This window comes from Apodemus sylvaticus, chromosome 16 (genome assembly GCF_947179515.1).
Source record: "Apodemus sylvaticus chromosome 16, mApoSyl1.1, whole genome shotgun sequence".
Classification (NCBI taxonomy): Eukaryota; Metazoa; Chordata; class Mammalia; order Rodentia; family Muridae; genus Apodemus; species Apodemus sylvaticus.
In genome coordinates, this window is record NC_067487.1 from 68,769,289 (window position 1) to 69,057,646 (window position 288,358).

A 288,358-nucleotide genomic window follows, 5' to 3' on the forward strand; every position below is an offset into this window, starting at 1 on the left:
AAAACTTTGACTAAAATAAGCGTCGTGCTGTTTGCACATTAACCTGCCTTCGTTACAGGTTGTCGTCACTTGCGAGTTTCTGCTAGGTAAGAAAATGCAGCGCACTGTTCCTCTTTCACCTTCCTGATACTGGAGCTGTAGCAGGGACGCCACTTCATCCCAAGGCCCACATGGAAGCCATTCATAGAACAGAGCTGGCCAGAAACCACTCCCAGTTGGCTGGATGGAGCTGGGACGTCATGGACAGAGTGTCTGGGCTGGAGAAGTGGAAGAAGCCCCTACTCCGTGATGGCTGTGTCTCCGAGAGGTGCGTCTGACCGTGTGCCAGCAACCTGACGGCTTTCTTCGTGAGGCTAATTCTCTAGTCTGCCAAGGAATATTTTTGAGGCATTGATATTTGTTCCAATAATTTCCCCTCATCTCCATCCCTCCCTCCCTCCTTTTTCTTTCTTTCTTTCTTTCTTTCTTTCTTTCTTTCTTTCTTTCTTTCTTTCTTTCTTTCTTTCTTTCTTTCTTTCTTTCTTTCTTTCTTTCTTTCTTTTCTTCTTCTTCTTCTTTTTTTGGTTTTTTGCATTTGGTTTTTTAGAGATCAGGTTTCCCTGGCTGTCCTGGAACTCACTCTGTAGACCAGGCTGGCCTCGAACTCAGAAATCTGCCTGCCTCTGCCTCCCAGAGTGCTGGGATTACAGGTGTGCGCCACCACTGCCTGGCCCTTCTTTCTTTCCTTCCTTCCTTGCTATATAAATGATCCAGTGTTGGCTTCTTCATTTGGAGAACAGTAACTATTTCACACTCTGTATGTTAACATGAGTATGATATTAGTATGATGTGTGAAAAGAAAAGTTGGTTCTGGATTTGGTGCAGTTCTAGATCACGCTTGTGGTTTGAGTGTGAGTGTGAGTGTGAGTGTGGTTTGAGATGTGTCCCTCAGGCTCATGTGCATGAACACCCGCTCACCACCTAGTGACACTGTTTTGGAAGAGTGTGGACCGTTTAGGAGGTGGGGCCTTCCTAGTGAATCTCTGAGGAGGAGGTCCTAGGGGCGATGGACTCCCAGCTGAGGAGCTCCCTCTGCTCCCTGACTGCTAAGGCCCTGTGACCAGACACTGGACAGTGCAGCAGTTATGGCTGTGAGCAGGTCCTGTCTCCTTGATGAACTATATCCTCTGAACCATGAGTCAGAATAAATCCTTCCTTGTTTCTTTCATTTTTTTTTCACAGTGAAAGGAAAAGAAACTAGACTAGCCAGGAAGGATTACTTTGGAACGTGCAGTTACTGCAAGGGTCCAGGTGACAGGAAAGCACGGGTTTGCTCAGCCCATCCAACCGCTAATCCTCCTCCTGTGGATCAAGGACAGGCCACGGTCTCCAAGAATCAGACAGCAAGGCAGTAATATTTTTTTTCTAATTCAAAGAGAACGTTGAAGGCAATCTTTCATTTTATAAGCAGGAAAACTAGGCTTGCTAAATGATTCATCTCAAAGTTACAGCTAATTACTTGTGGGAACTAGGGTAGTTGGTAGGAAAGGGAGGTGAGGGGCAAGAAAACTGTTTACTTAGTAGAAATGAAATCATGGAGTGTCTGGACAGCCAGGCATGGTTGCACCGATCCGTATACAACCCCAGCTACTTGGGAGATGGAAGCAGGAGAATTACAATTCCAGGGCCAGCCTGGGAAATTTCGTGAGACCCTGTGTGGTAGCTATTCTTGCTCGTCAACTTGACTATATCTGGATGAACTACAATCCAGAAACAGAGAGTAAGTCCACCATCCAGATCTTGAGGCGGGATGACACGTGCCTCTGATCCGATGATGACTACAGACCTTTAATCCAGGGCTTGAGGCACGCTCGCTCTATACATCTCCAGCTTTTGCTGGAGGTCTATAGAAAGGCAATGTAAGAAGAAAAGTTCTGTTGGTTCTTCGTCTGCTTGCCCTCACCTTGCTAGCACACCCATTGGAGCCCACGTCCTCAGGATTCCTGCGTATACAGAAACCAGATGAAATACCCAGCCTTATGGGATGGAGCAACTATGAGATTCTTGGACTTTTTATTCACAGCTTGCCACATCTCATGTGTGTGTGTGTGTGTGTGTGTGTATGAGAGAGAGAGAGAGAGAGAGAGAGAGAGAGAGAGAGAGAGAGAGAGAGAGAGATCCACTCCATAAATTCTATGACTCTAGAGAATCCTGACCAATACAGACTATGTCTAGTTTGGCTTTTATTGCTGTGAAAAGACACCATGACTAAGGCAACCCTTAAAAAAGAAAACATTAGTTGGCCTGGCTTACAGTTTCAGAGGTTCAGTCCTTTGTTATGTGGTGGGAAGCATGGCAGCGAGCAGGCACATTTGATTCTAGAGGAGAAGCTGAGAGTTCTACATCCCGATCTGAAGGCAGTCAGGAGAGACTGGATTTGCAAGTCAAGAGTAGCTTGAACATTTAAGACTTCAAAGCCCCGCCTTCACAGTGACATGCGTCCTCTAATAAGGCCACACCTCCTAATAGTGCCACTCCCTATTGCATTCAAACATGAATCTATGGGGATCAAACCTATTCAAACCACCACACCTTGTCTCAAAATTTAAAGGGGACTGAAATGTAACTCATCAATATAGCATTTTTCTAGTGTTCATGAAGCCTTAGGTTTAGTTCTTAGCTCCACAAAGCAAAACAAAACAAAACAAAACAAAAAACAAAAAACAAAAAACAACTGAACAAGAAGAAGACAGGTGGTCAAGGAAGCAGGAGAAACAGGACCTGGAGTCAGAGCACGGTCACACAGAGGCTGAGCAGGTAGTGCAAAGCAGCTGGGGTGCAGGGTGGGAGAAATGGTCAAAGGCAGGAATACTGGAATTCTTGTCTCCACATGTGTGTGGATAAAAGCCTTAAAATTCAGCTCCATCCATGTGGGTGTGTGTGTGTGTGTGTGTGTGCGCGCGTGCGCGCGCGCACTGTATGTGTTTTTGTGTACATGTGTGTGTGAAGGCATCTATACATATATGTGCATGTGTGTGAGATCAGAAGTTGATATCAGGTGTCTTCCTCAATCAGTCTCTGTCTCTGTCTGTCTCTGTCTCTTTCTCTCTCCCCCTCCCTCCCTCCCTCCCTCCCTCCCTCCCTCCCTCCCTCCCTCCCTCCCTCTTTTGAGACAGGGTCTTTCACTGAACCTGGGAGTTCACTGACTTGGCTAGGCTGTTGGGTCAGAGAGTCCCGTCTCCCCGTGCTAGGATTAAAGGGCCGTACATTGCACACACTCCTTCTCACATGGCGGCAGGGGTTCTGAGCTCAGAACGTCTCGCCTGTACTTTCCTGAGTGAGCCACCATCCATTAATCTCTTCTAACTTTGCAGGAGCATCTTGTTTTTCTAAAACTTGTGGAATCTCGGGAAACTTTGACCCTCTTCCTATTCCTCTAATCAGGATGCAACTGGACACATCATGGGAGAGAACCGTGATCTGGCCATTAGATGAGGTCACTCCTTCAGTTTGAAGTTTATACACATCTTGATAGTAGAGGCATATGGACCCCTCAAGAGAACTAACACGATTTTTTGAAAGGAGATTACTTAATTCATTTATACACAAGAAGAGTTTTTTAAATGAAACTGCTTTCTTAGGAACCAGCATGACTTAAATGCTATGGAACTAAGAGGCTGTGTTGACGTCAGGGGCGTTCCTCCAGGCTTGCCATAGCCCACCCTCTTTCAGAGCTGAATTTGGTACATCATTTTGTCTCCTGTTAGCTTTACCTTACATCATCTATAAGTTATACCTTGTGGAGAGAGATAGGTTACGCAGGCTCAGCTTCAGAGGTTGTGACCATTGTCAATCAGCCCCGTAGCAAGGCAAGACCACCAGGGCAGGGCAGAACAAAACCACTCACTTCATAGCTAGGACCTGAAAGGGAGTGGGGGAAAATCCAGGATCCCACAGTTCCCCTCCCCAGCATTGCCCCATGACCTGAAGCTGGCCCCTAGACCCGCCACTCTGGGACTGAGCCTTTAAATAGATGGGCCTTGAAGAGAGCACTTGTCTAAGCTGTGGCACTCCCAGCAGACATCTTAGTTTGTATTAAAATTTACATTTCAGGCTAGAGAGATGGCTCAGTGGTTAAGAGCACTGACTGCTCTTCCAAAGGTCCTGAGTTCAAATCCCAGCAACCACATGGTGGCTCACAACCATCTGTAAGAAGATCTGATGCCCAATTCTGGGGTGTCTGAAGACAGCTACAGTGGACTTCTTCAGTTTTTGAAGCTTCTGGAGACTGGTGGTGAGAAGCCACATAGTACACAGCTTTCATAGCGTCTGTGTCACATAAAATGAGGCTGGGCCTTGACCTGACTGAGGAGGCAGCACGGGACTAAAGGACAGCCACACAGGCACATGGCCAGGAGAGCTAAGATAGTCTGTGCTCTGATGGAGCTGCACCAGAACAACCCGGAACACCGGCATTTTCATTACTACAGCACAAGGAGCAGGAGGGAGGTAGCTGGTTTTGGGTAAGAGGTTTCTGTAGGGGATCAGTCTCACGGTACAGTTATCTGGGAGGAAGGAGCTGAGGTTTCTGTCAACGTTTGTACTTGGACCAGAAGGAGGCTTTGCCATCATCCCTCTGAGCCTCACCCCTGGAAAGGCTCTGCCAATGCCCATGGGTCTGAGGCAGGGGCCCTTGGCACGGCCCTACCCAATGTCAAAAATACACATGCATTCCGGACATCATCTGCTTTTGGCACAGTCACCCACACTTCTGCTTCCCACGTTCATGTGCAGTAAGGGAACACACAAAGTGAAGCTTAGAAAGAGGAAGAGGTTTGCAACAACCAAGGGATCTCTGGACCGCCATGCTGGCTGCCATTAAGTAGCAACTTATCGGTGTGGATGGAACCACAGGCTACGTTGTTTGTTTCCAGCCTTGGAAACAGACAGACAATCCTTCCTGGAATCCTTGAGTCCTTGAGTGCTCGGATTCCCTACACACTTCCATCCTTTCTTCTCTCTCTGCTTTTCTAACTCTTAAACTTCCTTGGAAAGCTTGCTCCCCCACCCCCACCCAAGAACCTTTGTAGACCATCCTAACCATGACTTACTAACCCCTTGTATGAGTTTGTGTATCAGTTAGCCTGGTAGCAGCACTTGGTTGTTAGTGGTATATATTTCTTTAAGTGCCTCATCTTTTAAAGAAACTCCCTGTCTCTATGAATCGAGAATCATGTCTTCTATAGCAGTACTTTTTAGTGGAACTCTTTCCTCTGGACAAGATGTGGCAATTTCTGTCTTGAAATGAGAGCTCTTCTGGTTAATGGCATGGGACACTTAAAGCTTGAGCCACTAATGTTCCCTCCTGGAACGGGAGGAGGGCTCACACAAGGCAGTACACAAGGCCTCTTTCTCCTCAAGGACACAGAAGTTTAACAATTGCAGAGGCAGCAAGCTGCTTCGTTGGTGGTATGGCTAGTAACTTGCGCATGCTCTTTTAGGTACCCACCCCACCCATGTTACTGTCAGTAAATACAATTAAACTTACAGTTTCACCAACTGGACCTGAGTAGATAATATCTTTGGTCTGTCCGTTCTCTGTCTGGGGTAAACAGACATTTGTTTGTGCCCCTTGGAAGTCACACAGCAGCATCGCAGGATGAGCGTCAAGTATCCATGACTGATTGACAGTCCCTGTCAAAGCTGCATCAGGAGACTCTCAGGACTTAGGAAAGAGATAATGGAAAGAGAATGTGTTATGGGGATGGGGGACACACTGTATTCTTAAAGACCTCAAGCACTACCAGCTAATTGATTTGCAGAACCACAGTCATGGTAGCAATGTGCACATTATCAGAATTCCCAAACATGCATTCTGGTTTGGGAGCTGTGGCTCATGTTAATAATCCTTGAACTCAGGGGAGCAGAGACATGCGCTCTGCCTGGATTGCAGAGTGAGTTCTAAGCCAGTCTGGGTACTCTAGCAAGACCACGTCTCAAGACAAAAAGGAAAGTCTGGGAGAATAGGGCTTAGCCTCCAGTATCATAACAACAGGCCCCCAGAAGCCACAGCCTGCCTCTTCACACACACAAAAGCAAACGTGTCCTTCCAGCCGCACTATGCTGTCTGCATTTTATGATCATGTGCGTTTTCTGAGGAGGGAGGCCAAGGCCCTTCTACCTGCTCTTCTTTGGAGCAGCCCACCCTCCTCCTCAGCTCAGCTGCTCTCTCTCCTGAGCAGAAACTACCAACCTTCTGATCACAGCCTCTGAGTACAGATTTTAACCAGTGGGTTGGATAACTGGGACCACAAGCCCAACTCAAGACAACTTAGGCAGGAAGGAGTGCTCCTGGTTCATAGTGAGTTTAAAGGACAGGATGCAAATGGCCCTCTGGAGTGTCTATACCAAGTAATTCCACTTCTCTTCTCCATTTCTCATTCCCATGTTTCTTGGCATGATGATTCTTGAAAAGAAGAGGAGGAGAAGGAAGAAGAGGAAGAGGAGAAGGAGGAGGAGGAGGAGGAGGAGGAGGAGGAGGAGGAGGAGGAGGAGGAAATCATGCAGAGAAGGGGAATACTTTCACATTTCTACTTCCTGATCCAGCTTAAGGTTCACCTTTGCATTCCTGAAGATTCCTTTAGGGCCCCCCAAATCAGTTCTTAAATTAATGTTGGTGTGGGGTGGCTTCCATCACAGGATGTACACACACAAAAAATGAGGTGAGGCCTTGGGATACAATTAGAGTCTTGTTTTGGCCCTGTTTGGAGGGAACCTCAAGCTGAGAGTCATATTCTGCACAAGATAGGATGTTTTCCCATAAGGAACTAATGCATTTACAGCATTCGGACAAATATTCTTGGAAATCAGTAGGATGAAAATAAAACACTAGATTCTAGTTAATCCGCACACGGAAAGCAGAGCTTTCAGTTGAAATGGATTTGACTGTGTTTTAGTTGCAAGTCTTGTCATTTTGATCACTCTAACCAGGAACATCCCATCATTCTAAAATTATTATTTTTCTTCTATTTGGTTCATCTCATATCTTACAGAGGCACCTTGTCCTCTGCTAAGCAGGAAGAGGGGGGTTGAGGACATTTTGTGCCATATCCCTGGTGATCCCTAATTATATCTTGTCACTCAAACGTATTCTCTTCTACTCTACCCAGCCTAAGTGTCCCTTAACATTTTACATCTTCCTAATATTGCATGGAACAGTTAGGTCTTTATAAAATTGTCTTGTAAAATGTCAGGCAGGCGAGTAAACAACATGAATTAAGGCTGTGATTTTTTTTTTTTAACTTGAGGCTAAGTATCTTAAAGGAAAGAATTTCAGGATTAAATGGTAAAGCCATCAACAATATTAAGAAAAAATTGGAGCAAAGGAAAGCATCATCAATAGAAATATAGTCCTTTATCAAGGGGGAATTTTGAGCTTTAGAAATTCATCATCAAAGTTTGGTAGTTCTATATAGTGTTCTGAAATTGTATGTAGCTGGTTGGTACTATGGCTTAAATGGTACCTCCCCCAGAATGCAGGCTCTGCCTGGGAAATGAAAGGTGTTAGTTTTCAATCCAAAATGTCTCTCAAGGTTCATTCTTAAATTCCTAATCCTCAGTTGATAATGTTGTTTAGGGGGTTCTGAAGACTTTGGGATATGCAACCAGTCTGATGGGAATAGGTCACTGGGTTAGGCCTTTGAAAGTTATACTCAATACTTCTTAATCTCTTTCTCTGCTTCTTGGCTCATTGTGATGCAACGGTATTTGGCCACACATTCCTGACAGATTGCCTTTATTCCTCTGTTGCTAGGATAAGATGAAACCCTGAGACAGTGAGCCAAGATAAAGGTTCAGTCGCTGCAGTCAGGCATTATGTCACAGTGACACAAAAATGACAGCTACTGATGTTGCTGAGAGGTGAGTCCTTAAGAGGAACTAGGACCCTGCAGGCTTTTCCTTCTCAGTGAGAGTCTAGATGAAAGAGGTCGTGATGGGGAGCTTGCTTATCTACTGTCCACCATGACAGAGTGTAGCAGGAAAGCCCTCATGGGAACAAGCCAGGCTTCTGGGCTTAGCCTCCAAATACAGGGAATGCAATTCTGCTCCTTATAAATTACTCAGGGTCCAGCATATAAAGGATGCAGACGGTTGACCTAACCTATTACTAGGAAGAGTGACAGGGGATACTGCTATCCTGATCACCCTTCTCTGCTCACACCACTGCTCTTTAAATCAGGGGATCTTACCTGCCACACTTATAAAAGAAATAGCTACTGAATTTCTTAAAATACTAAGCTCTCTTCAACAGTTTTATAATTTCCCTAAAACATTAATTGAAGAGTAATGCGTATCAGGAAAGTGGAATGTAATTTGTATTTCAGAGATCCATTTTCACATCAATGTTTTGATTTTTATTTTCGTCCAGACTCTACAATAACATGTGTTTTTCTTCAATGACAATGAAGATTTATCCTTTGAAAATGTTTCTGTTGTGCTTTCAGTGATAGGACCTTTTATGATTGATAGTCTTGTTTTATAATTCTAGGAATTTTTCTTGTATCTCTTCTTGGTAATGTGTTTATCTTCATTTACTATTTTTAAGGGGTACTTTTCTATTTTACATGTTAATATTTTAGATTAATCATATGCACAAAATGACTTTTCCTATTATTCATGGCTCTGATGTTTTTTTTTTTTTTACTTTTAGTAAGATTTCAGCATATTTATCTTTCAACTTTATAAAGGATTTACTAGAATACTAGCAGCATATTTCTTAATTTCTAAGAACTCTTTCTTGACACCTAAATATCCTTTTTGTGTAGCATAATCTACTCCTTTCGCAGATACAAAGTTTTCTTTGCTTTATTTAAGAATATCATAAATGGGGGCTGGAGAGATGGCTCAGCAGTTAAGAGCACTGACTGCTCTTCCAAAGATCCTAGGTTCAAATCCCAGCAACTACATGGTGGTTCACAACCATCCTTAATGAGATCTGATGCCCTCCTCTGGGGTATCTGAAGACATCTACACTGTACTTACATATAATAAATAAATAAATCTTTAAAAAAAAAAAGAACATCATCAATGAAATCATACAGAAGCAGACCACGACCCTACAATCCTATAATCTATCTCAGGATCTAGAGGCAGGGGATCTTAAATTTCAGGCAAACGTGGGCTTCCTAGCAAGAACATGTATAAACTTAATTAAAAAAGGTTATCTCTTGACTTCATTATGTTTTAGTCCATATTTTCTGTGTCACAGTCTCAAAATCTCAAAACTATTGGAAGAAGGTCTCTGCAAAAAAAATTTAAGTATTATGTCTGGCATGGTGTGACTTCAAGGCCAACCTGATCAGCATAATGAGTTCTAAGTCCTGTCTCAAAAAAGTTTAAAGTAATAACTGAGTATTTAACTTTATGGATTGACTGGCTTAACTGGGTTCATTTGCCCATCCATGAAGCTGCACAGAGAACTGCAGTCGCCATGGCTTTTTGGTTGCTGAGGAGCAGATATCATCATCCCAGACAATGCTGAGGAGCCAGGCCCACTAAGACTGAGAAGAAAACCCTTCAAAGTAAATCAAGAGTCCATCAGTAAGTAAATCCCAAGCAGGTATTGGATGTCCTAATAGTTACATAAACAACTTGACATATGACCTGATACAAAGATTTCCTCCAGCCAATTCCAAGACAGTGTTTAAATGCTAGAAGTGTTCAGGTTATTCACAAGGTCAAAAACATCTGCATATATTCCATGACAACACCACTTCCCTAAAAAAGTAAATAAGATTTACTTATTTTATGTGTATAAATGTTTGCTTGCTTGTATATATGTATGTATGTATTTATGTATGTATGTATGCCATGTGTGTTCCTGGTGCCCATGGAGGCCAAAAGAGAGAATAGGATACCCTAGAAATGGAGTCACAACTGGTTGCAAACCACATTGTGGCCTTCTAAGATTATCTACTAAGTGACATCAGAAGCAGCAAGCTGGGAAAAAGCTAGTTGGTAGCTGCTGGTGGTTTGAATGAGGCCCACTACAGGTTCACAGAGAGTGATAGGAGGAGGTGTGGTCTTGGAGTAGGTGTGGCCTTGTTGGAGGAAGTGTGTCATTGGGGGTGGGGTTTGAGATTTCAAATGCTCGAGCCAGGCCCAGTCACTCTTTCTTCTTTCTGTCTGTCTATCTGGATGTAGAACTCTCAGTGACTGCTCCAACACAATGTCTGGACATGTGTGACACTATGTATACTACCATGATGAAAATGGACTAAACCTCTGAACTGTAATCAGCCCTAATTAAATACTTTTCTTTCCAAGAGTTGCTGTGGTCACGGTATCTCTTCACAGCTATAGAAACCCAAAGACAGGAGTTATAAGAGGTTTTATTAGTACTAAGTGACACCTTACTTTTGTATAATGTCCCTGGAAGGCAGTTTGGAGACCACTTAACTAATGTTGTGCAACATCCAGAGTGACCCAAGTCCTGTGGGGACATCAGAAAAAAATCTTGAAATGATTTCCAGTTGAGAAAGTTGTGGTCTGGTCTTTCATGCTTGAGGATTAGAGGCTGTGTGCGGAGCTGCCAAGTATTATGAAAGCTTAACACTCACACTGACATTTGTTTTTATAATGCAGCAGTGGAAAAACTAGGAAACATTTACAGAACAAAGGTTAAGGCTGAACTCCATCGGGGCAGTGTTTACAGAGCATAAATCTGTACTGTAAGAAATTTCTTATTATGCTCATGTACAGCATCTGTTGAGTGTTTAAACCTCAATTTTAAAGAAGTGGCTTCACTGAGGAGGGGAGAGAGAAGCTTTGTTGAGCTTAATTTTGTTTTGCTTTTGTGTTTTTAGTTAGGTATTCACCGTGTAGCTCTAGCTGGCCTCAAACACAAGATCCTCCTGCATCATCCTCTTTTGTGCTGGGATCACGATGTCACCAACACCTGGCCTTCAGAAAGCTCTCCATCTCTCTCCTGACAGTTGCCCGCCCCAGAATACCCTCCAGTCCTGTTTTCATTTTGAATGTTAGCAGACACAAAGAAAAGCTTACTGAACAGTGTGATGGCATCTGTCTATGGTTGGTATTAGTTTCTCCAAAGCAACAGAACCAATAGTGTGACCTAACACTTGATTGATGGCTGGATTTGAATTGGTTCATTGAGTCACAGAGTCTGTGAAGTATGAAGACCACCACAGACAACCTGGAGAGCTCAGAGAGCCTGTGAGTTCTCTTTAGTTTGAGCTCAAAGGTCTGAGAACTAGGAGAGAGTCAGAGGTCTCTCTCTAACTGCCAGCTGGTTAAACAGGGCCCACTCACATTGGGATGGACAATTTGTTTACCCAGCATACTGAACTACATGTTATTGTCACTCAAAAACATCCTTACACAGGTGTTTAGAATGTTTTGGTCTGAGAGTAGAGTGTCTTTGCACCACCACCACCACCGCAACCACCACCACCACCACCACCACCACCACCACCGCAGTCATCATCATCATCATCATCATCATCATCATCACCATCATAATTATCATCATCATCACAGTTTTCCTTTTAGCCAATCTACCAGTCCAAGTGTCCTTTTCTAGGTGAGCTGTTTATTCATGCAATGTCTCTAATCCATAATGGAGACCAGTAAGAATATGAGAAAGTGGAGCAAAGGGAGTTACAGACCAGGCAGAAGCTTCTGATTCTAGTGTGTTTCACTTGTAACTAAAGGTTTTAACAAACACTCCAAGGATAGATCCAGGATGGGAGCCCAGGCCTTCTACTTCTAGCTCTTCCTTGTCTGTCTGTCTGTCTGTCTATCTGTCTGTCATTGGTCTTATGTCTTTCACATTCAGCCCTGTCTTGCTCTGTTTTTGTCTTAAGAATGCTTGTTCTTATTCTACCTCATACTACTCAGAATGGCTAAGATCAGGTGACAGCAGGTGCTGCTAAGAATGTGGAGAAAGAGGAACACTTTCACTGCTGGTGGGGTTGCAAGCTGGTACAATCACTCTGGAAATCTGTCTGGCAGTTCCTCAGAAAATTGGGCATAATACTACCTAAAGACCCAGCTATACCACTCCTGGGCATATACCCAGAAGATGCTCCAACATGTAATAAGGATACATGCTCCACTATGTTCATAGCAGCTTTATTTATAAAGCCAGAAGTTGGAAAGAACCCAGATGTCCCTCAACAGAGGAATGGATACAGAAAATGTGGTACATTTACAAAATGGAATACTACTCAGCTATTAAAAACAATGAATTCATGAAATTCTTAGGCAAATGGATGGAACTAGAAAATATCATCCTGAGTGAGGTAACACAATCACAAAAGAACACACATGGTGTGTACTCACTGATAAGTGGATATTAGCCCAAAAGCTCAAAATACCCAAAATACAATTCACAGACCATATGAAGCTCAAGAAGGAAGACCAAAATGTGGATGCTTCAGTTCTTCTTAGAAGGAGGAACAAAAAACTCACAGGAGGATATTCAGAGACAAAGTATGGAGTAGAGACTGAAGGAAAGGCCATCCAGAGACTGCCCCACCTGGGGATCCATCCCATATACAGTCACCAAAACCAGACACTATTGTGGATGCCAAGAAGTGCTTGCTGACAGGAGCCTGATACAGCTGTCTCCTGAGAGGCTCTGCCAGAGCCTGACAAGTACAGAGGAAGATGCTCACAGTCAACCATTGGACTGAGCACAGCATCCCAGATGGGGGAGTTAGAGAAAAGACCGAAGGAGCTGAAGGGGTTTGCAACCCCATAGGAAGAACAACAGTATCAACCAACCAGACCGCCCAGAGCTCTCAGAGACTAAACCACCAACCAAAGAGTACACATGGAGGGACCCATGGCTCCAGCTGCATATGTAGCAGAAGATCGCCTTGTCAGGCATCAATGGGAGGAGAGGACCTTAGAGTACACATGGAGGGACCCATGGCTCCAGCTGCATATGTAGCAGAAGATGGCCTTGTCAGGCATCAATGGGTGGAGAGGCCCTTGGTCCTGTGAAGGCTCGATGTCCCAGTGTAGGGGAATGCCAGGACAGGGAGGTAGGAGTGGGTGGGTGGAAGAATACCCCCATAGAAGCAGGAGGAGGGGGGATGGGATGGTTTTGGGGGTGGGGAACCAGGAAAAAGGATAACATTTGAAATGTAAATAAAGAAAATGTCCAATAAAAATAAAAATAAACAAGTAAATTTGAAAATGTTTACTTATGTAATTAATTGACTCCTTCAAGTCTTCATGAAATCCTATGGGACTTGCAAGTCTTATAAGATTCTCTGGGCATTTTAACTTCTCTTTTCTATATTCCTATTTAAGCTTCATGTTCTGGGGATTCTAGGGTGTAACTTTCTGTTTCCCAGCGTCAGTCTCTTCGACTCTGTGTTTCCATGTCAGCTTCTCAGCAGCCCCAGTCCTTCCTGACCCTACTTTCTTTTATGGGTTGAGCTTGATAAACTCCCTAACTTCCGAGTTCACCTCGGTTGTAAGATTGGAAACTTCATCTTATTTTCTCTGGACATCTGGTGCCTATATGACTTACGGTAAATGATCAATAGATGTCCAGTCAGTGACAGAACAAGTTTACCATGGGATGGTAGGAAGGAGGGCTCTGTGTTTACAGACTTGTTTGAGTCTGGTTTGTCAAATCCATCGTCGGGGCAGACACACATCACTTTTGCACACCTCTGTATCCTCAAGGCTGAGTGTCAGGGAAAATCAGAGCAATAACTGCTGTTTTTGTTAGCCGCTCTTGTAGAAAGTCATAGGCAGAGTGGCTGGGACCCTCATGTTATCCCCGAGAATGTCAACTACGAGAGAGAACATGAGGCGTTAGTAGTCAGATCCCAAACACATGCTTGGAGGCAGAAGGCTGGGGTAGCAATGGGCGTGAGGAGGACGTCTGGGAGATGGCAGCTGACCCTACAGCACCCTCTCCTCCACCTCAGCTCCAGAGGTCTTCCTCTGTGGGTTCCAGGTTGGGCATCATCTGCCTTCTAAACCTGAAAGCCCATGGTGCTAGCGTTTGTTTCTTGTATGTGGAGGTTTTTAAAAACACGCCTACGTGGACCCAAGATGCCAACCCATGCCTTCTGACCCCACTGCTCTCTCCTGCTGACTCAGGGTGGTGGACATTGTTTTTAATGTAGATTCCAGCAGAAAGCCGTACATTCCTCCCGCCCCGCAGCAAGTACACATTTAATGTATTTTAATGACAATAAAGAAAGCTGTAATTGTGAATTGAGTGGGAAGAAACAGCCTGTGAGGCAAACCAAATCCCCTCTCAATTTAAGCTAAACCAGTAGGAGGGTCCCAAGATGCCAAAAATAGGTCTTAATAGAGTGTTTATTTGCACAGTCCTCTGTCTTCCCTGTTGGTCTTTCTACCCAAATCCGTCCTCCCACCCCCTGATGTCACCTTTGCCAGGCAGGGCTGCAGAGAGAGACAGGTAGTCACAGGGCATGTAAGCTTCTGCACCTCGAGTCTCAAGGCTGCTAGGTTACCAGGATAATGGTTTCTATCTGCATGTGGCCTTTTGACATGCAAGCTAATGGATATATCCCAGGTACAAACTGTTCTCTGCCACGTGCTATTCTGCAGGTCTCTCTCCAAGCAGACAATGACTCCATTCCACTCAGAATGCCTCAAGGACAGAGCTGAAGGCTGGCTTGCTTCAAAGCCTGGCTGTTTTCCTGAGCTCTCTCCCTCTCTAGCTTTTGCATTTGTGTTGAAAGGCAAACTACAAAGCCACCTAAGCTCCCCTGCTGTCCCACCCCACACACCTCCCTGTGGGGGGGTTGGGGGAGAGCTGCCAGCATTCTGGCTTCTGGAAAATCAAGTGATGCTTCCATGTGCCAAACAGGCAGGTTCAGTCCCAGCAGGGACAATGGCCGGTCCAGAGAGTTTGCCACCCAGCATAGCTTCCACTTGGCAGCATACTCCCGGGGGTGAACTTACAAAATCCATTGGAAGCGCTTACCTTGTAATCAGCATTTCCCAGAAATCACTCACAAACCACACCGTCCATGGAAAGAAACAGACTCCGACAAGCCATATTCAGTGGATATCATTGTTCCAAGTCTGCAGAGCTGAAGGCCAGCTGTTTGAATCTAGCCAGATTTGGTCTTTGAGAGAAATGCTTGATAAAGCTTCAAGTACCCAGAAACCCGAGGGACAGATAAGAGCCAGATACCCTGACTGAGCTGGAATTTCAATGGCCTAGAAGGGACAGCCTTAAAAGTTAGGTTTCACAGCCAGCGTGGTGGCACATGTCTCTAGTCCCAGCACTTGGGAGGCAGAGGCAGGCAGATTTCTGAGTTTGAGGCTAGCCTGGTCTACAAAGTAACAGAGAAGTCTACAGAGAAACTCTGTCTGGAGAAATAAAACCAAACAAGCTAGCAATCTGACTTTACTCTTCAGTGATCTCTGCTTGAAATAATCAGTGAAAAATAGAGAAAAGAGGTGACTATGAAGAGCCGGTTATAAACCAGAAACCTCCAGAATATGGTTGTCATTCTACTTAGATAGAATGGAAGCAGAGTGTCCAGACAGATCGATATTTACAAAAAGTATCCTGCAGGCTGGGGAATGCTGCTCAGTGGGTAGAGAGCTTGCTTAGGGTGCTTGGGGCCCTAGTTCATCTTCAGCTCTGCACAAAAGGGGTGTGGTGTCATGCACCTGTAATATTAATACCCAGGAGGTGGAGGCCTGAAGAGTAAGAGTTTGAAGGGCCGGCCTGGGCTACATACAAGATATCAAAAACAAGACAAGCCCTTCCCTCTGTTTGTTTTGAGACAAGATCTTTCTATGAAGGCCCGACAAGCCTCAAATTCACTATGTAAACCAGGCTGGCCTCGAACTCACAGAGATCACCTGCTTCTGCCTCTCAAGTGCTAGAATCAAAGGCGTGCACCTCTGTATTTGGGTGTGTTTAGGTTTTACATCAGTTCCTGGATGAGTTTCTAAGCTGCAGGCCTGCCCTCATATTTCACATTTGCCAGGCTGCCCAACTGTATGAGCTAATTCTTTAAAATACAAATGTTGGAAAAGTGGGTTGATAGGTTGTCCGAGAATGTTCCCAGAAGCATGCTGGAGGCAAGTCCCATATCTTGAACAAAGACCTTCTAGGCGTAAGTTTTGAGGGCAGAATGTGGAGAAGTCAGTAGTACTAATGGCCTACTAGGCGAAGACAGGCTGCCCAGTCTAAATAAAAGGGCTAACGGAGAACATACCCATAGCTGAATACTTTTTACAGAATATTACAACATTGGCTATGAGAATAAGGACCTGTAAACCCAAAGCTAATGTATAATGGCACACATTGGTTTGCTTGTGTGGCTTTTCCTTCCTCCTCCCTCCCTCCCTCCCTCTCTCCCTCCCTCCCTCCCTCCCTCCCTCCCCTCCCTCCCTCCCTCCCTCCCTCCCTCCCTCCTTCCTTCCCTCCTTCCTTCCTTCCTTCCTTCCTTCCTTCCTTCCTTCCTTCCTTCCTTCCTTCCTTCCTTCCTTCGTTTCTTTTTCTTTTCTTGATTCAGTGTCTCACTCCGTAGCCCAGGCTGTCTAGACTCCCTATGGGATATAGGTTAGCTTAGAAAATACAGAGAGAGAGAGAGAGAGAGAGAGAGAGAGAGAGAGAGAGAGGGAGGGGAGAGGGGGAGAGAGAGAAAGAGAGAGGGGGAAGAGAGAAGAGAGAGAGAGTTTTAAAAACTTATTTTATTTTTAATCACATGAACACATTTGAGTTTGCATGGGTGTAGACATAAAATGTGGTTGCTGGAAATGGTGCTTTTAACTGGTGAGCCATCTTTCTAGCCCTTACATATATACTTATTTTAGTGATCTACACAATGAAATTATTTCTCTGTGCCAAGCACAAGAGTACTTGTTCTATGCTTTATAAAGGGGGTACCTCAATGTCTCATCTGTGCACAAGTGCAGACTAGATATGGAATTCTTTCCTGAGAAGACAGAGATCTGCCTGTACTCCTTACGCCCATCAGGGAACACTTAGCACTAACTCCTTTGTACCTCCTGGTTTCAAATTCCTCTAGGGCCCTTGCTGCTAGTAAGATGAATTCTCAGATATCCAAACCTCTTAATCTCAGAACAAAGAGTCAAGAAATTGTAGAATGATTGGATGCCATGCGGGGCTCTTTCTTTTTGTGGCTGTGACAGAATGTGGCTACCTGTTCCCCAAGCCCGCTTCCCCTTCTCCTGCCCCAGAGCCTGGCTGCCTTCCCCAGCCTTCTGGCAGTCGGTCTGGTTCTGTGACAGTTTTGGCCCCAGAGCTCCCCCTATGCCAGTGCCCCCATGTATGGTCCTCTGGGGAATAACCTGGAAAAGTTCTTGTTAAGGACTGACACCACAACATAGAAGACACCTGAATCTCTGAATTGCCACCTTATAAGGGTTGTAATGGAGAGAAGGGGAGGTGTGTGGAAAAGGTACAGTTAGAATTTGGGTAAGGTTTTGAGGACCAGGTAGAGTTTCAATGGAAGAAACCAGAGTCAGGACTTATTGCAGGAAGAATAGCATGAAGAAGGGTGTTGACACAGACATATATCGGGTCTGTCCACTGCTGAAAAGCTAAGGTGGCTTATGTGTAAGTCACAGGGTATAGGTATGGAAGATGACCAAGCTAGAAACCTCTCAAGGCCGAAGTGAAGTTTAGCTGGAGCTCGGTGAGCATTAAGGATCCAAACAGTGGTAGAGTATAGCACAGAAAGTCCATCTCTGTGGTTAATTAGCACAGATCATTAAGGAAGTGATCAAAAGCTGAAAACCCACAAGTGCAGTTACTCCAGAGTGAACAAGAGAAGGGAAATGCCACGGACTATGAGTGGTTATTAAAGAGAAGAGTTAGAAAAAGGCAGTGAAAGAGGTGAGAGCACTTGGCACTTGATGAGGGGCCTGGGTAACACACTCCATGTTGGTTAGAGTTTGTATTGGTTTTGGAGTCTGGAAGGTTCATGACTCTAGAGCAAACAGTCCTCTCTTGGGCTCCCCAGTGATCAGAATACCCAAATATGAGTTTCACAGTAAATACATTAAAAGTATGACAATTATTCCCCGTCTATTCTCAAGTGTATTTTTCGTTTGGGATGAAAGCCTTCCCTTTACACGGGCAGGTCTTGACCTCCTGGGCTCACATGATCTCATTTCAGTCCCTGAGACGGTGAGACAACAGGAACAAGATGCCCTGCCTGGCTCTCAAGCACACGGAAGGCATCTCAGGATTACTATGTAAGTAAAACGAAACGGAGAACAGCGTTAGCATTCTCTGAGCAGTAAGTAAAGCTAATGAAACCATGGTTACAGCCTTGATCTTGTTTGATTTGCAAACAGAATCTAGACATAAGGGGAGCTGATCCTTATAAATATCCACATTAAAGAAAAAGGAAGTTGATACTCAACTAGTGAGAAGCCATTAATTAACTTATATAATAAGGAATTTTCCATGGGATAGACCAAAGCAACCATAACATATAATCAAGTAGTTTTACCGTATCAAACCTCTACTATTTAAATAGTCTCCCAGTTATCTGTTGTTGTTGGTCTTTGATTATTGAATAACATTGAGAAAATAAAAAGGGAACAGATTATTGGTAGAGCAAAAATGGTTGGAAAATCATTCATTGTTGGTGCAGTGAGCAGATCCTGTGTGATTCTGTTCACATGAAGGCCAGAGCAGGGGGGTGAATGTAGAATAGGAAAATCAAACAACCCCAAACAGGACTTTCTCTGAGTTAGAGGTGGGCGTGGCTGAAAAGGAAAAAGAGAGCAATACGAGGTGATGGACAGAGGTTTGGGCTACAAAACTGGATGCTTCTGCCAAATGTTGTCAAAATACCCTTAAGAGTTGTAAGCAAGCAAGACTGAACCATAGCTAATGATACGAAAAAATGATGATGCATAAAGCTAACTTTGAAATGAAGCATAATAAAAAGATGCGCTCCATGGGAGTGGTAGACACGCCTTTAATCTCAGCACTCAGGAGGCAGAGACAGGCGGAGCTCAGTGAAGCTGAGCTAGCCTGGTCTACTTAGCAAGTTTCAGGATACCCAGGGCTACATAATAGAGAAACCGTGTCTCAAATACACACACACACACACACACATACACACACACGATAGTTATGATAGATGGATGGAGCCAAATATGCAATAAGGCAGAGATAGTAAGGTATCAATGGCAAAATCTAGGTGTTGGATAAACAGGCATCCACAAAGCCTTTCAATTGAATGGTTCATTATTAAATGATTTCTCAGTCTTAGCAAGAAGTAGAGGCCTGGCAGGAGCAAACCACCAGCCTGAGGTACTGCCTGGCAAAGGAACCTTTTTAGTTTCTCAATGCTAGATTGGGTTATTCTCCCCTTTGAAGCAGATTATGACCATGGGTTGAAGAAGAAGCTCACTCACAATCTTGTCTGTAAATGATTTTGTGGGGCTGTACAAAACCTCTTTTTTCTCCAGCTTTTCCTGAGGTCAGAACCTTGTTTTCTCCTCTCTGTAGACTGTTCCTTTAGGGACTGAGTAATGAGTTCTATGGCTCAGGGATGGAAGACGCCGACAGCACTTAAAACCCTGCCTCTGATAATTTTGTTTTGTATTATGAAGTACCAGGTTATTTGAAATACCACATACCAATCTGATTTGTTCTCCATTTTTGTTCCAAGAAGAAAGTGGTTTAACAGAAATGTCAATGTATTATCAGAGAAATACGTGCGGTCTCCAGGGGAACAGAAAGGGCAGGAGCTGCTCGTTAGAAACACTCTGGTGTATCTCCCATCTCAGGAGCAGCACACATGCAGGCCCGCCACAGGTGTTTGTCCAGAGGCTCCATTGAGACTAAAAGCATTTTCACCATAAAGTCTCCAATTCTATTCCTGGTACTCACTCAATTATATATTTGCTTTCCCCTCCATGACACAGATGGAACATCCTTAGTCACAAGGTTCAATCTTTTAAAGGTAATTATTGTTTTCAATGCTTTCAGCAGCTGGCCAGTCACATGTAACCTCACAAAGACTTGTTACTTAATCACATTATGTGTTTGGTTGAGTTTCATTAGCTATTAATTAATTAGTTGATTGATTAATTTATTTATTTGTGTGCTTGTAGCTAATTTTTTAAACTTAATTTTAAAATTTATGTGGGGTGTGTGTATGTGTTTGCATGCATGTGTGTGTGTGTGTGTGTGCGCGCGCAGAGGCCAGAAAAGGATGTCAAATCTGGAACTGGAGTTATAGGCATATGTGAGCCCCAGATTGCTGGGAAAAGAACTTGGGTTGGCTGGCAGAGGAGCACGTGCTCTTGACCATCATTTCTCTCCAACCCATCATTTATACAATTAATAAACTTTGAGGGACACCTGTCATATGTAAAGACAATCTAATATGTAATTCTCATCTTCTTCTATTATTATATGGTGGCTTATACTTTGTATGATTTTCTTTCTGCATTGCTTCCTTTGAAAGTCCTGGGGATGGGAAATAGTTACAGTGCTCCCAACCCCACCCAGGGGGCCAATGCCTTCTCAATCAGTAGCAAGAAACCAAGCAGCATCCAGGTGCTTGGCATTGCCCACAGATAAGCTTTTCACTGTTAGTCCTTGGCATTTTAGCTTCAGAATCTTCTAGGGCGCTTATTTAAAAGGTAGATTCTGGGACCCATCCCTGCTGCAGGTGTAATGGAACATTTTGAGAAATGGCTTACAAGGAAGTGGGAGTTACATAAGTCCAACATCAGAGAAGCATACACCTCGCTCACCTGTGTGTTTACAACATAGCCAGCTCATTACTTATATCTTTGCTTTAAATTCTCATCTTGCAGCGATAGATCAGAAGACATTCAGGACACAATGAGACTGGGTTCCTGTGGAAGAGCAGGGCAGGCACTGCAGGGAAAAGCCCATGTTTCCCCTGACAGTTTGTGTGGGCATTTGTGTGACCACAGCTAATTGTTTGTCAGTTAGATATGGACAAATAGTGCCTTCAAAATTTCCATGTAGTTTTCTGTAGCAGGTACAAAGAGTAACAGGAGGCTAGCCCTGTCCTGTGAAGAAGTGTAACTTTTTATTAGGACAGATGAAAGAAAAAAATGTTCTGAGGCCAGGTAAGTGACTCAGTAAAATGCATGAGCCCTGAGTTCAGATTCTCAAGTAGCCATGCGGACACCATCTGCCCTGGCATGGCTTGTCCCCACATACCTGCAATCCCAAGAGTGGGATGCAGGGACAAGAGGATCGCTGGAGTTTGCTGATCAGCCAGCACAGCCTCATCCAGGAGCCCCAGGTCTGGGATTCCCCATCCAAACTCCCCAATTGTCTGAAGTGCCATCTTGTAACTTTCAGCAGCTTTTCCTGATTTTTTGTTTCTCAAATAATGGACTTTCTTGATTACCTCAGACAAGCTGAGGTTCCAGCTTACAGCCTCTCTGGGCCAGGCAACCACTCACTCCATTATCTCCCTTGTCTTGAATCCCCCCGAACTAATCATTGAATTGTGGCTGCCAGCCTCGTTTTATTTGCTTTGTCTTGAGAGAATATTTGTTTTTTTTTTTTTTTTTTTTTGACTTTTCAGGGTTTTTAATAGTCACATGCAGAGGTCTGGCTCATTTCAGCTCCTTTACTACCAAGCCTGGGGTAGGGACTGCCCTCTCCTTGTCTCTGATAACCAGGGTGGAAAGGTACCTGCTACAGCGAACCTTGAACTTCACATTATCCTGTTCTCGATCTTGACAGATTCGGCATTCTTCCGCCGGACTGTGAGCAGAAAGTCCTTAATTTCCCCAGTTCTCCTAGGCATGGCATGGGCACTCAGCTCTGGCATCAGCATCTGCCCAAAAAACTCACCGAGAGAACATTCCAAAAGCTCCAGATCTGCCACCTACTCATTATCAGGTTGTTTTGTTTTGTTTTTTTAAAGTTTCCTAAGCCAGCTACACAGCCGACATCCTGTGGCATCCTGCATTTGGTGTCCCCTTCCTAGCTCCTGGGCTTTGGTTCGTGTGAGCCTCCATTTTGCTTGGGCACCTCCTTTTGTAGCCTTTGAAGAGATAAGACATGAAGAGGACCCACACGTTTGTCTGTATTTGAGTGAGCACAGATATATTAGTTGAAAATAGCCTTCCTTTTCAGATTTGAAGGCGTGTTTTCACTGTTTTTATTTTTTGTTCCCTTCTTTCTTCCTTTCCTAAAGACATCTCAAACTCAATGAGTCTCAGTCGAATCAAATTCAAAGTCCACTGGAAACGTCTAACACTAAAACAAGCCATGTCTCTTTCAGTATATACAGTGCTTTGGTGAAGTTATGATCATCACCCTTATCCTCACCCTGATAGATATTGCAAATATATTGATAGATATTCTATTGCAAATATATTGCTGGGCTGTGCACTTTATGTAGAAAGTGGCAGAAACATGGAATTACTGAAGTATTTAGCATTCTTTGCATTTATGTGAGCAGCTTGCTATTTCTAATGCTTGGGACCCTGGCAGCTGAGTGTGTTCGTGTTACACAGAGTAACAAGCTGGCACTGTGGAACATCCCGCCAACAATGGTCAGAATCCACACACTCCAGCTTTCTTCCTCCCTCCATGTCCTGGTTTACCAGCTTGCCAATGGGAATCTGCTTACTGATCTTGAACTGGGTTTCTTGTTTTCTCATATCCCAACTGTGCTTTCTGGTACAACCTACCACATAGACCACTTTCATTGAAGTGTTTCAGAATATGCTTTGGAGAGAACTCATCCTAAAATAGCTAGACAATAATTTCCTTGTCTCTAGATTTCCAGGCTGCTCTCAGTCTTTTGGCATGTACGAGGTGCTGTCCTGGTCCTGAGGCTGCTATGCTGCTCAGAATAAGCATCCCCAGCTTTAGGAAATGCCACCATCCCAGTCTGAAGATGGTGACACTGGCGCATGTAGCTTCCTCCCGTGCTCCCCACCCTCTGGCGGAAGGTTTACCTCTGCATGTATTTATCAGCCACTTCAATTTCCTCTGTAAATAACTTGTTTCTTTTTCTGAGTTACCGAGTCCTACAAATTCTGGATACTGGTAGCTTTCAGGTTATGTTCATTGCAAGAAAGTACTATTGCTTTATTTGATGTGCAACTGTTCTGTAGAATTGATCTTTTTCTTCTGCATGGTCTGGCTTCTCTCCTTTGATGGATGACTTTTGGGAAACCATTTTTACTCTCAATGTTCTATACCCTTCTTTTTCTGTTGAAAACAAAGGCTGTGACTTAATAGCTTCATTTCTTTATAAAATATAGTTTCCAAAAATCCTAATCATAGAAGACAAACAGTAAATAACACTAAGTCTGATATTGTCAACTATGTTACTCATAGACATGCTAATACTAGGTTTTGTGTGTGTGTTTTATTATAGTTTCTTTTACTTAAGAACTTTATAGCTTTTCCTGTTAGGGCCACATCCTTTTCAAATGTTGTAAACATTGTATTTTATAGACATAGTAACTATTTATTTGATTTTTAGGCTCTTTACAAATTTAAAAGATGCTGTAATAATTATCTTTCTTTGTGTGTGTGTGTGTGTATGTGTGTGTGTGATGTGTATGTAGCATTGTGGTGTGTGCATGTGTGCTTGCATATGAAGACAGAGGTGAGTTCAAGGTGTCTTCTATTGCTCTCTGATTTCTGACTCAGTGTCTCTCACTGTACTGGGTACTCACTAACTGGGTCAGTCTCTCCTGTAGCACATCATTGCCAGGGTTACAAACACATGCCACTGCACTTGCCTCTTTCTCTGAGCACCAAATCATTGTATAACAGCCTCGTGGAGAGACAGGAGCAAATGTCTGTTAACCCCAGATATGGGAGTTCAAAGTAAGGATACCATCAAAATTCAACTCGGTGAACTATTGAGTTTTACTGGGGTTATTACAGAAGTAGGAATGACTCAAAGACAGCTGTATCACCAAAAGCCCGTGCCAGCAGTCACAGCTCATGAAACCTGGAAATCTGTAGTGAATTAGACAACCTACAGGCAGCTCAACAGGTTCGAGTGTTCTTTCTAGGGTGTTCAGTAGGTCCAAGCCTCTTTGAGACAGCGCTGCTGGTTTCTGCTTTCCCAGGAGGCTCAGTCGGTCTTCTAGACAGCTCAACTTGTCTCAGTGCCCCTCAGCAACCATTGCTTATCTATGCTTGGGGAGGGAGGAGTCTAGTGTACCTGGTGAATTTTAAGAACTTTTGAGTTGTATACTTCAACTCAAAAGGAGCTTAAGGAAGTTCCTGGCAGGATGGACGATCTCACCTTCCTTAGAATATCCTCTTCTTTCACCTCCTCTATAACTGTCTTATGTTGAATCAGCTTCCTTCCAAGACAGAAGGCTTTAATCTTTGAGTGTGCTACGTAACACAAACTCAGTCAGCCTCACATGCTTCATAGGGGCTAAGTCAGCAGTCTCTCTGGTTCTTTGAGTTCTTCTCTTTGTTCATGATTATTAGGCAATTATAAGTAAAGAAAAAAGTTTGAATGGAGGTATCTTATACACTGGTGGACAATGGTTATTAAATGAAGACCTAGGTTATTAAATGAAACTCTCAGTGCCAGGTGTGGGGCATCCCTAAAAATAATCAGTTAAGGAGGCTCCCAAAACAACACAGGCTCCTGCCATTGCTCTTGGCTGCCTGTCATAGCTACATGGTAAGTCCCTACTGTTGAAGACACATAGAAATCAATCTGGAACTGACTTGCAAACTTCCTCCTTACTAGAAAGCTTTCACAGTGCCAGAAGGTGCGGAGCATATCACCAGGGAGAAAAGTCCTTAACAGACTTGGCTGGTGGTAGGCCCTGCATGTTGCAATGTCAGTGGCACGACTGCCTCTGCTTCCTAGTTGGATTTGAGGCCGGCTCCGTAGGAGACAATTCATGTCTAGTAGTGTGAAACTGGTCAAATGCCTGTGGTGTAGAAGTCATGGGCTCTAAGGACGAATCTACTACTGTTTTGTTAATTGGATAAGTTTTCAGAGTGCTTTTTAAATACCTGAGTTTATACGCTATATACCCTGGTTAGAGAAGAAGTTCTTCTTTTGCAGTGGAGAACATCCAGCGTAGAGACTCATGACGGATCAAAGTGCAGAGACTAGTGACTGTTTAATATTCAGCTCTGATAGACCATTATATCAATAGCCTCATCTAAGGCTCAGGGAGCATTGAAGAAGTGGTGGGAAGAATGGAAAGCCTGAAGGCTGGGGAAGAGTGCTGCGTATATAACGCTGCCTCTGGGCATGGCATGGACATTGCACTCGCAAGCTCACAGCAGCTGTGATTATCTGCAGATCCATCTCCAGCCTGGATGGAGGACACACACGTAGGAACCTTCTGGTTTTAGAAGGTTATGAAAAGAAAAAGAAGCTACAAGGTAGTGGGGGGAGTGGGGCTGAGGACCTGGTATGCTTAAGACACATTGTAAACACATAGGAAATTGTCAGTAAAAGATAAAAACGATCACACTGATTACAAGGCTGGGCAGAAATACTTTCTCTGACCTGATGATATGAACCCTACTGAGATGAGGAAAGCCATTTTAATGCTCATTTTTTATTTTTATATAACTATCCTGATGATACGAAACCTACTGAGATAAGGAAAGCCATTTTAATGCTCATTTTTTATTTTTATAAAGTTTAGTTTCTAACTTATTAATTTTCATTTCAGGCAGTATCCATTCTCAATTCATTATCTCTGAGTTCTTAACAGTAGCTATTATGCTTGCTATTACTTAATTTTTTTTTTTTTTGTAGAAGAAAGTGCCTATTCTTGTTCTGTCACTGTAATATCCCCTGGAATCTCACTGGAGATGAGAAACAGACAATTTCAGTGTTTCAGGCCTTACATAATCTTCCACCTGCTCTCGTCTCCATGAACACAATGGAGTCCTCCATTTACTGATTTTCTGTCTGAGTGAGCAGAGCTTGGCTGAAAGTGTGATGTGCATACAATAATCCAGTCTCTACTTTGATCCAATTTTCTTTAAAGTCTGAGTTCCAGCTCTGCTGTTTAAAACCTATTGCTATGAGCCCCACATCAGCTCAGGGTCTCTTGCACACACAGTGCCCTCTGCATATGCTGGGGAGCCACTTGAGGCCTCATGGGAAGGGCACTGAGACCTTTATAGCAAGTGATATTTCTTAAGGCACTTTTACCATAACCTAGTTAGATTAATGGGAAAAGACAACATATTGTTTAGGATTATATAGGGGCTGGGGTTGGCGTGACTCTGCAGTGTAGCATTTGCCCAGTATGCACAGGACCTTAGGTTCCATCTCCAGAATCACAAAACAAACATTTCTTCCCAACTATCCCTCCCTAAAGAAATAATTACTCATAGATCTTTAAAGCCAGCAGAGTCCTGTGGTCTTATAAAAATGCATAATTTTAGGAGGGAAGCAGTAGAACTTGAAAGCATCTTTTTGTTAGTCTTTCTTCTCATAGACTTCAAACTTATACTTGATGCCTTTTTCCTCTTGGACCTCAGAGAGGACACCTGGGTATCTGGAAAAGAAAAAAAATTCACGATTCAATTCACCATCCACTAAAAACACAGCTTAGTTTCCCTAACCTCTCACCAAGGACATCGGCACTGTGGGATGTGAAGCCCTCGTTCCTCAACATGGAAGCCGCTCCGCTCCTAAGGTCATGTTCTCAGCACACGGCACCAGAAGCAAACAGTAAACTATGTAAAGCTACAAAGTGCAACATCCCAAATCTCCTTTATTTTATATTCATAATTTTTCCTCAAAAAATGAACCCCAGTCCCTATTTCTCTTATATCTTTCCACTCTACCAAAGAGCTACTAGGCAATTTTTTAGGAATCTTTTGCAAATTATAGCTAAAATCATATTTCTAAGAAAAGAAAAACAAATTATCTGTAGGTGCTAAGGACTGAAGTTGTATGCCGGGAACCAGGCAGACTCTTGGTTTCTGTTGATTTATGGACACACCACAGCTTTCCTAGCCTGGCAACATGCAGCATACTGTTGATGCTTTGTTAGAACCACAGTGCACCTGACCTTCCCATCCACTCACTCACTTAGGTCTCTGCTCAGACCCTCTGGCCTCCCTGCCTCCCAGGGAGCACTCCCACACCCCTCCAATAACGACAGTGCCTCCTATAATGCAGCTCCACCCTGGACTACAATAGAGGGAGCCAGGAGCTGCCATTTTTATCTTTTGCTCTCCTGTGTACACATCTGTACTTGGCTGGCGATCAAGCCTTCTTCATGGAAGAACATGGTCTTCATGTCTGACATGGTCTTCAAAGTCCCTTCTAGTGTACTTCAAACTCACTGTTGCCAAGAACGCTTCAGAAAACTTTAAACTGTCTTGTGATATATACTGCACTGATGAAAAATAGCAGACATTAGTTGCTAACCGTTTTCTGGCCTTTCGCTGTTCACTCTCTGTAGCATGCCTGGCTTTTGAAACTGACTTTACTAGGCCCGTTTTCAACTATGATCTGAGCTTCTTTGGAATGAGTCAGGGAAAGTCACATTTGGATATTTTTTTGTGTGTAAAATTCAAGACTGTCAATCACTAAGACAGAGTAAAGTGCCAAGAGGTTCTTTCAAAAGCCAAGAATCATAAAAATTAATAAATGACCAGCTGAATATGTTTGGTACCTACCACATTAAATGCATTTTTTCTGTAAAACTAAAATTGAACTCTTGTTAAATCAGTTGTTTTCTTCTACTATCTTAAGTCTTTTAAAATACTGGTTTATAATTACAATCTCAGTTCTAAATTTTTTGGTTTTGAGACAGGATCTTATTCTGTATCTCAGGCTGACTTTGGACTTGCAGGCTCCTCAGTGCTAAGGTTATAGCTGTAAACCAGCACCCAGCTCAGTTACACACAGAATCTCCCTGAGAACTGCACGTGGACACTCTCTCTCTGTCTCTCTCTGTGTGTGTGGTTTAGATACATGTTCTTGTGCGTGCACTCACTTAGGGTCCAGAATTGTTTTCCGAAGCCCACTTGCCGACACTGCAGATATTTTAAACCCCTAACCCATTTTCCCAGCCCCGGAATGGACTCCAGAGTTCAAGGGCCACAGGAATTGGTGAGCTTGTTCTTACGCTTCACCCACTTCCTCCTATTTAGACTCTCCAAGCATTAAGAGTCAGATAAATAGTAGCTCTGAAATAATAAAATATAGCAATCCAGAGATGATTCAGTTGAAGCTCTCAGAGGTAAACACAAGTCTTGAAACAGTTTTCCAAAAGAAAACAAACTGCAACTAACATACAATGGGCATTTCTCCAGAAATGCAGACTCTAGTGGGAACTTTGCCAGGATCCTCAAGAGTCAAGAGGTAACGGGATCAGAAGATCAGTACATCTAAAACTGACTCAGTGGCGTTCCCTGAGGAGGGATGGGGTCCTAGGTTTGGAACCAACTACCAGCTCTGATGTGGTATGCAAGGAGTCTGTCTTCCAAGGCTTCATGTGATAAAAGCCTGGTCCTGGTGGCAGACCTTTAAGTGTGACTTAGGTTAATGGGACTTTGAGACTCCTGTTCTCTCTGTCTTCTGGATTCCAAGTGTGAATACTCCCTCAAGGGATGCTGGTCACTGGGATCCATCTGCCTGATGTCTTCACCACCAGCAATGCTGAGGCCCATCGCACACCTTTGTGATGTGAACTGTGAACTAAATATCTCTTTTCTAAAGTTAGCCTCCCTCAGGCATTATATTAGCGATATAAAATGGACTAGCATGGCTAGACTTTTTGTCTTAGCACCTTTTTTCCTTTCCTTTCCTTTCCTTTCCTTTCCTTTCCTTTCCTTTCCTTTCCTTTCCTTTCCTTTCCTTTCCTTTCCTTTCCCTCCTCCCCTCCCTCTCCCCCCCCCCCTTTCTCTAGCTCATTAAACCAAATACTGCTGATATAAAACTTTTGGGCCTGCTGCTTTTGGTTGAGGGATCATGATGTTTGAGACAGAAAAATTTCTTCCAAGTGATATCAATGGGAACAGAGCTGTATGGGATGGGTTGGCATGGTGCTGCTGAACTAACAGTTGCATAGGCAACGACTTAAAGGAAAAAGGCCAGTGCATGGTAAAAGCAGCGGTTCATGAACTTTGGGTCTTAGGCATCATCCCTTTTCTAATTCATTTTCCACTCATAGCAATCCTTATTTCATTAGAATAGTGACTGAAAAAAAATCATACGTCATATGGTAACGAAAGATACTGTGTTTGAACGGAAACCTGTATAAACTAAGAATAATATACTCAGCTTATGGAGACGAGGATCAAAATGAGTCCTAATGAGCTCACCATGCTGTCACATAAAATATCAGATGTGGAGCCAGGGGTGCATTTCTAATGCTGTGGAGGTAGAGACAGGAGATGTTTGGGGTTTGTGGGCCAGCCAGCCTACTGAATGAATTCTAGGCAAGGAGCGACCAGTCTCAAAGAGGACAGTGCTTCTGAGGATGATACCTGAGGCTGTCTTATGACCTCTATGTTTAAAACACAAATGCGTGAGTACGCAAACACACACACACACACTCACACACACACACACAGTCTTTCTTATACTCCATTACTCCAAGGCTCAGGGATCATTGTGGAAGAGGGGTTAGAAAGACTGTAAGGGGCAGAGATTACTGGATAGTTCAGAACAGCTGTAGTTCCTGGACAAGAGAACGCTGTGCTATGTATGAGCTTGACTGCATGTTATCAAACCCATACAAGATGTAAGCATGAGGAGGCAAAGCCAAGAAGTCCCACACCACGTTTAGGAGCTACTGACAGCTAATGGCCCCTGGGGGAGGAGGAGTCACTTCTCTTCAGGGATGTGGCCTCTGAATGTAGCATGTAGGTAAGAAGTCATACACATACTGATGGGCTACGTGGACTCAGGGTATCAAAATAAAGACTATGACATTATGAGGGAATGGATGTGGGGAGGATAGGATAGGAATCAGAAGAGATGAAATGGGGTATGAATTTGGTAATTTATTTTAAAAGCATAAATAAAATACACAAATAAATAAATAAATAAACATGTATACCTAACAGGGGCTGACGGAAAGAAGGAGGGGAATGGAGAATGATTAAAGCTCATTCTGGACGTTAGCAGGCAATGAACGAGCAGTTCTCCAGTGTATAGAGGCTGAGCAATTCTACTTCTAGACATGGAGTACACTTACTGGGCTGGGTAGTATGTAAGTCCGTACAACAGAAGATGAGGGCATCTGGGGAGAAGGAATCTTAATCAAGAAACCATCCCCATCAGACTGGCCTATATTATCTGTGTGATTAACTGACATGAGTGCTCCCACCCCGTGGTGGGTGGTGGCGCTCATGGGCAGGTGGCCACGACGCATACAAGAAAGCAGGCTGAACGAGCCACAAGGAGAAAGCTGGCTAACAGCATCCATTCCTGCTTCCAGGACTGCTCTGACTTCTTTTCATGATGGACATTACCTGGAAACATTAGACAAAATAAACCCTTTCTTCTCCAAGTTGCTTTGGCCAATATGTTTTTTTCACAGGGGTAGAAACCCTAAGACACTGATTAGAGGGTTCCCTTTTTCTAATTTTAAAGGAAGACAGACCTACTTAAGGTCTCCCCTTAGGAATTCCCTCTGCAAGTGTTAAGGAGGCTGCTGTGATGTTACTGCAGGTCAGAGAACACATGGCTACCAAATGCTGCATTGAAACAGGTTCCTGTGTAGTGTCATTTAGAATGTCCATGTCACAGCACTGACTTTGTCCTGTCTCAGTTCTCTCACCACAAACTCCTGCGATGGCAAAGATCCAACACACACTGCCCTTAGCTTTTTGAAGCAATCAAGAGACAGCGCTTCTTACTCACCCTACCTAACTCACCCTACAAGTCAACATATCCTGATTCCAAGACCAACATTGATAACGTCATACACCGTAGAGTTATCTTTAATAAAATGGTAGTAAATTGACTCTGATAACATATAAAAAAGTATCATATACAATTCCCAAGTGGAACTGATCTTGGAAATGCAAGATTAATTTAAAATAACCAATCATGTAATTGGTTATTTTTGCTAAACCATTTAATACTATTAATACTATTAATGGTTTAGCAAAAATATGGCAAAGTCCAACAGTTCTTTGGATCAAAGCACTTAATGAATTAGAAATCAAAGGGCCCATCCTCAGTGTGAGAAAGTCACATGCTTTCCCACTAGGGCCACGAACAAGACAAGTAAGATGCTTGTCTAATTTCCTAGTCACGCTGCTGCAGGTTCTGGATCAGATACATAGGCAAGAGAAAGACACCGACCATCTGGCTAAAAGGAGGAAATAGAGCTGCAGGTGGCACTAACGGGGCAGTTCTCACTTTCACCTTTACTTCATTACACTAGTGCAGGAAGGGACCAACATTTATAACCGCTAATCCTAGCTTTAGAGTGATAGGGTACCAGGTACAGGACATCAGATATAGTGATCTGTCATTTTATACACTAGTGTGAACATTCTGAAAACAACAACCTCAAAAGGAATAAAACATACTCACAGCAATGTAAGAACTGAACATTAAAGCATTACTTACCGGAAGAAAGCAAACATCTACCTAAGTGAAAAGCTCCTACATGCTCAAGGTTTAGGACTTCATACTGTTTAGAGATAGTTCTCCTCAGAGTGCTCTATAGATACAGTACCTATGAGAATCCTAGTTCACTTACTATCAGAAACTGGCATACTAATATAAAACTGATATGGAAACCCAAGGACCCAGAACAGCAAAAGCAGTCTTAGACAGAACAGCTCTGAAAGGGCTAGCTTCCTGATTGCAGGTAGAATTATATGCAGTAAGCCAAGTGAAGTAGCTACAGTCCCAGCCCCTGAGAAATGGAAGTAGGTGCTCATCCTTGGCTAGCTAGTGAGTTTCCAGGCCAGCCTGGGCTACATGAGACCCAGTTAAAATCAAAACAAGGGGCTGGGCAGTGGTGGCGCAAGCCTGTAATCCCAGCACTCTGGGAGGCAGAGGCAGGCGGATTTCTGAGTTCGAGGCCAGCCTGGTCTACAGAGTGAGTTCCAGGACATTCAGGACTACACAGAGAAACCCTGTCTTGACAAAAACCAAATCCAAAACACCAAAAAAAAAAAAAAAAAAAAAAAAAAAATCAAAACAAGGAGCTGGAGAGATGGCTCAGCAGTTAAGAGCACTGAATACTCTTCCAAAAATCCTGTGTTCAACTCCCAGCAACCACATGGTGGTTTGCAACCATCTGTAATGAGATCCAATGTCTTCTTCTGGGGTGTCTGAAAGACAACTATGGTGTACTCATATAAAAACCAAACCAAAACCAAAACAAGTCTGTGAAGTAGTGGCATAGTGATACTCATAGACCAATGGAAAAGAACTGAGAGTCCAGAAAAATATTTTACATTTATAATCAACTGAGACTATGGTGATGTATAGCAATGAAATGAAAGCACAGCAAGATCAAGGAGTTGCTCAGTTTCCACAGGTAAATGTCATGATGTGTTCCTATGTCAGCAAAGGTGTTGGCTTGCTTTTTAAAAGTCAGAGAACCACAGTGGCATTTAAGTTGTTAAGGATCCTCAAGGATCAGCACCTTGGAAATGTCTTGATTAAAACTGGTAAGCATTCTGGCACCTGGAGCTGACTCTGTGCCACAGCTCTCCATACCCAAATTCTTCCCAGAGAGAACTGGTCTCTCAGGAGGGCTGACACACAGGCTTACATAAGGGACAAGCCACAGACAGAGACAGCAAGACCAGCTAACACCAAAAATAACCAGATGACGAAAGGCAAGGGCAAGAACATAAGCATCAGAAACTAAGGCTACCTGGCATCATCAGAACCCAGTTCTCCCACCACAGCAAGCCCTGGATACCCCAACACACTAGAAAAGCAAGACTCTTATTTAAAAATCACAGCTCATGATGATGATAAGAGACTTTAAGAAGAATATAAATAACTCCCTTAAGAAATAATGGAGAAATGATGTACAAGAAGAACAGAGGAGTGGCCCCTGGTTCTGGAAAGACTCAGTGTAGCAGTATAGGGCAAAACCAGAACAGGGAAGTGGGAAGGAGTGGGTGGGAGAACAGGGGGAGGGAAGAGGGCTTATGGGACTTTCGGGGAGTGGAGGGCCAGAAAAGAGGAAATCATTTGAAATGTAAATAAAAATATATCGGGAAAAAAAAAGAAATAATGGAGAACACAGGTAAACAGGTAGAAGCCCTTAAAGAGGAACACAAAAATCCCTTGAAGAATTACAGGAGAACACAACCAAACAGGTGAAGAAATTGAACAAAACCATCCAGGACCTAAAAATGGAAATAGAAACAATATGGAAATCACAAAGGGAGACAATCCTGGAGACAGAAAGAGACCAGGAGTCATAAATGCAAGCATCACTAACAGAATACAAGCGATAGAAGAGAGAATCTCAGGTGTAGAAGATAACATAGAAAACATTGGCACAACAGTCAAAGAAAACACAAAATGCAAAAAACTCCTAACTCAAAACATTCAGGAAATCCAGGACACAATGAGAAGATGAAACCTAAGGGTAATAGGGATAGAACAGAGTGAAGACTCCCAACTTAAAGGGCCAGTAAATATCTTCAACAAAATTATAGAAGAAAATTTCCCTAACCTAAAGAAAGAGATGCCTATGAACATACAAGAAGCTTACAGAACTCCAAATAGATTGGGCCAGAAAAGAAATTCCTCCTGTCACATAATAGTCAAAACACCAAATGCACAAAACAAAGAAAGAATATTAAAAGCAGTAAGGGAAAAAAGTCAAGTAACATATGAAGGCAGACCTTATCAGAATTACACCAGACTTCTCACCAGAGACTATGAAAGCTAGAAGATCCTAGGGAGATCTCATACTGACTCTAAGAGAACACAAATGCCAGCCTGGGCTACTATACCCAGCAGAACTATCAATTACCATAGATGGAGAAACCAAGATATTCCACGACAAAATGAAATCTACATAATCTTTCCACAAGCCCAGCCATACAAAAGATAATAGATAAAAAACGCCAACACAAGGGGGGAGAACTACACCCTAGGAAAATCAAGAAAGTAATTTTTTTTCAACAAACCCAAAAGAAGAAAGCCACATAAACATAATTCCAACTCTAACAACAAAAACAATAGGAATCAACAGTCATTATTCCTTAATATCTCTTAACACCAGTGGACTCAATTCCCCAATAAAAAGACATAGACTAACAGACTGGATACTTAAACAGAACCCAGCATTTTGCTGCATACAGGAAACATACTTCAGTGACAAAGACAGACACACCTCAGAGTAAAAGACTAGAAAACAATTTTCCAAGCAAATTGTCCCAAGAAACAAGCTGAAGTAGGCATTCTAATATAAAATAAAATTGACTTTCAACCAAAAGTTATCAAAAAAGATAAGGAAGGACACTTCATACTCATCAAAGGAAAAGTCTATGAAGATGAACTCTCAATTCTGAACATCTATGCTCCAAATGCAAGGGCACCCACATTCATAAAAGAAACTTTACTAAAGTTCAAAGCACACATTGCAACCAACACAATAATAGCGGGAGACTTCAACACCCCACTCTCATCAATGGACAGATCATGGAAAAAGAAACTAAACAGAGACACAATGAATCTAACAGAAGTTATGAACTAAATGGATTTAACAGATATCTATAGAACATTTCATCCTAAAACAAAAGAATATACCCATTCTCACCATCTCTTCTCACCTTCTCCAAAATTGACCATATAATTGGTCACAAAACAGGCTTCAACAGATCTAAGAATATTGGAATAATCCCATGCATCCTATCAGATCACCACAGATTAAGGCTGGTCTTCAATAACAACAAAAACAATAGAAAGCCCACATACACTTGGAAGCTGAACAATGCTCTACTCAATGATAACTTGGTCGAGGAAGAAATAAAGAAACTAAAGACTTTTTAGAATTTAATGAAAATGAAGGCACAACATACCCAAACTTATGGGACACAATGAAAGCAGTGCTAAGAGGAAAACTCATAGTTTTCCTGAGTTCTTCCAAAAAGAAACTGGAGAGAGCTTACACTAGCAGCTTGACAGCACATCTGAAAGCTCTAGAAAAAAAAGAAGCAAATGCACCCAAGAGGAGTAGACATCAGGAAATAATAAAACTTAAGGCTGAAACCAACCAAATAGAAACAAAAAGAGCTATACAAAGAATCAACAAAACTAGGAGCTGGTTCTTTGAGAAAAACAACATGATAGATAAACCCTTAGCCAGAGTAACCAGAGGGCACAGAAGCAGCCCAAATTAATAAAATCAGAAATGAAAAGAGAGACATAACAATAGAAACTGAGAAAATTAAAAAAATCATCAGATCCTAGTACAAAAGCCTATAGTCAACACAACTGGAAAATTTGGATGAAATGGACAATTTTCTAGATAGATACCAGGTGCCTAAGTTAAATCAGGATCAGATAAACCATCTAAACAGTCTCATAACCCCTAAAGAAATAGAAGTAGTCATTAAGTTTCCCAACCAAAAAAAGTCCAGGACCAAATAGGTTTCATGCAGAATTCTATCAGACCTTCAAAGAAGACCTAATACCAATACTCTTCAAACTATTCCACAAAATAGAAACAGAAGGAACATTACCCAATTCTTCCTATGAAGTCACAGTTGTTACGCTGATACCAAAACCACAAAAAGACCCAACAAAGAAAGACAACTTCAGACCAATTTCCCTTATGAATATCGATGCAAAAATACTCAATAAAATTTTTACAAACCAAATCCAAGAACACATCAAACTGATCATTCACCACGGTCAAGTAGGCTTCATCCCAGGGAATGTAGGGATGGTTCAATATATGGAAATTCATTAATGTAATCCACTACATAAACACACTCAAAGAAAAAAACCCACATGAACATTTCATTACATGCTGAGAAAGCATTTGGCAAAATTCAATATCCCTTCATGTTAAAAGTCTTGGAAAGATCAGGAATTCAAGGTCCATACCTAAGCACAGTAGAAGCAATATACAGCAAACCAGTATCCAACACCAAACTAAATGGAGAGAAACTCAAGCAATCCCACTAAAGTTGGGGACCAGGCTAGGCTGCCTACTCTTTCCCTATCTATCCAATATGGTACTTGAAGTTCTAGCGAGCAAGTACACAACAAAAGGAGGTCAAAGGGATACAAAGTGGAAAGGAAGAAGTCAAATTATCACTATTTGCAGATTGATGTGTAGTATACTTAAGTGATCCCAAAAACTCCACCAGAGAACTCTTACTCCTTCAGCAAAATGGCTGGATATAAAATTAACTGAAACAAATCAGTAGCTTTCCTCTACTCAAAGGATAAACAGGCTGAGAAAGAAACTACACCTTTCACGATAGTCACAAACAATATAAAATTTCTTGGTATGACTCCAACCAAACAAGTGAATGATCTATATGACAAGAACTTCAAGTCTTGGAAGAAATAAATTGAAGACCTCAGAAGATGGAAAGATCTCCCAAGCTCATGGATTTACAGAATTAATATAGTAAAAATGGTCATCTTGCCGAAAGCAATCTACTGATTCAATGCAATCCCCATTAAATTCCAACTCAATTTTTTCATAGTTAGAAAGAGCAATTTTCAAATTCATCTGGTATAACAACAACAACAACAACAACAAAAACAAAAACAAAAAACCCCAAAAAACCCCCAAAAACAAAAAACAAAAAAACCCCAAGAACAAACAAACAAACAAACAAACAGGATAGCTAAAACTATTCTCAACCATAAAAGATCTCTTGGGGGAATCACCATCCCTGACCTCAAGCTGCACTACAGAGCAACCATGATAAATCTTGCATAATATTGGTACAGAGACAGGCATGTGGATCAATGGAATAGAACTGAAGACCAAGAAATGAATCCATACACCCATCGTCACTAGTGGAAAAAAGACAGCATTTTTAACAAATGGTGTTGATTCAACTGTCCATCAACATGTTGAAGAATGCAAATTGATCCATTCTTATCTACCTGTACAATGCTCAAGTCCAAGTGTGATAAAGGACCTCTACATAAAACCAGACACACTGACTCTAACAGAAGAGGAAGTGGGGAAAAACCTTGAACCATGGGCACATGGGAAAAGTTCCTGAACAGAACACCAGTGGCTTATGCTCTAAGAACAATAATCGACAAATGGGACCTCATAAAACTGCAAAGCTTCTGTAAGGCAAAGGACACTGTCAATAGGACAAAATGGCAACCAACAGGTTGGGAAAAGATCATTACCAATCCCACATCTGATAGAGGGCTAATATCCAATATATACAAAGAACTCAAGAGCTTAGACTCCAGAGAACCATATAACCCTATTAAAAATGGGGTACAGAGAATTCTCAACTGAGGAAACTGGAATGGCTGGAAAGCACCTAAAGAAACGTTCAGCATCCTCAGTCATCAGGGAAATACAAATCAAAACAATCCTGATATTTCACCTCACACCAGTCAGAATGGCCAAGAGCAAAAAACTCAGGTGACAGCAGTTGCTGGTGAGGATGTGGAGAAAGAGGAACACTCCTCCATTGCTGGTGGGATTGTAAGCTGGTACAACCACTGTGGAAATTAGTCTGGTGACTCCTCAGAAAATTGGGTATAGGATTATCTGAGTACCCAGTTATACCACTCCTTGGCATATACCCTAAAAAGATTCTCCAAGATGTAATAAGGACATGTGCTCCACTATGTTCATAGCAGCCATATTTATAATAGCCAGAGGCCGGAAACATCCCTTAACAGAGGAATGGATACAGAAAATGTGATACATTTACACAATGGAGTACTACTCAGCTATTAAAAACAATGACTTCACAAAATTTGTAGGCAAATGTTTGTATCCTGAAAATATCATCCTGAGTGAGGTAACTCAGTCAATAAAAGACCATACACCATACATGGTATGTACTTACTGATAAGTGGATATTAAGCAAAGAATGGGGAATACCCACGATACAACTCATGGACCACATGAAGCAAGCTCAGAGGAAGACCAGATAATGAAGGGGGAACAATATAGTCAAGGGAAGTAGATGGTAGGAGGGACTTGAGATGAAGAGAGGAGGGGGAGGGGAAAAGATGGGAAAAATCAGGTATGGGAGGAGATGGAGGAAATGTAGAGGGTCAGGAAATTGAACAGATGTGTATAGCAATGAGGGATGGGGACTGGGGGTAGCAACCAAAAAGTCCCAGATGCCAGGAAAGCAAGAGCCTCCCAGGACCCCACAGGGATGACATTAGCTGAAATACCCCACAAAGGGAAGGGAGAACCTGTCGAGACCATATCCAGAGGTTAGGCATGGCCCCTTGGTCTTGGGATGGGGCACCTATCTATCTCCAAACTTTTAACCCAGAATTGCTCCTGTCTAAAGAAAATACAGGGAAAAAAGTAGAATAGAGACTGAAGGAAAGGTCATCCAGAGGCTGCCCAACCTAGGGATTCATCCCACATGTAGATACCTGTCTTAGTCAAGGTTTCTATTCCTGCACAAACATCATGACCAAGAAGCAAGTTGGGGAGGAAAGGGTTTATTGAGCTTACACTTCCACATTGCAGTTCATCACTAAAGGAAGTCAGGATTGGAACTCAAGCAGGTCAGGAAGCAGGAGCTGATGTAGAGGCCATGGAGGGATGTTTCCTACTGGCTTGCTTCCCCTGGCTTGCTCAGCCTGCTCTCTTATAGAACCCAAGAATACCAGCCCAGGGATGGTACCACTCACAAGGGGCCCTCCCCACTTGTTCACTAATTGAGAAAATGCCCCACAGCTGGATCTCATGGAAGCACTTCCCCAACTGAAGCTTCGTTCTCTGTGATAACTTTAGCCTGTGTCATGTTGACACACAAAACCAGTCAGTACAATACCAAACCCAGACACTACTGCTAATGGCAAGAAGTGCTTGCTGACAGGAGCCTGATACAGCTGTCTCCTGAGAGGCTCTGCCAGATCCTGACCAATACAGATGTGGAGGCTCACTGCCAACCATCAGACTGAGCACAGGGACCCCAATGGAGGAGTTAGGGGAAGGACTGAAGGAGATGAAGGAGTCTTATCTGGCATCCATGGGAGGGGAGGCCCTTGGTCCTGTGAAGGCTTGATGCCCCAGTGTAGAGGAATGCTAGGGTGGTGAGGCGGGAGTGGGTAGGTGGGTGGGGCACGCACCCTCATAGAAACAGGGTAAGGGGAGATGGGATAGGGGGTTGCAGAGGGAAAAGTGGGAAAAAGGACAACATTTAAAATGTAAATAAATACAACAGCCAATTTAAAAAAAAAAAAAAGCTGGTAAGCATTAGAAAGGTATTTAGATGAAGCTGACCACACAGCACTCTGTTCTTATTGCTAGTAGGGAAAAATAGGAGAAATGAGATGGGAGATGCATATTTACACAATGTGAGAATTCACAACTTAAGTAGAAGAGAAAATATGCAGGGTGTGATGTCCACATCACATTTTAGAAAATGACCAATATGCTTTTGGGTTTAAGACATCACTTGAGGAGCCCAAGCAAAGTCTGGAGTCTAGCTACTGATGTTTCTTGTAATTTTTCAGTTACTTTAGAAATTAAACATTCTGTGTACTTTAGGATCACCGACTTTGCAGTTGATGTGGTTCTAGAGTGTCAAGACTGCTTGTTCTAAAGCTTGACCATCCATTCATCCAGACTAAGGGCTTACGCTTCCTTAGGGGACTTGTAAAAAGCAAATTCACACTCAAAGGATAATTACTAGACACAGTTGGGACTACTTGGAAAAATGTGTTAAGAGCCAGTCTAAAAGTGTTAATATAACTAACTTTTTCTATTACTTGCTATAGCTAACTGTCTGAAGCACTTTTAAATTCAAACGCTCCAAAGTTTCCAGTTCAGAGTGTTTCCTACTGGAATCACAGGGGTAGCCTTTCTTTTGCATCTTCACCACGCTGGCCAGTTTAACCTCTGACTTCTCATTCTTCACCCCAATCTAGACTTCCTCTGGTTTCCCTCCAGCATACTTGACACAGCAGCTCAGACAATGTCCCTACCTCTGAATCCTCTACGGCAGGACTTGGTGTGACACATGGCCTCCTCCTGGCTTATAGAACAGGCCAGCTTCCTTGTTACCTCAGGCTCTACTGCCTGCTTACTGCTCCTGGGCCACCCTCTTTGCAGCTGTGTGGCTGTTCTTGACATCTTGACCTCAGTGTAGGTGCCTCTGGTCAAAGGACCCCTCACACAGACCAAACACATTCCATGATTGTCACTCATCACCCAACTGCCACCTCACCGGAAAGGCGTTTCCAGGGTGGGCCTCAGCACCAGCAGGAGACCCAGCACAGTTTCCACAGTGGGCAAGCCAGGCCTGATTCCCCTAGAATGAGCTAGTGACGGCTGCTAGGTGCACTAAAATCATTAAAGCTGGAGTATTTCCAAGTCTGTTAAAGTAGATTTCTTACAGTGTATCTTCGTGTAGGGACACCAACAACCCTCATCTCAGATCTAGCACTGCCAACAGACCAAAGGAGCAAGTCCCCAGTCTAGCTTAGTGAGCTAGTGAGTTTGTTTGTGTCGTTATAGGTGTATGGGTTGTAGCAGAATTTTCTCCCAGTTAATCTAAATATTAATACAACAAGAAGCCTGTGATTGAGTAGTTGAAAAGGGAGGTGGGTGGAGATTTTTAGAGATGGGAGAGAGGACAGAGGGAAGGACAGTGGAAGAAGAGAAAGACGATCCAGATTCTGTGTGGCTTTAAGGGATGGGTACTTACAGGACTATTTGTCTTCTCCAGGTTTATATCAGTATCAACTGGCTCTGAATAAACTGTGTGCACGTTTTGTGGGGTGAGAATTTACTGCTATAAATCTGACTTTAAAAGCCTCTAGAGTTTTGATTTTACTGTGTTACTGGGATTTCGGACCACTGACCACAGGGGGTGGATGGCTGGGAATGTGAGCAGAATCTGCAGCAAGAGAACTGCAAGATGGGCGGTCTCTGCTGGGGCTAGCCAGGGAGGCAGCAGGGTTGGAGAGCAGCCGGTGATAGCTCGGGAGCGTGCAGTTTTTATTATTTCCGGAAACAATGGGTGACTGACTCAAGGGCAGCTATTGTAGTAGGTGACAACCACTCAAGCTGCGCCCCTAGGACCCCCTGCATGGCCGGCAGCAGGCAGGCAGGCAGCAGGCAGCAGGCAGCAGGCAGCAGGCAGCAGGCAGGCAGGCAGCAGGCAGGCAGGCAAGCAGGCAGGCAGGCAGGCAGCAGGCAGGCAGGCAGCAGGCAGGCAGGCAGCAGGCAGGCAGGCAGCTCTTCAGTCTCCTCCCCCCAGTAGAACCATCACTCACATAACCTCTAGGGAGGCCTTTTACCCTTTTACTTCTAAGCTTGAGAGGCTTCCTGTACCTTATAAACTGAATTTGCTTCCTGAGTCTTAAATATTTTCTCCTTCCTCAAAGTGGGCATGTTTCAGTTAGGAAGAAACAACTACTTAACACCAGCTGAAGGAATTTTTTAAAAGACAATTTAATTGGCAAGCCCTGTGTAGTTTCGTCCCTGAATAAAAATTAAACAAACATGTATCATGTGAAGAAAGACACTACACTCACTACCACAGAAGATGGAGAGATCTAGCTGCACTCATTCAGTGCGTTTTCCTACTGGCTAGCGTCCACAGTGCTGGACAATGATACGCGTGCTAGCAGCAGAGAGAGAAGCCACCAGTCTCACCCACCTTGGACTCTGAGCTGCAGGACCAGAGAGCTGCCTGCAGGACACACTGCTTCACCACTGACGGGAACGTTATGGGAGTAACATACAAACTGCTGCTTCTTAGCGATCACTCCATGAGATGCCACCTGGACCTGACACTGTCAGCAAGGCTAAGAGCCTGAAGCTAGACAGGTCACAAGCCCTAGGGAAAGCCTACTGTCCTTCTGCTAAATTAACACAGCGATAATAACACATTGTTATACCCACAGATGCTCAGCTCTCAGAGAAGTTACTTTGTGTAAATTGTGTAGTCGACAATTAACACAGAAACCCACACCTGGTCACCATGGAGAAAAGGGACTTTGGAATTTTCAGTCCTAAATCCTCCCCTCAAGGTTCAGTGATCTACACAGAAAAGGGAGAAAAAGATTGTAGAGCCAGAGGTGGTGGGTGCCTTTGCAGATAGGCTAGGGCAGATGCACACGAGAGCTCCGTGACTGCGACAGCACGCACAAGAGCTGCGCAGGCTCAGGATAAACAAGAGCCCAGCGTAGGAGGCAGATCCCACCCTGAAGTGACTGACAGTGCGGCGAGGAGAAGTGAGTTTCCTTCAAAACTAACTCGTGTCTACCAGCCACTCTCCAGGGCTGGCCCATGTTTAGGACTTCGGCCAGTACAAACTGGACTCCATGTTTTTTTTTTTTTTTTTTTTAAGATTTTGTTCTTAAAGAGAGAGAGGACATGACCTGGAAGAAGGTGGGGGAGGGGATGAATATGACCCAAATACATTGTATGAAATTTTCAATTAAATAAAAATATTATTTAAAAAGTACCTTTCTACATAACACACTGTTCCTTCAAATCAAATCTGAAAACTTTCTCTGTAAATCTTTTTTCTCTTTTTATTACTAATTTATTGTATTTAAGTTATGGCTTCTGCTGAGACATGTTAATTTTCATACATGTATCTTACTGTACTTTGTTCTTACTTGTTTCCCCTCCTTTCTGTAATTAGTCCTTCAAGTGCTTCTCACTAATTAATACTTGTATACTTACTCTGGGAGAAGTTTATATTTCCCCAAATCAATTTCTGGGAAAAATGTGTCACTTTCAAATTCCTGCATGATCCTTGTCACAAAGAGTCTGAGGTGGCCTGGTTGATTCATGGCTTCCTTTAAAACAAAACACAAAGTATCACTCTCCTTAACCTGTGTTGAAGGGCAAAGAGACTAAAAGATACTTGTTTTAGTTAAGTTTGTAGTAGGCATTAAATGCATGTTTACAGTTGTTCAGTCTTACTATGTATAAAATGTTTTGAAAAAAGATTTGCTTATCTGTTTAAAACTGATGCCTATATGCTATACGTTTTGTGTGGGAATGTGTATGTGAGTTCTGATATTTGTGGAGGCCAGAGGAGCCGGTGGGTGTGAGCCACCTGACTGGGATGCTGGATCTGAGCTCAAGTCCTCTGAAAAGAACCAGTGCTCTTAACCGCCAAGCCATCTCTCCAGCCCCTAAAACTTACTATACAAACCTCCAACTCTGAAGCCTCAGTTACACTGACAATAACACTAGCCACAATTAGTAACTGTGAACATAGAACCTTCCTTACTCTGTCATCTGGTTTATTACATCTTTTCCTTTAAAGTCTAAGCATTCTGTCACACTGCTTTCCTTTGGTGGCTCCTATAAGGATTTATTTACCCTTATTACCTAGTTGCTATTCCAAAGAGACCTTTGCATCTGTACACTTGAGTAACAAAGTACTTTTGTGAGATTGTCACTGTTGAAAACAGCATGGGAACACTCAGTATACAATTTCCTTAAAATGATTTATTTACATATTTGTGTGTCTGTGTGAGTAAATGCATCTGTAGCCTATGCTGGAAGAGGCTATAGAATCACTCAGAGTTGGAGAAAGCTACAGGATGCTGTGTTTGTTATGTGGGTGCTAAGATCTGAATCCTGGTCCGCATGATTGTGTAGCAAGAGCGTTTAACTGCAGAGCCATGTCTCTGGTCCTTTTCTTACTCTGGTAAACCTTTCTTACTCTGTCATTACCTAAAACTGCCCATTTCTCTGCAAGCAGGCCATTCATCTTGCCCTTTGTTTGTTAATGATGGTGCTCAGTCTGTTCTGGTTATCGGCTTTTCTAACCAGTCTATGATGTTAATTTGTTCGTCTCTATAGACAAAATGGCTTTGGAAGAAATAGCTTATATTTCTAATGGAAAGGATCATTCTTAAGAGCAGATAACTATCGATCCTCAAACATATATAGGAAGAAAAATCATTTATTATAACTGCTGCAATCAAATAAATACTGTACTAGTTTCCACTGTAGCCCAAGCCAGAGAAGTTGACAAGGGCTAACTGGAGCTACGTCTGCAGCTCTATACCAAAGCGGGGCGAGCCTTCTATAAAGGGACATAGAGTGAACATTTCAGGCGCGGATGGCCATAGGCTTCTTATCCTTACAGCAAAAGCAGCCATGCTGTAGGCACCTGTACACTCCACTTCAGAGCTGGCATGGGAGGCCAGGCTGGAAGCACTGCAACATGCCAGACTGCATCCTGTAGGCCTCCACTTTCTTACTGTAGGGCTAATTTCATAAGTGCATTTAGTCCTTAGTCTACAGAATGTATCTTAATATGAGACAATGTTACAGGGATGTGAGATGGTTTATAATCAGCTTAGGAATCTGTAATCCTCCTTTCTCGAATCATCTCTGTGTAAACATGTTAACATATACCCCAAAGGGGTGGGACTGATTTTTCTTCCACATGTTAATCTTTCCAAATAAAAGCCAAACAAACAAACAAACTGGAAGTCAGTTGGTACCAAACGATACCAGGAAAAGAGTATTTTCTGCTTTGCCCATTATTTCCTACTTTGATATGAAACCATGCCAACCCCTACTGCCCTCAGGTTGCATAGAGGTCGCAGAGGTAAAGTTTCTATCCATCTGGAAGAGCATAGCATTTATCCTGGAGTCAAAGGTACAGCAGCACGCTCAGGGCATATTTGGGGAGTTGAAAGCTGTACCATGTACTATGCTCAAGAAATGAGACGGATTCTTAAACGGAAATAACTAGTAGTTTGAATTGAAAATGACTAGCATGTGGAAAGAGCTTGGCCAAAGAACACAAGATTCCAGTTACACAGGGAGAATAAGGTCTGGGGGCTCTACTGCGCTGCATAGCACTGTGCTTAGAACACATAGTAAGGATGTAATGTCTTACTTACTGTGTTCTTCAAATTGCTGGGAGTTGAATTTAAGTGTTCCCATCACAAAAAAATAAGCATGGTGATATATCTCAATTTAGTCACTCTACAAATACATGCTTCAGACTGTCTGATTATTTGCCAGTTTAGATATAGACTTAAAAATAAGGCATGGAAGTTGATGGGAGTGGGTGGGAGAGTGACTCTGCCTAAAGCACATGAAATATGGTACATCATAATGTAATATAAAACTTTATACATTAACATATAAACATGTTCTATTTATAAGTATGAGTGGTATAAATTATAAATCTTGCATTTACTTTAATATTTATTTTGTATAACAGTGCCAAATAATTCATCTTGACACCTGTGTAGCTTACAGTAAGGACAATGCGCTGCTTCCCATGTGCATGGTGGGAAGCAGGGAAGGGTATTTCTTTCTATTTACATATAACTTTAACTTACCTGGTAAACAGAACTGCCTCCGACTATCCAAACCATGTCTACTTTACTTGCTAACTCTGGTTGTTCAATAAGTTTTAAGGCATCATCCAGACTTTTGGCAAGAAAATGAGCTCCTTGTGGTGGTTCCCTGAGGTTAAAAAAAAAAAGGTTTTTGTAAAAGCCTGTCCACACTAGTCAAACAATCTGAATTGGCAGCATTCAGTACAAACTATGAAAACTAGTTCTCTCCCCGCAAAGTACTTGGAATGTATGGCTAGTGTCCAACATCCATTCTACGTTTCATGCCCGAATAGTACTTGCAGATCAGAACATAAATCCATATGTGACACCCTATTGTATCTACAGTGGAAAACAACCTCACAGCAGCTGTCTCTGCTGTGGTGGGGTGAAGGTCAGGGTGGAGAGTGAGGGGACTCCCTGGAACCTTAATAAGGTCACATAGGTAAATCTTTATCAACACTTAGCTCACATGCATCTCGCTGTATTAACACTTACCACAAGCAGGAGCAACATGGAATTCTAGCTAATGACACACGGGACACATTTGGGGGAAATGGACTCGTTCTCCCCTTTATTTTGAAATGTGTGGACAAATAGCATCAACCAGAATGGTGATGACAACAAAGCAGTAAAGTTAAAGTAAAGTTAATGGCAGAGTCCATGCAGTGCCTGTGCAGCTGTTTAATGAGAGAGCCCGTGCAGTGGCTGTGCAGATGTTTAATGGCAGAATCCACACAGTGGCTGTACAGATGTTTAATGGCAGAATCCACAGTGGCTGTGCAGATGTTTAATGGCAGAATCCACACAGTGGCTGTACAGATGTTTAATGGCAGAATCCACAGTGGCTGTACAGATGTTTAATGGCAGAATCCACACAGTGGCTGTGCAGATGTTTAATGGCAGAATCCACACAGTGGCTGTGCAGATGTTTAATGGCAGAATCCACACAGTGGCTGTGCAGATGTTTAATGGCAGAATCCACACAGTGGCTGTGCAGATGTTTAATGGCAGAATCCACACAGTGGCTATGCAGATGTTTAATGGCAGAATCCACACAGTGGCTGTGCAGATGTTTAATGGCAGAATCCACACAGTGGCTGCACAAATGTTTAATGGTAGAATCCTCACAGGGGCTGTGCAGATGTCTAGTGAACAGTTCTGTCAGCTTGGATACTGATCTGATTAAATATTAGATAAAGACTATCCACATGATTTTGAAACACCTGAAACAGCATTCAGATTGTTAATGTATGTGGGGAAAAGAACTGTCATATTTTGAACAATATGGAAAGGAGAGAGAGTATATGAAAATGAGCTTGTTACCAGTTATAAATACTCAGCAAGGAAACTGTTAAATAAACTCACTGCCTATGCTGACTAGCTCAATTTCAGATCTCATATGTGATGGTAAGGAGAGTTGCAGTTCCCTTTATAAATGAAGAAAGGTATACAACTAGGCTTTTATAGTGATTAGATACAAAAAAGAAGTTACTAATTCAATGTCAACTTCTTAGCTGGTGCTTTAAAAGGATTACTTACGTAATTGTCTTTCAACTGGTAGTTATAACAATGACTAATCAAGGACTAATGGGGACTATTCATTTTCCTGGGAGCTTTCTCCCTCTCTTCTTGATTTCTATTTTACTTTTCTCACCATTTGTCATTTGTAATAGGATAGAGCAAAAATGTATTTGGACTTCCACTGGAAAGAACCAAACAAAACAGCAGAGGCCAAAGTAAGTTAAATGAGCCAAGCTATCACTAAAGGTTACCAGGGTAGCTTCAGGGACAAGGCTGGAGACTGTGGTGCTCAAGGAAAGAACAGGAACTAGGAGGGAAGATGTAAGAGTCATGGAGGAGATGATCTAGTTCATAAACTGTCTATGGAGACTGGGATGCTGATTAAGGAACTGATACAGTTTAAAGCTGAGAGCAAAATGATCTCCACAGGGACGGGAATGTGCTCGCCATGCCTGAGGGCCTGGGCTTAATGCCTAATACACACAGGAGAATAATAAGAAATCATCGATGAAGTCCTGAACTTAATGTGCTAACCCAGAGCTCCCAAGTGTAAGAGAGTGTTTCCCTGGTCTACAGACAATCTTCTTTCTCTACTACTTTTTCCTGATCCAGGATCCAGAGTCTGATTTATAGTCACTCACAGTTGAACAACTTTGATGCTCCCAATGAAAACAAAGGTTCATGTAGAAAGAAAATGTAGTGCCTTCCAGTAACCTTTGCATACTCTATTAGTATGAAATTTATCCTGTCTAAAGACTGAACAAACTCAAGTCCCTTACTTCCAAAACAATTCCTCTATGACTTCTCCAAAGCAGAGTAGCTCTCATGTCTTCCTGGTAACTTGTGCTTTTCCAGCTTTCAAGTAACTGTTGATTGACATTCTTATGCACAGGTGTCTTAAACACACCTGACCTATTCAGGTTATCATAGTCAGTGCTTCATTTAATGAAGGGCTCTTTTCTATCTTTAGTTCGCTCTTTATTTTAGGACATCTTTTTTGTCATAGTAACTCTCAAGGCAACTTTTCAGAATAAAATGAACCTCAATTAATTATACTTAAGTAACAGTCTGGTAATAGGTTGGGAGAAATTGAAGAGAAAGGACACATGTTTGATATTGAATTAGATCCTAGGATAATAAAAGAACAGCAATGGGAGGACTGGTGAAACTTGAATAAACTCCAGTTTATTAAAAAAAAAAAAAACCATGCAAAACATCCCAAAATAAATCATTGATGTGAACTTGAAAGAAAAGGGGCAAATATATCAATACTGTGTCAAGAATTGTGTGGACTTGGCTGGTATACTGTTTCTTAACTAGAATCAAGGGGATTAAGAGAAACAACGTTTAAGTAGGCATTTAGAAACTAATGTGTAAATCATTAGTCCATTTAGTAGAACCAGCCTCCCATGTAGCTACTAGACAGTAATTTAGTTTCTAATAGACCAATTAGGGAACATATACAATATTTTATAATTTCTGATATACAAAGTTGAGTCATTAGGATGATCTTATTTTTAGGACACTCAAAGACAACTTACTCTGTAAAGATTTCTCAGCTTCTAGGCTGGCCATAAAGGTTTAAAAGTCTTTTTACCTACTGCGATGGGATGGTAATGAGGCAGATCTCAGCAAAGGCCAAAAAGTAGGAAACCAGAATAGGAAGATGTGCAGAGGACTTGGCTGCAGACATGGTGACAATCCATGGTGGGGCAACGACAGTGCCACTGAGTGTCAACAGAGGGAAAACCATGCCCCAAAGCACAAATGCAGTTTGCTTCCTTAGAGATCACTGCAGACTACAGTGAAGTAATTTAACACATGAAAACTTAGAGAAAGTTGAGGGTAGGAAAAAAGTAACTTAAGGTGAGGTTCAAAATACTAATGAAGACAGTAGTGCATTCTCTAGTCCCCTAGAATAAAGGAGAGGGTACGTGTTGATTTAGGTAGAGATTTATTTATGTCTTAGTATTCAAGAAGTAAAAAACGTGATTTGCTAAGGTGAAAAGTGAGGTCACGAGCTTATTCACTGTGATCCCATTGACGTTAAAAGACAAAAAGTTGGGCTGGAGAGATGGCTCAGCAGTTAAGAGCACTGACTGTTCTTCCAGAGGTCCTGAGTTCAAATCCCAGCAACCACATGGTGGCTCACAACCATCTGTCATGGCGATTTGATGCCCTCTTCTGGTGTGTCTGAAGACAGTGACAGTGTACTCATATACATAAAAACAAATACATCTTTAAAAAAAAGGCAAAAAGTTTATGTACTATGAAGAGGAATCAAATACCATTAATGTTCATTATGATGCTAGGGCTCAAACCCAGGGCCTTTATGTATGCTCCTCTCCCAGGTCCTAATATTAATATTTTCTATAAGCTACAAGGCAGTGAGGTTAGGAACTGGTATCTGTTAAGTACTGTGTTGGGTTATTTCTTCTGTGATATGAAACATGAGCAAATCAACTTAAGGCCGGAAAGGTTTAGTTTGGCCCACTATTTTGTGCTGTAGCTCACTAGCACCTATCTTGTGCTGTAGCTCACCAGCGCCATTGCTTTGGGCCTGAGATAACCATGTGAGGAAACGTGGCAGAGCAATGAGACACACTGAATGGAGGATAAGAAGCACATCCCTCTCCAAAGCTAGGCTCTAAAGGATCCATCTCCCCGTTCAGGCTCCATCTCCTAACATCCCTTCAGTTGTGAAGTTATTAACAGACTGATAAAGTTAGTTTGGGTCCTCATTATCTAATTACCCCCACCCCACAAGTCCATCAACTAGAACAGGCGATTTCTGGGGACACTGAAAATGCAAACCATAACAGGTACCTTTCGTGAGTGAGACACCTAACATACAGAAACCATGAATCCTGAAAAATCATCCTAAGAGCTGTTTTATTCATCTCATTTAGTAGTTAATACAGTCGAGGTCCAGCAAGCTTCACTCATGAACTGCTTAAATCCAAAGCTACCTGAGCTGGAGCAGGCAGTAAGGACTGCATTACGAATAACTCACCATCCAAACCAGTTGGTGCCGTCAGAACTCATCCCAACACCCTTAAGGACTAGAGCCTTATCTACAGCATAAGCCCTGAACCACACTTCCTGACTGAATGTCTTAGTACAATAGGAACTGAGGGGGCGCTTACACTATGGAGCACTTCATTCTTTTCCTTTTAAGTGGTTGATTTTATCACCTTAAGAATTAGGAAAAAAATATGGAAACAGTTCTGCAAGTTCCTTCAAACCATTTTCTATAGACCTAGCTATCAGTTATTATTTATAACTGGCTTTTCATTTCACAAAAACTAAAAATGCCTATGTTTTGAGTTTCAGCGAATTGAAGTGACTATCCCATTTTTGGAATCAATTCTAAATACAATAAGATGTGAAGGACATGTAGAAACTGGTCATGGTCATTCCTCTATTATCGCTAGCTAGCCACAATACACAGATACTGCGTGTTCTTTATAGAGTGTCAGAGGTGAAATATTTCAGAGTATTGAAATGGTCCAGGTATCTTCAGGAGAAAGAGTGTCTGCAGTTGGCTTCTGCCAAGGCATTTTATTTCCTCCAAATTAACATTTGAATAGATAATTCCTTCTTTGTGACTGGAAATGTCTTAAGAACCTGAGGTGGTTGGAGAAATAGCTCAGCAGTTAAGAGCACTGGCTGTTCTTCTAGAGGATCTGAGTTTGATTCCCAGCACCCACGTGGCAGCTCACAACTGTCTGTAACTCCATTCCTAGGTGGTACAGTGCCTTCTGGCTTCCAAGGCACCATGCACATGGTGTACAGACACTCAGGTAAGTGTTATAGACACTTACACATAAAATTAATAAAATTAATTTTTTTTTTTTTAGAGAAAAGGACTGGAGGTGGAAGGGTACGTGGATAAGATTAGCTAGAAGTCAAATCTGGTAGTTTGACCTTGGTCATGACTTTGATATTGTTGCTCCTAGTCTTCGATTACTAAAATAACTTCTTGGCTCTTAAAGGATTTTTAGTCTGGAATTTTTTGGTCAGCAGATGACAACAATCTAAGAGAAAGTTAAGATTCAGGATATTGACTATTCTTCCTGAAATTAATATGTAGTCACCAGCAGCAATGCACCATCTTAGAGTATTAGGCACTGCTTGTTTGAACTACAGTCAAGAATGTTTTATTCAAGAGCCATCCAGAGAAACAGATGCAACAGAAGATATAGTTGTGTAAGAGCTTCACTGTGGGAGATTGGCTTTCATGGATGTGAGGTGCAGTTACACAAATCCAAAACTATGGAGAGCAGACATCAAGTGGGTGCTCTGGCCACTCTGGGAAGTCTCAGATCTACCCAGGAGGCCTTTCAGTGGTTTAAACCAAGTCCTTGTCTTAGTTAGGGTTTCACTGCTGTGAACAGACCCCATGACCAACGCAAGTTTTATAAATGACAACGTTTAATTGGGGTTGGCTTACAAGCTCAGAGGTTCAGTCCATTATCATCAAGGCAGAAACATGGCAGCATCCAGGCAGGCATGGTGCAGGAGGAGCTGAGAGTTCTACATTTCATCTGAAGGCTGCTAGTGGAAGACTGACTTCCAGGCAACTAAGGTGAGGGTCTTAAGCCCACACCCACAGTGACACATCTACTCCAACAAGGCCACACCTCCTAATAGGGTCACTTCCTGGGCCAATCATATACAAACCATCACAGTCCTCATAGATGTCATCGCATCTACAAGCCAAGCATCTGAGTGAAAGGAAGTCAAAACAGCCCTAGGAGAAAGAGAGAACACTTCCCAGAGCTGTACGCCAAGAGATTCTTATGTGGGGTTCCTCCCACATACCTCCTGCAATGGCAGAGGTTAAAAATTAGAAGAAAATACACAACATTTGCATTGGTTGCCTCTGCTGAAGGGGAAAATGTAATGCCTCTCACCATCTGCCTCCATCTTCGTGCTGCTCCCTGTCTTGGTTGCTAGGATATTCTGGTGATCACTCTCCTTGAAAAAAGTCTGCATTCACAGGCTATATTGCTATACCCAAGGACTTTTTAATAACATATTCTTGAATACTACTCAAATTTATTTATGGCCAGCTTGAGCTAAAATAAACATAAAGCAATCTCAGTGGGGAAGATGTTGGGTTGAACCAGCATTTCTCCTCAAATGATGAGTCTAATTTCTTCTTTATGACCCCCCTATGGTGTATGTAATTAGATTTTGTTGCTTTCTGTGTATTTATATGTAACATTGAGTAGAGTGCTTTGTTTTGGAGGGGTTTGTTTTTAAGTATTTTCCAGTATGCTGGAGAAGTTGAAATATCATTTAGAGAAAAATTTTATAAGGCTCATTTTTTTCTTCAATCTCTGGGTTCTCCACTTGGTTGTCACTTTACCCGCGTTCATAGCTGGGTCCACACACTGCTAGGTCCTTTATCACAGGACCAGCATTACACATGGCAATCACTATGGCTTATGCAGGCTTCTACTAGAACTTGGTTTTTAGCCTCTAACCCTGTATGGGGAAATTCTGAATCCTCAAGGTACCCCCCCACCAAAGTCACTAAGAGGAGATGATGCCTATAAACCTTTCTAGGTGGTCAAGTTGTAACTTCACTAGAACTGATGTGGGGTTAACAAGGCCTGCTGACGGGTGAGACAGTGGTGACAGTGGTAATGGTCCCAGGACTCTGAGCACACCAGAAGTCAACTTTGTAACCCTAGAGGGATGCATTGATTTACTTGGAAGGGGAGTGAAGTTTTTAGTAGGGGAGGATGTAGTGTATGTATGTATGTATGTATGTATGTATGTATGTATGTATGTGAATGGCTTGGTACCCAAAAATGAAAGAAGTTTCGAATCAGTGCTATATTCTAGAAATTATGTTTGGGAAATCTCAATTGCCTCCAAGATATAACATATCATATATATACTAGAAATTGTTTAACACTGCAAATCATCTCCATAAAAGCTATTCTAAGCTTCATGGTGTGATAATTTCTTATGATTTCTCTACCATATTCTTTCTAGTAATGACACTCTCCTCTTGATAAAGCCCTTCCCTCTGATGCATACACATTGCCTATTCAGGACTGAGGTATCTGTAAGTATCTGCTGTGCAAGTATGAGGATCCAAGTTTGATCCCCAGCAACTGGTTCAAAAACAAAGCCTGACTTAGTGGTATCCACCCTCTGTGGATCAGCAGAGACAGGATTCTTGGATCTTACTGGTCAGTTAGCCTAGACTAATAGGTGAATGCAGATCCCAGTGAGAGACCCCATCTCAAGAAAACAAGGTGGACAGACCCTCAGGAAGGACACAGAAGGGCAATGTTCAGGTTTATATGCATGGATGCATACATGTGTGTCTGCCCACATACCTGCACGCGCGCGCGCGCGCACACACGCACACACACACACACACACACACACACACACACACACACACACACACACACACAGGTTCATCACTTTCACACCGCCTCATCCTGTTATGTACTGATCTGTGTGTCCTGGGAAACATCAGTTTTCTTGTGGTGAGCTCATGTTATAGCACTTACTTGAGTTCTCTACTGAGAACTATATTAATTCTGTCCTTTAAAGGTCGATTCTTCTCAGGAATGGAGAACCAGGTTTTCCTACCCATAATCACCAGATTCTGTTTACCTATAAAGCCAAGCAGAATGGATATCAGAAAACACGCATATATTTTCAGTGACATACATAGGCAAGATGATTGTCATAGTGACATCTAGTGGATATCCTTTAGAAAAATTCAGGCAAACAACTTTACCAAAAATTCAGATTTAGTTCTCATTAAATATAGTACAATTTTCAATGTGGCTCTTGCAAGCTATATCTTTTACTTAGGCTTTAATCTATTGCGACCACGCATAATTTCAGTTCCAAGTGCTCAGGCTGATCAGATTTTGTGATTCACTAGATAACCTCATATGCTTCATTAGACTCTAAAATGGAGAAAACTATAGTTTCTAAATTCTTGAGATTAAATGTGTTCACCATCTAAAACTCCTTTTCTCTATCTCAGAGAAATAATACCTATCTATACACATATTCAAGGTCATCTCTACCTATATTCGAGGTCAGGGACCTTTGCAGAAAAGGGGGGCAGAAAGAACACAAGAGCTGGTAGCAGGGGGAGAGAACTGTGGAAGGCTGACTTTCCGGCACAACACAGCTGACATATGCAAGCATTAGTTCACATCTGGCTCCTGCACAGGATCAAGCTATGGAGGCAGGGTTCCGAGGCCCCACCCATACTGGATAGCTATTGGTAGTTGAAGGCTGGGGGGGGGGGGTAGGTAGGGTGGGGGGTGGGGGGTGGGAAGGTGGTGGTGGTGAGGGTGGTGGTGGTGGGGGGGGGCAGGGAGACCATCTTCTGGGTCTGGACTAACTGTAGACTGCTCAAGCCCTGGTCAATGGCTACACACTGGGTTACTAATAACAAGTAGAACATGAATTAGGGAAGGAGAAGGGGACACAGTTGGAGTGAGAAGGTAAAGGGATACAATCAAGAGACACTGGATAAAAATATGAAACTTTCAAAGAATAAAAATACATTTAAAAAGTACTGTTATGAGAACTATACATACATACAGCTTTCATGTTTTATTTAATTACTTGGAAGAAAACGTTGATTTTCAGATGTCTGAATCAAGCGACAATGACCATGCTATGTTTAAGAGTTCTTTAAAACCATGATGTGTGGTGACTAGAGAGATGGTTTAGATGTTAAAAGCACAGTAGACGACCTGGGTTTGGTTCTCAGCACCTACTCCAGAGGCTCACAACAGCCGTTAACTCTAGGACACCCTTCTCAGGCCTCTGTGGGATCCAGGCACACATGTTTTGTACATACAGGTATACAGGCACTCTCAAAACAGTCATAACAAATTTAAATAAATAAATCTTGAAAAAGAATCACTTTTTATCTTGTGTGTATTGTGCACCCATATGCCCAGCCAGGTCAGACAGTACAACTGGGTGTCTTTGCCTTATCTTCATCAGACAAGTTTTCTCACTGAACCTGGAGCCTACAAATTGGGCTCCAGAGCAAGCCCCAGGGGTCTTTCTGTCTCTGCTTCCCTCATGCTGGAATTACAAATGTGCCACCGTGTCTAGCAGGTCCTTAGATCTTTCTTGATTGAGCCATTTCCCAGTCTTAATATTTAGATTCTGTAGACTGTGTTAAGATGGCATTTGCCAACGTGTCTACTAGTGACCTATTATGCTTTCTTCTAATGTTCAAAATCTGCACTGCTGACTTCTTTTTCCCGTCGGCTCTGTCATCTCTCTCCTATGGTGACAAGCAAACATGTCTGCTAGGGAGAAATTACACTGAATGTCCTTACAATTCCAAGCAACTGGAAACTGACTGCCTCATAATTATTGCACATCACTCCCCACTTTTATTTCTAGTCAGTCACCCAGACTGCCTCACTAAAGACCACAGCCTTCATCCCACGATGCCTTTCTAAATCCAACAAATTTATATTTTTTTAGCCTCTTCTTCCCTGCATCTTTCTCCATTTTTTGTCTTCCAGTAACAATTCTAAATACCGGCTCGGGTCTCTATTCAAAGCACTAAATTTTGCTGCCTATTCTGCCCAGTTATATTTGAGTTATATGCACTTGCTAACAAAACTTCAAACACGTGAGGATGTTTAATAAACTCTGGGAATCGCACAAAAATTTCTAGCAAGAAACAAAGATCCCAGATTCCCTGGGGAGCTTTCTACTCATACCAGTACCACGTAAATCTTGCTTCAAGCAAACACTAGAATCCTACGACTTAATTACTCTACATTACCTTCCACGGAAGAGGTTGTGGTCATTCTTTGGAAGTACTTGTACTCATTCCTGAAAGTTAGAAAAACACTCTGTTAATCCCTGTCGTGTGTGCTCGGGCTCCACTCAGCGCCGAAAGGTGCATGCCCCGGTGTGGGGGGTGGTGCTGCTGCCTGCCCGGTGGCCGGACTTTGCTCCCGACCAGGGAGCCTGTGAGCAAAGGCTGGCACAGCTGGGGGATCACCGCGGGAACCCAGAGCTTGGCTTCTCGCTGAGGCCGGCAGGGCTTGCCTACCCGCTCACGCCGGCCCCTAAGCAGGTCGGCCTGCGCGTCCAAGTGCCCGACCCTACTCAGTGAACCGCCTCAGTTTCTCGAGCCCAGCCCGGCCAGTACCTGAGCAGAGGCCAGGGCAGGTCTCCGTTCTTGCCAATGCCCATATTTTGGGACACGGCGACGATGCAGTTCAGAGGTCGAACCATGTTGGCAGCGGGGATAAAACCCTACCAAGCCCTCACGCTAGGAGTGCTGTCAAGTTTGGCGCGAAATCGCAACCCGGAGCTTTGTACCACTGCCGCACCTAAGGCCCCGCCCCCACATGGCCCGCCGCACATCCTATTTGTGCAGCGAAGGCCCCGCCCCCACCAAGTCCAGCATCCTATTCGTTCAGAGAAGGTCCCGCCCCGTCAGGCCGGACAGGTCGTGGCGTGCGCGCGCGCGCGCGCAGGCGCGAGAAAGTGTGTTTACGTGCTCGCGCTCCCGGCAGACCGCCTCTTCTGCACACTGCAATGCCTCGCAGGAAATCCGCGTCGGGAGGTTCTACTGCCGCCGGCCCAGGCCCGGGGAGGCAAGCGGTTCTGAGCCGGTTCTTCAGGTCTGCGGGAAGCCTAAGATCGAGCGCGTCCTCCACGGAGCCAGCAGAAAAGGTAGAGTACGGCTCAACAGCGCCCCTAGCGCCCAACTAGGCGAAGGTCTCCATGGGCCGGTTCTTCCCCGGGGCGGAGTTAGGGGCGGGGCCAGACGGCTAGGGGTGGGGTCAGAGTGGGGCGGGCGCGTAGGCGTCGTGGACGGAAGCGGAGGCCGTGCGTAGAGCCTATTAATGGTGCTTAGGACTGAGAAGGGGCGGGGCCAGGGAAGGGGGAAGGTGGCGGCTTCTGCTAGTCCTTGTTTGAGTTGACTTTATTACCGGATTAGAAGGAATAGATTTGCCGGGCAGTGGTGTCGTACGCCTCTAATACCAGCACTGGGGAGGCAGAGGCAGGCGGGTTTCTGAGTTCGAGGCTAGCCTGGTCTACAGAGTGAGTTCCAGGACAGCCAGGGCTACACAAAAGTAATAGATTTGTCCTTAGCCGTGAATGGCGAGTACTGGCCGGTCCAGCATACGTTTTCTAACCTCTGTTCTTCATTCTTTCCTTTACATTTTCCCTACTGTATCGATGATTGAAGAGGAACTTTATTTACATCTGCTTGCTTGGCTGACTAGAAGAAAGCTGTCTTTAAGGCTAGTTTCTCAGAATTCAGGAATTCTGTATATTTCAGATCCCTGTGCCAGAATATTGTTTTACTGTACAGATTCCCAGTGGAAGCATTTGGATGGATGAAGTTTCTCTAGATGCTTTTCGTTGGCTACTTCTGTTGCTTGCAGCCCTTCAGATAGTTCAAAGCAAAGCAAAATGAAACAAAAACAAAACCCCATAGTGCTATTGTGACAAATACAGGCTCACTGGTGAGCAAGCTACCTAGGGTTCCCTGTTGTGTTTCCCACACTGGCTGACAATGTGTCAGACTTGTTCAGTGTGTGTTAAGGCCTCTGCCATTTCTCAGACTGAAGATGTAGAATGTGATTATAACTAACTGGCTCTTGCTGTCTCCTGTATTTTAATGCAGGTGCAAATCAGTTAAAGAATCCTAACCCCCCCTACCCGGGCGGTGGTGGCCCACGCCTTTGATTCCAGCACTTGGGAGGCAGAGGCAGGCAGATTTCTGAGTTTGAGGCCAGCCTGGTCTACAGAGTAAGTTCCAGGACAGCCAAGGGCTACACAGAGAAACCGTGTCTCGAAAAAAAAAAAAAAAACCCAAAAAAAACCTTAACCCCTTTCATTTATATTTCTTCCCTATGCTGACCGATGCTCTGTTCTCTCTCTCTCTCTCTCTCTCTCTGGTTTTTTGAGACAGGGTTTCTCTGTGTAGCTCTGGCTGTTCTGGAACTCTGTGGACCAGGCTGGCCTCGAACTCAGAAATCTGCCTGCCTCTGTCTCTCAAGTGCTGGGATTACAGGCGTGTGCCACCACTGCCCAGCTACTCTCTTTTTAAGGTTCGTTTATATTTTTGTAAATTCACTAAGATTTATTTTGCACTCACCACTGAGACTACTAGGCAAAAGTTTTAAGTTTTTCGTAGATTATCTACCAACAGATAGTCCCAGGACATCTTTTAATAGTGGGTAGAAGCTTTGAAACAGGAAATACATTGGTTGTTTAATATCTCCTCTTCCTCCCATAGTTTTGCATTTTGAAAATAGATTTTTTTGTTGATCTTGTAGAGGTATTTTATTTAACATATAAGTAGGAAAGGTAGAGAATTCCATATAATTTCAGCAGGATGTTTGGTAATGAGGGACCCTATGTGCCAGTTTCTGTCTCTGATGACAAAAACAGTCATCCCAACAGCCTTTTCAGAATAAAACATAGATCACTCTAGGAGTGGAAAGCAGGGAACTTACTATCCCTCTGCAACAAGTCTAGTGACTCCAGAGACTTTAAGCCTTAGAATAGTGTTAACACACTGTTTCCAACCTTCTTGATACAGGTGACAGAAGGTGACAGCAGGAAGAGGTCACTGGGAAATGGTGGGCCTGCTAAGAAGAAAGCAAAAAATGTTCCAGAGACGGAAGGAGAAAATACTTCAGTGGCGTTTCACAGTCCTGGTAAGTGCTAGAGAATAGGTCTTCTCAGCTGCTCAGGTTCCCCAGAAGGCAGAGGAGACCACTGAGCTGTGTCTCCTGTGTGGAGAAAGCTCCCTGCTGTGCTTCAGCTGCTGATTGGGAGGCTAGGGCCCTGGAGGAGCTCAGTTCTCTTAATTTTGCTGTCGTTCTTCCAACTTTCTCTTTTATTCACTATTGCTGTATTTTTTTTAAGTGTGTGTGTGTGTGTGTGTGTGTATAAGTGTGTGTATGTATGTGTGTGTCTCTGTGTGAGTATGTTTTGTGAGGGTAGATGCCTGTAGAGGCACGAGGCATGGAATCCTCTGGGAGCTGGAGTCACAGGTGGTTATAAGCCATCTGATATGGTTGCTGGCAATTCAGGTTCTCTGATGGAAGAGTGGTATATGCACTAACCACTGGACAATCTCTCCTGCCATGTAATCTGTCTTAAATCTTGGTTATGAAGATGAAACATTTGCTAATGATCTATTATGTGTGTGTGTGTGTGTGTGTGTGTGTGTGTGTGTGTGTATCTGGGTATGCTATAGTACATAGGTAAAGAGATCAGAGACAATTTGCCCGAGTTATTTCTCTCCTTATGTTGTGCGAGTTCTGGCTTTGAACTCAGGTTGTAAGACTTGTTGGTAAGCACTCTTACCCAGGAAGCTATCTCTCAGTCCCCAATGAGCCTCCTGCTATCTGTCTCAAGTCTTTTATGTTTGACTTCCAGAATTGTGCTGGTGCACAGAGCCTCTTTAGGTTCACAGCTCCAGCATTGCTCATGACCGGCTACCATTCTGACTTCTTTACAGTCATTCCTTTTATTTCTGCATCCCGCCGGCTTTGGCTCCTACCATTTTCCTGGGATAGTTTATAACCAGAAATACTGCTTATTTCACCTTTCCAGAGAAATCTCTAGCCTGCACTGAGAGGGAGAAAGGTCCTCAGAGCCTGAAGGGTGAGAAGAATGTAGACTCAGTTTACTTTGAATCAGTTCTCTTATTTCAGAACTTTCCAGACTCCATGGTGCCCCCATTCTGAGTTTCAAGCATTTTGTGTTGCCAATAGAATTGGCCTTTTGCTTTTCTAAGGATTGGGTGTGACTCTTGTGTGCTGAATTAGTGACTAATACACCAGTTCCCTGTCTAGCTTCAGATATCTCCGTAGCAACTGTCATCACTTGTGTCTGTCATACCCAAAGAAACAAGAAGCAAAGCCCCACGAGAGCCCTGCCTTTTAAGATTAAAATTGCATTGCTTATTCTTTCATTGCTTGTTTGTTTATTGTGTGTGTGTGTGCATCTGTGCATCAGGGTCATATGTGTGCAGAGGTCAGAGGATAGCTCGAATGAGTTGGCTCTCTCCTGCCATCTTGTTGTTTCATCATAGAGCATAGGCCATCAGCTTGGTGGCACCATTCCTGCAGAGCCATCTTGCCAGTCCCCGTCACTGTATTTCTCTCTGGATTTCATCAGCAAATGAAATTATATGTGTGTTTAAATGTGTCATCTTTACCTTGACCACAGTGTTCGTTATCACATTATAGCTAGGTGCATTGCTCCCGTGGGATGTCCTTCTGAAAAATTCTGTGCAGCTTATGAATTGAAATAGTGAAGCCAAAATACTATTGGTGTGTTTTCTTCTTCATATTTCCCAAGAGGCAAAGAAATGTCTGAGGCCCAGGATTGTTTTAAAGTCCCTGGAAAAGTTGAAAGAATTCTGCTGTGATTCTGCCCTCCCTCAAAACAGAGTCCAGACAGAAGAAGCTCTTCGGGAGAGACTTGCGATTCTGCCAAAGTGTACTGATTTTGAAGATATCACTCTGCAACGTGCAAAGAATGCGGTTTTGTCTGAAGATTCCAAGTCTCAGGCTAATCAGAAAGTATGTAACTGCTGTGCAGATGAATAATTAGTCACCTTGCTTCCGAAGTACGTTTAGCTTCTTTGAGATTACACAGGGAAATAAATGGTTCCCACATCCAGTCATTCTTGTGAGCTGAGGGAACTTTTGTGTCTTAGGTTTTCTTCTTTTCAGCATTTAAGAGGTTTACTGTTTATTTGGGAGAAATTAGTTGGTTTGTATTAAAACTGTACACAACTCCTGCAGGCAGTCCTGCTGTACAGTATGAGTTAGGAGCATTGATGTGACAGTTTACATATTTTGCATGGGAAATCCTGCTGGGCATCATATGGGTAGGAAGTTTTTCAATCGGAAGCTTGGCAGGTGCAGAGTCAATTCAGAGGTAAAGTGAGTACAGGCTTTTATTTCTTCTGCTGTGAACTTTGCAACTTACTAATGTTTTTGTTATTACGAAAATAGGGAATTTACCTCTTGCTCCACCACTGAAATCCATTCACAGAAGTACTTGGTTCTCATTGTTAGCTTTAAATCAGAATAATTTGCAGAACTTTTGAAAAAAAGCACTAAACTAGTATTCAGAACTTTTCTTCATATTTAGTTGGTTTTCATTGAGTATTGGGAGTAGACATATTCATTCATTTGTTTACTTAGTCATTTATTTATTTTTGTGTTTTGAGACAAGGTTTGTCTGTATAACAGTCCTGGCTGTCCTGGAACTCCCTTTGTAGAGCAGGCTGGTCTCGAACTCACAGAGGTCTGCCTATTTCTGCCTCCTGGAGTTCTGGTATTAATGGTATGTGTCACCATGCTTGTTGGGAATGGACATTTAAAAAAAAGATTTTATTTTGATATGTAGATATGATTGATACCACTGAATTAGAGATTTGGTTACTCACACAAAGCTGCACACACACACACACACACACACACACACACACACACACATATTTGCTTTCTTTGGACATTGAAATTCTATTGTATTTTTCTTAGAAAAGTGTTCAGGACAATTAACTGTTAGCCAGTATTTTTGAAAGTTCCACAAATCCAGGATCTATGAACTCTCAGCTGGGGGGGGGGGGGGATGGCTGACTTACTTGTCATATAGAAACTGAAAATGTTTTGTTTTTCATCTTTTAATACTCAGGGGCAGTTGAGGTGGCATGACTAGTGTATGGAAGTTACAAAGTCTGCTGATTAAACTCGGATTCTCACGGGCCACATTACACCGGTTCCCTACAGCCAATGACCAGCTGTTCATCGATTCTCAACGATGTTGGGAACTAGAAGGAACAGACAGGCATTTCCTGGGAAGCCAGGGAACCAAGTGGATGCCATTACAGGCAATAGGCCTTCGCTGTTGTATTTTCTTTGAGACAGGGTCTCACATACAACCCTGGCTACCCTTGAACTAACAGGGACCTCTCAGCCTCTGTCTTCTAAGTGCTGGGGTAGAGATGTCGGCATCATAGCTGCTGGACTGATGAGCTATTTGGGGTGATGGGATGCAGATGAGTGGTTAACAGCTACTAAGTTGTGGGGCACTGCAGAGCCAGCGGCACCATGGCTCTTGGCAGGCTTTGTGAATTCACAGTTGAGTTCCCTGTGCTGGCTCTAGGGAGATAAAAGAGAGCATAATATGTCTGAGAAATATTTGTCTTCGTAGTTTTAAAAATTGTTTAATATCAATTTGTTAGTATCACACAGATAATTTTTTTGGGGGGGATGTTTATCTTATTCCATAAATGAGTACTTTTTCTAGAAAATGGACTTTTGTGAGTGGGAATTAAATTTTATATTATATAGCATCCTTGGATTTATGTAAAACCATAAAAACAAAAGGGAAAAATCTCATAAAAATTAAAGATAATTGTTTTCTTAGGCTGATTCACTCATCCACATTTGTCTTGCGGTGAGTCCGCACTCCTTCCTTTGGAGGCTCTGTGGAGGAACGGCCTTTCTTTTGCTGAGATAAACTGTCTGACAGCTTCATTTTAGCTCAAGGCTTGAGGGTCTGCTCCTTCAGAGGGAAGGCGGGTGCAGGGCGGGAGACGCTGGCCACACATCTGCAGTCTTCCCTGCAGTGTTCAGCTCTGTCCCTCTGTTTTTTTATCACCTGGGGTGGCGCCACCATAGTCAAGGCTGGCCTTCTTCCCGGTTACAGGGAGAGGGGACCACATAGAAGCTTGACTGTTGGGATGACGTGAGTCTCTTGGGACAGCTCCTGCCTTTATCAGCGTGTTTCCTCCAAGTGCCCTGGATATATGCCTTCTGCTCTAGTCTGCCCAACACTCCTGGGAATAAATACTAAGATATTAACTGACTTGTGAAATAAAAAATGTAAAGAATATAGAGCATTAAACTATTTAGACTTTCAATATACTTATTTATAGAGTTTATTTTGGCTTTCTACTTTTATTTAATTTTTAAAGTTAGCAAACAGAATAATTGTTTTCATTTTCATCTTGCTATCATGTCGTTCTCACTTGTATCCCTTCCCCCGCTGCTCTTTCTGTGTTTTAGATTTGATTTTGAAAACGTTTTTAGACCTATAGATAACTTGGCCTCAGAATGCCTTTAGAAACCTTCCCGTGGAATCACCAAGTGTTAGCTTTTCGCCAAGCGTGCCTTTTCTCTGAGAACTCAGCAATTCAGTTGATGCTTTCTAAACTGTATCAATCTTTTGGTTTCTAGGACAGTCAATTTGGACCCTGCTCTGAGATTTTCCAGCATACTTCTGATTGTAAACCTTTTAACAAGCGATCCAAGAGTGTATATACACCATTAGAGCTGCAGTACATAGACATGAAGCAGGAGCACAAAGACGCAGTTCTGTGCGTGGAATGTGGGTACAAGTACAGATTCTTTGGGGAAGATGCCGAAGTAAGTGATTTTTTTTCTTTTCTTTTCTTTTTCTTTTTCTCACATGGTCATGCTATGCTGCCTAGACTCTCTTTGAACTCCTGATCTTGCTACATCAGACTCTCCACCCCCGACTTCTGAGATTAAAGGTGTATTCTACTAGGTGTACTCACAAGTTGTTTTTTCAAACACTAACTGACTTTTTTTCTTATCTAGCCATAGACTCTTTTAGTATATCTTATTTTCTGTCTTAAAATATTTTTAAAATGTTTTATTTATTTAACCTGAATGTATATGTATACTCTGTGTGTGTGTGTGTGTGTGTGTGTGTGTGTATGTGTGTTTGCTGGCTCACTGTATGTCAACTTGACACAAACTAGAGTTATCGGAGAGGAGGGAGTATAGTCAAGAAAGTGCCTCCAGAAGATCAGTCTGTGTCAGGCTTATAAGACATTTTATTAATTAATTTAATTAAGAAATGATTAGCTGGGCAGTAGTAGCACATACCTTTAGTCCCAGTAGTCAGGAGGCAGAGGCAGGCAAATATTTGAGTTTGGTCTACAGAGTGAGTTTCAGGCTAGGGCTACACAGAGAAACCCTATCTTGAATGCCACCTCCCAAATGTTTTGTAATTAATTTTGTAATTAATGGGGAGGGCCCAGCTCAGGTGGCCCTGAGTCTATAAGAAAGCAGGCCAAGGAAAGCCAAAACGAGCAAGCGAGTGAACAGCACGTCTCAGTGGAGGCTTCCTTGCCTCCAGATTGCTGCCCTGGGTGAGTTTCTGCCCTGACTTCCTGAGTGATGGATTGAGCTATGGAAGTGAAAGGCAAATTAACTTTTTACTCCTTGGTCAGTAGTATTTCATCATAGCAATGTGACCCTAGCTCAGAGAAGATGCTCTGTAGTGTCAGGAGGTGTGTTTCCTCTGTATAAATGGACACACTGCCCCAGATGCTCAGGAGTGGCTTCTACTTGTCAGGTATTTAACGGGTCCATTTGCAAAACAATGTCTTGTTCCTTTACACTCTCAGGTTCTTCCTGTAGAGAAGGCTGGACATTTTAAGGCTTTGGAAACATTTGTGTTTTATGAGGACATTGAACAAAAGCAGTTGTGGTTTTGGGATTTAGAGATTCAGATGTTGGCTCTGAGGTCACCCTGTTGGAGGTGCCCAGAGTAGATGAAACCATATGTTTTACACAGGCATGCCCTTTAAACATTTTATTGATGACTATGTATTTAGAGAAGTGCCAGAGCCTTCATGTATGCAACATGATGCACTGTTAAAGAGTGGACAGACTTGGGACAGGGAGTCTTGAATAGACATTATTGATATTCCTTTTATCTACACTTTTTAGATTGCTGCCCGGGAACTCAATATTTATTGCCACTTAGACCACAATTTTATGACTGCAAGCATACCTACCCACAGACTGTTCGTGCATGTCCGCCGACTTGTGGCCAAAGGATACAAGGTTAGCTCTGGCTTTGATTTGTGGGAATGGAATTTCTCTCTTCTAGAGAGTGAAAGCATGTCTTATGAACTGGGAGAAAGGCTTTCATTGGCCCTAGAACTTGGAATTATGGGAAATTAATATGTGCTCTAGTTATTAGCATTGTGTCTGTATTTCATTTTTTTTTTTTTTTTTGAGTTTTTCTTTTACCTCACACTCACTCACAGTCCTCCAAGCACTGGGTACGAAGGAGTGTCCTGCCATGCCTGCCCCTACAGCGTGTTTCTTCATCTACGTGCCAGTTGCTTGGGGAGCTTTCTGCTCTACATCTGGACATCGAGGGTGTTTTCCTTATTTTCATTCAGTGCTTCACAAAGAACATTTTAACAGTTTGAAACTTTTTTAAAAAAAACAATGGATTTGGTAGTAAGTGTTTCTTATTTTTGTTGAAGGTGGGAGTTGTGAAGCAAACTGAAACTGCAGCATTAAAGGCCATCGGAGACAATAAAAGTTCCGTCTTCTCCCGGAAATTGACCGCTCTTTATACGAAATCCACACTTATTGGAGAAGATATCCTTTTAGGATAGGAAGTTTCCTCTTTCTTGTTGTAGGGGGGGTTTGCTTTAAAATGACAAATTTAACTGAACAGTTTTTCCTTTTCTCTAATGAGAATATGTTTGCTGAGGGGTCCGTTCACTCTACCACAGTGGGTGTCACCAGGGGAGGGTGGGTATGTGTCCATTGTCACAGTGAGAGTAGAATTCATTGTACTTTAACAGCAAGAAAAAGAAATGAGAACAATGAAACAGACCCTTTGTGGGGAGTGTTAGCTTTCCAGGGCTTTGCTAGCTCCTCAGAGTCTTGGTAACATGAGACCTGAAAGTAACTTACTGACTTTATGTGAAACCAACTTCAGAGACAAAGTTAAGACACAAATAAATGTGAGACCACCTTCATTAACTGACTTCAGAAACAAATTACTGAAATGGGTAGCTGCTTGAAATTTTTTTGTCTTGCAGGCTTCAGTGTGCTCAGTGATTGTCCCAAAGTTTATGATCGCTCATACATTCTTTATGTTAGTTGAAGCAAAGTAATTTCATTTTATGTATATGAGAACACCATTGCTTTCTTCAGACACCCCAGAAGAGGGCATCAGATCCCATTGCAGGTGGTTGTGAGCCACCATGTGGTTACTGGGACTTGAACTCAGGACCTCTGGAAGAGCAGTCAGTGCTCTTAACTGCTGAGCCATCTCTCCAGCGCAAAGTAGTTTCATAATGATATTCTTAATTTTTCGTCTTGAGGTAGAGACTCACTGTGTACTCCAGGCTGGCCTTGAATTCCTTCTTCAGCCTTTTTGGTAGTTGGGATTATCCTTGCCTGGGCACCATACCTGACGCATTATTTTAACAAGTGAAATAGTTATTTAGAAGATAAGAGCAAGGTGCATTAAAAAGATTTACTAGTACTAAGTCAAGTCTCTCTTTTTAAATTTTTTCTTTTAGTAAAAATAGATTTCAAATCCATGTATTTTTTTGTCTCTTTTAAAAGGAAACAGGCATCTAATAAATGATAATAAAATTAACTATTAATGATAAAGCAAAGACAAAAAAAAATCGGACTAGGATAAAACTAAACAACAAAAAAAGCCAAAGAAGAAGCACCAGTGACACATACAGATGCTGAGACACACACCAGTCGCACACACAGGAACCCACAAAAGCAGCTGGAAGCTCTATAGCTTATATACTCAAAGGACTGAAATATTAAAGAAATAAAAGGCCACAGATGTAGTCGCGTTTGTCTTCTGTTGGCCTGGGGCCTACACTTAGGAGTGGTTGGCTTCCCCAGTGAGACTTCCTGGAGAAAACAGGGTGACTTTGTCCAGAATAAGCTTTTATCCTTGAGAATTTTGGTTAATGGGATTCATATTTTTCCATGTCTGAGCATACATACAGATATAAATGTATGTTTCTATTTAATATGTTACAGTTCTCTTGATGCTTTAGAGTTTTAGGCACCTTGGAGACGGGGATCCATTTATGCTATTTCAGTGTATGCCCTTAGCTTTGTAGCATTGCTGGGGTGTTGTTAAGGGATCAAGCACCACCATCGACTCAGCAAAATGGCTTCATGTTTGGGCTCCCACACGGTTGTAGGCGCACCTCTAGCCCCTTTGGAATTGAGAAGATAATAGTTGCCTGTCCTTGTACCTGTTACAGTTCAGGGAAGGGATGACATGCCACTATGAAGAATGCCACTTAGAAGAATGAATGCTGCATGAGAAATCAACCCTTGTCACTTAGTGGGAATGACGCATGTGATTTTCTTTAATCATTCCTACATGTGAATCCTCTCATCAGGCTGGATGATTCTGTAAATATTGATGAGGTAATGACAGATACGTCTACCAACTATCTTCTGTGTATCTACGAAGAAAAGGAAAACGTTAAAGACAAGAAGGGGAGCGTTTCCGTTGGTATCGTGGTAAGTCCTCTGAAGGCGAGGAGTGAATGATGGGTGTTCGTGGTTCCTCCCTTGTGTTGTCGTGAGCGGGTACGCGATCAGGATTCAGAAGTGCTCCCAGGGACTTTACTAGGAAAACATTTCCCTCAGAACAGTACCCGTCAAGTAATTAGTTCCAATTTCTTTTCTGATTACTTACTTGGCCCTCTGTGCTGGTGAATGATCCAGATTGTTTCAGACTTTATGCCGTTGTTACCAGTTGATAATGGTGGCAGGGATGGGTGCTTGGGGACAGGGACCTGATAGCACAGTCAAATGCTGCACCCAGTGTGCACATGGCGAGCAGAGATGTCCTCTTTGGCATGCGATCTAATGGGAGTGATGACGGGACTGTCCTAATTAGATTCTGAGGGATGGCGGGTTAAGGGAGATAATTAAGTGGCCAGTGCAAGAAAGTATATTAAATTAATACCAGAAATATGCCCACTCCGTCCTCTGATAAATATGATTCAGGAGCTATAGCAGTACTAATTTTGCATTCTGCCCACTCATGAGCAAATTTATCTACTTTCAGGTCTAAGACTGTGGCCCTCAGGAGTATTACACTTCCTTATAACCACTCTTTGTGCTTTTTCAATATCTACAGTCAGTGACCAGCATTAACAAACATTCCTAAAGATTCAGTGTCTTCAGTGTACCTTTTAATACATTATTCATACCGCGTAACTGTGCTAACCTGACATTTGCTTAGCCAGTGAGCCCTTCTCTCAGGGAGTTAGCAAGACTGTGGGAGTTGGGGAGGCTCAAATGAATTTTCTCCTCCATGAGAGGCACTTTTTTATCTAATCATAGACAGTTGGTCCCATCTACAAACAGTAAGGTTATTTGCTTATCAGCTTTAGCATATGTACCATGCTGTTTTATATTTACCTGGAGCTCAGCCTGAAGAACAGAGTTGGTAGCGCGTGAGAGCACACAGGCCCTACTCTGCGTCCTGCCACCGCCACGGCTGACTGTAGCGGCTGAGCAGGGATATGAGCAGATGGAGCAGTAGTCATTGACCTCAGTGGTTCGGGCTCCGTCGTTCACTTCAGCAGTCTCTTTTCTGGCTCACGGCGTCCTGAGCTCTAGGCCAAGGCTGCACTTGCCACGTGAGCTCTGGAGTCTTCCAGATTTGCACAAGGTGACTAGGAATGCGCTCCAGTTCCTCGTCAGTGTCTGAAGGGGGCCATTTCTCCTTACCCACAGCGCTGGTCTCCCTGGGTGTTTCTCTCTCTGGGGTGAGCACCTTTTATTTGCCAGTCACTCCCTGAGCGTCTGCTGGGTGCTGACTGGCCTCACTGTTGAGAGAGGCTAAGTGTGCCTGCGCCTTCATTTTGGGCCATTGTTAAACTGTGGGTTTCCTAGTCACTTGCCTCTTGCAGATATCACCATTAGACTAGTTCTTTGATTAAAGCAACAGAGAATTTGGCTGACTTTTAACCCTGTCATCTGAATCCCTGTAAATAACTTATAGAAATATGCTTGATTTGTGGATTGGGACATCAGCTTACATAGGTAAGCTATGTAAGCCATGCCACAGTGTGGCCACTGGAGGATTTCTCTGGGCTGGAATTGAGGCCATTTTGTGGCTACAAGTGAAGGATTGAAAGAACTCGTAAAATATTCAAATGGAAAAAATGAGTAGAAATTTACCAGAGCAGTGTGAGACACTCTCTCAGGTCAGTAACCAGTACTATGCAGAACCCTCAAGGTGTCCGGGGCCTGGCTTCTCCAGTAACTGTCATCCAGGTTTTGAGGACTTTTCTTTTAATTCTGGTTAGACCACCTCCAACTTTATGTACAAAGGAAGCCTACTATTAAAGTGTTTTCAGTTTTGTTCCCTGTTTTATATATAAATTAAAAAGATGTTTTTCTGTTTATTTATATGATGGGCACAATATGGGGGCGGGGCACACATGTACCATTGCCATGCTTGCAGAGGTAGAGGACACTTCGTGAGAATCCGTTCTTTCTACCCTGTGAGGATGAAACAGGTCACCAGGTTGGCAGCAGGCCCCTGTGTCTGCTGGGGCATGTTGCTGGCCTGAGTGTGACTTTTATTTACATGCTTTAGATCTTTGATTACAGTGCTCTTTTTAACCTTATAACCCACATGTACTCATTCCTCTGTTGCTGCACACATAGGGTCTTGGTAATTTTTGCCTCTGTAAAGAATGCTTCTGTAGGCATGTTTGGCATCTCATGCATATACCCAGGCTCTCCTGAGTGTGTCCCTGGGAGGGACTGCTGATGTAAACACTGCTGGCTTTTTCTCCTTTCCTACATGATGCCTGGCTTTTGTTGGCAGTGACTGTCACTTAGTCGACTGCATTAACAGTGCAAAGATTTGTGACACTTGCCATTAGTGCAAGCTGTCCCTACCTATTCATCTCTGAGGTGTCAGTGGGAGAGAGTGCCTCCTGGGCAGACTTCACTAAGCTCTTCAACTCTTCCAAACCTTGGCCCCTGCCACGCTGGGGTGACAGGTCATGGTTTAAGTTGTCTTGGCTGTTTTACTGGAGACTAGATGGCTTTCATTTATTGTGTTATGTTTGATTTCTGCTATGCAAGAACTAGACTGTGCTGCTTATATGAGATCAGGTGTGGTCACTAGCACTTTGTCCTGGTAACTTGCTCTCTGGACAGGGCGAAGCTGTCAGAGCCTTCACATACTCGTCTGATTTAATCCCTGAAGCAGCCTCAGGAGAGAAGTTGATGATGTGTTTCCATGTGTAGGAGAGGAGGCTGATGTCCAGGAGTGCTTGGCGACTTAGCACTCAGCCAGGGCCACCAGGTCCCACCCTGTACTCAGCGTGTCTCATGAAACTCCCACTTAAGCCTATTGCATTAATTAATTAACTAATTAAGTGTGTGCATGGTGAATGTGTGGAGGTCAGAGGACTACATTGGGAGTAGATTCTCCCCTTCTACCATGTGAATACTGTGGTCTTCGGGCTCAGTGGCAAGACCTTTTTACCTGTTGAGTCCTCTCACCAGCCCTCAGCCCCTTTTAGATCCCTGTGAGTCTAACTTACAGAAGAGTCTTGAAGGGCAGATGGCTTTTCACTTTAGAAGCTGAGCACATTTCGGGGAGCATGTCATTAAGTAGGACCATACTTGTGACGCGTCGGTGCAGCTGGGCTGCGCTCTGTGTTCCGTGCTATAATATTTACTGTCGCGTCCAGGGAGTGCAGCCGGCAACCGGCGAGGTTGTGTTCGACTGCTTCCAGGACTCTGCTTCCAGACTGGAGCTGGAGACTCGCATATCAAGCCTGCAGCCTGTGGAACTGCTGCTCCCCTCCGACCTGTCTGAGCCAACGGAGATGCTCATCCAAAGAGCCACCGCTGTCAGGTGAGGATTGACCGTTCTCACACTGCAGTGACTTCCCAAGCCAATACTTGTTCTTATAGAAATTACTTATGGTAATTATATCCCAATAATGGTGGGTTTTTGTTTTGTTTTGTTTTTGTTTTTTTCCAAGCCAGGGTTTCTCTGTGTAGTTCTGGCTGTCCTGGCACTGGCTTTGTAGACTAGGCTGGCCTCGAACTCAGAGAGATTCATCTGTTTTGCCTCCCAAGTTCTGGGATTAAAGGTGAGCACCACTGCCTTGGCTCCAATAATGGAGTTTTTAAAGGGAAAGAATTGCATAGGACTATAGCTGACAGTCATTTTAAAGGGATGTATCATATTACCTAATTATATTGTTTGAAGATTTATGTATATTTTCTGTAGGTAATTTAGAACTTACTTCTTTAAATATATAATTTCTGTGCTGCGAGTCTCTCTCTCTTCAGTATGGATGGGCGGGGCCGAGGAGTTTTATTTACGAGGCCTTCTATCACAACACTTATTTTGAAGCAAGCAGAGGAGAAGACGCTTGTGTGAGGCTGTCCATGCCTTGCTGGATCCTCAGGGCATGCGGTGTTAGCACTACAGGCAGGGGCCTCTGGAAGAGTGGCCGGAGGGGCAGGGAGAGTGGGTGGGCCCGAGTGCCATCTACATGAAGGAACTGGTGACAAGCCACTAATTTAAAGGAAGGCCTGGATTTTACAGTTTGCTTTTCTGATGATAACACTAATTTACTTAGAAGAATTATGAGTTACAAAAAGAAAGATAAAATAAATCCTGTTCCAAAACTACAGAAATAACTGCACTTTAGTATTTTACTTCTTTATATGTATTATTTTTTTTACTTATAAACTTATGTTCATGTAGCAAATATAGCTTTATACCAGTATTTAGCTTAAAAATTCCCTATCTATTTTCTCATGGGAAATTTCAGACACATGAATGTAGACATTTCAGAAGAGGTGAAGGGAGTGGTGTAGTGAGACACCAACAGTCCATCCACCAGTGATGACAGCCCCAGCCAGAGCCCCAGCCAGAGCCAGTGTCATTCAGCCACACCCTTCTCTCTCTGGGTTGCTTATTTGGAAGCAAAGTTTAGTGACTACCATTTGTCTGCTAATATTTCAGTCAGCACTTCCAAATCATGATGCGTATGACATTTGTTGTACCGGTGGACTGTGATGCGTCTGCTGTGTTTGGTTGTGTTTACTGTTTGGTTGCTCAGATTGTGTGGTAGCATCTGCAGAAGCATTTGTGTGCATTCTTAATTCTTTCCTGAATTTCTAAGTCAGAAGTTAGAAACATTTGTAAAAGTTATGGTTGCTTGATAGATTGGTAATACTGGCCCAGGGGCTTCATGAACTCTTTGGAACATTTACAGTGATTGTTTGAATGATCTTTGTTATTTCTATTATAGCTTGAAAATTGTGAGAAAATAGAAACGCCCTTATTTTGTTCTTAGTTCCTTCCGTGTTCAAATTTGGCCAGTTAAAGGTCAAATGGTCCATTATGAGGGGCGCTGATGCTGGAGAGTTTAAAATTGAGTAAGTTCTCAGATACCCGTAAAAGAGGCTCTCAAATGTAAGAACATTTACCATGTTTCGTGCCTTTAGTTTTGTTTATTTTCCTTCATAACCAAGTATATATTTGATTAATTTAGATTAATGTGGAATTTGGCCATTTTAATCATTATGTTAGATTTCTGTTTTTTACTTATTTTTTTTAAAAATCAAAAAATTAAAAAAAAAAAAAAAGCCAAAACCCTGTGCAGCAGCCGACAGTGCCAGGATGGAATTTGTTTGGCAAGGAGCTTTACCCAATGGGACCTTCCTGTTCCCTCATCAGCTGAGGCTCAGAAGCCTGGATTGGCATGCTGGAGATGTCTTGGCTGGCCAACTGGGACTTAGGCAGTTATCGACTTGAGGCCATTTTTCTGTATTCCTCAGCTAGCATTCCAGGTTTATAACTCTGCTCCCGTTTACTGACCATAGGTAAGTCCCCATTCTTCGTCAGTTTTCTTTTTGTACCTTTTGCTCGTGAAGAGTCGAGAGTTAAACATACGTCGCTTCCTAGAGATGTAGCTAATTTATATGTCTATAGAGAACAAGGTGGTAGATTTTCAGACGTCACAAGGTCATAGGTTGGACTGGAGATCTGCCTCTTTGCCTTAGTGACTTTGAGTAATTAATTCACCTGTCTTGTCTTCCTGTGTCCTTGTTGTATAAAATACAGGAAATAAGAGTCTCACTGTAAAGATGAGTTGTAAAGATAATATGCATAAAACTTTTGGGATAGGGCCTGGCTAAGAAAACTCACAACAGGGTGACATAATTGCCCTTAGCTCCTCTTGTGTGGCTATAAGTACCGTGTCCAAGTACTTTATAGAAAGAAGGATCTGCTTGGGCTTATGGTTTTAGGGGTTAGCGTCCTTGACGGCAGGAGCAGGAAGCTGAGGCTCACAACTTGAACCATAAAGCATAGAGCAGCGAACTGAACTCAAGGCCTTTTAATGTCAGAGCCCGCCGCCATGACACACCGTTCCAAACAGTGCCACCAACTGGGGGCCAAGTATTCCAGTGCTGGAGGCTGAGACCTCATTTAAACCACCACAAAAATGTAGCCATTTCCTCTTTACTATTGTCTCTCCCTACTTACTGCTTTTTTGGGTGGGCAGGGTTTGGTTCAAGATACATGTCTATATTGTTTTCTTTTTAAATCCAAGCTGTCATATGGTCCAGGCCGGCCCCCAGCTCCCTGTATCTGAGGGTTGCCGGGACCTCCTGCCTCCTCCTCCCAGATGCTGGGGTTATAGCTGCACCACACCCGCCTCCCTTAGCGTCTCTGGGGACGTCTGCTCGAGTACATTGTGCCTTCTTATTCTTCTCTTTGCACAGATGGGTCAGTGGGTTAAATGATCCCTGTGCAAGCGTTGGGTCAGAGTTCAGCTCGTGAGCACCCACACGTAGTGGTGAATCCCGGCATCTTAGTGTGGGGCAGGGGATGGAAGCTCTCAGGCCTCCTCAGAGAGGCCCTGCTGCTGATGCTGACCCCTGACTGTTGTGTGTGCACCCTTGGGAGCCCCCTGGCCCTAGAGACGGGTAAGCTGGGGACTTGGCAAGGACCTTGCAGGAAAGTAAACACATTTTAAATAACATACTTTGATTTGCTATTTCTACTTGTTTTTAGTAGAGTATATGGACCAATTAAGTTCCCGTGCTTTTGGTAATATCCTATTTTTTTTTTTTTTGAGGCAATCTTCCAGCCTTACCTTCTAATACTTTATTTTCTTTCTTTTTTTTTTTATTCGATATCATTTTTTATTTACATTTCAAATGATTTCCCCTTTTCTAGTCCCCCACTCCCCGAAAGTCCCGTAAGCCCCCTTCTCTTCCCCTGTCCTCCCACCCACCCCTTCCCACTTCCCCGTTCTGGTTTTGCCGAATACTACTTCACTGAGTCTTTCCAGAACAAGGGGCCACTCCTCCTTTCTTCTTGTACCTCATTTGATGTGTGGATTATGTTTTGGGTATTCCAGTTTTCTAGGTTAATATCCACTTATTAGTGAGTGCATACCATGATTCACCTTTTGAGTCTGGGTTACCTCACTTAGTATGATGTTCTCTAGCTCCATCCATTTGCCTAAGAATTTCATGAATTCATTGTTTCTAATGGCTGAATAGTACTCCATTGTGTAGATATACCACATTTTTTGCATCCACTCTTCTGTTGAGGGATACCTGGGTTCTTTCCAGCATCTGGCAATTATAAATAGGGCTGCTATGAACATGGTAGAGCATGTATCCTTATTACATGGTGGGGAATCCTCTGGGTATATGCCCAGGAGTGGTATAGCAGGATCTTCTGGAGGTGAGGTGCCCAGTTTTCGGAGGAACCGCCAGACTGATTTCCAGAGTGGTTGTACCAATTTGCAACTCCACCAGCAGTGGAGGAGTGTTCCTCTTTCTCCACACCCTCTCCAACACCTGCTGTCTCCTGAATTTTTAATCTTAGCCATTCTGACTGGTGTAAGATGAAATCTCAGGGTTGTTTTGATTTGCATTTCCCTAATGACTAATGAAGTTGAGCATTTTTTAAGATGCTTCTCCGCCATCCGAAGTTCTTCAGGTGAGAATTCTTTGCTTAACTCTGTACCCCATTTTTTAATAGGGTTGTTTGATTTTCTGGAGTCTAACTTCTTGAGTTCTTTATATATATTGGATATTAGCCCTCTGTCTGATGTAGGATTGGTGAAGATCTTTTCCCAATGTGTTGGTTGCCGATTTGTCCTCTTGATGGTGTCCTTTGCCTTACAGAAACTTTGTAATTTTATGAGGTCCCATTTGTCAATTCTTGCTCTTAGAGCATACGCTATTGGTGTTCTATTCAGAAACTTTCTCCCTGTACCAATGTCCTCAAGGGTTTTCCCCAGTTTCTTTTCTATTAGCTTCAGAGTGTCTGGCTTTGTGTGGAGGTCCTTGATCCATTTGGATTTGAGCTTAGTACAAGGAGACAAGGATGGAACAATTCGCATTCTTCTGCATGCTGACCTCCAGTTGAACCAGCACCATTTGTTGAAAAGGCTATCTTTTTTCCATTGGATGTTTTCAGCCTCTTTGTCGAGGATCAAGTGGCCATAGGTGTGTGGGTTCATTTCTGGATCTTCAGTCCTATTCCATTGATCCTCCTGCCTGTCACTGTACCAATACCATGCAGTTTTTAACACTATTGCTCTGTAGTATTGCTTGAGGTCAGGGATACTGATTCCCCCAGACTTTCTTTTGTTGCTGAGAATAGTTTTAGCTATCCTGGGTTTTTTGTTGTTCCAGATGAATTTGATAATTGCTCTTTCTAACTCTGTGAAGAATTGAGTTGGGATTTTGATGGGTATTGCATTGAATCTGTATATTGCTTTTGGCAAAATGGCCATTTTAACTATATTGATTCTACCGATCCATGAGCATGGGAGGTTTTCCCATTTTTTGAGGTCTTCTTCCATTTCCTTCTTCAGAGTCTTGAAGTTCTTGTCATACAGATCTTTCACATGTTTGGTAAGAGTCACCCCAAGATACTTTATACTGTTTGTGGCTATTGTGAAGGGGGTCATTTCCCTAATTTCTTTCTCAGCCTGCTTATCCTTTGAGTATAGGAAGGCCACTGATTTGCTTGAGTTGATTTTATAACCTGCCACTTTGCTGAAGTTGTTTATCAGCTGTAGGAGCTCTCTAGTGGAGTTTTTTGGGTCACTTAGGTAGACTATCATGTCGTCTGCAAATAATGATAGTTTGACTTCTTCCTTTCCAATTTGTATCCCTTTGACCTCCTTATGTTGTCGAATTGCCCGAGCTAGTACCTCAAGTACAATATTGAAAAGATAAGGAGAAAGGGGGCAGCCTTGTCTGGTCCCTGATTTCAGTGGGATTGCTTCAAGTTTCTTTCCATTTAGTTTGATGCTGGCTACCGGTTTGCTGTATATTGCTTTTACTATGTTTAGGTATGGGCCTTGAATTCCTGTTCTCTCCAAGACTTTAAGCATGAAAGGATGCTGAATTTTGTCAAATGCTTTTCAGCATCCAATGAAATGACCATGTGGTTTTTTTCTTTGAGTTTGTTTATGTAGTGGATTGCATTGATGGATTTCCGTATATTGAACCAACCCTGCATTCCCGGGATAAAGCCTACTTGATCATGGTGGATGATCATTTTGATGTGTTCTTGGATTCGGTTGGCAAGAATTTTATTGAGTATTTTTGCATTGATGTTCATAAGGGAAATTGGTCTGAAGTTCTCTTTCTTTGTTGGATCTTTGTGTGGTTTTGGTATCAGCGTAATTGTGGCTTCGTAGAAGGAATTGGGTAGTGTTCCTTCTGTTTCTATTTTGTGGAATAGTTTGAAGAGTATTGGTGTTAACTCTTCTTTGAAGGTCTGATAGAATTCTGCACTGAAACCATCTGGTCTTGTGATTTTTTTGGTTGGAAGACTTTCTATGACTCCTATTTCTTTAGGCATTATGGGACTGTTTAGATGGTCTAGTTGGTCCTGATTTAATCTTGGTATTTGGTATCTGTCAAGGAAATTGTCCATTTCCTCCAGATTCTCCAGTTGTGTTGAGTACAGGCTCTCGTAGGATCTGATGATTTTTTTTTGGGTTTCCTCAATTTCTGTTGTTATATCTCCCTTTTCATTTCTAAGTTTGTTAATTTGGATACTTTCTCTGTGCCCTTTGGTCAGTCTGGCTAAGGGTTTACCTATCTTGTTGACTTTCTCAAAGAACCAGCTCCTGGTTTTGTTGATTCTTTGTATGGTTCTCTTTGTTTCTACTTGATTGATTTCGGCCCTGAGTTTGATGATTTCGGCCCTGAGTTTGATGATTTCTTGTCTTCTACTCCTCCTGGGTGAAATAGCTTCTTTTTCTTCCAGGGCTTTCAGGTGTGTCATTAAGCTGGTAATGTATGCTCTCTCCATTTTCTTTTTGGAGGCACTCAGGGCTATGAGTTTTCCTCTCAGCACTGCTTTCATTGTGTCCCATAGATTTGGGTATGTTGTGTCTTCATTTTCATTGTGTTCTAAAACGTCTTTAATTTCTTTCTTTATTTCTTCCTTCACCAAGGTATCATTGAGTAGCATATTGTTCAGTTTCCACGTGTATGTGGGTTTTCTGTTGTTTTTGTTGCTATTGAAGTCCACTTTTACTCCATAGTGATCTGATAGGAGGCATGGGATTAGTTCGATCTTCTTATATTTGTTGAGGTCTGTCTTGTGACCGATTATATGGTCGATTTTGGAGAAGGTACCATGAGGTGCTGAGAAAAAGGTATATTCTTTTGCTTTAGGATAGAATGTTCTATATATATCTGTTAAATCTAATTGGTCCAAAGTTTCAATTAGTTTCATTGTGTCCCTGTTTAGTTTCTGTTTTCATGATCGGTCCATTGAGGAAAGTGCAGTGTTGAAGTCACCCACAATTATTGTGTTAGGTCCAATGTGTGCTTTGAGTTTTAATAAAGTTTCTTTTACGAAAGAGGGTGCCCTTGCATTTGGAGCATAGATGTTCAGGATTGAGAGTTCTTGTTGTATTTTTCCTTTGACCAGCAAGAAGTGTCCCTCAGAGTCTCTTTTGATGACTTTGGGTTGAAAGTCAATTTTATCTGATATTAAAATGGCTACTCCAGCTTGTTTCCTGAGACCATTTGCTTGTAAAATTGTCTTCCAGCCTTTTACTCTAAGGTAGTGTTTGTCTTTGACCCTGAGGTGTGTTTCCTGTAAGCAGCAAAATGTAGGGTCCTGTTTACGTATCCAGTCAGAGTCTGTGTCTTTTTATTGGGGCATTAAGTCCATTGATGTTAAGAGATATTAAGGAATAGTGATTGTTACTTCCTATCATTTTTGACCTTATTTTTTAAATTTGATTGCTTAACTTCTTTTGGGTTTGATGAAAGGTTACTATCTTGCTTTTTCCAGGGTTAAGTTTCCCTCCTTGTATTGATGTTTTCCTCCTATTATCCTTTGTAGGGCTGGGTTTGTGGATAGATATTGGGTAAACTTGGTTTTGTCATGAAATATCTTAGTTTCTCCATCTATGGTGATTGAGAGTTTTGCTGGATATAGTAGTTTTGGCTGGCATTTGTGTTCTCTTAGAGTCTGCATGAGATCTGCCCAGGACCTTCTAGCCTTCATAGTCTCAGGTGAAAAGTCTGCTGTGATTCTGATAGGTCTTCCTTTATATGTTACTTGCCTTTTTCTCTTACTGCCTTTAATATTCTTTCTTTGTTTAGAACATTTGGTGTTTTGATTATTATGTGACGGGAAGTATTTCTGTTCTGGTCCAGTCTGTTTGGAGTTCTGTAGGCTTCTTGTATATTCATGGGCATCTCTCTCTTTAGGTTAGGGAAGTTTTCTTCCATAATTTTATTGAAGATATTTGCTGGCCCTTTAAGTTGTAAATCTTCACTCTCATCTATGCCTATAATCCTTAGGTTAGGTCTTCTCATTGTGTCCTGGATTTCCTGGATATTTTGGGTTACAAGCTTTTTGCATTTTGCATTTTCTTTAACTGTTGAGTCCATGGTTTCTATGGAATCTTCAGCATCTGAGATTCTTTCTTCTATCTCTTGTATTCTGTTGTTGATATTTGCATCTCTGTCCCCTGATTTCTTCCCAAGGCTTTCTATCTCCAATGTTGTCTCCCTTTGAGTTTTCTTAGTTGTTTCTACTTCTGATTTTAGATCCTGGATGGTTTTGCTTAGCTCCTTCACTTGCTTGTTTGTGCTTTCCTGTAATTCTTTAAGAGATTTTTGTGTTTCCTCTTTCATGACCTCAGCCAAAGTTCTCCTGTATTTCTTTAAGTGTTTTTTGCGTTTCCTCCTTATTGCCTTTTGTATTCTCCTGGATTTCTTTCAATGATTTTTGTGTTTCCCTTGCAAGGGCTTCTAACTTTTGATCCATTTTCTCCTGAATTTCTTTAAGTATGTCCTTCATGTGTTCCTGTACCAGCATCATGACCAGTGATTTTAAATCCAAATCTTGTTTTACTGGTGTGCTGGGGTATCCAGGACATGCTGGTAGAGGAGAATTGGGTTCAGATGTTGCCATATTGCCTTGATTTCTGTTAGTTACGTTCCTGCGTTTGCCTTTTGCCATCTAGTTCTCACTGGTGTTAGTTGGTCTTGTCAGTGCTGGACTCACCAGTGCAAGCTGCGCCTTCCCAGGTGGCCTCTGGTACACAGCTTACCTCCTGCACTGCCTGGAGACAGGGTGCTATTGCCCAGGCTGTTCAGATCCCGAAGCAGACACCTGAAGGCTCCCGCTGGGGCCCGCTGATATCCTACTATTTTTATAATTCAAAAGATCTTTTCCCATCTTGAGAGCACTTTGTAGTGTCACCTATGTTTTATTTCTACTAAATTCTTTTTTAAATTTTATTTGTAATGCTCAGTTTTAAATTTACTTTTTTATTTCACTGCAGGAGGTGAGTTCCTACCTAAATCTTTCTTATTAGAATCAGCTGCTTGGCTTTAATGCCCACAGAGCTCATGGAGAATAGTCTCCAGACTTGTGTTCCCAGCTGGCTTCCAGGCAGCAGTGCAATGTTACATTTTTAGATAAGAAAGTTTTAGTGTGACTTTGTCAGTGCTGACATGTAGTTTCCTATCTCTCAGATTCTGTTCACCTGTCTTTTTCTGTAGGAAGGTAAAAGCTCTAGTTTTTGTCATGTACAGGTGGGTATTTTACTAATAGTGAAGACATTATATGTGACTACTCTGTATGAAGATGCAAAAATTACCTAGAATTATAGAAGATTCTAATGTCGTTTTAAAAAGTTTTTAAAAAAATGTAACTTTTTATTCCTGACTTTAACCACAAGAGGTCTCCAAAGGATTTTATATTTTATGAGTTAAGATTTTTGTTTTTTAAGAATATGAAGTCCTTCCCATTTATTTTTCAAGCTAGATGATTTTGTATTGTGTCATTTTTAGATTTAAAGCTACCAGGCAGAGATGATCGATCGTCAGCTGAGTCAAACACTCCTGAATAGCGGCAAACTGCTTTCCTCAGGTGTCTGTCTTTGTACAGAAGGTGTTTGTCAGACGAGACCAGGCATCCTATTCCATTATCTGTTGGTTGTCAAGATGTATAGAGAGAAACAAATCGCAGTGGTTGTGAGGTTGCTTTATGTTTATAGGACATAGTTTATAATCAAAAGGTATGAAAATGGTACATTAACTTAGTCATAATTGTTACTAATGTTACTAGCTCTCACACTTGAGTCTTGAGGCGAGCATGGTGACTGTCGCAGGCACTGCGCACGTCTGAGTTCACAGAGCTGGGTGTACCCTGGGCATGAGCACAGCCATGACAGGCTGTGGAGAGGTGGGGTGTATGGGGACACTTGCAGGATGGAAGACTTGACTGGATGGACGTCAGGAGGGAAGTGCCTAGTGTGTAAAATGAAGTGATTCAGTCTCGACACACAGCGAGAGACTTGCAGTCACAGGAAATGCTCTTCCTGGAAGGTGAGGAAAAAATCACAGGGCTTTAACTAAGAAACGCAGGGAAGGAGCATATATCTTCACGGAGGAGAGTCAGTGAGACTTCTGGCCATGGGAGAGAAGAGGTGAGCTTGCTGCCAGGAGAGACACTTGCATTTTCAAGTGAAAACAAAAAGAGTGATCTACATGGACAGAACACAGACTAGAGCGAGAGCCTGGGGAGTCAGTAGTTGAGAGTAGGGGAAGAAAGTCCTGTAAGGCCAGGGCAAGTAGGAGTTGGGCTGTGTCCATGTGAGTGTGAGTAGGAGGTGGGCTGTGGTCATGGGAGTGTGAATAGGGGGTGGGCTGTGGTCATGGGAGTGTGAGTAGGGGGTGGGCTGTGGTCATGGGAGTGTGAGTAGGGGGTGGACTGTAGTCATGTGAGTGTGAGTAGGGGGTGGGCTGTGTCCATGTGAGTGTGAGTAGGGGGTGGGCTGTGGTCATGGGAGTGTGAGTAGGGGGTGGGCTGTGGTCATGGGAGTGTGAGTAGGGGGTGGGCTGTGGTCATGGGAGTGTGAGTAGGGGGTGGGCTGTGGTCATGTGAGTGTGAGTAGGGGTGGACTGTGTTCATGTGAGTGTGAGTAGGGGGTGGACTGTGGTCATGTGAGTATGAGTAGGGGGTGGACTGTGGTCATGTGAGTGTGAGTAGGGGGTGGGCTGTGTTCATGTGAGTGTGAGTAGGGGTGGACTGTGTTCATGTGAGTGTGAGTAGGGGGTGGACTGTGGTCATGTGAGTATGAGTAGGGGGTGGACTGTGGTCATGTGAGTGTGAGTAGGAGGTGGACTGTGGTCATGTGAGTGTGAGTAGGGGGTGGGCTGTGGTCATGGGAGTGTGAGTAGGGGGTGGACTGTGGTCATGTGAGTGTGAGTAGGGGGTGGGCTGTGTCCATGTGAGTGTGAGTAGGGGGTGGACTGTGGTCATGGGAGTGTGAGTAGGGGGTGGGCTGTGTCCATGTGAGTGTGAGTAGGGGGTGGACTGTGGTCATGGGAGTGTGAGTAGGGGGTGGGCTGTGTCCATGTGAGTGTGAGTAGGGGGTGGGCTGTGGTCATGTGAGTGTGAGTAGGGGGTGGGCTGTGTCCATGTGAGTGTGAGTAGGGGGTGGACTGTGGTCATGGGAGTGTGAGTAGGGGGTGGGCTGTAGTCATGTGAGTGTGAGTAGGGGGTGGGCTGTGGTCATGGGAGTGTGAGTAGGGGTGGACTGTGTTCATGTGAGTGTGAGTAGGGGGTGGGCTGTGTCCATGTGAGTGTGAGTAGGGGGTAGGCTGTGGTCATGGGAGTGTGAGTAGGGGGTGGACTGTGGTCATGGGAGTGTGAGTAGGGGGTGGGCTGTGGTCATGGGAGTGTGAGTAGGGGGTGGGCTGTGGTCATGGGAGAGTGAGTAGGGGGTGGGGTGTGGTCATGTGAGTGTGAGTAGGGGGTGGGCTGTGTCCATGGGAGTGTGAGTAGGGGGTGGGCTGTGTCCATGGGAGTGTGAGTAGGAGGTGGACTGTGGTCATGGGAGTGTGAGTAGGGGGTGGGCTGTGGTCATGTGAGTGTGAGTAGGAGGTGGACTGTGGTCATGTGAATGTGAGTAGGGGGTGGGCTGTGGTCATGGGAGTGTGAGTAGGGGGTGGACTGTGGTCATGTGTGAGTAGGGGGTGGGCTATGGTCATGGGAGTTTGAGTAGGGGGTGGGCTGTGGTCATGTGTGAGTAGGGGGTGGGCTGTGGTCATGGGAGTGTGAGTAGGGGGTGGGCTGTGGTCATGTGTGAGTAGGGGGTGGGCTGTGGTCATGGGAGTGTGAGTAGGGGGTGGGCTGTGGTCATGTGTGAATAGGGGGTGGGCTGTGGTCATGTGTGAGTAGGGGGTGGGCTGTGGTCATGTGTGAGTAGGGGGTGGGCTATGGTCATGTGTGAGTAGGGGGTGGGCTGTGGTCATGTGTGAGTAGGGGGTGGGCTGTGGTCATGTGTGAGTAGGGGGTGGGCTGTGGTCATGTGTGAGTAGGGGGTGGGCTGTGGTCATGTGTGAGTAGGGGGTGGGCTGTGGTCATGTGTGAATAGGGGGTGGGCTGTGGTCATGTGGGTGTGAGGCTGAGCAGTACAGAGATGGGGAGAAAGTCATCCTCAGGCCATACTGACTGAGGCATCAGCTGTGGGTGCAGAGGACCTGGTCCAGTGCTCCTGTCAGATGCTCGGTGCCAGGGCAGAGGGGTGCCCATCCGGGAGGGTGGGGCTTAGTTATGATGTTTCTCAAGTCAGCTTGCTGAGTCCTGTTAGAGCTGTTATGCTTTGTGTCAGAATTTGTTCTTCTACAATTTAAATAGCAATTAAAAAAATCTACAGAGAATACATTTGTTTTTTAAGTGAAAAAATACCTTTTAAAAAAGGAAAATGATTTTGTTAAACTGTTAAACTTCTCAATTTGATTTATATTATTTTATAATATATGGCTTAAATATCTAAACCTAAAACTTAGTGCTGTGTGCCATTTTTTTTTATAAAGATTTATTTATTATTATATGTAAGAACACTGCAGCTGTCTTCAGACACACCAGAAGAGGGCATCAGATCTCATCACGGATGGTTGTGAGCCACCATGTGGTTGCTGGGATTTGTACTCAGGACCTTCGGAAGAGCAGTCAGTGCTCTTAACCGCTGAGCCATCTCTCCAGCCATTTTTGTAATAATAAAGTCAAGAGTTGGGAACATAGACAGGCATATATGCAGAAGTAACAGGCACTTGTTTGCTATGAAGGAAGATGCTGTGCTGGAAGTGACGTTTCCTGCTTGGCTGGGGCTGTCAGATACTGCTTTTCCTCAGTAGCTCCCCCTTATCCCTTTCTGACAATACCAGTTTTACAACCATAGCAAAATCAAGAGGGAGGTAGCAATTTTTCATATGTCTTCTTCATTATCCATGTTATCCAGAGTAAAACCAGGTTCTTTTTCAGCTCAGCATTGCTGTACTTTATCATAAAGAATCAGTTCTTTTCAACATTTTTTTCTATTTTTAAATATTTATTTTATTTTGTGTGTATCAGTGTTTTGCCTGCATGTGTATATATGCATGTCTGCATGTCTGGTGCCCGCGGTAGTCAGAAGGTGTAGGATCCTGTGGACCTGGAGTTACTGGTTGCGAACCATCGTGTGAGTGCAGGAAACGGAATCCAGGTCCTCTTCAAGAGCACAAGTGTCTCATGCAGTGAGCCGTGCCAGCACCTCGTCATGAGCTCTGTGGTCACAGCACTGCTGTGTTTCTCTCCAGCTCCTGCTCTTGTCCAGGTTGCATCGTGTTTTCTCACTGTTACTATTGCTCTGCTTTCTGTCTTCTTCCCAGACTCTGATAGCAGCAGTAGGTAACTGGTGTTTCCTCAGTCCTATCCATCGTCTCCACCTCACCGATAGTTCCCTCACTCCTCTGGCAGCCGAGCACCAAGCTTTCTAGTTGCAGTATTGATTTTTTCATTCCTGAATTTTTTGTTTGGGTTCTTGTTATAGCTTTAATTTCTGTGGAGAGATTTCTTTTTTTACCTTGGCCTTTCATCTTTTTATTTCTTTTTTTACCTTGGCCTTTCATCTTTTTATTTGTTTCAAGCCTATGTATAATTACTGGTAAACATTAGTTATTAATTTTGTGTGTGTGTGTCTGTGTAGGCACACGTGAAGGTCAGAAGAACTATGATGTGCACTGAGGGGATGAACTCAGGTCATCAGGCTTGGCAGCAAGTGCCTTTGCCTGTTGACCTGTCTTGTTGGCTCTTAAAACATTAAAAAAAAAAAAAACCCACCAATTTTTCTGTTTGTGTCCATTTCATACATATATACAGTGCGCTGTGATCATGGTCACTTCATTTCTGTCTTCCCACTCACTCCCCCGCTGAGCCCTCCTCCCTGCCAACCAGGCCCCCTCCTTCTCAGACTGTCTATTTTATGTCCCATGTTCTGGTGCATAGCCACCTCTGCTGTGTTCCATAATATGGCCTTGGCGCTGTCAGAGATTCTGACATTGCTGCTGTCCTGCTTTTGGTCTATTGATTTTTTTTTTTAATTGGGTTTGTGATCTTCTTGTTTCTTGGTAGTAATGTGTGCTTTTCCCTGCTGTGACGTGAGAATCTGGGTCTTATTAAGACTGTCTTGGGAGCTTTCTGATTTAGCGAGGTGGGCTGTGCTGCGCCATTCCTTCCAGGTGGAGATACATACAGATGTTCCCTCTGCAGCCTCTGATGAGTGGCATGAGTTCCGGTTTCTCACGTAGTCTCTGTGCCATTCAGTAGGAGGGACTCATCACCACAGCGAGAGTGAGGTACAGGCTGCCTGTGTGCTCTCCGTTGCACCGTGGGGCCTGAGGACTTGCTAGGGATGGCTATCTCAGTTTCTTACCGTCCTCTGACCACACCAGCAAGGGGTTCTGCAGCATGACGAGACTGCAGCCTACCCTCCCACATCCTCCCTAGGGTGGGGGAGGGTTGGGGCATAGTTTTCCTGTAGCCCCTTGCTAGAGTATAGTATTTAGTGTCCGAAACGTTGACCTTCTGTAATGTTGGCTTCCTTAGCTCTAAGTTTGGCTGTGTGTGGTGAAGAATAGCATAAGGATCTCACCCCTGACTTTGTTTAGCTTGAGCGCCCTAGTTGTGGGTCACAAAAGGCAGTGGTGGGTTTTGCCAGCCCTCCTTCAGAGTGACCGTTAGGTGATTGGACCCCATCACCTTTGTGCACACCTTGTCCTTTCTTATTATTGTATAAAACTGAGAGTCAGTTAAAATATTACAAGGTACCTTAGTAGCAACTGGTCCCAGAGCCCAGAGAGGGGGTTTGTCCTGTGCAGAGTCTGAGGCACAGCTAAGGGGAGGACAGAGTCACCAGCACACCAGCTATGTTGATAGCCATCAAGCCACACCTGGCCTACTTACCTGAGAGAATCTTAAGTGACTTGCCTTTTTTTTTTTTTTTAAACTTCCATAGTTAAATATTTACTAAATGTATATTTAAAACATCTAATTAGTGAACTGAACCTGTAATTTCATAAATTTTTATGGTGTAGAAAGTGTCTGAAGTTGGTATTGAGTGATTTAGCGAGAGTGAGCGAGCCGTAGTGACATACTCCCTGGCAGAGGCGGAGGGAGTGACAGCTGGAGGGTCTGAGCACTGAGGGACAGTGCCACGCTCACATCATCTCCTCAGATTCTCAAACTTGAATTAAGCACTATATAAATTGGATCATTATTTAAATGCTGGAACAAAGCCAGGTAGAAGTCAAGGGTCTGTGAGTGGTGAGCCTGAGGCCCACGTGGGCCCTTCAGCTCTTATTAGATATTTTAGTCTACCATCTAGGTAATTTTATTAATTTAGGTGTCTGGCATAAACTTTTATGTCTAAGAAAAATCTTGATATATTTTTCCAGTAGCTCCTCAACTTGTTGATTCATCCCCTGAGCTGCACACTATTAAATGTTCATCATTAAAAACAGTCACTGGAGCCGGGCGGTGGTGGCGCACACCTTTAATCCCAGCACTTGGGAGGCAGAGGCTCTCTGAGTTCAAGGCCAGCCTGGTCTACAGAGTGAGTTCCAGGACAGCCAGGGCTACAACAGAGAAACCCTGTCTCAAAAAAACAAAAAAAACCCGAATAAAACAGTCACTGGGCATCTGCCATATACAAAATCTGTCATTAGGTGGTAAAGGTACAAAACAGTAAGGCTCTACCTTGCAGCTTCCAGAGAGGAGTTAGTCGGGCAAAGCAGCGCTGGGAGCACTGGGAGCACTGGTGTGGGTCTGTGGCTGCTGCAGCCCATCACTTTTGAGGAAGACTGAGGCAGGAGTTCCCCCCTCCCCCGCATTAAATGACTAACAGCCAAAAGAGCAGTCAGTTCTAGCCAGGGGAGCATGAAGGGGTCAGTAAGGATGCCACAGCAGCGGGGCAGCCGGGAAGGGAGAGGGTTTGGCTGGCTGGCTGGTTGTTTGTTTGTTTTGGGTGTTCTGAATGAATGCTGAAGGCAGAGGCAGGACAGAGTTGTGGCTTACAGAGGAAGGGTGGGGAGAGAGTGGCCCGAAGGCAGTCACAGCTGGGTGGGGTAAAAGTTGTTTTGGTGCAAAAGGTAGATGAAGGGGCTGATAGCAGGGCAATTTCATAATGAACGCTCTTCCAGTTCTTTTCCTTTTGTTTTATTCCCCCCCCCCCCCCCCAGCTACTCACTTTTACTGACAGTAGCCAAACAAGAAAAAACAGCACACTTGGCCTTGGGGGGTCGCTGCAGGGTGCCCCCGGCAGGGCTGCACTGACCAGACAGCTCAGAAGCAGTTGTTTGAGAACCAGCCTTGGTTTATAGTTCCACTTGAGTCTTTTAATACCCCTTCTCTGGGGTTGCCATCCCCTTCAGTCCTTCCTCTAACTCTTCCAGTGGACTCTCCAGGCTCAGTCTGAGGGTTAATCAGGTGCTGGTGAAGCCTCCCAGGACAGCCGTGCCAGGCTCAGGTCTGCAAGCACATGTTGGCATCAGCCAAAGTGTTGGGGGTTTGGTGTCTGCGGATAGAATGGATCACACAGCGGGCCAGTCTCTAGATGGCCTGTTGTTCAGTCTCTGCTCCGTTTTTGTCCCTGCGTATCCATTAGGCAGGGACAATTCTGGATTGAAAATTTTGAGATGGGTGAATGGTCCCATCCCCCCATTGGGGGGCTATGTCTGTCTACTGGAGGTGGTCTCTTCAGATTCTGTCTCTTGGGTATTTCAGCTAATGTCATCCCCACTGGGTCCTGGGAGCCTCTTGAATCCCTGGCGTCTGGGACTGTCTGGTGTTTACCCAAGTTGCCCACCTCCCAGCCGCTGCTTATTCTGTTCGTTCTCCTGGTTCCCTGGACTTCTTTCCTGGCCCCGTCTACACCTGGTCCCACCCCACTCTTTTCCTCCCCTTCCCCTCTCCCACCTAGGTTCCTCCCTCTGCCTCCTGTTTTATTTTGTCCTCTCTTCTAAATGGGTTCGAAGCATCCATACTTTGGCCTTCCTTCTTGTTAAACTTTATATGGTCTGTGAGTTGGTTGTATCATGGGTATTATGAGCTTATTTATCAGTAAGTACATACCATGTATGTCCTTTTGGGTCTGGGTTACCTCACTCAGGATGATATTTCTAGTTCCATCCATTTGCCTACCCAGTTCATGAAGCTGTTTTTAATAGCTGAGTAGTATTCCATGGTGTAAATGTACCACATTTTCTGTATCTGGGACATCTGGGTTGTTTCCAGCTTCTGGCTATTATAAATAAGGCACATAAGCACTTAGTGCCTGGAACCTGCAGCTGTTTAGGGTCAGTGGCAGAGGCGAAGTGAGGTCGCTGCTGGGTCAGGGTTGTAACAAGCTGCTCTTGCCATTAGGTGGCCTCCTTAGTCATTGAGGGAAGGGGCGTGGAAGACGCCAAAGCAGTGCTTCTCCCCCACTGACACTGGTGTTGAAGGTGGAGAACCAACTCTAAGTCAGGGATGCGGTTGCCCCTGGGAGCAGGAGGAGCAGGAAGCAGAAGTTCTAGGGACTGAGACAGGAAGTCAGGATTGTCCTCTGAGAACTCTGCTGGAAGTGTGACTTAGGGGACTGACAGGTAGGAAATGTGTGTTGCTTGAAGCCCCTGAATTCGTGATAATTTGCTGTAGCAGAGACAGAAAGTGGTGCACTCTCAGAAATATGAGGTAACCAGTGTGACAGTCACACAGCAGTGGCGTAGGCAGCGGTGATGTGAACTGCATCTTAGTGTCAATCCTGGCTGTAAAGAACTTGTAGATTGGTGACCACTCACTGCAGTTAACTCAGACTGTATTAGCTTTCTTGGGGACACAGTTTCTTTTCGTTTTTATGCTGTTGAAATAGAGATCATTTTCCTGAGTGTCGCTCCGTGGTAGGAAAGCTCAGTGTAGAGTTCTGACTGACATGCCGAGCACACGTACGGAGACCTCGATAGAGCAATTGCCGTCTGAACAGTTTCTAGTCACTAAGTAAGGGAACCACTCATCTGTGGATTATTGTATAAGTGCCTATGCTTCATCGTCTTTTATGTAACTCTTAGCTATAGCACAAAACTTAGTAAGTGGAGCGAGACAGGAGACTGCCACCGTGCAGAGTGAAATCCTGTTTCTGCTGCACAGTGGGAACAGCCTGCTCTGCAGCTTGTTGCCCTGCCGGCCTTACATCTGCTGTTGCCACAGAGGGACACGTGCCTCAGTCTCCGCATTTTCTGGGGCTTCATTAGGTTAATTCCAGGGATCTGCATACATGGAAAGGTGCGCTTCTGAGAGAAGTTTCCCTTTGCTTCTTCCCTGTCTCCTTCCATGGTATCTTCCCTCTGTCCCAGCAGTGCAGACACTTACTTCGGGGACCTGTATTCTTATTCACTGCTGTCTTATGCTGTATAGTAAATAGCACTGATGTCAAAGCACTGATGCATCACAGTCTGCACACACAGACATTCTGATTAACTTTAAATGCACAGTTCTACGCTTACACCCTGGCTGTATGGAGAAAGTAATGCTGAGTCAGCTGTCCCCGCTCCCCACAGAGTCCTCTGGGGCCATCATGATGCCAAGTGTTTGTGGGTGTCCCCTTTCTAACTTAAAAATGTTGGCCTCCCTACTCAGTGCAGCCTGGGTTGCTGGTGCTTACGGCTTCATCCTTGACTTCAAGAATTCTCCTTCAGAATGGGGTAACTATGATTTTTATACATTTGTTCTGATAGACTCTAGGTTATCAACTTAGGACAAGGTAAGTGGGCCTGGAGAGGTAGCTCTCTGTTTAAGAGCATGTACTGCTCTGCAGAGGACAGATCCTAGCACCTGTGTGGGTGCATTACAGCCCCCGTAACTGCAGCTCTGCAGGATCTCATGCCTTTTAGTCTCTGTGGGTTCTTGTACATACATGAGCATACTATGGCCGTAAACATACATGAACATATTTTTAAAAACTGGATATTTTTAAAATGTGGTAAGGAGAATGAGGCAGTGATTTTTTTCTAGTAAGATTCATAATTTTAGGTAATTCCAATTTGATACAATGCTTCTACATAATTTTCAGATGTTTCCTGTGTGTGTGTGTGTGTGTGTGTGTGTGTATGTGTGTGTGTGGTCTGTGTGTTTCTGTCTGTCTATCTGTCTGTGTGCATGCATATACATGTGGGTGCTTGTAGAGGCTAAAAGGGTATCAGGTCCCTTGGAGCTGGAGTTCTGGTGGTTCTGAGCTACCCAGTGCAGGTGCTGGTCCTCTACAAAAGCAGCAGGTGCTTTTAGCTGCTGGGTCAGTCATGTCTCCAGCTCCCCATTCAATGCTTCTAAATAATACTTTATGCAAAAAGAGTAAAATGGTCCATTTGAGGTTGATTTGCAGGCCCATTGCTTGCATAAATTACCATATACCTGAGGTCAGGCACACTTTCCTGGTCTGATTTCTTTCCTTAAACCCTGAGATCTAGACCCCAACCACATGCTACTACATCCTTGAAGGACAGCATGTCCAAGAGTTTGAGTATGGAGCCACAGTAGATCGCGTGTGCTTTTTCAAACCTTAGTCTCCTCAGTTATTAGCTGTGAATGTTCACTTCACTGTAGCTCAGTCCTCGTTCAAAAAGCAAGTAGACAATTTGTTATTTCATAGGATTGCAGGAGCATAAACGCTTGATAGCCTGTGGGCTTAGGGCGGTGGCTGGGACACAGGCCATGTCCATTATGTTTAGAGTTCCTAAGCGGGGTAGAGGCTGCCCTGCACTTCTGCTACACTTGCTTCTTACCGTCCTCTACGCCCTAAGCATTCCATTGCTCTCCAGATGCTGTCCTGTAAATGCAGCTGTGGCTATAACCATGGCTGTCCTTTGGAGCACTTATTAGGTTATAAAACATGCTGCCCTATCAGGTTTTGCTCTGTGATGCAGGTAGTTTAGGAGCTTTCTAGAGTCGATATATTTCTAGTAATTTTTAATCAAGTTGCTACAACATTAGCTTAAAATCAGCTGTGGTAGGTTGAGTATTGGCATTCTAAAACTGGCGTCCTCCTTGGTATGGTAGTGATTTATAAGCTCCTGCCTGAGGAGATGGTGATCCTTCAGTGGAACTGTGGCAGCTGGCTCTGTGTCTGAGCAGCCTAACACTGCTCCGCACAGCAGGAGGCTGCGAGCCCCAAGTCAGGGTGGCTGCAGTGTTGCTTTTGAGGCCAGGAAGGAAGAGCAGTTCTCAGCTGTCTCCTTAGCTGTAGACGGTCTGTGTCTTCCGTGTCTCCCCACATCACTGTCCTCTGTGCTTGTGACGTATACACGGTTCTGGTGTTGTTTTAAATACTGGAGTACCGCCTGCTCTAATGATGTCACTGTAACATAGATACCCATGTAAAGACTCTATCTTAGGTATGCTAGGCTGGGAGGTAAAGGATTTCCACATATAAATAAGTTCATGGGGGTCACAGTTTAGCCTGTAACCCACGAATATACATGTCTGGACATGCATTATTAATTGTTCTATGAATTACAGATAACTTAGTAATTTTTTTCTGAAGTTGCTCTTGGGATAATATCAAAATTAGGGTTCCTGGAGAAAAACATTAGTTTAGATGAAGATCTTAGGCCCTTTGAAATAGCCTAAAAGTAAAAAACCCTAAAAATCAGCCTCTGGACTCAAGACATAATTTAAGCGAAATGGCCTGGTATTGTTTTGCTGAGAAAATGCTTTTAGTGCATGGAAGACATTTTGAGATAATTTTCCAGCTCTCTGACAATGTTTCATTGATGTGTTTCTTCATAATTATGTAAAATGGACTTTTTTTTTTCTTTTAGGAAAAAAGGCTTTTCTTTTCAAAGGCTAACATAATAACATGCTAGATTTGCATTTTTTTTTTTTAAAAACTGACATATTTCAGACCTCAGGGAGAAACATTTTCTATTTCTAAATTTTTTAATGTACAATTTTTCATGTGCTATGTCCATATTATTGTATAAATTCTGGTTGACATTTAAAATACCTCAAGTTGTGTAGATATAGAATGTAATTTATATATATATATATATATATATATATATATATATATATATATAAATAGTATTTTGAGACTGGGTCTTTAAAAACTCTGGCCCTGGCTGTTTTGGAACTTACTCTGTAGGCTAGACTAGCCTTAGAGGCACAGAGATTCACCTGTCTCTGCCTCCAGATTGCTGGGATTGAAGGCCAGACTGCTGGGATTGAAGGTGTGTGCCACCATGCCTAGCTTAGAATATACATCTTGATGTTCAATATTTTTGTTTCAAAGTGAAAGATATGCATTTGGTTGGGTAGACACTTGAATCAGAATCTTACTCAAAAGGGTTTGGAATTTACATTTGCATGGAAATTTGGTCATGTTAGTTTTAGACTTTAAAAAGTCTTTAGTTTTAAATTATATACAGCAGTTTCAAAGGTTTTATTTGTGATCAGCTTTAATCAGATGTGGCATAAGTGTAATAAGCATTGTCCATTGTAAGTTTGTTCCAGTCACAGCCAGTTAAACATCCTGCAGCCTTCATCCCAGGTAAGCTCCGCCCTTCTCCCCACACTTCCCTCTTCCTAGTTACTCTCTTAGTCTCCAGCCTTCACTCCAACACTGATGATCTGATCCCTGTAGTTACAAGGCAGGGCAGGGCAGGGCAGGGCAGGGCAGGGCAGGGCAGGCTGTTTTAGGGTTGCACACAACTGGAATCATTACAGTGTGGACTCTTTGGTGTCTGCTTTTTTACCTTTGCACAAAGAAATGTGTAGTAGTTGTTGAATGTATGGGAGGGAAGTTTGTTCTCTTTAATTGCTGTGCCGTTTTATTTTAGATGAATATACCAAGGTTTGTTGAGTTTTCACTTGCCGAATCCTTGGGTTGTTTCCAGCTTGTGGTTATTTTCAGTAAAGCTGTTAAGAACACTCCTCTGTGCTCTTATCTTTTCACAGACATACTTGTTTTAGATAGACTTAGGAGTGGAAATGCTAGGTTAGGTATATAAATATATACATCCAACTCTGTGGAAAACAACGAAAATGCCCTTTATAGTAATTCCTCAGTTTTGCTTGTCTGCTGCAGTGTGTGAGGGCTGTAGCCTGTCTGCTGCAGTGTGTGAGGGCTGTTCCTTGTCTGCTGCAGTGTGAGGGCTGTTCCTTGTCTGCCGCAGTGTGAAGGCTGTTCCTTGTCTGCTGCAGTGTGAGGGCTGTTCCTTGTCTGCCGCAGTGTGAAGGCTGTTCCTTGTCTGCTGCAGTGTGAGGGCTGTTCCTTGTCTGCTGCAGTGTGTGAGGGCTGTTCCTTGTCTGCTGCAGTGTGAGGGCTGTTCCTTGTCTGCTGCAGTGTGAGGGCTGTTCCTTGTCTGCCGCAGTGTGTGAGGGCTGTTCCTTGTCTGCTGCAGTGTGAGGGCTGTTCCTTGTCTGCTGCAGTGTGAGGGCTGTTCCTTGTCTGCTGCAGTGTGAGGGCTGTAGCTTGTCTGCTGCAGTGTGAGGGCTGTTCCTTGTCTGCTGCAGTGTGAGGGCTGTTCCTTGTCTGCTGCAGTGTGTGACGGCTGTTCCTTGTCTGCTGCAGTGTGAGGGCTGTTCCTTGTCTGCTGCAATGTGAGGGCTGTTCCTTGTCTGCTGCAGTGTGTGAGGGCTGTTCCTTGTCTGCTGCAGTGTGAGGGCTGTTCCTTGTCTGCTGCAGTGTGTGAGGGCTGTTCCTTGTCTGCTGCAGTGTGTGAGGGCTGTTCCTTGTGTGCTGCAGTGTGTGAGGGCTGTAGCTTGTCTGCTGCAGTGTGAGGGCTGTAGCTTGTCTGCTGCAGTGTGTGAGGGCTGTTCCTTGTCTGCTGCAGTGTGAGGGCTGTTCCTTGTCTGCTGCAGTGTGAGGGCTGTAGCTTGTCTGCTGCAGTGTGTGAGGGCTGTTCCTTGTCTGCTGCAGTGTGAGGGCTTAGCTTGTCTGCTGCAGTGTGAGGGCTGTTCCTTGTCTGCTGCAGTGTGAGGGCTGTTCCTTGTCTGCTGCAGTGTGAGGGCTGTTCCTTGTCTGCTGCAGTGTGAGGGCTGTTCCTTGTCTGCTGCAGTGTGTGAGGGCTGTTCCTTGTCTGCTGCAGTGTGAGGGCTGTTCCTTGTCTGCTGCAGTGTGAGGGCTGTTCCTTGTCTGCTGCAGTGTGTGAGGGCTGTTCCTTGTCTGCTGCAGTGTGTGAGGGCTGTAGCTTGTCTGCTGCAGTGTGAGGGCTGTAGCTTGTCTGCTGCAGTGTGAGGGCTGTTCCTTGTCTGCTGCAGTGTGTGAGGGCTGTTCCTTGTCTGCTGCAGTGTGAGGGCTGTTCCTTGTCTGCTGCAGTGTGAGGGCTGTTCCTTGTCTGCCGCAGTGTGTGAGGGCTGTTCCTTGTCTGCTGCAGTGTGAGGGCTGTTCCTTGTCTGCCGCAGTGTGTGAGGGCTGTTCCTTGTCTGCTGCAGTGTGAGGGCTGTTCCTTGTCTGCTGCAGTGTGAGGACTGTTCCTTGTCTGCTGCAGTGTGAGGGCTGTTCCTTGTCTGCTGCAGTGTGAGGGCTGTTCCTTGTCTGCTGCAGTGTGAGGGCTGTTCCTTGTCTGCTGCAGTGTGAGGGCTGTTCCTTGTCTGCTGCAGTGTGTGAGGGCTGTTCCTTGTCTGCTGCAGTGTGAGGGCTGTTCCTTGTCTGCTGCAATGTGAGGGCTGTTCCTTGTCTGCTGCAGTGTGTGAGGGCTGTTCCTTGTCTGCTGCAGTGTGAGGGCTGTTCCTTGTCTGCTGCAGTGTGAGGGCTGTTCCTTGTCTGCTGCAGTGTGTGAGGGCTGTTCCTTGTCTGCTGCAGTGTGTGAGGGCTGTAGCTTGTCTGCTGCAGTGTGTGAGGGCTATTCCTTGTCTGCTGCAGTGTGAGGGCTGTTCCTTGTCTGCTGCAGTGTGAGGGCTGTAGCTTGTCTGCTGCAGTGTGTGAGGGCTGTTCCTTGTCTGCTGCAGTGTGAGGGCTTAGCTTGTCTGCTGCAGTGTGAGGGCTGTTCCTTGTCTGCTGCAGTGTGAGGGCTGTAGCTTGTCTGCTGCAGTGTGTGAGGGCTGTAGCTTGTCTGCTGCAGTGTGTGAGGGCTGTTCCTTGTCTGCTGCAGTGTGAGGGCTGTAGCTTGTCTGCTGCAGTGTGTGAGGGCTGTTCCTTGTCTGCTGCAGTGTGAGGGCTTAGCTTGTCTGCTGCAGTGTGAGGGCTGTTCCTTGTCTGCTGCAGTGTGAGGGCTTAGCTTGTCATTCTCATCTGTTGCTCTCCTGTGTCTTCTCACTTTGAGCCACTGTAATAAGCAAATTGTGATTTCACATTTGGATCTTAATTTACTTCTCTATGAACAGTGATTTCATGTGTCCATTGGATGCTCATCCACACATTGGATGCTCTGTCCATTGTAACTCATGGATTGCTTGTGTTGCAGTGTGGGATTGTTCTAGGCAAAAGTTTTATCACACATGCCTGCCTACATACACATTCTCTGTCCCTGTCCCTCTCCCTCCCTCCCCCTTTCTCCCTGCCCCCCCTCTCTCTCACTCTCTTTTTCTCTCTTCTCCCTCCCTTTCCCTCCCCCCTTTCTCTATGATATTTTCTCTAAGCTTTTGGCTTAGCTTTTAATTTTTTCATGAATGCAGAAGAACAAAAGATTTGAATATCAAACATACAGTTTTCTCTTTAATGATGACGTCATCTATATCTGAGTTCTGCCTATTCTAGAAGCATGAAAACATTTATATTTTCTTCTTATAAAGGTTTATATAGTTTAAGTTTACAGTTTTAGCTTTACTAGGCATTTTGATTGTGATGCTCTGTGCTGGGGTTAAGGTTCACAGTTCTCCTTAGTTTGCCAGCTGTTTCAGTACTGTAGAGAAGGTGGTTCACACATTCAGTTATAGGTGTCAAGGTTTTATTTTGAATTTGACTTTGGAAAGGGGGCTAGGATTTTATATTTCTATAGTGAACATTATAGATTTTGACATTTTAGGATATCAGTTAAAAGGATTTTAGAGGTATTTTTGTTTTGTTTGTTTCATATTTTTAAAAAAAGTAAATGGTTAGATGAGAACTCCAAAACCTCAGGATGCCACCTTCTTCCTTATATGCCCTACTGGGTATGAATAGAAAATAAATGATGTGTGTGCGTGCATGTGCGTGTGGGTTTGTGTGTGTGTGTGTAGAATGTTGGGAACACACAAATAGGATATAACAGGTACAATCTTAGGTCATCAGTTTTAGAATGTAATGACCTTAATTACTCTGACTTAGGTTTAACTATAACTCTGGTATAGATGTGGTTTTCTATACCTCTTGTTTTCTACTAGAATACTGCTATTTAAAAAGCTTTGAGTTACTCTGTTTCTACTTATGAAATGAAATGCTGTGTACCTGTCGAGGAGGATTTGTGGAAGGAAGTTCTGTCTGCAGAGACGACTGACCATGGCATTCCTTCTCTTGGGTTAGCTTTAGCCCCCTGAATAGCCACCCCTGACTCATTCTGTGTCAGCATTAACATCCTGTAACCAACATAAAAATATTTTAGAACCTATTGAAGTAGCAGACTCATTAGCTTTTGCCAACCCCAAAGCTAAGGGTGGTATTAGACAGCCTCTGAAGCTTACAGATAAGTTTCTCCATCTTGCTCTTACTGCCTCTGATGGATTTTAAACCTGCTCTGATCTATGACTTTCTTTGTTCTGGACTATAAAAACCATACAGGAACATGAAATTTACAGTGACCTAAATCTATATGTCTGGGCCATTGTCCCTCAGATGTAGACATTTTCTTACACTTCTTTGGAAAACCATGAGAAGACATCTGTTCCTTCCTTTCATCTCCCTCTGGACTTCAGAAGAAGTCATATTCTTGCATAATACTAAGTGTTCTGATTATTTCTTAGTGGTGGTGTGAATAAAAATGGCCCATAGGTTCCTAAGGTGTGCTGTAGGAGGTGTGGCCTTGTGGAGTAGGTGTGGTCTTGTTGGAGCTGTGTGGATGGGGGCCGGCTTCCATGCTCAGGCCACACCCAGTGTGGCAGTCTCCTGCTTCCTGCCTATCAAGTTGTAGAGCTCTCAGGTCCTTCTCCAGCACCACATCTGCCATGTGCTGCAGTGCTTCCCGTCATGACAATAGTGGACTAAGCCTCCGAACTAGAAGCCAGCCTCAGTTAAAAGTTTGCCTTTGGCTGCCAGCATGATGTTTCTTTACAGCAATAGACCCAAACTAAGGAATGCTTCTTGAAAGTTATTTTCCTTAAACTATACATCACCATTCCTGTTTCTTCATCTGGCAGTAAAGCTTCTGACAGAAAGCACGAGTGCTTAAAACAAAAATCTGCTTTTCCAAATGACAGCCCCACACACCTAACAGAGGGTATGGGTTTCACTAGCGTGTGGTTCTGGGGACACCAAACAAGAGTAGACACAGGCACATCGTGGTAGATGGGAGAGGGGGCAGTGCGTGTGTGCGTGTGTGCGTGCGTGCGTGCGTGCGTGTATGTGTGTGTGTATGTGTGTGTGTGTGCATACATGTGTGTGTGCGTGCGTGTGTGTGTGCGTGCGTGCGTGTGTGCGTGCGTGTGTGTGTGTGTGTGTGTGAGTGTGTGTGTGTGTGAGAGAGAGAGAGAGAGAGAGAGAGAGAGAGAGAGAGAGAGAGAAAGAGAGGGGAGGAACAGAAAGAGGGGAGAAGGGAGGGAGGGGGGACAGAGAGAGAGCCCTTGGAGGCTGGGATGGTCCTTCAGAGTTACATCAACTGGGAGTTAGAGGGCAAGGCCTCTATGTTTTTATTTGTTATCACTATTAGCTTATAGTACTTTGTAAACAGTGGGCAACAGCTTGCTGTCTCACACCATCAGGGGACCTGAATGTGATTCCTAGCACACGCACGGTGGCATCTGTTACCTTAGTTCCTGGGATCCAAGACTCTCTTATGACCTGCATGCCTGGAGCTGGGAGATTGAAAAGAGCATTTCAGGCAGTGGTGGCACACTTTTAATCCCAGCATTTGGGAGGCAGAGGCAGGCGGATTTCTGAGTTCAAGGCCAGCCTGGTCTACAGAGTGAGTTCCAGGACAGCCAGTGCTGCACAGAGAAATTCAGTCTCGAAGAACGAAAAATGAATAAATAAATAAATAAATGGAGCATTTCTACACAGCAAGACGCCTGAGCTGGGGAAACTTGGTTTCTAGTGGCTTTTGGTTTTATGTGTTCTATCTTTCTTTTTTTTAAAGATTTATTTATTTATTATAGGTAAGTACTCTGTAGCTGTCTTCAGATACCCGGAAGAGGGCACTGAGTGCTAGTGGAGGAAACCAAGGGAGAAGGAGAGACTAGGGAGAGCAAGAGAAAGGCCAGTAGAGAGCATGGGGGCAGAGGACGCTAGGCAGGGAAGCCCAGGAGCTGGGGAAGTCTAGGGTAGGGCAGGGTAAGAGGAGAGCTGAGGAGAGCCAAGCCAGGCTGGCAGCTCTGGAACCCTGGGGGCCAGCCTGTGCTCTGGGGAACCCTGGGGGCCAGCCTGTGCTCTGGGGAACCCTGGGGGCCAGCCTGTGCTCTGGGATGCTAATAGACACGCAGATAGCCATTGACAGAGGTCACACTAAATCCTGCAGTTTCCTTCCTGTTGCCCCTCCCCCATCCAGCCGCTCTGAGCACCCCCAGCCTGAGGTCTCCTGCCTTCTCTTTCCCAGTCACCAGTTTTATTTTTCTGTTTTGTAAATTTCATATTCCTGTAGCTGCTTTTATAAAGTGACTGTTTTATAAATGCCTTTTGTTCTGACTTCTGCTTTCTAGACAATAAAATATTATCCCATACTTTCTTTTTATTTCATTTATTTTTATTTTAGGTACACTTAGACAGCTGGTTCCTTCATTGTTTTGGTTTTTAAAAATCGTTTGAACTGTTTTTCTTTCCTTTTTATTAATGAACTTTTTCTTAGCACAGAAAGTGAATTTCACAGTGGTGATGTATGTAATTGTATTCACTCCCTTCAGTGTGGTGATATCTGTAATCACACTCATCCTGGTTCGCACCACCCCATTATCCTCCCCTTGCTGCCTGTCCCTCCGTCCCCCTCCACCCTCCATACTTCCCTTCTGCTTTTGTGTCTTACTCAGTTTCTTTGAGTTTTTTCTCCTTTGTAATCTAAATGGAGTTTAACTTTATTTTAATAGGTAAGTTTATTCTATTAATCCTGCTTTGTCCAGTTTGATGTTAATTTGTTATATTTTGTGTTACACTTTTTCTATTTTTTTGGTAATGTTTAAAGTATTTCAGTGTTGTTTTCTTTTGCTCTTTTTGTAGTTTTTACCCCCTCATATTTTTATTCCAATGATTGTTAAAATTATAGCTTTATTCCGAGATTGTATTGCCTGTTGTGAGGAGTGAGGCCGTGGATGGATTTCATGCCAGTTCTAATACAGATGTCTTACAGCCCTGCTGCAGTGGTCGTCTTTAAATGCCTAGTTTGCTCCATGAGAGGGGAACTAGTTACATGGTTAGGAAACTTGGAGCCCAGTGAGGATTATTGTTACCAATAACTCTTTCAGGGTGCACTGTGAACTTGACAAGGGTCTTTTTGACCATGAAAAGCATTGATTTCTAAAGGCAGCAATGACCATGACTTTGGCAAGCTGCCTTTCCCCCATATCTGAAGTCTGCTCTTTGATACCAGAGTCACTAACTTTATGTCCGTGCTCCCATTAAGAAAGATCTGAAGCTGCCTGGTTTGAGTGTGGGCTCTAGACTTGTGGGGAGTTGTGCTGCTATTTAGTCTTTCACATTTGACAGCTCTTATGTAAACAGGCATGTTATATGTTAAACTTACAAGTTTAGTTTTAGAGCCCGGTGCGGTGCTGTGCCGTGCCGTAGTGGATCTGGTGACTGGGCCGCCTTGTCTTGTCATGAAGCACAGGGGTGTGTTCACCCTCCAGCCCAGGAGACTACTGCCTCCGTCCAGCCTCCTCTTTTGTCTGAGGCCTGTGACACCGACGGCTTCTGTCAAGTGTGGCAAAGAGAATGTGCCAGTGACTGTTTAGACCCATGCCTCATTTGTCTTTGGTGTATGGTGTTTACTTCAGGTGACTCATGCGGCAGCTGCCACAGTTTGCCACCCGATGCAGCTGTTTTCAGTTAGAACTCAGTCACCTGACGGCTGCATAGTCAGACTGTGGTTCCCGTGTGGCCTGACCAAGAAGCCTATTAAATTGGACGTAGGGCTTTTTCAGAAGACTGACAGGAGTACTGTGTGACCCAGCTGAGCCCTCCTCGGTTCATCCTCAAAGGAGCTTAGGTTCCAGAACCCCCCCAAACAGTGCCACCAGTTTGGGATCTCGTGTTTAGAGACAGGAGCTTTGGGAGTCAGAATACTTGGTGCTCCCATCCAAGGAACCAGGTTTGGTTCCCAGCAGCCACAGACAGATTTACAATTCCCTGTGAACTTTAGTTCCTCCATAAGCACTGTGTGTGTGTGTGTGTGTGTGTGTGTGTGTGTGTGTGTGTGTGGCAGGGGGGGGGGAGATGGGGGGATGGAGGGGGGTGGGGGATGTGGATGTTGGTGTGTATGCTCGTGTGCAGGTAAAACACCCATACATAAAACAAAAGCACTCTGAGACTGTGGGAACATTTCCCATTCAGACTGTGGCCCTCACTAATCCCTCCCTCCCGGTGCTCCTGAGTTTGCTGTAGCATCTTGGGCTATGTAACCTTGGTGTGTGTGCCAGTCATGTGTTTCTGAAACAGGATGAATGCAGACTCCTTTGAGAGAATGATGACTCTTACGAATGACAGTTGATCATCATTTAATCTCTCTCTTCCCCCCCTCCCCCAAGACAGGGTTTCTCTGTGTAGCCCTGGCAGTCCTGGAACTCACTCTGTAGAGACCAGGCTGGCCTCGAACTCAGAAATCCACCTGCCTCTGCCTCCCAAGTGCTGGGATTAAAGGTGTGCACCACTACTGCCCAGCTTAATCTCATTTTTAAAAATGCTTTTGTCAGCAGTGAGGCATATTACATGAAAAAAAAGGAGGAAATTCTATTAAAATCAAATTTGACAGGTTTCTGCTAGGGTGTTGGCCCTGTAGGCAAGAGCTTCAACCTGTCTCAGAGAAAGTGGCTTGGCCTGAATTACACCCGAGGAATCTGGGACGATATGGAAGTGAGACTTTGGAGTGAGAGTCTGAGAAGGGAATGTTTGCAGGAGGATAGTTAATACACGGATGACCAGGTGATGGGCTGAGCATTCTCTCCATGCTTCAGGAGAGTGTCGAGGATAGCTGACAAGTCCACCTTTATCAAATTTAATGGGTTTCGAAATCCTTATTAGAGCAGTGATTGCTAACCAGCTGCCTCGCTCTGGAACACTGAGGTCGGGAAGCTCCTTCCCTGCTTCTCCAGCTGATCCACGCTAGCCGCTGCAGGCTTCGGGAGGTTAGGTATCAGGAGTGTCCAGCAGTGCTTCTCAGCCTGTCTGAGGCTGCGACCTGTTTCATGCTGTGGTGGCCCTCAGCCTTAATTATTTTCATTGCTACTTCCTAACTTTAATTTTACTATTGTTGTGAATCATGATGGATATGTGATATGTAGGATATCTGGTAAGCTCCCACCGAAGGGGTCAACACCCACGCAAGTTGAGAACCACTGCTCTACAGGAAGAAGCTCAATCAAGGCCTCTGTGTTAGGCTGCTATGCTCTCCAGTGCCATAAGACAGAAGACAATCCTTCCCCAGCGCCTAGACAATTTCCCTTTGGTTTCTTCCTGAATCGCCTTAGACCTGTGTGGGCCTGCATGCGAGCTGGGGAAACTTTCATGGTGAGGTGTTCTGGGTTAGGTGCCTCGCTCTGTTGCCTTCTGTGACAGAAGTCAGGTTTACTATCAGGTTTACAGATAGTCAGATTTACTGTCTCAAAACTCAGCCCAGCCACTTGGCTTTAAAATAGCGAGGATGCTGCCAGCCCGGGGAGAAGTGGTTTGTCACTGTGCATTCACTACTCCAGGCGCTTAGGACAGCAGTGATAACACAGTCCCTGTCCTCGTGGGCTCTGTCTAGGAATGCTATCTTACACAGGCCACGAAGAGTGATTTCTCTCACCAGAAGACTGAGAGCCTGAACTGAGGGTGTCTCGTGGAGTGCTGGGAGAGGAGTTTTGGGCAGAGGGAAGGCTTGTGCAAAGCCCTTGGGTCAGACCTGACCCGTGGTGTTTTCAGGTCAGCATGATGACAGGAGAAAGAAAGCAGTTAGACAAGGGATGGGCAGATCGTGTAAAACGTACTCTTAGGGGCAAGGCTCCCAACCAAAACAGACCACCATGCCTGATGACCTGGGCTCAATCCCAGGAACCTATGTGGTGGAAGGAGAGAACTGGTTTCCCTAAGTGTCCTCTGACCTCCACATGTGTGTCGACGTATGTGCTCATGCACACATGCTCACAGTAAATAACTGGGTAAAATATGAATGTATTTGAAAACATTCCTACTATTAGTTTTCTACTTAGCTCTCTTTAAATACTAAGTGCTGGGGGGCAGGGGGGGCCTCATGTGCCTTAGTAGAGAATTTTGTGTGCCACATGCAAGTACTGTACTACGGTTCCTTCTTGTGGGGACCAAGGAGCCCCCATAAGAAGGAGTCAGTAGGAAAATGCAGCCTTCTCAGGCTTACTGTGGCATTAGCAGTGAGGAGCAGGGCTTCCAGCGCCACCCGGCAGGGGTCTGTAGGTGCTTGCTGAGTTCACTTATTTATTTTTTGTCAGTATAACTTTACTCATTGTGCTGAGGGACACATGCATACCGTGGCATGTGCATACCATGAATGGAGGTCAGAGGCCAGTGTATGGAGCCAGCTCTCTCCTTCCAGCCTGGGAATCTTGGGGTTGGAATGCAGGTTTTGAGGCTTGCTGGCGAGTGCCTCTACCTGCTGAGGCATTGGCCTTATGACTTTACATATTATTTATGTATACAGGAGATTAAGCCCAGGACTTGGAGAAACTATCCAGTGGCTGCATTCCCAGATTTTTGATGTATTTATTTTTAATTATTTATTTTTTTGTCTTTTGATGCAGGCTTATGTATTGCAGGCTGGCCTTGAACTTACATTTGTGGCCTGGATTAGCTTTAGACTCACACAGTCCTTTGCCTCTGGCTTCTAAGTCCTGGGATGATGGGTGTGCCCACCGTGCTGGCTTGTTGGAGTGCTTTTAAATGCCATTGTTTTACTATTCATTATGAGCCAAACGAGCAGGTGGCACACTGACGGTCTCAAAGCATCATTTCAGATTGTTTTGATTAATTAAAAGGCTAATTGGTTGTCTTTATCCCACACTTACTTTTGGCCATCCCCACATATATTTTCTCATATTGAATTCATCAGTGAATTTTTAGTTAGCGCTGTTTTTCTGTATGATTAGCTTCTGATTTAAAGATTATTATTTTAACAAATAACTTGTTTGAAGAAATGCTCTAATGGTGGTTGTTCTGGATCACATTATGTCTAAGTCTCATACATGGCATGACACCTGCTCCTTTTTCTTTTGGAGATTTATTTGTAATTGAAGTCTGTCAGGCAGACAGAGACATGCACAGCTTATAAGTGCACAGTATAAGGGACTGTTCCAAAGCCAGCACACCTCTATAAACAACACCCAGGCCAAAAGATGGACCATGACAGATCCCTGGACGTCTCCTTATGACTCCTGTCTGTCATGACCCAGAAGATGCTCCATTGTGTAACAAGGACACACACTCCACTATGTTCATAGCAGCCTTATTTATAATAGCCAGAAGCTGGAAACAACCCAGATGTCCTTCAACAGAGGAATGGATACAAGAAATGTTGTATATTTGCCAAATGGAGTACTATTCAGCTATTAAAAACAATGAATTCATTAAATTCTAAGGCAAATGGATGGAGCTAGAAAATATCATCCTGAGTGAGGTCACCCAGTCACAAAAGAACACACAAGGTATGTACTCGCTGATAAGTGGATATTAGCCCAAAAGCTCGGAATACCCAAGATACAACTCACACACCACATGAAGCTCAAGAAGAAGGAAGACCAAAGTATGGATACTTTGATCCTTCTTAGAAGGAGGATCAAAATACCCATGGCTCACAGCCAACCAATAGACTGAGCATAGGGTCCCCAGTGAAGCAGCTGGAGAGAGGACCCAAGGAGCTGAAGAGGTTTGCAGCTCTGCAGGAGGAGCAATAATATGTACCAACCAGTACCTCCAGAGCTCCCAGGGACTAAACTACCAACCAAAGAGTACACATGGAGGGCCCCATGGCTCCACTTACATATGTAGCAGGAGATGGCCTTGTTGGACATCAGTGAGAGGAGAGGCCATTGGTCTTGTGAAGGCTCGGCATCACAGTGTAGGGGAATGCCAGGTCAGGAAAGTGTCGGGGGGAGGTTGGTAAGCAGGGGGAGGAGGGATGGGATAGGGGGGTTTCTGAGGGGTAACGAGGAAAGGGATACCATTTGAAATGTAAATAAAGCAAATATCTAATTAAAACAAGCGAACAATATCAAAAAATATTCTGCACATAAATTAGTATATTATTTTTCAGTTTCTTTAAATGGAATTTTTTGATGTATTTTGATGATTTGATTTCTGGATAATAACACTCCTCAAAAAAAAAAAAAAAAAAAAAAAGCTGGGCAGTGGTGGCGCACTCCTGTAATCCCAGTACTCTGGGAGGCAGAGGCAGGCGGATTTCTATGTTCGAGGCCAGCCTGGTCTACAGAGAGAGTTCCAGGACAGCCAGAGCTATACAGAGAACCCCTGTCTTGAAAAAAACCAAAATCCAAAAAAAAAAAAAAAAAAAACCCAAAAAAACAACAACAACAAAAAAGCCCACTCCTTGTTGCTGGTTGGACACATTTTTTTTTTATTCGATATATTTTTTATTTACATTTCAAATGATTTCCCCTTTTCTGGTCCCCCATTCCCCCAAAGACCCATAAGGCCCCTTCCCTCCCCTTGTTCTCCCACCCACCCCTTCCCACTTCCCTGTTCTGGTTTTGCCCTACACTGCTACACCGAGTTGTTCCAGAACAAGGGGCCACTCCTCCGTTCTTCTTGTACCTCATTTGATGTGTGGATTATGTTTTGCATATTCCAGTTTTCTAGGCTATTATCCACTTATTAGTGAGTGCATACCATGATTGATCTTTTGAGTCTGGGTTACCTCACTTAGGATGATATTCTCCAGCTCTATCCATTTGCCTAAGAATTTCATGAATTCATTGTTTCTAATGGCCGAATAGTACTCCATTGTGTATATATACCACATTTTTTTGTATCCATTCTTCTGTTGAGGGACATCTGGGTTCTTCCTAGCTTCTGGCTATTATAAATAGGGTTGCTATGAACATAGTGGAGCATGTATCCTTATTACATGCTGGGGAATCCTCTGGGTATATGCCCAGGAGTGGTATAGCAGGGTCCTCCGGAAGTGAGGTGCCCAGTTTTCTGGACACATCTTAAATGACGCATTCACGCGCCTGGGCTTTCTCTGTGGTGTGCATTCCTGTTCTGGTGACTTTATGGCGGCTGCTGTCTGCCTTTCTTCAGCTTGGATGCTGGACCCTACTAAAGGGTCATTTCCCTGAATCAGATTCCTCATGTTAGTGTGGTCCAGTTGATTAGCTTTATGGTGCATAGTTCTTGTTTCCTAAGTCTGTGCCTATCTTGATATCATAAATATATTTGTTTATTTCTTATGGATGCTATCCTAATTTCCACCTCATATTTTAAATTACAGTTGAATTGAAGTTTGAGTATGGCGTGAACATGACCACTTCCTTCCATGTGAATGTCCGCTTGACTATATGTTGAAGGGACTGTCCTCTCCAACTCATGTGCCCTTCTCTCTTTGTCACAAATCAGGCTGCTGTAGTAGAAATCTCTAATTCATCTGTACCCCTGGCATTGTTGATATGCATTTTTTTTGAGTGGCCAGTGTGTGCATTTTATGGTGAATAGCATTCTATTCTCTGTAGTAGCCGCAGTTGTGACCACCCAAATGTTCTTCATAGACAGTATTGGCAGTATAGTCATATTGCCTGTGACTGTAGCTTCACATGTTTGTATTTGGTAGTGTGACCCCTTTAGCTCTAGGCAACCACTAACCACTTCTCTGTGTCAGTACAGTTGCCTATTCTGGACATATTGCCTGAATTCAAACAATATGCCGTCCTTTTAGGACTGGCTTTTCAAAATTGGCTTTTTAAAGTTCGCATACAGATGAACATGTAGAGGATTTTAGTGCCGCATTTTCACACATTCCTTTGTTCTTGTGTATTCCCTTCTCCTACTCTGCTCATCTCTGTCTGTCCTCAGTCCTCTCCAGCTGGTCCTTTCCCTCTGACCCTCCATGCTCTCCTTTTTCCCTATTCCCCCATCCCTGAAGGTCTCTCCATCCCCTGTTGCCATGGTCTTGTTCATAATCTACACACACACATGAAAGTGTACATCCCTACCCCCTACACCGAACCAATTTTACTGTGATAGAAGCAGTGCCTGTCTCTCTGAGCCTGCCCTTTTTTAACATAATGGTTTTCAGGTGCATCCATTTTCTGACAAATGCCAGAATTTCATTTTTTCTTGACAGTTGACATTGTGTATACGGACCATCTTTTCTTTATGCATTCATGTGTTGAGAAACATCTAGGCTGACCTCGTTTCTTAGCTCTAGTGAACAGTTCCCCAGGTACAGATGTATGTGCAGGTATTTCTGGGGTAGAACTTCAGTCTCCAAATAACTCAGAACTGTTATAGCAGGTACACAGTAGTTCAGTCTTAGAACCCGCCATACTGATTCCACCTCAGTGGCTGCCACGGTTTATGTACCCACCAGCAGCATCTGAGGTTCCCCTTTTCCCACATCTTTGCTAGCACTTGTCATTTGTTTTCTAGATGTTAGCCATTGTGATGGAATCTTAAAGCAGTTTTAATTTTTGTTTTTCTGATGGCTAAGGCTATTGAATACTTTTAAATATTTTATTACTAGTTTATCTTTTTAGAGTTGTTAATTCAGTTAATGGCTATTTAGTGATTGGAAGATTACTGGTTTTGGTGTTCCTTATGTATTCTAGATAGCAAGCTACAGTCTGATGTATAGTTTGCTTGAAGATTAATTTTTTTTTATCAACTCAACACAAAATCCTAGAAGAAGGAATCATAATTGAGGGACTTGGGCTATTAAATTGACCCACAGTTGTGACTTTGGGGCATTTTCTTGGTTAATGATGGTATGTGGAGGGCCCAGCCCATTTTGGGTAGTGCTCCCCATGGGCAGATGAGCCAGGGATGTGTAAGAAGGGTGGCTGAGCCAGTCACGGGAAGTAGGTCAGTAAGCCAGTCACGGGAAGTAGGTCAGTAAGCAGTGCTCCTCCACAGCCTGGATTTTAGTTACTTCCTCTCTCTGGCCTCTGCCTCGTCTTTCCTCAGTGATGGACTAAACTGAAATAAACCCTTTCCTCACCAAGTTGCTGCTCAGGATTTATCACAGCAACAGAGGGCAAAGCAGGGCCGCTGGGATGGCTCTCTGTTTCGTAGGCCTTTCCTTCACTCTGTGCTTGTTTCCTCGGCTGTGCGGAAGCATTTCATTTCACTCATCTGTGGCTGGCTCCTTTCACTTAACATACTCCTCCTGTTGTAATATGTGTAAGTATGTGATTACTTTTACTAGCACGTAATCATCTCTTGTGCAGTATACTACATGATAGACTCAGATTTTTGCTGCTTTTCATTCTAAACGATATGGACGTGTGTCTTCCTCTTGGGAAACAGCTAGGCTGTAAGTGGTGGGTCTCTGGTAAGTTTACGTCTTGCTTTATTAAAGGGTCTGATGCCGTCGGCAGTGTCAGGCATCCACTGTGGGTCTTGCCACCTGTTGTCCATGGATATAGGGAGCTACTGCCCTAAACTATTTGTAATGCTGAAACTACTTCTTAAACAATATTCTGAACACAGTTCCACCCCGAGATCATTCAGGGCTGAGGCTACCACCAGTCTATGTGTGGATTAACGCTTGAAGTGATGCTCTGTTCCTACTCTCGTCTCATTTAGCGTAAGCCTGCACTCTACATAATTGGTTTAATTTCCCTTCATCCACTTGAGTGCCCTGGAGGTTTTGGATTCTGTCATTACCTTTATTTATGGCTACTTCTTAGCCTTCTTCATTTCCTGCTGACAAATTCACTTTCAACATCTGTGTATAAACTAGTACAGCTATTAAAGGAGGAGTGTTTCCAAATCTGTACTGTCTCTCGGTCCTTCTTCTGGTTTGCTGATGTATTTGACAGAAAGCAGTGTGTATCTTATGCTGTTGAACATCATGTGTTGATACATTGTGAAATGATTACAAGTTCCCGCACCATCGCTTCATGTCGTTGCCTGTTTGATGATAGGGAGCTGGTCACTGTTGGGCATTAGAGCTGCAGAACATGCTCACATTTCAAAGCGGAACCGATGTTTGTTTATCCATCACCTCCCTGCTCATGCTGTCCTCCTCTGACAACCACCGTGCAGTCTTGGCTACTTAAGTTCTGCTCTTGTAGGTTGTGCGCGTAGCAGACGCAGCGCTTGCCTTCCTGCCTGGCTCCCTTCACTTATGTGGCACCCAGAGTCTGTCTGTTCCTGCTCACCACAGTTTCCCTTTCCCTCGGCTGCTAATAGTTCATGGTATGCTTTCCTTAGTCTTCTGTTGGTAAGTTCAGAGTGAGTCTGTCTTGGCTGTTGAGAATAGTCTGCTGTGAACTCGGAAGGGCAGATGTTTATTTAAGACACAGACTTGATTTCCTGGAAAATATACCAGAAGTGGGGTTGCTAGATCAGAGCATAATTCTAGTTTTTAGTTTTTGAAGAACCTGTTCTCCATGGTGCCTGCCAGAACTTTCCTCCATGTCTTTATTTAGTACCTTTTTTCTTATAACACCACTGACATATTTTTTAAAAATCTGGTGTTATGGTTTTGACTTGTAAAAAGTCATACATTTTTGACTCTTGACTTCCCTGATGATTAGTGATGCTAAGAATGTTTCCATACACTTGGTGGCCATCTTTATTTTGGGTACCTGTTCTGGTTCCTTACAAGAGGAAATACTTCTTTGTTGTTGGTTTTCAGGAATCTGGTTACTGTTTTCTTGCTGTTGAGTTGTTCAAGGGTTTTATATTCTAGTACTTCTCCATTCTGAGTGATGATGAACATTGGTAGCGAGGAGAGAAAGGATTGTGAATACAGAAAAGTGAAGACTTCTGAAGGGGTCATTTTAGAAAGGCTCAGTCAAACTGCGAGTATGTGTTTTATTTGAAAGAAACGTAAGATATGGTTCAAATATAGGAATTAAGACAGTATTGCTAGAGGCCGGCCCCGGGCCAGGCCACCATGTAAGCAGTGCCAACTCCTTCCAGAAGGTCAGGCATGGCGCCCAGGGTGACCATGGCCCCAACTTTCCTTGCTGCCTTCCCCCTCTAGTTTCATTGCGTGTAGTTCTTGTTGTTGGTCCTCACAGCTGGCTTTATTCTGAAAGCCTTGTCTACCTGCAGATTCCCTGGCACCCACCTGCTCTGTACCCTCTTATTTGGTGAAGAAACATAGTTGATTTTCCTGAGTTTTCCAGAGCCTGGGTCTCATGGCTATGTCTTAAAGTCTAACTTGCTTCTCAGTATTTTCTGGGTTTGTAGTTGAGTTGAGCTGCTTAGTAAGATCCAGGTACCTTTATTTGGAGAGAGGACTTCATATGTTATATTTTCCCACTAGGTGTCATATCATTGTCTCTATGTAGGAATAGAATAGTTCCTGACATGAGCTGCCAGTGAACTAGCCCTTTTTTAAAGTGGACACCTGGCTTTAAACGTATCTAGCGTGGTTTAATTCATTGTATTTGCCTCTCAGTGTGTTTCTTCCTCATGCTCAAATTGGCCCTTAATTAGGTAATGAGGGTTCTTGAAGTTGGTTTCTGAGTCATTTGCCATGACTCTACTATTAGCTTTTTTTGCTAATACATAACAAGATATTTTAGGCCACCGTCCTGCCTTATCGTTATCTTATCCTATTCCTGAAGTTAACCACTTCTTCAAATAACTTATAGTGGGAGAGATACCTGAAAAACACAGTCCACATTCCAGGAGGCTCCTTATTCATAGAACTAGTCATTATTTCTAGGTCTTTGTAGAAGGCGCGTGCATGTTTAACAAATAAACCACATGAGGAGCACATAAAATACTTAGATTCTAATCTGGGCCAGCTGCTTTCCATGTGGGGCCTTCAGCTTTGCTTTCTCCGTTCCCCTGTGCGGAGGATTCTTATGGAAGTAGTTAGTTCTGTCATTACAATGTCAGGTTCTTGATTTCCTTAAGTTTTACATTTTCAGAGGAATAATTCTGATATGACCATCACCAATATGGATTCCTGAACAAAAAACCTGAACTTGCTGCTACGCTCTCTCATGTCTTCCCTGTGTGTTTGCTTTTTTGGAGAGAGGGCTCTCCTCTCTCCCCTCACAGTCTGTCTTGGTGGAGCAGGTGTCGGCCCCCCAACCCCCGTCTCTCATGGCTGCACCTCTGCCATGCTGCGTCTTCAGGGCTTGATTCTGTGAGCAAACACATACTAAATTCTTACCACCGATTCTTAAGTCTGGTGTCTCTGGCCTGTGGTTGTGTAAGTCAGTGGCTCCTAAATGTTAGAGAGCTTCACCTTCACCTGGAGGCCTGCGACAGCAGTGCTGGGCACTTGTCCAGTCAGCAGATGGCAGCAGATGGCGGTCCTTCCAGAAGGTCAGGCATTGAACTGAGTCCTGACTCCCTGGTCATGAACTACTTTCACTCTTTAAAGTGTTTTTCATGAACATCTTTAAGCATTTCTGATGTTTAGGCCACAATCTTAGACATAGTGTTTGGGTGGTGCCTGCTGCATCTCCTTTTTGGGTGTTTGGTTTTTGAGACATAATTTCATGTAGCTGAGGATGACCTTGTACTCCCCATTCTCTGAAGTGCTGGGAATGCAAGCATGTTGCAACCATGTCAACAGATTGGACATTTCTACTAAGTTCCAGGTGGTGCGGTTTCAGCATTGTATTTTGGGAGCACCTTTTATATAATTAGTTTTGGTCACCTGCCCTATTTTCTGGGTGGTGGTGGGTGTCGTCGTCATCGTCGTCGTCGTCTTCGTTGTCTTCTTCTTCTTCCTCCTCCTCTTCTTCTTCTTCTTCTTCTTCTTCTTCTTCTTCTTCTTCTTCTTCTTCTTCTTCTTCTCTTCCTCCTCCTCCCCACCCTCCTCCTCTTCCTCCTCCCTCCTCCCTCCTTCTCCTTCCTTCTTCCTCCTCCCTTCTTCCTTCTTCTTTCTCCTCCCCCTCCCTCTTTCTCTCCCCTTCCCCTCCCTCTGCCCCCTCCTTTTCTTCCTCTTCCTCCTCTTCCTCCTCTTCTTCCTCTTCCTCCTCTTCCCGTTCCTGTTCCTCCTCCTCCTTCAGTATTTTATAGTCTTTCCCCCTTCTTTTTTTTTTCCAAGACAGGGTTTCTCTGTATAGCCCTGGCTGTCCTGGAACTCACTCTGTAGACCAGGCTGGCCTCAAATTCAGAAATCTGCCTGCCTCTGCCTCCCAAGTGCTGGGATTACAGGTGTGCGCCACCACCGCCCGGCTTCCCCCTTCATTTTGAGTTGGCCATTGGTCTTCATTTTCTGCGTAGGTTATTACCTGTGGGACCTGTTCAGCTTGGTGTCTTTCTGTTGGCTTTCCCTCTGGGGTTACTTATCCTCCTTTTCACTAGGATCAGCTGAATTCTGACAGCATAATTCTGAGGATTTGTTTTCTTCTTTTTGTCTAGCTTATTATCCCAGCAGTAGAGACACTGAGGCAGGAGAATAAATGGTAGTTTTTGGGCAAGCTGGTGCATGTAGCACATACAAGGTGAGCCAGGGCAGCAATAGTGAGACCTTGTCTCAAAAACAGAACAAAGCAAAACAAAACAACAGCCATCACCTTGTTTTTCTAGTGATTATTTTTAAATTAAGTTCTAGGTTTTTTTGTTTTTGTTTTTTTTTTCTTTTATGGAGATTTGACTTTTTATTTTTCCAACCTTCTGCTATTATCTATAGATATGTTATTCTGCTTTTTGTCCTTGGCAATAACTTGGCTAGAAATTGACCTTGGTGCTTTTTTATTAGTCGCTTTTATATGAAATTCATTTTCCTGAGCTCTTACAAGAGAATTATAGATGAAAGTAGCGTTTCTAACTTGACAGTTATCTTAGTTAGGGTTTTACTGCTGTGAACAGACGCCATGCCCACGGCAAGTCTTACAAAGGACAACGTTTACTTGGGGCTGCCTTACAGGTTCAGAGGTTCAGTCCATTATCATCAAGGGGAGGCCATGGCAGCGCCAAGGCAGATGTGGGACTGGAGTTGCTGAGAGACTCACCTCTTGTTCTGAAGGCAGCTAGGAGAAGACTGGCTTCTAGGCAGCAAGGATGAAGGTCTTAAAGCCCATGCCAGCAGTGACACACTTCCTAATAGTGCTACTCTCTGGGCTAAGCATATACAAGCCACGTAACAGTGGCGGTCCTGTTTGTTATGTCTCATGTTATCGTCATGACTAGCCCAGGTCAAGTGTTTTAACTGCCGAGTGTGAACCATGGCTCATCTGTGCTCTCACACACCCACTGTCTCGTCTACCTGTTGAATCGTGTCAAATGTGTCAAGTCTCTTTGAAGTTGTCCCCACCTAACAATGAACAGTTTTAACAGTTTTTCTTCTGTATTTTGTTTGTTCGTTTGTTTGTTTTTGGCTAGAATTTTAAGATCCAGTGCATCTTACAGTGTACAGTCATTTGGTTTCCCGTCTGACTTAGCACAGTGACTTTCTGCATAGTGTTAACTATTTGAAACCGTGGCAGCTCATTCATTACTTTGACTCTCGTCTGTTGTCTGCTCACGTTGGATTCTGTTAACGAGAGTATCTCTACGGTGTGCGATTCTGTTTCCCAGGAGTGCCTTGGTGGCTAGGAAGATGATCCACTTGGAAACTGAGGATTCAGGTTTGACCCCAGAAGCCATGTTTTAAAAGCTCTGTGTGTTTACTTGCTATCCCAGCACTGGGGCAGCAGAGACAGGAGGGTTCCTGTGTTATGCTGGCGAATCAGCTTAGTTTAGTGGGGGAGCCCCAAACCAATGAGAGACCTTGTTACAGACCGTGGGTCTGCTGTGGGATAACCAGGGTCCTCTGGTCCAGGAAGGCACAGGTCTGGCTGAGATGACAGACAGAACAAACCACACACACACAGAGGCGGTTTGAACTGAATGTATTTTGGAGCTCTAAGGCAAGGATTTTTATACACGAAGAGTTGGTATTACTGAAGGATTCAATAGGATGATGAGGCTTAAAGGTGGGAGTATACTGGTTAGGTGAGTGTGGCTAGGCGGCGTGGGGGAAGGTGTCCAGGCGGGCCCTTGCCTGGGCACCTCTGCCCTTGAGGGACCACACTCACACAGACATGGTATAGAATAGAGTTTATTCAGAATAGGGGATGGGAGTTAGTGGTAGAGAGAGAGAGAGAGAGAGAGAGAGAGAGAGAGAGAGAGAGAGAGAGAGAGAGAGAGAGAGGAGGGAGTAGAGAGAGTGGAGGAGAGAGTGGAGGCCGGCCATGACCACGTGGAGGGGGGAAGGAGCCCCAGGGGCAGAGAGGTTAGAGTATAGGGGCCAGATCTCTGGGGCGGGGCATACCTGGCTATTGCCAGGTAGGTGTGGGGTGGAGCTTACACAAAACCCCAACAATTACCATTTCAAAAGATGTAGCCAGTGAGGCAGGCACAATTACCATAGCCATTTGGTACAAGGAAATCAGGTACAAAGTTTCTCAAGTAACAGATATAGAAGATCAATTTACAGATGCCAACAAACCTCCTGATTAGAATACAGAGTCACTTATAGTTTACAGTAAACCTTCAAAGAGTTTGAAGTTTCTTATATCACCTGGGTCTTAACAAGTTCTTGTGAGAAATCCTTATCTAACATTTAGCCTTCTATCTTGTGAAACAAAATTTCCTGACTTAATCAATGCTTTCAGTACCAGAGTGCCAGAGCCATCCTCATACACATACGCACAGCCATAAAAACCTGCATGTGGTTGGAAGGTAGTAATTATGTAAACAACTATGAGGCAAGGCATCGCAATTCTAAAAAGGGGGTTTGGCGGTCAGTGAGTTGACTTCAAAGACCGGATTATCAGCCAGGCCTTAGAAATCCCAGTGAAGAGAGAAAAGGAGGAAGTCAGGGTAAACTGCTACTTGAGAACTAAGGGCCCATCTTAAATAGCCAGAAAGTAAGAGAATATAGCAAATTGCCAGGTGAGATTATCAGCTTCTAAATATACAGAGAGTTCCGTTATTCCCAGGAGACATTTTTCTTTTTCGCCCCTGTCTGTAAAATACCATTTTTACAGACATCACTGGGCCACTGCGGCAAGACCTTGTCTGAGAAACAGCGTGGGCAGCATCCTTGAGGAAGGATACATGAGGTTGACCTCAGTCTGTCACAGGCACATGCACATACATACATGTGGACTTGCACACACACAACCCCTCCCCCTATGAGTCCTTTGGCAGTTTTGTCAGTTTATAGGTCTTAGAGGTTTCATACGTTACAATAGACTGCATGTGCTCGTAATCAGTTGTCCACACCCTGCAGTAGACTGCAAGTGCTCGTGCTCAGTTGTCCACACCCTATAGTAGACTTCGAGTGCTCGTGCTCAGTTGTCCACACCCTGTAGTAGACTGCGAGTGCTCATGCTCAGTTGTCCACACCCTACAGCAGACTGTGTGTGCTTGTGCTCAGTTGTCCACACCCTGAAGTAGACTGAGTGCTCGTGCTCAGTTGTCCACACTCTGCAGTAGACTGCCAGTGCTCGTGCTCAGTTGTCTACACCCTACAGTAGACTGCCAGTGCTCGTGCTCAGTTGTCTACACCCTACAGTAGACTGCCAGTGCTCGTGCTCAGTTGTCCACACCCTGCAGTAGACTGTGTGTGCTCGTGCTCAGTTGTCCATACCCTGCAGTAGACTGCGAGTGCTCTTGCTCAGTTGTCCACACCCTGCAGTAGATTGTGAGTGCTAGTGCTCAGAGGTTGTACTACTCTCGCCCAGGCTTCAGCTCTTTACTCCTTGCTCTGTTTGCAGTGGTGTGGTTGCTGTTTGGTGCCAGATGCTTTGGTGTGTCCGTCTGCTTCCCTCATGGCTGAAGACAGAGTATAAGTCTTACTGCTCATCCCGCTTGCTTGCCTTGGGTACTTCTGTGCAGTCACAGTGTATTATTGTAGGTTTTGATTCAGCCAGTCTGTTTTTTGTTTTCATGGCAGTGTTTGAATAGATGTAAAAATGGTGTGTATGGTTTTACTTTTTACAAAGTTATGTTTTTGAAGACTATTTTCTCAGCAAAAATTGATCAGTAACATTTTTGATTAAGTAACAGCATTATTACAGTGATTGATTGATTTTTGTAAAGTGAGCTGTCTATTCTCCCCAGGGTACTGAAGGGAGGTGTCTCCTGCAGACCCTCATTATGTCTGTTGCATTGTCTGTTGTTTTAGATTATAAACTAAACTAAGAACCTGAGTGATGCGTGCCGTGCGTCCACATAAGAGATTTTATCCTTGTGGTTATTTTTATGTGTAGCAATAGGAATGAGTGAGCTGTGTCTTTCTCAGTCAGGAGCTGTCTGTCTAGGACTCACCTCATCTGCTCAGCACAGAGTACCGAGCACCAGGCTGCTGTTTAATTGGCTTTCACAATGGGACTTTTAAACCAGACCTTACACTTTCCTTATTCACAAGAAATGTCATTAAAAATAGAAAAAGTAGGAGTTTCCTGTAGCTCGGTGCAGGGCACCATATCAGGAATTTCCTTATGTTTTAGTAGAGTTCAAGAAGGGCTGCATAAGGAGCAAAAGCAGGAAGCTGAGAGACCTTCTAGTTTGTCATGGTGCAGGTGTGCAGTCTGGCTGTCTAAGCCTTTCTAAGTCCTCTGTAGTCTTAGGTCACCCGATTCCTGCAGGCAGGCGCTAGAGCAGCTGGCACTGCCCTTTCCTGATGCCCAGTGCCTCTCCTGTCAGCCATTCTGACTCTAAGTGTCTAGATCAGTGGATCTAACTTTCGTGCACATGAGAATTTCTGACACTGGGCTCTATACCATCTGTATATACTGGGAATGTAGACCCTCCCTGGATTATTATAGCATGTTATTGTTGAATATGAAAGCTGTAAATAGAAAGCACCATTTCTTAAACAGTGAACATTACTGGTAAGGTAACATCTCTTTCTAAATCAGTATTACATAGCTAGTCAAAATCTTAGTAAAGTTTTTTGTGACATTGGGTAGGGTGAGCTGGAACTTATAAGGATCATCAGAGGACAGACAAGCTTTGGAAGAACAAGCTACAGTCTCTTGACTAGCTAGACAATATGGCATAGAAACAGAGACTGGCTACCCAGACAATACGACACAGATACACAGACCCTGCAATGTAAGATGCACAGGAACAGATATTAGTGCAGTAGATTGATTTTTCCATATTTATTTTTCCTTTTTATTTAATCTCTCATATATTACGTCTTGATTCCAGTTTTCTTCCTCCTTCTCCTCTCTCCCCCAGTCTCTTCCCTCCCTCCTCTTTCCCCTGCCCCTTATTTCACTTCTCCTCAGAAAAGAGCAGAGTGGGAGGGGGAGAACTGAAACAGGGTCACACCTAGAGGGATGTGAGATAGGGAGTGAGGGAGTGTCATGCACTGGTAGGTTAAGTGCAGTGCTCTGTGATCATATCTGATTGATAATAATTATAAGGAGATTCAAATCGTGTTTCTAACTTCATGCCATCTACAAAACTAAGTTTAAGAAAATAATATTTGAAAAACAAGTATCGATTTTAGTAGAACATATAAGATTCAATGGACTACTTAGATAGATTTACAAATAAGTAAAGTATGCCTTTGTAAACATTAAAAGTATAGCATTGTGCCCCAAAGCAAACTGCGGATTTAGTAAGACAGCAGTTTTAGAAGTTTTGGCAGGTTAGAAGCATGTGCCAGTATGCTCACCGTGCTGCAGGGCCTACGAGCACACTGAGTCCACGACTGTGTTTGTATTCTAAGGTGCTAGATGAACGTGACTGGGGTGACAGCTGCATCTGATATTTTACTATTTTGAAATAAAAGTGTTTGAACATAGTACATAATGAACTGTTAATGCTGCGTGCATATCAAGCAATGGGGAAAAGGTTGAATAAACCAGCATTTACAGACTGACACATCTTCAACCCTTCAAAAGAACGAGTTATAGACAAGGCATTTACACAGCAGAGATTTTGAAGAAATACAATGTAGCGAAACAAATTGGGATATAGCGTTATCAGCTTATAATAGAGTGAAGAATAGATTATGTGAGTGTGTGGTACGTGTGTGTGTGTGTCTGATCAGATAAACAGTAAAGACTGGAGGGGTCTGTCTGGGCTGTGAGGGTGTGAGCAGCCATCCAGAGATGGGAGAAAGATGGAAGATGAGGAGAGGGAGTCAGGGAAAGTGGGACCTGAATTTTCCAGCAGGGACGATGGGATTTTGTTTATTTATAAAACCTTTTATTCATACTTTAAAGGGTTACATAGTTAGGTTATTTAAGAGCAAGAACTGACCTGAGAGGAAGTGACTGTATACCTGACTAGAGCTGGGATGAAACTGAACTTCATAAAAAAGTCAGCAGACAGAGCTGCCTCCTTCCTCAAAGAACGAACTCTTCAGTGTTTGGTTTGCTATAATTACTAAGCAATTCATGTGGTCATGTTAAAATGCTTTGAATTTTTTCTGTTAATATTTCCACTTCAGTTGCTTCTAATTTCAGTGGATTCTTTTGCTATTCAGTATGAGGTTGTCATAGTGTGCTAGGTACTGTAAAATGCTACTGGATTAAAGTAACAGTTGAGCTTCCTTGTGAGAGGAGAGCCCTTTCCTGAGAGAGTGGAGTCTTACTCTCACTCTCTTCTCAGCGGGTGCTGAAGACAGTAAGAAATGAGTCCGCCTTTTCTTGTGCTTATTCAAGACCGATGCCTTAATATCGGTAATTCAGGATAATGGGAATCTCTTCAAATTTCAATTTTTCTCTTTTCAGTGTGCGGGATGACAGAATTCGAGTGGAAAGGATGAATAATACTTACTTTGAATACAGCCATGCTTTCCAGACAGTTACAGAGTTTTATGCTAAAGAGACAGTTGACAGCCAGGGTAAGTCTTTTATTCGTGTCACCCACATGTCTTCGCCTGCATCGAGTGTGGCTCTCAGCTGACAAGTAGGAAGCAAGTAGAATCTGGGGGCGTCCGAGGGCACAGCTCCTGTTCATGGAATACCATGGGAGCTGAGCCCGCTTGGCACATGTCTGTTCACCCAGTGCTGAGAAGGCTGAGGCAGGGGGATTTCTAGTGTTAGCCTAGCCAGGTTTAGTGGGAAAAACCCTGTCTCAGCAGAAGACACAAAACACACAGCCACTGGAAGAAAACAGCGGTGGCACGAGAGCCCCTGGTGGCCAGACAGACGCTTTCAGTGAACGTGCAAGTGCCACCCTTTCTCTCCATCTCTAAAGACGGCTCATGTCCTTGCTTAGTAGAATGTTTGATGAATTCTGGTGGGGTCTACCATTTTAGAAGGTTGGTTGCTTGAATTATAATGCCAGCACATTAGTGAGTAGATTCAATACGTGTGGTAAACATTATTTGTTTAAAAATTCACATTGGCTGTCACATAGTAGGGCATGAAGCGTGTGCCTGTCAGTCTAGGTTCTGTCAGCATCACTTGCAGGGTTGGCAAGGTGAAAAGGCACTTCCTGTTCTCTCAGGACAAACATGTCCTCCCTGCCACACACTGTAGAATACTTACCATCAGCCCTGTCCCCAGCTCATCCTGCTCAAGCCTTACTGTCTCGTCATTTCCGTCACCTAGGTGTCACTGTCTGGCTTTATGTGCCTTTAAATCCCATTTAGTGAACGTCAGAGACTGTACCCCGCTTCTGGAAAGCAGCATGGCCTAGCATCAAGAGTTCATCTTCGGCTCAAATAAACATATCCTAAGACATCACAATGTCTTATCTCTGAGCCACAAAGTAACTGAAATGTTATAGGACGGAAAGTGGCCTGTCTACTGAGCATGCGTCCTTCGTGTGAGCCACGCTCACAGCAGCCTTTAGGGATGTCCATGGCATCCCCAGGTGGCAGTCTCCTCTGTGGGACTCATCCCCAGGTGACAGTCTCCTCTGTGGGACTCATCCCCAGGTGACAGAGTCTCCTCTGTGGGTGTGAGTTGCTCTGGTTTAGGGGTTCCATGCCCTAGGGGACTCTTTCGATGCAGTCTCTGAAGGAACTTGCCGGATTGTCAGAGTAGGGCACTCGGAGGGTCAGCACTCTGTGGCTGAGTATGTCTCTTTCTACGCCAGTGTAACTCACTGACTGCAAGGAATTCTTACTGGAGATGGTACTGTCTCCACACTTACAGTTTCCAGGGAAACAGAACTAGGAGATACAAATGAACTCTCAGTCTGTGGGGCTGTTCTTCAGTTCTTATTCCCTTGGCCAGTGGCTCTCAACCTTCCTAATACCTTAACCCTTTAATACAGTTCCTCATGTAGTGGTGACCCCCAAGCATAAAATTGTATTCATTGCTACTTTATAACTGTAATTTTGCTACTGTTATAATTATAATGTGAATATCTATGTTTTGATGGCCTTAGGTAGTCCCTGAAAGGGTTTTAACCTCTATAAAGTGTAGAGACCCCCAGGTTGACAACTACTGCCCTAGGTTTATGAACAGTTTTAGTTAAGTGATGAAGCAGGGCTGGTGGACAGAGGGCATTTTGTAATTCTTTTCAATGTCTGTAAAAAATGTTGAACAACACAGTTGTGTATAAAGAAAAATAAAAACATTTCTACCCTTGTCACTTGACTATCAAGGGGGGGACCCTTGGCAGTTTGGCATTCTCTGTCAGGATTGTCTTATGAGCAACCTCACAGACACTGTCTGTGTCTGGACGGCATTCACAGTTAGTGCGTTAGTGGTGATAACACTAAGCAGACAGTAGGGCAGAGAAGTGCGTTGAGCTTTGAATGGGCTGGCAATGGAAGCGTACCGAGAGGGCAGCATGTGACAAGTGTGCACAGAGAAGGAGTTGGGGGCACAGTGAGTGGAAGCTCGCAGGGCGCAGTAGTGCCTTAGGTACGGGGTTGCAGGAGTCTGTGCAGGGTAACCGAGGGTAATGGGGGGGGAGCTTTTCAGTGGACGAGATGGAAGATCGCCTGTGGAGGGCGTTGGATAGTTTCTCTAATATTCTCATATCCACATTAAAAAGAACTCTTTGGCTGCATTAAGAATCCCCGATAGCGTGCGGGGTAGAGCAGGTGGCTGGATGGAAAACTTCTGAACTATTTTCCTGGGCAGAGATGAGGGTGACAGCACACTGCCTTGTCAAGCCTGGAGCAGTGTGCTGTGGGCAGCCTTCACGTTAGTTGACACAGATGTCAGTCATCCTTTTAAAGTAGACAGTTCATTATCTGGATTTACTAGCATTTATTTCGTCTTTGTCCTGTGGATGTTTATTTAGGCTGATTGTAATATATTTTTTACTATTGTAGATGTTGGTCAATTCACCTCCTTGCATACACATCTTTGATATATGGTTTAAAGTTTTTATAGTGAAAGCATTTAAGATTTTTCTGATTTGAAAAATATGTTACTTTTCAAAAATGATTCAGTCTAATAAAAAGTGACGCGTGCTCATGAGAAGGAGAAGAGACAAGAAATACTTTCCCTCCATGCTGTAAGTTCTTCGTAATCACAGTTTGGTTTCCAACTGCAAGCTTGGTATACATGATAGAAATGATAATTTTTATAGATGACTTTGACTTAAATGTGTATTTTTTAAAACAGTAATATCACTGAGGATCTGTATTCTGTTTTCAGGCTCGCAGAGTCTCTCTGGTGTCCTAAACTTGGAGAAGCCTGTGACCTGCGCCTTGGCTGCCGTAATAAGGTACCTCAAGGAGTTTAACCTGGAAAAGATGCTGTCCAAACCCGAGTAAGTAATGTCGCAAAAGGTCTAAAAGAAGACTGGAAGAGGATTACAATCAAAATATTTTAAAACTTAATAATAGTTAAAATTTTAATAATTTAAAATGTTTGAAACCTCAAACCCCACCTCAGTGACATACTTCCTCCAACAAGGCCACACCTTCTAATCCTCAAACGGTTCTCCTTCCTGAGACTAAGCATTCAAATACACAAGCCTTTGGGTCCATTTTCATTCAAACCACCACAGTAGGGATTATTTATACTCAGAGGCTTACCACTAAGGGTACAAGGATGAACTGCCTAGTACTGTTGCTAGAATAACAAAAATAAGTATTAACTAAACTGCCAAATTGTGTTTGCTGTAGAGAAATGATGACTCATTCTGTGACTGACGTCAGTGTGGGGAGGGCATCTCAGCGTGTCAGGCATGGCAGAGAACTCTGGGTTTGACTGAGAGACTCGGCCACAAAGAATAAGGCGGAAGAGGGACCTAGGAAGATTCCTGATCTCAGCGTTGGGTCCCCACACACGTGTTCACTCAACCGCACACACATACACGGGCCCATATACATGTAAACATGTCACACAGTTGCAGAGCACACATGCATGCACATGAAAAGGAGATAAAACAAAAAAAAAATTTAAAGCTGCAAATTTTCTTATTCTTGGTTTCCGTGATTTCACAGACCACAAAGATGGTGATAATTTTAAACCTAATAATCATTATAGGAAAATACTATCTTAATAACCAGGGTGCAAAGAAGGCAGAGGATGATTCACTTGCCTTTCTGTATGCCTCCTTCAGCAGCTTCTTGCTGGCTCTGTCAAGAGTCATCCTGTTATAGATCCCCGCCCCGCCCATTCTGCAGAGGCACTGAGCAGGTAGGAGCTAGCTCAGCAAAATGCCATTATCTGAAGTTTGTGTTATTCAAGGTTATGGGGAGAGTGGAAGAAAAACAGGTTCCTTGGGAATTTTGTATTTTGTTGTGTGTTTTAATCAAATAGGCTATCAGTTCTCTGGAAACAGTTTTGTCTTATTTAAGGCACTTAAATACCCACCAACAGTAAAGTATTGTGTCATATTTATAGGGAAAATTATAACCATGAAAATGACCTGCGTGGTCAGCATTAAAATCTTTATTGACAATGTATCAAGCCAGAAAGCAGGTTGGGCAAAGGAACTGCATGTTTTTATAGGAAGTTAAAAAACTTCTAGAACAGACCAGAACAGGACAGAACGTATTTGGGGAAAGTAGTGAGAAATGTCCAGGAGTGATGCACAGTTTGAGAACAGCGATCCCCCACCCTCATGGACAAGGAAGGAAAACGAGGCGTGGCCAAGGAGGTAGTGTAGTGGGGTTGTAGTTGATAGAGTTTTAAATCGGTGGATTAGATCATTCTGTGCACATGCAGTAGTGACTTCATCATTGTGCCTAACATACCGGGAAGAACAGCTCACAGGGAGAACGATTACCTTGGCTCATAGTTGTAGAGTTGTCAGTCCATCATGGTGGGGACGGTGTGGTGGAACAGTTTATGTCATGGCACTGGGGAGGCACCGCAGCAGTGGAGAAGAGGCCTGAGTGAGTGATGTGAGACTTCCAGCAGGCCACCGTCTCCCGTTCACCTAGTGCATCCCATTAGGGACACATGCAGGGACTAACACATCCAACTCACTAGGCAGGCCAGACCTTACTGCAGTTAGCCTTTGGAAGGACCGGTGCAGATTCCCACACACGTGCCCAGTCAGCTTGACACTTAAGACTAACCAGTACATGTTTTAATGTTTTAATGTGGCTGAGAGGCTTTATCTTTAGAAAGCTTTGAAGCATAGGATATATCTTCTTGGGTTCTACTTTAAGGTCCAAAGACAGGCTTATTAAAAACGATTCCTAGTTGGGTGATAGTGGTATGTTCCTTTCATCCCAGCACTTTGGAGGCAGAGGTAGGTAGATCTCTGAGTTCCAGGACAACCGGAACTATGTAGAGAAACCCTGTTAAAAAAAAAGAAAAAAAGAAAGAAAGAAAAAGAAAGGAAAGAAAGCGAGACCCGCTTGTGTGGCTGAAGCGTCAGTGACAGGTGCCCACTGCACGTCAGGAGCCTGGGGATGAGGCAGACACGTGTTTTGAAGCAGGCGACGCTGTGTTTAGGAATAGATGAAGGGTTGTGCCCTCTCATTTAGGTAGAAGTAAGAACAGCTCCAGGTCATAAAACACTGATATTCTTTGTGTGTTAAACTTTGAAAAGCTTCATTTTGAATTCTGTAAGGGTGAATCTTTTGACTAAATTAAGCAACACTGAGCTTTTTCTTTGTATATTTGTGATGGTAGTGTGACATCTTCTCTGTACATACCTGGAGGTGTCTTTGTAAAATGGTCAGGGAGCTAGCTCTGGTGGTGACTTAGCGTACGTCAAATTGTTTGCCTTTGCAGTGATTCCATAGACTCACACACACACACACACACACACACACACACACACACACACGCACACACACACACACAAAAGATATAAAGGGCTTCAGAGTGATGGGCCTTCCACGGTGTATACCCCAACAGCACTCTGTAGGCAGGCAGTAAAGACAGTAGTAAAGAGAAGGAGAGACATTGCTTATTTGGAAGGAGATTAACTGCTATTAGAAACCAAGATTCATACATAAAGATGGTGGCCAAACTGGTACTGTCTGCCTAAAGATGAACTGCAAGTGAAGTGTCCATAGGAGGCAGGCCGCTTCCCTCTGAGCGTCACCCTGAAAGTATAATTCTGTAGAGCTTAGGCTTTGGAGAAAGAGTTACCCAAGGAAGATCAGACATTCTCCTGGGCATTCAATCCAGCTGTGGTTCTTTGCAATCTTAGGTTGTTGTACTGGCTAGTTTCGTGTGTCAACTTGACACAGGCTGGAGTTATCACAGAGAAAGGAGTTTCAGTTGGGGAAGTGCCTCCATGAGATCCAGTTGTGGGGCATTTTCTCAATTAGTGATCAAGTGGGGAGGGCCCCTTGTGGGTGGTTCCACCTTTGGACTGGTGCTCTTGGGTTCTATAAGAGAGCAGGCTGAGCAAGCCAGGGGAAGCAAGCCAGTAAGAAACATCCCTCCATGGCCTCTGCATCAGCTCCTGCTTCCTGACCTGCTTGAGTTCCAGTCCTGACTTCCTTTAGTGATGAACTGCAATGTGGAAGTGTAAGCTCAATAAACCATTTCCTCCCCAACTTGCTTCTTGGTCATGATGTTTGTGCAGGAATAGAAGCCCTGACTAGGACAGTTGCTGAACGTGCGAGCTTTCTCTTTACGAGGTGTACTTTCAGAGGAAATTTTAATTGAGATTTGCGTTGTTTAGCAAAGGCTTTTACGGATGTTGCTGTGTGTGTCCCAGAGACCTTGATGGGTGTGCACTGAAAGGTCATCGGACCCTTCCAGCAGTTTTAGGTGGAACAGAGAAACTACACTGTAGTAGCAGTTGTTTATCACCATAGATGAAATGGGGTTTGGTTAAATAATACAATTTTTGAAGTTAGAAAATTGTTTTAAGAGTTTAAGTAGATTTGTTCTGACCAAGACGACATAGTAGTGTACAGAGACGATGATAGTAGGTAGTAATTACTACAGTTTGGATGCTGAATGTCCGCAAAGGCTCAGGGGAGGCAGGTGATCACGGATGTGTCCACAAGAGGCCCCTGGGCTCCTGGCGCCTTCCTGTCTCTGTCATTCTTCCTGGTCATGCTGTGCCTGCCGTCTGGGTGAAGAGCGGAGTGCCATGGGCCTGTGTGACCATGTGCTGATGCCTCTGACACTGCGAGCCAGTCTCAGCCTTTCCCTCTCTCTTATAAGTGGCTCTTTTCTCACAATAACGTAAAGCTGTCCACCACAGTTGTGACATTAAATGAATTACTATGTGAATTAAATGAAGTACTAAACTAGGAAATTCTGAAGGAATTGGATTTTTTTTACTGTTGAAAATGCGTTTGTTTCCATTTTTGGTAGCTCTTGTTAAGATTTATTTGCTTAGAACTTCATGTAGAATATCAATGACAATAACAAGTAGAGTCAATATTCTGAAAACTGGATATTAATGAAAAGAATTAAAGAGTGCCCAAATAAAGTGGAAAGGCGTCCCAGGTTCAGGGACTGGGAGCCGGTACCACTGGGATCAGCTCCCTACAGATCTACAAACTCACTGCAGTGAGTGTCAGAGTCCACATGGCTATCCTAGTGGCCATCGCAGTCTCCATGCCCACCTGCAGTGCAGATGGGATTTTTCCCACCTCCTCACAACCTCTTGTTGTCATTTGTTTTTGTAATGTAAGCCTGGAGCATGATGAAATCTCAAAGTACTTTTAATTTGTATTGCCCTGATTGTTAAGCCCTTTATCTGTAATCCAGGCTGAGCTGGAACTCAGAGATCCTCCTGCCCCTGTCTCCTGGGTGCTGGGGTAAAAGGTGTGAGCTGCCACTGAGGGGCTAAAAGGTATTTCATCTCTTCTTTTGAGAGCTTTATTTACATATAACACCTACCCTTTTTGGTTGGGTTGTTTGCTCTCTTGATACTTTGTATTGGAGTCCTTGGACCATCCCTTCCGTATTGTATAGCTGGGAATGCTTTTTCCCCACTCTGTGGACCTCCCTGCTGACCCTGGGCAGGGTCTCTGGAGCAGGTTTAGGCCTTCATTCTACTCCTTAACAGGTTTATTGGCGGCCTCTAGAGACTGTCAGAGTTAGTTGTCTACGTAATTATGATTCAAGTAGGAGTGAAAGTACAGTGAAACTGAGTTGTTATTCTACTGTGCAACATAAAATTCATAATTATTGACTGTCCCAAAGTTAGATAAACAATGAATCGATAAAACCCACAGAGATCTGCTCATTCACAAGCCACATGGCAGAGTGTTTTGGTTTTGTTTCTAATTTAAAGTAATACTTGAATAGGCTCTCTGGGGCTTCCGGCCACTCATTATGAACTATCACGTATGTGTCTACTGCTCTGAGGAAAGAGCGGTCTCTTTTCTCTGTTGTTCAAGAAAGTAGAGTAGAGCTGATAAAGCCCCTCACTTCCTCAGCAAGCTTTGCCAAGGTTACTTTCTTCTCTTATAAAGCCCGAGAAGAATGGACAACCTGTGTATTTCTGTTGCTGAAATATTAATGAAGTCTTTCCCCACATGACTCACACCATTTCTGTCCAGATCCGTACTGCATGAGCTCTGGCCAGGCATTGCTTATGAGTTCGTATCAAAGCGCACAAACACTAGCATCTTCCATGACTATAAATAATTCAGAATTCCTTGAATATTTTAGACTAGTGATCAAAAACTGTATACAGTTCAGAACCTGGGGATGCTAGCAGATAGAATCTTCTATTCGAAATGTAGAGATTTCCCCGTGGAAACAGGCAGTAGCAAAAAGGAAATTTCTTTTGTATTTGGAAAGAAGAGTCCAAGCTCCTCTCCAAAGTTTTTACCACCCTCAAATTCGGGAAATTCCCAGAGCACAGTAAGTCCTCAATGCTGCTTAGAATTTATGTGCTTTAAGAGTCAGTCTAGTTGAGGAGTGCCCACTGGCCAATATCTTGTTTAAGTCAGTGGAGGTTTCAGCTTAAAGGAATCTTTTTACTGCATCCAATTTGAAATTTAGATTTCTTGTTTAGTTAGGATATAAAGAAAGACAGTGACAAAAAGCCCATGGCCAACCAAACAAACAAAATGTTTTACTTAATGCATCAAAAGGCTTGGGCTCCAGTGACTGAAGGGCACAGGGCCTTCTTCTCATTGAAGGTCTGGGACTGTGAACTACACAGCCAATCTGAATAACCAGCCACCTGGTTTATTGTTTGAAGAGTTATTTGCAGATAGCACCTCTAGATCTCCTTTCTGATTCCATGTTCAGGATAGTATATTGGTCCAGACCAAATTCTTCATAGATACTTCTTGGCAGGTAGGCACTCAGAAAGCTCTTTAAGTTTCCAATTCTTGGCTATTTCTTTTCTGACGACACTTTACTGAAGTGGTTCCCTCGTATGTCAGATGGTAGGAGCAGCATTTCACTGTTAGTCAGTGGCAGGCCAGCCCACGGTGGACCAGAGGCTGCTCTACACTCCTGACCTCAAACACCATGTCTTGGGGCGTAGACTTTGGGCTCATGGGGTTATTATACTGCTCTTGTGGTGGTTTGGGCTGCTAAGGAATATTTCTGAATCATGGACACATTTTCACTCTAGAGAGAGTGAAATTTACCCCCAGTACAAAATTATTTCCTGTACTTTCTGTTGAGTGATGCTTCTTTCTTAGTCTTTCTCATGCCAACTGCATAACTTCAGATTCAAGTTACGAGTTTCTTCCTCATAATTGTGGTGCCATTGACAGGCAAGGCACTCAGGAGGTGATGAGGCCATTTAGAGCCTTTGTAAAAGGTGAACCCATTAATGGCACTATCTATGAGGAAGAGGCCCTGGCAGATTTGTTGGATCTTTGATCATTAGCTTCTAGGCCCGAGAACTGTGAGCAATAAATTTCTCTTGCTTATAGGTTGCCAAACCTGTTCTAGTCTGTAAAAGCACTGCACAAGACTAAAGTAGTAGCTAAGCGCATATTTTGGATCTGTGTTTGATTCAGGCATATGTTTACTGGTCATCTCTAGGATGTAGTAAGTTAAATCTGTCAGGAGCAGGCATCATCAGGCTCATTTGCAAACAAACAAGTAGCTGGTTAGTTACCAACTCAGAACCCAAGTTGGCAGCTCCTTTGATTGCAATCTTTGACTGGGAATCTGTGTGCACACCCGTTAGACGTACAGTCAGGCAGTACGTAATGCACTTCTTGTAAGTGAGATTGTGTACCTCATAACTGTGCTGGGTGCTTCTTAGGAGCTTCTAACTTAACCCTAAAGCCACTTCCCTTAGGAAGCTGGTGGCCGTTCATTAAGCATCTGTGCCTTGCTACACACTATGTAGAAAACCCCACCTCCTGTGAGAAGATGAATGTTGGACTTGAACTCAGAATCCTTGCCTTGGAGGAGCTTAGATGCATTAAGGATGGTGCAGCTGCAGTCCAGATTATTGTATCTCAAGAAACCAACAGCTGTGAGGACGGCAGAAGGCTGCATGCATGTGCTGTCAGATTTAGGGTTGTCACCCTCTGGAAGTTAATGAGTTTTCACCCGGTGAAAGGCAGAATGAATCTGTCCTAGGTCAAATGCTCCTAGTATGTGGGAAGCTATTTTGGTTTTCCAGGGTTCGTGGCCTTGGTTGGGGGAGTCTTCTAGAAGCAGAGGTCCCTTCACAGCCCCATGGCCTTGAGCTCTGATTGTATTTCTCAGTGAGGGTCTGTTTCTATAGATGGCTTGGGAAACTGGAGTTTTATGTAGATGTCCCTACCCGGAAGTGCTGCTAGGATGTGGTATGACTGAGAACACAGTCCTTCTGTGAAGTTTAATGACTCTTCATTACTTCTCTCCCTTAAAAGCTGTCAGTAGTGGGGTTTGGGGGCACGCGCTTGTAATCACAGTTCTTGGGTGGCAGAGGCAGGAGGATCACAAATTTTAGTCCAGGTTGAGCTAAATAGTGAGATTGGTACAAAAAACAAAGCAAGCAGGCAGTTCATCAGTTCTATCTAATGCCACTGGATTAGCTGAGAAGGGAAATTAGTAATGAGTTGATAATTATTCTTTAGAATTGTGCATGTGTTTTCAAATTAATTATTGAGGATAATTTCAAATTAGTAAATTTTTCTGGGAGTTACAGGAACACGAGGAATGTATGAATTTCAGCTGTGTTTAAAGAAATCACTTTTTTACTTTCTGTTCCACAGTCGCTAAACCTTGGCCATGTTAATGTGTATTGTTAACTATAGAGTAGGTAACATTTGTTGCACACGTTGGAATGTTGGGTAAAAGATTTTTACATTTTTACCAAGATGAGCTCAGGCTAGAAGATAGGGAGGCCTCAAGTGTGCTGACAGACTTTGTAGCTAGTTGCACAGTTTTTCTTGAAGATAGCACCATGTCCTCTACCAGTGATAAAAGTCTGCTTGGTTCTGTCCTTGGAGATGTGAACAAGTTTGGAACGTTGTCCGGCTTCCTTTCCCTTCGTGTTCTTGCCTTGGTGTCACGGCACCATTAGACCCGCATCCTGCAACTTCATTCCTAGTTCCAGCTGATTTCCTGTCAAAATCCTAATTTCTGTCATAGCACTATTGGATTGTTTCTAGTCTCTAATTTTTTTAAAATAGATGTATTCACCTGTGGGTTTATTAAATTTCATCTTTTTCAGGAATTTTAAACAGCTGTCAAATGGAATGGAATTCATGAGAATTAATGGAACTACACTAAGGAATCTGGAAATCCTACAGAATCAGGTCAGGCTGACACAAGGGCTGGCTGATTTAAATGACGTGCAGCAGCACATAAAAGGGGAGCTGGAGTGAGACTGCAGGCTGCCCTCAGGAGTACTGCCCGACTGCTACCATGCCACACTGATGACTGTGGCACCGGCGGGGGTGGACAGACCATAGGGCTACTGGTTTGTTTCTTTGTTTAGATGACTGGTTGGTTTTGGTTTTTTGAGACAGAATTTTTCTGTGTAGCCCTGGTAGTCCTGGAACTTGCTCTTTAGACCAGGCTGACCTTGAATATATAGACATCCACCTGCCTCTGCCTCCCAAGTCCTGGAAATTAATCACAGTTAATCAAAACTATGAAATCTCTTTTGTATCCATTGAATATATCGACATTTTGTCTTGTGTGCATGGGCATATTTTCTTTCTTCACAGGGTAGATGGGCAGCTCTTAGGAGAAACACGGTACTTGGGCATGTGCAATGTTTAGATCAGGCTGGAGGATGGAGCTCAGTGGTGGATCATTTGCCCGACTTGCAAAAGGCCTTTTGTTCATCGCTACACTGAAGAAGTTAGGATAGGTGGACCAATAGGACACCTACACAGCAACATAGATGCAATACTGTCCTGCCCTGTGATATATAATTGTCTCAGTGATAAAACTTGTTATCTGATTTTTTTCAGACTGATATGAAGACCAGAGGAAGTTTGCTTTGGGTTTTAGACCACACTAAAACTTCATTTGGGAGAAGGAAGTTAAGGAAATGGGTTACCCAGCCATTGCTGAAATTAAGGTAAAAGGAATTCTTTGTGTGTATTTGTTTAAACTGGGGATATAAAATTGTAAAATTAAAAGCATATTAGCTTCTTTAAAACTAATGTTGCCATGGCTAATAAGATCATGGCCTTTAATGGGGACAAACTGTATTGTATAACTGACAGTGGACTGTGTACTGGCTCATAGAGCCAGCCCATCCCCCACACCAGTCAAGCTCAGGCCTGATGGGATGCTGTGGGTATTGTTGGAGTCATGTGCTCAGTGGGCTACTTCAGGTTTCGAGATGGGATTTATGTTTACTGATATTGTCACACTGTTTCCTGTAAAAGGTTCCCCTTATAGTTTTATCAGGTCTGCTGAGTTCAAGCAAGAAGATTCTTCAGTGTGGTTCTCTAGCTTCTTATAGATGGAGCATGTTGTAAGGCATGGGTTCCAACGCTTTTAAAAAGTTAAATAATTGATGCGCATTCCCTTTTAAGACTCCATCTTTGGATTGTTCTACTTGATGATTTGGCCACTTGCCTCAGTACCGCCAAAAAGCATGTTGAAGATTTCGTTGCAGGCTGTGTATTAAAACATTAAACAAGGGCTAGAAAGATTTAAGCATTACACGAGGACTCAGAGGTTGGAAGCATGTGCTGCTCTGGTAGAGGGCACAAGTTTGATTCCCAGCACCCACGTGGTGGCTTACAACCACCCACAACTTCTTCTGGCCCCCATGTGTACCAGGCATGCAGTTATACGTATATACATGCAGGGTAAATATCTATATATATAAAATAAATAAATCTAAAAGATTTAAAAATGAAATAAGTCAATATTCCCTTTGTGAGTACTCCCCTCTGCCTGTACCCCTCATGTTGAAATACCCCAGGGTTCTTCTCTCTGACTCAGGGACTTATCTATCGTCATGGCTTCTCCAGTAACCCATATGCTAATGACATACCAGACCTATACAAAACAAATTAGAGACAAAGAATTTCTTCAGTGAAATAGTGATTTTTTTTTTCACTGTTGGGGATCAAACCCAGAGACTTGTGAAAAATTAGGTAACTTCTGTACTTCTCTTATCCCTGAGTCAATTAGGTTTCTATTATGCTTCAATAAAATCAGAAGTTTTGGCCTTTCATGACTGTTTCATCTGTCTGCCCTTGTCTGTTCCTCATCATGTGCCTACCTGTAGTGCCTGCCTGTAGTGCCTGCTTGTAGTGCTTGCCTGTAGTGTCTGCCTGTAGTGCCTGCCTGTAGTGCTTGCCTGTAGTGCCTGACTGTAGTGTCTGCCTGTAGTGCCTTCCTGTAGTGCCTGCCTGTAGTGCCTTCCTGTAGTGCCTGCCTGTAGTGACTGCCCGTACTGCCTGCCTGTAGTGCCTGTCTGTACTGCCTGCCTGTAGTGCCTGCCTGTAGTGCCTGCCTGTAGTGCCTGCCTGTAGTGCCTGTCTGTAGTGCCTGTCTGTAGTGCCTGCCTGTAGTGCTTGGGTATGGAGAAGCTGTTCCTCATCTTGTGGTCTTCGTCTTGGTGGTTTGTTTAGCTGGAATGTTCTTCCTTTTTCTTTCAATTTCTACATAGTTAACTGACTATACTTTAGGTCTCAGCTTAAAACATTACAGTTTTAGCAAGGTTTTTCTCATTCAAATAGATAGTATATTGCATAATATGTATTAATATATAAATTATATTCCTTTTCTTAGCTTTTGATAGCATGTAGAATCTTGTCTGCTTTGTGACTAGATGATACCACTTAACAATCTTAGGATACAGAGTAAGGTGGGAAAGTAAAGCCATGCCCTGCAAGGGCAGCTTGCCTTTCTAGGAAATTGATTTTATAGAAACCTTAGGAAAGGCAGTTTTCCGTTATATCATTCTTTGGTTTAGTTTTACAAAGTTTGCCTGAAGAAACTGTTTTTCCTTTTATTAGAATATTTGTTTAGCCAAGAATGAAAATATTGTCCTTAACACAGCCTGGCAGCATTTTGCATTCCTGTCAAATCTCTGTTGGCATCATGGGAGAAGTTACAACTCTCAAAACTGTAGAAAAGACAGGCTGGTAAAATAGAGCTCTGTGTGCTTTTGAGCAGCATGTGAAAGCTCTTCCTCTTCCTCCTCTCAGTACGTGTGGGTTTTATCTTTTTCAGCAATATTTGGGACCCATTTGAGGTCAAACTTACAGGATTTGAACTCCACAATTGGTGGTATTTTAGGATTTTATTGCGTTGAAGAGATAGCATGACCACGCAACTCTTAAAAAGGAAAGTATTTAAGTGGGGCTGTCTTACAGTTTCAGAGGTTTGGTCCATTATTGCCATGGCAGGAAACAGGATGGCAGACACGGTGCTGGAGAAGGAGCCGAGAGCTCTGCAGCTTGATCCACAGGCAGCAGGAATGAAAGTAACACACTGGCCAGACTGCAGCTTCTAAGACCTCATAGCTCAGTCCCATAGTGAAACACCTCTTCAACAAGGCCACACCTCATTCAGCAAGGTCCCGCCTCCTAATAGTGCCACTCCCTAAGTGCCAAGCATTCAAACACATGAGTCCATGGAGACCATTTCTATTCAGATTGCCACAGTGGCATAGATGGTTTATAAGTTAATAGGGCTTCTCTGACAGAGTACCATGGACTTGATGGTTTTAATCAGGACCATGATTCAGTTATTATCTCATGATTTTTATGCTAGAAGCCAGAGATGAAGGTTTCAGTAGAGCTGATTCTCTGAGGTTCGTGAGAAGACTAGTTCCTTCTTTCCTAGCCTATGGCGGTTTGCTGGCATCTTTAGCTTCTCTTGGCTTCTGGCTGCATGTCCTAGATCAGCTGCCTTCATGGTCTAACGGTGTTTTGCTGGTGGGTCTCTCTCTCTCTCTCTCTCTCTCTCTCTCTCTCTCTCTCTCTCTCTCAAGTTTTATTTATTGATTTTATGTATATGAGTACCCTTGTAGCTGTACAGATGGTTGTGAGCCATCATGTGGTTGCTGGGAATTGAATTCAGGACCTCTGCTTGCTCCAGTCGACCCCACTCCCTCTGGCCTATAGATTTCTTTATTATTATATCTAAGTACATTGTAGCTGTCTTCAGACACACAGAAGAGGGCTTAGATTGGAGTTACCCATCATTTAAATATTTTAAACACAGATTTAATATCTGAAGTGAGATTTAAGGAACTACAGAATTTTGTGAATTGTTTACATTCTTGTACTTTTATATCTCTATTGCAATTCTCTGAAAAATTACCTACCCATCTTTTCTTTGAAAAATGTCCTTGCTGTAGTAGTTTAGGTGAGATATTTACCAAAATGTTGGGTTGATTTTTTTTTTTTAAGGTGAAAGAAAAACATTTATACATAATTTTTTAGAGTAAAGGAAGGTATTTGGCCAGAAACAGAGGTCTAAGTGTAACATTTCAAAGAAGGGTGAGGAAGCGGAGTGGACTGAGGAGCCGTGAGCACACCGTCAGGGAGCGCTCGTGGAACAGCTCTTTGAGCGTCTCAGAAGGATCAAGAGATGAGAGGAAAATGGTGGAGTGGGAAGCTATGCTTGGTTGATTCAGATTATCTCTTAATTTCCAACTATCTCCTTCTTTTTAATAGATAAGAAGAATGGAGCCTGGCTACTTATCTAAGGCCTTCTAGCCAAGCATGTGGGCGAATGTTTAAAAGCCGTTAACAAAACTTAAAGCTGAAGTCCTGATTTCCTTATTTAGTTTTATCATTTTGGATATGTTGTTACCTTGTCTATGACTCATTTCTTCCCCTGTAAAATAAGAATTACAAAGACCACATGAAATCCTATTTATAATCCATTAGTATTCATATCCTAGTATGAATGCCATGGTCAGAAGACAGCTACCCAGTTTTTATTACCAGTTACTATAGTAAAAACTTAGAAGCAAGTCAGAGGTAGAGAATTAAAAGTAAATTGTTTAGTCACACATTGTTCTAGTATCAGCAGTTAAAATGCATGACCTAATTACATATATCCACATTCCACATGGATGAGTGGAAAAAAATGAAATCATATCACTTACTTAAGTCTTATAATAGTAATATCTTGTTAGATTCAGAGGCTCAGGTAGGAGTGTAAAAGTATGAAATAGAAACAGAAAGGGCCTATTGGCATTAGGGCACTGGTCACTTCCAGGAAGGTAGAAATGGGAATGGGGACATAGGTCACACTGTGGTTCACATGTGCTCATGTGTCAGTAACATGTTTGGTGGGGAGTGTACTGCATCCTCCCCAGGCATGTTGTGGACTGGCTAGTTCTGTGTCAACTTAAGGCAGAGTTATTTTGGTTGAGGAACTCAGTTAAGAAGATAGCCTCTCAAGATTGGCCTGTGGACAAGTTTGGGAGGCAGATGATTCCTGTAGGGGAGCCTAGTTCACTGTGAGTGGTGTGTCCCCCTATGGTGACGGTCGTAGGAGCTCTGAAAGACATAGGCTGAGCAAACTATGGGGAGCAAGCCAATAAGCAGCACTCTTCCATGGCTTCTGCATGAGTTCCCACCTCTGGTTCCTACTTTAAGAACCTGCTCTGAACTCCCTTCATGAAGGACAAGTCCTCCCCTTGGTCACTCTGTATCACAGCAGTAGAAACTCTAAGGCAGATTATTAACTGGACTTACAATCCCAGCATGCATGGGTCTTATGGACTTGATCTAATCAACTGAGAGCAGCAGTTGGTTACCTCTCACCAGTCGTGCCGCTGTTGTGCAGGGCAACACGTCTGCATGGCACTCTGCTTTGTGGATGGAAGGCTTCACAGCCCTGTGCCCGCCATCCTGACCCTCGATGCCTTCCAGTACCAGGGATGCCACCGCACAGGGAGTCAGCTTCCACCTCAAGTTCTATCCATCTTGTAACCAACACTAGCAGTGCCCTCAGCAATAGGTTGTTTATTTATTTATTTTGTTCTTATTCTGGTCTGTAATTAAGAGTACTGAAAAGAGGCCATAATTGTTGTGGGGGCCCTCGCCTCCTCTCTGCCTAGCTGCAATTGAAACATACCACAGTTAGGACTGTGGTATATATTTTAACCCACAGCTTCTAGGAGCACAGTTAACTTCCTTTAGTCTATCTTTTGAGTTTTCTGTTTGGATTACAAGATTGAGTTTTTTCCTTTTTTCTTTTCTTTTGTTTTGTTTTTGTTTTTTTGTTTGTTTTGTTTTTTTGAGACAGGGTTTCTCTGTGTAGCCCTGGCTGTCCTGGAACTCACTCTGTAGACCAGACTGTCCTCGAACTCAGAAATACACCTGCTCCTGCCTCCCAAGTGCTGGGATTAAATCGCCCCACAGATTTTTTTTTTCTATACTACCTTTTAATTCTCCTTCATTTGGGTCAACCCTTCTCCAAGCTCCCTTGTTTCTGCAGCCCTACAATACCTCCTGAAACTCTCCACCTCTACTCCCCTTCTACTTTATTTTAATTTATATTTTTCCATTCTCTCTCTCTTAAAGTGCCACTGTCCCCAGTTTCCTGGTTTCCACAGGTACTCAGTTCTCCACATTAATCAAACAGAAGTGAAGTCAGCATCTGATCTGAGACAGACTGTGTTGTGTTTGTCCTGAGCCTGGGTCGCCTCCTTCAGTACTATTTTTTTTTTTCCTAGTTTCATCCATCTCCCTACAAATTTCCTTTTTGGGTAAATCAAACTCTTATCTGTATGAAGCACATTCCCTTGTCTGACCGTGGCTACTTGTGTTTCCTTAGTGTTGTGAATAGCAGCCGTGCCTATAGCTGTACTGGTGTCTCTGTGGTGTGATAGACTGTACTACAACTGGGCCGTATGGGCATTTTAGTTCTAATTTTTTAACAAACCTCTAGATTCATTTCTAAGATGGTTGTACTGGTTTAGGCTCCATGCCAGCGGCTTTTGGTCATTTGTGTTCTTTATGAAAGGAAAAATGAAAACTTTCCATGTGTTGTTTTATTTTGCAAAACCAAAACAAAACAAATAGCAAAAATTTAAAAATGGTACTGCTACTGTACCTTTGCCACCATCAGTCACCCCAGGCCCATCTGTGTAGAGGGAACTCTGTCCAACTCCTTGTTTGGACACATATAGCGACAGTTGCAAATGGCCCATTTGCAGGCTCTGAGGATGGCCAAGAGGCTGGGTGTTGAGGCCGTCACACGTGGCACCTGCCTAGGTCCATTCTGGACTGTCTGCTTCCTGCATGTTCTTTGTGCTGCATCCATAGTAGGGCTGCCAGGAGAACCTGTGCATGCTGCTGGTACGGGTGGGCAAAGTGTTCTTTTTTATTTAATGAGCTGTGCTAGGGAAGTCCTGAGAATTTAGGAAGCTCAGTGTCATGTTCTTGTTGTTTGCATACACGTTAAGTCATCTTTTATCACTAAAAGTAATATGCTGTTTATTGAAGCCAGCTGCTAACAAAAGCACCTCCCAAATTCCGTGGTTCTAACATTGGAAGTAATGCATTTATGTATTCATTACATTAAAACCCAAGACCCTTCCATAATTCTTTCTGGATTACAGGGGGCTAGAACTGTGATCTTACACATGTTCTGAGGATGCCCTGGTTCTAGGTCACCCTGGACAGTGCCAGAGGGAGGGGATGAAGGGAACGTGTGTTCACACCTCACTGGCCAGAGCCTTGTCTGCTTGTTTGTGAGGGAGGAAGAGGGATAAGTATATCCTGAGACACCCTGGCGATGGCTGCTGTCTCCACTTCATAGTGCAAGTATCTAAGCAATACAAACATTAACTTAAATCTTCGGGTGGTCTCATAGCTGAAGTTTAAAAACAATGCCACTTAGTAAAATGTGTGCTCCTGTCACTGCTCCCACTTGCCCAGGTCCCATTGCATAACTCCAGCTATTCCTATGTTCTGGGTCCTAAAGATGCTTTATTTTACCAAAAGAACAAGCAAGTGTGACTCTGTGTCCTTTATTCCCTGTGATGTAGTGAGGCCCGGGGGGACACAGCACCCTTCACACTTTCCTTCAGCAGGATTGGATAGATGGTGAGTTTGCACTGCTGAATCAGTGACATGGCGTTGCTCCAGCTCTCAAGGAATCTACTGCTTGGAGAGGGACGCGCAGGGAAGGGGGCGTTTGAGTCAAATACAACTCCTGTCCTTATACATTGAATGGCTCTCTATGCAGAGAAAGGGAAGAGTGCTTTTCCAATTCAAGTCAGTTTGTAGAAAATGTCTGTGGATCACGCATGCCGACTTTATGCTGTATTCAGAAGCGTACATAAATGATTAAAATTGAGGGAATGGAAACCATTAGGATCAGCTTCTTGGCTGCATTTCCCTGTGATTTTCATAAAGCAGAGAGTGCATTTTCATGGTAGTTGATTAATTAAATGGCTCTTATTTGGGAAAGCCATATGTCTGGAGTATTAATGACTGCATTTCTAGTTTATTGCCCTGGCTTAAATGAGGAGGTAATAGAATATTGCACATTTCCTTTCACTTAATATTAAATTTATATTAACAAAACTCCCTAGAAGTACTTAAAATTAACATTACCAGGAAGCTTTATTAATTCTGTGGTTTCCCACACCTCATGCCAGCAGCATTTCCACGGGGCTCACTCGTGCAATCGATCAGTTATTCTCATACACCTGAAGGGAACATGCCAGGTGCATCCTGGGAGCTGTACTGATTGCTCCTGCCCTTACACCTGTGCCCTCTGTCCTTTGAAGGTGAACGGAAAGTGTGACAACTGTTGCTCACTGCTCTTTTGAGCCACTCTTTAAAAGTGAACCTAGGCGGAGGTCTTAGCTTATGTCTGCCTACCAGTGCGTGAGGATTAACCAGCCTTCTGGTCTGCACAGGGCCAGGGATGTGGGGTCCTCTCCTTGGCTATCCAGGTTCAATGCCCTTGTGAGATGCAGGCCTACTGTGATGTCCCGCATAAGAGGCAGCGATCACTGCAGCAGCAAAGCGTGAAGGGAGACTGCGGAGAAGGAGCGGGTGTTTTCTCTCCCGGGCCTCTGGATGGATCATTCTCCAGGCTTATGCTTCGACTTGTGGGGCTTCCCAGGCTGCCCACCCTCAGAGTGCTGGAGGAGGACTTCCTGGCTTGTGGCTTTGCAACAAAACCTCATCGTGTGAGCTAACTACTGTTTTACAGTAATCATAACTGCTATTCATTGGAACTGCCTGCTCCCCTCCATTCCCATCGCAGCCTCCTCACTGTTGCTTGCCTGGGTCTGTGAAGCGGCTTTAGATCGAACTAATCCTCGGCCTCTGTCCAGACCACCAGCCTTGTTTCTCAGTTTAGTGTCACAGCTGCTGTGTGGCTCCTGTTGCTTTCAGGCCACAGTGCTGCCCTGGCCTCCTGTCTCACTTCCGGCCTTCCCAGGGCATTTCCCCTGGTCCTTTATAGTTCTTCATCCAGAACAGTGGTGTGTGTCCCCAGGAAGTCCCCTCTGACCCCTTAAAGGAAGTCTGTTTATAAACAACAATCACAAAAGAGACAGAGAGGGAGAAGGTTGGGGTATGGGAGGAGAGGTTAAAAAATCATGTTCATAATTCTGTTTCTTTTTCAAAACAGACTCCTAAAACTAGATGCATCTCTGTGTATTTCAATGTACTTGGCTCATAACACATTTATCATTCCATTTTATCCTATCATTGTTAATTGTTAAAACGGGTTCTTGGTTTTTGTTTTTTCTAATACAGTGTAAGTTCATTATCAACAAGGTTTGCAAAGTATATACTTAACAGTTCCGCCCTGACGCCTTCCACCTTCTGTACCAGTACTTTCTGAGTACTCTATAATTGTTTATCAGGTAAGGAGTGTGGTGTTTGGAAGGCAGAGCTAGACTGCTCAGTACAATATTTCAATCTTAGAAAAGGACTCTGTTTCTAGATGGCTACTTTTTAAAAAGATTCATTTATTTTACTTTGTGTATGAGTAGTGTGTGTGTGTGTGTAACAGTGAGTACCTGAAGCCCTCGAGGAGAACATTAGACCACCTTCAACTGAAGTTACACGGTTGTGAGCCATCGGGGTACTGGGAATCAAGCCCAGGTCCGGAAAAAGAAACACATGCTGTTACCCCCTCAGCTTCTTTACTTTCCCCAGGCGGGCTGTTTAAGATGCATCTTCCATACCATATGGTATATATATGTATATGGTATGGTATCTAAGTTTGCTTGGGTAGTTTTGATCATCCCCCTTAAAGCAAACCTGTTTATGGGAAACAAGCAGTGACAACAAATCTAACCGCCCAGCCGTGAGTCTGTGCACCTTCTGCTTCCCTCAAGTGCTCGCGTGTTTGGGTTGTAGGGACATCCTCATAAGGAGTAACCCGGAAGTTCCAACTGTGTCAGTAGGAGTAGATCTGTTGGCAGGGCTGTTCTGAGTGATACTAATGTTATCAACCAGCTCATCGCCAGGTGTGACGTGTTAGTGTCACCAACAAGTTGTGCTTTGGCCCATGATGGATAGTGAGCAATCAGTCATTTTTAGGACCCCATGCCCATTGTTCTTTGGCATCTGCAGTGAAATGATTCTGGCAGCTTCTTTCGCCCGGTGTAGGCTGTATAACATTGAACAACCAATGGGGCACTAATGCGGGGCGTCTCGGGATAATACCTGTTGTGGTTAGTTTTAGTTGTCAATTTGACATAGTTAATCTGTAATCACCCGGGAAAAGGTGATCTCAGTGAAGGAGCATTATCTTGTGAGTGGGAGGATCCAGCCACCATGCGTGACCCTAGCTTTGGGTCTGAGTGTTAAAAGGTTGGAGAAAGAGCTGGGCAGACACTTTTTCTCTCTCAGCGCTTGACTGCAGATATGACTAGCTGACACCTGACTTCCCCACACTGCTGGACTGTCACCTGGAATTGTGTGCCAAATAAGTTTGTCCCCCTAGATTGCTTTGCCGGGATATTTTATCACAATGATGGTGAAGAAAGCTCAGACATCTCTATCATTCCTCATCCTTTTGACAGTGCTGCTTCCTGTTGCTTGTTGCTTAGCCAACCTTGCATCGACTGAGCTAATAGAGGATTCTCATGGCTCTCCTACTGCTTTGTTTTAATTTCTTAGAAGGCTTTTTAAGTACTTAAGTTAAAAAAAAAAACCCTCCAAATTATGTGAATTGTTTTATTTTTAAATCTTTGAAGTCATTCTTTGTCATTGGCATTTTAATCTGTATACAGAAGATAAAAATGGAATTATTGCTACCCAGTGTTGACAGATTTGTGCTAAGCAACACCACATACCCCCTTACTGTCTCCCTGCCCACTTCGGCATCTGTCATTAATAGTAACATATTTTCTCAATGTGACTCGTCACTCATGTGGGTATAACATTTCAAATCACTGCTAACCTGCTTCTTAGTGCTGAAGATCCCAGCTGTGGCTCTGTAGGTATTCCTTAAGGTCTGTCTATAGTCATTTCATATACTATACCCTACTTCCTACCCACACATATCCCAGCTTGGCTTGTCAAGACAGGCTTTCTCTGTGTAGCCCTGGCTGTCCTAGAAACTTGTAGACCAGGCTGGCGTCAAGCTCAGAGATCCACCCGCCTCTACCTCTGCCACTTGAGTGCTGGCAGATGTAAGCCACCACCACTGCCTGACCCACGTGTTATTCTGTGTGTTACCTAATGATCAGAACTGATCAGTTAGTACTTAGTGACTGGTTATTGTGTTGCAGGCCCAGTTTATATTCTTGAGTTCTTATAGTAACACTATAAAGTTTAGGCCCAATGTTATTTACATTTTATACCTGGGAAAAACAGATGAGGCTAAGTAATAAACGGAGGAGCCTAGATAAGACCTCAAATTCTTAAGCTCTGAGCTGAAAAAGTCTGCATTAATACGAAAATGATTGACAATGAGTATCATGCTTTGGCCTGTGATGACATCAGGCTAGACCAAAAGCTGCTTGCTTTGTGGGTTTCAGGTTGCAACCAACATGGTGTAATACTTCTAATCTCTTAAAGAATGAATGGTCTTATGTCTCTTAATTTTTTTTTCCTGATAGAACTCATAAAGCTGACTTAGTGTTTTTTCTTCTTTATTTATTCCTGATCATCTTATCCTCCCCCAGCCCCCTCCCCCTTGTCTACTTTCCCTCCCAGGTACCCCTGTCTCCCATTGTGGTTGCTTTCTTCTCCCTCCCAAGTGGGACTGAGGAATCTTCACTTGGGGCCTTCAGCTTGTTGACCTTTTTGAGTTCTGTGGGCTGTATCTTGGGTATTTGGCTTTTTTTTTCTTCTAATATCCACTTATTAGTGAGTGAATTCCATACATGTCCTTTTGGGTCTGAGTTACCTCACTCAGGATGATATTTTCTAGTTCCATCCATTTGCCCGCAAAACTCATGATGTCCTCGTTCTTAGTAGCTGAGTAGTGTTCCATTGTATAAATGAACTACATTTTCTATATCCATTCTGTTGTGGGACATCTGCGTTGTTTCAGCTTCTGGCTATCACAAGTAATGCCTCTATGAACGTAGTGGAACATGTGTCCCTGTGCATGGTGGGGTGTCTTTTAGGTATATGCCCAAGAGTGGCATAGCTGGTATTGCTTCAGGTAGACATATTTCTAATTTTTCTGAGCAATCTCCAGATTGATTTCCAGAGTGGTTGTAGCAGTTTACAATCCCACCAGCGATGGAGGAATGTTCCTCTTTTTCCACATCTTTGCTAACATGTGCTGTCGCTTGAGGTTTTGATTTTAGCCATTGTGATTGGTGTAAGGTAGAATCTCAGGGTCATTTTAATTTGCATTTCTGGAATCACTAAGGATGTTGGACATTTCTTTAGATGTTCTCAGCCATTCAAGATTCCTCTCTTGTAAATTCTCAATTTATTGTTATACCCCATTTTTTGATTGGGTTGTTTGATTTTTTTCGTAGTTAGCTTCTTCTTGAGTTCTTTATATATTTTGGATATTCACCCTCTCTCAGATGTGGGGTTAGTGAAGATTTTTTTTCCTCAATCTATAGGCTTATTGGTCTTATTGGCTATGTCTTTTGCCTTACAGAAGATTTCCAGTTTCATGAGATTCCATTTATTAATTCTTGATTTTAGAGCATGAATCATTGGAGTTCTGGTTAGGAAAATTTCCCCCTGTGCCAATGAATTGCAGTCTCTTTCCCACTTTCTCTTCTATTAGATTCAGTGTATCAGGTTTTATGTTGAGGTCCTTGATCCACTTGGACTTGAGCTTTATGCAAGGTGACAATTATGGGTCTATTTTCATTTTTCCACATATCAACAACTGGTTAGACCAGCACTATTTATTGGAGATACATTTTCTTCCATTGTATATGTTTGGCTTCTTTGTCAAAGATTAAGTGCCCATAAGTGTGTGGTTTTATTTCTGGGTCTTCTATTCTATTGATTAACATGTCTGTTTCTTTACCAGTACTATGGAGTTTTTATCACTATTGCTCTGTAGTAAAGGTTGAGGTCAGGGAGGTGATTTCTCCAGCCATTCTTTTATTGTTAAGTATTATTTTCACTCTTCTGGGTTTTTTGCCTTTCCAGATGAATTTGAGAATTGTTCTTTCCATGTCTTTGAAGAATTGTGTTGGGATTTTGATGGGTATTGCATTGACTCTGTAGATTGCCTTTGGTAGGATGGACATTTTTACTATGTTAATTCTACCAATCCATGAGCGTGGGAGATCTCTCCATTTTCTGAGATCTTCTTTGATTTTTTTCCTGGAGGGGCTTGAAGTTGTTGTATAGATCTTTCACTTGTTTGGTTAGAGAGTTACCCCAAGATATTTTATATTATTTGTGGCTATTGTGAAGGGAGTTGTTTCCCTAATTTCTTTCTCAGCCTGTTTATCATTTGTATAAAGGAAGGCTATTGATTTATTTGAGTTAATTTTATATCTAGCCAGTTTGCTGAAGTTGTTTATCAGCTGGAGAAGTTCTCTGGTACTTTTTTGGTCGCTTATGTATACTATCATATCATGTGCAAATAGTGATACCTTTATTTCTTTGCCATTTTGTATCCCCTTGATCTCCTTTTGTTGTCTTATTGTTTTAGCTAGCACTTCCAGTACTATATTGTATAGATATGGGGAGAGTGAGCATCCTTGTCTTGTCCCTGAGTTTAGTCAAATTGTTTCAAGTATCTCTCCATTTAGTGTGATATTGGCTGTTGGCTTGCTGTATATTGCTTTTATTATGTTTAGGTATGGACCTTGCATTCCTGATCTCTCCAGTACTTTTAACATGGAGGAGTAGTTGTATTTTGTCAAATGCTTTTTCTGCATCTAAGGAGATGATTATGTAAATTTTTTCTTTGAGTTTGTTTATATAATGGATTTTTGTATATTGAACCAACCTTGCATCCCTGGCATGAAGCCTACTTAATTGTGGTGAATGATGGTTTTGAAGTTTTCTTAGATTTCGTTTTCAAGGGTTTTATTGAGTATTTTTGCATCTATATTCATGAGCGAGATTGGTCTGAAGTTCTCTTTTTTGTTTGGGTGCTTGTGTAGTTTAGGTACCAGAGTAATTGTGGCTTCATAAAATGAATTAGGTAGTATTCCTGCTCTTTCTGTGGAATAGTTTGAGGAATATGGGTATCAGGGCTTTTTGAAGGTCTGGTAGAATTCTGTACTAAATCCATCTGGCCCCTGGGCTTTTTTTGCTTGGGAGGTTCTTAATGACTTCTCTTTCCTTATGGGATATGTATCTGTTTAGATAGTTTACCTGCTCTTGATTTAACTTTGGTATGTGGAATCTGTCTAGAAAACTATCTATTTCATCTACATTTTCCAGTTTTGTTGAGTAAAGGCTTTTTTAGTAGGATCTGATGATTTTTTTCAATTTCCTTCATTTCTGTTGTTATATCTCCCTTTTTATTTCTGATGTTGTTAATTTGGATACTGCATCTCAGCCTTTCAGTTAGTTTGGCTAGAGGTTTATCTATCCGGTTGACTTTCTCGAAGAACCAGCTTTGGTTTTGTTGATTCTCTCTATCATGCTCTTTGTTTCTATTTGGTTGATTCTGGCTCTTAGTTTGACTATTTTCTGCTGTCTACTCCTCTTGGGTGTGTTTGCTTCTTTTTGTTCTAGAGCTCTCAGGTGTGCTGTTAAGTTGTTAATGTAAGATCTCTCCAGTTTCTTTACCAGGGTGCCTAGTGCTATGAACTTTGATTTTTGCACTGCTTTCATTGTGTACCATAAGTTTGGGTATGATGTGTCAACATTTTCATTAAATTCCAGAAAGTCTTTAATTTTTTTCTATTTCCTCCCAGAGCAAGTTATCATTGAGAGTTGTTTAATTTCCACATGTATGTGGACTTTCTGTTGTTGTTCTTGAAGACCAGCTGTAAGCAATGGCGATCTGGTAGTATGCATGAAATTATTTCAATCTTCTTGTATTAGTTGAGGGTTGTTTTGTGACAAATTATATGGTTGATTTTGAAGAAGGTACCATGAAGTGCTGAGAAGAAGGTGTATTCTTTTGTTTTAGGATGAAATGTTATGTAGATGTGTGTTAAATTCATTTGGTTCATAGCTTCTATTAGTTTCACTGTGTCTCTGTTCTGTTTCTGTTTCTGTGACCTGTTCATTGGGGGTGTTAAAATTTCCCACTATTGTGTAGGGTTCAATGTGTGTTTTGAGCTTTAGTGAAGTTTCTTTTATGAATGTGGGTACCCTTGCATTTGGAGCACATATGTTAAGAATTGAGAGTTCATCTTCTTGGATTTTTCCCGTTGATGAATATGAAGTGTCCTTCTTCATCAGGCTTAATAACTTTTGGTTGAAAGTCTATTTTGTTGGACATTAGGATGGCAACTCTAGCTTGTTTCCTGGGACCATTTGCTTGGAAGGCCTTTATCTATGCTTTTATTCTGAGATAGTATCTGTCGTTATTATTGAGGTATGTTTCTTGTATGCTGCAAAATGCTGTATCTTGTTTGTGTATCCAGTGTGTTAGCTTATGTCTTTCATAGGTGAGTTGAGTCCAATAATATTGAGTGATATTAAAGACAGATAACTGTTGGTTCCTGATATGTTTGGTTTTGTAGGTGGCCTTATTTGCTAGTGGTTCTCTCCCTTTGGCTTTGTTGTGAGATCCTTAATATCTTGTCTTTTTTGGTGCTGCAGGTAGCTTCCTTGTGTTGGAGTTTTCCTTCTAGGATCCTCTGTAGGGTTGGGTTGGTAGATGGATACTGTTTGAAATTGGCTTTGTCTTGAAACATTTTGCTTTCTCCATCTGTATTGATTGAGAGTTTTGCTGGATATTGTAGGCTATGCTGGCATTTGTGTTCTCTTAGAGTCTGCATGACCTTTGACCAGACTCTTCTGGCTTTTAGGGTCTGTGTTGAGAAGTCTGGTGTGATTCTGATAGATCTACCTTTGATTGTTACTTGGCCCTTTTCCCTTGCAGCTTTTTATATTCTTTCTTTGTTCTATGTGTTTAGTGTTTTATTTATTATGTGATGAAAGGATATCCTTTTTTGGACCCATTTATTAGGTTTTTTATAGGCTTCTTGTACCTTTATGTTCATCTCTTTCTTTAGGTTGGGGACATTTTCTTCCATGATTTTGTTGAAGACATTTTCAAGTTCTTTGAGCTGGGAATCTTCATTCTCCTCTAATCTGATAATTCTTAGATTTGGTCTCTTCATTGTGTCCTGAATTTCCTTGGGCGCTTTGGGTTAGGAATTTTCTATATTTTGAATTTTTTTTGATGATTATGCCAATCTCTTCTATGAAATTTTCTACACCCAAGATTTTCTCTTCTATCTCTTGTATTCTGTTGGTGATACTTACATTTGTAATTCCTGACCTCTTTCCTAGGTTTTCCATTTCTATGTTTGCCTCCATTTGTGTTTTCTTTATTGTTTCCACTTTTAGGTCTTGGACTGCTTTATTCAATTCCTTCACCTGTTTGATCGTGCTTTCCTGTATTTTTTTTTAAGTGAGTTTTTTATATCCCCTTTAAAGGATTTTATTATCTTCATGAGATAGGATGTTCGGTCAGCTTCCTGATTTTCAGGTGTGTTGGTGTTCAGAGCTTGCTGTGGTGGGAGAACTGGGTTCTGGTGATGCCCAACTGTATTGACTTCTGTTGCGTATGGTCTTATGTTTGCCTTTTGCCATCTGGTTGTTCCTGTTGTTTGCTGGTCTGGGTCACTCTTTCCGGAGTCTACCTCTTTTGTCCCTGGGTTGCTTCAGGTCTCCTGGTAGGCCTGCAGCCCTGGCTGTGGCAGACCACCAATGGGGCCTTCCAACTGGGGGCTCTTCAGAGGGGCAGAGAAGCTGTTGATCTGTTGCCCTGTTGCAGTAGATCTGGGAGGCCTTTAGACTGTTAGGTCTTCAGAGGAGCAGTCAGGCTGTTGTCCTGTGTGAAGATGTTTTACAGTGGGGTCTATTGACTATGGTTTCTGTTTCCCTGTGTGCAGTAGAATTCCAAGGAGGCTTTCAGTTTGTTGGGTCAGTTGCCCTGCATACCACAGAGCTTCAGGGAAGTCTGCAGACTGTGGTGTCTGTTACCCAGTTACCCTATGTACAAAGGAGTTCCCGGGATGCCTTCAAGCTGTGGTGTCTTCAGGGGAGCAGACAAGCTGGCCATCAGTTGCTCTGTTGTTTTGTGTGCAGCAGATCTTCTGGGATGCCTCAGGCTGTAGTGTTCGTTGCCGTGTGGGCTTCTTCTGGGCTGGCTCAGGATATCGTGTCTCCAGGGGAGCAGACTAGCTAGCAGTTTGCCCAGCAGAAAGGACCAGGTGGAAGGGAAGGTATTTTCAGCAGAGGTATGTGGTTGGTGGTGATGGGTCTCGGGTCCACCTGGCCCCCAGTGGCAGCTGTTGGACTTCCAGAGGGTTCTTACCAGCTGCTCTGAGTGCAGCGGATCTTCTGTGGTGTCTCCATGGGAACAAAGTAATTAGCAGTCTGCCTCAGTAGAAAGGACTGGGCAGAAGGGGAGGGGTATTCGGTGGCCCTGACTTAGGTTTTTATTTGAGTCACTTGCTATTATCTTTATATATTGAAAAAAAATCTTTTATTTTGTGATAGTAGCTACCTATGTGGGTGTCATATACAGTCACAGATGGCATCTTTTAAAAAGTCTGTCCTCAACCATCTGTAGCATCAACCTCATCTGATCCAATTGGTGTCATCTTTCAATTTTGCAGGGACAAGTTATTGAAGTAGAGCTTCATGTTTATTTTATGACATTTTGGGTAAATGTTAGAGTAAAACATTGATTTATTTTATCACAACAGTCCTATGGAAAACAGCTTTCTTTTTTTTTTTTTCAGCTCATTTTACTTTATTTCATATGTAGCCTTGGGAAGCAAGTTGAATTGAAATAAACAACTGTTTATTGAACATCCTATGATAAACTGTAATACTGAAGTTGTGGGGTGTTTAGTGTAGTGTTACTGCATCTTTCTGAGGTACAGTGACACCTTACTAAATACCCCACACCCTTTACAGGGTGGATTTGAGGATAATGAAGGTAACTTCACCAACTGTAAACTGCAGCCTCCTCCAGGCAGACCTGTGATGTCAGTGCGCTGTTCACATCACCATGGAGAGCAATGTAGACCAACCTGCGCCATTAAGCACATTTTATGTTTGTGTGTGTGGCACGTGTGCCTTATGCCTGTGAAGATTAAAAGAAAGCATCAGATCTCCTAGGACTGTATGGGGTACAGAGGTTCTTGTGCTCACAGATAAGTGCTCGGAAAACTAGGAATGTTAAACACGCAGGGCTGTCTCTTTAAAGGAGGACATGTATAACCTGTTTTCCACCCAGAAGGCTGAAAGTATGTGTGGTTAGTAGCCTCTGTGCGATCTGTATGGCAAGGTCTCATCTGGCTCCCCTAGACTCTTAGGTTTATCCTGGTCATCCTCTCCAGACCTTTATCGTGAGCATTGTTTCTTAGTCAGTATAAGGAGTCCACCTTTATGGGAGGTGTCACCTGTACTTTACAAACAAGAGCAGAGACGGTTTGTAGCCTGGTGACCTTTGTACTATCTGTATGACAGACCACACTAGATCTCTCCCCAGACACTTAAGATGTCACATGCAGTCAGTCTGTAGAACTCATCTTTATGAAAGAGGACACGTGCACTTTACAAAAAGTTTTGATGTTGTCGCTCCTTAAACATTATTGTACACAAGAGTTGAGTTAATTACCAGCAGGATTTTTTTTTTCTCCCAAATTGTGCTGTTCTTAAATAAACCTAAAATAAACTGCCTGGTGTCAGACTCTCCATGTTTGACCCAACACTGGCTATTGAGTTGTAGTGAACTTGACTTGCTTCTGGCCTCATGTGGACCAACACTCTGCTGGCCTTGATGGTCACAGTGACACCTCCCTCCACCCCCTACCTGGGACAGAAGTTAGCACTGGTTGTGAACCAGAATATTGGTGCTGTGAAGAAAACCCAGATCTGTACTATCAATAACTACTCTTAAATACTGAATGGTCTGTTTTCAGTCCCCCACATTGTTTACTGAACATCTGATACCCGTGTTTCCACTAAAGCATTTCATTCTTTTCTCTACTGATTTATTCATTTAAATTGTACCAAGGGCCTGTGTCCACCAGACATGTGCACTTGCCAGTGTCTTCAGTATCACAATGGTCTTTATATATCGCCAGCGAAGGCAATAGAACAATCTATAGGGAGCTGGTGGGCCACAGTTCACTGAAGATATATTTAGCTAGTCAGGTCTCCATTTTATGTTGACAAGGCCTTCACATATCTTCCCAAGTGACTTAATGACTCATGGTATGTCACCATTGATAAGGTCCTGCAACCCAGGTTTCCCGTGTCTTCTGACATCACAGTCTCCACCTTTTCTATTGCTACTCCCTCTATCTTTGATTAGGCTCTATTTCCACCAACACATGCTCCATTTGATAATGCTTCCACCATAACACATCATCTTACTGGTCAAGGTAGGCCTGTGAACCATGGTGGCTAAGCTCTCATAGCAAACACATCCCTAGCCTTTGTGGTTTAACTCCTCGAGAACTTTATTTGGTAGCACATGTGGAAGTAAAGGGTATTCTCCTGTAGTCATGAGCAGGTGGAGCCATCGTGTGACTTATGGCAGTGATTTGAGCAAAGGCAGAAAGACTAGTGTGAAAGGTTACACAGGATGTTCTTTATCAGCCAGACATAAAGGTGCTATGACACAGTCATGCCAGATCTCAGAGGAGACTTGCTGGGGGCACAGAGGTCCTTGCACTCATAGAAAAGCACCAAGAGGACCAGGAATTTTAAGAGGACACAGAGATATTTCCCTAGTGGAGGAGATGAAACCAAATATTTACATTCCATCTAGAAAGCTGAGAGTCAATTTAGTTAATAATCTGGTAACCTTTTAGATATCTGGGGAGATAGATCTCATCAACTTTTTGCTATAGAGGCAGACCTCATCCAAATTCCTCAGAATGATTATCCCAGACTCTTCCCTCCCTAGGCCATTCCCATCCTTAGGGGAGATGTTACATGTATTTCATGGCCTGCTGACCTCTATGCTATTAGTCAGAGACCACACTAGATTCTAGGCCTTTTTAGCTGTAGAGCCCACCCTCATGGTCACATGTACTTTGTGAAAGAGTTCATATATAATCTCACCTTCAGTTCTCTCGTGCACCTGTAATTGAACTGATCAGACTGATTGTTGCCTGGAAATCTTTTCCCAAATAGTATTGGGAAATGATATTGACCAATCTGGCATTAGACTCCCTATCGTCTGATCCAGATTAATGAAGTTGGTTTTCATTCTTATCTCTTTGCAGGGTTTGGTTCTCTGTTTGACCCTTGCAGGGGCCCCTCAGAGACAGGGAAGCATGGCCTGTGTGTTTGCCTCATGAGCTATTCTCCATCCTTGTTTGCTAGTGACTTTCCCTGTATGGTACCTGTGTGTTGAGCCAATGATAAGAGGAGACAGGGAAGAACGGGATGAAGGCATCTTCCTAGGCCTCTCTACGTGACTCTCGCATAGTCCTGTAGTCCTAGGCTTCAAAGTTGGCAGTGTCTGTAGTCTGAATTCCTAATATCTGCACATTGCTGTTACTCTGTTCTCACAGGGACATAAATGCCCGACTTGATGCAATATCTGATACTCTCCAATCAGAATCCAGCGTGTTTGAGCACATAGAAAACCTTCTTCGTAAATTACCGGACATCGAGAGAGGACTATGTAGCATTTATCACAAGAAGGTAAGTGGTGGAAATCAAGCCTCCTGAGACTCAATGTCCCTTAGATAACAACTCAAGGTCCTGACAGAAAACCACGTGGTTCTCACCAGTACTTGTAACTAGCATGAGAAAACACATGTAGCAGCCGAAATTTAATTGTACAATTTAAGTTGTTTGTATTCCAGTATTTACAGTCACAAAAACTTTTCTCATTTCTTGAGACTACAGCAACATATACAGAAGTACTTCTATTAAAATGCAAGATGCTGTGTTCTATCATCCAAGTGCAGACCATCGTCAGAACAAGACACTTAACTTTGATCTGCAATTTCGAAAAAGAGAAGCCTTAATTTTTTTATTTTTTAAATCATCTTTGACCTAAACAAAGGGAAAATGCTTTTCCATCCTTTACCCTAAGATGGTGTCCATCCTTGATGCTTGTGTTTCTTGGATGCAGCGCAGGATGGATCCTGTGTTTGAATCCTTTGTTAGTCTAGGCCTTTTTGTTCTAGCAGAATTGAGATCATCCATGTTGAGAGTTATGAGCAGTGGTGACACCTGTCTCTGAGTTGTGTGGGGCAGCCCACCCTCTGTGTTGTGTGTGTGGGGAAGCCCACCCTCTGTGTGGGGCAGCCCACCCTCTGTGTTGGGGGGGGGGAAGCCCACCCTCTGTGTTGTGGGGGCAGCCCACCCTCTGTGTTGTGTGTGGGGGAAGCCTACCCTCTGTGGGGGGCAGCCCACCCTCTGTGTTGTGTGTGTGGGGAAGCCTACCCTCTGTGGGGGGCAGCCCACCCTCTGTGTTGTGGGGGCAGCCCACCCTCTGTGGGGGGCAGCCCACCCTCTGTGTTGTGGGGGGCAGCCCACCCTCTGTGTTGTTTGTGGGGTAACACACCCTCTGTGTTGGGGGGGCAGCCCACCCTTTAGATTTTCTGGTTTATAGTATTCATTCCTTGTGTTTTCTTGGATGTGGTTAGCCTGTTCATTTGAGGTTTACCTTCCAGTGCCTTCTGTAGTGCCTGATTTGTAAATAGATACTGCTCAAATTTGGTTTTATCATGGAATGTCTTTCTTCTTCATCTTTGGAGGCTATAGCAATCTGGACTGGTGTCTGTGATGTCTCAGAGTTTTCAGGACGTCTGTCCAGGCCCTTCTGCTTTAGAGGCTTGAGAAGTCAGGTGTTACTCTAATATGTCTTTTCCCCTTGAATCTTTTAACATTATCTCATTGTCCTATATGTTTTCCTGTTATTAGATGTCTAGAGGACTTTATTTCTGCTCTAGTTTACTTGTCGTTCTGTCTGCTTCTTATGCCTTGATAGGTATTGTTATGAAAGGGAAATTTTCTTCTATGATTTTGTTGAAAATATTTTTTGTGCCTTTGAACTGGGTTTCTCCTTACTGTATTCCTATTGTTTACAGATTTTTTCCCTTTTTTTTTTGTGCAATATTTTTTTTTATTCGATATAATTTATTTACATTTCAAATGATTTCCCCTTTTCTAGCCCCCCCACTCCCCGAAAGTCCCGCAAACCCCCTTCTCTTCCCCTGTCCTCCCACCCACCCCTTCCCACTTCCCCGTTCTGGTTTTGCTGAATACTGTTTCACTGAGTCTTTCCAGAACCAGGGGCCACTCCTCCTTTCTTCTTGTACCTCATTTGATGTGTGGATTATGTTTTGGGTATTCCAGTTTTCTAGGTTAATATCCACTTATTAGTGAGTGCATACCATGGTTCACCTTTTGAGTCTGGGTTACCTCACTTAGTATGATATTCTCTAGCTCCATCCATTTGCCTAAGAATTTCATGAATTCATTGTTTCTAATGGCTGAATAGTACTCCATTGTGTAAATATACCACATTTTTTGCATCCACTCTTCTGTTGAGGGATACCTGGGTTCTTTCCAGCATCTGGCAATTACAAATAGGGCTGCTATGAACATAGTAGAACATGTATCCTTATTACATGGTGTGGAGTCTTCTGGGTATATGCCCAGGAGTGGTATAGCAGGATCTTCTGGAAGTAAGATGTTCAGTTTTCGGAGGAACCGCCAGACTGATTTCCGGAGTGGTTGTACCAATTTGCAACCCCACCAGCAATGGAGGAGTGTTCCTCTTTCTCCACACCCTCTCCAACACCTGCTGTCTCTGAATTTTTAATCTTAGCCATTCTGACTGGTGTAAGATGAAATCTTAGGGTTGTTTTGATTTGCATTTCCCTAATGACTAATGAAGTTGAGCATTTTTTTAAGATGTTTCTCCGCCATCCGAAGTTCTTCAGGTGAGAATTCTTTGTTTAACTCTGTACCCCATTTTTTAATAGGGTTGTTTGGTTTTCTGGAGTCTAACTTCTTGAGTTCTTTATATATATTGGATATTAGCCCTCTATCTGATGTAGGATTGGTGAAGATCTTTTCCCAATTTGTTGGTTGCCGATTTGTCCTCTTGATGGTGTCCTTTGCCTTACAGAAACTTTGTAATTTTATGAGGTCCCATTTGTCAATTCTTGCTCTTAGAGCATACGCTATTGGTGTTCTGTTCAGAAACTTTCTCCCTGTACCGATGTCCTCAAGGGTCTTCCCCAATTTCTTTTCTATTAGCTTCAGAGTGTCTGGCTTTATGTGGAGGTCCTTGATCCATTTGGATTTGAGCTTAGTACAAGGAGACAAGGATGGATCAATTCGCATTCTTCTGCATGCTGACCTCCAGTTGAACCAGCACCATTTGTTGAAAAGGCTATCTTTTTTCCATTGGATGTTTTCAGCCTCTTTGTCGAGGATCAAGTGGCCATAGGTGTGTGGGTTCATTTCTGGATCTTCAATCCTGTTCCATTGATCCTCCTGCCTGTCACTGTACCAATACCATGCAGTTTTTAACACTATTGCTCTGTAGTATTGCTTGAGGTCAGGGATACTGATTCCCCCAGATTTCCTTTTGTTGCTGAGAATAGTTTTAGCTATCCTGGGTTTTTTGTTGTTCCAGATGAATTTGATAATTGCTCTTTCTAACTCTGTGAAGAATTGAGTTGGGATTTTGATGGGTATTGCATTGAATCTGTATAGTGCTTTAGGCAAAATGGCCATTTTAACTATATTGATTCTACCGATCCATGAGCATGGGAGGTTTTCCCATTTTTTGAGGTGTTCTTCCATTTCCTTCTTCAGAGTCTTGAAGTTCCTGTCATACAGATCTTTCACATGTTTGGTAAGAGTCACCCCAAGATACTTTATACTGTTTGTGGCTATTGTGAAGGGGGTCATTTCCCTAATTTCTTTCTCAGCCTGCTTATCCTTTGAGTATAGGAAGGCCACTGATTTGCTTGAGTTGATTTTATAACCTGCCACTTTGCTGAAGTTGTTTATCAGCTGTAGGAGCTCTCTAGTGGAGTTCTTTGGGTCACTTAGGTAGACGATCATGTCGTCTGCAAATAATGATAGTTTGACTTCTTCCTTTCCAATTTGTATCCCTTTGACCTCCTTATGTTGTCGAATTGCCCGAGCTAGTACCTCAAGTACAATATTGAAAAGATAAGGAGAAAGGGGGCAGCCTTGTCTGGTCCCTGATTTCAGTGGGATTGCTTCAAGTTTCTCTCCATTTAGTTTGATGCTGGCTACCGGTTTGCTGTATATTGCTTTTACTATGTTTAGGTATGGGCCTTGAATTCCTGTTCTCTCCAAGACTTTAAGCATGAAGGGATGCTGAATTTTGTCAAATGCTTTTTCAGCATCCAATGAAATGACCATGTGGTTTTGTTCTTTGAGTTTGTTTATGTAGTGGATTGTATTGATGGATTTCCGTATATTGAACCAACCCTGCATTCCCGGGATAAAGCCTACTTGATCATGGTGGATGATCGTTTTGATGTGTTCTTGGATTCGGTTGGCAAGAATTTTATTGAGTATTTTTGCATCGATGTTCATAAGGGAAATTGGTCTGAGGTTCTCTTTCTTTGTTGGATCTTTGTGTGGCTTTGGTATCAGCGTAATTGTGGCTTCGTAGAAGGAATTGGGTAGTGTTCCTTCTGTTTCTATTTTGTGGAATAGTTTGAAGAGTATTGGTGTTAACTCTTCTTTGAAGGTCTGGTAGAATTCTGCACTGAAGCCATCTGGTCCTGTGCTTTTTTTGGTTGGAAGACTTTCTATGACTCCTTCTATTTCTTTAGGCATTATGGGACTGTTTAGATGGTCTAGTTGGTCCTGATTTAATTTTGGTATTTGGTATCTGTCAAGGAAATTGTCCATTTCCTCCAGATTCTCCAGTTGTGTTGAGTATAGACTCTTGTAGTAGGATCTGATGATTTTTTGGATTTCCTCAGTTTCCGTTGTTATATCTCCCTTTTCATTTCTAAGTTTGTTAATTTGGATACTTTCTCTGTGCCCTTTGGTCATTCTGGCTAAGGGTTTATCTATCTTGTTGATTTTCTCAAAGAACCAGCTCCTGGTATTGTTGATTTTTTGTATGGTTCTCTTTGTTTCTACTTGATTGATTTCGGCCCTGAGTTTGATGATTTCCTGCCTTCTACTCCTCCTGGGCGAAATAGCTTCTTCTTGTTCTAAGGCTTTCAGGTGTGTCATTAAGCTGGTAATGTACGCTCTCTCCATTTTCTTTTTGGAGGCACTCAGGGCTATGAGTTTTCCTCTTAGCACTGCTTTCATTGTGTCCCATAGATTTGGGTATGTTGTGTTTTCATTTTCATTGTGTTCTAAAAAGTCTTTAATTTCTTTCTTTATTTCTTCCTTGACCAAGGTATCATTGAGTAGAGTATTGTTCAGTTTCCACGTGTATGTGGGCTTTCTGTTGTTTCTGTTGCTATTGAAGACCACTTTTACTCCATAGTGATCAGATAGGAGGCATGGGATTAGTTCGATCTTCTTATATTTGTTGAGGTCTGTCTTGTGACCAATTATATGGTCGATTTTGGAGAAGGTACCATGAGGTGCTGAGAAAAAGGTATATTCTTTAGTTTTAGGATAGAATGTTCTATATATATCTGTTAAATCTAATTGGTCCAAAGCTTCAATTAGTTTCATTGTGTCCCTGTTTAGTTTCTGTTTTCCTGATCGGTCCATTGAGGAAAGTGCAGTGTTGAAGTCACCCACAATTATTGTGTTAGGTGCAATGTGTGCTTTTAGTTTTAATAAAGTTTCTTTTACGAAAGAGGGTGCCATTGCATTTGGGGCATAGATGTTCAGGATTGACAGTTCTTCTTTTTGTATTTTTCCTTTGACCAGCAAGAAGTGTCCCTCAGGGTCTCTTTTGATGACTTTGGGTTGAAAGTCAATTTCATCTGATATTAAAATGGCTACTCCAGCTTGTTTCCTGAGACCATTTGCTTGTAAAATTGTCTTCCAGCCTTTTACTCTAAGGTAGTGTTTGTCTTTGACCCTGAGGTGTGTTTCCTGTAAGCAGCAAAATGTAGGGTCCTGTTTACGTATCCATTCAGTTAGTCTGTGTCTTTTTATTGGGGCATTAAGTCCATTGATGTTAAGAGATATTAAGGAATAGTGATTGTTACTTCCTATCATTTTTGACGTTATTTTTTAAATTTGAATGCTTAACTTCTTTTGGGTTTGATGAAAGGTTACTATCTTGCTTTTTCCAGGGTGAAGTTTCCCTCCTTGTATTGGTGTTGTCCTCCTATTATCCTTTTTAGGGCCGGGTTTGTGGATAGATATTGAGTAAACTTGGTTTTGTCATGAAATATCTTAGTTTCTCCATCTATGGTGATTGAGAGTTTTGCTGGATATAGTAGTTTTGGTTGGCATGTGTGTTCTCTTAGAGTCTGCATGAGATCTGCCCAGGACCTTCTAGCCTTCATAGTCTCAGGTGAAAAGTCTGCTGTGATTCTGATAGGTCTTCCTTTATATGTTACTTGGCCTTTTTCTCTTACTGCCTTTAGTATTCTTTCTTTGTTTAGAACATTTGGTGTTTTGATTATTATGTGACGGGAAGTATTTCTGTTCTGGTCCAGTCTGTTTGGAGTTCTGTAGGCTTCTTGTATATTCATGGGCATCTCTCTCTTTAGGTTAGGGAAGTTTTCTTCCATAATTTTATTGAAGATGTTTGCTGGCCCTTTAAGTTGTAAATCTTCACTCTCATCTATGCCTATAATCCTTAGGTTTGGTCTTCTCATTGTGTCCTGGATTTCCTGGATATTTTGGGTTACAAGCTTTTTGCATTTTGCATTTTCTTTAACTGTTGAGTCCATGGTTTCTATGGAATCTTCAGCATCTGAGATTCTTTCTTCTATCTCTTGTATTCTGTTGTTGATATTTGCATCTCTGTCCCCTGATTTCTTCCCAAGGCTTTCTATCTCCAAAGTTGTCTCCCTTTGAGTTTTCTTAGTTGTTTCTACTTCTGATTTTAGATCCTGGATGGTTTTGCTTAGCTCCTTCACTTGCATGTTTGTGTTTTCCTGTAATTCTTTAAGAGATTTTTGTGTTTCCTCTTTCATGACCTCAGCCTGTTGACCAAAGTTCTCCTGTATTTCTTTAAGAGATTTTTGTGTTTCGTCTTTCATGACCTCAGCCTGTTGACCAAAGTTCTCCTGTATTTCTTTAAGTGTTTTTTGCATTTCCTCCTTGTTGGCTTTTGTATTCTCCTGGATTTCTTTCAATGATTTTTGTGTTTCCCTTGCAAGGGCTTCTAACTTTTGATCCATTTTCTCCTGAATTTCTTTATGTATGACCTTCATGTGTTCCTGTACCAGCATCATGACCAGTGATTTTAAATCCAAATCTTGTTTTACTGGTGTGATGGGGTATCCAGGACATGTTGGTAGAGGAGAATTGGGTTCAGATGTTGCCATATTGCCTTGATTTCTGTTAGTGACGTTCCTGCGTTTGCCTTTTGCCATCTAGTTCTCACTGGTGTTAGTTTATCTTGTCAGTGCTGGACTCACCAGTGCAAGCTGCCCCTTCCCAGTTGGCCTCTGGTGCACAGCTTACCTCCTGCACTGCTTGTAGACAGTGTGCTGCTGCCCAGGCTGTTCAGATCCCAAAGCAGGCACCCGAAGGCTCCCGCTGGGGCCCGCTGGATTCACTGGAGCACACTGACTTCTCTCAGCTGGCCGCCCGGAAGCCCAGCTAGCCACTTGCAGGACTTGGAGATGTAATGCTGCCGCCCAGACTGATCTGGATCCGGAAGCGGAGAGAGTAGAGCTAAGGGCTTCTGCCTGAGGCCTTGCCCCAGATTGTGTCTGTGGAGCAGATGGAGCCCGTGTGCACTCCCAGGGAGTGCCGTCGGTGTATGCTACTGTGACCTCCCCTGTGTTCCGCTCACTCCGCTGGGCAGCCGATCCGCCAACTGGGCTGTCGCACACAAGGTTAGCCTGGCCGCCCAGCCCCTGAGTCCAGACAAAAGCCTGGGAGGCCAAGGTCCGAGCAAAGTTCCCCTAGGGCTATGACTGTTAATTGGGTCTGCCAGGTGACTAGGATGGCGGGCGTGCGCGCCCGCGCTCCCTGAAAGCGCCGGGAGAGTCTGCTTTGCTAACAATCACCTGGGCGGGTTGACTCACAGATGGCCCACCAAGCCGCCCAGTTCTTGGGGTCAGTCCTGTGCCTTTTGGGGCCTGGACCCCCGCTTTGTTAGCCTTAGGCTATGCCTGTTACAGGTCTGCCCGCCTGAGCTCTCTGTAGTCCTGCAGGTAAAATGGCGGCGGCGCGCTCGCAGGCCTGGGCAAAAAACCTCCTGGCTGGGTTGGCACCCCGATGGCCCCCCGACCCGCCCAGGGCCTGGGTGCAGGCCAACGCCCGTCGGGCTCAGACCACCGCGGTGTTGGCCTCGGATTATGTTTGTGTACCTCGGTCTGTCCGATCCCTGGAGTACGGAACCAAGATGGCTGCACCTCTCCTGACTGGTGGGAGGCCGAGTTCTGAAGTGGCCTCCATGCAGGACAGGCGCCGCACAACTGCAGGTGCTTGCTGCCCGGCTGGTCATCGAAGGTCAGTGGTCGTGGGCGCAGGGCCTAACTGGTCCCTGTGACGCCTTGGTTCCACTGCTGATGGCCCTTCAGCTGGAGCAGCCACTGCTGCCACTGCCGCCGCCGCCGCCGTCAACCGATTTTTTCCCTTTTATTCATACTGCCCCAGATTTCCTGGATGTTTTGTGCCTAGATTTTTTTTTTTTGTTTGTTTGTTTTTTTTTCCGAGACAGGGTTTCTCTGTATAGCCCTGGCTGTCCTGGAACTCACTCTGTAGACCAGGCTGGCCTCGAACTCAGAAATCCACCTGCCTTCTCTTCTCTTCTCTTCTCTTCTCTTCTCTTCTCTTCTCTTCTCTTCTCTTCTCTTCTCTGATCTTTCTTTTCTCAAGAGAAAATAAGAGCAGAGCAGCTTTTCTTTGAGCACGGTCACCGTGTCCATGGCATGGAGGTGGCATTGTCTTGCCAAGCTGTGGTGATTCTTGGCTGCCTCACTGCCTTTCTCTTAAGTTGACTTTGATGTTTGCCTCAGTAAGGCAAACTCTTATGCATCTCTTACAGTTTCCAAATGCTAGAAAAAGTTATAATTGCACTCATTTGAAAAGTGGTCCATGTATAGTGCTTCTAATTTGGAATTTCTGATTGTATTTTACTAAAAGAACCTGTGACTCACTCGGAATCTGGTCCTTGGCCTGGCATCAGTGTTTACCTGGAGTGGGGCTGGAGATTGGCTTCAAAAGTGAGAGCTGAATTGTTGACAAACCAACGTTGTAAAGCCCGAGTGCTCTAAACCACATCTGTCGCAGCTGGCTCTTGGCCACATAATCTGCCTGCCAATTATCACTTGAGTTTATTTTTTGGTTTTTAACGCAGTAGTTTCCTGGCTCGGTTTGCGGCCTGTTTGCTCTGGTCTTTACTTCCTGCTACTTTATCCGAGCTTGTGCTATTTGCACCGATGGTGAGTGGCATCTGGGTACAGACCTTAGCAGTCTGTGGAGCTCACAATTGGGAATGGGCAGCCCAGGCCTGTGGCTGTGGAATTCTCAGGGAGGTGCTTTTAAGGTGGTAATGATGGAAGAGCTCAAGGAGGCTTGATATGGAAAGATAAATATGTCTTCTTATATTAAAACTTCAAATTTAAATCTGAGAAAATTGGGTCACAGGAACCCATATTAGACGTTAAATTTGGTAAACACATTTAAGGGTAAGGATGTTCCTGCAATGTTGACCAAAGTGTTTGCGCATTCTTGTGTGTGAATAATCTGCTACCCAGGCTAGACTGGCCTTAGCCTCTGACAGACACTTCTGGGTCTTGTGCTTGTGGCCTGATTGCCTTAAGCAAAGGGTGCACACTTTGTATTGCTTTTCTTTTAGTTTACTTCTCCTGGAAGCCACAAGCTTCTGAGCTCTAACACAAGTGAGGTTTTTATCTTGGTTGTTTTTGTTTGGTTATTAGATCGGTCTACTTCATTTCTACTTTTCTGCAAAATCAGCTGATAATGTCTGAGGCAAGTACTTCACCTGTCCTTTGTATATCTCAGGAGAAAGAAAATAGTAATTTTTCTTCTATTAAGAAGTTCATCTTGGAAGCCTGGCTTCCTGAGGGTCTATCTCCATGCTCTAACAGCCTTATTAATACCTATGAGGACATAACCACTTGCTCTTCAGAAAGGTTGTGCTTCTCCTGATAGTATAGAAAGGTGTCTGTCTTACATCTTAGGTGACATGCGTATAACCACATCTTTGATATTTGAACAAATGGTGAATTCTGTCCTGAAGTTTTAGTTTGTTTTATTGTTATCAAACTTGTGTGTGTGTGTGGGGGGGTGTCACAACTGTTAGGTTGGCTCAAAGATGGAGTCACTTGAGATACAGTGGACAACCCAGTATGGACAACCCAGCCCCTCAGGAGAAATGGGAGCTGCATGTTCTGTACTTCTCAGAAGCCTGCTGCCCCATTATCCAAGCAGAACAGCCTTAGTGAATCCTTCCGCCATCCCAACAGCTGGAGCCTCCCCTTATAAATTGCTTTCCTTCTGCCTGTAATAGATCCTTTTTCTTAATACTCCTCTGCCCAATTAAAACCACCCTAAAAAACCCTGCTTGTCCCCACTTTGACAGAGCTTTTCTCCCCTTTACTAGAGTGGCTTTCATGGTTTGGTTCTCTCCTTAAGGCACACAGCAGTCTGTACCCAGAGTCAGGCCTGGCCACCTGTCCTCAGTGAGCCAACTAAAAGAGCCAAATTAGAGAGGAGTGCAGAAAAGGAATCTGCATTTCCCCTCTGAACTCTCTTAGATGCTTCTGGATATTTCCTGTATCTTACCTTCCCTCATTTGAACGTTCCATGAGATCAGCGTGGCTATTGCTGTGAGTCTTTCTGTACCCTAGTTCACACTGACCTTGAACTTGCAGAGACAGACATGCTGTTGGGAGCAGAGGTCTGAGCCACTGTATCTAGCTCCTGTTGTTTTAGATAAAAAATATTTCTGTTTCTAGTGTTCTACCCAAGAGTTCTTCCTGATCGTCAAAAGCCTGTGTCAACTGAAGTCAGAACTTCAAGCATTAATGCCTGCTGTTAATTCCCACGTACAATCAGACTTACTCCGAACGCTCATCTTGGCGGTTCCTGAGCTCCTCAGTCCGGTGGAACATTACTTAAAGGTTCTGAATGAACAAGCTGCCAAGTAAGTGCAGGCTTCCGCTCCTCCCGCCAGCGGCCAGCGGCCAGCAGCCAGGGGTCAGCCGCCAGGGGTCAGCCACCAGCGGCCAGCCGCCAGTGGCCAGCGGCCAGGGGTCAGCCGCCAGCGGCCAGGGGTCAGCAGCCAGGGGTCAGCCGCCAGCACAGCTTGCCATGCGCTATGTGAAGCTGCTTTGAGTAAGTTTGTAATTGGAAACCTTTATAGTTGCTTAAACTCACATAGTTGACAATCTGGGACAGATGAAGTACTTCCCTAGGTATCAGATGATAAAAGGATAAAGTTCTTCTAAAGTGAGGTAGTCCCAGTTTATTAGCTTAAAAGCAGGTGTCCAGTGGCCCTTGTCCTCATTTTTTTGATACCCAGGAGTGCTTGTTCCTGTACTTAGAAGCTGCAGTTGCTCTTTTAAGGGGGTAGGTTTATGGTGTGTCTCATAGAGCTGAGAGACATTTGTTGTTATTTTCTGACTAGGCAAATGAAATGATGGTTTTATTTCTTGGTTTCACTATGTGAATTGTGAATAAGATAAAAATGATTTTGTCAATCCTCAGAAGTTAAGGAACATTTCCATAAATACTCAGTGGCAGAGTTGGGATCAGAGCCAAATTTCTTGAGTTCCAGTCTGTGGTATGTCAGCATGCTATGAAACTGATTAACTGGTCTAATTGATATGCTATAATACATTTTTATATTTTAGAGCTGGGGATAAAACAGAATTATTCAAAGACCTCTCTGACTTCCCTTTAATAAAAAAGAGGAAAAATGAAATTCAAGAAGTCATTCACAGCATCCAAATGCATTTACAAGAATTGCGAAAAATATTAAAACTTCCTTCTTTACAATACGTGACTGTATCAGGGCAAGAGGTAATGTCAAACATACTTTTACTTTATATCAGTTTTCCTGGAGTAGAAAAGCCATTTAATAATTTAAATAAGATCTGTGGATAGGTTGTTATAATTGATGATACAGAGGAACGACTAAAGTAGACCGCTCCATGGGCAGAAGAAAGATTTATTGGTGTTCAAGCTGCCAAGGTTATTGCTTGGAGCAGAGAGAACAAAATGGTGGAAAGGCAAGCAGATTTTATATGACCGTCAGTGGGGCGGGGATCTGACCTGACACAGGCTGCCCACAGTGACCTGGGGGATGTGCCTTCGCTGAGGTTCCTGGAGGACTATGGGTTGTTCCTGGTGAGTAGAAGATACCTTAGGAGATCTGGTTTTCTAGTGCACGGCACTTCATGGGAGCCATAAATCCCTTGCCATGTTCTTCTTCTTCAACTAAGGCTTTCTGCTCCCTTCCCTCATCAAACCCTGACACCATGGTGACACAGTTATGCCCCATTTTTGCAGAAAGTTCATATCCTGTCATTGTGTGTCAACAGCTACCACACATGTCCATGGAAAGTGCCCAGCTGGTGGGTTTTGCCCACATTACTGACTTGAGCCTGCCTCTTTAGGCCTAGGAGTGCGTGCCCCCAGCTGGACTGTGCTGCACAGTAAAACTTCAGATCGGTAGAGCTTGTTCGGGTCTCCTTTTGGGACCACAACACTTTAAATGTATGTCTTCATATTTTCATTTGTATATTTTAGTGAAGATTGTCAACTATATGGCTATTTGAAATGGGAAATTAGAATGAGTAATAGTGTGCTTATCAAAATGCTCAAGACTGTGTATATTTAACAGATTCAAGTGTTGACTTAAGTTAGCCCGTGCAACTTCTGGCTAAACCTTTGAGAATGTAACTCAGCAGACAGTTCACAAAGCCTGTTTCACTCAGAGCTTGCACAACAGAACAAAATATTTTTGAATATTTATATAGACATGACTATTTAATTGTATCTCTTGTCTCCACCATGAACTTATGACTTTGGCAGATTACTTGTAACCTAAATGCCACTATTCTGATTCATTGGTGAAATTCAGGAGGCTGCAATTGTGTTAATATGAAGTCCTAACAATATGTAGCAGGAGAGTGGCTTTCAGGTGTTGTGGTGGCCAAGCAGAGTGGGAATGCCAATTTGGCCACTCACATGTCACATGACCATAGCGAGCTCCTGTGTTGTGCGAATGTTGGGAGGACCATTACATGAAACACATGGGCATACCTTTTCATTACTCCATTTTTTCCAGTGTAATCCATGAGGTAGGAAGAAAAACTGTTTAATGTGATTTTATACCTTCCTGTTCCGACTCTATATATTTCTGTATATGTGGACTTTGTAAAAATTTTTTGACCTAGACCTTACAGAATATGAGTCTTGTTACTAAGAATGGACAGATAAATGTGTCAGACTACCAAGCTAGTGTTCTGGTAGCATTCTTTTTCCTTTTCTTTTGGATTTTACATATTCGTTAGCATGCTAAGCCATTATATGTTGCTTCCTTAAGCATATAATAAGTACTTATGTACTGGTCTGCAATAAAGTCATGAAAGATGAACATTATGTGACTTTACATAGCTTCCTGCCGTGGTGGTCATTTTTATGACAGCAGTGAGCTATCTACCTCTTAACCTTAACCAAATATGGATATGGGTGATAATTAGATTTGATGTAGCATTAATAGTATTGTTCTTAAAGGAAAAGACATCAAAGACAAAGAATAATCTTTATGAAAAAATTGTTCATTCACAACATATAGTTTATCCAGATAAATATTTTATATTTGTTAGGTGCAAAGGAGAAAAACCTCAAGCATCCCCCAAAAACTCAGGCCACTGACTTGTCTATAGTGACAGTCTTGGCTCAGCTCAGCTGGGCCATAGGACTTTGGCAGAGAGATCAAAGTTCTCTTTCATTCCTCAGGAACCTGTGAAATGCTTTTCTGTCTGCCAAGAAGAGCCCCTTCCCGTATTGACGGGTACCTATGCTGTATGCTACCCCCCCCAACCCTAACCTAACTGGCTGGCCCTCCCACCGGTCCCCTCCCCAACCCCGCAGCTACCAGCTTTTCTCTGTGACCCAGGGCGTTCCTCCACTCCTATTCTTCTCTCTGCTCTGGCCCTGGCCAGCGTACCCTCTACTCTTTGCTCTGGAAAGGTAGCCATGGCTGCTCGTACCTCTCCAAAGGCCTCTGGCTGTTCATTCTCCCATGTCTATAGTAACAGCTTTCCTTCCTTCCACCCATAAGCCTGTCAGATTGGTGGTTCCTCTGTGTCTTGCTCAAGAGAAATATGTCTGTCTCTCTTTTAAGTTTTCTAAATAAGAAACATTTGAAGTTATTTAGGGAAATAAGAAAGTTGGGGAGAGGGGAAATGGGCTCCGTGTGATGCTGAGGTAAGGGGTGCAGCTGATGAGAAGGTCCGCAGCTGCCGGTGATGTGATTGAAACCTAGCAGTGGAGGTGGGGCAGGAGAGTCAGCGGTTGGTGCTACCCTTGGCTGTTCAAAGAGCTTGGGACCATCCTGGATTCTGTCTAAAATCTAACAACAGCTGACCAGCAAACCTGGCAGGGATGGTAGCCTAGGCTGGCTGTAACATACTGTGAATGACGCTGTATGACATTTAACCAAGACAGAGTAGGTCCCAGGAGAGGAACATTAGTGTGTGTGTGTGTGTGTGTGTGTGTGTGTGTGTGTGGGAGAGAGAGAGAGAGAGAGAGAGAGAGAGGGAGAGAGAGAGAGAGAGAGAGATAGTACAAGTATATGAGCACACTGAGAGGACACATCTCTGACTCGTGCTACATATGAGGTGACTTCCTTCTTTTCTTATTGGAACAGCTCGCTCATGGAGAGAGCACGGCTGGGTACGTGAAGATAGTCCCTGTGAGGCTCAGGGAATATTGCAGAAGTGTGAGTGGAAAGACTATGAGAGCCTAAAAATGAGAAGGGCCGCAGTGCCCTCTGCTGCACTCCCACCATGGATGGGAGTGGAGCTCATAAGGCCCCATTCTCCTTCCTGGGCAGTTGGCAGTCGACGGCTTCTGGGGGAGGGACCAAACAACAAGCCCATATGCTCCGAAGGGCAGTTCCAAACAGGAGGTCAAACAGATGGTCTTAGGTAAAACCATTGGTCACAAACAAAAAATAAGAATATGGGAAGGGGCCCTTCTAAGATGATTGAGAGATGACAGAGGTGAGAGAGATAAAGGAGTGTGGAGAAGCATAATGTTTCAGATATATGTGTGAAATTGTCAAAGAACAAATGTAATGTGATTTTGAAAAGGTATATTCCTATAAAGGAAAACATATGTTCTTGTAAGGGAAGAAATGTCTTTGTGTTGCAGAAGCCAAAGCTGCCTTTCTGAGGATACTTGTAGGCTTCTTATATGAAAACTGTTCCAAAAGTCCTATTCTATTCAGGTTGGGGGACCACATATCTCAAACTAGTAAAACAGAATAGTTGAACATTTTATAGTCTTACATATGTAGAATTGGGAGATGTAAGAGCCCTTGCTGCGCAGCATGAGGACCACAGTTCTGATCCCCAGAATCCATGCAAAAAGAAAGAGTATGGCTGCCTTTATATACACCTGTAACTTCCACTCTGAAGTAGAATGAGGGGGGAGACAGCAAGACCCTAAGGATTGCCGGGCACCCAGTCCAGCTGAGACAGAGTCTCAGGTTCAGTGAGGCATCCTGACGCAGGGAAGTAGGACACACAGAGGCACAGGACAGAGCACTGACCCAGTGTCCTCCTCTGCTTGCACGCGGCAGGCAGACACACACACACACACACACACACACACACACTCTTTAAGCTTAATCCTACTGAGTAACAGAATTCTTAAGATGCATGGATAGTAATGAATGAAAGAAATTATTTGGAAATACTGAAACTCCCTCAGCAATAATCCTGGGTTTATTTTGAACATTTACTGCTAATTTTTACTAAGTAAGGTTTACTAAAGTGCCACAGCAGAGTCGAAGAAGCATATATACTGTGATTGCCTGCCCATTTAAATATCTCACTGTTCATTTGCATTTATTTTAGTTTATGATTGAAATGAAGAACTCAGCTGTATCTTGCATCCCAGCTGATTGGGTGAAGGTTGGAAGGTAAGTTTAAGGCAACTTTTGCTTCTAGCGTGAATTAGGTCGCCTAGTGTGATTTAGGTCGTGTGTATCTGTGCTGATTGACCAGTACCGGCTACATTCTTGAAGCAGGAGTAGTTTTTCTCCTCTGATTTTCTGATGAACTTTGCATCAGAGATGATTTTCTTTGTCATTCATTTAGAAATATTTTGAAGATCATATTTGAATATATTTCCCCCTTTGTTAGTTACTCTTTGCCCTGTGCCTGTGTGTACTGTGCTAACGGGGAGAATATGGACCCTTCAGCCCTAAGGTGAATGTGGTCGTTCAAGTTTTTTGATGAATGCTGTATCTGACATTTCTTTTAAGAAGCTGAAATTTCATTTGCTACGTCATTGAGCTTCATGTTTCTTTACTCTCAGTGTTTTCCTTGGCATGCAGTTATGGTAGTTCTTTCTTTTTGTAACTTACATCTTGAGTTGATGAACATAAACGATAACAGTATCGGAGCATTTTGTCCTCAGTTAGCATCAGTTCCTTGGAGGGGACTCATTCAGGAGAAGTGTGTGTTTTCGAGTAGTGTGCTGGCTGCCATCTCTGCTGCTGCTCCTCTTCCTATGTCTGTAGGACTGGGGATGAAAATATATTTGCCCAAGATAATTAGGGAGACTTCTGGCTAGTGGTGAAATGACAGAATTCTTATGTTAAGGGCGAAGGGAAATGATGACATGGAGACATAATGTCATGTTAATTAAATAATGTAACTGTTATCCATTGCCATGGCAACAGCTCCTTTAGGCACACACATGGGTTTCTTGAACTCAATACCTTGTTTTTCCCTTATGCCACTGAAGCTGTAGATGTGAGCAGTGTTGATTTGGGGGATAGTTTTATCCTTTGAGCATCCTTCCCTGTACTGACTTATGTGCTTTATGAAGAGACACTCCTGATACCCATATTAGTCTGTAGAAGAGTAACTCGCTAAGCAACTGCAGAAGAAAACCCTGTGGTAATTGGTTAGCTTAGAACTCTAGATCATGTAATTGAGGAGCAGTAAGTAAGGCGGAAGGTGACGCCAGCCTCTTCCAAGCCTGCAGTCCCAACAGTGTAACAGGCTTGTTACCATTTACTCTGATGTGTGGCTACAGAGCCTTGGGTGGGTTTGAGTATCATCAGTTACACTTGCAGTATCCAGCAGCTAAGTTAAAGATAACTGTGGCAGTGTGATGCAGGAGCTGGGCATCACAGGGCTGGAAGAGCCCTGCTAAAGCATATTTCCCTTGGCTGGCTGGCTTTGGGAGCAGCTTCCGCTCCCTGGGCTCCGGTACCTAGGGACTCTGTTAACCACTGATGTCATGGAACAGGAACCTGTGAGGGGCACCTCGCAGTCCCTGCTGTGCTGGCTGCAGTTCATACCAAGCCTGTTCCATTTGGACAAACTATCAGTGCTGGTCAAGGCCTGGGCCTAGCATCTCTACCTGGACACTTGCTCTCATATACTGACTTCTCCTTCTTGATGGAGAAATTGGCCTATGCTCCAGCCCAGAGGAGCTTGTGGGAGCTCTTTCCATCCAGGGCCACTAGGTCTAAAGAACCGTCTTATTTACCTTTTAGATTCATGCGCTGTCTTTGTGATGTATTATTTCCTTGTTACCCTGAATTATGCCAAGTAGAAAAGTATAAAATCTCAGGAGCTACATGGCCTTCACCATGTAGCTCCTCATGCCTCTTTTTTGCTGCCCTTGCTTCCGCTGTCTTTTCTTTAGCATAATGGAGAGAAAAAGGCCTTGCCTATGAAAAAACGTTCAACTCTGACTTTGCTGTACAGATATAATTTTGAGAACATTTTAAAGCTTCCTGGTCATACATTAAGAGTCAAAGCCGGGACCGTAATTAAAGAGCGTTCTCTGCTATTTATGTTCAAGGTTCGTCAGTGAATAGTAACTGCTTTAGAGTTCTGAAACCATGGTCACACTGATTCTCATAACCTTGATTTCCTTGTTTCCCTCATTCCTCTCGTAGCACAAAAGCTGTGAGCCGCTTTCACCCGCCTTTCATTGTGGAAAACTACAGACGTCTGAATCAGCTCCGGGAGCAGCTAGTCCTTGACTGCAGCGCTGCGTGGCTTGACTTTCTAGAGTGAGTCTGCAGTGAACCAAAGATCTCAGTCTGTGCTCTGAGAAATCGACTGGAAAGTGTCCACACACCCTCTCCCTAAAAAATGCAGGGATTGCTTCTGTGACCTACTAGGAGATGGGGGGGGGGGCAGTTGTCTTCTTGGACTTGATTTTCAGGCCCCTGCCAACAAATTTTAATCCCATTATCACATTTTTAAGACTATATTTGATGCATACACGTGGTGCACATACATACATGCTGATAAATAGTCATACATATAAAGTAAAAATAAATATTTTTGAAAAATGAATATATTTGAGTTCCCCCAGTCCCCTGCCTCAATTTTTAAAGGAAAGATCTAAGTAACTCTTACACATGGCATTTAATCATGCTTCTTTACTCTGTTTTATTTAGAATAATCTGCCATGTTTTTCATTTTTATGATATGGGATTTCTTTTGGAAGAGTTCTTGCCCTTGTCCTAAGGAATGGTTCACATTCTGGCTTGGCTGACATTCAGCTGTTCATATTCACAGTGTTAGGCACTGGAGTGCTGCTATGTGTTTTGTCTTGGGCAAGCAATAGTATTTGTAGTTTGCTGTTTGCTGCCTGGTAAACACTTCCAGGCTAGCTCATTCCCACTGACTCTGCCCTGAGGTTGGGAAGAAGTGTACGCCATTTACTTCCATGAAACCATGGGACTTCCGTATGTAGTCACTTCACAATTTACAGGAGAATAAAGTGAGATGCACAGTACGAAGTCAGTCTTCCACAGCAAGAGGGAGGGAGGGTTGCTTTGCAGATTGGACTGGACCATCATTTACTCAAGCGTGCTGCGGGGCTGTTGATGAGCCCACAGGTATGCCCGTGAGCAGAGAGCTCACCTTAAATAGTAAAGGTTCAGTGAAGATGTCAGGGATCCTCATAAAGTGACAAAAGACAAAAAAGTTGGGGCGTTTGGAAGACAGCAAGGAGATACCAGTCTCCTCTGTTCAGAGGACTGAGTTTAAGAACAGGAATAGAGACCCAGCTTTCCCCTTATTTACCCTGAGTCTTTTGAGATAACTCTGTCTTGAGAGCAGAGATATAAGTTTGTCTGTTCATTTTCTTTCCAGCCAACTTTCAATCTCCCATTTTAGGGGGTTCTTGAATCTTTTAGGTATTCCTCTTTCCCATAGTAGAGTTACCGAGAACATAAAAATGAAAGTAAACTTACTCAGTTCAACCTTTGAGGTCTGTACCCTGAAGGATCTGAGAAGTTGTTCAGGTAACTTTGTGTTTTTGACTGCAGACTCAGAATAGTAGCTGATTCTGGATGGAGGGGTTGGTTTTAATCCCTTCATCTTGCAAACAGATGATTTCAGAGGTTTTTACAATGCTTCTACATTTATTTCTTACTTTATACATGGGCAAGAGAGACAGTTCAGTAGTTAAGAGTATAAAAGAAAATAAAAAGAAAAGTTATGCTTCAGGCATCTGACCCCAGTAGTTGGGTCACTAGTGAGCCACATAGTGAGACTCTGTTCTAAAATAAAGAAGAAATAAAAGATGAAATAAGGGGCTTATCGAAGTTTCAGATTTAAAAATGGGCTGAATTGCTTCTCGGTCTTTTGGCTGAGATCAAGAGTGAAATCAGCTGAGAGGTTTCTAGAATACTTGTCGTTAGAGCTCCGCTCACCATAGCACTGATTGTTTTCCACACTCCTTACTGAGGTGGCAGACAGTGTGAATACCATGTCGTAAAGAGATGATTAACTTCAGTGAACCTGACATCAGGGGATTCAATACCAGCCACCCCAGTCTATTTCTTACTGAGGTTCTGTTGTGCATTAGTTATAAAATCAAGGCTATGATCACTGCTGGGAATGAAATCTTTTCTCAAAATGTGTCTCTTGCATTTTAGAATATGGACTGTGGACTTTTCTCATTTCTAAATTCTTTAAAAATTGAATTATATTATCTCTCATATAATGTTGATCAGAATATATGAGAAATGCATTTTCCAAAAATAAGATGGAATAATTTCCATTCTTATTAACCACTAGAGCTGTTGAGCGCCAGTTGCTAGTAAGTGTCTGGTTAACATCACAGCTTTAGAATCCAAGGTCCTCATTTGTTTCCTGTGGGCCCAGAATCAAAGTCACGGTGCTCGGACGTGAGCCTGGAGCTGGATGATGAGGGGCTGCTGAGGTTGCATCTTTCTGTGACATAGTCAGTCTCCCCACATGCTGCTTGTTCATTTCTTTTGATGTTTCTCCTTCTCTTTATGTGGCCCATGCTGGCCCAGTCTTACGTTACTAAAGCTGATCTTAAAAACTTGTCATCCTCCTGCCTTAACTCCCAAGTAGTGGGCTCACAGGAAAGAGCTACCCACCATGCCTGGCTCCACTTGTTACATGAATTGCCCAGGTCTGGCTTGTTCTTGTAAGTATGAGTGATCTCTTTGGAATTTGATGAGGTGTACAGTAATATACATGAAGACTAAACGGGGTATGTGTGACAATTGTGATATTTACAGTTTAATAATGGTTCTCCTTATTGATGTCTTATGTAATTGACATGAGAAAGAACATATTTGCCTAGATCTAAATAATCATATTCTTCCTTTGTATGTTTTTTAATTAACTGAATTGGTGCCCACTGTAAACAGTATCACACATACCCGTCTACCATTAGAAGGTCATCAGAAGCAGGTAGCTACCGTTGGCTGTTGGATAGGGTCATGGTGCTCTTCACTGGACCTGAGGAGAGAGAGTGACAGGAAGTATAAAGCGACACTTTGTGCAAAGTGCATTGGCACTTATGTGCAGAGAAGCAGGGACTAAAACATTAAATAAACTATTTTGGCAAGAGAGGGGAGCCAGAATTACATTAGCAGATGGGTAATTAATTTAGTTAAAGACAGTGCAGGCCACAGACTAAAGTGTGAGTGAGAAGTCAAATAGAGAGTTGAGGTCAGACTAGGAATGATAAGGGATGGTCACTGTGTAGCCATCTATAGAGTAGGGACCTCACAGTGTGCAGTATGGTCACTGTGCCACCATCTGTAGAGTAGGGACCTCACAATGAATGTCCAGTATTGTCACTGTTAAGCCATCTGTAGAGTAAGGACCTCACAATGAATGTCCAGTATAGTCACTGTGCTGCCGTCTGTAGGGTAGGGACCTCACAGTGTCCAGTATGGTCACTCTTTAGCCATTTGTAGAGTAGAGACCTCACAATGAATGTCCAGTGAAGTCACTGTGCAGCCATCTGCAGAGTAGGGACCTCACAATGAATGTCCAGTATGGTCACTGTTTAGCCATCTGTAGAGTAGAGACCTCACAGTGTCCAGTATGGTCAATGTGCAGCCATCTGCAGTAGGGACTGCACAATGAATACCCAGTATGGCCACTGTAACAGTCTGTAGAATAGAGCTCTCACAGTGTCCTGTATAGTCACTGTGCAGCCATCTGTAGAGTAGGGACCTCAGTGTCCAGTACAGTCACTATGCAGCCATCTGTAGAGTAGGGACTTCACAATGAATGTCTAGTATAGTCACTGTGTAGCCATCTGTAGAGTAGGGACCTCAGTGTCCAGTACAGTCACTATGCAGCCATCTGTAGAGTAGGGACTTCACAATGAATGTCTAGTGTAGTCACTATGCAGCCATCTGTAGAGTAGGGACTTCACAATGAATGTCTAGTATAGTCACTGTGTAGCCATCTGTAGAGTAGGAACCGCATAGTGTCCAGTATGTTTAAAAGTACAAGACATTTTTCAGGTAACATCTGAGGAGGGTCCAGCTGATATAGGGTCTTAAGCACTGTGCATTTGGGATTTGCACAAACTCTTAGGCTATTAGTAAAATCCCTTTCACCTATTTTAGTGAACTTAAATTCAAGAGGAATAAGTTAATTAATTAATATGTTCTGCTACTTGGATAAATATATGCATAAATACATGTGTAAAGTATACTGTAAATGCAATTCTTAGTTTACAAATAATAATAATTATAAAGATAAATGAAAATGTCATTAATATAATACTTTTGATAATAAAACAAATCAGAAAATGAAGGGCTCTTTTAAAAGTAAGATAAAATCAGGAAGAACTGATAATATAGTAATTTAATAAGCTGAGAAATGGTATAAAACTTGTAACAACAAATAGACTGAGATTCAGCACTTCTGAGATCCACATTTTATTTATTTATATATACACACATATATACATATATATAAACTTTTTAAAGAAAAAGTACATATTATATATAATATATATTATATATATTGACTTTTTAAAGAAAGGTATTCAATATGAAACTTTCCTCCCCAGGTTGTGTAAGGGGTATCTGAATTACATCATATTTTTATGAATAAGGCAAGCAATTTGCTTCTGTGTTTCTAACTAGGTATAGAAACCAGCAACGGTGCTGACTGAACCTTGCAGAATCACATTGTGAGGTGCCACCATAGCTTAGAATTTGAGGCGGAGGTCTGTGAGCGATCATTTGCTTAGCGTGGGATAGATAGGCCATGGGCTCTACCCAAGTACTGTTAACAAAAGAAAACACAACAAACAGAGAATGTGGGTTGAACGTAGGCTCTGCTGTTTGTAGTTATGTGACCTGGGTCACTGCTTGTTTTCCCTGATCCCTGTGAGATTTCCGTAATTCTTTGCTGTGAGGGCTGTGTGGCTGGTCACAGGTCCCTCCTGTGTCTGGGCTGTGAGGAGCAGTTTCCTCAGCCTTCCTCTTGGCTCTCTGGAAACTTAGTTGTCACTCCCTCTCTCCATCTCTTGCTTCAAAGAAGCTGAGCCATCTGTGCCTGTGTGAATGCCGTTCATCTAGCGGAGCCTCAGTGTCTGTCAGATGAGGACTCTGGAATTTAAGTTCAGTTCTTTCGTAAAGGATATTTCATTCTGAGTACTTAGGATTGTCTTGGGCTCCTTTGTAACGTGTGTATGAGTTAGGGCCTTGGGTGCCTATGAGTTGAGTGTGACCTTGAATTTGTGTTCTCTCAGGAGACTGGGATTATAGGCGTATGCATCGTGTCTGGCCAATGACATTCATTTTCAACACTCACAGTTTATCATTATATTTAGATGTCCATAGGTTGTACAGTATTGTATATATTGGAATAAAATAGTATGATATGAGATAATGGAATGATAAATGTAAAAACAGATTTAAAAAACCAAACTCTATAAACATTTCTATTCAATTTTTGAGTGAATCTTTTAATGAAAGTCCTGATATTTTCCATCACCAGGTATTAATAAGATAGCCTTGTCTTTAATAATTCTTTATTGCAGTGTCGGTTCAGTGCTGGCAGTATGGACTAGATATTAGGGCTATAAAGTTAAGTCAGCCAGTCAGACAGACAGACAGACAGACAGACAGACAGGATTGTACCTGTTCTGTGTAAGAGGTACCAATATAGTTATTCCAAGGTTGGGTGTTGCTGTAAGGAAGCGTGCCTGGGGACACCAACACACCTGAGTAGTTCTTGAAGCTTTGGAAGGATGGAAGGAAGGAAGGGAGGGAGGGAGGGAGGAGAAGAGAGGAGAGGAGAGGAGAGGAGAAGAGAGGAGAGGAGAGGAGAGGAGAGGAGAGGAGAGGAGAGAAGGGAGGAAGGAGGGTGAACTGATTTCTACATTGAAATTTCTATCCTGAAGTAAAATGTCACAGTCAGATGAAATGTGTTTATCTGTGACATTTTACACGTATATGTATATATGTATTATATATATATTCATCATCGTGCAGAAGCTGTTTTAGGTTTATAACTGTCCTAAACAAAGTGAAGGCTCAACAACCAGGCATGCTATCATAAAAGAGTTCAGTACACTGTCCTTCTCCTTAGCCTGTGAGCTAGATCTGCTTCTCTCGCTTGTGTTTATGTTGCAAGCAGGCAGATTGTCGCATAGCTGTCACAGGTCAAGAAATCAGCTTGCTTGTCTTGTTGTTGCTTCTGTAGGAATTTTGGAGAACATTACCACACTTTGTGTAAGGCCGTGGATCACCTAGCAACTGTTGACTGCATTTTCTCCCTGGCCAAGGTTGCCAAGCAAGGAAATTACTGCAGGTAATTACACTTTTCATTTCTCTCACTTATCATGGTTTTAGATAAAATGGGAGTATCCAATTAATTTTATTATTGCTATCATAAAATGTTGCAGTTGTTCAGGTGTGTTATGCTCTTGGTAAAGCTGCATCTCACGTGCATGGCTTAATTTGAAAAATAAACTCCTTTCTTGCTTGTTTTATGACTGACAAATGTGGATGGCTGGCGTGACTCTGGAAGTGACTGTTCCAGTTGAACTTTTAGGTTTTTATCAAGTTTTTCAGTGAAGCTTGAGGACTCCGGCTGTTAGCTTTGACTTGGAGATTCAATGACATGTTTCACTTCAATTTTAAAGACTACAGTCATAAACCCTTGCACATGAACGAGGGGCTGGGAAGATGGGGGTTCTGTTGGGGGAGGTCTATGAGTTTTCCTGAGTCACTGTTGAGAGCTAGATTCATACTGCTCTTCCTTATCGGCCTCTGAGTGTCCCAACGGTCCGTATTCTCCTCTTCATAAAGGATACTGGAGTTCCATAGATCTGACCAAGTATTAATTCTGTCTTTTCAATAAATTCTCTTTCAAAAGCATTTTTAATTGAAGCTACACATTTCAGAAATGTTAAGCGACTGTTTAGCTTCTGTGGGGACTGAAAGGAACACCTTCGAGGGTACTGCCGGCCGAGCCCGAGGCTGAGCGCCTAGCGGACGCCCTTACGGTCTTACTTCTTCCATATCAGCTTCTTCTTTGAGTGTGTCAGTTTTTAAAAATAACATTCAAGTGTCCTATAGTCTATAGTATGTAGAGGGTATTAAAGCAAAGTTGTTATTGTACAGTATTTCTTCTTTACGAGAGAGAGTTGGAGGACTTGGTATACACCCTATGTTCTCTAAATGCACTGTATTATTTTATTGACCATTTGTGATGAACATATCTATATTGGCCATAATAGTCATGTTTAAAATAGATTCTTGACATTGCAATTACTTCCTAGTTCTTTATCATACCAAAGAGATTTCAAGCATGCAGTGTTGCCTGATCTGTTTCCTATAGACACCTTACAGCTGAATCTCTCCTTCCAAGAGAAATGTACTTCCTATTTATTGTGGATTATTATGAGAACTTAGAGTCTGCAGTCAGTTGATGTGACTTCTCTCTTATCCTCTATGGTGTCAGTAGGAATTCTGTTTTTCTGGATTGGTGAAGTGAGCTTTCCCTGAGACTGTTTCTGAATTAAGCAGAGGCATTTAGTGTGACTTACATAAGTTCCGCACTGGAACTGTGTGCGCCCTCCTCTTCTCCCACTCCTTACCATACCTTCAGTTATTCGCTGCTGCTGGAAGTGTCATCACGAAGAGCACCGTCTAGATGGCTATGCAGTTGGGTCCATTGCAGCAAATTAAAATGTCACCAGTGTGTAAGATAGACACATTGTTCCTCACTCTGGTACTTCGTAGCCTTTCACCTGTTTTGTGTGCCTAAGTAGATATGGTTAACTTAAAGTCTTTGTCAGTTCAGGGACCTGAAACTCTTGTGGATCTGTTAGTGTGGCTTGTCATTTCTGCTCTTTGTTTGTTTGTTTGTTTGTTTGTTTGTTTATCAGACGTGTTGACTGTGCGGTGACTTCAGCCACCATTATGCCATACCCCTTCTGGAGCACATGCGTCTAGTAAGCATTGCGGACATTGTCAGTTTAGTACTACCTGTTCCAGATCAGAAGTAAGGTGACGGAGTGGCTGCAGCTCCTCCCAGATCCTCTTACACCTGGGCAGTCCTTCACAGCTCTCTCAGGCCGTAGCTGGCCCAGGTCAGCTTCCCCTGGGTCTTCAGATACTTCCACACTCCCCGTGCTGCTCGCCGGGGCCTCCATTGTGTCAGGTCCTGCCTGCTGCTGGCATGGTCATTACCAGGGCCCTCGGGACAGCCATCTGTGCACTTCAACCAACTTTTCTCTTTGTCCTTAGGCAAGAATATTCTAGATTATCAAGTGAGTCATTAAGCATTTCAGATAACATTTCAAATGCTAAATATTTTTCCAAATTATATATTGTCTATTTTATATTAGGAAAAATCCAGTAGGGTTTGGGGAAGCTACCTACATTATCTTATATACTTTCTACAGTGTATTGCATCAGCCTCTTAAGAAAAGAAAATTAAAGTTGATGTGAGGAAGCTCACATTAAAGTACATTTTAAATTGAATGAGAGGTAAACACATTTTTCTTAAATTTCTTCTCTTTTTGTGATGTTAGTGTATGTGAGCCATGATCTTTAACTCCAACAGATTACTTGGCTTCACAATTGCAGCCTTTCTTCCTAATGCTGTTAAGATGATCCTATTAACTGTCTTGTAACCTTTAGGTTACCTGCACATCACTTTATTTGAGGCCTTTCTGTCTCAGTGTATTATGTTTACTTGTCTCACTAACACGGTTTATATTTTGTTCCTCTGCAGCAGTTAAAATATATAAGTTATAGCGGCTGCATCTGTTCATATTCAGTGTCTGTTTCTTTCCAGGAAACATGTAGATTCCTCCATTCTTCCCCTCACTGCCATATGACACATCAGCATGCCCTGCCTGTCTTCCCTGTGTAGCTGTTCTGTCCTGGAATAGCATCTCAGGGCTGTGAATTGTTCTGTGCTCCTTCCCTGAGAAGCACTGGCATTATCTAATGTTGATAGTAACTGAATAAGTCATTGCTGATTAGAGCCACACTGTGTCTCTGCAACAGAGATCTCAGAGGTGGCATACCAGTGCTACAAAGGTGACACCCTGACTTCAATCACTTGGGAGAGCACCTAGAGCTTGATTTTAAAATTTGGATCTCTTATATCTTCTTTCTTCTTTTTCTTTTATAATAAACCCATAAGCTTCCCTCAAAATAACCCAGTCTTTAGGATTATATATACTCTTAACCCCCTAAACTAGTTTTTTTCCTTGTCATTTTATGTGTTGTACTTTTATTCTAATTTTTTTTTCTGTTGCTTTGATTAAACACCCTAATTAAAAGCAGCTTGGGGAGGAAAGGGTCCTTTGGCTTACACTTTCAGGTTACAGTGCATCTCTGAGGGAAGTCAGGGCAGGAGCTGAAGCAGAACCCCTGACAGAGCAGTGCCTCCCTGTGCTTTCTGGCTCATGATCAGCTAAGCTCTTACACAGTTCCGAACCCTGCCTCGGGGCGGTGCTGCCCACAGGGGCTGGGCCTGCCACCTCAGACATGAAAACAGTCTCACAGATGTGACCACAGTCTAGTCTGATGGAGACAGTTCTCCAGCTGAGATGCCTCTTCCCACGTGACTCCAGATGTTGTCAATAAAGTAACCAAGGTGCCCTCCCTCCATGGGTGACCCCAGCTCACTTAAGACACTGGAGTCACTGTTTGAAAAATAATCATTTTAGAATATTGATAGCACACAGTAAAAACAACCAGGTACCTCCATTCACCACTGCATTGTCAACAACTAGAAAACATGAAAACATCAATTCAGTCGAGGGTCTGAGAAAAAACGGTGAGCTTCATACGTGCTGGCAGGAAGGCGTGTTAGTAGCGACTTCTTTCTTCTAAGAAGAAGAGTGTACAGACCCGGTGACTTGCAAATTCCATTTCAGGAGTTGAATCTAACTTAGTGAAAACCCTTGAAAACACACACACACACACACACACACACACACACACAGACAAGGCTGAGTGTTTAATGTAGCACTGTAAGCACCCTGGAGCCAACTCAAACAAATACTGACACTCTGTTGAGATGTGGCCTTGTGTCTTCGGGATGCCATACTGTACACATTCATAAGTGCTAAGTTCAAGATTTTAAATGTCTTCTTGAGGACAAAGAAAAATTTGTCTCCTTTTTTTGTTGGTTAAAGAAATAAATTTTGCCTTATTTTTTAACACAGAGGCCGACTGGCCAGTCTTACAAGTCTGAGAAAGACTTGAGGCTCGTTAGTGATCCAAGGTATCTGTCTGCAGGACTTCCTGTTTTATCCCCTGGACACTGTCTCAGCTTCTATCTCCAGTCTACTCCAGTGCAGGGTAAATGTCCCAGCGAAGGACCCATCACTCTATCTTCCTGTTCCTAATAGTCTTTCCCAGACTGCTTCGAGGCCTGAAAAGAGCACAGAGAGCACTGCTGTGGTCTGCTTCTGATCTCACTGGAAATGCTGAGAGCCTACCCTGTCCACCCACAGAGGCCAGGGGCCACAGTCACCAGCGGGCAGTCCACAGATGCCCACTGGCTTCAGCTGGTTCTGTGAGAAGGGTCTGGTGGAAACACTTGGGCATGATGAGTGTTCAGGTTACAGTGTTGATGTGTACAGTTGCTAATGTGTTACAGTTACTGATGTGTCAAGAATTAATTGTAAATAATTGGATAAAATGAAATGTGCTCGTCTGGCCTGGTTTCCACACACGTGGACCATTCATTATTTAATATTTGCTGATGAGAACCTGAATTATTCCGTTTTGCTAAGAGATATAGTTTTCTGTGTTTCTGTATTTGTTCAACAAAATTTACTTACTCTGGTTTGTAGGTGGCCAGGTAGGAAATTGAAAGGAAACAGATGACACTTAGTGAAAGGATTCATTTGATTGATTATTCTAATTGCTATTTATGAATCTAAAAATGAAAGTGATTTGTGTTATGAAAGAAGTTAGCTGTGTCTCCTTAAGAAAATTATGAGCTTTGAGCATTTTCAAGAATTATCCAGCTATTCCATTTTTGTTGATGCACATATAAGAAGAACAATAACTATAGGCTACAACCTCCTAGAAATAAATTAAAATTTATAATTTAATATTCATAGATGAAGGTGTTACATTCAGCACATTAGCCATTCTGGGTATGTATACCTTGAAGACCAAGAAAAAAATGAGTAAAATTTGGTTTGCCATGCCTATTAAACTATAGATCAGTGTTAGAAAAATTTCTTAACACGAATGAGGGCATGACCTCATTGTATAATAATAATACTTTGTATAATAATAATTATTATTATATAATAAATATTAAGTATTTAATAATATTATTAAACAATAATTATTATTTGTTCAGAGGTTGATTTTTAAAATTATTTTATTAATGTCACTTCCATAAAGTTATCATTAAAATAGATTTAAAAAAATTAAAAACAAGGATCCATTGGACTCAGGTAGTACATGGTGAAATATATTTTTATGTGTAAAGATTATTTAAGCTATTGGGTTAAAATGGCTGTGGGGCGGTATAGTGAACTATTTCACATAGAATACAACCCGTGCTCTCTGTGTATGAGCAGATTGTGCAGATGAAAGCTAGGAAGGGAGACATCAAACTGACTTAACTGTCAGCTTCTAAGGACGTGTTCTGACCTACGTGGCTTTGAGAAGAGGAATAAAGCGGTATTTAGAAATAGGTAAGATGTGCTGGTGAGATTGCTCAGTGGTCGAGAGCACTGGGTGCTCTTCCAGAAGACCTGGGTTCAATTCCCAGCTCCTGCATGGCTGCTCACAACCATGCACATTCCCAGGCCCCCCTCACGTGGCACATATTCATGCACATGAATAAACCTAAAAAACAATAGAACTGATAAGATATTAGGACTTAAAACCAAAGAATAACATGGCAACAATTTATGTTTTGTATCAAAAGTAAAAGGTGCTACGGAAGTACCATTTATGAAAACATTGGATTTTCTCAGTCTCTCAACCCAAACCCAATGCCATTCATGTTAAGATGATAATTTAATCTGGAAATGGCTTTACGTGACTGTGAAGAGATGTGCCAGTGATCTCAACTGTATTTAGAGATGTGCAGACTTGATATCAGATGACGACAGACAAATGAACACTGGAATCAAATGAAGATAGACACCCTAAGGCTGAGCCTTGTCCTTCAGTGTGCTGCTGTCCCAGTCGCTGGTGTCTGACTAGCTGATGATGAGATTCACTCTTAAGTCTCAGTCCTTATTCAGAACATGTGCTCTTGAGCTCTGAGGCTCTGTTGTCTGTCTTCCCTGTCGGGCACTGAAGGTTTTCGTGGCTGTGTCAGTATATCCAGGCTGGCCTCAAGCTCACAGAAGTCTCCCTGTCCCTGCCTCTCTTGTGCTGAGATTTAAGGTATATCACCATGTCAGGCTAGTCAGTGGTTCGTTTAAAAAGCTCCCTTCATGTCCACAAGTTGATGAAACTTATTTTTTCAGGCCAACTCTACAAGAAGAAAAGAAAATCATCATTAAAAATGGAAGACACCCTATGATTGATGTGTTGCTGGGCGAACAAGATCAGTTTGTGCCCAACAGTACAAGTTTATCAGTAAGTACCACATGACAATGTAAGGACATTGATTACAACCTTATATCATATATTTTCATATCTGGTTATATCCTCAGCAGTAAGTGAACGAATTCCAGTCATAGTTTTATATTCACCAACTGTGCAATTGGTCTAATCCCCAGTGGAAAGTCTCTGTAGATGCAAAGATTCAGGAACTAAAGACAATTATCTTACTTCTTGTATATAACCCAATAAAAATATTTTATATTCATAAATATGTTAATGATATTAGAATTATACAACACCACCACTGCCAATCACAAAAGAATACACATGGAATGTAGTCTCTGATAAGTGGACATTAATTAGCCCAGAAGCTCTGAATACCCAAGGCATAATTAGCATAACAAATGATTCCCATGTAGAAGTAAGGCGAGGGTCCTGATCCTGGAAAGGCTTAATCTAGCATTGTAGGGGAGTACCAGGACAGAGAAAAAGTAGGGAGGTGATTGGAGAATGGGTGGAGAGAAGAAGGCTTATGGGATATATGGGGAGGGGGAAACTGGGAAAGGGGAAATCATTTGGAATGTAAACAAAGAATATAGAAAATTTAAAAAAAAGGAAAAAAAAAGAATTATACACCTTTCCAAATTTCCATTAGTGTACAGCATTAGCATGTTCTGTCCTGTGCTGCACTGTTTTCAAATGCTCTGAAAGCACATAAGTGATTAGCTGATCTAGGCTGGAGTTCTCTTACAGGACACTGATGGTCCTACATTAGTTCCCCATAGTAAAGCAAGATCTCAGAGCTGTTGGTACTGTCGGTGACAACAGAGAGCAGGGGTTACTGAAATTGTCTAAAATGTCAGTGGGCTTTCTTGCAGAGGATGACGTCAGGGATGTGGATGAAGGCAGCTGTGGGAGGGTCCTAAAGAAAAAAACTTGTGGACCCTGAGTGGAAAAGTGCAGTAAGATAGCAACCCATGCAGGACAGAAGTGTCACCCAGAGTGGTTAGATACAGAGGATTAAGTCAGTGGGAGAGCCGAGATGTAGGAGAGCAGCCAGAGAGAAGCTTGCGGGTGCTGGGACAGTAGCAACTTTCCATGTTGGGCCTCGAGCAAGAACCTCTGATGTGGTCAGTTTGACCAGCCATACGTGTGTGGAGAAAGATAAAAAGCTTTGACTTCTGTCTACTGTCATGTTCCCTATCATGTCAGACAGGGTTTGTTAGTAGTTTCTCATCTTTGTGTTGGGCCTGTTCAAACTGTTTCATTGAAGTGTCACAGACAGAGTGATTACAAACCACAGAAGTTATCTTTCATGATTCGGGAGATAGAATTCAAGACAGGGTGTCGTCCCTTGTGGGAGCTGGTTTTGTGCTTTTTGTGTGGCACCTTTTGTTGTGTCCTCACTTGGTAGGAGAAGGGCACATCCCTCACAGTCCCTGTATGTTAATCACATCCTAAAGACCCTTGGCACTGTCATTATAGGATTTAGAATTCGCTGGGAACTGGGGAGAAGAAGAGTAGAATTCAGACCATAGCAACCAGAGACACAACGTCTGTAAATTTGTTCACTTTCCATAGATGTGTATGCTATCAGTTGTCATATAAGTTAACAAATACTAATCTTAATTGTTTTTAAGGAGAAGTCTATATGAGAATAAGACCTATGTTTTTAGTTTTCATAGCAATAGAGTATAGCTTCTCTAGAGAGAGTAATAGAGTTCTAATATTTAATAGCTTGGCTTGTATTTAATGGATAAACACCATGAACCATGTTCTGTCTCTGCCCATGCCCATCCACTTGATCCAAGGGTGTTATCCTTGGCATTGCTATTTTATTTCTCTTTTCTTTATGTTTTCATTTTCCTCTTAAATAATAATCCTCTTAAAATTATATTTTTAATAAGTCAAATTTGAAGAATTAAAGCAACCTTCTAATTACAGGGCATTTTAAAAAATCATTAACTCATGTATTTAGATCTTTACAAAATAAATGTAGTATTTTTTTTTCCTAGTTAGGCAGCTTAGAGTGTCCCAGAATATTCGTTTCTTTTACATATGCTTTTCCTAACTTGAGTAGGAGTTGATATAGACTGTTGCTATGGTGAAGCGCATTCTGTTTCTCAGGGTATAAATTTATATACAGGGATAGCGTAGAGAGAGAACTTACTGTGTAAAATTCTGTCTAAAATGTACTCTGCCTATTAATTTATAAACTATACCCTGACAGAAAAGTCCTCCAAGTTAGGTAGCATTGTTACTTCCAATAATTACATCGTTTTGAGAATTCTTCTTTCTTACATCTAAATTATGCTAGCTTCCCTGGGCTCTGTTAGTGAAATTATGTTCTCATGAGCACAGTAACTCTTTTTCACTTTGTCTCTCCCAGTTGTACGAATCTTTTCTGTTCCCGCTTTGTCCTCCATCTGCCTCCTCCAGTGCAATCCTCCATTCTCTTCCCCTTGTAGCCTCTGCTAACTTGCCTCTCCTCTGTGCTCCAGCTGTTTGGGACTCTTACAGTCCCCACGGAACTGTCTTTGGGCTTGGCAGATGTTCCCTCTGCAGAGAATGTCCTCCTTCCCCATCTCACCCCTCCTGCCTCCTGCAAGCTCACAGCCCGCTCCACCATTTCAAGTTCTGCTGCTCTCCCTCTCAGATGCCTACTGGCTTGAAGCCTTCCCTCACCAAGGCTCTGGTGATGGATCTCACACCCACACCTGTGCCCTGTGCGTCTTCTCCCCTTTATACTTAGGCTAGTAAGCCACAGTTGTTCTGTTTGGTGTGCTTCCCAAAGGGTTTCGTTTGGCAAGGACAGCGAGTGTCCATGTCTGCACTGTGTAGGTGTCATGCCAGTGTCCACAGCATGCCGCTGACACACAGCAGGCTCCCACACACGTGTGTTGCTGACGATTATCTGAGATGCCTTCGGTGTCTCTAAGTCTCACTTTAAATGTTTCTTCTTTTTCTTCCAGAAAATGTTAGTTTTTCAGGATTGGGGATTTTTCAGTTTACAGAATATTACACTGAAGGAATAGAAGAAAAATGAGATACTACAGTGTAACACCTCTTCATACCCACAATAAACTAATTCTCAGAATGGGAAAGCCATGTCAAGGCTGTCTAAGTTGAGTCTCAGACGATTTCTTGAAACATGGGCATAGTCTAGGGTAAGTGGTGCTTTTCACCCATGCTCAGTCCTGGAAACTATAGGAGACGATGATGGTTTAACCCCTCGCTGGACTGAAACAGAGCAGGGAGAGTTGGCTATGGCCTGGCAGATGTTGGCCCAAGGACTGTGGCTGTCCCTTAAGGGTTAAGGAGTTGGTACCTTCTATCCTCATGGCTATGTAAAAAATCAGGACACACTGCTTGGGGCAGTCATATTATGGACTGTCCTTGACACTTTGTTTATTGATCCAAATGGCTACGCTATCAGGTGGGTGGGCTTTTGAAAGCAACACAAGTTGTTCTTATATTTTGGTTTTGGGATAACTGATATAAACTCAACTGTGTTGATTTAGGAAGTACAGTTGGGTGGGGGAAAAATGAGTCTGGTGTGCAGAGATCTCCAGGAAGCTCCTGAACTGTGGATCTCTCTAGGTTGTGGGAAATCCACTGCCCAGGTGCCCTAGAGGCAAGTAGGGTCCAGAAGCAGCCTCAGGCTCTTTAGTCCTCGGTACTGTATATGGTGTGTAGTAGACATATGCTTCTTTGTATATAAGAATGTTTGAAGCTGGAAAGGATGAGGACCAACTTCCCAATTTCCTCTTCCCTTCCCAGTGCAAGTTGTTTAGATGCCCAGTAATGCTTGCTTTGGCTACATACAAATTAAACGTAGCATCAGTTGAATCCACTGTAGTCATTGACTATCCCTAATTACCAAGTACAATGATGATGCCTAACCTAAAACATCTGAGTTTTAAGCTGAACTTCATTTCCTGGCTAGATTATACAAACAGTATCACTGTCGTGTGTGTGTGTGTGTGTGTGTGTGTGTGTGTGTGTGTGTGTGTGTGTGTGTTATAGCATGGTAATTAGATAAATGAACTGAAGGATGCATTTTTAATTATGTGTGTGCACATGTGTCTGTGTATGTGTACATGGGTGTAAGTGCTTGCGGGAGCTAGAAGAGCTCACCGGCTCTGCTGGAGCTGGAATGGTTGTGGGTGCCGGACATGGGTGCTGGGCACTGAACTCAGGTTCTCTGCAAGAGCTATAGGGACATCAAACCAGTAGGCCATCTCTTAGCCCCAGGGAAGTATGGATGGTACTTACCTTGTTTTCTGAGACTTGTTCTTCTCTCCTGCTCCTGAAACAGTGAGAAGGCAGTTGTTTGACACCGACTTGAAAGAGATGTATTTATTAACTTCCATGTATATGCATGTGTTTCAGTGTGAATGCAGCTGTGTGTATGGGTGCTCCCAGGGGACAAAAAGAGGACATCAGATTCCCTGGAGCAGAGCTCTAGGTGGTTGTGCACCACCTGATGTGGGTGCTGGCAAATGAACTCAGGTCCTCTGGAAGAACTGCAAACCTCTTAACCACACAGCCATCTCTCTACTGATGCTGATTTTCTTTTCTTAAAATCACCTGTGCCTGGTGTCGGCCCTGAGTGTTTCTTTCTCTTCCTGTTTCTAGCCCATGACCATCAATTAAACTCTTGTTCATTCTTCAAGACCCAAAACATTATTTCCTACTTCACAGAGCCTTCATTATTACTTTAGCCAGAAACAAGTTGTACATGATAGTATGTCTTCCCATCTTAAAGTTCCACCCACGCATCACATTTTCTTATGTAGGCATAGAGGGCCTGTGTGGTAATAGCAGATAAAAATTCAAATTCAGTTCTCCCATTATTTTACTGTCTTCTGAGATAGGCTACCCATCCCTGGGCTCTGGTTTTCCTCTCTGTAAGTGAAAAGCTGGGTACCAACCGTGCTTCTACTGCCCTACTGAATGGGAGATGGGCGGAATGCAGGGATAAGACAGGATTAGACCACTGCCCTGGCATCTCAGGGGTGACCCTCACTGCCCCGCACTGCCCCGGCACTGCTCCTCTTTCACCTGGTCTTAAATGTACAGACTTGACTGAGAGCTTGCGCAGAGGAACATCTTTGTCTGTAACTTGCCATTGATTGGCATTTTCAGGGAATAAAGCACTTTAAAACTGACATTTTTCCGCTGGCCCTCAGCTACTATAAAAATAGTTCTACCATGTTCTTTAAAGATGGATTTTAGTATCTTTGCTTGTCAAGGACAGAACCATGATAGATAGAGAATTAGCTCTTACCTAGGTCTTAGAAATGAACATGTGACAATTTTGGATTCTTTTCTACTGTTGACTTTGGTGCTTCTGTGACTTCCTGTCTTCTAGTGTACCCAGTGGCATAGTCAAGGACCCCAGGCTGAAACCTCTCCCCTGATTTTACAGTGTCCGTTCCTCTTTGCCATTGAGCGGAAGTCCCTTGTGAGATATGGTCAGTAGTTTTGCTGCTCGTAGCTCTGCACTACTGGGCAAGGTTCCTGGCTTCCCAAGGGTTTGTGCTTCCTCACTGTACCATGGGAACATGGGGGCCATGGCTCGGATCAGGAGAGGTAGAACTGCAGATCTGAGCCCAGGACAGGCTGTATAAGGCTCTCTCAATGAATCTTCAATTAAAGTCGGCTGGCCAGCCAACCAGACCCAGGGATTCGCCTGTCTCTGGAGTTAACAGGCATGCTCCACTTTGCCTGGCTTTATATGTGAGTAGTAGGGATCCAGACTCAGGTACCCCCGTTTACACAATACTCACTAACTAAGCTGACTCCCAGCCCTTTGTGACTCTCTTATGCTGTTGATTGTTCGTCTTTCCCAGAGAAGATAGCATTCAATGTTGTGAGTACTTGTGTATTTCAGGCTCTAGTCGACAGTATGAGTCTTGAATTCTAAAGTCTTTTCAGATAAACGCCATTCATACTGAAGCCAAACCCTTGAGGGAGGTGCCTCTCCTGCAAAGGACTCTCACAGTCTTCCCATCTCTGTGCAGGTGTGGGTGAGACCCAGCCTTGGTTTCCCATGGCCCACCGTCCACCACGTAGGGTACACTCTGTGCACCATAGCTCAGGCCTTCTACTATGGTACTTACATCTTTTGTTTGCCTCTGTTCATTCTTTAATCTGTTCCTTCATCTCTCTGCAGTTTCTTGAGACTTTCTCAGGGCCTGACCTCATGCTGGGTGTCTGACCAGTCCAGGAGTATGCACTCCCGTTCACTTTAGTCAGCTTCCAGGGGACCGAGTTCTCGCCAAGTGTTGGCTTCATTCCATCCTGTTCGGATGTTTGCATATGCTAACTAACCGTGGCTACCGACTGCTCACTCACCCTTCTGCCCTTCTGGACAGATTTAAGGTGTGTTGTGAGTGTTTCTGGAAGCCTGTGAAGTGTGGTATCTCAGGGAGCAGTCCTAGCCATAAGGTAGAAGAGGACATAAAATGGTGTGTGCAGTCCTTGGTCCTTATTGTCCTTACTCTGTCGTCTTGGGATGGGAAAAAGGACTCATATCTTCCCAATTTTAAAAGTAATACAGACAATTGCTTTTAAAATGTAAATGTGGTAGATACCTCCTTTTGTAACACATTTGACTGTCAGGCATCTATCATGGGAACTTTCTTTTTTTTTTTTAAAGCATGTTCTTCTATTGAAAAAGGAAGTAAAACATTTTATGATAAAATTGAAGATTTACATGGAAAATATTTCAGATAAAATTGTAGGAAAATTTAGAAAAACATGTTAAAATTGAAGATTATCATGGAAAATTTTATAGAGATATAATGGTAGGCATAAAAGTATCTCTAAGTTGATTGAAAGTGGAATTATAAACATTTTCTGATAAAATTGAAGGTTTACATGGAAAACATTTCTGATAAAACTGAATAAATGTATAGAAAAACATATTAAAATTGACTATTTCCTGGAAAATTATACAGATAAAATGGTAGACATAAAAAACCTTTCTAAATTAATTGAAGGTGGAATTAAAAGCATTTGTGATAAAATTAGAGATTTACATAGAAATTATTTCTGATAAAATAGAAGAAATATATAGAAAAACATGTTAAAATTGAAGATTATCATGACAAATAATGCAGATAAAATGGTAGACATAAAAATTACTAAATTAATTGAAAGAGGAATTATAAACATTTTCTGGTAAAATTGAAGATTTTCATGAACAATATTTCTGTTAGTCTATGTCTTTTTATTGGGGAATTGAGTCCATTGATGTTAAGAGATATTAAGGAATAGTGGTTGTTGTTTCCTGTTATTTTTTGTTATTTTTATGTTTGTGTGGTTACCTTATTTTGGGTTTGTTGGAAGAAGATTGCTTTCTTGCTTTTTCTAGGGTGTAGTTTCCCTCCTTGTGTTGGTGTTTTCCATCTATTATCCTTTGTAGGACTGGATTTGTGGGAAGATATTGTGTAAATTTGGTTTTATCATGGAATATCTTGGTTTCTCCATCTATGGTGATTGAGAGTTTTGCTGGGTATAGTAGTCTGGGCTGGCATTTGTGTTCTCTTAGGGTCTGTATGAGATCTGCCCAGGATCTTCTAGCTTTTATCATCTCAGGCGAGAAGTCTGTTTGTGATTCTGATAGAACTGCCTTTATAAGTTACTTGCCCTTTTCCCCTTACTGCTTTTAATATTCTTTCCTTGTTTAGTGCATTTGGTATTTTGCTTATTATTTACCAGGAGGACTTTCTGGCTCCCTGGTGCAAATGGCGACCAGCTGATCCACTCATCTTAGGCCCTGTGTGCTCCTTTCTGTTCCCCTCCAGAGAGAAGGCGGAGACCTCACCTCCAGGCTCACATGTGAAAGCACTGCTGGGGGATCACTCTGTCCTGGTGGGCCGTGCACAGAAGGCTGTGGAGCCGCCTGGCTCCTTGGTGCAGATGGCTCCATGGGAACTTCCTAGCAGTGAGATGGTCATAACAAGCAGTCAAGATAATGTAATTTCAGACAGGACACAAACATGTGACCGTGAATGGCAGGAGGGGTTCAAAACACAGCCTCGTTAAGGGAGGTCTGCCTTGCTCAGACCTGGGGAAGGGCTTTAAGGCAGGAGTAATCTTACAGCCAACCTCCTGGCTGGGTACTGAAGAGCAAAATCAAGTCTTCTGGTACCAGAAGAACCTGGTAGAAGTGTGGGCTAAGTATCAAAGCAGACAGTAGAGACCAAGAACGCCTGCTGCATCTCCACCGTGTCTGGGGCAGGTTCTGAAAAGAGGCAATCTCTGTGCCAGGAGCAGTGAGCCTAAGCAGCTGCCCTGATTAGCTCGGGCTTCTGAGAAGACCGAATCCTGAGCACCAAGTTGTCAGTGGTAAGGGGTGTTTCCACTCCAACACCCTGGAGTTGGTTAGATTGTAAGAGAGGATCCTTTTGCATAGGATTAGTGCCCTTAAGAAAGGGCTGGAAAGGGTTCCCGTGTCCCTTTAGCCTCGTGAGCACCCCACCAGAAGTTGGCTATGTGCACATACTCAGAGCCTCTCACTAGATCCCAGCTATGCTGGACCCTGATCCTGGGCTTCTCTGCATGGATGGGGAAATAAATGTTGGTTATTTATAAGCTAAGGGAGTGCAGGGGGCATAGAAAGAAAGGAAGACAAGAAAAGGAGAGGGAGGGGAGGGAAAAGAAAGGCTGGGCAGCCTTGACTGTGACACTTGGACATTTTTAGTGCTCTGAGAGTCTATGGAAGTGACAGCTTTTTGTGAAAGATAAGTTCTGTCTTTGTTGTTAAGACTGTCACTTTGCTGTCACATGGAGAGTGGACTGTGGGACAAGAACACAGGAGAAGGCTTGCCAGGAGCCTTGGCAGCTGCCTCCTGAGCAGCAGCAGAGGCGGGCACAGGAAGTGTTCATGTGTCAGGGCCGACTCATCACTGCCCTGTCTCCTGCTGCTGTTTATACTGCCTCTTATTGGAGGTCCTGTAGGACTGATTAGAAAAGTGCCATTTGGGTCTGGAGAGATGGCTCAGCTATTAAGAACACTTCCTGCTCTTGCAGAAGACCTGGATTCAGTTCCTAGGCCCACCCGATTGTTCATAGCCATCCATAACTCCAGTTGTAGGGGATCTAATCCTCCGTTCTGACCTCCACAGGCACAAGACACATAAATGGTAAGCATATATGCATGCAAGCAAAACACTCATATACATAAAATAAATAAATCTTAAATAATACTTTTCTTTAAAAAAAAAAAAAAGAATGTTACTGGTCATCTGTAAGCAGTTGAGTTTAGTGAGCTGAAAAGCTAGATTTTGTCTGAGCTCCTCAAATACAGGGGTGTCCAGGAATATTCTCTTCCATGGTAACTGCTGTAGTGTGTCCAGGCTCCTGGTGTGCCTCTCCCAATGGCCTGCCCAGCCTCTCCCTCCCGGATGTGTGCAGGTGAGTCTTTGGGTACAGCATAGAAGCTCTGCTCTGGTTCCAATTGTCTGTGTCCTGTGACTGAATTTAGGTTGAGAGCGTTTGATTTACCTGCCTTTAAGGGAAGAACACCGAGGCCTACAAATCATAGCAGTCTGTGCAAACGCTCTTGCAGAAACCTCCTTTGTTGGCACGTGGGCCCATACTTGATTTATATTTATTCTTTTAAAAAACAGTTTGAGGTGTTGCCTTCTTCTCGACCTGGAATTGTAATTGGTCTGCAAGACTGTTTTTGTTTGTTTGTTTGTTTGTTTTGTTTTTAACCAACATTCTGCTTTTTTGATACCTTATGTAAATAACAGAGGTCTAAATTAAGGATATCAATGGGAGTACTCCCAAGAGGAATGATGCATTACCCTACTGTATGTCAGATGTATGTGACTGTCTCATACTTTATAGCCTGTATTTTACAATTAATGATACAGGCAGTTCTGTACATTTTCAAAAAAAAATCATAGGATAATTTTTAGTCATGCCATTGTAATATATTAAACAGTATGCATGGATTCTAGCTGTCCCTAAGAAAATCATTTCTGCCATGCTGTTATAAATGGTTATGCAGTAGTGCTTCAGAATCCTGGAAAACTGCAAAGGAGGGGCATCTAGGAAGTGGCTGGGAGTCGCCTTCCCTTTGAGTCACCCAGTGGTATGGTCCTCAGTGAGGAAGTAGTTTCTTTTGAAACCATTATCGTATTAATAAATCTAACCCTACAGGTAAGGCAGCATATTCTGTGGGTTGAGACGGTGTGTGGCCTCTCCTCACATCAGTTGTAAACATTGTCTCAGTTTCCTTCTCCTCTCTTTTATCGGCAGTTGATCACACCCGGGTCTTTGCCCTTACTGATCACGTTGTTCTGCTAGTCCAGGCCTGGATGTCAGCTCCTTGCCTGAATGATGGCGGACACTCTGCACCTAGAATGGCATCCTGTATTGGGTGAGGGCTGTAGATGAGGGGCTTTGGGCTTTTAGTTAAGTAGCTAAGAATAAGCTGAAGTTTGGGGATGGAAGGCAGCTTTCAGTAATTTTCTAAACACAAATGGAAAGGAAGCTGCCTCCCAAGCACTCTGTCCATCCCACCTCTCTGGCGGCCCAGTCAGGTGCTTACGCTTAACCACTGCTTGGGTGCCCAGTGCTGTGGAGGCTGTGTCCGTCAGAGGGACACTAAGAAGCAGTGACAGCCACCATGGGTTGGGAGGCTGATGGCACCAAGATGCACTGGCCCCTACCTGGATGGCCAGCTCTAATTCCACCGAGAGCATGTGACAGAATCTTGCGGTACTCACCTGTGGCGAGAAGCAAGCATGGGGCACCTGGGCCAACTGTCCGGGACCACAGTGGATCTACACGGCAGGATGTCAGCCAGGTCTCAGGCTGTGGCTCTAGACTGGGTCTCATAAACCTCCATTGGCGTATGGGACTTCGTGATAGCCTAGAACCAGGGTTACCAGATTTGGCAAGTAAAAGTATAGAATAGCAGATAAGTTTGAATTTCAGATAAGCAATTACTTTTCAGAATAAACATGTCCGCCTGTGATTTGTTTTTTTTATGCCAAAATGTTATTTGCTATTAATCAGAAATACAGATTTTATTAATGTCCTCTATTTGACCTGGCAACCCTATTATATCCAAGGAGAACTTGCAGAGGTCCAGGATAGTAAAAGAGACTTTGTTCAGTTCTGGTCAATAGCAATTTAACAGTTGTTTTAAAGTGTAACAACTAGTTTGCCTTAACATGCATAAATTATCCCTTATTCACGTAGTGTCTTAGTTAGGGTTTCCTTTGCTGTGGAGAGACACCATGACCACGGCGACTCTTAGAAATGATAACATTTAACTGGGGCTGACTTGCAGGTTCTGAGGTTCATTCCATTATCATCATGGTGGGACACATGGCATCATCCAGGCAGGCGTGGCACTGGAGGGGATGGGGCACACAGGAGACCACTGTCATCCTCAGGCAGCTAGGAGGAAGCTCCCTATGCTTGTTCCCACAGTGCCTGACACACCTTCTCCAACAAGGCCACACCTCCTTATAGTGCCAATCCTTGGACCAAGCATCTTCAAACCACCACACTTAGGATCATGCCTTAGTGAAAATGATTTGAGGAGTTTAAAAATTTCAAGTATGTTAAAGAATTCCTCCCCTGTAAACTGCTAGCTCACAGCTGTATTGAATCAGATTCTGAGGGAGGTTATTGATGTGATCTTGATGTTAATGTGACCACACAGCCTGCTCTTTGTTAGTCTTCTACATGGGTACTTGGGAGCACTGTGCAGAGATGTTAGATAGTTAAACTTGTGTGCGCGTTTTCTGGAACCTTGGGTTAGAAGACCCTTAGGGGTCCACCCACTGTCTCCATGGAGTGAACTTTCTTTTCTGTCCAGTGTGTCCATTGCCTCTGCAGCTGCATGTCTCAAGGGTAGGCTACATCCCAACCTCAAACCAAAACAGCCAAATGCAGTCTGAAACCCGTTGTTAGGATCAGGAAATAAGCATGGTGGTCAGAAAGGCCAGTTCCAAAGCTGGTTGGAAATAAGCTTCCACACACTTCAGTTCTCCTTGCTATTTTTGACTTTGCAAGTATCAAAATGTTCCCTGGTGCACACAATTAAGTACTGGAAATAGATGTTAAAATTTAGAAGAACAGCCACTTCACACAGTAAGTGCATTCTGTGTCTTTCCAGATTCTTGAAACACATAGGAAACATCCATTTCTGTGGTCACCCTGCTGTGCATCAGCACCAAGCTTCTAAACTACAGTTCAGAGCCCACTCATAGCTTCCCCCATCCATTACCCCCTGCTGCTTCAGCTTCTGGTTCATACTCTCCTGAATGAGATCAAGAGTATTATATTTTACATATGAATTAGATCATGTGCCTGGCTACTTTAGTTTTATTTGGCCACAAATAACAGAATATATCACCTGTTTTATGACTGAGTAATATTCCATTGTATATAGGTATTGTATTTCCTTTTTGTCTGTTGGTAGGTTCCTCTGATATTGATGTGCTGTTTCCATTTCTTGGATGTTGTGAATCTTGCTAGAATAAACACAGGAATAGAGCTGTCTCCTCAACATACAGATTTCATTTTGCTTGGCTATTTACCAGCTAGTCTTTCAGAAAAAATGTTAGGAATAGATCTGCATAATGCTTCTGATTACACCTTCCTGCTAATATGCTTTGAGATCTTGTGTTTTCCTTTGCTACAAATACGCTATTTATATCTGTTGCCTGTCCCCCACTACTTCAGCACTGTTAAGAGGCAGGAGTTATATAATAGGACTGCTTTTTCAGTTTTGTTTGGTGATTTAACAACTTCCCTCTGAAGATTTATATCTTTGTCTTCTTCTTGTCATAGCTGTCTCTGAGCAGCTGTGTCATACTTTATTTGATGATAAGTCTTTGAGCAGTTTCCAGTTTAAGACAGTTGTGTGTAGTCCCCTGCTTACGTGCTGGTACCCACCACACAATTAGGTCTCACTGGGCAGACAGGTTATGCTTCCACTAAGGAATGCATTCTCCACCTTCCTCCTACATCTTCTTCTAAAAGTAGTGGCTTGATTTCTTTCATCCACCCAGATTCTGTTCCCTGAGATTTGGGGCCACGCTTATTTTCATACAGCTAACCATTTCCCTGCCATCCTTTAAGGACAACTATGTTTTTGTGGCTTACCTGTAAAGCCCATGGCTCCCAGGTTTCTGTGGCGTGGCTGGCCTTCTCCTACAGCTGCACACATTCCTACTCGATGCTCTCTCTGTTTTACATGCCCCAGGTGGGTAAATGTGCACTCACACTCGCGACTGTCTTGAGAGGCAAGGAGTGTGCTGCAGTCTTCGCTGTGTCTTTTGTTGTATGTCGTCCTCATTTCCATTTAGCGAGTGTACATGGGAGGAGGACTGTTTGGCTATGTCTGTTGTCAGCTTTAGCAGATATTACTGAAGTTTTTCAAAATGGTATGCAGTGTTTTTCTTCCAGAATAAAAATCCTAGCCCGTCTCTCATTTTTGGCATAATTTGATATTGACAACCATGGCAGGCTTTCTTCCTTCTTTGTCTTGTTTGATGGTGTGTGTGTGTGTGTGTGTGTGAGTGAGAGAGAGAGAGAGAGAGAGAGAGTGGTGTCATTTTCTGTATTGTAAATGGATACCTCGTCATAGTCTTGACAACCATCTGTGTGTCTTTTGTCATCGTTCCCCTAAAATGAGATGGAGCCAACTGGAAGATAATTAAGTCACTGGGGCTGCTGCCCTCAGAAAGGATTAGGCCTTCTGGATGTGTTATTTCTCATAAGTATGTCCTTTATAAACGGAGCATGACTGGCCCCATCCCAGCCTCTCACTTCCTGTCAGCAAAATGAATTCCTCTTGACTCATTCCCACCTCTCTGATATCATCCACTGTGAAACTTTACCAGGCCTGAGAAAAAGTCAGTACCATGCTCTCGAATATCTAGAACTTTGACCTTAATGAACCTCTTTCTTTGTTATAGGAATGGGAAATGGATTAATTCAATGACATATGTAAATATGCCACAAAGTAATGCTTTGCCTAATGAAGTCTCGTTTGTGGGATGGGTTGTAGATACCACAAGAAGATCGATATAAAACAGAAACCTTTCTGAGCCAAGCATGGTAGTGCATTCCTGTGATTCCAGTTCTTGGCAGGTAGGGGCTGGAGGTTAAAATATGAGGCCAGCCTGATCTACCTAGGAAGCTGAAGGCCAGCCTGGGTTATATAGTGAGCCCCTATCCCAGTCTTCAAAATAAAAACCCACCATTCTAATCCCTTTCTGGTTCAGTGAAATCCCGTTTTCTGTTTGTTTGTTTCCAGCAGGACTCAGAGAGAGTAATGATAATCACTGGACCAAACATGGGTGGGAAGAGCTCCTACATTAAACAGGTTGCCCTGGTTACGATCATGGCTCAGATCGGCTCCTACGTTCCTGCAGAGGAAGCCACGATTGGCGTTGTGGATGGCGTTTTCACAAGGTACGTGCTCATTCTCTTTGAATGTGTCTCTTAGTGTAAGCCAAGGCCACATTATCACACAAGTTCTCTTTGTGTACGTGTTTGAATGAATGGGTTTACACTCAACTCTCAAGGTTCAGGAGCAGAAGTCATTTGTCACCACATATGTTGATATGGAAGCGACCTAGGGTGTCATTTCCCTGAAGAATTTTATTCCCCCCCCCAATCTTTTAAACGAGTCCTCTAAATAAAATCTTAAGGAAAGAATCAATATGTACTCTCAAGCTTAGCTGAAAGCCCGAGAAGAAATGGAAATCAATATTTAAACAGAGAAAAGAAGTTCCTGTGTGACTTCCAGCGTGGTATGCTGAAACCTGCCCCTCCCCATTATGGAAATACCAAGCAAGATGGTTAACTCACATGCATTTCTGCATTCTAACGGTGCATCTCACTGGCCAGAGCTTACTAATTTCACTGTGTAAACTCACTTGCATGCGTTCTTAGCAATGTGAGTAGAGTATCCTGGTTTTACTAAAAAGAATTTGTAGTTTACCCATTTCATATCTCGCCATTCATCAGTTCTCGAATAGTCTGTATTTCTTGCGTGATGTGTTTGAGTAAACACTGAATATGTAGACATAACCCTGTGTGCTAACCAAGCTCTTTGTAGCATGTTTGTTACCATTCAGCTTCATGACTAGACCCTTGTGGATCAAACCAGAACTTACTATCACCAGTGTTGGCGAACTTGAACAGCTACTGCAGTGCCTTAACGTCTGCACATTGAAAGAATCTCTTGACTTTTGGGGGCCTTTAGGAAGGGTATGCTCATAGTCAAGGAAGGAAGGAAGGAAGAAAGGGAGGGAGGGAGGGAGGGAGGGAGGAAGGAAGGAAGGAAGGAAGGAAGGAAGAAAGGAAGGAAGGAAGGAAGGAAGGAAGGAAGAAGGAAGGGCTTCTCAGACTGAGTGGCATGTGCAGGCATAGGCATTAGATACAGTGAGGTAAGGAACTGAAGGCAGGCCCTCCAGGAGAGCCCAAAGTTACTCAGGACTTGGTGAGAATAATATGAGTTGTCAGAAGTAACAGTGCTGTGCACATCTGGGAGGAGAATCAGAGTACTTGTTGAAAGAGGGGGAAGGGTATTATAATCTGTCTGCTGCTGCTGAATCAATACTACAGACTAGAGGTGAGAGAGAAGAGAAATGGAGTGGAGGAGGAAAGGAAAGGGGTGGATGGGTGCACCTGTGTTTATATGCATATGGAAACCAGAGGTCAACTTAGATGTTCTTTACGAATCAGGAACTATTGTCTATTTATTTGAAGTGGTGTCTTTCAGTGGGACATGAAGTTTGGTAAGCTACGCTGACTGACCAGCAAGCCCCATCAGTCTTCTGAGTGGGTTTCTCCACTGTTATATTTATAAGTCCGTCTGCGTGGATGTATATGTTCTAGGCCTCTGCTTATGTTTTATGCATGCACACGCATTCCTTGGCGGGTATTCAGCATGGTCTCAGTGTTCTACAAATGTCAACAGTGTTGGAACCTGTGTTTCTTAAGCGCTGGGACAGAAGCTCTGGCTGCAGAAGGTGCAGTGGCTTGGCTCAGCCTCCCAGTTCAGCAGTGAAAGGCAGAGTGTGGGAGAAGCAGATGCAGGGGTGTGAACCCCCATGCCCATCCTCTAAGTACTGAGTTGAGCTTTAGGTTTAAACAAAAAAGGGGTTGAAGCAAAAGAGAGGTTTGCATAATGAAGTGGTCTTGGTGAAAGTGTGGTCTGGTTGATTTTCTCAGGGATGGCAACTTGAGGAAGCTGTGCCGATCTGGTCTGCAGGTGATGGCTGTCTCTGCGCTAAGCTTCAGCGTCTGTGTCTTTATTCCTGTGGTAGCTTTCCTGGAGGCGCCTGTTAGTTGACAGGGAGTTTCAGTTGCTTAGATACAGAGTGAAGGCAGAGATGCCAGGGTTTCACCCTGTTCTCTGTTACTTTGTGGGTCCAAGTGAAGAATTAATGCTTTTGAGCAAAAGCAGCTTCTAAGTGCTTGTGGCACTGACTTTCACATCCTGTAGTGTACATAAGTGAATTTTCCCCATCTCATCGCATTGAGGGGTAGAGCTGCTGGCTCGTAAGGAACATGCATCTTTTAAGTTCTCCAAGGAGGCCATACCAGTTTAGAAGCAGCACATGTGAAGTTTGTCCTCACATTTAATGTAAAATTAGAATACGCATGTTCTTAAGATTGCTTGTAGGAACATGTTCATTTCTATTGTTTTAATTTCCTTTAAATGACGTACCATCTGGTAGATTTTCCTAGTTTTCAATGCTAGGGGGATTATTCCCCTCTCCCATGTACACATTGTGTTTATTTACAAGAAGATTCAGAGAGTGCCTTTTTGACCTGCCTGCCCAGACAGCAGAATCTAATGCAAGGCTCAGGTGTGGAAGCAAGTTTGATCCAATTTTGCCCCCTGTTCTGTTGTGGGAGGATTTTTCTATGATCATTCTTAAATAGCTATTTGTTTAGATTGCTACTTTCTAAGCCCAGTTCTTTTTTTTTTAATTAGATATTTTCTTTATTTACATTTCAAATGTTATCCCCTTTCCACATTTGTTCTTATGATTTCTAACTAGAATCTCTGAGGTGCTACCCAAGCAGTGGCACTTTAAAAGTTCATCAGGGCTGGAGAGATGACTCAGTGGTTAAGAGCACTGACTGCTCTTCCAGAGGTCCTGAGTTCAATTCCCAACAACCACATGGTGCCTCACAACCATCTGTAATGGGATCTGATGCCCTCTTCTGGTGTGTCTGAAGACTGATACAGTGCACTCACATATATAAAATAAATAAATCTTAAAAAAAATAATAAAAGTTCACGATAGAACAGCCTCGAATTAGAGAATTACCACTACTTTGTAATCTTTACTTAGTATGCATTGCAATTCTTCCAGTAAAAGTAAGTGGTTATTCAAATTATATCATTGTTACTCAAAAATCCTTTTTGCGTGCATTGAGAAATACACTATAGCTAAACTGAGTAAGATGTTTGCATGAGGTTTGGCTCCAGACTTGAAGCTGCTTGTTTTTATGTTATGCTGGGCATCTGGAACATTGGGCTTAAATTTGTATATTCCATAATTATCAATGGCATGTCTGCTGCAGCTCATCAGTGTGCTGTAGGAAGCAGATGGGGGAAAACTGCAGTCAGACAAATGGCGGGAGCTTTCTTGACGATTATAAGGTCGCACGACTAAGGAACAATGTCCTTAGTCATTAGTGGATCTTTTTTGAAGTAGGTTTTTGGCCAACATCTATATTTGGCTTTAAGTGATGTATTTAAGTCAGTGTATTGTGATTTGTGTGCTCATCAGTGAGAAGCCTGTTTCCAAGGATCATTAGCATCCAAGAGCAGCACTGAGATCAGATCTGTGTTTGTCTTCCTGATATCTGAGTGCAAGTTGCAGCCTTACACAGCTTCTTAGATTCGGTAATTAAGATTGAGAAAAGCAGTGAGTTATTAAGTGTGGTGAGAAAGTTGTTTGAGAAAAGCAAAACAATTGTCATCTCCATCATTTCTGTTGATGCCAGTGAAAGGTTTGTAGACAGTATTTATGATAACTGGACCCTAGTGAATAATATGATGGTGTGCTGCCCCGACACCCCCACTCCATCTGCACTTAGCCTCTGTGACCCCGCTGTATTCAGTGTGGCGTGAGTATGTTTGTCCTGAAATAGAATTAAAGGGTAATGGGCCTCGAGGCTTATATTATATCACATGTTTGCTTTTGAGCAGAGAGGCAATTCATTTGTCCAATCCAGTTCAACTCAGCAAATATTTGTTGGACACAATCTGTGAAGGATGTGCACAGTGCATCCTTCAGGGGAAGAAAGGAAGCGTCTCAAATGAGCATGTCTTCTCAGTTGTAAATACGCACACTAAAGACCCCATGATAGATGGTATTTAATTACAGGAGCAGGTCTTTCTTCAGTGGCGCCAGGAACCTTGCCTTGGGAAGTCTCTGGTGTGTTTAGCTGAGGAGTGGACATGTGATGCCTCACTGCTGTGTTTTGGTGGGAAGTGTGGATTAAGATAAGACTTCTACTTGGATCAAAATTTCCTAAAGGTTTGGTATGGTTTGATTTCAAAGCATATCTAGTCAGATCCCTGCTTGCAGTTCCCCAATGCTCTGTTCAGGTGGCTGATAGAGGGGACCCTTAAACCTCTGTTTTTTTCTTTTTCTTTTTAACCTTTTTAAAATTTATTTATTTATTATTTATTTATTTTTACAATCCAGATTTTATTCCCCCATCCCCCTCCACTCTCCAACTGTTCCACATCCCATACCTCCTCCCCATCCTCCTGTCTCCATGAGGATGTCCCCGCCACCCACCACCCACCCCACCAGATCTCTAAACTCCCTGTGGCTTCCAGTCTCTTGAGGGTTAGGTGCATCTTCTCTAACTGGACCCAGACCCGCAGTCCTGTGCTGTATGTGTGTTGGAGGCCTCATAACAGCTGGTGTATGCTGCCTGGTTGGTGGTCCAGTGTTTGAGAGATCTTGGGGTCCAGGTTAATTGAGACTGCTGATCCTCCTACAAGGTGGCCCTCCTCCTCAGCTTCTTTCAGCCTTTCCCTAATTCAACCACAGGGGTCAGCTGGTTCTGCCTATCGGTTGGGTAAAAATATCTGCATCTGACTCTTTGAGCTGCTTGTTGGGTCTTCTGGAATTCCATCATGCTAGTCCCTTTTTGTGAGCACTTCATAGCCTCCTTAATAGTGTCAGGCCTTGGGCCCTCCCCTTGAGCTGGACCCACTTTGGGCCTGTTGCTGGACCTTCTTTTCCTCAGGCTCCTCTCCATTTCCATCCCTGCAGTTCTTTCAGACAGGAACAATTATGGGTCAGAGTTGTGACTGTAGGATGGCAACTCTATCCCTCATTTGATGCCCTGCTTTTCTGCTGGAGGTGGGTTCTGTAAGTTCCCTCTCCCTACTGTTGGTCACTTTATCTAAGGTCCCCCCTTTGAGTCCTGAGAGTCTCTCACCTCCCTGGCCTCTGATACATTCTGGAGGGTCCCTCCCCACCCCCGATCTCCTGTCTCCTGAGGGTGCCTCTTTCCATTCTTTCTGCTGGCCCTCAGGGCTTCACTCCTTTTCCCTCACCCAGTACCAGATCAGACCCTCCCCCCACACCACACACCATGTACTTTCCCTCCCAGTTCCCTCCCTACCCCCTTGTGATTGCTTTCTTCTCCCTCCCACGTGGGATGCAGGTGTCCTCACTTGGGCCTTTCAGCTATTTGACCTTTTTGAGTTCTACAAACTGTATCTTGGCTATTTGGCACTTGTTTTTGTGGTTAATAGCCACGTATTAGTGAGTACACACCATGCACGTCCTTCTGTGTCTGAGTTACCTCATTCAGGATGATGTTTTCTAGTGCCATCCATTTGCCTGCAGAAAACTCAGGATGTCCTCATTCGTAATAGCTGAGTAGTGTTCCATTGTGTAAATGAACCACATTTTCTGTATCCATTCTTCTGTCATGGGGCAACTTAAGAACTCTTAAGTTCTTTATGTATTTTAGATATTAGCCCTCTCTCAGATGTGAGGTTAGTGAAGATTTTTCCCCCAATCTGTTGGTTGCCAATGTGTCTTATTGATTATGTCCTTTGCCTTACAGAAGCGTTCCAGTTTCATGAGGTCCCCATTTATCAATTCTTGATCTTAGAGTATGAGCTATTAGAGTTCTGTTTAGGAAATTTCCCGCTATGCCAATGAGTTCAAGGATCTTTTCTACTTTCTCTTCTATTAGAGTCAGTGTTTCTGGTTTTATGTTGATGTCCTTGATCCATTTGGACTTGGGCTTTGTGCAGGATGACAATTACGGATCTATTTTCATTTTTCTACGTACAAACAGCCAGTTAGATCAGCACCATTTATTGAAGATGCTTTCTGTTTTCCATGATATATGTTTGGCTTCTTTGTCAAAGATCAAGTGTTCATAAGTGTGTAGTTTTATTTCTGGGACTTTAATTGAATTCCATTGATCAATATACACAGTGCAGTTTTTAATCACTATTGCTCTGTAGTAGATCTTGAGGTCAGGGATGGTGATCCCCCCAGCCCATTTTTATTCTTAAGTATTGTTTTCACTATTCTAGGTTTTTTGCCTTTCTAGATGAATTTGAGAATTTCTTTGTCCATGTCTTTAAAGAATTGTGTTGGGATTTTGATGGATATTGCATTGACTCTGTAGATTGCCTTTGGTAGGATGGGCATTTTTACTATGTTAATTCTGCCAATCCATGAGCGTGGGAGATCTCTCCGTTTTTTGAGATCTTCTTCGATTTCTTTCTTGGGAGACTTGAAATTGTTATCATGCAGATCTTTCACCTGTTTGGTTAGAGTTACCCCAAGATATTTTATATTATTTGTGGCTATTGTGAAGAGAGTTGTTTCTCTCATTTCTTTCTCAGCCTGTTTATTCTTTGAGTATAGGAAGGTTACTGATTTATTTGAGTTAATTTTATATCCAGCCACTTTGTTGAAGTTGTTTATCAGCTGGAGAAGTTCTCTGGTAGAGTTTTTGGTGTTGCTTATGTATACTATCATATCATCTGCAAATAGTGGTACCTTTATTTCTCCTTTGCTAATTTGTATCCCCTTGATCTCCTTTTGTTGACTTATTGTTCTAGATAGCACTTCGAGTACTATATTGTATAGATATGGGGAGAGTGGGCATCCTTGTCTTGTCCCTAATTTTAGTGGGATTGCTTCAAGTATGTATCCATTTAATTTGATATTGGCTGTTAGTTTGCAGTAAATTGCTTTTATTATGTTTATATATGGGCCCTGAGTTCCTTATCGCTCCAATACTTTTAACATGAAGGGGTGTTATATTTTGTCAAATGCTTTTTCTACATCTAAGGAAATAATCATGTGATGTTTTTCTTTGAGTTTGTTTATATAGTGGATTATGTTAATTGATTTTCAGATATTGAACCAACTTTGCATCCCTGGGATGCAGCCTACTTGATCATGGTGAATGATGGATTTGATGTGTTCTTGGATTCAGTTTGGAAGAATTTTATTGAGTATTTTTGCATCAATATTCATAAGCGAGATTGGTCTGAAATTCTCTTTTTTGGTTGGGTCCTTATGTGGTTAGGTATCAGAGTAGTTGTGGTTTCATAGAATGAATTAGGTACTATACTTCTCTTTCTATTTTATGGAATTGTTTGAGGAATATGGATATCAGGTCTTCTTTGAAGGTCTGGTAGAATTTTGTACTAATGCCATCTGACCCTGGGTGTTTTGTGGGTTTTTTTTTTTTCTTTTTGTTGTTTGGGACTTTTTTAGTGACTTCTTCTATTCCCTTATGGGATATGGGCTTGTTTAGATAGTTTACCAGCTCCTGATTTAACTTTGGTATGTGGTAACTGTCAAGAAAACCATCCATTTCATCCAGATTTCCAATTTTGTTGAGTATAGGCTTTTGTAGTAGGATCTGATAATTTTTTGAATTTCTGCCATTTCAGTTGTTATGCCTCCCTTTTCATTTCTGATTTTGTTAATTTGGATACTGCCTCTGGACCCTTAAATTAGTTTGGTTAGGGGTTTATCTATCTTGTCAATTCTCTCAAAGAACCAGCTTCTGGTTTTGTTCTTTTTGTTTCTATTTGGTTGATTTCAGCCCTGATTTTGACTGTTTCTTGCCCTCTACTCTTCTTGGTTGTGTTTGTTTCTTTTTGTTCTAGAGCTCTCAGATGTGCTGTTAAGTTGCTAGGGTAAGATCTCTCCAGTTTCTTTACCTGGGCAATTTTGTGCTATGAATTTTCCTCTTAGCACTGCTTTCAGTGAATCCCATAAGTTTGGGTGTGATGTGTCAACATTTTCATTAAATTCCAGAAAGTCTTTAATTTATTTCACTATTTCTTCCCTGACCAAGTTATCATTGAGTAGAGAGTTGTTCAGTTTCCATGTGTATGTGGGATTTCCTTTGTTTTTGCTGTTATTGAAGACCAGCCTTAGGCCATGGCGATGTGATAGGATGCATGGTATTATTTGAATCTTCTTGTATCATTTGATGGTTGTTTTGTGACAAATTATATGGTTGATTTTGGAGAAGGTACCATGAGGTGCTGAGAAAAAGGTATATTATTTTGTTTTAGGGTGAAATGTTCTGTAGATGTCTCTTAAATCCATTTGGTTCATGACCTCTATTAGTTTCATTGTGTCTTTCTTTAGATTCTGTTTCACTGACCTGTACATTGGTAAGAGTGGGGTGTTGAAGTCTTCCACAGTTATTGTGTGGGGTTCAATGTGTGTTTTGAGCTTTAGTAAAATTTCTTTTATGAATGTGGGTCCTCTTGCATTTGGGGCATAGATGATCAGAATTGAGACTTTGTCTTGGTGGATTTTCCCCTTAATGAATATGAAGTGTCCTTCCTCATCATGCATGATAACTCTAGGTTTAAATTCTATTTTATTGGATATTAGGATGGTAACTTCAGCTCTTTTCTTGAGACCATTTGCTTGGAAGACCTTTTTTCCATCCTTTTACTCTGAGATAGTGTCTGTCTTTGTTATTGATGTATGTTTCTTGTATGCAGCACATGCTGGATCTTATTTGTGTATCCAGTCTATTAGCTTAAGTCTTTTTATAGGTGAGTTAAGTCCATTAATATTGAGAGATATTAAAGACAGATCATCTGACTGTTGGTTCCTGATATGTTTGTTTTTGTAGGTGGCCTTATTTGCTCATGGTTCTCTCCTTTTGGCTTTGTTGTGAGATCCTTAATATCTTGTCTTTTTTTGGTGCAGGTAGCTTCTTTGTGTTGGACTTTTCCTTCTAGGATCCTCTGTAGGGTTGGGTTGGTAGATAGATACTGTTTGAAATTGGCTTTGTCTTGAAACATTTTGCTTTCTCCATCTGTATTGATTGAGAGTTTTGCTGCATATAGTAGCCTGTGCAGGCATTTGTGTTCTCTTAGAGTCTGCATGACCTCTGACCAGGCTCTTTTGGCTTTTAGAGTCTGTGTGGAGAAGTCTGGTGTGATACTGAAAGGTCTACCTTTGTATGCTACTTGGCCCTTTTCCCTTGCAGCTTTTAATATTCTTTCTTTGTTTGGTACATTTAGTGTTTTGATTATTTTCTGACAAGGAGATTTTCTTTTCTGGTCCCATTTATTTGGTGTTCTATAGTCTTCTTGTATCTTTATGGCCAAGTCTTTCTTTAGGTTGGGACTTTTTCTTCTATGATTTTGTTGAAGACATTTTCAGGTCCTTTGAGCTGGGAATCTTCATTTATTTTGATTATTCTTAATTTTTGTCTTTTCATTGTGTCCTGAATTTCCTGGATGCTTTGGGTTAGGAGTTTTTAGGTTTTCAATTTTCTTTGACAGTTCTGTCAATCTCTTCTATGGTATCTGAACCTGAGATTCTCTCTTCTATTTCTTGTATTTTTTTGGTGATGATACTTACATCTGTAATTCTTGACATCTTTCCTAGGTTTTCCATTTCCATGTTTGCCACCATTTGTGTTTTCTTTATTGTTTCTACTTCCACTTTTAGGTCTTGAGCTGCTTTATTTAATTTTTTCACCTGTTTGATTGTGTTTTCTTGTATTTTTTTAAAAGAAATCCTAGGTTCTTTTATTTAAATATAATGCCTAGGTTGGATTTGTTTAAACTTTAATAATCAATCATCTGAATGCAATGTGTGCATCGAATACTAAAAGGACGTAAAAACATTTTATAATAAAATTGAAGATTTATATGGAAAATATCTCTGAGAAAATCGAGAAAGTATAAAGAAAAACATGTTAAAATTGACAATTTTCATGGAAAATTAAAGAGTAAAATGGTAGACATAAAGAACATTGCTAAATTAATTGAAAAGGAAGTAGAAACATTTTATGATAGAAGTAAAGATTAACATGGGAATATTTCTGATAAAATTCTAGAAAAACATAGGATAATGTGCTAAAATTGAAGATTATCATGGAAAATTACATAGATAAAATGGTAGGCATAAAAATATTTCTAAGTTGATAGAAAGTGGAATTAAAAACATTTTCTGATAAAATTGAAGATCTACAATGAAAATATTTCTGATACAATTCAAGAAATATAAAGAAAAACATGTAAAGACTCAGTGAAGCAGTATTCGGCAAAACCAAAATGGGGAAGTGGGAAGGGGTGGGTGGGAGGACAGGGGAGAGAGAAGGGGGCTTGCTGGACTTTCGGGGAGTAGGGGGGGCTAGAAAAGGGGAAATCATTTGAAATGTAAATAAAAAATATATTGAATTAAAAAAAAAGAAAAACATGTTAAAATTGACTATTTCATGGAAAATTATACAGATAAAATGGTAGGCATAAAAATATTTCTAAGTTGATTGAAAGTAGAATTATAAACGTTTTCTGATAAAATTGAAGACTTACACGGAAAATATCTCTGATAAAATTGAAGAAATATATAGAAAAACATGTTAAAATTGAAGATTATCGTGGAAAATTATATAGATAAAATGGTAGGCATAAAAATATTTCTAAGTTGATTGAAATTGGAATTATAAACATTTTCTGATAAAATTGAAGATTTACATGGAAAATATTTCTAAAAATTGAAGAAAAAATATAAAAACATGTTAAAATTGAAAATCATCATGGAAAATAATACAGATAAAATGGTAGACATAAAAACATTACTAAATTAATTGGAAGAGGAATTACAAACTTTTTTTTATTAAATTGAAGATTTACATGAAAAATAGTTCTGTTAGTCTATGCCTTTTTATTGGGGAATTGAGTCCATTGATGTTAAGAGATATTAAGGAGTAGGATTATTGCTTCCTGTTATTTTTATGTTTGTGTGGTGACTTTCTTTTCGGTTTGTTGGAAGATTACTTTCTTGCTATTTCTAGGGTGTTGTTTCCTTACTTGTGTTGGCATTTTTCATCTATTATACTTTGTAGGGCTGGATTTGTGGAAAGATATTGTGTAAATTTGGTTTTATCATGGAATTTCTTGGTTTCTCCAGCTATGGTAACTGAGAGTTTTGCTGGGTACAGTAGTCTGGACTGACATTTGTGTTCTCTTAGAGTCTGTATGACATCTGACCAGGATCTTCTAGCTTTCATTGTCTCTGGTGTGATTCTGATAGGTCTGCATTTATAGGTTACTTGACCTTTTTCCCTTCCTGCTTTTAATATTCTTTCTTTGTTTAGTGCATTTGGTGTTTTAATTATTATGTGCCTGGGGGACTTTCTGGTCTGGTCCAGTCTGTTTGGAGTTCTGTAGGCTTCTTGTATGTTCATGGGTATCTCTTTCCTTAGGTTAGGGAAGTTTTCTTCTAATTTTGTTGAAGATGTTTACAGACCCTTTAAGTTGTAAATCTTCGCTCTGTTCTAAACCTATAATCCTTAGGTTTGGTCTTCTCATTGTGTCCTGGATTTCCTGGATGTTTTTGGTTACAAGCCTTTTGCATTTTGCATTTTCTTTGACTATAGAGTCAATACTTTCTATGGTATCTTCAGCACCTGAGATTCTTTCTTCCATCTCTTGTATTCTGTTGTTGATGCTTGCATCTATGACTCCTGATTTCTTTTGAAGGTTTGCTATCTCCAGAGTTGTCTCCCTTTGTGATTTCTTAGTTGTTTCTACTTCTGTTTTTAGATCCTGGATGGTTTTGTTCAGTTCCTTCACTTGTTTGTGTTTTCCTGAATTCTTTAAGAGATTTTTGTGTTTCCTCTTTAAGGGCTTCTACCTGTTGACCCATGTTCTCTTGTATTTCTTTATCTTTTCTAAAAAAGATTTATTTATTTAATGTATATGAGTGAGTACACTGCAGCTATCTTCAGACACACCAGAAGGGGGCATCTGATCCCATTACAGATGGTTGTGAGCCACCATATGGTTGCTGGGAACTGAACTTAGGACCTCTGGAAGAGCAATCAGTGCTCTTAACTGTTGAGCCATCTCTCCAGCCCTCTCCTGTATTTCTTTAAGGGATTTTTGTGTTTCCTCTTTAAGGGCTTTCATCTGTTGACCCATGTTCTCCTGTATTTCTTTAAGAGAGTTATTTATATCCTTTTTGAATCAACATCATGAGATGCGATTTTAAATCTAACTCTTGCTTTTCCAGTGTGTTCGGGTATCTGGGACTTGCTGTGGTGAGAGAATTGGCTTCTGATGTTGCCAAGTAGTCTTGGTTTCTGTTGGTAGGGTTCTTCTGCTTGCCTTTCGCCATCTTGTTAACTCTCGCTCTGGTTGGTCTTGCTGTCTTTGGCTGGAACTTGTCCTTCCTGTGAGCCTGAAAGCCTGTGTCCATACTGGAAGACCCAACTCTTTTCTGACAGGGTCTGTGCACAGAAGGCCAGGGAGCCACCTGGCTCCCTGGTGTAAATGGTGACCAGAAGACTTCTGTCCCAGTAGCTCCACTGATGTATGCTCTGTGTGCTTTTAGCTGCCTTTCCCCGCCCCCACTCCTACCCCCCAGAGAGAAGGTGGAGATCTCACCTCTGTGCTCAGAAGTGAAAGTGCTGCTGGGAGATCACTGTCTGCTGGTCTGCTGGTAGGTCATGCACTGAAGGCTGTGGAGCTGCTTGGTTCCCTGGTGCAAATGGCGGCCAGAAGACTCCTCTCCTGTTCCTGTATTTTTTTTTAAGGGATTCATTTTTTTTTTTTCTCTTTAAGAGCTTTTACCTGTCAATGAGTTACTTATATCCTCCTTAAAGGACTGTATTATCTTCATCAGATAGGATTTTAGGGCAGCTTCCTGATTTTTAGGTGTGATGGTGTATTCAGGGCTTGCTGTGGTAGGAGAACTGGGTTCTGATGATGCCCAAGTACATTTACTTCTGTTACTGATGGTCTTGAGCTTCCCTCTTGCCAAGTGGTTATTCCCCATATTTGCTGACTCTGGGTGACTCTGTTTGGAGTCTGCCTCTTTTGTCCTGGATTGCTTCAGGTCTCCTGGTAGGCCTGCAGCCCTGGCTGTGGCAGACCACCTGTGGGACCTTCCAACTGGGGGCTCTTCAGAGGGGCAGAGAAGCTGCTGATCTGTTGCCCTGGCTGCAGTAGATCTCCTGGGATCTCCTTCAGAGGAGCAGTAAAGCTGTTATCCTCTGTGAAGCGACTCTCCAGGGGCCTATGGACTGTGGTTTCTGTTTCCCTGTGTGCAGCAGAATTCCAGGAAGCTTTCAGTCTGTTGGTTTAGCTGCCCTGCATGCTACAGAGCCCCAGGGTGGTCTGCAGACTGTGGTGTCTGTTGCCCAGTTGACCTGTGTACAGTGGAGCTCCTGGGATGCCATCAAGCTGTGTGTCTTCAGGGGAGCAGACAAGTTGGTGGTAAGTTGCTCAGTTGCCCTGTGTGTAGCAGTTCTCCTGGGATGCCTCAGGCTGTGGCGCCTGTTGCCTGACTGCTCTAAGTGCAGTGGCTCTTCTGGGATGGCTCAGGATATGGTGTCTTCAGGGGAGCAGACTAGTTAGCAGTCTGCCCCAGCAGAAAGGCTCCTTTTTTGGCTTTTGTTTTTTAAGACTCTATTTAGTTGAGAGCAGTTTTAAGTTCACATAAAATTTTGAGAAAAGAATAGATTTCCCCCCCAGAGGCTCTTTCTGCCCTGCGCATGCAGAGCTGCCCATGTCAGCCTTGCCTGTCAGAGTGGTCCAAGGACAAAGCTGCGATGCTGTCTAGACATCACCCAGAGCAGAGCCGGCTTCACATGAAGGCTCACTGAGGTCTGGATGGAGTCCTCTGTGCCTGCCCATTCATCCCTCCCTCCCCCACCTGCTGGTCCTCATGGTTCTTTTTACACCGCACCTGTAGTTCTGTCTTTTCTTGGAGTATCGTGTAGCAAATGGACAGTGGCCCTCCGGCTCTGTAGGCTTCCCTTTCTGGGTAATTGCATTGATGGTTCCTCTAGGTCTTCCGGGGCTTGGTAATGTGTTTCTTTTTACTGGTGGATGGTAGTCTGTTGTCTGCATTATCATGGTGTATATACTATTTCCACACTAAAAGTCATCTTAATTATACTCGTCAAGTTTAACAGTTGTCAATAATTTGCTAAAAACAAGCCCATCAACATCCACAGGTAGACATGTTTTTAACTCCTTTGGCAAGGATCAGAAAGCATACGTGATCAGTCCTGTGGCAGTGAACGTGCATTTGCTCTTGTGTGCAGTGTTTGCCTCATGTACAGAGCTACTGCAAGTGAGCAGGCAAAGCCAAAGCTGCCGAATCTTTGGGAATAATAATAATAATAATAATAATAATAATAATAATAAATAGTTATTATTTTGTTGAAATACATTCTGCTCTTTATCTGTTATTTATTCATTTACTTCAGGGTCTCACCGTGTAGCCCAAGCTGGCCTAAAACTCACCATCTTCCTGCCTCAGCCTCTCAAATGCATGAATTGCAGGCATGTTGCCACATCCGGACACACTTGTTGTAGGTTGTAAACTGACAACTTGTAACTATAGGAAGTTATTTGGAACAAAATAATATTCTGACTAGTGGGTATATGTACAGTGTATGATAACAATTGACATGCCGTGACTTCAGGTCCTTGATATTGTTTGTGGTGGGAATTTTTACTTTTACTCTCTTAGTTCTTTTGAAATGAACTGCAGTCTGTACTCAACACTGCAGTGGAATGCTAAAGAAAGTCCTTATTTCTGGTTTATGACCCTGTGCTCTTCACTGATACTTCCCAAGTCCTTCCACACCCAGCCAGCCTCTGTGACCCCCATTCCTTCCACACCCAGCCTCTGTGACCCCCATTCCTTCCACACCCAGCCTTTGTGACCCCCATTCCTTCCACACCCAGCCTCTGTGACCCCCATTTCTTACATACCCAGCCTTTGTGACCCCCATTTCTTACATACCCAGCTAGCCTCTGTGACCCCCATTCCTTCCACACCCAGCCTCTGTGACCCCCATTTCTTACATACCCAGCCTTTTTGACCCCCATTTCTTACAAACCCAGCCTCTGTGACCACCTATTTCTTACATACCCAGCCTCTGTGACCCCCATTTATTACATACCCAGCTAGCCTCTGTGACCCCCATTCCTTCCACACCCAGCCTCTATGACCCCCATTTCTTACATACCCAGCCTTTGTGACCCCCATTTCTTACAAACCCAGCCTCTGTGACCCCCATTCCTTCCACACTCAGCCTCTGTGACCCCCATTTCTTACATACCCAGCCTCTGTAATTCCCCCTATTTCTTACATATCCAGCCTCTGTGACCCCCCATTTCTTACATACCCAACCTCTGTGACCCCCCATTTCTTACATACCCAGCCTCTGTGATCCCCCATTTCTTACCCAGCCTCTGTGATTCCCCCATTTCTTACATACCCAGCCTCTGTGATCCCCCACATTTTTTACATACCCAGCTTCTGTGATCCCCCACATTTTTTACATACCCAGCCTCTGTAATCCCCCCACATTTCTTACATACCCAGCCTCTGTGACCCCCCATTTCTTACATATCCAGCCTCTGTGACCCATTTCTTACATACCCAGCCTCTGTGATTCCCCCCATTTCTTACATAACCAACCTCTGTGACCCCCCATTTCTTACATACCCAGCCTCTGTGATTCCCCCATTTCTTACATACACAGCCTCTGTGACCCCCCATTTCTTACATACCCAGCCTCTGTGATCCCCCATTTCTTACATACCCAGCCTCTGTGATTCCCCCCATTTCTTACATATCCAGCCTCTGTGACCCCCCATTTCTTACATACCCAGCCTCTGTGACCCCCCATTTCTTACATACCCAGCCTCTATGATTCCCCCCATTTCTTACATACCCAACCTCTGTGACCCCCTCATTTCTTACATACCCAGCCTCTGTGATTCCCCCATTTCTTACATACCCAGCCTCTGTGATCCCCCCATTTCTTACATATCCAGCCTCTGTGACCCCCCATTTCTTACATACCCAGCCTCTGTGACCCCCCATTTCTTATATACCCAGCCTCTGTGATTCCCCCATTTCTTACATACCCAGCCTCTGTGACCCCCCATTTCTTACATACCTAGCCTCTGTGATCCCCCCATTTCTTACATACCCAGCCTCTGTAATTCCCCCATTTCTTACATACCCAGCTTCTGTGACCCCCCATTTCTTACATACCCAGCCTCTGTGATTCCCCCATTTCTTACATACCCAGCCTCTGTGACCCCCCATTTCTTATATACCCAGCCTCTGTGATCCCCCCATTTCTTACATACCCAGCCTCTGTGATCCCCCCATTTCTTACATACCCAGCCTCTGTGATTCCCCCCATTTCTTACATACCCAGCCTCTGTGATCCCCCCATTTCTTACATACCCAGCCTCTGTGATTTCCCCCCATTTCTTACATACCCAGCCTCTGTAATCCCCCCATTTCTTACATACCTAGCCTCTGTGATTCCCCCCATTTCTTACATACCCAACCTCTGTGATTCCCCCCATTTCTTACATACCCAGCCTCTGTGATCCCCCCATTTCTTACATACCCAGCCTCTGTGATTCCCCCCATTTCTTACATATCCAGCCTCTGTGACCCCCCCATTTCTTACATACCCAGCCTCTGTGATCCCCCCATTTCTTACATACCCAGCCTCTGTGATTCCCCCATTTCTTACATACCCAGCCTCTGTGACCCCCCATTTCTTACATACCCAGCCTCTGTGACCCCCCCATTTTTTACATACCCAGCCTCTGTCATCCCCCTTCATTTCTTACATACCCAGCCTCTGTGATCCCCCCATTTCTTACATACCCAACCTCTGCGACCCCCCATTTCTTACATACCCAGCCTCTGTGACCCCCCATTTCTTACATACCCAGCCTCTGTCATCCCCTCCATTTCTTACATACCCAGCCTCTGTGACCCCCCATTTCTTACATACCCAGCCTCTGTGATCCCCCCATTTCTTATATACCCAGCCTCTGTGGCCCCCCCATTTCTTACATACCCAGCCTCTGTGACCCCCCATTTCTTACATACCCAGCCTCTGTCATCCCCTCCATTTCTTACATACCCAGCCTCTGTGACCCCCCATTTCTTACATACCCAGCCTCTGTGATCCCCCCATTTCTTATATACCCAGCCTCTGTGACCCCCCCCCATTTCTTACATACCCAGCCTCTGTGACCTCTCCCCCCCCATTTCTTACATACCCAGCCTCTGTGACCCCCCATTTCTTATATACCCAGCCTCTGTGACCTCTCCCCCCCCCATTTCTTACATACCCAGCCTCTGTGACCTCTCCCCCCCCCTTCCCCCATTTCTTACATACCCAGCCTCTCACTGAACCTGGAGCTCCCAGATTCGTGCTCCTGTGCCTTGGGTTCTGCCTGGTGCTGGAGGCTGAACTCAGCCTCCCCAGCTTGTGCAGTGAGCATCTCACTGACCGAGTTTTTCCTGCTGCGGTCTTGCCTTCTTTTTCTTCTCCCCCCCACCCCCCAGTGTCTCTCTCAAGCCTTACAGTAGTGATCATCCTGCCTCAGTTCTGGAATTATAGATGTACTCCACAGTACCCAGCTCTGGGTATCATAGGTGTTTGTAACTTTGATCCATTATGGGGTAATTAATGCTTATGTTAACTAAAGGCACTATCAGTAGGCAGGTAGGTGAAGAGAGGAATTGCTCCTTACGTTTTATGTCCTCTAAGTGTTATTTGGTGCCTTCACACATAATTGCAGCTTTTTCTCTTCTTAGACTTTTTGAGTTTAGAATCTTTTCGATCCCTATTGTGTTTTTGTTTTTGTTGTTTGTTTGTTTAAAGCATGGGCCAAGTGTGGTGGCATACACCTTTAATCCAAGCACTCAGGAGGCAGCAGTGGGCCATCTCTGCAATTTCAAGGCAGGCTTCGTCTGCCTAAGATTTGCAGGACACTAGTACTATATAGTGAGACTCCGCCTCAAAACAAACAAAACATTAGAGTATTTTATTACTTAGTAGGTTTCTTATCTTTGTTCAAGTTATCCAGAAAATAAGAAGCTTCCGTGCCCATACTAGAGCTCTGGAAACATTTTAGCAAGGTGGAATAAATGGGAAAGAATGCAAAATACTTAAACATCTTGAAAAACCTCCTAAATCAAGGATACAACAGGCGATTGCTGTCTAATTCTATCTGAGATACTGAAATGGGCAAACTCATAGTCAGAAAGCAGAATGTAGTTCATGTGCCTGGGAGGGCAGCGGTGATTATCACTGGGAACAGAGCCGGTCTGAGAGGGAGGCGCCAGCGAAGGGCAGTGGAGAGACGATGCCCACTGTTGTGAGCACACCTCCTGCCAGAACCAGACACCGCCCACACAGAAGATGGTTTCTGTTATTCGCTTTACCACCTTTTTAAGTGCTTGGGATCAGAGAATCCATTGTAACACAAGTAACTAATGATTCACTTGGTGGCTTAATCTTGAAGCCCTGACAGAGAGCATCATTTCCCTCACACGCATGTCCTTGCAAAGGCCAGCCCTGTGATCTGAAGGGAGAGGCTGGATCATTTTCTATAACTGAGAAATATGTAGCATGCTAACTCAAATATCATTAATAATAGTCTGTCAGAAGTTACTGGAAGTTTCTTGATTTTTAGAAACTGATTCAAAGAAGTAATCATTACCTTCTCCAGTTATGTTTTATGAAGCCTTGTTGACCTATATACGGGTTATGGGATAGGAGGGGGGAGGGGGATTAGAAAGATTAGTCAGCTGCCACTCCTAAAAATACCAGTTGATTTTGTCTTCTTAATCACATAACTGTAACCTTCTGTCTGTTCAGAGTGGACTGACTCCAAGTAGAATGCTGAGGAATGCATTTTCCATTTTTATTACAATTGAGCATAAACCAGACAATCTTGTTTACCTGTGGTCTAGAATTCCCCAGATCTCTAGCACATTTTAACACCTGAAAAACTTCAGAATCATCTTCCAGGGATATGTCTTGTGATTGTTGATTTAACACAAAGTCATAAACTTTCAATTATTTTATACACCTTATTTTACTGCAAAGTTATTTTAGACTAAAAGAAGAGCTGAGATGTGAGATAGTCAGAGTCAGAGAACATGGTTGACTAAAGGTACCGGATCAAAGACAAAGGAAGAAACAAGGTAATATCGGATCTGTTGATTATATCAGCCAAACTCCATTACAGAGACAAACATAGTGATGTATTTTAAATTACGGAAGGCTAACAGTAAATCCCTTTATCAATAAACCATTCCCATGTAACAGTCAATCCCCAGGTGACAGACAATCCACACATAACAGACAGTTCTCATGCACCTTGCAGCATCAGTAACTGGTTAATGAGCCGTCATTTCTGCAGTGCCTGGTCAGCAACATTAGATTCTCTAGAAAAAGAGAATTATAATTGAAATTGTGCTGTCTCCTAGGGCAATGGCTTTTAGAAAATTCTTTAGGGAGCAAAGTGACTTTGCTTATAAGAAAGGACATAATCATAACTAAAAAGCTATTTGCAACCACTAAGCAGCCTCGTTGGAGAAGCACAGTAAAACTCCATCCAAACCTCCCTGACACCACGCCTGCCTTTCTGGACAGAAGCCTTGCAAGGTTCTGGGCTTTGGTTGGGATCCAGAAGCATCTGTGGCTATGATGACCCTTAATGATACATCTGACACAGGGTCAAGGGTGACGGGCTTGGTTAGTCTCCTCAGGGAGGAAAGCTTTGAAGAGATCAGCAGGAGACTTTAGGTCAGCAGAAATTAAAAGAATAGTAATAGAATTTTACAAATTATGCTCCGTTGACCTAGGTTTAATTATACCACCTATGAGTTAGTATAGGAAGGGCATTTCTTACATTAACTGGCTCATTGTAAAAAAATAAATTTTAAAATGTGGTTTTTAACTGATGATGGCCGTTCTCATTTCCTCTCAGTTGCCGAGATTCCTTATTCTTTTCCTTAAGTACTATTTTTTCTTCCCTTGTCTGTCTCAAGTACTTTCTCATCTAGGCATCCAAGTGGCTAGTTTTGAGGTCTAGAATGTCTTAAATAGCCTGCTCTGTCTTCATATTCTTTTTGTAAGTTTAGATAAAATAAATACCCAGATTTTAAATCTCAAGGCGTTTCCATGCTCTTCTAGCATGGTGTCTATTGTAGATGAAATTTGGGTCACAGCCTTAAGTCTCCTCCCTTTGTTCTCAGTGAGGGTTTTCTTTGAAATAGTTAGCATTTTCTTAAAATCCTGTTATAAAACTGTACCAAAATGTAATCTAATCGCAGTGCTCAGTCTTTTGCCTTAGGTAGCGTCCTTCACCTTCTGGCGTAGTCCACTGTGTCTGTCTTCTGTGCTGTCTACAGCCCTGGCCGTGGCTTCAGGCCATTCGGGTGTACTTCCCACCCCTTGACATATCTGTCTACACCCCGGAGCTCTCTCTGACTGCATCTTCCAGGTTGACTGTCATGCCCCTCCACTGCATCTGGTTGTTTAAGTGACCAGGCTTTTATTTTTAATTAATTAATTAATTGATTGATTGATTGATTAATTTATTTATTTATTGGGTTTTTTGGATTTGTTTTTTTCGAGACAGGGTTTCTTTGTATAGCCCTGGCTGTCCAGGAACTCACTCTGTAGACCAGGCTGGCCTCGAACTCAGAAATCCGACTGCCTCTGCCTCCCAGAGTGCTGGGATTACAGGCGTGCACCACCACCACCCGGGCGTGACCATGCTTTTATTTTTAGTTTACAGGGCTTTTGTGTTTTGTTCTTCTGTCTTTTTTCCTATGATGTCTGTCAGCCTTTTTCCTTCTTAGTCTATTTCTCTTCAATGTAGACTCAAGCCATGAAAGTCTCACTGTTTCCCAGTAGTAGCGAAGACTAATGATCAAGCCCTCAACAGGTGGTCTCTGGGGGACATGCAAAATCCAAGCTGTGACAGGAATCATTGTAAAACTGAGCTAAGTATCAGCCTATGGACTTTGAGAATGTGGCTGCACTATTGCTAACTCACCTGCACTTCAGGAGATGGTTTCTGTTTTTTGGTTTTAAAATGGATGAAATTGACAGCACTTGAAAGCTGCACCTGCCCGTAGGCGTCGGCTTTCATCTCTCCCTTGCAGGCGGTTCCAGCGTGCTGCCCACAGCTCAGGACCCTGAGCTCCTGCAGAATGTCTGAGTGCTTCAGGTCAGGTGTGACGAGCTTGGCTAGGGAACTGTGGAGACAGAACTAAGTTGAAGAGAGTATTTCCCAGAGGAAGCAGGTGTTAGCATTCTGAGAAGCCAACTGTGAGGTAAAAGCCTGGACTGTAGGTTTTGCAGTTAGCTGTGTGATCTTACTCCATTACCTAGCTGCTCCTTTTCATCTTCCCAGGTTCCCTTTACACTGAACAAATGTTTTCACAGATAAGTGGGACATAGAACATTACTGTCTCCAGTGTTCTGGAAGAAATTTTAGGGACCATGGTTATATGAGTTAGGAAATACCCCCACTAGAGCTTTCTATGAGACAGGCCTGGTGTGTCGCTTACATTCAAGGCTCCAGGAGATTCTTTCTGAAGGGATAGTCTTGAGACCTCGGGACTCTGACATGTAGGAGCTGTGTTACTCGGGAACCTCTGTGAGCTGCTATCCAAGGTCACTAAACACCTGTAAGTTAGTTCTAGGACAAAAATTTTGTGTGTGAAAATAAATTATTTTATACGTAGTAATTTACTTTTTAATTGCTCTGGGTTTTCATATGAAATGCTGGAAAACCTCCTTAATGTACAAGTCCCACTGCTAATAGATATTTAAACATAGCAACACAGAGTATTACGTTGTCCTGGGAACTCCAAGATATCGGTTTGGAATTTGAAGTTATATTGTCCATTACTCTGTTAGACATTCTTTATATTCAACATATATTTATTTAATAGAATTTCAATTACTGTTCGCGCACACACACATTAACTGTACTGTTCATAAAACAATATTTGGCCTCCTAGGAAGAAAACTTGGGAATCAAGTGTTTTCATCTTGCTTGTAGGATGGGTGCTGCAGACAATATATACAAAGGCCGGAGTACTTTCATGGAAGAGCTGACAGACACAGCAGAGATAATCAGGAAAGCGACACCGCGATCCTTGGTTATCCTGGACGAGCTGGGAAGAGGGACAAGCACCCATGATGGGATCGCCATTGCCTATGCGACTCTAGAGTATTTTATCAGAGACGTAAGCGTCTATCACAACCTAAAAATTCTATTAACTAATATTGTTTGATGCTGGCATATTATAATATATGTTTAAATAAGAGATAATTGAGTTAAACTGATTAACTCTTACCTTTGTGTTGCGACATGAGCTCTGATCTCATGGCTGTTGTATAACTGTAGTCTTGAGGCCTTCATGTAGTGCCTGCATGCCCTTTCCCTCTTTTGTATGTGTGTATGTGCAAGGAATGTGTATGTTTGTGGAGGTGTATGTGGGCAGTGAGCCCCGTAGATTCTCCTGTCCCCAAATCCCCAGGAAAGAGAATATGAACCCACACTACCACACCCAGCTTTTGACGTGTGTGACAAGCACTGCACTGCCTTTGTCAGTGAACTAAATAGCCAGGAGAGCTCTGGGCTTTGTTCAAATGTTTATTAGGATGACATAGACAATGATAACATGCACCTTCCCCTTTAAAATACTCCCCCCCTCTTTTTTTGTTTAAATCTTCATTTGAAAAGATGCATCTCACTACATATGGTAAAGGTTTGGTAAAGTTCCCTTTTACTGCCAACACATTTTAACATCTGCTTAACCTTCAGGGGGAAGTTGCAGCAGACAGTTTGCCACCCTGGGGTCTAGGTCATAATTTCTGCCGTGCTCTACGGTGTCAGTGTGTGACTGTTAGTGAATGAATGTCGCTGTTGACTCGGATTTAGTAGTAGCAACACCGGGTGATGTTTAATTCCACCTTTGCTGTCCTGTGCTGAGGGCAGCAGTGGGAGTAGCTGTCATAGCTGTCGTCGGAAGGCTGGGCAATGGCTACAGGACCCTCTGCTGAAGAGGCTCTCACAGGAGCTGCTGCAGCACACCCCGCCCACCGTGCAGTAGCTTCTGCACTCTGTTGAGTCTCCAGATCAAGATGGGAAGAGCCACTGTTTGACCTCAGTGACCCTTCCTGACATCCGCATGGCCTAGCTTCTCTGCATTTAACTGATCTTTGATGTCTCTTCTCAGAAATACAAAGTTTTTGTTCAGTGTGTTTTTAAATATTTTTGTTTTTGTTTTAAGAATTATTTATGTATTTTTTGTATGTGAGTGTACTGTAGCTGTCTTTGACACACCTGAAGAGGGCATTGGATCCCATTACAGATAGTTGTGAGCTACCATGTGGTTGCTGGGAATTGAACTCAGGACCTCGGGAAGAGCAGTCAGTTCTATATTTTTGGCGTGTTTTTGCCCAAGTGTTTAACTTGCATGGTTCTTGTATAGATAATATTTAGTTTTTGTTTTGTTTTTTAAATTTCAAATTCTACTTTTTAATTTCTGGTAATAAGAAAGCAGTTAAATGTGTGTGTTAATCACAGTGTTAATGTCATAAAAGACAAAAAAGAGGGGAAAAAACATTTTTGATACTTAAGAAAACATATGAGTTATATTGTATGATAGTAAGTTTCTTATATAGAAATTTTTATTCTGGTTATATAGGTGATGTTATCTGCAACCAATTGTCAAATGAGACCGAGGAGGTAGCTCAGTGGCAGAGCCCTCCCCGACTATGGGAAAGCCCTGGGTTCAGTCGTCAGTGTTGCAGGAGGGAGAGGGGATTCAGGAACACACGTCTATGCTTGCAGGGTGGGTGGGGGGTGAGGGGTGGGGGTGTACATGTGCGTGTGTCTGTTTGCCTTCTGCCTTCATAGGCTAGAGAGAGGAACGGAATGTGGAAAAATATTAATTGGTTGTCTAAGCCAACAGTATATGGTAGTTTTTGTTCTTGCAACTTTTATGAAGATTTGAAAATTTAAAGTCGAAACGTTATAATTAAAACAATACTGTATGTCTTATTGTTTTAGGTGAAATCCTTAACCCTGTTTGTTACCCACTATCCACCAGTCTGTGAACTAGAAAAATGTTACCCAGAGCAGGTGGGGAATTACCACATGGGATTCTTGGTCAATGAAGATGAAAGCAAGCAGGACTCAGGTAGGAGAACCTCGCACGGCACAGGCGAGTCCCTCTTCTCAGTCTGCTAACTCGAGGCCTGTAGGAATCTGAGCTTATTGCTTATTGGGATATAAACTGTGAGTGTCCGTGATAAAGAACATCTGTCAGTGTTCATTTGCTCTAAGCTTTGAGTTGCATTGAGTGTACATCTGTTTGCAAACTCAGTCCTTCTCTGTTTAAAAAGCAACCTTTGTCCAGAAGGAGGGCTTCCTCTTAGTCCCTCACCGTTTTCCTTGGTCTTTATTCTAGGATAAGATAGTCACATGAGGAGGATCTTTAGTCATCTTTAACATGTTCACCACCTCCCCCAATATCATTTCACACCGATTACTTACTACCGGCCATATTCCGTAGTGGGGATGTATGTTGTCTTACACTAATGAAAGTGAATCTCAGATTGGTAAAGTGCCTTGCCCGTGTCGGACACATTCCCCTTCACCGTCCTGTTTTCCCAGCTTTTCCAGTACTCAGAGGATGAGATGTTTCTCTGAGAAAGAACACCATTGGCCAACAGGAATGAATTCAGATACCATAAGTAGCCTAAGCTGCAGAATACCCTGCTCAGTAGTAGATTTTTTAGCTATCAGCCTGTGGTAGTTTACACAGTTGGTATGCTGTAATGGAAAATCCATTATCCAAGGCACTCCAGAGACCAAATTTAATTTAAAAAAAAATTGTAAGGACAGGACTTAAAAAGAAAGCAGGCAGATGGTCCAAGTAAGACAAAGTATTGGACCTAAGATAAATGTAATGTTGAGCACTCACTGCCTCTCCATGCTGAGCCCTGGAAAACACATCATAAATCCTCTCAAGGTGTTTTGCTTATTAATCTGCATCCAATGTGACAGAAAATGGCTTTCAAGTGAAACCCACTGGGTAAACACGGTAGAGTTGTGCAGCAGGGAGGGCCTGAGGCCTGAGGCCTGCTCAGAGCTTACAACCCCGCCAGCCTGCGGCAGAGTCCCAGCCCCTAGGGTGTCTGGCATTTTATTCTATTGATTTGACCCTTCTCCATGGACATAACTCTCGGAATTGAATGAGGCTAAAGGCCTTGCTTGCTGACAAGCTTCTGCCCTTCCTTCCTCTGCCTCTCCCGTGCTTCTGAATGATGTGCAGCGTTCCCATCTCAGTGATGTCATTGTTGGGACCTCAGCCTTCCCTCCCTCTGTCCTCTCACACCCTCATTCACCTGGTTGTCCCCTCAGGCGTGCATTTTAGCCACCGTGCAGCGACAGCAGCCCCCACCCCTCCGGCAAACACATAACTACTTCTGGGTTCTAAGAACCAAGACTGCCTAGTTTTTATTTTTGCATTTTTTTCTTTGAGTCTCTGGTGGAATCCTCCTTTGCTTCCTGATAGCTTTGAAAGCAGCATCTGTGTAGGATGCCAACATCGCTGAACCTGTTAGTGCCCCTGGAGTCATTCCTGCTGCACACCCGCCCGCCCGAGATCCTCAGGCCACCTTTGTGGTCCCCTAGGGATCCGCTTACTTTCTCTTCTAAGTGTTTGCGTTCCGGTAGCAGCTTGATCTCAGTGGATCAGTAACAAGGTCCTGCAGTGCATGTGGCACCTCAGCGCCGTCCCCAGCTCCTGCTCTTTGCCCCACCCACAGGCCAGTGGGACGATGCTTATAGCTCTTTGAGACACTACCTCCTGGACACCTGACGTGTCCACAGCTAGAACAGGGGCTAGCATTTTCTGAGACTTTTCCCCCCTTTTTTTTTTCTTATTTCACTTTTGGCACTGGGCGGTGAACTCAGACCTTGGTTTATGCTGCGCATGCACTCTGCCACCGAGCAGTGTCTCTGTTTCATCCTGTAATTTTCTTAGGAGCAAGGGAACCTTTTCCAGGCGCCTTCTAGCAGCGCAGGATCATTCCAGTCTCATTTTCAGGACTGAGTGGTGCCTAAATGAGAACGGCAGAAATGACTCTGTCTCAGGGTCAGGACTCACGTTTGCAGCTAGGTGTGAGGGTTATTCTGATTAAGTGGACAGCTGTTAATGCCCTATAATACAGAGGTCTTCTTAGACGTGGAATGGATTCAGTTTAGAAAGATTCAGTCTAGGTCAGTGTTTTAAGGGCTGCGTGGTTGCTGAAGTGATGGATCAGCAGCCAGAAAACCAACTGTAAAATCTTAGACAAAACGGGGTCTCCTAAGGAACGCCTCTGTCCTGGTTCTCGGGAGGCAATGACAGGAAGATCATTTCAAGACGTTTCTTAGGTACTTGGTCAGTTCAAGGCCACTGTGGGCTACATGTCATCTAATTCTTTATCCATCTCTAAGCATCTATAAAAACAAATAAACGAAAATCCCAACAGTAACTCCAGAAAGAACTTGATCGAGGCTGGCGAGAGAAGTTAGTGGAGAAGGACGGATGCCCAGCTGCATTCTGAGTTCAGTGCCTGAGACTGACTTCCAACAGCTGTCCTCTCACCACCACACAGCCTCTGGGCCATGCGTGCAGTGTCCCCCACAGCAAAATCAAGAAGTATAAAAGATTTGAAATTGTTTGATCAGATCTCTTTAATAACATTCTTGAGAAATTTGACCTTAAAATAGATTTTGCTTATTTTCTTTATAATGGAAACATGAATTACTATATTCATAGACTAACAGTGATTAGCTCTTAAAATATCCCGTAAGGAAAGCGGGGGTTAGTGGGTTGGGGGGAGGGTGTGTGTGTGTGTGTGTGTGTAGCTTGTCAGATTAGAACTGACTAGTGAGACCCTAGAACACTGGGTAGTGTTTACTCATCTCTCCTCCCCACTTGTGTCCTCTGGCCTCCATATTTCCATCATCACATACATAAGTGCATATAGCCCACCAAGAAGGCACGGGCTTGAGATTAAATGTAACTACAGAAAGAGACCATGTTCTTTTCCTTAAAGTCATGAAAACAATCATAATGCTGAAGTAACACCAGCACTTGGTGTTAGGCCCCCACTCTGAATACAAACATATGATAATGACATGTTCAAGGTTCAGGGTAGTATAATATACAATTAAACTATAGCTCATAGCTATAATATGCTTTAAAGGCATTGTAGAAAATGCGCACAAAGAAGATATGGTCTGTAGTCCCAGTTCCTGAAGAGGCCAAGGCACAGGATCCCTTGAGCCAACTAACACAGTGAAGTCTGTCTCGAAAACATAAAGACTTCAGAAACATTGTTACAGCTATCTCTATTGTTTATATAGAGCATGTATATCTATATATCCTATGTATCTCAACATATGGTACAAATTATATGTAAAGGGAAAAATAACAACTCTTGGAAAATGTGTCAGCAGATCCATTTCTGAGAAGGAGCTCTGCTCCTGACCAGGCTGTCGGCACACGCTGGCCAACAGTGTGCTTGGACAGATGGGTGCACAAGCCGATGAATGAGTCTCGCCTTGCTTAAGAAAGACGAGCATGGACTCTAGATTAGCCTGGAATGAGCCAGGACTATTTTAGTCTTAAGGTGAGAGGTTTGCAGTTTTGATGGCCACTGGTGTTCAAGTTCTGTGCATGCACACGGAAGAGTAGCAGAAAGCCATTAAGGCTCACGGACTGCTGACTCCCCAGCGGTGCTCACACACCTCACCTGTTCTCTGTGCTCATGCTCTCACGTGGAGGTAGGAGGTATTCTCAGGGCGTGGTATGGACACCTGAGTCTGGTCATTCTTCTCATCTCCTCCTTCTTGCAAGCACCCTGAGAAAGCTATCACCTGTCAGCTTCTGAGTTCTTCGAGGAGGTGAATTCCATTGTCCCCTTCCACTTGGTGTTTGTCTTGGTGTTTAGCATCAGTGGCTGATTATCAATGCATGCACAGGTGACAAATAAGAAAATGTGGAAGGGAAGCCCTTGGGGAATCACAGCTTGTGTGAGGGTCCCAGAAACTATCTCATTCATTGAGAAACAGAGCTCATTCTTCTGCAACCAGATGTGATGCGATATTTTTGTTTTAGAGCTTCATGATCCTGTGGTGCTTTAGGTTCTGAAAAATGGGGTTGTATATAGCTCTATCTATGTACTATACCTGAGGATTTCCTGGTTCTTAAACGTTTCAGATTTCCTGGTGTGTGTGTGTGTGTGTGTGTGTGAGAGAGAGAGAGAGAGAGACAGACAGACAGACAGACAGACAGGCAGACAGGCAGACAGGTAGACAGAGACAGAGACAGAGAGACAGACAGAGACAGAGAGAGCGATTGAAGGCTGGGATGGTTCTTCAGAGTTACTTCAACTGGGCAATAGAGGGCAAGGCCTCTATGTTTTTATTTGTTATCACTATTAGCTTACAGTACTTTGTAAACAGTGGGCAACAGCTTGCTATCTTAAACCATCAGCTTCAAACAAAAGCTTCCCACCATTTCTGTGTGTCAGACATCAAGGGGACCCTAGCTGAGCACCTCTAGGAGCTCTGCCTGGAAGGCAGTCAGTTCCTGGCTCAGTTTCCCAACCCCTCTCATGGCTTTGTACAGCCCAGGGTATCGCATCAGCTTGGCGTTGACAAGCCACAGACCTTCCCTGGCGGTTGGTGAGTGACAGGTCTGTCCGTGGGCCTCGTCACAGAGCAGCCCACAACATGGCAGCTGGCTTTCTTGGGAGCAAGCAAAAAAGTAAGGGTGCCCGGGGTGGAGGGTGCAGTGGTTTCTGATCTACTCTTTACAGTGTCATAGTTTGTCCATTAGAAGTGAGTCACTGGGTCCATCTCACGTTCAAGGGGAGGAAATGACATAGGTCATGAACACTATCAGGCCAACAGCCTTCCTAACAGATGTGGAAATAAACCCTTCATCCCAAGTGGCACCTGAGCAGCCGTGTCCCCTTCAGTGTGCACAGCTCCTCTAGCCAGAATTTCCCTGTTACTTGAACTATGGGGCCCATAGTGGTTCCTTCCCTGTTTAAAGGAGCCTAACCCATTCTCCTTTAATAAAGAAGCGCAGTTCAAATTACAGTCATTGACTGTTCAAGGCTAGGTGAGACAAGCCTATAAGCAAAACATCTTCAAAAATTTATCTCTTCCTTAAATCAGTAAAATCAATAAAGCCAGCTATAGGTGGAGAGAAAAGTGTGTTCAGACCATGCACCTAAACAGAGGCCGGGTGCAGGAGCTTATATCTTCCTTCAGCCCCTTGACTTGCCTTTGGGGCATCATTTGATCTCAGTTTCTCCCCTCTTTATTTCATAGGTGACATGGAGCAGGTACCGGATTCTGTCACTTTTCTCTATCAGATAACCAGAGGAATTGCAGCGAGGAGTTACGGGCTGAATGTGGCGAAGCTAGCAGACGTGCCCAGAGAAATCTTACAGAAAGCCGCTCACAAGTCTAAAGAGCTGGAAGGCTCAGTCAGTCTGCGAAGGTCGGGATCTGTTCATTTTGTTCTTTGCTCTGGTTCCTAGTGGAAGCTTCTGGGCTGTCGGAAAAGGGGGGGGGCTATAAATGAGGACCACTGGAGCCGCTCTGGGGTGAGTGTAGCTTCCGTGGCTTTCCTACAGCTGGAGGAAAGCAGCTTGGGCAAGCGCAGATGAGGTCAGTCTTTGTGCCAGGTCTTCATTAGGTGGCAAGCGATCTCTTGGGTTTTTTTTTTTTTTCCTAAAGAACTAACTCCGTGTATGCCCACACTTCCGCTGCTGAAGAAGACAGTTAAAGGCTACCAAGATCAATATCAGTACTTAGGGCCTGCACAGAGCTTCTCTTAGACACTGCCTCAGCAGTGGGAAATAGCTGTCAGAATTAAGAGTTCTCTCAGGGTAGGGACCAATACAAACACCTCCGTGGGTAAAGAGATCAGGTTGCTTTCTGCCTTCTCTGTCCTCTCCTCACCTCCACCATTCATGTGATGCTGCTTCCCCTTGCTTGTCAGTCAGTATGTAGTCAGCTCAAGAGCCAACCTTAGTACACTCCTGGAGTATACCTGAAGGGCAGCGCCACCAGGAAAGCATCCTGTGAACAAGGAATAATTTATGGTCTTTCTTGAACAACTGGGAAATAGCCAGAGTTCCCTCAAGAAACTCTTATAACCACCTGACCATAGATAAACCAAACCAAACAAAACAAAACAAAACAAAACTGTAATCAAATTGATTCCCAGTAGTTCCTGAACTCCCCAAGGATAATACTTAGTTCTGAGAATCATTACCAAGTTTCCGTAGTAAAATATTGCTGAGCATGGCGACATATGCCTTTAGTGAGTTCAGGACAACCAGGACTACATAGTGAGACCCTGTCTTGAAACAAATAAACAAACAAATACAAACAAATTTTAATATCTATGAGGCTAGAGAGATGGTTTGGTCATTTCCCAGCACCCACAGGTGACTCACAACTGCCTATAACTCCAGTTCCAGAAAAATCTAATGTTATCTTCTGTCCTCTGAGGGCAGCTGCATACATGTTGTGCACATGTTAGTCACACACACAAAGACATGAAATAAAAACCTTACTCTCTGCAACATGGCAAAAGTGAGGCAGCAGCTGCAGCTTGAGTGCTGTGTAGAGTGCCTGCTCTGCCTCAGTTTCCTTCTACAGCAGCTGTGCTTGAGCACCAGCTGTGGACTGATGTGCAGAGACTGACCAAGTCCCCAGCACTGGAGTGCCACAGATGATGGGTGGCTTCCTATGTCAGTGCCGTCATGCCAGGAGCAAGGCAGTGTAATCAGTTTCATGCTACTTCTGTTACAAGACAAATTAACATTAAAAAAATTCCACAAAGATTACCAGCTGGAGCTCAAAACCTAAACCTTAGTCTTCTGCAAAGTCCAAAGACACAGGTAGTCTTTGTCGTCCTCTAGACATCTTTTCCTGAGAGAAACAAGAACAAACTGCCACCTCAGAGCATTCTGCTGCCTATGGGGGCACACCCGCTTAATCCCAGCACTTTGGAGGCAGAGGCAGGGGCATCTCTGTGAGTTAGAGGCTGACCTAGTGGTCATAGTGAGTTCCAGGCCAGCCAGGGCTACATAGTGAAACTCTGTCTCAAAAGCAGACAGACAAACAAACAAACAAACAAAACCAAGCTGGTAATAAAATAGTTCATGCTTGTTACTACCTGTAGCCTCAGAAGCTAATGTCAGAAAATTAGGACACTCCGAATATTATAGACATTCATTTTTCCACCTAATATGTGACATTTTAAAGTTTGCAGAGTTATCTTGATAAGGTGGGATATTACATTAAGATGGAATGTTTCAGATCTGCAGAGGTGGCTCAGTGGTTAAGAGCACTGCCTGCTCTTTCAGAGGACCCAGGTTCTAGTCCCAGCAGCTACATGGCAGCTCTTAACTCTCTGTAACTCCAGCTCCAAGGGATCTGACCGACCCCCTCTCTTGTGGCCCTGGAGGGCACTAATCATGCACATGGTACATAAACATTCGTTCCAGGAAACACATACACTTATAAAATTTCCGAAATTTTTTTGAAGATGGAACATTCCATGGTTTATGAGGACACTGTACATATTGTCCCTATTGATTAAAAGTGTTTTTCACATCAGTTCTCTTGGTCAGATCAAAGAAAGCAAACTGGTTCTTGTACAGGATGTGTGGGCATGCTATAATGATAGTTAAGAACTAATTACACACTCATCACATACAGAAAGGATTGCATATGGTCAGTCACCTGGAGCTTCCTGGACACAGATCGGGACACCAGCTGCCTCTGTCAGAGCTAAAAAGTCATGTGTCCTCCCTGCAGGCACCATTTTAGAAGGCAGCAGGAAGACAGTCATGGTAGTCAGTAGCTGGGTCTTTAATGCAGCTGTGGCCCCGGAGTGGGGACAGCGCCACAGCTTCCTGTTGACAGAGCCTGTGCTGTCCCGACTGAGCAGGCTTTCCATTACTCCCATCAGTAACAGTTCCAAAATAACTAACACTTCATTATTTTCTCCAGGAAAAGGCTTAAATATTTCACAGACTTGTGGACGGCACATAATGTGAAGGACCTGCACACGTGGGCAGACGACTTGGGAATGGAGACAGTACAGACTTCTCTCCCTCATTAAAATGAAATCTACGTTTTTAAAGTGAACTATGGAGAATTGAAGATACAAACTGCACATAACAACTCTGTGGTAACAGCGTCTCTGTGGTCTTCCTTTTGAGATGCTTTCTTCCCTGTGAACGGAGAGCTTTTCAGGCTCTGGGTCCGCCCGCCTTCAGAAGAAAAAGATGATGGAATGTAAAGGCTTCACTGAGTAGTGAGGCATTTTCCTAGGTAGTAAATCTCATACAGAAGCAGGTTCTTCTAAGTAAAACCTAAAACAGGCGCTTGGTGCCTACACAGTCAGAGGGCCAGTATTTATTTCCGTTTACACAATTAACAACAGGGTAATCTGACAGGAATCTACTTTTGTGAACTAAAGAATTTTATAATGCCAGCAGTTTGCTCACCAAAGACAAACATTTTTATGAAAAGTAGAATCATGAAGCTTCTAGAAACCAGAGCACAGGAAGGAAAAGGCCATATGAAATTTGAAGAGCTGAATGTTGTCGTCGTTGTAAACATCTTAAAGGTTGTTATATAAAATTATTTTGTCATTCACCGAAATAAAAATATGGAATGAATACTTGCTCAAAAGTATGGTATGGCTTATTGAATTTTGTTATCCGGATACCAGATAATTGTCATGTTTTTCTATTGATTGATTGATTTTTGAAACAAGGTCTTACTGTGTAGCTCTGGCTGACTTGGAATTCACCATGTAGACCAAGCTGACCCCAGAGATCCACCTGCCTCTGCCTCCCGAGCTCTGGGATCAAAGACCTGTGCCACAGCTGGCTGTTTTAATTTTTAGCTGTGGAAGGTCCTGAGAGGTGATCTCAGTTGTCCTGACTGCTCTGTTACCCAGCGCAGCACACCTGTCACCCTAGAGCTGAACTGGAGACTTTCTGGACTCATACGCATCCTTCTTCCTTGCAAGTTTCATCCAACTGTGTCCCTGGGTTTTGTTTTGTTTTGTTCTGTAATTTTCCAGCACTTACAATCTGGCTCCTCATATCCATGTGCTCTTTTTGTTTCTAAGTATGTCGTCCTGCATAAGGGTTCTTCCTCTCCCACCCCTTTATGATTCCTGCGTGGCCACATTTCTTTCCCATGGTTAATGGACATAGTGTTAATTCCTTTTCCTAGGTTATTACCTACAGTGACCCACTGTGATGAGGAATGTGGTGTGTGGCTCAGTGCTGCCCAGCGGCTCTATTGTGTGATTTGTGCCCAGTGCCACCTCACTCCTTTAGAGTGTGCAGCTCGGGGATGCTTAGCGTGAGTTGTCCACAGAGGTCACTGTTGTCAGTTTTACAGTGTTCTCACCACCCCAGGTGGAGGACAGTTGTGCGCAGAACCCCAGCACAAGGCAGCCACTGACCCACAGTCTGCCTCTGCGGATTTGCCTGTTCTCAGTCAGGACATCATCTAAATGGACTTACAGAGCATGTGGTCCTCTGTGACTGTCACCTTGCACTCCACTTATAGTTTACAAACTATCCACGTCAGAGCACGCACCAGTAAGTCATTGACTACTCGGTTCCAAGCCCATGTTTTATTTTGTCATTCACTGAGTGGTGACATTGGGGTCTTTCCAATCTGGGTTTTGGATTGGTTCTAGGATCAGCTTTGTATGTGACAAGACACAGGATATTTTAGAATCCCCTGGCTCAGGAACAATTAGTCCCAATGGTTATAAGTGACTTTTAAATTTACAATGATTTGTTCCATCTCTTCTCTGCTTTAAAGTTAGGAAAAAACATGACATACTATAGATCCCAATAAATATACTTAAAATAGAAAAGAATATAAAGTAAAAAAATTTCAGATCAGAAGCTGAATAATAAGAAGGTGCCCTGTCATCAAGGTATCCACTCACTGATGACTTGAGGCCCTTATGGAAGTGAGTTGTCTTTTAAAAGAAGACAAAATCTTTTTATGTAACAGTTTGTCCAAGTTTGAGCCTGCTGTTGTGGAGGTGGGGGTCATGGGCATGGTGAAACAGCGCCTACTGTGAATTCCTAAGAAAGACTAGATCAAATCCAATATGGCCTACCAATTAATGGTGACCTTTAGTGAGTCCCAAGATCAATTGTAATTACTGCTGTGCTGTGTAATTATAAAAATGCTTCTTGGTGCTTCTCCTCGCTGGGAGTGGGGAGTGCATTAGCACCATCTGTGCTTCCTAATGTGAGTTAAGTCAGTTCCTCCAAGGGACATTGTCACTCATGCATATGAGGACTTTCCTGAGCCAGGTAAACCAGAAGGGACAGAGCTTTGTCAGGGAGGTGATCATTCTGGCTTGCCTGGGACATCCCCCCCCTACACCCTCACCACCCTACCCTCACCCCACCCCTGCTTGGCTGGCACATTTATGAAATGCCTTTGTAACTCCAAACTGCTCTGTTTGGAATCACAAATTGTAAGGCAACCCCAATTACAGTTGGTGCTTTGTGGCACAGCGGTTGACATGACAAGTTTCAAATGCCATCTTCGGAAATCCATTTTCCTTTACTCAGCGGGTGAGCTCAGGTTCCTCACAAAGGCCTGCCATTGCCTTGGCCCATTCGGGGTAAGAATTTAGGATTGTGGCATTTAGAAAGTCTACGTTACTAACTGCTGTTAGGCTTTACCACCTAGTCCATTTTAAAAATGAATCCCAAAGATAACTTGTCATCTGTCCTGTTTCCCTAAAATCATGGTGAAGAATTTACACTGGATGTTGTGAGACACACGGTGAGGCGGTCTTCAGGCAGAAATCGTTCAGCTTGGGAGCAGGAATTCTTTTCTCTGCTTGTCTTTTTCTTTATTCAAATGCTCAGCCACTCCTTTCACTACCTGTGGTGACTTCATTCATTCCCATCCTAACCCCCTCTCTCCCTCTTTCTTTCCTTCCCTTCCTGTCTCTCTCCCCTCTCTCCCTCTTCTCTTCCCCTCCCTTCCCCATCCTCTCTTACATTTACTAGATTTTTATTAATACTTTGTTCATAAACAACTTTGTGTATTATGTTTTCCAGTTTCTCTCACTTTCTCTTACCTCCCTCCCTTCCCAGGAAAACCCTCACTTCTCTCTCACAAATCTCTTTGCAGCATTAACTTTTAGTCTTTCATTGTGATCCACTGAGATTTCTTTTATATTTTAATCACTTCCCCCCCCCCATTCCTCCCAGATCCTCCTTACCTACAAAAACGTCATATTTTTTCTTTCTTTAAAACAAAGCCAAAACAAAATAACAAGAATGACATACAAAAATGGAAATCAAAATAAATAAGCAAAAGATTAATAAGAGGAAAAAAAAAGGTTCTGTATTGGCAAACACCTCTGGGCATGGGGCCTACTCTGAAACGTGTTTGAGGAGACCCACCTGGCTTGAGCCTGTATGGTCCTGTGCATGCTGCCTTGCTCCTGGAGTTCATGTGTGCGTCAGTCCTGTTGTGTCCGTAGATACTGTCTCCTCAGTGTCCTCTGTCCCCTCTGGCTCTTACAATCTTTCCACCTCCTCTTTTGCATAGCTCTCTGAGCCCTGAGGAGAGGGTTTAATGAAGATGTCCTATTAGGACTGAGTGCTCCAAAGCCCCTCACTTTGCATGTTGTGCAATTGTGGGTCTCTGCTTTTGCTCCCATCTACTATGAGAAGTTGCTTTTATGATGATGATGATGAGGAGGAGGAGGAGGAGGATGATGATGATGATGAGGAGGAGGAGGAGGAGGAGGAGGAGGAGGAGAATGAGCAAACACTGATCTACATCAGAGCCTGTTGAGCTAACCAGTAGGTGTACAGCTGAGGTCAAGGACCATGCCTCCTCCAGCATCTAGCAATAGCTGAAAACTCAGCAGGGAGGGGTAGGACCCGAGGAGCCCTTACCCCACCATGACTGACAGTTGGCATGACCAGTCTTACCCAAGTGAGGGCCACTGATCTGGACTCCTGATTGTGGTCACTGTGCCAAGTCCAGAGACAGCATCTAGCAGGCCTCCTGCCTTTCCTTCAGCCCTTCATTCCTCCTACCCATCTTCCTTGATGTTTCTGGAGAAAAGTACTATGTGTCATTTTGTCCTTCTCAAGGCCTCTTTTCTGTCTTTATGAAGCCCCATGGGGTGTAGGGAATACTACCTTCTGTCAGAGTTGGGTGAGGAAGACTTAAGATCTAGTCCCTTCCTGGCTCCAGATGTGAATGTTTGGACATTATATCACTTTGCTTTTTCTCATGTCTCCCATTAAGTCCACAATCTAGTCTGCAAAGAAACGCATGCTTATGCCTTCCACAATCCTTTCTAAGACTGCCTGACTAAGGAGGTCTTGTGTAGAACCCAAGGAATGTCATCTTTTAAAGAGATTGCTTCTTAGGGCAATGTCAGATTTAGAGAAAATCAAATAGGAGCCAAGTTTCCATATCTCCTCTATCCCCAGCCTTCTCGTGCTTACACGTGACAAATGCTTACCCTTGTTACAGTTAAGGGACTGACTTGACACCTCAGTGTCTCTCAAAGTCAAGACTTCTATTAGAGTATAACCTTGTACATTGGACAATAACATCTTCCCACCGTGCAGTACCATACAAAGCCATTCAGTTGTCATAAAAGCTCATACTACCTGCTCAGCCCTCTCTGCCTCTTCAAAATGCTAGAAACCTGATTCCTTCGTTGTCTCCCTGGTTTTGCCATTTCCAAAATTCTGCATAGTTGGAATCAAAACTTGCAGCATGTTTAGACTGACCTTTTTCACTTACCAATGTGCATTTAAGATCCCTCCATGTCCAATGAATATGTGCCAGCAAAATATCGTTACAAAATTTCCCATTCTTTTCTTGGCCTGATAACCCATGTCTTCTGGTGCTGAGTGGTACTCCATTGTCTGCCCCTGTCACAGGTCATCCAGCTCCAAAAAGGGCTCGGTTGCAACAGTTTATAACAACTATGACTAAAGTGTTATAAACATCCTTACACAAGTGCTTGTGTGCACACAACTTTTCAGCTCAACTAGTAACCACCAAGCGGTCTGATTGCTGGATTGTGTGGTAAGAGTATATTCAGTTTGACATGAATTACTAACCCACCCTCCAAAATGGCTAAGCAGCTTTTCATGAACAGAAGCAATAAATGAGAGCTCCTGTCTTTGATAGAATTAGGCATGTAAATGTTCCAGACCTAGCCATTCTAATGCTGTGTATGACGCCATGTATTCTTTCCATGTCTTTCCTGATGGCATCTGAGAGGGAGAGTCTTCCTATGCTTACTTACCAGCTTCATGTCTCTGTTAAGGTGTGTGTCTTTTGCTTATTTTCTATCTGATTATTAATGTGTTGTTGAGTTTTAAGCATTCTTTATATATCTTGGGTAACAATCTGTCTAAATCAGTATTGTTGTGCTCTGAAGAGACACCATGACCATGGCAACTCCTATAACGTTTAGTCCATTTTCATCATGGTGGGGAGTTTGGCAGCATGCAGGCAGACTTGGTGCTGGAGAAGGGGCGGAGAGTTCTACATCTGGATCCATAGGCAGGATAAGAGAGAGACACTGGACCTGGCCTGGACTTTTCAAACCCCATAGCTAACCCGAAGTGACACAGTTTCTCCGAAAGGCCACAACTATTCCAATAATGCCACAACTTGTAAACCCTTCCAAGTAGTGCCACTCACTGGTAATGAAGCATTCAGTCACATGCACCTATGGGGCCATTCTTGTGCAAACCACCACACAATCCTTTGTCACACATGCTCTTTGCAAACATTGTCTTTCCATCTGAGGCTTATTTCTCATTCTCTTGACAGAGCCTTTCACAGAACAGAAATTAGTTTTAATAAAGTCCAGCGCTGATTCTTACATGGATGGTCCATGACTTTGATATATCAAAAACATTTCTGTGGCCAAGGCCATCCTGTAGCTACGTATGAGGAATTTTATGATGTGTATATTTACACCAACTACTTTTGAGTTAGCTTTTCCATAAGGTCTAAGGAACACACGCACACATGCACACACGTGCACATGCACACACGTGCACTTGTGTGCGTGCGTGCGTGTGTGTGTGTGTGTGTGTGTGTGTGTGTGTGCATGTATATTCCTAAACTAGTTGTTTTGCTCTTGTTAGATTTATTTTTATGAAGGACGGTTGTGCCTGCCTGAATGTCTATGTAGTACATACGTGGCTGGTGCCCACTGGTCAGGAGAGGGTGTGGGATCCTCTGAAACTGGAGTTATGGATGTTTGTGAGTGAGCACGTGGGTGCTGGGAACTGAACCAAGATCCTCTGCGAGAACAACACCTGCTCTTAATGTGTAAGCCTTCTCTCCAGCCCCCGTAGGCTTTAGTTTTTCAGAGCATTTTTAAATTCACAGCAAAACTGAGCAGAAAATACAGAGGGGACACTTTATCCTTAAACTATGGTAAATGACACCTCTGCAGATTAAGAGACAGATTGAGTGTGACCCTAACATCTTCAGACTCTTCTCTGTCACAAGCACCAGTTCTGAGTCACACCCGAGTCACATCCTTTAACTTTTTAAAGTTGGAAACTTTTTAGCAGAATATTAAGCAAAAGCAAACAATTAAAAGCTCATTTTTAGCCAGGCATGATGACACACGCCTATAATCCCAGCACTTGGGAGGCAGAGGCAGGCAGATTTCTGAATTCAAGGCCAGCCTCGTCTACAGAGTGAGTTCCAGGACAGCCAGGGCTACACAGAGAAACCCTGTCTCGAAAAAAAAAAAAAAAAGCTCATTTTTTTGTGAATGTCCATGAAGAACATGTGTGTTGTCCTGAATCAATCATAAGTTGTCTGGTACTTTGTATTCTGAATATTAATAGCATTCAAATCAGTAGATAACATTGTCAGGAGAGAAGATAAGAATATTCCCAAGCACTAACCCACGATCAATACTTTTGAGCATCCTGCTTTTCCAGGAGTCAATAGCTCTGATATTTGAACACAAGCTGAGTTGCCAATGTCATCGTTCATTGGAAACAAATACCCCATGTACTTAAAGAGTTACTGGTGGGGCCAGGAATTAGCTCACCCTTTCTAATCAATAGACAAACAAACCAATTCTGTATAGATGATTGCCAGACTGCCATGGGTTAACGTACACTGCAATGTCAGATTCTTCTAGAACAATTAATTGCTCCAGTATCAGATGCAAACTTTTTAAGAAGGAGCAAGTTGAAAATGCTGACTTGTCTGTAAGAATAAGTACCCACGGACTTCAAGGTATCTGATTCAAATTTTAAAAATAGATTTATAAATGTTAGGCTGGTGAGTGTAGGTGGTCAATCTTAAGACACCTAATTATATTCAGTCTGTGATCGGCTATGCAAAATGTCAAACTGTAGTTCAGGCCTTGTCAAAGCAACATGATACCTTTAGTGGCAATTTGTTATAAGCTCATTGATCTGTGTATAAGTGCGTACTTGCAAACTTAGTTAATAGTGATAGATGTGATTAAGTTGTGAGAACAGGCAGCCACTAGGGGGTTTATTGAAATGGAAAACAAAAACAGCAGTTTTGTCTGCGCTTAATGGAATAATAAAAATGAAGGCTGGGAGGTCTTTTCAGCCTAGACCTAGCCTAGCTCTGTTTATTTTTCTTGTCACTGCATGGGCAGTAGACTTACAATTTCTTCTGCTTTTTACATATTCCCTATTCATGACTCTTTCCACATTGTAATGAAGCAGCTCTGTGATTTTCCTATGTGTGCAGAGAGGGTGAAAATGTGTGTGCTGATGCATGTGCATACTTGCACACATGCACAAATGTGCACATGCATGTGACCAGCTGGATCCCAAAGGCCATGCTAGGATTCTATGTCGGCTCTGCAGATCCACACTCTGCTTTGGTGTTTTACCAGCTAAGCCATTTCCTCAGGCCTTCCCATCTTTGACTTTGTGTCTCATCGGCTTTAAGTTCAACTCTATCCTCACGCTTTCTTGTAACTCACACTCCGGCCTGCCTTCTAAGTGTGAGCCCTCACTACAGATCTCTTGGCCTTCACCTTTTGGAGAAGATAAACTTGGGGGTGGGGCAGAGCTGAAGCTATGGCAGCGGTAGAGCATATGTTTAGTATATTTAAGACCTGATTTTATTCCCTCCTGTCCCCCTCCCCCCACCTACAGTAGAAGACTTGAACGGGTTAGCTAGTCACAGTTATTCCAACTCATGCAGCTGCCTAGCTCCCCCAAGAGTTGAAACCTTAGATCAGGCAGCCATCTTAGATCAGGAAGCCATCTTAGATCAGGCAGCCATCTTAGGTCAGGCAGTCATTCTGTCCAGTTGGCTCTATCTGCAGCAACTACTGCGCTTTCTAGAAGGATCGGTGAGCTTGGCAGCAACTCTGCCCCAGACCGAGTGAGAGAAGTAGTTCTGTTAAAGTGTGAAGGTTTATGCTGTGTAAGAATTCATCCAGTTGAGGGATGGGACCACCTACCTCAGAAATATTAATCCAGAATTTCTCCTGTCAAAAGGGACAAAGATTGGAGCAAAAACTGAAGGAAAGGCCATTCAGAGACTACCTCACCTAGGGATTCATCCCATCTGCTGACACCAAACCCAGACACCATTGCTGATGCCAAGAAGTGCTTATTGACAGGAGCCTGGTATAGCTGTTCTCTGAGAGGCTCCGCCAGAGCCCAACCAATACAGATGTGGATGTTCACAGTCAAACATTGGACTGAGTGTGGGGGCACCAATGGAGAAGTTAGGGCAAGGACTGTAGGAGCTGAAGGGGTTTGCAACCTCATAGGAAGAACAACAGTACCAACCAACCAGACCCCAAAGCTCCCAGGGACTAAACCACCAACCAAAGAGTATAGCAGGAGGACCCATGGCTCCAGCTGGATATGTAGCAGAGGATGGCCTTATCTGGCATCACTGGGAGGAGAGCCCCTGGGTCCTGTGGAGCCTTGATGACCCAGGATAGGGGAACGCTAGGCCTCTGAGGCAGGAGTTGGTGGGGGAGCACCCTCACAGAGGCAGGGGTGAGGGAGGAGGGGATTGGGGGTTTGTAGAGGGGCAACTGGGAAGGAGATAACATTTGAAATTTAAATACATAAAATAGCCAATTAAAAAATGAAAAAATTTCATCTAATACTCAGTCTCCTAGAACTGCTTCATTCAAGTTATCAAACCTCAGGTCCTGAATCTTAAAACAGCATACATATTCAATCTTTAGATTCAGTAGCACCTGAAAGTTAAAGCCTGTAAATAAATAAGAATAAATAATTTTTTTATTCAATATAGGAAATAAATATTTTCCATCACCACAATATAAACTTAATAAAGTTAGTGTTTTCCTGAAAAAAAAATGAAGGCCTTTAAATGGTGAGGTCAGAGTTGACATTCTGTATAATACTTGGGGGATGGAGTACAGTGGATGGCATTTGAAATGAAGGCACTGGTGTTAATAACAAGTCTTCATATTCTTTACAAAGGTTTTAGAGTGTGTGTGTGTGTGTGTGTGTGTGTGTGTGGTGTGTGTGTCTGTGTGTGTGTGGTGTGTGTATGTGGTGTGTGTGTGTGGTGTGTGTGTGTGTGTGTATGGTGTGGTGTGTGTGTGTGGTGTGTGTGTGTGTGTGTGGTTGTGTGTGTGTGTGTGTGTGGTGTGGTGTGTGTGTATGTGTGTCTGTGTGTGGTGTGTGTGTGTGTCTGTGTGTGTGTGTGTCTGTGTGTGTGGTGTCTTAGCTCATGCTCTGGCATACAGTGGAAGTCAGGGAGGTAACCAGCACCTTTACTCCCTTAACCCCATTGCTGGCCCTTTTTCTTTTTTCTTTTTTTTTTTTTTAATTATATGAATAATTTTTTTCTTATTGAGTATCTTCTTCATTTACATTGCCAATGGTAAAACCTTTCCCAATTTTCCCCCTCCCAAAAGCCCCCGTCCTCAAAGATTCCCTACCCCTCCTCCCACCCCCTGCCTCCATGTATATGCCCCTCTACCTGACACACTCCCACCTCCCCCCACCCCACCCCCATCCGTTTCCCTTTGTTGGAGCCTCTATTGAGCCTTCACCTGACCAAGGACCACTCCTCCCACTGATGCCCAACAAGGCCTTCCTCTGCCACATTTTTGGCTGGAACCATGTGTACCCCTTGGTTGATGGTTCAGTCCCTGGGAGTCTTGGGGTGTCTGGGTGTCTGAAGTCATTGTTCTTCCCATGGGGCTATAAACCCCTTCAGCTTCTCCAGACCACCCTCCAGATCCTCCGTTGGGGACCCCAAGTCCATACAGGAGAAAGTGGAGACAAACCTATTTTTTTCTTTATATTAAATAATTTTTTATTGAGTAGTTCCAAAAGAGAATCCCAATGGAACATGTACAGGAGACTTTGCTTCTCTTTTTAAATTAAGTTTTCTTACCTACCCCCATTCCCACCTTGAAACATACACACCTCTCCAGCAGGTGGGCTAAGAGTGCTTCTGGGATCAGTATAAGGGAGACATTATAGCACACCATCACTCCTTGGTTTTAGAATGACCTCTAAATTCTCACATTCAGACCCTGGTGCATACACTGACCTGCAGGCCTTGGCACTGATGGTTTTTAACTCAACTTCATAGACTGAGCACCGTCCTGCACTCTGAAAGCTAGCCAGTAGGGGTGAAACTCCCAGGTCAGTAGCTGCTGGTACTCTCCATGTTTTGTGACTCAAGTATGTAGTATGCCCAACAAGGGTCTTACCATTGAGTTCTGAAGAGTGACAGTAATAGCTGTAATGTTTGGGAATTGTGCTGGTATGTCAACATGACACAAACTACAGCCATTTTAGAAGAGGAAACCTCAATTGAGAAAAATGTTCCCACCCGATTGGCTGTTGTAGACAAGCCAGTCATTGTTATGACTGATGACTGATGGGGGTGGGCCCAGCCCAGTGTGAGCAGTGCCATCCCTGGTGGTCTTGGATGCTCTAAGAAATCAGGCCAAGCAAGCCACAAGGAGCATGCCACTAAGAAGCACCCCTCCAATGGCTTCTGCTTCAGTTTCTGAATTTAGATTCCTGTCTTGATTTCTTCAATGATGGACTGTTACCTCAAAGTGTAAGAAGAAACAAACCCTTTCCTTCCCAAGTTGCTTTTGGTCATGGTATTTTTTCACAGCAATAGTGTCTAAGATGGGGGTCAATAAGGCACCACTGGTTAACTCAAAAAAAAAGTTAAGGATTACAAGGACTGGGATTTTTATTTGCTGGCATGTTGTATCTGCTCCGGTTTTTGTCCACTATTATAGGATCCATAACTCCATCGAAACATTTTATATATGCATTTGTCTATACTTTCTACAGCAGTAGGCTTCCATGTGAATTTTCTTTTCTTTCTTTTTCTCTTCCTCTTTTTTTTTTTAAAGACAGGTCTCTCTTGCCCTGGCTATTCTGGAACTCCCGGCCTTGAACTCAGATATCCACCTGCCTCCCGACTGCTGAGATTGAAAGCATGCACTACCATCACCTTGCGCCCTGTGGATTTTCCCACTGCCTTAGTGATAGCTATACCTCCCCTACACTCCCCATAGTCTGTCTCCTATGCTACCCCCCACCCCCCACCCAATGAATTTTTCCAGGTCCATTTCCCCCCTCTATGTCACTGTATTCTATCTGTTCTTCCTTGAAAGATCCACGTGTCCCCTTGGGCCCTTACTCCTTTTCTAATCTCTGTGGTACTCCAAATGAAATGTGCATATCTAAGGATCCCAAAGCTAGCCCCCATATAAAAGTGAGCACAGGTGATGTTTATCTTTTTGCATCTGATTTACCTCATCTCTTCACTCAGATGATTGTTTCTGGTTTTATCCATTCACCTGCAAACCTCACTTTTCTTCACTGAATAATAGTACATTGTGCTTGGAAATGTACCCATTTTTAAAAATCTATTCATCAGCTGATGAATACATGAGCTGCTTCCATTTCTTTGATATTGTGAATAGAGCAGCAAGAATCCATGCCGATGTCCATGATGTGTCATGTTCATGATGATGGACATGTGTGAGGAAGTATCTTTGTAGTAAAATAGTAAATTCCCAAGAATGGAGAAGCTGGATCATGAGATAGACCTATTTCTAGCCTGGAAGAACCCCACACTAATCTCCATAGTTGTTGTACCATTTTGCAGCCTACTAGCAATGAACTAATATTCTCCTTTCCCTCCATCTACAACAGCACTGTTTGCCATTCTGATTGGGATAAGACGAAGTCTCTAAGAAGTTTCAATTTGCATTAGTGATGACTAAGGGTCTGGATCTTTTAAAAGTGTTTCTCAGACATTTGTTGTTGCATGTAGCTTTTTGCTATTCCACCTAAGTTCTGGGAATGGACCACACTTCCAGCCATGAGCCCAGCTTCCCTTCAATCCATGGATAAAAGACACATACATAGTTGTTCATTTTCAACTTGCCTTCTTGACACAATTGTTGGGCACTATCTCCCACCTAGAAAAACATGCCCTTATCATTACTCTTACCTCCATACCTCCCACCTGCCTTAGTGACTAGTCCCTTGTAGCTTCTGCTAAATGCCCCGACCACCCACCTGTAGGAACAACCTGTGTAGCCATTCTGCTTTGAGATCTTACATGTGTCTCTCTGCTTGCCTCAAGGACCCAGAAGTCCCACCTATCCCTTCCGCCCAGCAATTGGCCCATGGCTTTCTCTACTGACAGATCAAAAACCAATTGAGGAACAGGACCTTAGTATCAAACCTGCCCCTACAATTTGTAGTCAATGTTTTGAGAATTCTCTGTTTAATTCCATATTGTGTTTTTAATGGAGTTGTTTGCTTTCTTGAGGTATAGTTCTCTCTATATCCTAGATACTAGCTCTTTGTCAGATATTTAGCTGGTAAGATATGTTCCCATTTTATACGCTACCTCTTTACTTGAAAAATGTGTGCTTTTAGTTTCATGTGGACCCATTTGCCAGTTTTGGTCTTTGCTCCTTTGCTACAGAAGTTCTTTTCAAAGTTCTTTCCTGTGGCTATAAGTTCAAGTGTATTTCTTACTTTCTCTTCTATTAGAGTTACAGTATCAGATCTTATGTTGAGATCTTCTGTATAATCCATTTGGAGTGTAGTTTTATGCAGGGTGAGAGATGACAATCTGCTTTCTTTCTTTTACATACAGCCATCCAGTTCCAACACCACCATTTGTTTAAAATACTGGCTTTTTTTTTCTTCTGTGTATATTTGGACTCTTTGAAAAAAGAAATAAAAAGAAAAAGAAGAGTGGCTCTTTGTTTTTCTGGGACAAGCTTTCTTGAAGCCAAGGCCATACCAATACTCTGGGCATTTCTTAATCCATTTAATTGATAAGTAAATTTACCACTATCCCTTTTTGGTTGTCCACTGTCTTCAATAGCTCTGTTTAGATTGCCTGTCTATGTAAATTAATGAGGAAGCTTGGCTTTCCATGTAACACCATAGAAGAACATTTAGAATCAATTTTCTTCACACTGCTTTCCTCCTCCCCCTACCTCATTTGTTTCTGCTTTGATGTATTCAGTCATTTTCTCTACGTCTAATACCATAACTTCTCTCTGTGTCATTTAACTTTTCAAAATTTTTGGCTATAGTAGTCTCTTCTTATTTAGGTTTCCTACATATAGATTTTATGTTTAAGAGACTTTGCATTTATCTCCAGCCTCTCCAAGAGTTTGTTATTATTAGCCCAAATCGTCAATGGTATATTTTAGAAATGGATCAGGGCTGCTTTATTTCCTGAATTCTGGAATACATGAACCAGACTGTCTTTTGCATTTCCATATAAATGGGAGAACCTCAAACTTGTCTACACTGACATTCAACAGAATGCCACTAAGGAGACACGTATGATCTGTCTGACTTGTTTCCCTACATGGTACCTTCCACGTTTGTTGATGTTCTTTATTCTTGAAGTGCAGGAGTATAGCCAGAGCTTGTTCATTAATAATATTCTGTTCTCTTTTTAAAACACACAAAGACTACTTCTTACCCTGATTTTGCTCTCATACTGAAGAGTTCTGCTGCTATATATGTAAGCATAACTCTCTGTACTTTCTCATTTAGAAAATGGTTTCCATGTGTTGACTCTGAGCTCTGTATGGTGATGGTAGTATTGTATATCTCTGTGATATACATTCATACAGTCATTACATTCTTGCCCCCCCCCATCCCTTGTTCTTTTCTCCATTTGTTCTTTTTAGATCCTCAGATCACCCAGGATACATTTGCCCCTAAAAGTTTTAAGTGTCAGGGAGAATTTCCAAGTGTGTGTTCTGCATTAATGCTTTTAACATATCTCGAATGTATGTTCACACAGTTGTTTTCTTATCTTTGAACCAGGACAGTTTCTCTTAGATCTGTGGTCAGCTCCAGGCAGCGACTATCCCCTGGTCTGCTTCTCTCCTTATGTAATCTTCCTGCAGTCATTCAGTCTCTCCAGGGCAGTTTGGCAGGGAACAGTAATGTTAAGCAATAAGAAACCACCCCACCCACTTCAGGTATGCCTTTTTTCAGCATAGAACCATCCCGTCATCTTCATGTTCAGTCACTGAGATGGTCTATGGTGATGTGGTGGACAGTAGAGTAGACAACCCCAGGCTTCTCATGGAAACTGTGATGGTTTGTATATGTTTGGCCCACATGGAGTGGCACTATTAGGAGGTATGGCCTTGTTGGTGTAGGTGTGTCACTGTGGGTATGGGCTTAAGACCCTCATCCTAGGAAGGATGTATTCCAAGCCTGGAAGTCAGTATTCTGCTAGCAGTGTTCAGATGAAGATGTAGCACTCTCAGTTCCTCCTTCACCATGCTTGTCTAGATGCTGCCATGTTCCTGCCTTGATGATAATAGACTGAACCTCTGAACCTGTAAACTAGCCCCAATTAAATGTTGTCCTTATAAGAGTTGTCTCAGTCAAGGTGTCTGTTCATAGCAGTAAAACTCTAAAAGACAGGAATCCCATTTTGTTCTCAGGATATTGTGAGATTCTATGGCTCATGGCCATTTGTTTAAGGTTTGATCTTATTTCTTTTAGTTCCATCATCTCTGCTCTATAGTAAGCTGAGGTTACTCTACTCCTATACTCATCTCCTAGACTTCCATCCCATTCCTCCAAAAGGGGGAAATAAAAATGATATGCACAACAGACATTACCATATATATCATGTATATGAAATACAAAAACTAAGGGGGAAAAAGCAAAATCAACATACAGTTAAAAAGCATCATTTGTGAAAGAGAAAGTGGTGGTGTGTCCTGCTATCCCATGAGGTAATGTTAGCTGTGCAGCTGTGGCCATTCACCATGTGCTTTTATGATTATTATGGTTCATAGAAAGGCTTTGTTCTACAAATGGACAGATAAAGCATCCTTCAAGCTTGCTTTTTCTTCATGAAGGAAATAGAAGAGAATGCTCATATGGGTACATCCTCTTTTCATGCTCTAGTCTTCCTTTCATTGTCTGTAACACACCTTTTAGGATCTGCTCAATGGAATTGTGATTGCCCTGGTTTTACTATCTGTATTTCTTTCTCAAAACTTGGCAGGGTTTGTTATTCCTATTTCAGATGGGGAGGTGGAGTGATTCAGCTTATGTCTCTTCCATATTTCCTGGAAGACACTTTTCCTTTTAAGAATTATGGATTTAGAACACATTTTGAACAACCTGTTTTAAACCACTGTGTTTGGCATGAGCTATTTTAAAATAAAATGTTCATTACTATCCCCACTGATGAATTCTTTAAGATAACAAATTCACATAGTTTCTGAAGTCTACAAAAATGACTTCATTTCTGAATCTTCTTTTTGTTCCTTGCTGTTTTTTTGTGGCTGTGCCTTGCCCAGTAGAGTGACACCTAGAGATTTTCTGTGTTGATAAAATTTGCAGCTAGTTTCTCTAGTCTTAGACATTGGAATGATTGTTTTGTTCAAGTTCTGAGATGTGCTCATTGTGAGTGCTGTGAGTCAAACATGAAGTAGGCTATAAGATCTTGTAGCTCACACCTGTAATTATAGTACTAAAGAGACTGAAGCAGAAGGGTCATGAGTTCTACGACCTATAAAATGTGAGCCCATGAGTTCATGGACTATAAAGCAAGGCCTTGTTCCATGTCTCAAAAGCAAGGAGGAGGGGAATAAGAGGCCCAGAAATCTCTGATGACAAGAAAGAAGACTTGAGGAGATCCTAGATCTTGGTTAAGAGTTTAAATTGATGTTAGTGGCCCTGTCTATGTGCTACCAATCATTATTTTAACACTATCTAGTGGTTTTGTAATTAAACTGAAATATCTACTATAATATTTTCAGCAGTAAGAGAAAATGAGTTTTCTATGCATCTAATTACTACCCTGCCCTGATTTCTCCAGCCCTGATCGAAATAAACGCAGACTACTTGTATCTTTCCTAGTGATTATTCCCAAACGTGAGCAAAGGAAACATATAGCAACTAGGAGCTAGCAAAACAAGTCATGACATTAGAGGAAGAAAATAAAACTTGAAGTACAATCAACATACTAAGTGCAGTCCTGTTCTTTGTTAGTTGGCTGTGCATGATTGGACAATAGTTGGCTGCACACATAACATTTATGCCACTTATTCATCAACACTTTACAATGGAAGTAGATTAATTCATAGAGAGAATGCTAAAAATGGAAGGGAAACAAAATGTTAAAGAAGAGAATTGTGAATGAAATTACACAACTTGAGAAGATTCTATGAAGTTCTTGTTCTGACTCAAAGCTGCTCATGCACAGATCTGACCCAAGACAACATAATAATGACCTTGAGAGCCAGCTACAAGGTGGATCACCATCAGACTGAGTTTGTGGATGGTGCTCACATTCACTAACTCCAAACAGTACAGCAAAGCTTTGCTAATGGAAATGACAGTAAAGATACATACAGTATCTTAAGGTATATCAGTTATGTAGACTGAATCAGCCTTATTGACATACAGCAAAAGCAACAAAATGAACATCAAGTGACATATTTTTAACAAAAACGAGAGACTTATTAGGTAGAATATTGAGAAAAAAATCAAGAGTTTCACAATATAAAAAGAATCAAGAAAATCTTAGCAATTCACCAGAGAGTAGCCTATTCCCAAGTAGCTCAAATGTCAGATTTAATAGAAAATGACTTTAAAGCAACTTATATCCAAGCCCCAAGAATACTTGTCAGAATTCTAAATTCTTTGAAAATATCCCTCACATAAAGGACATAGTATGCAAATACTAATTAAAAGAGAACTGGGGTAATTATCTTAAATAAAAGGATATTCCAGAACAACTCAAGTTTAAAGAGGCAACTAAAATAATAATTGAGCCACTAAAAAGGCAAAACAGTCATGATTTCATGTATACAAATAACAACAGAACGTCAAGCACAGAAAATAAAAGCTGATATGCCTGAAGGGAGAAACAGATAAGCATAACTTTAGGAGGAAAATTCAACCTGGATTTATCAATCAATAGGACACACAGACAAACACAAATTAGATGATAGAAAACCTAAATTCCATGAGCCAACTTAATCTAATTAACCTTTACAGAAATTCCACCCAAGAAAAGATAAATAAATTCCACCTGAAAAGAGATAAATATTGATTCTTTTCAAGTGCAGATGTAATATTGTTTATAGAGGCTATCTCTTTGGCCATAAAATTGTCCTAAAATTAAGAAGGCTTAGAATACAGAATAGAGAATTAAGCTTGAAATCAAGAACGGGTATCTGGAAATCCCCCCCTTACAGATACATACTAAAGAGCTTTCTAAATCAATTGGGCAAAGAGAAAAGAGAAATCTTCAAAGAGAATGAAGACACAAACATCACAAGCAGTGCCTCTTGGGAAGCATACACCAGAACACGCTCACTAGGAAAGAACGCATGCTTCTACCTTAAGGAGCTAAAAAGGAGCAGGATGGTGGCCTGGCTCAGTCAGAGGGTGCATTTTATAGACCTGCATTTGGAACTACAGCAACCAAGAGAAAAGTTGTTCCCACTTTCTAATCCCAGCACCAGTGAGGTGGAAAGAGTTGGATCTCTCGATGTCACTGGCCCTTGAGTCTAAACAAATTGGTAAACTCTAGACTTAGTGAGAGACCCTGTCTCAAAATATAAGGCGGAAAGTGTCTGAGGAAGACACCTGATGTTTGCTTCTGATCACACACTTATACAAGTTACTTATGCACCTGCACATGTGCACACATGAAATAAAGAAACAAGGAAAAGTAAAAATAAACTTAAAGCAAACAGTGTAAGAAAACCAATAACATCAAAAGGCGATTCTGTATAAAAAATCAATAAACATCTAGCTATTCCAAATTGCAAGAAAACAGGAATTATAAGTCTTAGGGACAAGAAGATGCAAAACCAGCATGGACTAAATAGTCATTAAGAGGATGATGGGGGAATCCTATGAACAAGCCTACACACACATGTTCACCAATCTCAGGAAAATGGACCACGCTCTTAAAAGACTGGAATAATCAAAGATACCAAAGAAGAAGTAGATATCATGAATAGTCCTATATCCACAAAATTATCTAAATTTGGATATAAAAACCTTTCAACAAAAACATTCTGGGGCAGGGTTTAAAAACTAAATCCTTTCTATATACATTTTCCAAAGAATCAGATGGGCGGAGTGATAATGCCCAGGACATAGAAAGAGCCAATGTTTCACCAGTATCAGGTCAGGATGGTATTTTGAAGACATGATGAGTATTTTAAACATTTTGATAAAGCCCTTAACAAATAGTGGCAATTGAATCCAACAATATTTAAGTAGAAAAATGCATCAAAACTACACTGATTTCTCTTAGAACAAGACCAGTTAGCTACATTAAAAATTGATCAATGTACTCCTCTATATTAACAGGCTTCAGTGTTTAAGACATGGTCATATAGTCACATCATCAAATATGTCAAATGTAACATCCAACAAGACTGAATATCAATTTTTTTTATTTGAGAAGTAAAAGCAAACTAGGAATATACTACAACTCCCTTCCTTAATATGCTATAAAACCTGAATGGCTAACATCAGTTTTGTTTTATTGTTTTGTTTTTGGCATTTCTATACAGGGTATCTTAGAGTTTTAAGATATATAATCACCAAGGCAAGTCCTTTTTTTTTCTTTTTCTATTTTTTCTTTTCTAGATTCTTTGTTTACATTCCAAAATGCTTTCCCCTTTCCCAGTTCCCCCCTCCCCATATATCCCATAAGCCTTCTCTACATCCATACTCCAATCACCTCCCTCCTTTTTCTCTGTCCTGGTACTCCCCTACAATGCTGGATCAGGCCTTTCCAGGATCAGGGTCCTCTCCTTACTTCTTAATAGGAGTCATTTGATATGCTACTTGTGTCTTGAGTATTCAGAACTTCTGGGCTAGTTAATATCCGCTTTTCAGTGATTGCATTCCATGTATATTCTTTTGTGATTGGTTTACCTCACTTAGGATGATATTTTACAGTTCCAACCATTTGCCTACAAATTTCATGAATTCATTGTTTTTAATTGCTGAGTAGTATTCCATTGTGTAAATATACCACATTTTCTGTATCCATTCCTCCATTGAGGGACATCTGTGTTCTTTCCAGGGTCTGGATATTATAAATAAGGCTGCTATGAGCATAGTGGAGCATGTGCCCTTATTACATGCCAGGGAATCCTCTGGATATTTTCCCAGGAGTGGTATAGCAGGGTCCTCCGGTAGTGTCACATTCAGTTTTCTGAGGAACCTCCAGACTGATTTCCAGAGTGGTTGTACCTTCTTGCCATCCCACCAGCAGTGGAGGAGTGTTCCTCTTTCTCCACATCACCAAGGCAACTCTTATAAAGAAAAACATTTCATTGGACTGGCTTCTAGTTTCAGAGGTTTACTATATTATAATTATGGTGGGAAACATGGAAGTCTACAGATAGACACAATGCTGAAGAAGCTGAGAGTTCTACATCCTGATCTACAGGCAGCAAGGAGACTCTGTTCCACACAGGTAGAGCTTGAGCATAAAAGACCTCAAAGTTCATCCCCATTTGCTCCAACAAGGCCACACCCACTACAGCGAGGCCACATCTCCTAATAGTGCCACTCCCCATGGGCCAAGCATTCAAAGAATGAGTCTATGGGAGCCATTCCTATTCAAACCGCCACACAGGGTTTCTCTGTGTAGTTTTGGATGTCTTGGATCTTGCTCTGGTCTCAAACACATAAATACCAGCTTGCCTCTGCCTCTTGAGTGCTGGGATTAAAGGTGTGCTCCAACCTCCCCTTTTCAGAGAAGAAGAAAACTGCTCTTCCCAAAGATTATGGAGAAGGCAAATGTGTCCTATCAACAATTCTATTTCACATCATGAAGAGGTGCAATTCAGATGAAGAGAATCCATAGCACTAAGATTTCAAATGTCCCAAACTTATCTAAACCATTAGTAAATTCTGACCAAAATTCCCAGAAAGTTTTTTTTATTCGATATAATTTATTTACATTTCAAATGATTTCCCCTTTTCTAGCCCCCCCACTCCCCGAAAGTCCCGCAAGCCCCCTTCTCTTCCCCTGTCCTCCCTCCCACCCCTTCCCACTTCCCCGTTCTGGTTTTGCCGAATACTGCTTCACTGAGTCTTTCCAGAACCAGGGGCCACTCCTACTTCTTCCTTTTCCAATTTGTATCCCTTTGACCTCCTTATGTTGTCGAATTGCCCGAGCTAGTACCTCAAGTACAATATTGAAAAGATAAGGAGAAATGGGGCAGCCTTGTCTGGTCCCTGATTTCAGTGGGATTGCTTCAAGTTTCTCTCCATTTAGTTTGATGCTGGCTACCGGTTTGCTGTATATTGCTTTTACTATGTTTAGGTATGGGCCTTGAATTTCTGTTCTCTCCAAGACTTTAAGTATGAAAGGATGCTGAATTTTGTCAAATGCTCTTTCAGCATCCAATGAAATGACCGTGTGGTTTTTTTCTTTGAGTTTGTTTATGTAGTGGATTGTATTGATGGATTTCCGTATATTGAACCAACCCTGCATTCCCGGGATAAAGCCTACTTGATCATGGTGGATGATCATTTTGATGTGTTCTTGGATTCGGTTGGCAAGAATTTTATTGAGTATTTTTGCATCGATGTTCATAAGGGAAATTGGTTTGAAGTTCTCTTTCTTTGTTGGATCTTTTTGTGGCTTTGGTATCAGCGTAATTGTGGCTTTGTAGAAGGAATTGGGTAGTGTTCCTTCTGTTTCTATTTTGTGGAATAGTTTGAAGAGTATTGGTGTTAACTCTTCTTTGAAGGTCTGATAGAATTCTGCACTGAAACCATCTGGTCCTGTGCTTTTTTTGGTTGGAAGACTTTCTATGACTCCTTCTATTTCTTTAGGCATTATGGGACTGTTTAGATGGTCTAGTTGGTCCTGATTTAATTTTGGTATTTGGTATCTGTCAAGGAAATTGTCCATTTCCTCCAGATTCTCCAGTTGTGTTGAGTACAGGCTCTTGTAGTAGGATCTGATGATTTTTTGGATTTCCTCAGTTTCCGTTGTTATATCTCCCTTTTCATTTCTAAGTTTGTTAATTTGGATACTTTCTCTGTGCCCTTTGGTCAGTCTGGCTAAGGGTTTATCTATCTTGTTGATTTTCTCAAAGAACCAGCTCCTGGTTTTGTTGATTTTTTGTATGGTTCTCTTTGTTTCTACTTGATTGATTTCGGCCCTGAGTTTGATGATTTCCTGCCTTCTACTCCTCCTGGGTGAAATAGCTTCTTTTTGTTCTAGGGCTTTCAGGTGTGTCATTAAGCTGGTAATGTATGCTCTCTCCATTTTCTTTTTGGAGGCACTCAGGGCTATGAGTTTTCCTCTTAGCACTGCTTTCATTGTGTCCCACAGATTTGGGTATGTTGTATTTTCATTTTCATTGTGTTCTAAAAAGTCTTTAATTTCTTTATTTCTTCCTTGACCAAGGTATCATTGAGTAGAGTATTGTTCAATTTCCACGTGTATGTGGGTTTTCTGTTGCTTCTGTTGCTATTGAAGACCACTTTTACTCCATAGTGATCAGATAGGAGTCATGGGATTAGTTCGATCTTCTTATATTTGTTGAGGTCTGTCTTGTGACCAATTATATGGTCGATTTTGGAGAAGGTACCATGAGGTGCTGAAAAAAAGGTATATTCTTTTGTTTTAGGATAGAATGTTCTATATATATCTGTTAAATCTAATTGGTCCAAAGCTTCAATTAGTTTCATTGTGTCCTTGTTTAGTTTCTGTTTTCCTGATCGGTCCATTGAGGAAAGTGCAGTGTTGAAGTCACCCACAATTATTGTGTTAGGTGCAATGTGTGCTTTGAGTTTTAATAAAGTTTCTTTTATGAAAGAGGGTGCCCTTGCATTTGGAGCATAGATGTTCAGGATTGAGAGTTCTTCTTGTTGTATTTTTCCTTTGACCAGCAAGAAGTGTCCCTCAGAGTCTCTTTTGATGACTTTGGGTTGAAAGTCAATTTTATCTGATATTAAAATGGCTACTCCAGCTTGTTTCCTGAGACCATTTGCTTGTAAAATTGTCTTCCAGCCTTTTACTCTAAGGTAGTGTTTGTCTTTGACCCTGAGGTGTGTTTCCTGTAAGCAGCAAAATGTAGGGTCCTGTTTAAGTATCCAGTCAGTTAGTCTGTGTCTTTTTATTGGGGCATTAAGTCCATTGATGTTAAGAGATATTAAGGAATAGTGATTGTTACTTCCTATCATTTTTGACATTATTTTTTAAATTTGATTGCTTAACTTCTTTTGGGTTTGATGAAAGGTTACTATCTTGCTTTTTTCAGGGTGAAGTTTCCCTCCTTGTATTGGTGTTGTCCTCCTATTATCCTTTTTAGGGCTGGGTTTGTGGATAGATATTGGGTAAACTTGGTTTTGTCATGAAATATCTTAGTTTCTCCATCTATGGTGATTGAGAGTTTTGCTGGATATAGTAGTTTTGGTTGGCATTTGTGTTCTCTTAGAGTCTGCATGAGATCTGCCCAGGACCTTCTAGCCTTCATAGTCTCAGGTGAAAAGTCTGCTGTGATTCTGATAGGTTTTCCTTTATATGTTACTTGGCCTTTTTCTCTTACTGCCTTTAATATTCTTTCTTTGTTTAGAACATTTGGTGTTTTGATTATTATGTGACGGGAAGTATTTCTGTTCTGGTCCAGTCTGTTTGGAGTTCTGTAGGCTTCTTGTATATTCATGGGCATCTCTCTCTTTAGGTTAGGGAAGTTTTCTTCCATAATTTTATTGAAGATATTTGCTGGCCCTTTAAGTTGTAAATCTTCACTCTCATCTATGCCTATAATCCTTAGGTTTGGTCTTCTCATTGTGTCCTGGATTTCCTGGATATTTTGGGTTACAAGCTTTTTGCATTTTGCATTTTCTTTAACTGTTGAGTCCATGGTTTCTATGGAATCTTCAGTATCTGAGATTCTTTCTTCTATTTCTTTTTTTTTTATTCGATATAATTTATTTACATTTCAAATGATTTCCCCTTTTCTAGTCCCCCCCCACTCCCTGAAAGTCCCGTAAGCCCCCTTCTCTTCCCCTGTCCTCCCTCCCACCCCTTCCCAGTTCCCCGTTCTGGTTTTGCCAAATACTGTTTCACTGAGTCTTTCCAGAACCAGGGACCACTCCTGCTTTCTTCTTGTATCTCATTTGATGTGTGGATTATGTTTTGGGTATTCCAGTTTTCTAGGTTAATAACCACTTATTAGTGAGTGCATACCATGATTCACCTTTTGAGTCTGGGTTACCTCACTTAGTATGATGTTCTCTAGCTCCATCCATTTGCCTAAGAATTTCATGAATTCATTGTTTCTAATGGCTGAATAGTACTCCATTGTGTAGATATACCACATTTTTTGCATCTACTCTTCTGTTGAGGGATACCTGGGTTCTTTCCAGCATCTGGCAATTATAAATAGGGCTGCTATGAACATAGTAGAGCATGTATCCTTATTACATGGTGGGGAATCCTCTGGGTATATGCCCAGGAGTGGTATAGCAGGATCTTCTGGAAGTGAGGTGCCCAGTTTTCGGAGGAACCGCCAGACTGCTTTCCAGAGTGGTTGTACCCATTTGCAACCCCACCAGCAGTGGAGGAGTGTTCCTCTTTCTCCGCACCCTCTCCAACACCTGCTGTCTCCTGAATTTTTAATCTTAGCCATTCTGACTGGTGTAAGATGAAATCTTTTTTTTTCTCATTCTTTTTTTTTATTCGATATAATTTATTTACATTTCAAATGATTTCCCCTTTTCTAGCCCCCCCCACTCCCCGAAAGTCCCGTAAGCCCCCTTCTCTTCCCCTGTCCTCCCTCCCACCCCTTCCCAGTTCCCCGTTCTGGTTTTGCCAAATACTGTTTCACTGAGTCTTTCCAGAACCAGGGACCACTCCTGCTTTCTTCTTGTATCTCATTTGATGTGTGGATTATGTTTTGGGTATTCCAGTTTTCTAGGTTAATAACCACTTATTAGTGAGTGCATACCATGATTCACCTTTTGAGTCTGGGTTACCTCACTTAGTATGATGTTCTCTAGCTCCATCCATTTGCCTAAGAATTTCATGAATTCATTGTTTCTAATGGCTGAATAGTACTCCATTGTGTAGATATACCACATTTTTTGTATCCACTCTTCTGTTGAGGGATATCTGGGTTCTTTCCAGCATCTGGCAATTATAAATAGGGCTGCTATGAACATAGTAGAGCATGTATCCTTATTACATGGTGGGGAATCCTCTGGGTATATGCCCAGGAGTGGTATAGCAGGATCTTCTGGAAGTGAGGTGCCCAGTTTTCGGAGGAACCGCCAGACTGCTTTCCAGAGTGGTTGTACCAATTTGCAACCCCACCAGCAGTGGAGGAGTGTTCCTCTTTCTCCGCACCCTCTCCAACACCTGCTGTCTCCTGAATTTTTAATCTTAGCCATTCTGACTGGTATAAGATGAAATCTTAGGGTTGTTTTGATTTGCATTTCCCTAATGACTAATGAAGTTGAGCATTTTTTAAGATGCTTCTCTGCCATCTGAAGTTCTTCAGGTGAGAATTCTTTGTTTAACTCTGTACCCCATTTTTTAATAGGGTTGTTCGGTTTTCTGGAGTCTAACTTCTTGAGTTCTTTATATATATTGGATATTAGCCCTCTATCTGATGTAGGATTGGTGAAGATCTTTTCCCAATTTGTTGGTTGCCGATCTGTCCTCTTGATGGTGTCCTTTGCCTTACAGAAACTCTGTAACCTTATGAGGTCCCATTTGTCAATTCTTGCTCTTAGAGCATACGCTATTGGTGTTCTTTTCAGAAACTTTCTCCCTGTACCGATGTCCTCAAGGGTCTTCCCCAGTTTCTTTTCTATTAGCTTCAGAGTGTCTGGCTTTATGTGGAGGTCCTTGATCCATTTGGATTTGAGCTTAGTACAAGGAGACAAGGATGGATCAATTCGCATTCTTCTGCATGCTGACCTCCAGTTGAACCAGCACCATTTGTTGAAAAGGCTATCTTTTTTCCATTGGATGTTTTCAGCCTCTTTGTCGAGGATCAAGTGGCCATAGGTGTGTGGGTTCATTTCTGGATCTTCAATCCTGTTCCATTGATCCTCCTGCCTGTCACTGTACCAATACCATGCAGTTTTTAACACTATTGCTCTGTAGTATTGCTTGAAGTCAGGGATACTGATTCCCCCAGATTTTCTTTTGTTGCTGAGAATAGTTTTAGCTATCCTGGGTTTTTTGTTGTTCCAGATGAATTTGATAATTGCTCTTTCTAACTCTGTGAAGAATTGAGTTGGGATTTTGATGGGTATTGCATTGAATCTGTATATTGCTTTAGGCAAAATGGCCATTTTAACTATATTGATTCTACCGATCCATGAGCATGGGAGGTTTTCCCATTTTTTGAGGTCTTCTTCCATTTCCTTCTTCAGAGTCTTGAAGTTCTTGTCATACAGATCTTTCACATGTTTGGTAAGAGTCACCCCAAGATACTTTATACTGTTTGTGGCTATTGTGAAGGTGGTCATTTCCCTAATTTCTTTCTCAGCATGCTTATCCTTTGAGTATAGGAAGGCCACTGATTTGCTTGAGTTGATTTTATAACCTGCCACTTTGCTGAAGTTGTTTATCAGCTGTAGGAGCTCTCTAGTGGAGTTTTTTGGGTCACTTAGGTAGACTATCATGTCGTCTGCAAATAATGATAGTTTGACTTCCTCCTTTCCAATTTGTATCCCTTTGACCTCCTTATGTTGTCGAATTGCCCGAGCTAGTACCTCAAGTACAATATTGAAAAGATAAGGAGAAAGGGGGCAGCCTTGTCTGGTCCCTGATTTCAGTGGGATTGCTTCAAGTTTCTCTCCATTTAGTTTGATGCTGGCTACCGGTTTGCTGTATATTGCTTTTACTATGTTTAGGTATGGGCCTTGAATTCCTGTTCTCTCCAAGACTTTAAGCATGAAAGGATGCTGAATTTTGTCAAATGCTTTTTCAGCATCCAATGAAATGACCATGTGGTTTTGTTCTTTGAGTTTGTTTATGTAGTGGATTGTATTGATGGATTTCCGTATATTGAACCAACCCTGCATTCCCGGGATAAAGCCTACTTGATCATGGTGGGTGATCGTTTTGATGTGTTCTTGGATTCGGTTGGCAAGAATTTTATTGAGTATTTTTGCATCGATGTTCATAAGGGAAATTGGTCTGAAGTTCTCTTTCTTTGTTGGATCTTTGTGTGGCTTTGGTATCAGCGTAATTGTGGCTTCGTAGAAGGAATTGGGTAGTGTTCCTTCTGTTTCTATTTTGTGGAATAGTTTGAAGAGTATTGGTGTTAACTCTTCTTTGAAGGTCTGGTAGAATTCTGCACTGAAACCATCTGGTCCTGTGCTTTTTTTGGTTGGAAGACTTTCTATGACTCCTTCTATTTCTTTAGGCTTTATGGGACTGTTTAGATGGTCTAGTTGGTCCTGATTTAATTTTGGTATTTGGTATCTGTCAAGGAAATTGTCCATTTCCTCCAGATTCTCCAGTTGTGTTGAGTACAGGCTCTTGTAGTAGGATCTGATGATTTTTTGGATTTCCTCAGTTTCCGTTGTTATGTCTCCCTTTTCATTTCTAAGTTTGTTAATTTGGATACTTTCTCTGTGCCCTTTGGTCATTCTGGCTAAGGGTTTATCTATCTTGTTGATTTTCTCAAAGAACCAGCTCCTGGTTTTGTTGATTTTTTTGTATGGTTCTCTTTGTTTCTACTTGATTGATTTCGGCCCTGAGTTTGATGACTTCCTGCCTTCTACTCCTCCTGGGTGAAATAGCTTCTTTTTGTTCTAGGGCTTTCAGGTGTGTCATTAAGTTGGTAATGTATGCTCTCTCCATTTTCTTTTTGGAGGCACTCAGGGCTATGAGTTTTCCTCTTAGCACTGCTTTCATTGTGTCCCATAGATTTGGGTATGTTGTGTTTTCATTTTCATTGTGTTCTAAAAAGTCTTTAATTTCTTTCTTTATTTCTTCCTTGACCAAGGTATCATTGAGTAGAGTATTGTTCAATTTCCACGTGTATGTGGGTTTTCTGTTGTTTCTGTTGCTATTGAAGACCACTTTTATTCCATAGTGATCAGATAGGAGTCATGGGATTAGTTCGATCTTCTTATATTTGTTGAGGTCTGTCTTGTGACCAATTATATGGTCGATTTTGGAGAAGGTACCATGAGGTGCTGAAAAAAAGGTATATTCTTTTGTTTTAGGATAGAATGTTCTATATATATCCGTTAAATCTAATTGGTCCAAAGCTTCAATTAGTTTCATTGTGTCCTTGTTTAGTTTCTGTTTTCCTGATCGGTCCATTGAGGAAAGTGCAGTGTTGAAGTCACCCACAATTATTGTGTTAGGTGCAATGTGTGCTTTGAGTTTTAATAAAGTTTCTTTTATGAAAGAGGGTGCCCTTGCATTTGGAGCATAGATGTTCAGGATTGAGAGTTCTTCTTGTTGTATTTTTCCTTTGACCAGCAAGAAGTGTCCCTCAGAGTCTCTTTTGATGACTTTGGGTTGAAAGTCAATTTTATCTGATATTAAAATGGCTACTCCAGCTTGTTTCCTGAGACCATTTGCTTGTAAAATTGTCTTCCAGCCTTTTACTCTAAGGTAGTGTTTGTCTTTGACCCTGAGGTGTGTTTCCTGTAAGCAGCAAAATGTAGGGTCCTGTTTAAGTATCCAGTCAGTTAGTCTGTGTCTTTTTATTGGGGCATTGAGTCCATTGATGTTAAGAGATATTAAGGAATAGTGATTGTTACTTCCTATCATTTTTGACATTATTTTTTAAATTTGATTGCTTAACTTCTTTTGGGTTTGATGAAAGGTTACTATCTTGCTTTTTTCAGGGTGAAGTTTCCCTCCTTGTATTGGTGTTGTCCTCCTATTATCCTTTTTAGGGCTGGGTTTGTGGATAGATATTGGGTAAACTTGGTTTTGTCATGAAATATCTTAGTTTCTCCATCTATGGTGATTGAGAGTTTTGCTGGATATAGTAGTTTTGGTTGGCATTTGTGTTCTCTTAGAGTCTGCATGAGATCTGCCCAGGACCTTCTAGCCTTCATAGTCTCAGGTGAAAAGTCTGCTGTGATTCTGATAGGTTTTCCTTTATATGTTACTTGGCCTTTTTCTCTTACTGCCTTTAATATTCTTTCTTTGTTTAGAACATTTGGTGTTTTGATTATTATGTGACGGGAAGTATTTCTGTTCTGGTCCAGTCTGTTTGGAGTTCTGTAGGCTTCTTGTATATTCATGGGCATCTCTCTCTTTAGGTTAGGGAAGTTTTCTTCCATAATTTTATTGAAGATATTTGCTGGCCCTTTAAGTTGTAAATCTTCACTCTCATCTATGCCTATAATCCTTAGGTTTGGTCTTCTCATTGTGTCCTGGATTTCCTGGATATTTTGGGTTACAAGCTTTTTGCATTTTGCATTTTCTTTAACTGTTGAGTCCATGGTTTCTATGGAATCTTCAGCATCTGAGATTCTTTCTTCTATTTCTTGTATTCTGTTGTTGATATTTGCATCTCTGTCCCCTGATGTCTTCCCAAGGCTTTCTATCTCCAAAGTTGTCTCCTTTTGAGTTTTCTTAGTTGTTTCTACTTCTGATTTTAGATCCTGGATGGTTTTGCTTAGCTCCTTCACTTGCTTGTTTGTGCTTTCCTGTAATTCTTTAAGAGATTTTTGTGTTTTTTCTTTCATGACCTCAGCCTGTTGACCAAAGTTCTCCTGTATTTCTTTAAGAGATTTTTGTGTTTCGTCTTTCATGACCTCAGCCTGTTGGCCAAAGTTCTCCTGTATTTCTTTAAGTGTTTTTTGCATTTCCTCCTTGTTGGCTTTTGTATTCTCCTGGATTTCTTTCAATGATTTTTGTGTTTCCCTTGCAAGGGCTTCTATCTTTTGATCCATTTTCTCCTGAATGTCCTTCATGTGTTCCTGTACCAGCATCATGACCAGTGATTTTAAATCCAAATCTTGTTTTACTGGTGTGATGGGGTATCCAGGACTTGCTGGTAGAGGAGAATTGGGTTCAGATGTTGCCATATTGCCTTGATTTCTGTTAGTGACGTTCCTGCGTTTGCCTTTTGCCATCTAGCTCTCACTGGTGTTACTTGGTCTTGTCAGTGCTGGACTCACCAGTGCAAGCTGCCCCTTCCCCGTTGGCCTCTGGTGCACAGCTTACACCCTGCACTGCCTGTAGACAGGGTGCTGTTGTCCAGGCTGTTCAGATCCCGAAGCAGGCACCTGAAGGCTCCCGCTGGGGCCCGCAGGATTTATTGGAGCACACCGACTTCTCCCAGCTGGCCGCCTGGAAGCCCCCACTAGCCTCTTGAGGGACCTGGAGATGTGGTGCGGCCACCCAGGCTGATCTGAAGCGGAGAGAGTTGACCTGAGGGCTTCTGCCTGAGGCCTTGCCCCAGATTGTGTCTGTGGACCAGATGGAACCCGTGTGCACCCCCAGGGAGCTCCGAAGGTGTATGCTGCTGTGACCTCCCCTGTGTTCCGCTCACTCCGCTGGGCAGCTGATTTCCCCAACCGGGCTGGCGCACACTAGGTTAGCCTTGTCGCCCAGGCCCTGAGTCCAGGCAAAAGCCTGGGAGGCCAAGGTCCGAGCAAAGTTCCCCTAGGGCTATGACTGTTATTTGGGTCCGCCAGGTGACCCGGATGGCGGGCGTGCGCGTCCGCGCTCCCCGAAAGCCCCGGGAGAGTCTGTTGTGCTAATAACCTCCTGGGCGGGTTGACACACAGATGGCCCACCAAGCCGCCCAGTTCTTGGGGTCAGTCCTGTGCCTTTTGGGGCCTAGACCCCCATTTTGTTAGCCTCAGGCTACGCTTGTTAGCAGTCTCTGCCCTCCCGAGCACTCTGGGTCCTGTAGGCAAAATGGCGGCTTGTGCGCCGGCCAGGGCAAAAAAAAACTCCTGGCTGGGTTGGCGCCCCGATGGCCACTCGAACAGCCCAGGGCCTGGGTGCAGGCCAACGCCTGTCAGGCTCAGACCCCTGCGGTGTTGGGCCTAGGATTATGTTTGTGTACCTTAGTCTGTCCGATCTCTGGAGCCCGGAATCAAGATGGAGGTGAGTCTCTCCTGACTGGCGGGAAGCCGAGTTCTGAAGTGGCTTCCGTGCAGCGAAAGGCTCTGCAGAACCGCAGCTGCTTGCCGCCCGGCTGGTCAGTGAAGGTCAGTGGTCGTGGGCGCAGGGCCTAACTGGACCCTGTGTCGCCTTGGTTCCACCGCTGATGGCCCTTCAGCTGGACCAGCTACTGCTGCAGCCGCCGCTGCCGCCGCTGCCGAAACTGATCCTTTCTTCTATTTCTTGTATTCTGTTGTTGATATTTGCATCTCTGTCCCCTGATTTCTTCCCAAGGCTTTCTATCTCCAAAGTTGTCTCCCTTTGAGTTTTCTTAGTTGTTTCTACTTCTGATTTTAGATCCTGGATGGTTTTGCTTAGCTCCTTCACTTGCTTGTTTGTGCTTTCCTGTAATTCTTTAAGAGATTTTTGTGTTTCCTCTTTCATGACCGCAGCCTGTTGACCAAAGTTCTCCTGTATTTCTTTAAGTGATTTTTGCATTTCCTCCTTTTGGCTTTTATATTCTCTTGGATTTCTTTCAATGATTTTTGTGTTTCCCTTGCAAAGGCTTCTAACTTTTGATCCATTTTCTCCTGAATTTCTTTAAGTATGTCCTTCATGTGTTCCTGTACCAGCATCATGACCAGTGATTTTAAATCCAAATCTTGTTTTACTGGTGTGATGGGGTATCCAGGACATGCTGGTAGAGGAGAATTGGGTTCAGATGTTGCCATATTGCCTTGATTTCTGTTAGTGACGTTCCTGCGTTTGCCTTTTGCCATCTAGTTCTCACTGGTGTTACTTGGTCTTGTCAGTGCTGGACTCACCAGTGCAAGCTGCCCCTTCCCCGTTGGCCTCTGGTGCACAGCTTACACCCTGCACTGCCTGTAGACAGGGTGCTGCTGTCCACGCTGTTCAGATCCCGAAGCAGGCACCTGAAGGCTCCCGCTGGGGCCCGCAGGATTTACCGGAGCACACCGACTTCTCCCAGCTGGCCGCCCGGAAGCCCCTGCTAGCCTCTTGAGGGACCTGAAGATGTGGTGCGGCTGCCCAGGCTGATCTGAAGCGGAGAGAGTTGAGCTGAGGGCTTCTGCCTGAGGCCTTGCCCCAGGGAGCGCCAACGGTGTATGCTGCTGTGACCTCCCCTGTGTTCAGCTCACTCTGCTGGGCAGCCGATTCCCCAACCGGGCTGGCGCACACAAGGTTAGCCTGGTCGCCCAGGCCCTGAGTCCAGGCAAAAGCCTGGGAGGTCAAGGTCCAAGCAAAGTTCCCCTATGGCTATGACTGTTAATTGGGTCCGCCAGGTGACCTGGATGGCGGGCGTGTGCGTCCGCGCTCCCCGAAAGCACCGGGAGAGTCTGCTGTGCTAACAATCTCCTGGGCGGGTTGACACACAGATGGCCCACCAAGTCGCCCAGTTCTTGGGGTCAGTCCTGTGCCTTTTGGGGCCTAGACCCCCGTTTTGTTAGCCTCAGGCTATGCTTGTTAGCCGTCTCTGCCCTCAGGAGCACTCTGGGTCCTGTAGGCAAAATGGCGGTGCGTGAGCCGGCCAGGGCAAAAAAACCTCCTGGCTGGGTTGGTGCCCCGATGGCCCCCCGAACAGCCCAGGGCCTGGGTGCAGGCCAACGCCCGTCGGGCTCAGACCCCTGTGGTGTTGGCCTTGGATTATATTTGTGTATCTCAGTCTGTCCGATCTCTGGAGTCTGAAATCAAGATGGAGGTGAGTCTCTCCTGACTGGCGGGAGGCCGAGTTCTGAAGTGGCTTCCGTGCAGTGAAAGGCGCCGCACAACCGCAGCTGCCTGCCGCCCGGCTGGTCAGCGAAGGTCAGTGGTCGTGGGCGCAGGGCCTAACTGGATCCTGTGTCGCCTTGGTTCCACTGCTGATGGGCCTTCAGCTGGACCAGCTACTGCTGCACTGCTGCCGCCGCCGCCGCCCCACTAAGTGTCAAGTTTTTTTTTTTTTTTTTGTAGTTACAGACAAGATGTTTTAAAATGTCTAAGGGGGCCATTTGCACCAGGGATTCAGGTGGCTCCACAACTTTCTGTGCATGGCCCACCAGGAGGGAGTGATCTCCCAGCAGTGCCTCCACTTCTGAGCACAGAGGTGAGATCTCCACCTTTTCTCTGGATGGGAACAGCTATGAGCACACAGGGCATGTGATCAGTGGAACAGCTAGGACAGGAGTCTTCTGGTCGACATTTACACCAGGGAGCCAGGTGGTTCCACAGCCTTCTGTGCACAAATCCTGCCAGAAGAGAGTTGGTCTCCCAACAGTACAGACACAGGCTTACAGGCCCACAGGAGGGACAAACTGCAGCCAGAGACAGCAAGACCAACTAATATCAGAGATTACCAGATTGCAAAAGGCAAGCTCAAGAAACCTACCAACAGAAACCAAGGTTACTTAGTAACATCAGGACCCAGTTCTCCCACCACAGCAAGTTCTGGATAACCCAACACACCAGAAAAGCAAGAGTTAGATTTAAAATTGTATCACATGATGCTGATAATCTTTTTCTTTTCTTTTTTTTTTTTTTTGAGACAGTGTTTCTCTGTGTAGCCCTGGCTGTCCTGGAACTCACTCTGTAGACCAGGCTGGCCTCGAACTCAGAAATCGACCTGCCTCTGCCTCCCAAGTGCTGGGATTAAAGGTGTGTGCCACCACTGCCAGATGATAATCTTCAATTTTAACATTTTATTCTATATTTTCTACAATTTTATCAGAAATATTTTCCACGTAAATTTTCAGTTATATCATAAAATGTTTCTACTTCCTTTTTCAATTAATTTAGCAATGTTTTTACTCTTTAATTTTCCATGGAATAGTCAATTTTAACATGTTTTTCTATATATTTCTTCAATTTTATCAGAAATGTTTTCCATGTAAATCTTCAATTTTATCATACAAATTATGTTTTTGAAAAAAATGTCTAAGGAACTACAAAAGGGTTTGAAACAGTAGGACGGCACTACTTACTTCATTTATAGACTTTCTCCAAGCGCACAGTTGTTGAGATGATGTGATATTTCCTAAAGCTACCACTTAGACCATCAGAACAACAGAGTCCAGAAATAAACACACATGGATGTGGTCGATCCATTAATTTTGGTTATTGTTCTTGTCTTTTAAGACTTGCTCTTCCTGTAGGGGCCTGGCGGCTCCAGTGTTCAATATGTAGCCCAGCTCACTTTGAACTCTGGGTTTTCTCTGCTCAGCCTCCCAGGTGCTAGGATTACAGCCATGTGCATGGCTATTCAGTTGACTTCTGACCATGAAGAAAATAAACAGTTTAGAGAAAGGGTAGTATTTGAACAAATGGCATTGGGACAACTGGACATCTGTACCCTTGAAAATGAACCTGAACTATACCTGACTCTTTACACAGACACTATGTCCAAATAGACTGGGGGCATGAATATACAGTCTAAAACTAAACTTACTAAAAGGAAACAGAAAAACCTTTACAACCTGGAGTTAGTCAAGAGAGTTTTAATGTTGCCTAACATAATCTATTTAAAAATATAAGTAGTCTTCCTCGAAGTTAAAAAGCATTTAACATTTAAAGTACACCATTAATTTACAAAGATCAACTATACAGAGACTAGGAAATATTTACAAATCACACAGCCAACAAAGACCTGTACCCATGCTATATGAAAAACTCTCAAACCAAGCCATAAGCACACATAAAAAAAGAGCAGGCCTCCACCTTCCCAGTAGTAGAATCATAGGTGCACACCACTGTGTCCAGCATTTATGGAGCATTCAGGATCAAACTCAGGGCTTCATGTTTGCACAGCAAACACTTCATTGGCCAAGCCATCTATCTAGGCCCATAACGGAACACTTTTAAGCAACAACAAAGAAAAATTCCTAATACAGTGATACCCTTAAATATCACATATGTCATGCCAAGTGAAAGAAGTCTTTGCTAAAAGGTTACTTCCTCTATGGTTTTAATTTTTGACATTATAAAAATGGCAAACTATACATAAGGAACTGATTAGTGGATGCTTGGATTAGAATTTTGGAAAAGTATAAGGAAGAAAGCTTTAGGGTTTCTGTATCCTGACTGTGTTTCCATGAACTATACATGTAGTAAACATAGCTAGGGCTAAAGAGATGGTTCAACAATTAAGCTCACTAGCTGTTCGAAAGTACCTGGGTTCAGTTCCCAGCAACACATGTTGGCTCAAACCATGTTACTCCAGCTTTGGCCATCTCTTTTAGCTTCTGTGAGCACCAGACATGTATGTAGTGCACAGACATGCAGGCAAAACACACACATGCAACTATTTAAAATTGTAAAGGAAGGAAATTCTAGTACATGCCCCAACATGGATGGACTTTAAAAAGATTTAAAAAGGACAGTTACAAAAAGACCATGCATCTAGAATACTGGAGTGCACAGGACAGAAGGCAGAGTGGTGGGAGAGGAGGAAGATCAGGAGCTGGTATTCAGTGGCTTCAACTCTGAAGATGCTGGTCCTCACACAGTAGGGATTCAACTCTGAAGATGCTGGTCCTTACACAGTAGGGATTCAGTTATGAAGATGCTGGTCCTCACACAGTGGGGATTCAACTCTGAAGATGCTGGTCCTCACACAGTAGGGATTCAACTCTGAAGATAATGGTCCTCGCACAGTAGAGATTCAGTTCTGAAGATGCTGGTCCTCACACAGTGGGGATTCAACTCTGAAGATGCTGGTCCTCACACAGTAGGGATTCAGTTCTGAAGATGCTGGTCCTCACACAGTAGGAATTCAGTTCTGAAGATGCTGGTCCTCACACAGTGGGGATTCAACTCTGAAGATGCTGGTCCTCACACAGTAGGGATTCAGTTCTGAAGATGCTGGTCCTCACACAGTAGGGATTCAGTTCTGAAGATGCTGGTCCTCACACAGTGGGGATTCAACTCTGAAGATGCTGGTCCTCACACAGTGGGGATTCAACTCTGAAGATGCTGGTCCTCACACAGTAGGGATTCAGTTCTGAAGATGCTGGTCCTCACACAGTAGGGATTCAGTTCTGAAGATGCTGGTCCTTACACAGTGGGGATTCAGTTCTGAAGATGCTGGTCCTCACACAGTAGGGATTCAGTTCTGAAGATGCTGGTCCTTACACAGTGGGGATTCAGTTCTGAAGATGCTGGCCCTCACACAGTAGGGATTCAGTTCTGAAGATGCTGGTCCTCACACAGTGGGGATTCAACTCTGAAGATGCTGGTCCTCACACAGTAGGGATTCAGTTCTGAAGATGCTGGCCCTCACACAGTAGGGATTCAGTTCTGAAGATGCTGGTCCTCACACAGTGGGGATTCAACTCTGAAGATGCTGGTCCTCACACAGTGGGGATTCAACTCTGAAGATGCTGGTCCTCACACAGTGGGGATTCAACTCTGAAGATGCTGGTCCTCACACAGTGGGGATTCAGTTCTGAAGATGCTGCTCCTTGCACAGTAGGATTCATTTAACAATGTGAATGGAAGCTAGAAAACGCGATGTCACTGTTTTAAATTACTGAATTGCAGTGTTGGTTATGTGTGAGTTAGAAGTGCTGGAAGTTGGCTTTCTTTTCTTCTCCTTTAAGTTCTTCTTGAGTTCTTTTAATCAGAAAGCTAGCAAAAATTAACTAATTCAAAAAGGCATACCTGACTTCTGTCTCATATGTTGCCCTAAAATTTCATTAATTACAAAGTTAATTAAAATTAAATTTTTACTGGGAGTGTGCTTTGAGGACACACTCCCACGCTGTGTCCTAGGAGGACTAAAATAGAGTTTTAGAAGAGATGGGTTTTGCCATTAGGTTAAATGACTGTTTTAACAGTAAAAATGCATTATGTTTTCCCAGTGAGGCCATGTCCGAATGGGGCAGGATAGGCTGTGGGAGTGAGTATGTCAAAGCTCTCCCTGGAGTCAGAAGAATTCTAGACAGAAAGAGCAGAAGGCCTTGGACTCATTAAATGTCCTGTCTGCACAAAGGGCTTATACGAAGGGGGAGAGAGTTACAGACAGGAAATGAGAACTTTTAATGGCTGTTTTAAATGGATTTTTATATCATTGCATTGTTTATCCTATTGTAGAACTTAATATTAAAGGAAATAACCCCTGCTGTTGTCCACTGACTCTGTTCCTCTGGGAGCTTTTCATCCAGGGATCAACAGTGAGATCCACCTCCTGCGCTTTCAGTGACAACAAGAAATCTTCAACAAGGCTGAAGTCTCCAAACACCTTCAGCCAGGTTATACACATGACCTTTTGAGGACACCCCAACTTCATGACAAAGTGCATTGTCATTCAAAATCCAGATGCCTGTCTTTGAGTGTGCTTTCTTGTAGGTGGACTGTACCTCCTGGCTGTGCAGTTCTGTAATACCAAGTGACTTGCCCTGGGTAATAAATTATAAGGATGAGAAATGTCATCCTTGAACAAAAATGTTCAGAACTAATATCCGGCTCTCACTGCCTTTTATTCTTTTGCCTCAAGACCTGCAATGTACCCAATAAAACCTGTTTTATGAATCTGGGTCTATTTGTGGATTAGAATCTGTACAGATTCTGCATAAATAGTAAGTAAGCCTGTGTGGTGGTTGGAATGAGAATGTGCCCCTCCCCTGTGGGTTCATATGTGTGAATATTTGGTCTGCAGTTGGTGGAACTATTTGGGAAGGATTAGGAGGTGAGGCCTTATTGGAGGAAGCATGGCAGGGGGTGTGCTTTGAGGTCTCCAAAGCCCATGTCATTTCTGATTGACTCTCTTTCTCTCCTTCCTACTTGTGGATCAGGTGTAGTCTCAGCTACTGCTGTAATGCCAAGCCTGCCTGCTGCCATGATGCCCACTATGAGGGTCTTGGACTCATGTTCTGAAACTGTAAGCTTCCGTAAACACTTTCTTCTCTAAGTTGCTTTAGTCATGGTCTCTATTCAGCAACAAAATGATAACTAAAACAGCATGTTTCTTTGGGGTGGTTGTTCCACAGCAGGCCTTCATCTTATCTTGATATTGGATTTTTCCCACTCACAAAAGACCGACATTATAAACATTTATGTAATTTATATAATGCTTTCCTACACTTACTACTTCATTTGTTTGTCTGCTTCTTGAGGCAAGGTCTTGGTACATAGCCTGGAATGGCCTTGAACTCCTGCTTCAGCCTCTAGAGTACTGGGATGACAACCATGTGCCACCAGACCCAGCCTTATTTTTCACCCTGTCCCTAAGGTCAAATTCCCTCATTTTCCTTTCCAAACAGAATCTCAGCTTCATTCTAGTTGCAACCTCAGCAGTGTGCCCAACTACAGTTCAAATCTCCTAACCCAGTCAGGGCAGCTGAATTTTCAATTAGAAATTAGTCAAGGAGTACATGGGATCACTTGAATGCAATTCAAGGGAATCAGCCTGAAAGTTTAAGGGAATTTTCCTTTGGTAAGTGCAGCCCACAAAGAGACACCTTTTTGGAGTTTCACCTCTCCTGGTTGGTTGGTTGTTCAGGGGAAGGTTTTTCCGCATACTTCCCTCCACTTTAAACTTTCAGGGCCACCATGTAAGAATGTGATGCCTGAACTCTGCTAACTAATGAGCACTAGCTGGCCTACAGCAGTGCATTGACAGTCAAAAGACGCCCTTAGGGACATAACTGAAGCACTAGGCCACCCATGGGACTGCTTACTTGGGCTTCCTACTGTGCTGCTCATGTCCTTATGGTTTAGGCTGTGTCTGGGTTGCATGCCAAGGACTCCTGGCTGATGACACGTAAGAACAGAGCACCATTGACTTGGCTTACTTCACAAGTGCTCATTGTTTATGACTAAATATAACTCAACCTTCCTAGCTCCGTAAATGACTGAGGTGAAAACCAAGGAGTTTTGGTGTTTCTCTAACCACTGTAGTTCAGTTTAGATCCCACAAAGTCTATTTCAGTATGGTGAATCCCTCAGTGTATTGCAGTTGTTTGCTTTTTCTAGGTGGTTCTAGGAGTTACCTGGCTGTAGGTTTTCTCCCCAGGTCTTTGCCACAACTCAATAAAAGGAAACCAAGCCAGAAAAAAAAATGCCCGTGACACTGTCTCCAGCCCTCTGTTTTCATATGTCCCAATGCTGAGCCACACTCGTTCGAGGGACTCAGGCCTCAGCTCCAGAGACTCACTCATGTCTGCTTCATTCATCCAAGGTAAGACTATCTGCCTTCTCCATACCACTGTCACAAGCTGCAAGGACTTCAGTGGAAGTCATATGTAGGCTTAGATTTTTCAAAACCTACTTTAATATGGGTTTGTAAATGTTTTAGCCTTCCTTCTAGCCCACCACCCATGACAGGAAGTGGAAAGGAAAAAGTTAATATTGCAAAGAGGATGTGCGCCTAGTTCTTTGGGGCCAATCTAACTGCTTTGTCAGGATATGAGCAGTTCCATTCACAGGAATCAGCAGTGGTAGTTCAATCCACTCTCAAACACCATCTATATATTAGCAATGGCAGTTCGATCCAGATGAAACCTTGAGGGTCTGAGAATTGGCCAGAGTCTGTGGAAGTGCCAAGAAACTGCCAGAATTATCCTAAGTTTTTTGGTGTGCTTCTCTCTATGAAGTCATGACAAATGATGATCAGCAAAGAAAGCAAGGCAAACCAATGCCACAGCATCGTGCACTGTCCGTTTGGTTATATTTATATCCTTCCCAACCATCACGTGTCCTCTCAAGCCTCCGCTCTAGCAAAACATCACTTGCCCTTTTCCAGGATGCTCCCAGAAAAACATCACATGACACAACCGAGTCTCCAAAGAAACCAGAAATTTTTATTTCAGTCATGAACTCAGGTAAGAAACTCTGTATGAAATCCTCAGCCCAAGTTTGGTCTTGTCATGGTTATGTGGAACCGTTTTATCCTGGCATTTTAAAAACATCCATAGTTTCCAGATGCTCCTAGATTTTCTGGATAGATTTTTTTTTTAATTCTGTAATTGATGTGTTGCTACTTTGAGTCTTTTTCTCATGTTTATGCCTATGGACCCTATAATAGGCATCAGAAATATAATCATTCCATAATTTTTCTCATTCTTGATTGTCATAGCAGGCTGTGGTATGTAAATATCATCCAGGAGAATGGATTTTGGGTTTCTGGGAATACATAGCAAATATCTCAATTGTTCTAACATGACTTCTTAAAAATCTTTTTGCTATATTTCATTTTTGCTAAAACTGTTTTTGTATTATTTGGTACCCCCTTTTATCATCTGTGCTCTCATATCTTTGTTTTTACTTTATTAATAAGGAAAAATATAAACCCTGTCTTTTATAGTTACTTGAATCAACCTTAGTACACGTGTCAGAGGAATTCTTCCAAGACCAGTTAAGCTGATGTTTGAAGAAACATGTTGTTTTCTAAATTGTCTGAATTAATTTTCACCAAAAGAATCTCCTATTCTTTATTTATTATACCTTATTTTAATTTGCTTGACATAAAATCTGTTATAATTTGTTTTAAGAGGTTTTTCATCAGGCTGGATAGATGGCTCAGAGGTTACAAGCACTGACTACTCTTCCAGAGGTCCTGAGTTCAATTCTCAGCAATCACATGGTGGCTTACAACCATCTGTAATGAGATCTGGTGGCTTCTTCTAGCATGCAGGCATATATGCAGGCAGAACACTGCGTATATAATAAATAAATAAATAAATAAATAAATAAATAAATAAATAAATAAATCTTTTTAAAAGAGAGTTTTTCATGTTCTGCCTACATTCCCCATTAGAGTTCAAGTCTGCCTAGATCAAGGCTTTTACTACTCGGGATCTGAGTCCTTAGCATTATTTTCTAGATTTATGCCTTAAATTGGAAAATCTTTATTCCTCCTAAACAGAACAAAACAAACCCTAATACATCTGTTTCTGCCAGTTGTTCCATATCATCATATTATTGCCTTTGAATAGACAAGAGTACCAAGCTGTTACTAGTTCTATGGTTGTCTAACTTGCTGATAGTTGGTATTTTTTTGTTTTTTGTTTTTTTACTGGACCATTTTCATTCCTCCATCTGTTCTCAAAACCTTGAAACACTGGTACTTGAGAGAAAGATGGGCACAGGGTTGTGCAAAGCACCATACTGAGCTGCTGTGTTATTGCTTTGCTACTATGTATCTGCTGACAAATGAAAGTGACAGGCCCTCAAGGTTCTAGGCAGCCATTCTATATGAATAGCTTGCTCCAGCAGTCAGTGCTGGCTGGTTATTTGAAATGCATTTTTTCCCTGTGGAAACAAGGTTAAGAAAAGCACTTACGTTTCGAGGTGAGTTCATAGCATCTTATTTCACCTAGTATATGATTGGAACTCCATCCATTGCTGTGACTAAGAGCTGAGTATGGCTGTAATGCTCTTCCACAGAAAAATCAAATGAACAAATGAATGAATAAGAAACAAGATTTAAAAAACAAAAACAAACAAGAAACCACCATGTATTGAATGCTAATTGTGAAAAAACAAAGATGAAATGTATGTGTGTGTGTGTGTGTGTGTGTGTGTGTGTGTGTGTGTGTAAAATACTCTAATGGTCTGAACAGGGACAATGGGGACAAGTGACACCAGTTCTATTTCTTTTTAAAATAAAGATAAAGTAGATAGCTTGACAGAATTTCAAAATATTCCCCAATAAGTATTGGCTACTAAAATCCATCAGATAATGATGCTAAATATTTCTTTAAGATTGTTTTAAGGGATGAAAATACTACAGCAGCTGGGAACCCGAGGTGCCCAGCAAACTTAGGTCCCATCTCTTCCCCATGCCCTGTGCCATGAACTCCATCGCCCCTTCAAGCCTGTGTCTTCCACCAGGGCAGATCACCAGCTTGTCTGCCCCTCTGAAAACCCAACAGTCTGAATGCCTCCCAGGAGTCTTGCAGCATGCAGGGCGACTGACCTAACACTCTGAAGGCCACCTGGGAGTTCTGCTGCATGAAAGCCAACAGACCCCATAGTCTGAAGGTCTCCCAGGGGAACAGCTACATGCAGGGCAACATCTTGACTGCACCTCTGAAGACCCAACAGTCTGAAGGCCTCCCAGGAGATCTACTGAACACAGGGCAACAGACCATCAGCTGGTCTGCCCCTCTGAAGACCTCACAGTCTAAAGGCTGCACAGGAGGACTGCTTCAGCCAGGGCCACAGGCCTCCTTGGACACCTTCAATAACCCAGGGACACAGGAGGCAGGCTCTAGACAGAGATACTGAGGCCATCTAACACCAGAGATAGCCAGATGATAAGAGGCAAGTGCAAGACCATAAGCAACAGAAGCCAATATACTTTGGTATCATTAGAACCTAGTTCTATCATCACAGCAAGCCCTAAATACACCAACACACCTGAAAACCAGGATCCTGACCTAAAACCCTATCTCATGAAGATAATAGGGTCCTATAAGGAGGATATAAATAATTCACTGAAAGAAATACAGGAAAACACAGCTAAACAGGTAGAAGTCCTTAAAGAGGAAAAAAAAATCCCTTAAAGAAATACAGGAAAACACAAGTCAAACAGGTGAAGTAATTGAACAAAGCAGCCCACGACCTAAATGTGGAAGTAGAAACAATTAAAAAAAACACAAATGGAGACAAATCTGGAAATGGAAAACCTAGGAAAGAGGTCAGGAAATACAGATGCAAGCAACACAAACAAAATACAAGAGATAGAAGAGAGAATCTCAGGTGTAGAAGATACCTTAGAAGATATTGACACAGTGGTCAAAGAAAATTCAAAACAGCAAAAGAACTAATCCAAAACATCCAAGAAATCCAAGTCACAATGAAAAGACCAAATCTAAGAATAATAGCAATAGAAGAAAGCGAAGATTCCCAGCTTAAAGAACCTGAAAATGTCTTCAACAAAATCAGAGAAGAAAACTTTCCCAACCTAAAAGAAAGAGATAGCCATAAAGGTACAAGAAGCCTATAGAACACCAAATAACTGTGACAAGAAAAGAAAATCCTCTTGTCACATAATCATCAAAACACTAAATCCACAGAACAAAGAAAGAATATTAAAAGCTGTAAGGAAAAAAGGCCAAGTAACATATAAAGGCAGACCTATCAGACTCATACCAGACTTCTCAACAGAGACCCTAAAAGCCAGAAGGGCCTGGAGAGATTTCATGCAGACTCTAAGAGAACACAAATTCCAGCCCAGACTACTATACCCAGCAAAACTCTCAATCAAAATAGATGGAGAAACCAAAATATTTCAGAACAAAACCAAATTTAAACAATATCTATCTACAAATTCAGCCCTACAGAGAATTCTAGAAGGAAAACTCCAACACAAGGAGAGTATCAACACCAAAAAACCCCAAGATATTAATCATCTTACAACAAAGCCAAAAAGAGAGACTCACATGCACATAACGCCACCTACAAGAACAAACATAGCAGGAACTAATAACCATCTGTATTTAATATCTCTCAACATCAATGAACTCAATTCCCCAATAAAAAGCTAACAGACTAGGTATGCAAACAGGACCCAGCTATTTGCTGCATACAAGGAACACACCTCAATAATAAAAACAAACACTATCTTAGAGTAAAAAGCTGTAAAAAAGTCTTCCAAGCAAATGGTCCCAAGAAACAAGCTGGAGTTGCCATCCTAATATCCAATAAAATAGACTTTCAACCAAAAGTTATCAAGCAAGATGGGGAAGGACACTTCATAGTCATTGAAGGAAAAATATACCAAGAGAAAGTCTCAATTCTGAACATCTGTACCCCCAAATTCAAGGACAACTACATTCATAAAAAACTTTATTAAAGCTCAAAGCATATTGAACCTCACACAATAATAGTGGGAGACTTCAACACCCCACTCTCACCAATAGACATGTCATTGAAACTTAAACTAAACTGAGACACAATGAAACTAATTGAGGTTACAAACAAAATGGATTTATCAAAAATATACAGAACATTTCACCCTAAATCAAATGAATATGCTTTCTTCTCAGCACCTCATGGTGCCTTCTCCAAAACTGACAAAACAAGCCTTAACTGATTCAAGAAGACTGTAATAATCACATGCATCCTATCAGATCACCATGGACTAAGGTTAGATGAAATGGATGATTTTCTAGACAGATACCATGCACCAAACTTATATCAAGAGCGGATAAACTATCTAAATAGGCCCATATCTCCTAAGGAAATAGAAGAAGTCATTAAAAACTTCCTAACTAAAAAAAGTCCAAGGCCAGATGGCTTTAGTGCAGAATTCAACCAGACTGTCAAAGAAGAGCTAATACCAATACTCGACAAACTATTCCACAAAATAGAAACAGAAGGAACACTATCCAATTCAGAAGCCAAAATTACTCTGACACCTAAACCTCACAAGGACCCAACATAAAAAGAAAACTTCAGACCAATTTCCCTTATGTCTATCAATGCAAAAATAATAAAATTATTGCAAACTGAATCCAAGAACACATCAAAACCATCATTCACCATGACCATTAGGCTTCAACCCAAGGATGCAAGGCTGGTTCAATATACACAAATCCATTAACGTAATCCACTATATAAAAAAACTCGAAAAAAATCACATGATCATCTCATTAAATACTGAAAAAGCATTTGATAAAAACAACACCTCTTCATGTTAAAAGTATTGGAGAGATCAGGAATTCAAGACCTATACCTAAACATAATAAAAGTAATATACAGTAAGCCAACAGCCAATATCAAATTAAATGGAGAGATACTTGAATCAATCCCACTAAAATTAGGGACAAGGCTGCCCCTTTTCCTCATTATCAATTCAATATAGTACTCAAAGTTCTAACTACAGCTATAGGAGAACAAAAGGAGATCAAGGGGATACAAATTGACAAAGAGGAATATGATAGTATACATAAGCAACCCCAAAAATTCTACCAGAGAACTTCTCCAGATGATAAACAACTTCAGCAAAGTGGCTGGATATAAAATCAAATAACGTGGATTGGCAGGATTCATATAGTTAAAATGGTCATCTTGCCAAAGACAATCTACAGATTCAATGCTATCCCCATAAAAGTCCCAACCCAGTTCTTCATAGAGCTTGAAAGAGCAATTCTCAAATTCATCTGGAATAACAAAACCCCCAGGATAGCTAAAACTATTCTCAACAGTAAAAGAACTTCAGGGGGAATTCAGTATCCCAGACTTTAAACTCTACTACAGAGCAATAGTGATAAAAACTGCATGGTATTGGTACAATATCAGGCAAGCGGATCAATGGAATAGGATTGAAGACCCAGAAATAAACCAACACACCTATGGTCACTTGGTCTTCGACAAAGGAGCTGAAAGCATCCAGTGGAAAAAAGATAATCTTTTCAACAAACGGTGCTGGTTCAATTGGAGGTCAGCATGCAAAAGAATGCACATCAATCCATTCTTATCTCCTTGTACCAAGCTCAACTCCAAATGGATCAAGGACCTCCACATAAAACCTGACACACTGAACCTCATCGAAAAGAAACTGGGGAAGACCCTGGAGGACATGGGCACAGGGAAAAAGTTCCTGAATAGAACACCAATAGCTTATGCTCTAAGATCAAGAATTGACAAAGGGGACCTCATAAAACTACAAAGTTTCTGTAAGGCAAAGGACACCGTCAAAAGGACAAAACGTCAACCAACAGACTGGGAAAGGATCTTCACCAACCCTAAATCCAACAGAGGGCTAATATCTAATATATACAAAGAACTCAAGAAAGTAGAACCCAGAGAACCAAATAACCCCATTAAAAAGTGGGGTACGGAGTTAAACAAAGAATTTTCACATGAAGAACTTCGGAGAGATGAGAAACACCTTAAGAAATGTTCAACATCATTAATCATTAGGGAAATGGAAATCAAAACAACCCTGAGATTTCACCTCACACCAGTCAGAATGGCTAAGGTCAAAAACTCAGGAGATAGCAGGTGTTGGTGAGGATGTGAAGAAAGAGGAACACTCCTCCACTGCTGGTGGGATTGCTAGATGGTGCAACCACTTTGGAAATCAGTCTGGCAGTTCCTCAGAAAACTGGGCATGACACTTCCTGAGGACCCTGTTATACCACTCCTGGGCATATATCCAGAGGATTCTTCACCATGCAATAAGGATACATGCTCCACTATGTTCATAGCAGCCCTATTTGTAGTAGCCAGAAGCTGGAAAGAACCTAGGTGTCCTTCAACGGAGGAATGGATACAAAAATTGTGGTATATTTACACAATGGAGTACTATTCAGCCATTAGAAACAATGAATTCATGAAATTCTCATACAAATGGATGGAGCTGGAGAACATCATACTAAGTGAGGTAACCCAGTCTCAAAAGATCAATCATGGTATGCACTCACTGATAAGTGGATATTAGCCTAGAAACTTTGAATACTCAGGACATAATCCACAAATTAAATGATGTCCAAAAAGAATGGAGGAGTGGCCCCTGGTTCTGGAAATACTCAGTGCAAGAGTATAGGGGAATTCCAGAACAGGGAAGTGGGAAGGGGTGGATGGAAGAACAGGGGGAAGGAAGAGGGCTAATGGGACTTGCAGGGAGTGGGGACCCAGAAAAGGGGAAATCATTTGAAATGTAAATAAAAATATATCAATAAAAAATAAAATAAAATAAAATAAAATAAATATCAAATAAATCAGTAGCCTTCCTTTATACAAATGATACATGGGCCAAGAAAGAAATTAGGGAAACAACACCCTTCACAATAGTCACAAATAATATTAAATATCTTGTGGAAACTCTAACCAAACAAGTAAAAGATGTGTATGACAAAAACTTCAAGTCTCTGAAGAATGAAATAGAAGACCTCAGAAAATGGAGAGATCTCCCATGCTCATGGATTGGTAGAATTAATATAGTAAAAATGGCTATCCTACCCAAAGCAATCTACAGATTCAATGCAATCCCTATCAAAATTCCCACACAATTCTTCAAAAACATGGAAAGAGCAATTCTCAATTTCATATGGAAAAACTATGATGATGACAACACAACAACAACAAACAGAATAGAGAAAACAATTTTTAACAATAAAAGACCTTCTCGGGGACTGGGGAAATCACCATCCCTGAACTCGAGCTATACTATAGAGCTATAGTGATTAAAAACTGTGTGATATTGGTTCAGAAATAATTAATTAAGAAAAATAAAACTATCAAATGGGTAAAAAGAGATGCAAATACCATGACCCTGGCTTGAGACAGTTGAAGCAAAAGCTCTTTTTATTTCCTTTAGCAGGATTGGTGCCAGTGGTCTCCACAATCCCTTCATTAATTGAATAGGTAGGTATTGATTGTGTGTGGCAGGTACTGCTCCAAGATCCAGGAAACAAGATCTTGGGAAACAGCAGCAAACAAGAGAGCCCTAATCTGACTGCTTAGTCAATAAAGAGAGTGGACCTATGAGGGGGAGTCTCCCCTCATAGGGGAGGGAAGAAGTGAAGGAGGAAGGGAGAACAAATATGAAATGAGATGGGCAGGAGAGGGAAGAAGAGGGAGATGGTAATTCTAGGATGCTGCTTCTTAGTGGGGAAGAAAAGAAACCAGGCCAGCAGGTCACTGTGGAAATTGAACAGGTTAACAGAGGGGAAGTGCTCTGGCTCTGAGAAGGGTGATAGCTCAGAGTAAAAGCACTTGCTCTGCAAGCATGAGACGTTGAACTTGCATGTCTAGCAGCCATGTCAAGGCCAGGTCTGGTAGTGTGAGGCTGTAACAGGAGCACAGGGTCTCTGAGGGGAGCAGGAGACCAGCAGAACCCCTGGAGCTCACCCAGTTTAATGAGTCAATGAGATCCTGGCTCAGTGAGAGACTCTGTCTCAAAAGATGAAGTGAGAAGCAGCAGAAGAAGACACCTGATGTCAAATTCCACCCCTCCACACAGATGAACATGCACATGCACAGACACAGGCATGCACAGGCATGCGCACACACAAGCACCCATGCAGTAAAAATGAAGAAAGGAAAGGAGTGAGGAAGGGAGTGGGGGAGAGGGGGTGCCTGGCTCCAGTGAGTGTTAGCTTAAAAAACAAAGCAAAACACTAGCCTGCCAGGAGAGAGTGATCTCCCAGCAGCACTTTCACTTCTGAGTAGAGGTTAAATCTCCACCTTCTCTCTGGAGGGGACCCAGCTAGGAACACACAGGGCCTAAGATCAGAGGAGAAGCTGGGACAGAAGTCTTCCTGCTGCCATTTGCACCAGGGAGCCAGGAAACTCCACAGCCTTCTGTGCATAGCATACCAGGAGACAGAGAGAGAATGATCTCCCAGCAGTGCTTTCACTTTTGAGCTCAGATGAATAAGGACACAGGCTTACAGGCCCACAGGAGGAATAAACTCCAGCCAGAGACAAGAATACCAACTAGCACCAGATGGTGAAAGGCAAGCACAAAAACCCTACCAACAGAAACCAAGGCCACATGGCAACATCAGAACCCAGTTCTCCCACCACAGCAAGTCCTGGATTCCCCAACACACCGGAAAAGAAAGAGTTGGATTTAAAATCCTGTCTCATGATGCTAATAGAGGCCTTCAAGAAAGACTTAAATAACTCCCTTAAAGAAATACAGGAGATCATGGGTCAACAGGCAGAAGCCCTTAAAGAAGAAACACAAAAATCCCTTAAAGAATTACAGGAAAACACAAACAATCAAGTGAAGGAACTGAACAAAACCATCCAGGATCTAAAAATGGAAGCAGAAACAATAAAGAAATCACAAAGTGAGATGTCTCTGGAGATAAAAACCTTGGAAAGAATTCAGGAGTCATAGATGCAAGCATTGACAACAGAATACAAGAGATAGAAGAAAGAACTTCAGGTGCTGAAGATACCATAGAAAACATTGACTCAACAGTCAAAGAAAATGCAAAATGCATAAAGCTGGTAACCCAAAACATCCAGAAACTCCAGGACACAATGAGAAGACCAAACCTAAGGATTATAGGTATAGATGAGAGCGGGGATTTACATCTTAAAGGCCCAGTAAATATCTCCAGCAAAATTGTAGAAGGAAACTTCCCTAACCTAGAGAAAGAGATGCCCATGAACATACAAGATGCCTTCAGAACTCCAAACAGACTGGACCAGAACAGAAAGTCCTCCCAGCACATAATAATCAAAACACCACATTCACTAAATAAAGAAAGAATATTAAAAGCAGTAAGGGAAAAGGGGCAAATAACTTATAAAGGCAGACCTATCAGAATCACACCAGACTTCTCACCAAAGATGATAAAAGCTAGAAGACCCTGGGCAGACCTCATACAGATCCTAAGAGAACACAAATGCCAGCCCAGGCTACTATACCCAGCAAAACTCTCAATCATCATAGATGGAGAAACCAAGATATGCCATGATAAAACCAAATTTACACAGTATCTAACCACAAATTCAGTCCTACAAAAGATAATTGATGGAAAATGCCAACACAAGGAGGGAAACTACAACCTAGAAAAAGCAAGAAAGTAATCTTCTTCCAAAAAACTCAAAAGAAGATACCCACACAAACATAAAAATAACATCAAAAATAACAGGAAGCAATAATCACTATTACCTAATATCTCAACAACAATGGACTCAACTCCCCAATAAAAAGACATAGACTAACAAAATATTTCTCATGTAAATCTTCAGTTTTATCAGAAAATGTTTGTAATTCCCCTTTTAATTAATTTAGTAATGTTTTTATGTCTACCATTTTATCTACATTATTTTTATGATAATTATTATTTTTCATGATAACCTTCAATTTTAATATAATATTTAATATATATTTTAATATATATTTTCTATATTTCTTCTATTTTATCAGAAATGTTTTCAATGTAAAATATTTAATTTTATCACAAATATTTCTAATTCCACCTTCAATTAATTTAGAGTTTTTTATATCTACCATTTTATGTAAAAATTTCCATGAAATAGTCAATTTTAACATGTTTGTCTATTTATTTCTTGAATTTTACCAGAAATATTTTCCATGTAAATCTTCAATGCTATCTGAAAATGTTCATTATTTCACCTTCAATCAACTTAGAATTATCTTTATGCCTATCATTTTACCTATATAATTTCCATGATAATCTTTAATTTTAACATGTTTTTCTATATATTTCTTCAATATTATCAGAAATATTTTCCATGTAAATCTTCAAGTTTATCAGAAAATGTTTATAATTCCACTTTCAATCAACTTAGGAATACTTTTATACCTGCCATTATTATGTCTATATAAAATTTTCCATGATAATCTTCAATTCTAGCATGTTTTCTACATCTTTCTACAATTTTATCAGAAATATTTTCCATGTAAATCTTCAATTCTATCATAAAATATTTCTATCCCTTATTTCAATTAATTTAGCAATGTTTTACATGTCTACCACTTTACTCTTTAATTATCCATGAAAATTATCAATTTTAATGTGTTTATCTGAAATATTTTCCATGTAAATCTTTAATTTTATCGTAAAGTGTTTTTACTTCCCTTTTCAATAAATAAAAAATTTAAAAAAAGAAGATAAAAAAATAAAAACAAAGCAAAGCAAAGCTTCTGAATCTTCCCACTTTGGGCACAGGAAGGAGACAACAGCATACTGTGCTGTGCCAATTCCCTTCTGTCAGCAGACATCACAGCAGCTGCAGCTCTCCGGCTCTGCTGGCCAAGGCCAACTCATCTCCCTTCAGGTCCTTCATGAGAACAAACTTGTTGGCTGCACTTTGTGCTAAACGGTTTGGTTTACAAGCCCTCCTGGGTCTTCAGCTCAAAGATGGTGCTGGTTTTTATGCATGTGTAGATATATCTGAATTTCTCTTCTCTAAGTCCATGGAAGGGGAAAGAGAAAAAGGAAAAGGAAATAAGCAAACACAACCCATAATTGTCAGCACTCTGTCTGTCTTCTTTGGATGGCTTCTTTCCAGCAGATTTCATGGGGTGCAAAAGCAGCTCTCCAGCCAGGTCTGGCCCCTAATACTGCTGTCATGACCAGAGTTCACCCCAGGGCATTTTCCACCTAAGCTTTGGCTCCCAGCCACATCTTATAGAGGGAAATCCTCCAGTAATAGCATGAGTACCAAGTTGGATGTTCTTTTTCTCATCAAAGAGATGGAAGGGAGGTGAGGAATAATAATTAATAATAATAATAATAATAAATAATAAATCATAATAATAATAATAGCATTAGGGAGCAGAGGAGACCACAGTGAGTGAAAAGGGAGGAAGTCTCAGAGAGCAGAGGGACGGTATTGGTCCTTTACCTCCACAGCTTGAGTCATGAGAAGACAGTTGGACAGGAAAGGATTTAGGAAGGAGTCCACTGGCAGGTTCAGGAAGTTACATATTGTCAATGAGAAGCCTTGGACATCAGCTGCACTGAGATCTAGGTTAGTGTCAGGCAGAGATTAATTTAGTGAAGCCTGTGGCCCAAAGTTATGTAGTCCAGCCGTGGTCAGCACCATGGATAGTCTCAAGAATGCTTTTGTTTTCGGTCTAATCTGAATTTAAAAATTTTAAAATTTAAATTTATTTTTATTTAAAACATTTTAGGCTAAGTCTTACATGACCTGAAGAGGTCTTGAACTCAACTATATAGGAAACACTAGTCTTAAACTCCTGGTCCTCCTGTCTCAACCTTCTAAATTAATGGGATTATAAGTATATGACATCATACCTGGCCTAATTATTTTATTTGTATAAATTAATAGTGCAGACTGTGATGATTCAATATGTGTGCATAATGTATAATATTCAAATAAGAAATCTCAAACATTAAAGTTTTTGGATTAACACATAATACTTGAATATACTTATAGGATGTGGTATATTCCAATGCATGTATGGAGTGTGTGCTGCTAAATAAATAAATTAGTTAATATTTCCATATACCTTTCATAATCTCATTTTTTGGGGTCTTTGAGTTTCTCTCTGTGTGTATAGGTGAGCTACAGCCTCCCCCAAACTCACACACTACACTGGAGGACACAAGGAACATACTAATTCTGTGTTTGGGTGCCAGTTTGCCAGTTTCCATTTATCACACCACCCTTGCTATTCTCAGTTTCTGGTAATCTCTCATACACAACCCACACAAGTTTTTAAAACATTCATATAAGGAAATAACAAGTGTGCTTTTTTAATGGTGTGTGTGTGTGTGTGTGTGTGTGTGCATGTCTGTGTCTCTGTGTGTGCATATGGAGGCCAGAGGTTCACATTAGTGTCTTCCTCAGCCAGTGTCCAACTTTCAAAATTTTTTCTTTTGATAATTAATACAGAACTGCATTGCATGTCCACCGATTCCACCTCCTCCCTCTCCCTGTTCCAGCCCCCCTTCCTGTGCTCACACATAGCTGCCTTTCCAATTCATGACCTTACCTACAATTATTATACACACACATACATATACAAGCCCAGACTAGTTACTGTAATCTAAATGCACACCAGTTTATAGATGCTTCCTTAGGTTTGGATAACCTGGGGGGGGGGCTTCATTTCTGAAGAAAACTGATTCCCCTCCCTCCACAGACATTAATTATATCTATGGATGGGACCTTGTGAAGTTTTGCTGGTACCCTAACCCTAACCCTAACCCTAACCCCTAACCCTAACCCTAACCACTAACCCTAACCCTAGCCCTAACCCTAACCCTAGCCCTAGACCTAACCCTAACCCTAACCTTAACCCTAACCCCTAACCCTAACCCGAACCCTAACGCTAACCCCTAACCCTAACCCTAACCTTAACCCTAACCCTAACCCTAACCACTAACCCTAACCCTAGCCCTAACACTAACCCTAGCCCTAGACCTAACCCTAACCCTAACCTTAACCCTAACCCCTAACCCTAACCCGAACCCTAACCCTAACCTTAACCCTAACCCCTAACCCTAACCCTAACCCTAACCCTAACCCTAACCCTAACGCTAACCCCTAACCCTAACCCTAACCCCTAACCCTAGCCCTAACCCTAACCCTAGCCCTAGACCTAACCCTAACCCTAACCTTAACCCTAACCCCTAACCCTAACCCTAACCCTAGCCCTAGCCCTAACCCTAACCCTAACCCTAACCCTAACCCTAGCCCTAACCCTAACCCTAACCCTAACCCTAACCCCTAACCCCTAACCCTAGCCCTAACCCTAACCCTAGCCCTAGACCTAACCCTAACCCCTAACCCTAACCCCTAACCCTAACCCTAACCCCTAAACCTAGCCCTAACCCTAACCCTAGCCCTAGACCTAACCCTAACCCTAACCTTAACCCTAACCCCTAACCCTAACCCTAACCCTAGCCCTAGCCCTAACCCTAACCCTAACCCTAACCCTAACCCTAGCCCTAACCCTAACCCTAACCCTAACCCTAACCCTAACCCCTAACCCCTAACCCTAGCCCTAACCCTAACCCTAGCCCTAGACCTAACCCTAACCCCTAACCCTAACCCTAACCCCTAACCCTAACCCTAACCCTAGCCCTAACCCTAACCCTAACCCTAACCCTAACCCTAACCCTAACCCTAACCCTAACCCTAACCCATGCACCTTGGTGTATCATCTGGTGTGGCCATCTGTCATGTCTAGAAAACCCTCACAACAGTTGTCCTGGTCCCTTAACCCTTACAGTTTCCAGCGCCCTCTTCCACATATCCAGAATGCCGGGTGTAGGGACTGTGTTACACATGCTTTATTGGGGGTGGGCATCTTACAGCCTTTTGATCAGTTGTACTTGTTTGTGAGTATTGCAAAAGAAAGTATCCCTGGCGAGGTGAGGACAGCATTTGAACAGCATGGACGCCTCCTCCTCACTTTTGGGAAAGGATCTCTGTACTGTTCTGTTGTTTTTACTGTGACAAAATAGCATGACAAAAAGGAAAAGAAGTTTATTCTAGCTTACAGTTCCAGAGGCACAGAGCCCATAATGGCCCGAAAGGTAGCAGGTTAGCACACAGGCAGGAGCCGTAAGCTGAGAGTGCGCATCTCCACTGCACACCAGATACATAGAATTGGAGGTGGGGGAGAGCTATAAATCCTCAAAGCCTGCCCCTAATAACAGGTTCTCCAGCAAGGCTCCACTGCCTAAACACTCCAAAATCTTCCTGAACACTGTAACCAACAGGGGGGCAAGTGTTAAGATCCTTAAGCCCCTGGGGGAACATTTCTCATTCAAACCACAACAGTCTCTCAGTAAACCTAGAGCCCACCAATGCTCTATGCCAGCTGGCCAGAAAGCATCAAGTGTCTGCTCATCCCCAACTCTTCACCAACTCTGAGATTACAGATGTGTTCTGCCACATCTGTCTTTTTACATGGGTGCTGGGAATCTAAACTTGGGGGTCTCACTCTGTACCCTTGACTGGCCTATCACTCACAGACTGGCCTTGAGTTGACAGAGATCTGCCTGTCTTTTCTTACTGAGTGCTGGGATTAAAGGATTGCATTACCACGCCCAACTTTTTTTTCTTTTTAAAGAACCCCAAGCTAAAAAGACAGTTTTGAAAGTTGGAGGCTACAAGTGTGATGTTCAAACATATTTACAGTCTTACACATTGCCTCTAAAATGAAAAGTAAAACACGTTTGGTACTTAGATCATCATTCATATTAAAAGTACCAAACTTTCATGAAAGAAAGAAGAGAGGTCTTGTGGTGGTTTAAATACACTTGGCCCAGGGAATGAGTGGCACTATTAGGAGGTATTGCCTTAATGGGGGGCAGTTGTAGCCTTGCTGGAGAAGGTGTGTCACTGTGGGGGTAGGCTTTGAGACCTTCCTCCTAGCTGCCTGGAGATAGTCTTCTCCTGTTTGCCTTCAGAACAAGATGTAGACCTCTCAGCTTCTCCAGCACCATGCCTGTCTGAATGCTGCCATGCTTCCTGCCCTGAGGACAACAGGATGAACCTCAGAACCTGTAAGTCAGCCCCAATTCAATGTTTTCCTTTATAAGAGGTGCCTTGGTCATGGTGTCTGTTCACAGCAATAAAAATCCTAATTAAGATAGGTCTCAATAAATGCAGAGAAACTCAGCTCATGTATTGAAAGACTCAGTCATTTTAAGGTGTTTCCACTCCCCTCCCAAAGCAGCCCAGATCTTTTACAAGACATTATTAGGATGATTCTAAAATTTACATGAAAGGAAGTAGAATCACCAAAAGAAATCTGAGAATAAAAACAAAGTTGGTCTGACTTGATTTTTAGATCTTCATTAAGATTGTAGTGTAGTGTAAGGTGGGTGCTTGTGTGACTGAGGAAAGATAGACATGGGGGTTAATAGGACATCAAGGAAGCACAGACCAGACTATATTCAATATGAATACAGTCACTTGGTTTTCAGACAAAGGTAAACATAGGGAATTTAATAGAGAAAAAACATTTTCAACAATTAATGACATAGAATGTGGACATGCTCTTATCAAAACATAGTTCTACATGTACCTCACATACATCTTATATGAAAAATTGATTCAATGTGAATCAGACCTATGAAACACTAAATGATAAAAGTATTAGAAAAAAACACGGGAGAATTTTTTTTTATAACCTTGAGCTTGACCAAGAAGGACTTCAAGGCATGATCCATCAGTTGCCTCAAAGTACAAATAATCTCATATGATTTGATACATCCAACTCTGAATAGCAATGGCATGTTCATAACTTGAACAAGTCTGAGAGTTTGGGCATTCTACCTCAGAAACTGGGACTGAGGGACAGCTAAGTTCATTAGTATGCAACATTTAGGAGGAATGGACATATTGGTAGAATCAGGTAGGTAAGATATCAGGTCGGTAAATAAACACCATTGGGTCAAATTTATATGATAAATTCATTGTTTTGTATTCCAAACATTTGAAAAAGGGTGAACATTTGTGTTTAAGTGCACACAGTGATTTAGACTGATGCCTCAATAGATTGCTGAGTCCAATCAAACCAGTGACTATCACAGAGATAAAGTATTTTTGAGTCTGATAAAAGTTCATTAACCTCTTTCATTTTACTCTGGTGTTATGCAAGGCTAGTCACCCAACCTCTTTAGGTATCAATTTTATGCTTCAGAAAATGTAGCCATCTTTACTGTCACTAAATTTAAGACATTCAATAGGGTATTCAAACAGAGATTTCCACAACCCTTTTGAACTCTCCTTAACTTGTGTGTGGGTACGTCCCTCAAGGGGATTAGTTAGTATTATAACCAAGTTTCAAAATGCATTGTTGGTATGGAAATAGACTGCCTGCCATTTTCCTGGAAGATGTTTGCATTATGAATAGAGGTTGCTTCACAGTCCTCAAGCTATATGGTTATTGAGCATCTGTTGCATGTAAAGTATTAGCCACTGTTGGGAAATCCAGGAGCAGTAGAGATGAGTACAGTGTGCCTCCCATCCAGGCAGGGGAACAGATTGACAGACTTAAATTATTATTGCCTTTTGATCTGTTGTTTTGTTTCTGGAAGTAGAGGAGAAATAGAATGACCAAGATTTCATTTTATACTCAGGAGATCTTAAAGCTTGTTATCTATAATTACTAGGTTTTATATTAAAATAATATTTCAATTCCTAAAATAGGAACGACAAAAATTCAGAATAATGGAGGACTCTGTAAATTTTAACAAATATGATAATAACAATATTTACGTTTGATACAGTGTCAAACTTACTACATTGCTGAAATTAAAATCTATGCCTCAAGAACCTTTTCTAAATGGCTTTTTAAAATGTCATCCCTGTAAGATAACATATGGCCAGATGTTGACAGATTTGGAAATGAAACTCTGCTAAAGAGAAGTGTCATTGGCTCCAATTTATCTAACAGAAATCCCAGTGTTTGGGGATGTACTTGCATGATTCACTATTTAGAATGGGGTATGGGCTAGGAAAGATTTCATGACCTGTAGACTCAGGTCAAAGGTAAGCAAAGAAATGCCTTTGATAAGGGGTTTACTTTGCTCTTTTCTTGTTATATTAACAATTTAGATTGGTAAACACTCTAGGGATAATGTTACTGTGCCATATAGAAAATTAATATTGAAGTTCTAAGAAGTTCCCAGTGCCTGAACATTTAGAATTTCCCAACCTTTCGACATCTGTTAAAATATCTCAATACTGTTGAACAAAACCCCTTTCCAAACATACTAAGGTTGATGGCATCTGCAGTCATTAGGGAAATGCAAATCAAAACAACCCTGAGATTTCACCTTACACCAGTCAGAATGGCTAAGATTAAAAATTCAGGAGACAGCAGGTGTTGGAGAGGGTGTGGAGAAAGAGGAACACTCCTCCACTGCTGGTGGGGTTGCAAATTGGTACAACCACTCTGGAAAGCAGTCTGGAGGTTCCTCCGAAAACTAGGCACCTCACTTCCAGAAGATCCTGCTATACCACTCCTGGGCATATACCCAGAGGATTCCCCACCATGTAATAAGGATACATGCTCTACTATGTTCATAGCAGCCCTATTTATAATTGCCAGAAGTTGGAAAGAACCCAGGTATCCCTCAACAGAAGAGTGGATGCAAAAAATGTGGAATATATACAAAATGGAGTACTATTCAGTCATTAGAAACAATGAATTCATGAAATTCTTAGGCAAATGGATGGAGCTGGAGAATATCATACTAAGTGAGGTAACCCAGACTCAAAAGATGAATCATGGTATGTACTCACTAATAAGTGGATATTAACCTAGAAAACTGGAATACCCAAAACATAATCCACACATCAAATGAGGTACAAGAAGAACGGAGGAGTGGCCCCTTGTTCTGAAAAGACTCAGTGAAGCAGTATAGAGCAAAATCAGAACATGGAAGTGGGAAGGGTTGGGTGGGAAAACAGGGGGAGGGAAGGGGACTGATGGGACTTTCGGGGAGTGGGGGTCCAGAAAAGGGGAAATCATTTGAAATGTAAATAAATATATCAATAAAAAAAAAGAAAAAGAAAAAAATGTGTAAAGCACCATTCAGCTTTCGTGCATCTTGGTTTCAAAGCAATTTCAATAGTAATTGCTATTCTTTTTGGGGGGGGGAGTGGTGTGAGTGCAGACCCTCAGTGATGAGCTCACGGCAGTTACTGCTGAGCATTTAGCTTTGTAGCTGGACGAAGGGAGCCACTGGAGATGTTAGAGAGGATGGATGGTGTAGTCAATCTCACCCTCAACTTTGACCTGTAGAGCATCCCTGAGGTTGCAGGTGGGGTCTAGACTGTAGTGTATTAATTCGCTAAGCTGCTAAAATAAAGTACTATACATTTTATGCTTCAAACGAGATATTTATTAAGCCCAAAGTAAGGGCATTGCAGGATCACACTCCTTCCTGCCTCTGAAATCCTGATAGGTTTTTGTTATTTTTTTCTTTTTTTTCTTCGATATATTTTTTATTTACATTTCAAATGATTTCCCCTTTTCTAGCCCCCCCCACTCCCCGAAAGTCCCATAAGCCCCCTTCCCTCCCCCTGTTCTCCCACCCACCCCTTCTCACTTTGAAATATGTTCTAGACCTTTATGCTGATTGACCTTATTCCTCTTCCTCGTCCTCTTCCTCTTCCTCCTCCTCCTTCTCTTCTTCTTCTTCTTCTTCTTCTTCTTCTTCTTCTTCTTCTTCTTCTTCTTCTTCTTCTTCTTCTTCTTCTTCTTCTTCTTCTTCTTCTTCCTCTTCCTCTTCCTCCTCCTCCTCCTCCTTCTTCTTCTTCCTCTTCCTCCTCCTCCTCCTCCTCCTCCTCCTCCTCCTCCTCCTCCTCCTCCTCCTCCTCCTCCTCCTCCTCCTCCTCCTCCTCCTCCTCCTCCTCCTCTTCTTCTTCTTCTTCTTCTTCTTCTTCTTCTTCTTCTTCTTCTTCTTCTTCTTCTTCTTCTTCTTCTTCTTCTCTGTCCTCCTCCTTCTCACACTCTAACATGTCCTGAGAAACTAAACTAAACCGAAACATGTAAGAGTTTAATGCAAAAAGGTTGTTTGTGGGAAAGGAGAGGAGTGAGAACCTGAGGATGGTGACTTATTTTCCTGTCTGGAATTCATTATCTTCCTATAGTGGTGTTTGGGCATCTGCATTTGTGACGATTATAGGTCTAGGTAAGGATTTTCAGTTTGTCATGTTTGTGTGGGAGTTTTATTCCTGTTTTACAATTTTCTGTCTAGATTTTCATAGTGTTGGCTGAGTGTGGCCTCTTTTACTGACCATTTTGTTATGTCCAAGAGAGATTGCTGTTTAATGTTGAAATCTAGGAGAGGAGGTGGGCAGGAAGAGATAATCTTCTCAATCCAAAAGGAGACATAGTCAGGAGAGAGGTAAATCTGCCAGCATTTCAACATTTCAGAGCTGCATTCATCTGAAGGACCCTCAATTCAGGGTGTGCTGTCATCAGAATGGCAGTTGCTATGTCTGTGTGAGATAGTGTTCATGATTCTGAGTGTGACAATATTTATAATCAAGTGGGCCTGGGCTGGATGAGAGAGCTACCTGAGCATGGGACACTGACCAAGCAGGAGAGCAAGCCAGGAGACAATGTTTGTCCATGCTTTTACCTTCAGTTTGTAGCTTCAGGCATTCTACTCTAAGATGCCAAAGTGATGACCTGTGATCTGACAGAACCACTCACAGCAACCGTTTATTACCTGAGATGCTTTTGTTCAGAGGATTCTATCACAGCAGCAGCGTAGCAAGTTAGAACAAGAAAAACAAAAAACAAAAGCAAAAGCATAAAGTATATTCTTATGCTGTGGAGATAGCTCAGTGGGTAAAAAGCTTGCTGCACAAACATGAAGACCTGAGTTCAAGTCCCCCCTCCCCATTTTGTCCTGCTTTGTTGTCTGTTGCTGTGATAAAAAACCAACCAAAGCCAGCTTGGGGGAGGACAGATTTATTTCAGTTTACAGTTTAATAAAAGAAGCTTTTATCTAGAGAAGCCATGCAGAAACCTGGAGACAGGAATGGAAATGGAGGCCGGGGAAGGATTGCTGCTTCCCAACTTCTTTTCAGTGCTTCCTAGGCTTGCTTTCTTATACAACCCAGGACCACCTGCTCAGGGGTGGCACCTCTGTGGGTTAGATCCTCCCTCACTAAGCGCGGGATGCCCGCAGGCAAGCCTGACAGTAGCAATTCATCATCTGAGGAATCTTAGTGTCTGGTGACGGCAGTTGATGTCAAGTTGACAAAAATAAAGTGTCATGTGGAAAAAGCCAGTCACAGCCATATCCATCTGAAACGCCAGCATTTGTGGAGTGCAGACAGGCAGACCCAGGAGTTCGCTGGTAGTCAGTATAGCCAAAACAGCAAGCTCTGGGTTCAAGGAGAGATCAGGTCTCAAAAAATAGGACCAGAAGCAATAGAGGAAATCACCCATATTGACCTCTGACCTCCACATGTATACAAAGAGCCAAATACATTGGAACACACCTTCATTTACATGCGAAATACATGCACACAACAGAGAAAGACAGAGACAGACAGACAGACAGACAGACTTCCTAAGCCTTGCCTTTCAAGGATATCCTGGAGGGCATGGTGGTGAGTATGTGTATCTGTAATCCCAGAATTTGAGGAAGTAGAGATAGAAGAATTCAAATTTCAAGATTACCCTGGGCTACATGAAACCCAGTCTCAAAAAGGAAAAAAAGAAAAAAAAAAAAGACAGAAAGAAAAATGACCTGTGATATTTTAACCTTATTTCCATGACAACCTGAGAAGCTATGGTAACACCACAAGGAATACAGAAAATCAAGGGATGCAATTCATGTTTTTAGCAGAAGAACCAGAATTGATGGTGGAATAGTTATTATAGTTAAGATATATCTTTATTCCTGCTGCCATAACAAAATACACAGGACTGTTGAAATTATAAACAGAAATGTTTTTCTCCCCACTGTGGAAGCTGAGGTATCCAAAAGCCAAGATGCTGGTGGACTTGGTGACTGGTGGGGTGAGGCACTGCTCTATGCTCCCAGGGATAGACACCTTGTTGCTGTGTGCTCCACAGGACATGGATTCTGAGTCACCACAGGCAAAGGAACAAAAAACCTATTCACACCCCAAAAGACCTGCCTTCCAACTCCATTGTCTAGGGTGTATTCAGAGGACTACATTCTAACCACATAGGGCAACACTTCAAATGTCCCCAAACAGTAGTTAAAACAGTTTATGATACCATTAAGAAATTCCGTTTTCCATAAAGACCATCTGAAAACCAGCTTCCTTGTCTCTTCCACAGTCTCCGTGCTTACCAGCTTGTAAAATCTGAGGTTAAATACAAAGGAGATGCCCCTGTTCTCCCATCAGGAGATTGTTTTGTCATAAACACTGGTTGCGGCAGGAGCTGTCACCATCAGAGTCACACAGTCAACTTCATGGAGCTGTGCAAACAGAGCGAAGGTTTCAAGCATGTGTGTGCAGCACAGCGTGGAGACGTCATTTCTTGGAGCAGCTCAGGGCGTGTGCATTTCCAAGGCTTCTTGTCTAACTGTTTTGGTTCTTGCTGCCTCCTTAATGAAATATCACAGAATTTGTGGACTGGGTCGAGACGCAGAGATGGCTACCACATGAAGTCTGCCATTTTGTAAATGAGCATGTACTTCTTACATTCTCGCCTCACCCCAAAGGTAGAAGACCAAATTAAAGACTGTGATTTGGATGAAATATGGTCATTGACTCCTGCAAAAGAAAATGAAACAGATTCCAGGTGCCAATTGCCAGCCAGTGTTTCAGCAATGTCAGATGACCTTCTTAGGAAACTGCACTTGCCTCAACAAAGAGAGCTTGGATGAGACATTCCCTCAGGAGGCAGTTTATTGCCCATTATCATCAAATTGGCAAAGAATAAGAGTGAGGGGGTAGTGCTAAGGATGGATCCCAGAAGAAATCTGTCAAGATTGAATTTCTTTGAATTACGGCAACATCTGCGATTGTGGATAGAATAGTGATAGCTAGCTAATGAGCACATTGCATACCTATCCTTGTGCCAGAAACCTCATAGGAGTCAATCTTTATAACACCCAACAAAGTCAGTGTGGTGGTGGTGGTGAAGATGTTTGAACTATCAATTAGCTTTATTAATTGTCCATATTTACATATATGGAAATGGTGGGCACTTTCCCACTGGAATCTGAAGCACCAGCTCAAAACAGCTGCCTGAAGTCTTGCTTGGGATGAACAACAGAGGCCCACGTGGACCTGCTGAGCTTTCAGGTCTGAGAATGCGGCTGTACCATAGCCATCCCTAACTCTTATGGAAGGAAGTGCAGCTTCAGGTGTGTGGTCTTCGTCATCTAATGGGCTCCATTGTGGTCTGCTCTTGCTC

The 288,358-nt window shown here is 42.8% G+C and overlaps 2 protein-coding genes across 4 annotated transcripts; one reads left to right on the forward strand and one right to left on the reverse strand.

Annotated features, from left to right (window-relative positions):
• Positions 1 to 23,866: 23,866 nt before the first annotated feature.
• Positions 23,867 to 56,575, reverse strand: Dhfr (dihydrofolate reductase). Of its 2 annotated transcripts, none has more exons than XM_052159439.1 (6): positions 56,494 to 56,575; positions 55,771 to 55,820; positions 53,501 to 53,606; positions 45,441 to 45,567; positions 42,805 to 42,920; positions 23,867 to 26,520 (listed from the first exon to the last, which is right to left on the reverse strand). In XM_052159439.1, the coding sequence occupies exons 2-6, from the start codon at positions 55,793 to 55,795 to the stop codon at positions 26,442 to 26,444; spliced, it is 453 nt and encodes a 150-aa protein (XP_052015399.1). In that variant the 5' UTR covers positions 55,796 to 55,820; positions 56,494 to 56,575; the 3' UTR covers positions 23,867 to 26,441. The 2 variants fall into 2 exon arrangements, with proteins under 2 accessions (XP_052015399.1, XP_052015398.1); XM_052159438.1 differs by lacking the exon at positions 56,494 to 56,575 and adding an exon at positions 56,143 to 56,329.
• Msh3 (mutS homolog 3) lies at positions 56,535 to 227,118 on the forward strand. 2 transcript variants are annotated; one of them, XM_052159436.1, is made up of 24 exons: positions 56,535 to 56,672; positions 58,555 to 58,672; positions 60,327 to 60,550; positions 63,221 to 63,409; positions 64,745 to 64,861; positions 65,293 to 65,410; positions 67,185 to 67,327; positions 70,534 to 70,700; positions 117,795 to 117,907; positions 120,630 to 120,744; positions 128,995 to 129,079; positions 129,743 to 129,852; positions 149,845 to 149,977; positions 160,369 to 160,556; positions 161,266 to 161,434; positions 165,505 to 165,569; positions 167,568 to 167,684; positions 173,623 to 173,730; positions 179,891 to 180,002; positions 194,269 to 194,426; positions 216,394 to 216,580; positions 218,413 to 218,542; positions 223,741 to 223,912; positions 226,441 to 227,118. In XM_052159436.1, exons 1-24 carry the CDS (start codon positions 56,535 to 56,537, stop codon positions 226,550 to 226,552), a joined length of 3,288 nt encoding a protein of 1,095 aa, XP_052015396.1. In that variant the 3' UTR covers positions 226,553 to 227,118. The 2 variants fall into 2 exon arrangements, with proteins under 2 accessions (XP_052015396.1, XP_052015397.1); XM_052159437.1 differs by having other exon boundaries at positions 194,272 to 194,426.
• The last annotated feature ends 61,240 nt before the right edge of the window (positions 227,119 to 288,358 follow it).

What these genes read in the sequence shown, in the direction of transcription:
- Dhfr (XM_052159438.1), bottom strand. Translation starts at nt 56,228, where the DNA reads ATGGTTCGACCTCTGAACTGCATCGTCGCCGTGTCCCAAAATATGGGC. An exon ending in CTGCCCTGGCCTCTGCTCAG is followed by an intron (nt 55,821 to 56,142) that starts GTACTGGCCGGG and finishes TCTAACTTTCAG; the next exon opens with GAATGAGTACAAGTACTTCC. An exon ending in CACAACCTCTTCCGTGGAAG is followed by an intron (nt 53,607 to 55,770) that starts GTAATGTAGAGT and finishes TTGGCTTTATAG; the next exon opens with GTAAACAGAATCTGGTGATT.
- Msh3 (XM_052159436.1), top strand. Translation starts at nt 56,535, where the DNA reads ATGCCTCGCAGGAAATCCGCGTCGGGAGGTTCTACTGCCGCCGGCCCA. An exon ending in TGACTGTATCAGGGCAAGAG is followed by an intron (nt 161,435 to 165,504) that starts GTAATGTCAAAC and finishes CATTTATTTTAG; the next exon opens with TTTATGATTGAAATGAAGAA. An exon ending in TAGAGTATTTTATCAGAGAC is followed by an intron (nt 216,581 to 218,412) that starts GTAAGCGTCTAT and finishes TTATTGTTTTAG; the next exon opens with GTGAAATCCTTAACCCTGTT.